At 41.7% G+C, this 288,358-nt stretch overlaps 1 protein-coding gene across 5 annotated transcripts; it reads left to right on the top strand.

Moving 5' to 3' along the window:
- Positions 1 to 133,090: 133,090 nt before the first annotated feature.
- HMGCLL1 (3-hydroxy-3-methylglutaryl-CoA lyase like 1) lies at positions 133,091 to 265,571 on the top strand. Of its 5 annotated transcripts, none has more exons than XM_075864136.1 (10): positions 133,091 to 133,193; positions 133,767 to 133,908; positions 136,252 to 136,329; positions 163,000 to 163,107; positions 198,304 to 198,399; positions 218,796 to 218,944; positions 251,350 to 251,413; positions 256,259 to 256,447; positions 260,074 to 260,199; positions 264,226 to 265,571. In XM_075864136.1, the coding sequence occupies exons 2-10, from the start codon at positions 133,813 to 133,815 to the stop codon at positions 264,325 to 264,327; spliced, it is 1,008 nt and encodes a 335-aa protein (XP_075720251.1). In that variant the 5' UTR covers positions 133,091 to 133,193; positions 133,767 to 133,812; the 3' UTR covers positions 264,328 to 265,571. The 5 variants fall into 5 exon arrangements, with proteins under 5 accessions (XP_075720251.1, XP_075720250.1, XP_075720254.1 ...); XM_075864135.1 differs by having other exon boundaries at positions 136,252 to 136,335; XM_075864138.1 differs by lacking the exons at positions 133,091 to 133,193; positions 133,767 to 133,908; positions 136,252 to 136,329; positions 163,000 to 163,107 and adding exons at positions 193,727 to 193,810; positions 195,223 to 195,325.
- The last annotated feature ends 22,787 nt before the right edge of the window (positions 265,572 to 288,358 follow it).

Raw genomic sequence — 288,358 nt, 5'->3', positions numbered from 1 at the left:
ATTTCTCTCGTGCTGCACCCGTCCTCTGGAATGCGCTACCCCAGACAATCCGATTAATTCCCAATATCCACAGTTTTAAACGTGCCCTGAAAACACATCTATTTAGACAGGCCTATAAAATTCCCTAATCTGACTCCTTTTCATGGCCCTCCATTTAGATTAGTCATCAGAATAAGATTCCCTCACACTCCTTCTCTTCATGTCCGTCATACACGGATACTGGCTGGTGACCGGCTCATGCAGCTTTATGTTACCACCGCATGTGTATAAAAATGGCCGGACCATTGTACAGAACAAACACTATTACACTTTGTGTCTCCCTTATGTCCTCATAGATTGTAAGCTCTTGCGAGCAGGGTCCTCACTCCCCAGGTTTGAATTGTAAATGAACTTTGTCACTATGTAATGTCTGATATTGTTTTCATGTTCCCTCTACATTGTAAAGTGCTGCGTAATATGTTGGCGCTATATAAATAAAGATTATTATTATTATTATTAGTATTCCGATTCTCGATACCAAAACGATATTTTGCCAACAATGAAAAACCCACAAAAATATAAAGTCCTCCCATTTTCTCATGTGAGGCACATGGTGTTATCAATTTTGAACCTCCATGTGCCTCACATTAAGGCCTTATTCACATGGCAGTAGTTCCCAAATTGAATACAGTTCAGGGAGCTGGAATCTTAGCATCATAGTAATCCATGATGCTGTAAATCCCTGTCTCCCCTCGGGAATACCATCCTGTATTGAAAACATGATTACAGTACGGGACAGTATTCCTGCGGGGAGGCAGGGACACCTAGAATCATAGATAACTATGCACGTACCATGTACTCTTCATTTATTTCTATACTAAGCTGTGCAACTGCACAGTTTAGTATCAAAATACATAGATTGATGGTATTGAACCGTTTGCCCATGCACAGCATCAAAATCATATCGAAATTTCAATGCATCATGCATCCCTAGTAAGGAGTGGACAAATGTGACAAACGTGTCGACTGTGGACTGAAAATACCCAAAATCAATGTATGAAATCCCATGCCATAAAAAGTAGGTTGTGAGTTAAGAGAAATATTGCGCTGTTCTTATTCTCCCTAGTAGCTCTAACTGATGGTGCTGGTTATTATATATTGCTTAAAACATTGTTATTTGATCTTAAGTGGATATTAGTACAAGTGAAGTTTTAAGGATAGGACCCTATCAGTGAAATTTACCCCGAGGAAACCCACACACTGGGAGAACAGACAAACTCTATGCAGATGTTGACCTTAGTCAGCTTCAAACTAAGCACCACAGTGCTGCACGGTAACAATGTTAACCACTGAGATACCAAGCGGCCCGTAACTGAACTAAAGTATGATTTCTATCACTTAAGATACCGCATTACCATGCATATTTCTTGGCCTTCAGGGGAGGAATTCAATCACTGGAATTTCCTGCTATCAGCTGCAAGGGAACTTCTCAGCATATGCTCAGGTAACACAGAGAAAGTAAAGTATTAGAAGGTGAATCCATAATACAAGGACACACGTGGTCCTCCAGAGTAAAGGCATCTCCCTGCAGAGGCTTTTTTGTCTGCTCCATAATAGGGGGGGGGGAAATGCCACATCACCTTTGTATGCCAAAAAGGAGCTTTCTGAAGCATAGAACCCCTGGGCATTGCATGCAGAAATGTAGCATTAGACTGTGGTGTAGGACACTATTTGACTTAGTGGCACCATACTGAATGCAATAATTTTTTTCTGCACGTGAGGATCAGATATGGGCACAGTCATTTGTGCTTGAGATACCAAAATATTTTATCCCACTACTGTAAATTAATACATAATTTTGTATTATGATTTAAAATAGCAGAATATATATATATATATATATATATATATATATTTACTCACTATGTTATTGTGATAAATGTCAATATTATAATCAAAAAGCAATATATATATATATATATATATATATATATATATTGCTTTTTGATTATAATATTGACATTTATTAACATAGTGAGTAAACATAAATTAACCTAGCATATTTTTCAGTATATCACCATACTGTAAGTAGGATACTTGCATAATTTTTGGTTTTAGAGACTAGAGAACAAATCTTGATAATTTCACTTGTTTATGAAAATCCTATTACAATATGGGAACATTTACAGTTCAGTGCCTGATTAGACAGAGATCTGTTACGAGTTCACAGCTGGGAGTTGTCTGGTTTTGCCGTTCGGTTGGTTCTGCCTTTATTTGTTATTGTTTCAAATTCTAAAAATGTTTTACTCAAATTTAGAAAGCACAACATTTGGACAATGATAAACGAATGACAAGAATGATATAAACTGTAGTGGAAGATCTTGCCGAGCACACCCTGGGAGAACAGCATGTCCCCAGCTGTGCAGCTTACCACAGTCAACCAATAAAGGATTGTGTTTTCAGAAGAAAGGATAATTATTTTCTTTAAGTTTAAGGAGGTAGGGGTTTCTTCTCGGAAAGTAATACTGATATGTTTTGCAATAAGGCTACAGGACACAATGGTGATGTATGTTTAAAATTAGCATGGGAAACATACTGAAACAATATTAATTTAACACTAAATATAACATATTACACAAAAATAATACTAACAAATGCAACCCTTTTACTACTACATTTAATATTACATCACATCTAAGCAAGTATTTCTCAACCAACATTAAAAGAGGGTACATAATATATAATGCTTTAATTAATAAAAAAAATAATGTATTATAAACTTTTTTTTTTGTAAATCTGATATAAAGTATTTCCCAATATTTAAATAATAAAAAGAAGAATATTAATATTTAGTATGAAAGCCTCATTTTCTGATATATTTGCATACCTCTTCATTAAGACATGATGGTGATAATAAAAACTGAGGAGTTCCAAGACCATCTAAAAGTAGGTGATAAGCCAGGTTATCAGCACCAAACTGATGTCTTCTGGCTTGGGAACCAATTAATTTTTTACATTTTGGAGAAAGATATTAATAAAAGAAGGGTTCTTCTATCATTTTCAAGAAGACAATTTCCTGGTTTTCAGTTGTTAGGCTTATTAACCCCTTCCTGACATTTGACGCACAGTTACCTCATTGCCGAGAATGGTGAGTATAGAGTGGGCTAAGTCTGCTTCATACTCAGTGCCCAGCCATTTAACCACTTTAATGCTGTGGTCAATAGCGACCGCGGAATCTTAAACATTAAAATGATAGGGGCGGTTCCTTCCGTCAGCAAATCGCAGGATGCCGATGGTTCTCATGGCAGTCTGGGGGCCTGCTAAAGACCTCTTAAGGTCGGCCATCTGTGTTCCTATTAAAAGGCAGGGTTTAATAGGAGCTGGTAAATAACACAATAAATTGCAATACATAGGTATTGTAGTATATTGTGAAAGTAATCCAAAGATTGTTTGTTCAGGTCCCCTTGAGGGACTAATAAAATAAAAAGTATGCAAACAAAATATTTAAAGTTAAAAAAACAAACCTGTTCCCAATTCCCCCCTTAAGTAATGTAAAAAAATAAACATAATTGGTATTGCCTCATCCATTAAAGTCTGAACTATTATAATATAACATTATTTAACCTGCACAGTGAACGCCATAAAATAAATAAATAAATAAATGACAGAATTGTTGTTTTTTGGTCACCTCGTCCATCACAAAAAATGGAATAAAAAGTGATGAAAAAGTCGCATCCCAAAACAGTATCAATAAAAACTACAGCTCAATCAATGGAAACATAAAAAAGTTATGGGTCTTAGAATGTGGAGACAAAAAATCTTATTAACAATTAGGAATTTCTTTTTAATAGTAGTAAAACTTAAAAAAAAAATATATATAAATTTGGCATCGGCATAATCATATTGATCTGAAGAATAGTGTTAACATGTCAATTTTACAGCATAGTGAACTATGTAAAAATCTAAAACAAAAAACAATGAAGGAGTCGCTGTTTTTTCCCATTCCACCCCACAAAGATTTGTTCTAACTTTCCCCGTAAATTTTATAGTACAATAGATGGTGCCGTGAAAAACTTCAACCTGGAAAAATAAAAAAGTAATAGCTTTTGGAACACCGGTAGCAAAAAAACTAAATGAAAAGCTGAAAAATAGCTGCAGTGGTGGCACGGGTTCAACTAAATATGTCTATTCTTATTTTATTATTTTTTGCATTTTAGGAAGTACATTTATTTTTCAGTTTACTCTTGGGTTTGCAGAAAATTGCACTGGTTAAAAAGTTGCATCCAAAATTGCGACAAATTTGAGACATTTACTCCCAAAATAAAACAGGCAAGAAAAGTAAGTGTGGTCAAGCTGTAAATGTATTTTTAGACTCAAATCAAAAGCAGTGGCGTAAAAAGAAAATCAAACAGTCAGACAATTCTAAATGCACCAGATTTATTAAGAAGTGTGAGCCTAATAAATAAGGCGCAATTCTCTCCAACTTTCCTCATTAATTTCATGTGTGTAAAGTACGCCATTATTAATAAGTGTGGGCCATGTTATGTGGTCACTTACAACTTTAATCCACTGCTTGATTTAATTGCAGTTTAAATTAGCACTCTCTGTGATGTTGGAAGAACATATTTGATGAAAAAAGGAGGGAATTTATTAGGATGGCAATAGAAAGAAAAGTTGGAGTAAGGTGCAAAACATTTATTAAGAGGCGAACCACTACAACATCATCAGTATTGCGTTGCATAGAATGTACTGACGCTGCATCAGTACATTGTATGAGCCACATCATGCTAAGGCTGGGTTCACACAACCTATTTTCAGACGTAAACGAGGCGTATAATGCCTCGTTTTACGTCTGAAAATAGGGCTGCAATACGTCGGCAAACATCTGCCAATTCATTTGAATGGGTTTGCCGATGTACTGTGCAGACGACCTGTAATTTACGCGTCGTCGTTTGACAGCTGTCAAACGACGACGCATAAATTGACTGCCTCGGCAAAGAAGTGCAGGACACTTCTTTGCTACGTAATTTGAGCCGTTCTTCATTGAAGTCAATGAAGAGCAGCTCAAGATTTACGAGCGTCACAGATGCCTCGCATAATACGAGGAGGAGCTTTTACGTCTGAAACGACGCAGCTGTTTTCTCCTGAAAACAGTCTGTCTTTTCAGACGTAAAAGCAAGCTAGCGTGTGCACATACCCTAAGGGGACTTGAAGGTGAGAAGAGGAGTGGTGAGGTGAGCATTAATATTATTATTTTTTTAATTTAACTGTCCAGTTGGGGTGGCAAGGGTGGGTAGTGTGAACAGGGAGGGGCAAGGTACCAAGTCCAGCATTGGCCCCTAACTTGGTACAGAACATTAGGAGCTCTCGTAGACTTCCACTATAAATTACGTCACTTTTCTGGGGTAAATTATAATAAAATTTGTTGAGCCGCTGTTGCCCTGACTATTTTTAAAGCCACATTCCTTTAAAAAAAAGTGGCGAGGGTGGCATAAAACGACCAAAAGTCACCATTTGCTGCGTCTTTTGGGCCCTTTTGCGACTTATCCTAAATACGTAGGAAGGATAATAAATTCCCCAATTGTCTTTCTTTATTCTCACACTTTAGTTCCTCATTGTATTGATGAATGATTTTTCAGCCATGCTATTAGCTAAGAAGTGGCCAAATTGTGTTATTTTAGCACAAATGACTCTTAAATGAAGACCCCATAGAGATGAAGTACTGAAGGCATTATGTATATTCATATGAGCATCCAGCACTTCTCTAGGAGAGTGGCTGTGGAAAGCAAATAGGGAGATTTTTTTAGTTTTTCTCTAAGGGTATGTTCACACGTCTTAGCAAATTACGTCCTGAATTTCAGACATTTTTGCAAGTGCTTATGTTTTTCATGGCGTCCATTATGGACGTAATTGGAGCTGTTTTTCAATGGAGTCAATGAAAAACGGCTCCAAAAACGTCCAAAGAAGTGACATGCACTTCTTCGACGCGGGCGTCTTTTTACGCGTAGTCTTTTGACAGCGACGCGTAAAATTACAACTCGTCTGAACAGAACATCATAAAACCCATTGCAAGCAATGGGCAGATGTTTGCAGGCGTAATGGAGCCGTCGTTTCAGGAGTAATTCGAGGCGTAAAATGCCCGAATTACGTCTAAAAATAGGCCGTGTGAACATACCCTAAAAATGTAAAGGTAAGCTTTTTTTTTACTTACCAAATGATTAAGGATCTTTCCATTTTAAGCAGCTTGTTGCGGTTCCTTGAGAATGGAGTTTAGAAAACTTTGAGGTGTTAATCTGCTCATTGAGTCTTAAGTTGTTCTTTGGCACCCTTAAATATTTTAAGTATTTAATAACTTGACTTACTGCCAAGAGGATGTAAACTATTATTAAATTTTAAATAAGGTTGTGCCCTTCTAGTTATGGTAAAGCGACTCCCCTGGATTCTCCTTACTAAGGCTCATTAGCCTCAGTATATGTGTGGCACTTCTTTTTCTCATCTGTTTTTTTGGGGTTGAGCAAACAGAGCTTAATTATTATTGTGTTCTTGCTGCATTGACTTCCTCATTAGCTTGACTTGACTTGGAAATCATAGTCAAATATGAGATATGAAAGGAAGAACGGTAACTGTAGAATAGTAAAATGAAAACAGGTGGGCTTGTATGCACATAATGTACATCAATATCAAATAAACCTGAGCAAATTGTCAGTTACATTGTTTGCAGCAAATATGTAGTATAACCTACGTAGATCCTTGTTTTTGGTGTTGCATTGTGTTTGTGATCTTGGTACTTGGTTATCTAAGGGCCTCTTCACATCAGTGTTCGCTTTCCGCTGAGGGGTTCCGTCTGAGATTTCCGTCATGGAACCCCGCAACGGAAAGTCAAACGAAAACCACAGCTACCGTTTGCATCACCATTGATATCAATGGTGATGGAAACATTGCTAATGGTTTCCGTTTGTCACCGTTCCGGCAGGATTCAGTTTTTGTGACGGAATCAATAGAGGAGTCGACTGCGCTATTGATTCCGTCAAAAAAACGGAAACCTGCAGGAACGGTGACAAATGGAAATCATTAGCAGTGTTTCCGTTACTATTGATATCAATGGTGATGCAAACGGAAGCTGCGGTTTTGGTTTGAACCCTGATTCTTATCCTCTATCTTGCCTTTTCATGATACTTGCTTCCAATCACCTTTCTGTTAGTATCCATTGTTTAATGTACATGTTTGCCGAAAACTGCTATCTTAGCTGTTACCATGGAGCAACCAGAAAGCAGTAACCTGTGGCATGAACAGCATAGGGCCTGTTCACATCAGCGTTAGGGTTCCGTTGATGGGTTCCATCAGACCTTTCCGTCAGGGGAACCCATCAACGGAAAGGCAAATGGAAACCATGGCTAGCGTTTGTATTACCATTGATTTAAATGGTAATGCTTCCGTTGCTAATGGTTTCCGTTTGTCTCTGTTCAATTTTTTTTGACGGAAACAATAACGCAGTCAACTGTACTACTGTTTCCGCAAAAAACAACGGAAACCTTACAGAACGGAGATATTTTAAAAAGCAGAAAGAAATCAGACAGTGCAGTGTGTTTTCAAACAAGTTCCTTGTTACCAGTGGCTACCATCCATTTACTCATGGCCATACATGTTGCTGTTACTTTGACATTACTAATGCTGTCTTGCCATTATAGAGCTTGAAAGGGGTTGGATGCAGTCCTCGAAGATCTCAGCGTGTCATACACAACTTTTCAGGCCAATAAGGGCCCTGATTTGCAACAAATTTATTCGGACCGAATTGAATCTGACAGCTGTTTGATGGAATCGAACCCGAAATTTATTTCACGAAATTGCTCATCTCTGCTAGTAATGTTTTAAAGCCCATTCTAAGGCCTCATGCACACAAACGTAAAAACGCCCGTAATTACGGGCCCATAGACTTCTATTGGCCACGGGTGCCTCCCTGTTTGCTTACGGGAAGGTGCCCATGTCGTTAAAAAATATAGAACATGTCCTATTTCAGGCTGTAATAATGGTAGGGGCAGGCCCATAGAAGTCTATGGGGCTCCTGTAATTACGGATGTCTACGTGTGTGCACCGTAATTACAGGAGCGTTGCTAGGCGATGTCAGGGGATAGTCACTGTCCAGGGTGCTGAAAGAGTTAAACGATCGACAGTAACTTTTTCAGGACCCGGGACAGTAACTACTGATCACAATATAGATCAACCTGTAAAAAAAAAAAGACGTTCATACTTACCCAGAACTCCCTGCTTCTTCCTCCAGTTCGGCCTCCTGGGATGACGTTACAGCCCATGTGACCGCTGCAGCCAATCACAGGCGTCATACAGGGAGGTCGGGCTGGATGTCGAAAGAGGGACGCGTCACCAAGACAACGGCCGGGTAAGTATGAATTTCTTTTACTTTTACTGCGGAAAGGGCTGTCCCTTCTCTCTATCCTGCACTGATAGAGAGAAGGGGCTGCCAATTAGTGCAGTTCAATTTTGCAGCGAAAACGTGCCCGTAAATACGGGTGGAATACTGGTGACACCGGTCCCGTATTTACGGGAACGGGTCCGTAAATACTGGTGCAATATGGGTAGAATATTTGTGACCAAGGACCCGTATTTACGCCAGTATTTACGGGAGGAAAAAAATACGTTCGTGTGCATGAGGCCTAAGGCTGAACATCTTAGGCGACAAGAATCAAGAGACGTGTGAAAAAGCCTAAAATATCTTCCGTTTTTGTCTGTCCTGGATAATTTATGGATGAACATAATCATGAGAGTCACACAAGTTTTACAGGATGGTAAACTAATATACAAGGCTAGCAAAGCAAAGTCATTCATTTTGAAGCCTGGATGGTTAAGGGCATTGACAATTTAGAAGTGATGTTTAGGTAACTGAAAGGTTGTTAATTATTTAGTAAAGTCAAGTCTTTATATTTTTATTGGATTTGTTTTTTGTTAAAATCTCTCTTTGACTAAGTGGTAAGGGATCATTCACAATCCAGCAGAAGGGCAAACTGCTTTTTCGGATGCAAACATTGAAAGATGAGTTCACTGTTACTGTCCACATGGTGCGTCAATTTAGATAGTCTTCTTTATGTTGGCAATATGTAAACTAATTCTCCATTTACAAGTTATGTTGAAGTCAAGGTTCTCAGCAAGCTAATTTTACTCTTTAACAAAGCACAGTTTCAAGCTATTCTTGTTAATCATCCACCCACCTTCCTTTCCTTCACCACCTCAGATTTTAGATAGGAGGTTCAATTACAGTCCTTTATTTCATAGTATTTTCAGCCTTAGATCTCTTCAAACAATATAGTCTGCTTTTAGCCTGTTGAAACTTATGTGCTTTCTGATATGTGTATTACTAAGGCAAGCAAAGTCACTCATTGTTCTGTATCTCTATAATTGCTCTTTACCTTGGTCTCTGTTTTATAGATGTTATTTAGCATGTACATAAGAAAACAGAAATGTGTTATTATCAATGTTGTGTTCAATAATATGGAAAATTATAGTAAGTAATTGAAACTCCAGAACTAATTATTTGGGCCTGTTTGAATGCCAATATTTAGAACAAAAGGAAACTGGCTGATATTAGCACTAACCCCTTGCGGCCGCAGACATTTTTCTTTTTTTTCCCTCCCCGCATTCAAAAAGTTATAACTTTTTATTTTCCTTCGATATAGTGGTATGAATGCTTGTTTTTTTGTGGAACAATATGTAGTTTTTCATGGCACCATTTACTGTACATATAATGTACTGGGAAACTGGATAAAAATTATTTGCGGGGTGGAATGGGAAAAACATCAAATCCTTAATTGTTTTATGAGTTTCAATTTTACAGCATTCATCGTTCAGTAACAATAACATGTTGACTTTATTCTGCGGGTCAATACAATTACGGCACTACCAAATTTATGCGGTATATATTTTTTATGCTTTACTACTTTTACAAAAAAAAAAATAACTGTCAAAACAAAATGTGTTTTGTGTCTCCATATTTGAAGACACACAACTTTTTTATTGTTCCATAAATTAAGCTATGAGAGGGCTTGTTTTTTCTGAGATAAGCTCACAATCACTTTATATTTAATTTTTTTGTGGACTGTAAGGTAGACTGCAATTTTGGCATAGTCATCTTTTTATTTTACAGTATTTACCATGTGGGTTAAAAACGTTATATTATAATAATTGAGACTTGTACGGACACGGTGATGCAAATTATGTTTTTTTTTACCTAATTTTACGAGAAAAGAGGAGAGGTTTTATATATATATATATATATATATATATATATATATATATATATATATATATATATATATATATATACTGTATATATAAAACTAACTTTTTTATTATTTCCCTTAGGGGACTTAGGGGAACCAGCAATCGTTGGATCACATGCACAATAAACTGCAATACTTATGTATTGGAGTATATTATGGGTTTTTTTTCTGGCTCCTGTTGAGCCATGCCTCTGGCACGGCTTAATAGGAGCACAAAGATGGTAGACCTGGGTGCCTTCATTAGACTCCCTTGCTGCCATGACTACCATGGGAAACCACGCGATTGTGTCGCAAGGGGGTGGATAAGCTGTCTGAGTGGGTCATCCCCTTTTTCTAACGCTTACATGCCACTGTTGCTATTGACCACAGCATCTATTGGATTAAATGGCCGCACAATCCCAGCCGTTGCAGTGAGGTGTCAGCTGTAACATACAGCCAACACCCGCTGAATATGGAGCCGGCTCAGCCTGTGAGCCCACTACATACTTTCCCTTCCCGGCTATAACGTAACAGTATGTCAAATGTCGGGAATTGGTTATCATGTCTTTGTTCTAAGAGAATGAAAAGTTTATCGCATATTATACTTCTATTACAGTGAGAATTTAGGAGGAAGTTATTGTTTTAGTAATAAACTCAAATACAATGAAAAATCACATATCAGTATATCTACTAAGCAATGCACAAACCAATAGTACAGTATAACCGTATTTTGTCTCTAAATGAATATTCAGTGTTCAATATTCCGATATTATCCAATTATTTTATTTGAACTTGAAGCCCTATATCCATAGTCATGGGACAAAAAGTATGTTTTTATTTATCAGGGCCTAAATAACAGGGATCCTCACTAATTCTATAAACAAATAAATGACCTCTGGCGACAAAAAAAAAACCCTAAAACAACAGGTTTCAATATGTAGTAATTTTTTCAAAAAGTATATCTACATTCATATTACAGGTTAGATAAAATTAGTACACGCTATGATTTAGTAACATGTACAAACATTAGCCATAGTAACTTGAATTAAATATTATCTGTAAATCTGGGGTGGAAACCACGCTCACTGACTTGATAAAAGCCATTACCAAATGCCATGCTTCCCTGACTTACCAGGTTGGTGGAGTGAAAGACGACATTTCTATATTTAGACAGAATGTCAAAAAAATATCCGAGTGCACTACTGCTCTGGAAGAGCAAGTTGGTGAAATTGAGTATTTGCTGCCTCCTCTTTAGAGGGAGGTGAATACTCAATCCAGAAATATGGAAGCGCTGAGACTGAAACAGGATCACATGGATATCCGTCTTCGACGGAACAATGTCAGAATTGTGGGGGTTCCGGAGAAGATGGAGGGGACTACTCCTACAGAATATGTGGAAACCTGGCTGCTTAATGTCTTTGGGAAAGACAACCTTACTTCGTTATTTATTGTGGAAAGGGCCCATCGTGTACCTATGCGCCAGAATATAGAGATTGATGGCCACAAGATTTTGCTGTTTCCAGATTATTCCATGGATGTCCAGAAACTCAAATGTCCGAGCTCAGTTTTCTGATATTAAAAGGTGCCTCAGGAACTTTCAACTTTCTATTCTATGCTGTACCCGGCAAAATTGCGGGTGGTGGCTCTTGGAGGTACACACTTCTTCGAAAATCCGAAAGATGCTTTGAGGTAGCTCGATCAACATGAGAGACAATTACGGGCTCCGGGGGATTAGGATCTCAGGGCTGAAGATGTTGATTGCTAACTTCATGATTGCTGTTTGATCCATGAACTGTGGGACCAATATGACTGGGTCTTGGGTAGTGTGAGTATGGCTGACATACTGGATTAATGGTTAAAATGCTGCAATTCTTTACCTGTTTCATAGATATACATGTGTTTAGTTTCTTTTCAATGTCTGCCCGGTTGTATTTGAATCATTATTCTTCTGGCACTTGAATGGTGGTACTGTTATACCACTGATAGAATGATTTCACTGTGGGTTTATCGTTTGTCTGTCAATATTCTATACTGTTGTTATATTCTGACTGGCCCCTCAGTGAGAGAATAGCCTGTCCTGTGGTATATAAAGATAGGGGGGGTTTTGTAGGACAAATACTTTGTAGCCCTGGTCCCTGATTCCGAGTTTTTGGGGAATCTGTAATTGGGCTTGTTCTACTTGTTCTGGGGGTTGTTGGGGGGTTAGGGTGGGTTGTGGTAGGCTGGGATGGGGTTTTGGGGGAGCTGCTCAAATGCTAGAACTTGGGAGGGTGGAGTTACTTGGAGTCTGGGCCTATTCTTCTGTGTGCAGAAGTGAGCTTGGGTCCCTAGTGATTTCCTATACGAGTCATAGCTGATACGATAAAGGTAATCTCCTGGAATGTGAGAGGACTAGCAGATGCTAATAAACGAAGAGCTATATATGATTTTGTGAAAGATGTTCAGCCAATGATGCTTTGCCTGCAGGAAACACATATGACCCCTGATAGACTTTCACTACTGGATAGACCTTGGGTGGGACAGAAATTCCATGCGACATATACTGCATATTCCAGGGGAGTGAGTGTTATTTTTCATAGAAGTATCCCCTTTGAGTATCTTGCTTCAGATGTTAATTCTGAGTGTCGATATGTGTGTTTGTACGGGAGAGTGTTTACCCTCCTTTGTATTTTAGTGGCGGTGTATGTCCCTCCGCGATACTCGAGTGAAGTTCTTCAACGTGTTATGCAATTTACAAAACATGGTCCTCAAGTGCCCTGGTTGTTCGTAGGAGACTTTAATAATACTGTTGATAAATCCCTTGATCGGCTGGGGGGAGGGTTAGGGTTGGTAGGTGGGGATTTGACCCTGTTTAGAAAAGTTTGATTTGTGGTGCATTAAGTATCCTGCAGTTAGGCAATTCTCGTGCCACTCCACTGCCCATGGGACCCTTTCGTGCATTGATTTGGCTTTGGGTAATTCCCTCATTTTGCATATGGGGGAGGTGACATACCTGCCACGTGTTCTATCTGACACTTCCCCGTTTAGAGTCTCTTTGAAATTTGCGCCAGCATCATGTAGATGCCAGGGAGTATGGCGCTTTAACCCGTACTGGCTCCAGCTAATATCACCTAGAGTATCGTTATTGGATCAGCTCCGTACATTTTTAAACTCTAATGATGGGTCGGCCTCGCCTTTGGTAGTATGGGATGGCTGCCATGAAAGCATTCCTGAGAGGGGCTCTCATTAGGGAAGGTAACAAAATAAAGGCTATTTCTAGGGCTAAGGAGGCGGCTCTGAGACTGGAGGTGCAGGAGCTGGAGGACACTGTTGTTGCTGTTGATGGGGGGGTAGCGAGGTGAGGCTTTGTAGGGCACAGGATCATATTAATCAATATCTACTCACCAAGGCAGGCCATAAACATTTTTTTCAGAAACAGAAATACTTTGAGGAGGGGGAAAAAGTGGGTCATTTATTAGCAGTGATCTCTAGGGCTCAACAGGATAATTCATAAATTAGGGAACTCTACTCGGGGGCAGGGAATTTGGTAGATGACCCACAGCAGATTCTAGAATTGTTACAAGATTTTTATTCATCTTTATATAAGTCTAGGACTGATCCCTCTGAAAGGGAGCTAGAGGCGTTCTTTGAGAGTCTCTCTCTGCCCTCCTTGTCTCCTGAAGCTGTGGTACAACTGAATTCCCCATTGACTCTAGAGAAGGTAGAGGAGGCACTGGCCTCAATGGCTAATGCGAAGTCCCCTGGCACGGATGGCCTGCCGGCTGAGGTGTTTAAATTGCATACTCAACCTCTGATGGCACAATTACTTAAAGAGACTCTGTCACCACATTATAAGTGCCCTATCTCCTATATAAGGAGATGGGCACTGTAATGTAGGTGACAGTAATGCTTTTTATTTAAAAAAAACAATATTTTTTCACAAAGTTAGGAGCGATTTAAGTTTATGCTAATGAGCTTTCTTAATGCCCAAGTGGGCGTACTTTTACTTTCGACCAAGTGGGCGTTGTACAGAGGAGTGCATGACGCTGACCAATCGGCATCATGCACTCCTCTCCATTCATTTACACTGCACTAGCGATATAGATATATATCGCTATGTGCAGCCTCATACACAAACCCTAACATTACTACAGTGTCCTGATAATGAATACACATGACCATCCAGCGAGATCGCGAGATCACGGAGCTAAACAAGATTTGGTTTCACTTGCCGGAATCTCACAAAAAAAAGAGTCAGAAGTGTCAGGATTCTGAGTACACATGACGTCCAGGCTGGATTTCATGTGTATTCATTATCAGGACACTGTAGTAATGTTAGGGTTTGTGTATGAGGCTGCACATAGCGATATATCTATATCTCTAGTGCAGTGTAAATGAATGGAGGAGTGCATGATGCTGATTGGTCAGCGTCATGCACTCCTCTGTACAACGCCCACTTGGTCGAAAGTAAAAGTACGCCCACTTGGGCATTAAGAAAGCTCATTAGCATAAACTTAAATCGCTCCTAACTTTGTGAAAAAAGATCGTTTTTTTAGATAAAAAGCATTACTGTCACCTACATTACAGCGCCCATCTCCTTATGTAGGAGATAGGGCACTTATAATGTGGTGACAGAGTCTCTTTAAGGTGTATCAATCGGCTCTAGATAGTGGTCGGTTGCCAGACTCAATGAATGATGCCGTTATTGTTGTAATACCCAAACCTGATAAGGATGTTAGATTGCCTGAGTCCTACAGGCCTATTTCGCTCCTGGCAGTTGATGTGAAAATTCTAGCTAAAATTTTGGCTAATAGACTCTCTAGGGTGGTCACACAGGTAGTACATCAGGATCAGGCAGGGTTTATGCCCAATATGTCAACAGCTGTCAATTTGCGAATCTTCAGATGCCACTGCTGGCAGGGGAGGCCAGGGCAGTGGCTTCTTTGGACGCACCCAAGGCCGTTGATAGTGTGGAATGGCAGTACTTATGGTATACTTTGAAGTGTTTTGGCTTTGGTGGGGGTTTTATAGCTTGGGTGAAATTATTGTATGCTGCGCCCAAAGCCCGGGTTAGAGCGATAGGGTTACTCTCGCCTTCATTCTCGCTGTATCAAGGAACGAGACAGGGTGTCCCCTATCGCCCATTTTATTTACGTTGGCCATTGAGTCATTGGCGGCTGCCATTCGTAGAGATGATGAGGTTCGGGGGTTTTATTATGAAGGGATACATGAAAAAGTTTCTCTTTATGCAGATGACATACTCCTGTTTTTGAGTAACTGGCCAGTGTCCATTTTATGCACATAATTGACAGGTTTGGATCTTTATCAGGCTTAACTATCAATTGGACAAAATCCTCTCTTTTGTTGGTGGGACACCAATCCCCTGGGGTGGAGGACGCAACGGGGCAATTGCAAAAGGTATCCAGGTTTAAATATTTTGGAATGAATGTTAGTGACAGAATTCTAGATTTTGAGTCTCTCAATCTTGACCCGTTATTGAGTAAGCTCCAGAGTAAGATGATAGCATGGTTCAAACTTCCGCTTAGTGTGGTGGGTACAGCCAACCTTTCTAAAATGATATTTATGCCTCAGATATTATACTTATTGCATAACACCCCGGTATGGCTTCCTCAAAGGATTTTTCCTAAAATCATTGGTATATTTCGGGATTTGATATGGAAAAAAGGTTTTCCAAGGATTTGTATGGAAACCCTGCAAAGGCCAAAGGAGGATGGGGGGCTAGTGGTACCAAACCCGTGGCTGTATTATATTGCTGCTCAGTTGCAACATATCAGAGGGTGGGGAGCTGAAATACCATGTGCTGCAGTGGGGAAGTCAATTTGAGTGGTGACTGGTGAGAAACAGTTATTATTGGTTCTGGAATCTGGATGATTGGGAGAAAGGAGGACGGACTTTCCTACATTAGCTTTGATTTATAAGGTCTGGGATAGAGCGAAGGCTCAGGTGGGGATAGTGGGGTACACTCCTTACTCCTCTATTTGGGGAAATACTCTTTATAAAGAATTTGATAAATTGGTAGGGTTTGAGGAGTGGCAGCGTAAAGGTATTGGAACCCTTCAGAGTCTTTTTTCGGATGGTGTGTTTCGTACATTTGAAGACCTTCGGTAGCAATTTGATCTGCCTCGATCTAATTTTTATAAGTACTTGCAACTTCGGCATGCTTTTGATGTACAGAATAGGCTTATCCCGATAGTCCAGTCCTCTCATACTTCTTTTATCACGGTTCTGTCACAACCTGTAAACACTAAGGGTATAATCTCCTTGTTGTATGGGTCTCTACTAGAATCCACTCTTAAAACTCGGCCACTTAATATAAAGGAAAGATGGTGAAGAGATCTAGGTCAGATTGCTGATGAGGTTTGGTGGGACATTCTAGAATCGATGCCTAGCACATCCCTGAGTTAAATGTATCGTCTATCCAAGCTTTTCCTTTTGCATAGGGTGTATAGAACCCTTCTTCTTCTCTATAACATGGTATATAAGGGGGATTCCTGTTGCTATCGCTGTGGGGAACATGGAGCTGACCTATTGCATTTTATGTGGAGTTGCTCGCGGCATGGGGAGTTTTGGAGGAGGGTGGTGGGTCTTATAGGTCAGGTGTATAATTGTACAATTGCCTTGGACCCGATCATTTGTGTCCTGGGATATACTTCTGAATTACCTGTGACGGAGGGGCAGAGACTGGCAGTTCTGAGACTTTTGTATCAGGCTTGTAAGCTGATTGCTGCGCATTGGAAGGATACCAGCTCCCCCCCTCCCCACGCACGCGTTTCTAGAGTTTAAATCCAGGGTTAATATTCTGCTGCGGCTCGAAGAATTTGTGTATTTAAAGCGGGGCAAGTATAAGAGGTCTGAGGACCTATGGGCTCCCTGCTTGAACACACCAGATCTGGCCTCAGCTGAGTTAATCCTAAACCGAATGTCTATATGATCAGATCTCTTGATTAGGGATACTGAGCGTTCCTGCTAGTCTCTGGCCCTCCTATGATAATGATTTATATGATACGTGCCGACACTGTGTATTATATTTGTCAAACAATCTTTTCCACTGGCTAAAAGATTGACGTGATGACGATAAGATATTGAATGCTTATTATGATGGCTCTCTAGAGGTTTCTGTTTAGTTACTGGAACATGTGCTAATTCGTGTTGTACACTTTATTATTTTCTAAAAGATGGATCTACTTTTGAGCAGGGGGTGGGATTGGGCGGAGTGGGAGGGGGAGGATGTTCAATATTGTTTTCATGTATGTAAAATTTGAAAATGTTAATAAAAAATTCTTTGATTTAAAAAAAATATTATCTGTAAGAATTCTCAGTCTCTCACATATTTTGGGAGAAATTTTGGCCCCTCTCTTCTTTACAATTATACTTCAGCTTTTAAGGGGGCATTTGAATATATATATTTGTTTATGGGTAGCTCTGTTAAAGGACCACTAAGCATATAAAAAATTACATAATTTTTTTTAAATATCCCAATAGTTTTTTCTGTCACCTCCTGCTCTTCTTCGCTGCTATTCTGTCTAATAATGGTAATAAAACTGAATATACATATTTATAAAATAAATGTGCACAAGGCCCCGGAACCAGATGGGTTACACCCTAGAATTCTTAAAGAGCTTAGTTCAGTTATTTCTGTCCCCCTTTTCATAATATTCAGAGAATCTCTAGTGACTGGTATAGTGCCAAGGGACTGGCGCAGTGCAAATGTGGTGCCTATTTTCAAAAAGGGCTCTAGGTCTTCCCTGGGTAATTATAGACCAGTAAGCTTAACATCCATCGTGGGGAAAATGTTTGAGTGGCTATTGAGGGACTATATACAGGATTATGTGACAATAAATAGCATTATAAGTGACAGCCAGCACGGTTTTACTAAGGACAGAAGTTGTCAAACTAACCTAATCTGTTTTTATGAAGAGGTGAGCAGAAGCCTAGACAGAGGGGCCGCTGTGGATTTAGTGTTTTTGGACTTTGCAAAGGCATTTGACACTGTCCCCCATAGACGCCTAATGGGTAAATTAAGGACTATAGGTTTAGAAAATATAGTTTGTAATTGGATTGAGAATTGGCTCAAGGACCGTATCCAGAGAGTTGTGGTCAATGATTCCTTCTCTGAATGGTCACCGGTTATAAGTGGTGTACCCCAGGGTTCAGTGCTGGGACCACTATTATTCAACTTATTTATTAATGATATAGAGGATGGGATTAATAGCACTATTTCTATTTTTGCAGATGACACCAAGCTATGTAATATAGTTCAGTCTATGGAAGATGTTCATGAATTGCAGGCAGATTTAAACAAACTAAGTGTTTGGGCTTCCACTTGGCAGATGAAGTTTAATGTAGATAAATGTAAAGTTATGCATTTGGGTACCAACAACCTGCATGCATCATATGTCCTAGGGGGAGCTACACTGGCGGATTCACTTGTTGAGAAGGATCTGGGTGTACTTGTAAATCATAAACTCAATAAAAGCATGCAGTGTCAATCAGCTGCTTCAAAGGCCAGCAGGATATTGTCGTGTATTAAAAGAGGCATGGACTCGCAGGACAGGGATGTAATATTACGACTTTACAAAGCATTAGTGAGGCCTTATCTAGAATATGCAGTTCAGTTCTGGGCTCCAGTTCATAGAAAGGATGCCCTGGAGTTGGAAAAAATACAAAGAAGAGCAACAAAGCTAATTAGGGGCATGGAGAATTTAAGTTATGAGGAAAGATTGAAAGAATTAAACCTATTTAGCCTTGAAAAAAGACGACTAAGGGGGGACATGATTAACTTATATAAATATATTAATGGCACATACAAAAAATATGGTGAAATCCTGTTCCTTGTAAAACCCCCTCAAAAAACAAGGGGGCACTCCCTCCGTCTGGAGAAAAAAAGGTTCAAGCTTCAGGGGCGACAAGCCTTCTTTACAGTGAGAACTGTGAATCTATGGAATAGCCTACCGCAGGAGCTGGTCACAGCAGGGACAGTAGATGGCTTTAAAAAAGGCTTAGATAATTTCCTAGAACAAAAAAATATTAGCTCCTATGTGTAGAAATTTTTCCTTCCCTTTTCCCTTCCCTTGGTTGAACTTGATGGACATGTGTCTTTTTTTGGCCGTACTATGTAACTGTGTAACTATGATATATATATATATATACACACACACACACACATTTACACTACCGTTCAAAAGCTTGGGGTCACCCAGACAATTTTGTGTTTTCCATGAAAACTCACACTTATATTTATCAAATGAGTGGCAAAATGACTAGAAAATATAGTCAAGACATTGACTAGTTATGGCTTGAGAAAGGCTCCTGTTGAACCGAAACGTTGCTGTGTTGAGGTGAAATAAATCCACCCTGCTTTTCATCCACCTTGAAGTCCTGGTCCCGTTACTGTGTTCTCTGCTTTTATATATATATATATATATATATATATATATATATATATATATATATATATATATATGTATATATATATATATATATATATATATATATATATATATATGTATATATATATATATATGTATATATATATATATATGATCTGTATATATATATATATATATATATATATATATATATATATATATACATGCACCAATAAATATTTTCTGTTTGCCAGCTATTTTCCCCCTTCTCCTGACAATCCTGTGTCTTACTGTCAACAGATTGTAGCAGAAGCTTTTCCCCTCTGTCCTGTAAGCAGTAGGGCAAAATATTTTCTAAACCCTGCCCCTTGGCTAAGCCCCACACCTCAATTGTTCAACAGTTTAAAATAGAACAAATCAATAGGAAATTAACCCCAGTGTTCTCTGCAGTATTTCTACTAAAACTGTTTACAGTCACTTTCAGAAAATCTTACAGAGTGTCAAACACTGTTGCAACGTTTGTTTCCTGTTTCATTTCATTTCTAGGCTCACTGTTCTTTTAGGATCCCGCTGCAGCATCTCAGTTGGGTTGTTGGCCATTCCAACACCTTGAATTTTTTCCTTTCTTAGCTATTCAGATGTTGATTATTTGCTGGTGTGCTTGAGACTATTGTCTTGTTTCATGACCCACTTTCGGTCCACTATATGCTGCTGGACAGATAGCCTCGCATTTGTCTTTAGAATAGTCTGGTATAAAGCTCATCATTGTCTCCATTACTGCAAGTAATTACCCCTCCACCCCCATGCTTGCCAGTTGGTATGCGGTGGTTTTGGTCAACTATCTCCACCTTGGTGTCCACAGAATATTGTTCCAGAAGTTTGTAGATTGTTTTGCAAACCTAAGTGGTCCTGCCATAGTCTTTTTGGAGAGAAGGATCTTTTTCATAGCCACCCTCCAATGAAAACCCTATTTGTTCAGTCTTTTTCTAATTGTGCGGTCATGAACATAAACATTTAGGGGGGAATTTATTAGACACTCTATGCTAGTTTCCTGGCATAAAAAAATAGCAGTTTGCACAAAAACAGCACAGAAACTGGCATAAAATGTAGCAGAGATCTCCTTCAATTTTTAGCTTGTGTAGATTTCTCTTTCTAGCCCACAGACAGCCAGAGATGCAGCTAATTTATTAAGAGGTGTGCACCTCTTTATAAATTAGGCACATTTTACTCCACTGTTCAGGCGTATGAAATGGCAGTCTTAATAAATTCCTCGCTTAAAGTGCTCACAGAATCCTGTAGGTCATGTGATGTAACTATTAGGTTTTTCTTTACATCTCTGAGCATTAAACATTCTAACCTTGGACTGAATTTGCTTGCACGTCCACTCCTGGGAAGATTAGTAACTGTTTTGGAGGTTCTCCATTTGTTAACAATACTATTGACTGTAGAATGGTGAATTTCAAATTGTTATAAGATGTCTTATAACCCTTCCCAGGTCGATGAGCAGCAACAATTGCTCCACTGAGGTCATGGCGGATGTCCTTTTAGCTTGTCATGATGTAGACACACACTTGAGTGCTCCAGAACACCAAACTGCCAAAAGTTCTGCTTTTATAGAAGTAGCCACACTTCTTGATGATTAACTAATCTTATGCATCTCATTAGTAACACCAGGCTGTGTAAGCTTTACCCCTCACTAGATATTAGAGGCCTTGCCGGAATCCTGAAAAACAGCTCCTAAACCTATTCTCTCCTCCACCAAATGCTACAGTAGGCATTATGCTTTCTGACCAGATCCATCCATCAGACCGCCAGATCATTAAACATGAGTTATCCCTCCAAGCAACTGCTTTCCACTGCTCCAAATTCCAGAGGTGACGTGTGGCTACTCTAGCCCATGGTAATGCAAATGGTGATTTTAGGCTGGTCTGCAACTGCTTTAAAGTTACTGAGCTCTTCAGTATGACCCATAATACAAGCACTGTTTGTTCATGGAGATTACATGGCTGTGTGCTTGATTTCTTGTACTTGTTTGCAATGGGTGTGGCTAAAACCCCTAAACTAAATAATTAGTATGGCTGTCCACATGATTCTGGTCATATAATGTATTTTTTAAATAAAATTATGTGGTTTTTTTTTAACAATTCCATGTCACTTTCTCTATTTAAAAAAAATTATATAACAATTGTAAAAACAATGATAAACATATATTTACAGGCTACATTAATAAAAAAAATGTTATCGAAAGCTTCTATTTAACTATTACTCTTTAGTCTTTTTGAAGTTTTTTTTTTATTATGTAAAAGAAATTTAAGTATGGAGAAAAAAACTTTGCTCCAGTTCCAATTATATCATTCACGCAGCTCAGTATCTACTGCATCCATGTCACTTCAGTTCTAATGTAGTGTCCATAAGAAGGTGTCAGATTTAGTTGTAAGGATGAGAAATTTGTCCTAAATTACTTACATTAATATGATATTTAACTCTGATATCTGAGTATGTCCTAATATTAACACTGTACTAGTGTACTATAATGTCACTCATATTTTAGGTATTTTCAATTAATGTCACCGTATAAAGTATTTCACTTAAGAGCATTCTATTAATGAGATTGGAGCTTGTAGGGTTGTAGGGTTGGGCAGGGACGTTACCCCTAATTAATAATCATGAGTTGTAATTTTGTATAGGGCAACAAAAATAACTTAGAAGATATATTTGGAGTGCAACAATGAAACATTTTTTGTGAAAAACAGCATATTCCTAACATAAATATATCAAGGCACTTAAAGGCTATGGACACGTTTGCATCCATTTTTTTTTGTTTTTAATTGCATGTATTTTTCATTAAAAAAAAATCTAATTGGCTTTAATTAAAATTTCGCTTTATTTGGCTTTTGCAGCTGGCATATATGTACGCGACATAGTAAGCAGCTGAATGCCGTTGACTAGCAAATCAGCCATAGTGCTTGTCTGACTTGTTCTCTAGCACCTTTCTCCCCTCTGCTGAATGATCTTCTAGTTTGATTTCTGAAGAAATAAAATTTCAGACATTGTGACTAGATAAACATTATGGCCCCCACATAGGGTGTATTAAATGTTTTAGGAAAAAATAAAACAAAAAAGCAAAAGCGGGCTCCCTAAGCACATTTGTATTGTACTTGTAGTCCTTCAGCTGTGGAGTGCAATGGAGGGGAGCTTGCAGGCTTTACAAGGAAATTCTATATGGAAAAAGGTTTTCCAGCAAATCCTTAAAAAAAGTATAAATTTGTTTGGCAACTTGTTTGAAAAGACATAAAACTAAGCACAGGTTTGGTGTATTGACGTTTACGCGTATCGAACAATAGTGTTCTTACTCACAGTATACCTAGCATGCTATGAAGAAGAACACTGTTGTTTGAAACGCGTAAGCGTCAACACACCTAACCTGTGCTTAGTTTCATGTCTTTTTAAACAAGTTGCCAAATAAATTTATACTTTTTAAGGATGTTGGTAAGGGTTAAAAAAAAAAAAAATTGTCATGCCTAACCTTTGTTTCCCTTCAGCTCATGCTGTTGTCTATTACGGGGGTCAGTACAGTCTTAGATCACCTATTTACCCCCTATTGCCATTGGATGGAAGGGGTGGTCAGAACTTGACTTAGTGACTTTTAGTAATTGAAGAAACAAAGCTTTAGCTATAGAATATGTAATTTTTCTTATTAGAGAAAAATGCCTCTTTCTACACTTATCAGACTCCTTTACTGATGCAGATACAGTTGAATACAATGGTGGAGCAGGGAGCCATTAGTTTCCTGCTCCACTATTTACTCTGTGACGCCTGCTGTGAGCGCCATAGCGCAGACATGCGCAATGCAGTGATGCCACTGTGCCTACCTGCGCCAAGCCACACACAAATTGGAAGAGACCTGCAAAGGGATCACCTTAATTCTTTGTATCTTTGTATCATACTGTGTGTGGGCACTATAGGGCATCATACTTTGTGGGAGCATTATAGGTCATGATCCTATGTGCAAGCACTATGGGGGCATGTTACTGTGTGGGGTACTATGAGGATATGATCCTGTGTGGGAACATTATGGGGCATGATGGGGGGCATAATACTGTGTGGGGCAGTATGGGGCATGATACTGTGTGGGGGAACTAAAGGGGCATGATACTATGTTAGGGGCACTACTGGGGTATGATACTGAGTGTGGGCAGTATTGGGGAATGTAACTATATGTGTGGGCACTAAGGGGGCATGAGACTGTGTGTGGGTCACTAAAGGGCATCATTATTTTGAGGGTGCACTAAGGAGGTATCCGTACTATGTGGGGACACTATTAGAGTGTGCCATACATATAGGGCATTATGAAAGTGCCCAAAAATACAGTATTACTGTTTGTTACCGAAAAAAGGGCACTTTTAACCTGTGGGGCACAATGGTAACTGGGTGTGTGGAGATAGGGATTGGACAAGGTTAGAGGTGCGACTTAAATTGTTAAGAGTTGTAAATAGAGTTGTTCCTTTTTGTGATAGTTGAAAGTTGGAAGGCTTGTTTTATCTCACCCTAGTACAGGATTCACAGCTACACTGCTCATTACTGCTGTATAATTTCCTCTATGCTGCTATATATGTGATTAGGCAGCGGAATGTTCTCCTTTTCTTTATGTGTCCAGTGTAAAGAAGACATGCTATCAGTTAGCCCCCATCCACTAGCTCAGGGTAAACTGAGAATTAGCGATAGAGCCTGCAGAGGGGAAAACTGTTTTACAAAAATGCAGAATATAAGTCAGAAATACTGTTATTTCTCATGTACACAGATATAACAGCTTATTCTGAAAAGTCACCTGTAACGGTAGGTACACTTTATATATGTTAACTGTTGGATTATGCCGATAATCAGTGATGCATTAATATAAAACGTAATTAAAATGTCATTCTTTTTTGTTCTTAATTGTATAATATTTGATTCTGGTTCACTTAAGATTGTACAAAATGACTATAACCAAAATATTTCCTATTATTGATTTTATTGTTTAAATTGAAGGGGTTGTCTTAATCAGACACGTCATAAAATAATGTTAGTTGGGAGTCCCCAAACTGGTATCCCCACTGTTGGTGAGAACAGGGGGGGCGGCCGGAGAACATAATGAGAAAGCACACTCCACTGATTTTCCCATTCACATCATTCTCAGAGGTTAGTCTCACACTTTAGTTTTAAAACCTGTCGAATTGATGTATTGTTTGTAATGTTGGTGTAGGGACTCACAAGACAATGAGGACCATTGATGCAGGTTGGGAACTTGCATATTTCAACCAAAATATCAACTAATACCCCATGTTTATTATTTTTGCAAAATGCAGCCTTGTGATGTTATGAGAGAATGGAGTGTTGTACATTGTGTGGTACACTCAAAAGGTTCTGGGCATCCCGCCTTATCTAATAGTATGGGCACAATTAATGGACTGAAAGACAGCATGATGCAGATGTATGGACAGTGATGTCAGAGGCTCCTCCAGGAGCGGAATCCATGGCTAGAGTGTAGGCAACGCTCTAGCCGGGAATTCTCGCATAACAGAGTATAAGGAGATTTGATATGCCGTAATCCCCGTCCAGAGCATCGACAATGCCCTGCCTAAGGATTCCGCTCCTGGAGGGAGCCCCTGATGTTAATGTCTATATATGGACAGTGACATTGGGGGCTCCTCTGCGAGCTGACTTTTTGGCCAGAGCATCGGCAATGCTCTGGCCAGGGATTCCGCTCCAAGATGGACAGTGACGTCAGGAGCTCCCTCCAGGTGCGGAATCCCTAGGCAGGGCTTTATCAATGGCTTTTGTTTTGTGATATCACGCTGAAGCAAGTTATCAGAGTCAAGATAAAGATGGCTATATCCGTACATAGGCAATGTAGTGCTGTCTATGTGGCACTGGTGCTTTATATGGGAGCAATATCTGCAGTGGACACTGTGGCACTATGTGGGCACTAGCACTATCTATGTAGGCACTGTGCTGTCTATGTGGCACTGGTGCTTTATATGTGGGCACTATCTACAGTGGGCACTGTGGCACTATCTACAGGGACATTGCGGCACTATCTACATGGGCACTGCAGTGTTTTCAGGGGGTTGGGACAAAAAAAAAACCCTTATACATCTGTTTCTTTTAACGACCAAGAAAAACAAATGGCAAACGGATGACCAATAACTATTAAAAACGCTTCAGATGGCCGGGAAATGGATGATAATTTGGAGACACACTGATGAAAAACTTCCAAGGAAAAACTAACAGTTAATCCATTTTTAATGGCCATTTTGAATATAGCCTAAATGCTGATCTTACTGTATTTGTTTCAATGCAGAAAAGTCTATACCTTAGCTCATCCATAGACTGTGAGCTTTTCAGGGGAATTAGCTCATGGGATTGCCCTCATGGGCAGGATGATAGGATGGTTGGCAAACAAAGGAAGTTCACTCCAAAACGAAGTGTCTCGTACAACTACCCTCAGGCAGTTTTTATTCTCTCCTTATGCAGAAAAGACAAAACCCTTCAACAGTACAGCAAAAATATATCCTAGGCTATTCCAGAAGACTAACACTCGGGAAATACCTGTTCCTTTGTCATTTACACATCACTTTTTCTCCTCTATCCAGCAGTGACCATGTCACAAGACGTATAACCTACATAAACAATGGGTGAAATTTGTCATCTTTTTTACACCATTTTTTTGGCAATTTTCTAAATAGTGGGTGTAGCTTAGTAACAGTGACACACTTCTCCCCCCTCAGATCTTCTTAGGCTACCAAATCAGGCTGTGGTACATACAATGTAATGATCCGGACAGCATCAGGGCCTTATACTGCATGTGGGATCTTGTATGCGACGCAGCCTGATGTGGGAGCCTGAGAAGACCCGGGGGGGAGGCGGAGCAGTGAGGTGAGTACACTTTTTGATTTCATGTCCGATATAATATAGGCAATACCTAGGGATGGGGCCCGGTCATGTCAACTGCAATTGTTATGCCACATTTGTGGCCCACGACCAGAGGAAAAATGTAACAGATTTATTAATTAATCTGTTGCATCTTACTTCAGCGGAGCGGAAAGCTAAGACTGGTGTATAAAACCCCAACGTAGTTAGATCAGTTCATCTAACTACATTTATACAAAACCAGAGAGCCCCTAAAATATACACAATGAGTGTCTTTTAAGTAAAATTAAGTTTTTCATTGTGAAACAAAATTGTTTGCTGTATAAGTGTCTTTTACATACCTAAAATCTTCCTGATGAATATATTTCACATTCTTTAAATGGCTTCACTCTAATTCAAGCACCAAAATACCCTTTAAACAACTCACTTACAGATAAACGGCACAATAGTTACTGTTTTTAGCATATTTTATTCTGTGCTGTAAAATGTCATATAAATGTCCTTTTTCAGTCAATTATAACATACAATTTACTCAAAGACTAAAGCACACACGCATAACAGGCATCTTTGAGCTTTTTTCTTACAAATTAATAGACATTGCAGTTAAGAATAGGGAAATTAACACTTATGAATTCTTATGTTACAATTGTTGAGCCTAGCTGCTTTGTTCATATATAGATTTTGCTATTTAATTTATTAATATATTTAAAGTATTAACATGTTTTATGATGCAGTTTAACAAGTATTACTAATATGCTGGAATTACAGAAGAGTATAATGGATGTGGATGCATCTTCAAAACAAATCATGTAATCACTTTTTCTACCTGGTTTTGCGTCACAGAATATTACAGTACTCTGGCTTCAATTGCAAGTTGCTTGTCTGAATTTGTTTTTAGTTGTCTACTAAAGGAAAATGCTGATAAAAATGTGTCCTGTACACAGAAACTTTCTGTCCACCTCTTCTTCCTTCTACCACACCTTTTCCCAAAAAATAAAAATAATAAATAAAGAAATATATACACTGTATACCCTCAATGAGGTGCTGGGGACCAGCTATCTTAATATTTCAAAGTCAGGGCACAAATGTGTCGTTGTCACGTTAGCTATACCCACCTTTAGCACTTATGCAACATGAAAGATGACTGTGCTGGCCTAAACAAGAGCATGGGGAACCAGCATGGTTACCCCTGTTAGAACTCACGCTTGCTGGGTAGCCACCAAAACGCTTTTGGATACTGCCTAAAACCTTGCATACACCATTCAGGCATAACATTAAAACCACCTGTCTTATATTGTGTAGATCCCACTTATGTTGCCAAAACAGCTCTGAACTGTCGAGGCATGGACTCCACAAGGTCTCTAAAAGTATCCTGTATTATCTGTCACCAAGATGTTAGCAGTAGATTCTTAAAGAGGCTCTGTCACCACATTATAAGTGGCCTATATTGTACATGATGTGATCGGCGCTGTAATGTAGATTACAGCAGTGTTTTTTATTTAGAAAAACGATCATTTTTGAGGGAGTTATGACCTCTATTAGCTTTATGCTAATGAGTTTCTTAATGAACAACTGGACGTGTTTTACTTTTTGGCCAAGTGGGCGTTGTGGAGAGAAGTGTATGACGCTGACCAATCAATGACCAATCAGCGTCATACAATTCTCCCCATTCATTTACACAGCACATACCGATATAGCAATACACTATAACGTTACTGCAGTGTCCTGACAATGAATATACATTACCTCCAGCCAGGACGTGATGTGTATCCAGAATTCTGATACTTCGCTAACACATTCCCGAGACTACAGCACATCAAGCGTAATCTCGTTTAAAATGACAGTTTACAGCGTAATCTCGCGATTGTATTAGCGAAGTGTCAGGATTCTGAATACACATCACGTCCTGGCTGGAGGTAATGTATATTCATTGTCAGGACACTGCAGCAGCGTTATAGTGTGTTTATGTGGCTGCACATAGCGATATAGCTATATTGCTATGTGCTGTGTAAATGAATGGGGAGAAGTGTATGACGTTGATTGGTCAGTATCATACACTCCTCTGTACAACACCCACTTGGCCAAAAAGTAAAACACGCCAAGTTGTTCATTAAGAAACTCATTAGCATAAAGCTAATATAGGTCATAACTCCGTCAAAAATGATCGTTTTTCTAAATAAAAAACACTACTGTAATCTACATTACAGCGCCGATGACATTATGTACAAGATAGGCCACTTATAATGTGGTGACAGAGCCTCTTTAAGGTCCTGTAAGTGGCAAGGTGAAGCCTCCATAGATCGGACTTGTTTTTCAAGCATATCCTACAGATGCTCGTTGGGATTGAAACCTGGGGAATTTGGAGACCAAGTCAACACTTTAAACTCTATATCATATTCCTCGAACCATTCCTGAACAGTTTTTACTGTGTGGCAGGTCCGATTATTCTGCTGAAAGGGGCCACTGCCATGACTATGTATTGTTGCCATGAAGGGGTGTACTTAGTCTGCAACAATGCTAATAGGTGGTACGTGTTAAAGTAATATCCACATGAATGCCACTCAGGTGTGTTCTGCAGCTTCTATGTAGTGTGATACATAAGAGATGCAACAGTGTAAAGGTAAATTTTTTATTGCAAAAGTTATTTTTAATAGAAAATAAATGCATTTCATTAAAAAAAAGTTGGCCATAGCCTTTAAGCTTTAAAGAGGCTCTGTCACCATATTATAAGTGCCCTATCTCCTACATAATCTGATTGGCGCTGTAATGTAGATAACAACAGTGGTTTTTATTTTGAGAAACGATAATTTTTGAGCAAGTTATGAGCAATTTTAAATTTATGCCAATTAGTTTCTTAATGCCCAACTGGGCGTGTTTTTACTTTTGACCAATTGGGCATTGTGAAGAGAAGTGTATGATGCTGACCAATCAGTGACCAATCAGCGTCATACACTTCTCATTTTTCCAGCCCAGCTTCTTTTACTGCACAATCACACTGTGTGTGCAGTGAAAGAAGCTGGACTAGAACAATGAGAAGTGTATGACACTGTGTCATGTCCGTGGCTGCGGGACGTCAGGTTCACTCTCCCCCTGACGGCCGCAGCCATGGGTCGGCGAGCGCTAGACGCAGTCTCCACCTCAGGAGACGCCAGCGCTCACTTCCACTCACCTTGGCCGTGTCTCGTAGGGCGCTAATGGGCTGATTAAAACATTAAAGTCCGGTGCGCGCACTACCCCTTCAAGAGCGGGCACGAGCGTGCGCGCACCGGACTTTAATGTTTTAATCAGCCCATTAGCGCCTGGACTATTAGAGAGGTCCAGCCCCTTGCTTCTTTGCCTGAGCGTTGTTGGTCATATCCTAGTTTGTCTAAGCTAATGGTCTCCTAGTGTTTTCCAGTTCCAGTGTTCCCTGTTCCTGTATCCCGTATCCCGTGCTATCCTGTTTCAGTGCCGTGCTGTGCTGTAGTCGTGCTGTGTTTTATCTATGCCTGTCCTGCTGCTCCACGTCTGACGTCTACACGCTGCCTAGCCCCAGCCGAGCCTGCCTTGCTATTGTCCGAGCTGCTACAGGTACCTTATTCAAACTGTGGCAAAATTAAACTAATCTGCGGATAGGCAAAAAAGAAGGTTTGCCCTTATTTCCAGCCAGCTACAAAAGTATTGAATAGGATAAAATTTTACTTTTATTAGGTATGATTAAATAAGTAAATAACCAAAGATAAACAAAAACAAAACGACACACTCGTTTAAAAAATAGGCAATTCTCACTGGCTGTAGAAGATTTGCATACTAGGGATGCAAACAGTCAGTACAGTGTAATTAGTCAGTATTTGAACAGCGTCTGCAGTACGCTGAGATTGCTAAATAAGATCGTAACAGTGGCTGACAGTCAGTGAGACATTGCATTTAAAACAGAGCAAGAAGCCCCCCCGACATGTTTCGCTATGAACGTAGCGTACTCAGGGGTTCAATTGGGGCTACTGACGGCGTGTTGTTAATCCACCCCTTTTAAAGCCTCAGGCCGCCATGACAGTGGGCGGCGGTCCGCAGGGACCCAATGAAAAGGGGTTAAACAGACCGACCGTCAACAGTGAGACGAGCGGGTCATGAGGCCAATCAGAATGGCCAATAGACTGCACCAATCAGAGATCCGGGAAAGCGCGCCTGCGCACAAGAAGTCGGCATACATCGGGAAAAGAGAAGTGCGGAGAAGCAGAAAGTGCACATGTCACTGCACTTAGAGTGTCGGTGAAGTAAAAACCAACAGGTAAGTAAGCTGGAACTACATAGAGCCAGAGAAAAACGGCATCCATACACTCAGCCAGCCAATAGTTATGAGTCCCAGAAACAATGTGTGTGGAGAAGCCACACCACATCTATGTTAACGTTGGAAAAATAACTAAATAAAATAAATTGTGATATAAATCAATGTGGGTAACGAAGATAATAAGGAAATGTGAAATGTGACGATAGCTGACACTCCATTAGCCAGACATATTAGATCTACACATAATGGGAACATTAAAGATCTCCAAATCTGGGAGATCACCCAATTAAAATTGGGCCCCAGAGCAGGTAATCTTGATAAGAAACTCCTTCAGGAGGAAGCACGGTGGATCCATAGGTTGAGCTCCTTGAGTCCCCTGGGTCTCAATGAGGGCTTCACCTATGCCGCCTTTCTTTGATAGAGGGGACACTGCCTCACAAATCTCTGCTTCGCCCCCCCTCTCTTTGAGGGGCTTTTCTGATTATAGTAGTTTTTCTACTTCCCCTAATCATTACTGATCTGTCATCTTAATTGTATATAATATATAAAAATATACATATCGAACATTTGAAAAATTCACAGACAAATAGGTACCATTTCTCAATATGACCCACCTTATGGTGTTTTATATTTATAGTCCTGGTTTTACATCTAGGATATCCAATCCACTCCCTTTTCTCAGATGTTTATTTCATATTTACCTTCCTGACTGTTTTGTTTTATTTCAGTTTCCCAGGGATTCTACATTAGCATTTCTCTTTGTAGATAGTACATTCCTTATTATATTTTTTTCAACTAATTCACCTTATTTTCCCATACATGCTTTGGCAATGACATATGCACTGCTAATTGCCTTATATTTATCACAATTTTTTCAAGTCCCCTAAATATGTGAGTATTTCCCTATCACATAACTCGTTTCACCATTTTTTTACTCCTCATATATTCATATACACTACCGTTCAAAAGTTTAGGGTCACTTAGAAATTTCCTTATTTTTGAAAGAAAAGCACAGTTTTTTTCAATGAAGATAACATTAAATTAATCAGAAATACACTCTATACATTGTTAATGTGGTAAATGACTATTCTAGCTGCAAACGTCTGGTTTTTAATGCAATATCTACATAGGTGTATAGAGGCCCATTTCCAGCAACCATCACTCCAGTGGCCTAATGGTACATTGTGTTTGCTTACTGTGTTAGAAGGCTAATGGATGATTAGAAAACACTTGAAAACCCTTGTGCAATTATGTTAGCACCGCTGTAAACAGTTTTGCTGTTTAGAGGAGCTATAAAACTGACCTTCCTTTGAGCTAGCTGAGAATCTGGAGCATTACATTTATGGGTTCGATTAAACTCTCAAAATGGCTAGAAAAAGAGAGCTTTCATGTGAAACTCGACAGTCTATTCTTGTTCTTAGAAATGAAGGCTATTCCATGCGAGAAATTGCCAAGAAACTGAAGATTTCCTACAAAGGTGTGTACTACTCCCTTCAGAGGACAGCACACACAGGCTCTAACCAGAGTAGAAAGAGAAGTGGGAGGCCCCGCTGCACAACTGAGCAACAAGACAAGTACATTAGAGTCTCTAGTTTGAGAAATAGACGCTTCACAGGTCCTCAACTGGCAGCTTCATTAAATAGTACCCGCAAAACGCCAGTGTCAACGTCTACAGTGAAGAGGCGACTTCGGGATGCTGGCCTTCAGGGCAGAGTGGCAAAGAAAAAGCCATATCTGAGACTGGCTAATAAAAGGAAAAGATTAATATGGGCAAAAGCACACAGACATTGGACAGAGGAAGATTGGAAAAAAGTGTTATGGACAGACGAATCGAAGTTTGAGGTGTTTGGATCACACAGAAGAACATTTGTGAGACACAGAACAACTGAAAAGATACTGGAAGAGTGCCTGACGCTATCTGTCAAGCATGGTGGAGGTAATGTGATGGTCTGGGGTTGCTTTGGTGCTGGAAAAGTGGGAGATTTGTACAAGGTAAAAGGGATTTTGAATAAGGAAGGCTATCACTCCATTTTGCAACGCCATGCCATACCCTGTGGACAGCGCTTGATTGGAGCCAATTCCATCCTACAACAGGACAATGACCCAAAGCACACCTCCAAATTATGCAAGAACTATTTAGGGAAGAAGCAGGCAGCTGGTATTCTATCTGTAATGGAGTGGCCAGTGCAGTCACCAGATCTCAACCCCATAGAGCTGTTGTGGGAGCAGCTTGACCGTATGGTATGCAAGAAGTGCCCATCAAGCCAATCCAACTTGTGGGAGGGCCTTCTGGAAGCATGGGGTGAAATTTCTCCCGATTACCTCAGCAAATTAACAGCTAGAATGCCAAAGGTCTGCAATGCTGTAATTGCTGCAAATGGAGCATTCTTTGACGAAAGCAAAGTTTGAAGGAGAAAATTATTATTTCAAATAAAAATCATTATTTCTAACCTTGTCAATGTCTTGACTATATTTTCTAGTCATTTTGCAACTTATTTGATAAATATAAGTGTGAGTTTTCATGGAAAACACAAAATTGTCTGGGTGACCCCTAACTTTTGAACGGTAGTGTATGTATAGTGTCAGCTATCGCCACATTTCACATTTCCTTATTATCTTCGTTACCCACATTGATTTATATCACAATTTATTTTATTTAGTTATTTTTCCAACGTTAGCATAGATGTGGTGTGGCTTCTCCACACACATTGTTTCTGGGACTCATAACTATTGGCTGGCTGAGTGTATGGATGCCGTTTTTCTCTGGCTCTATGTAGTTCCAGCTTACTTACCTGTTGGTTTTTTCTTCACCGACACTCTGAGTGCAGTGACGTGCACTTTCTGCTTCTCCGCACTTCTCTTTTCCCGATGTATGCCGACTTCTTGTGCACAGGCGCGCTTTCCCGGATCTCTGATTGGTGCAGTCTATTGGCCATTCTGATTGGCCTCACGACCCACTCGTCTCACTGTTGACGGTCAGTCTGTTTAACCCATTTTCATTGGGTCCCTGCGGACCGCCGCCCACTGTCATGGCGGCCCGAGGCTTTAAAAGGGGTGGATTAACAACACGCCGTCAGTAGCCCCAATTGAACCCCTGAGTACGCTACGTTCGTAGCGAAACATGTCGGGGGGGCTTCTTGCTCTGTTTTAAATGCAATGTCTCACTGACTGTCAGCCACGGTTACGATATTATTTAGCAATCTCAGCGTACTGCAGACGCTGTTCAAATACTGACTAATTACACTGTACTGACTGTTTGCATCCCTAGTATGCAAATCTTCTACTGCCAGTGAGCATTGCCTATTTTTTAAACGAGTGTGTCGTTTTTTTTTTTTATCTTTGGTTATTTACTTATTTAATCATACCTAATAATAGTTACATTTTATCCTATTCTATACTTTTGTAGCTGGCTGGAAATAAGGGCAAACCTTCTTTTTTGCCTAACTGCAGATTACTTTAATTTTGCCACAATATTGTGCCTGCCAGCCAGCTGGGTCTTCCTTTCTCTTTTTTTGCTAGACATTATTCAAACTGTGGACTGTGACTTGCGCCCTGTTGGCCAGCTGCCATACCGCCAAGGCGGTACGGCCCAGTGGGTCCACGAGCCCAATGTGCAGGGCCGCCATCAGGAATTTCAGGGCCCCCTACAGCTAAATTTTCTGGGCCCCCCTACCGTGGCACCGCCTGTTAACGGTACTCCGTCCAGCACTATATCATGGTACCCAGGGCCGCCATCAGGGGGGGTATTAGGGGTACTGATGTGAGAGGCCCGGCCAAACCTAATTGAAAGGGGGGCCCGGCAAACTGCCGCGACTTGCCTTTGGTAGAAAAAAAACAGGCCCCTGCAATGGGGCCCGTTTTTTTCACCAAAAGAATGTCATGAGCTGCGGGCCCCCCTTTCAATTAGGTTTGGCCAGGCCTCTCACATCAGTACCCCTAATACCCCCCCTGATGGCGGCCCTGGGTAGCATGGGGGCCGTCAAACACCGCCGCCCGTGCGACCGATCGCGCGCACCCGCAAACTCCCGCGCATGCGCTCCGGCGACCGCCTGGAACCGCGCACCGAATTTTGAGGCAGATTTTGACCTGCCCACACTATCTTGCCGCGTTTTTTGCCTGCGGCGATTGAGGACAGCAGACAGAAAACGCAGCGAAAAATGCATTTTCTGCCTCCCATTGATTTCGATGGCAGGTCAGAGGCGGAACCGCGGCAAGAAAGGACGTGCTGCTTTTTCTTTTTTCCGCGACTGGCTCCCATTGATTTCAGATTAAATCAATGGGAGGCGGTTTTGGAAGTTGTTTGGTGCTGATTCTGACGCAGTGTCCGAGTCAATATCAAGGCCCAAAAACTCTGTGAACTGGGCCTTATTGTTAGGGCTTATTCAGACGAACGTGTAATACATCCGTGCAACGCGCGTGATTTTCACGCGCCTCGCGCGGTCCTATGTTACTCTATGGGGCCATGCAGACTGTCAGTGATTTTCATGCAGCGTGAGTCCGTGTGTCCGCTGCGTAAAACCCACGACATGTCCGATATTTGTGCATTGTTCGCGCATCACGCACCCATTGAAGTCAATGGGTGCGTGAAAATCCCGCCCAGCACTTCCGCAGCCGTATAAACTATGAATGAAAACAGAAAAGCACCACGTGCTACAAACAGAGTGTCATAATGATGGCGGCTGCGGGAAAATCACGCAGCCGCGCATCATACGCTGCTGACACACGGAGATGTTATGGACCTTTTGCAAGCGCAAAACGCCACGTTTTTGCGCACGCAAAAAGCACACGCTTGTGTGAATCCGGCCTTAGGGTAGGAACACACTAGGCATGAACATTGCAGATTTTATGCAACACATTTTATTGTGGAAAATCCGCAGTGTATTACAGTCGCAGCAGAGGGGATGAGATTTAAACAAATCTCATCCGCACGCTGAAAAAAAAATTTACATGCTGCGGCTTTTTGGCTTTTTAAGCCGCAGCATGTCAATGTATTCTGCAGAATCGCTGCTCCTCTGTTGCGGAAATGCTGCGGTTCTGCCGCAAAAATCACACATGAGAAAAAAAAAAAAGGCACTTTTTTAAATTTATAAAAAAGTTTAGACTTACCCTGGCCGTAGTCCTGGTGACGCGATCCTCTATTCTTAACGCAGCCCCGCCTCCTGTCATGACGTTTCATCCCATGTGACCGCTGCAGCAGTCACATGGTCTACAGCGTCATCCCAGGAGGCGGGGCTACGTTCAGAAGAGAGAGATGCGTCACCTAAACTACAGCCGGGGTAAGTCTAAACTTTTTTTCCCTGCAGGATTCCCACAGCGGACACGCCTCACCAAACCTGCGCCACTATTTGGTGCGGTTTTGCTGGCGGAATTCCCTGCGGCTACCGGGGCGGATAAGCTGTGGAGTTTTACTCAGCATATCCGCCTAGTGTGTTCCTTATGTTTTCGCTCCTGGAGCTGCTGCCGCTCTCTAAAAAGGCAGTTGGTCCAGTAGAATTTGGAATTATTTTTTTTTGTGAACCAGCTTAAAAAAATACAAAACTTTTGTGTTAGGGCCTGTTCACATAACCGTTCGCTTCCGTTCCGGGGTTCCGTCTGAGGTTTCTGTCGGGTGAACCCCGCAACGGAAAGTGAAAGTGATAGCACAGCTTCCGTTTCCATCACCATTAGCGCAGTCGACTGCGCTATTGATTCCGTCCGAAAACCAGCCGGAATGGTGACGAACGGAAACCATTAGCGATATTTCCGTCACCATTGAGATCAATGGTGACTGAAACGGAAGCTGTGCTGTCACTTTCACTTTCCGTTGCGGGGTTCACCCGACGGAAACCTCAGACGGAACCCCGGAACGGAAGCGAACGGTGATGTGAACAGGCCCTAACACAAAAGTTTTGTATTTTTTTAAGCTGGTTCACAAAAGAAAATAATTCCAAATTCTACTGGACCAACTGCCTATTTAGAGACCGGCAGCAGCTCCAGGAGCGACATCATAAGGGACACACTAGGCGGATATGCTGAGTAAAACTACACAGCTTATCCGCCCCTTTAGCCGCAGGGAATTCTGCCAGCAAAACCGCACCAAATAGTGGCGCAGGTTTCAGGAGGCGTTTCCGCTGCGGGAATCCTGCAGGGAAAAAAAAGTTTAGACTTGCCCCGGCCGTAGTTTAGGTGATGCATCTCTCTCTTCTGAACGTAGCCCCGCCTCCTGGGATGACGCTGTAGACCATGTGACCGCTGCAGCAGTCACATGGTATGAAACGTCATGACAGGAGGCCGGGCTGCGCTAAGAATAGAGGATCGCGTCACCAGGACTACGGCCGGGGCAAGTCTAAACTTTATCAATTTAAAAAAGTACCTTTTTTTTTTCTCATGTGTGATTTTTGCGGCAGAACCGCAGCATTTCCGCAACAGAGGAGCAGCGATCCCACAGAATACATTGAATCGCTGCGGCTTAAAAAGCCAAAAGCCACACTGCAGGTCCATTTTTTTTGCAGCGTGTGGATGAGATTTGTTCTAATCTCATCCCCTCTGCTGCGACTGTGATACGCTGCGGATTATCCACAATAAAATGTGTTGCATAAAATCCGCAGTGTTCATGCCTAGTGTGTTCCTACCCTAAGGCCGGATTCACACAAGCGTGTGCTTTTTGCACGCGCAAAAAACGTGGCGTTTTGCGCATGCAAAAGGTCCATAACAGCTCCGTGTGTCAGCAGCGTATGATGCGCGGCTGCGTGATTTTCCCGCAGCCGCCATCATTATGACACTCTGTTTGTATGTTTGTAGCACGTGGTGCTTTTCTGTTTTCATTCATAGTTTATACGGCTGCGGAAGTGCTGGGCGGGATTTTCACGCACCCATTGACTTCAATGGGTGCGTGATGCGCGAACAATGCACAAATATCGGACATGTCGCGAGTTTTACGCAGCGGACACACGGACACACGCTGCGTGAAAATCACTGACAGTCTGAACGGCCCCATAGAGTAACATAGGTCCGTGCGAGGCGAGTGAAAATCACGCGCGTTGCACGGATGTATTACACGTTTGTCTGAATAAGCCCTAACATTAAGGCCCAGTTCACAGAGTTTTTGGGCCTTGATATTGACTCAGACACTGCGTCAGAATCAGCACCAAACAACTTCCAAAACCACCTCCCATTGATTTAATCTGAAATCAATGGGAGCCAGTCGCGGAAAAAAGAAAAAGCAGCATGTCCTTTCTTGCCGCGGTTCCGCCTCTGACCTCCCATCGAAATCAATTGCAGGCAGAAAATGCATTTTTCGCTGCGTTTTTTGTCTGCTGTCCTCAATCGCCGCGGGCAAAAAACGCAGCAAAAAAATGCGGCAAGATAGTGCAAAATACTGTGTGAACAGGGCCATACATAAACAGCACTTTGAGATAATTTACTCACTGTGTCAGAAGATCTGCTGCTCCCACTCCAGTCCTCTTCCGGCGATGTCTTCCAGGCGAGGTCTTCGGTCCAGACGTCCAGTCCTTCACCTCCAGCCAGGCTCCAGGTAAGTTTTGTCCATGTGTGTCCGCGGCCGATCGCGGGTGCGCGCGCGGGCGGTCTCCAGTGCGGGCGTTCGTGGGTGCGCGCTCGGGAGTTTCCTTGGGCGCGCGATCGGGTGCGCGCGCGCGGGCGGACGGTTTGACGGCCCCCCATGACGAGGGGAGGGGGCCCGCAGCAGCAGCTCACGACATTCTTTTAGTGAAAAAACGGGCCCCATTGCAGGGGCCCGTTTTTTCCTACCAAAAGAATGTTGCGGCAGTTGCCGCGCCCCCCTTTCAATTAGGTTTGGCCGGGCCCCTCACACCACTACCCCTAATACCCCCCTGATGGCGGCCCTGCCAATGTGACACACTGATTGGTCAGTGTCATACACTTCTCTTCACAATGCCCACTTGGTGAAAAGTAAAAACACGCTCAGTTAGGCATTAAGAATCTAATTAGCATAAATCTAAAATTGCTCATAACTTGCTAAAAAATGATTGTTTTTCAAAATAAAAACCTCTGCTGTTATCTACATTACAGCGCCGATCAGATTATGTAGGAGATAGGGCACTTGTAATCTGGTGACAGAGCCTCTTTAAAAGCTGAAATGTATGACTAACGTGTTTCAATTGTCTCTTCACACTGGTGTCATGGCTTCTGTTTTCACTTGAACCATGATGGAGCTGATGGATCTCTAATGATCTGACTTGAAATGCTATGATCCATAATAGACCATAAGGATTTTTTTTCTCCCAATTAACCTATAATAATTTTTTTTTTTTTATCACTGGATAGAATAAAGCAACATTCTATGCAATTCTGGAAGCCTTAGACAGGGATTATATAGAGACTGTTTGCAATTATAGCTTTTGAGCTACAGTTGCAGGGGAAATTAATATTTTAAGTTACGTGCAACTCATTGCATTGCTATGGACTGCATCTGTTACTTGTTAGTTAACTGGTTAAAGACACAGGACAAGTATGGTCATCCTGAGTGGCAGGCAGTTGCCACATCAGAACGAGCATGGTCGTCCTGCTGATCACATGGGCACAGCAATCGGGGCAAGCAAGAACTGCAGCCTTGCTCTTACAAAGGAGTTCAGAGGAACCTCTGATCTCCTCCGTTTAACCCTTTAAATGCCTCAATTATAACTGATTGCAGCATTCAAGTGGAGAGAATAAAGGGCTAATGTACTGGCATATAGATATATGCCAGTACACTGTAGTTAAAAAATAAAAATGAAAAATCATCATATGAGATGAAAAAAAAAAAAGTAAAACGAATGCAAAAAAGTTGTGTTTAACCCTTTTTCCACTAAGGACGCATCTCACATCTTGGCAGGAAGGCCGTTCAGTAGCCAAGGATGTATCTGTAACGTCTTTGCTACTAATCATAGCTAGGGCTGCAATCCAGGACTTGTTTTAAAGCTCAGGATCAAAGATCTAGCTAAGTCAGAGTTGGGGACCATTCACATGTTGAAGAAAAGCCGGAGACAAACTGAGGCTAGAACGGATCCCATAGCTTTCTATGGGATCTGTTCTGGCACGGAGGACATCAGCTGTGGCGCCGTAGGGCGCCGGACCTCCCTGGGAGCCGGATCTAAAAACGTTATCTGCAGCGCTTTTGGTTCCAGCTCCCAGGGAGGTCCGGCGCCGTATCCTATCTATTTTAATGGTGGCCGGATGAACGGCAGGGGCTGCCGCATCCACCATCCGGCAGCACCCTGCGGGAAGGTGGATGTGAGCCAGGAGTGGAATGACTACCCTCCCATCCAGGGCCAGCCTTAGGGGTGTGCGACTTGTGCCATTGCACATGGCGCATCACCCAAGCAGGTGGAAGGGGGCGCTGCCCTGGCTCCCTCCCCCTGCTTGTCTTAGAAGCTCTCGGGTCCAGCATTCACCAGGAGCGGAATCCCCGGCCACACGGGGATTCCACTCCTTCAGGTAGCTACAGTGGCACTATCTACAGGAAGGGGGAGATATCTACATGGTGGCTGTGTGGCACTACCTTCAAGGGGACTGTGTGGCACTACCTACCAGAGGGCTGTGGGTTGTGTGGCACTACCTACAAGGGGGCCTGTGGGCTGTGTGGCGCTACCTACAAGGGGGCTGTGGGCTGTGTGGCGCTACCGACAAGTCGGCTGTGTTGTGTGGCGCTACCTACAAGAGGGCTGTGTGGCGCTACCTTCAAGAGGGCTGTGTAGAGCTACCTACAAAGGGGCCTGTGTGGTGCTACCTTCAAGGGGGCTGTGGGCTGTGTGGCGCTACCAATAAGAGGGCTGTGGGCTATGTAGCACTGCCTACAAAGGGGCCTGTGTGGTGCTACCTACAAGGGGGCTGTGTGGCGCTACCTACAAGGGGGCTGGGTAGCGCTACCTACAAGAGGTCTGTGTGGCGCTACCTACAAGGGAGCTGTGTGGCGCTTACTACAGGAGGCTGTGTGACATTAGCTACAGGGGGTACTGTGGCATTATATACAGAGGGCACTGCGGCATTATCAACAGGGGCATATGTGGCACTATATACCGGGGGTGTGTGGCACTATATACAGGGGAGTGTGGCACTATCTGAAGAGGGCACTGCGGTATTATCTACAGGGGGTGTGTGACACTATATACAGGGGGGTGGCACTATCAACAGAGGGCACTGCGATATTTACAGGGGGTGTGGCACTATCTACAGAGGGAACCGTGGCATTATCTACAGGGTGGTGTGGCACTCTATACAGAGGGCACTGTGGCATTAGTTACAGGGGGTGTGTGGCACTATCTACAGAGGGCACTGTGGTATTATCTACAGGGGGTGTGTGGCACTATATAAAGGGGCACAAATTCAGAGCCTAAACTACCATTTTGTGGACCATTGTGGTAAAAACAGATGCTAAAAATTGATGACAACTAACGACAACTGATGACAACTGATGGTTTTGCAGTAAAAATCATGAAAAAGCCTAATGGAAACTGATACATATTTGCATCAGTTTTTGCTTCAGTTGTAATCACTGAGAGACAATAAAAACTGATGCTGATGCAACTGACATATGTGAACGTACCCTTAGAGCAGTTTGAAGTGACAGCTGAACATGCTTGCAGCTTTAACGTCCACCTCTGCTTCTAATGGCTCTAACTTAGGCTAGTTCATAAGATTCTCAACTTTCAAACAAGCCCTGGATCGCGGCTCTAGCTCCAATCCAGCCTGAGTTACAGCAGGTTGAAAAGGGAGTTGCAGAAACACGCAGCTCCCATTTCAACCTGTGTGGCGCAGGAGAGGGGGATAACCGGAGATGTAATGGCAGTGGGCACGTAGAGAAGGAGAGGTTGTGATCCTCCTCCTGTCCCTGTAGGCCTGTAAATGACCCCATAAGGAGGGGTATGCTCTTTGATTGATGCACCCCCCATTAATCAAAGCGCATACTTGCTCTCTAATTTTCACATAGGGGTGGTCTTTTTTTCCCAGAAATGGAGTGAAAAGATGAGCAGTAGTTATTCTAATCACTGCTCCGTTCTTTATTTGGCCGTTTATTCACTCCAGGACCTGGTAGTTTACCAGCGCACCATGCGCTTGCACCACACAAACATCAACATTTTACACTGTCCCAAACCTGTATGTACCCCATCTTTAGCATAAAATCCACTGATAATTTCTAAGGCGATATTGGTTACATGCTAAAGTTATAGCGATAATGATTATAACTAGAGAAGAATTTCTAATATATTTTTGATGGATGGAAAAGATTTTCGTTAGTCAGTTCACTGGCAGTCGCCATCTTCGAGCGCTTTCAACCAGTTTCACAAAAAAAATTGGTATGAGATAATGCATTAAGATTAAGTTTAGGAAATTGCAAAGGTTGATCATGGTTAGGGTATGTTCACACATTGCGATCAATTTGTTCTTTAGTGTCGCAATTTTGGCGGAATCGTAGAAAAATGTAGTAATTATGCTATAATTTTTTTTAATGCAAATAGAGGCAAAAAAAAAAAAAGATTTGACCACGACGTGTGAACTCAGCCTTGGAGTTTTTATGGGGGATAGAAAATTATATACCTATAGAATACCCAAAGTCATTTGAATGCAAAAATTGGTTAGTGCATTCCTGTGGTTTTGGTGTTTCTTTAACACACGCACCTGAGTACGTAGACAAGTGTAGTATGTGTCAACTTCTCACATCTTACAGTTCTTTGCAGAGTACTTTATTTTTGCATACGGTCTTTGATTGAGTACACATTTTAGTCACAAAGTAGAATTTTCATGCAATTTTGCTTATAATCACTGTTTGATGCAAAGTTGCATGAAGGAGGTTAGGTGTATAAATTCTTAAATTGTATATTTATACACGGTATGCTGTGCACTCTCAACAGATGTAGATTATGGTAGCATAGTAGCTGTTTTCTGTGTGCAGTATATGTTTTTGTAGATGATGGACAAATATTGCACGGCATCTGTTTTAGAATTTTTGAGAGCACAAGCTCTTGCTGCTATAGACGTATGTGTAATATAGAAATTTTGCCCACCTTGGCCTATGATTTTTGCACTGTTTTTGTGTGTAAACATCTGCTTGTATGTGAGTTTTAGGTGCAAATATATGTTATAAGGCAATTTTATTATTTATTCCTGTTTGTCACAAAATTACGTGAAGGTGGACATGACTGTTAACAGCACGCCAAGACAATTGCAATTGTCAGTTTGTCTGCTTTCAGGAAATACCTAGGGTTTGGAGGTGCACTTAGTTTTTAAGATGTGTAATGCCTGTATTCTTGGTCACTTCAATTCTAGTTATTTTATGAAGATATGTGCATGTAGACATAGACCTAAGCAGGGCCGGCATCAGCACCCGGCAAACCCGGGTAAGTGACGTGGCATACTCGGCCACTGCCGTCATGGCTCCTCCAGGAGTGGAATCCCCGGCAAGAGAATTGCAACACTCTTGCCAGGGATTCCGTTCCTAGAGAAAGCTTCTAAAAGAGGAATCCCCCCCAGAGCGTTTCCAACGCTCTGGCCTGGGATTCTGCCACTGTAGTACCTACGAGGGGGGTTATGTGGCACTACCTATGAGGAGGCTGTGTCGCACTACCTATGAGATAATGGCACTACCTACGAGGGGGGCTGTGTGGTGCTACCTACAAGGAGGGCTGTGTGGCACTAGATACAAGGGGCACTGTGGCACTATTTACAGGGGGCACTGTGGCACTATCTACAGAGGGCACTAAATATATGGGGGCACAAACTGGGGCCTAACTTCTGTATGCGGGCATAAACAGGGCCTAAATTCTATATGGGGGCACAAACTGCCGTTTCCTGCTGTTTTACTGCAAAGGGGCCCACTAATTCTGTGTTGCCCAAGGGCCCAGATAAGCCTGGAGCAGGCCCTGGCCCTAAGTGGCATGAATAAACTCTGCACTTATTGAACTTTTAGCTTAATTTTGCTGCTTGCACTTAGATACAAAATTGCATGATCCTGCCTGTGCGTATAAAGTGCTGAGTGGCATTTTGTCAATGTGCCAGGTGTCTACTCTCATAAAATATAAAGGTAAGGGGATTTAGTATGATTTATTATTTTCTAATTTATATTTTATTTATACATGCCAAAAGTAGGAAAAATATCCTGGCTACCAGAGGTGCATAATGTCCAAAAATATCTGGCAGCGAAGGAGTTAAGTTAATAAATAAAAATCGGTTAAAAAAAAATGCTAATTTTTTTGCAATAAACTTTATTAAATATGTCCCAAAACATTAAATAATATACATCTATATTTGGTACTGTCTGATCATAACAACCTGTACAATAAATTTATACAGAGTGGGCCATTTATATGGATACACCTAAATAAAATGGGAATGGTTGGTGATATTAACTTCCTGTTTGTGGCACATTAGTATATGGGAGGGGGGAAACTTTTCAAGCTGGGTGTTGACCATGGCGGTCATTTTGAAGTCGACCATTTTGTATCCAACTTTAGTTTTTTCAATGGGAAGAGGGTCATGTGACACATCCAACTTATCGAGAATTTCACAAAAAAAACAATGGTGTGCTTGGCTTTAATGTTACTTTATTCTTTCATGAGTTATTTACAAGTTTCTGACCACTTATAAAATGTCTTCAAAGTGCTGCCCATTGTGTTGGATTGTCAATGCAACCCTCTTCTCCCACTCTTCACACACTGATAGCAACACCGCAGAAGAAATGCCTCCCGATCTGACCCCCTTAGACTTTTATCTTTGGGGTCATCTGAAGGCAATTGTCTATGCTGTGAAGATACGAGATGTGCAGCAACTGAAACTATGGATACTGGAAGCCTGTGCTAGCATTTCTTCTGCGGTGTTGCTATCAGTGTGTGAAGAGTGGGAGAAGAGGGTTGCATTGACAATCCAACACAATGGGCAGCAAAAAAAAAAATAGACATGATAGGTATCGCCGCGTTCGTATCGGCCTGACCTAAAAATATGATATTATTTATCCCGCACGGTGAACACCGTAAAAAAAAATACAATAAAAAACAATGGCAGAATTTCCTTTTTTGGTCACGTTGTTTCCAAAAAAATGGAATAAAAAGTGATCAAAAAGTCTCACGTACCCAAACATGGTACCAATAAAAACTACAGTGTGTCACGCAAAAAACAAGCCCTCACATGGCTCTGTTGACAAAAAAATAAAAAAGTTATGGCTCTCAGCTAACATATACCCTGATGCACTCCGCCCAGCTTACATATGCCCCCACATTATAAACTGAAACACCAGCAAAACACTAAACAAAACTACTACCAAGCAAAATCTGCGCTCCAAAAGCCAAATTGCACTCCTTCTGGGCCTGGCAGTGTGCCCAAACAGCAGTTTATGACCACTTATGGGATATTACCGTACTCTAGAGAACCCACTTAACAATTTATGGGGTGTGTATCCAGTGGTACAAGCTGGGCTGCTTTTTCTCCTTTAATCCTTATAAAAATTAGAAAATTCTGTTTTTTTTTCCCAGAAAATAAGTCTTTTTTCATCTTCACAGACTAATTCCAATAAATTCAGCAAAAAAACTGTTTGGTCAAAATGCTAACTATACCACTAGAAAAAAATTCCTTGAGGGGTGTAGTTTCCAAAATGGGGTCACTTTTTGGGGGTTTCCACTGTTTAGGTCCCTCCAGGGCACTGCAAACGTGACACGGCACCGAAAACCATTCCAGTAAAATCAGCGCTCCAAAATCCAAATGGGTGTCCTTCCCTTCTGAGCCCTGCTGTGGGTCCAAACAGCAGTTTATTACCACATATGGAGTATTTCCGTAATCGGGAGAAATTGCTTTACAAATGTTGGGGTGCTTTTTCTCCTTTATTCCTTGCAAAAATTCGAAGTTTTTCCAGAAAAAAAGTCGATTTTCATATTCAGATTTCAGATTTAAATATAGCAAAATACCTGTGGGGTCAAAATGCTAACTATACCCTTAGATAAATTCCCTGAGGGGTGTAGTTTAAAAAATGGGGTCAATTTTGGGGCGTGGCTTGGATGCCGAACAGAGCGGTCGCATCTCCTTGAGCTCCGCGCTGAGATCTCCAAGCAACGACCATAGCGACAAGACATACTTACCGGACCATTACCGGAACACCAGATTGCTATCCTCGGAAAGGAAGCATCATGATGACCCGGACAAAATCTTTAAAAACGGGACCAAAGCGCCTCACGGACTTCTTCTCCGCAAAGGAGAACAAAAATGGCGGCGACGCGACTGCCTCTGCTGGGATCCCGCTTGTCTGTCCCTCCTCGCCTGAGGGAGAAGAGGAGGAAGAGGGGCCCAGGACATCACAGGAGGGTGAGTGCATGCCCCGGGGGGAAGGAGAAGAAGAATCGCCAGCCATAGCGGTTATAGGGAAGAGACGCTCTGCTGTAACATCAGCCATTCCCATACCTAAAATGGCGTCCGCCCCTCGTGCCTCAGGGGGATCTCCCCTCCCCAGCCCTGCAGGTCTCATAGCAGCCCACAGCCTGGGGACAGAAGATTTATTTGCACAACCTGGAGCTATAGAAGATATCCCTTCCTCTAACCAAGCTGCTTCAGAGGCCTTTATTAAAAATGTGATATTAGCCCTGAGGGGGTCCTTTCAGAGTGATCTTTTAGGATTCTCCACAAAGCTCTCTAACGCCATTGATGGATTGGGAGAGAGGGTAGATCACGTGGAGGTTAAAATGAGTGAACTCACTAATGCTCATAATGAAGTGGTAGATGCTCACGTATCCCTGGAAGAAGAAATGCAAAGTCTGAAACACAAATTGGCAGACTTGGAAGATCGCAATAGAAGAAATAATGTTAAATTTAGAGGAATTCCTGAGTCTGTACAACCTAACGACCTCACTGCATACTTGCAGCAACTTATAAAAGAAGTGATACCTTCCTCCAAACCAGAGGATCTTATTATTGATAGAGCTCATAGGCTCCCGAAACCCAAATCTATTCCTAATGATCTGCCGAGAGATGTGATAGCAAGGATTCATTTTTTCCATACTAAAGATTCCCTGATGTCCGCCACTAGACGACTGCCTGCTCTACCTACTCCCTATGAGAAGATTCATGTTTACGCGGACTTGTCCCAAATGACATTACAAGCGAGGAGGAAATTTCTACCTATTACGCTGGCCCTGAGGAAGAACGACGTGGGTTACAGATGGGGATTTCCTACCAAATTACTAGTGTACAAGAATGGCGTCCTGCACACCATGGTGGATGTAGATGGAGGATCAGCCCTACTTCGCAAATGGGGACTTACACCTATTTCTCCAGCTGTGGTCCCTGCTAGGAGATCCCCAAAGAGACTTCCGCAGGAATGGTTTGAGAATTCTCGAACCTGATGTCTTTCCGGAGTATTCGAGCTAAAATGGAGATCGAGATGGTGTCCAAGAGACTCTTTCCCCCATTGGTCTTAGGCGACTCGCAGCCAAGTTGTCTGGCGGAGTCACCTTTCTCACTAAATAATGTTATTCGTTTTACAGTTCTTCAGTTTCACCTTCCTTTCCCTGTCCTTTTCCCTTGAAATTGCTTATACAAGAATACTGATATGTGTGTCCAACATGATGTGGGTATGTAACGGCAAATATCTAATACTGTTTTGGATTTATAGAGAGGAATGTATATGTACAGATTATGGCTGTTAAATTTATGTCATTGAATGCCAGAGGGCTTAACTCTCCCTTTAAGAGAGCTTCAGTATGGAGAGATGTTTTAGCCTCTAATACCGACATTGTATGCTTACAAGAAACGCATTTTGCCAAGGACCATAGTCCCAAATTCACCCACCATAGATTCCCGATAACATATACATCCAAGGCTGACAAAAAAAAGGCGGGAGTGCTGATAACCTTTAAAGATACAGTGTCCTTTCAACTGCAATCCTCGGTTGCTGATGAACGGGGGAGATCTTTAATTTTGGTGGGGCTGCTCAACAATTGCCAAGTCACCATTGCTAACATATATGCACCAAACTCGTCCCAAATACGCTTCCTCAACAAAACTATGCGTAAAATCAGGAAGGTAATGAAAGGGAAGCTTATAATTTGTGGAGATTTCAACCTAATCCCGAATGCTGAATGGGACTCAACTAATCAAGGTAGAAGCTCTCCCCTGACTCTTGCACCATGGTTACTCAAAGAGGATTTATACGACACGTTCCGTTGTATGAACTCCTCCTCTAGAGAATTTACCTTCTATTCCACAAGACATCGGTCTTTCTCCAGAATAGACCTATTTTTGGTGGATAGATCTTCTATATCGGAAATTAAAACTTCTGAGATAGGACAAATAACATGGTCAGATCACGCTCCCACATATCTCCTTCTCTCTTTAAGTTCTGCTCCCTCTCCTAGATATTCATGGCGGATAAACAATTTTCTTATTAACCTTCCTAAGTACAGAGAGAACATTTCCTCCCAATTGCGGGAATACTTCTCCTTAAACGGAGCCCCAGACCTAAGCCCATTCTCACTATGGAACGCACATAAAGCGGTTATGAGGGGGTTCTTGATACAACAAGGGGCAAGATATAAAAAATTGAAAGCAGCAGCTTTGACATCTCTGCTGGAGGAAATGCGCTCTGTGGAAATGGAACTCCAACAAAATAAGACATCCGCCCTACATGACAAACTCATGACTCTTAGACGAAATTTGAAAGCTCTCCTCATAGACGAATTTGACAAAAAAACTGCAGCCCTAAAGTTGAATTATTATACGTCCTATAATAAAACTAGTAAACTAATGGCGAGAAGAATGAAACAGCGTCAACTCAAAACTAAAACTACGCATCTAGATTCATTGGTTGACGGATCAAAAATTATCAACCCCCAAACAATAGCGGATCAATTTAGCGACTATTACTCTAAATTATATAATTTGAGGTCAGATCCCCACACTAAACAACCACTAGAGAAGAATATCCAAGCTTTTTTAGACTCGGTTCAACTACCTTCCTTGTCTCAAGAACAACTATTACGTTTAAATGCCCCGATATCTCCTATAGAGGTATCCAAAATAATACATCTATCTAAAGCCAATAAATCCCCTGGCCCAGACGGGTTTTCTAACGAATACTACAGAACTTTTGGGCATATTCTGACTCCTCATCTAACCGAAGTTTTCAACAAAGCAATGACAGAGGGAAGTATGCCCCAGGAAATGTTAGAAGCCACGATAGTGACGATCCCGAAACCAGGGAAATCTCCTACAACTCCGGCCAACTTTAGACCCATCTCCCTTCTTAACTGTGATACTAAGCTATATGCTAAACTCTTAGCCACCAGATTAATAGACATCCTGCCCACACTAGTACATTCGGATCAAGTGGGGTTCACAAAAGGGAGACAAGCTCCTGACGGTACTAGAAGGATAATTAATCTCATAACTAGGGTGGGACAGTCTCGGACGCCTTCTCTCCTCCTTACCCTGGACGCAGAGAAGGCGTTCGATAGAATACATTGGGGGTTTGCATTTTCGACCTTGACAAAGTTTGGATTTACAGGGAACATATTTAAAGCTATACAAGCGCTATATACCAAACCTACAGCTAAAGTCCTTTCGAATGGGTTCCTGTCCACCCCCTTCCATATTACCAATGGCACTAGACAGGGATGCCCATTATCCCCCTTGTTGTTTACACTGGTTATGGAGCCATTAGCAGAGTCTATACGATCTAACCTCCAGATCCGAGGTATTCCAGTGGGACTCCGCCAACATAAAATTGGCTTATTCGCGGATGATATTATTCTGACTATTACTGATCCTTTGTCTTCTCTGAGAGAAATCTCACAAATTATTGTTAAGTTTGGATTGGTATCTTACTATAAAGTGAATGCATCTAAATCACAAATTCTGGGGTTATTTATTTCCCCGAGCCTGAAAAAATCCATAACAACTGAGTTCCCATACCAATGGGAAGAGTCCTCCATTCCCTATCTGGGAATCCAAATTGGATACCCATTGTCCCGACTTCCCAAAATCAATTTTGTCCCACTCCTGACTTCTATACAGAAAGAATTGGATCAAATAGCTTCACATGAACCCTCATGGCTAGGCCGTAATGTGTGTTACAAGATGTTCATATTGCCCAAAATATTATATTACCTGCGAACGCTACCAATCCCTATGCCGATTTCATGGTTGTCGAAATTCCAGAAGCAACTCCAAAATTTCCTGTGGGGAGGAAAGAAACCTCGAATTGCAGCATCCCTCTTGATGAAAAGGAAACACAGAGGAGGGCTGGGGGTGCCTAATTTAATAGCCTACCACAGAGCATTAATAATTAAACAATCGGAAAAATGGTTTAGTGCCCCTCCCGGGGTTAGCTGGCCCACAATTGAAAGCTATTTAATAGGGGACCGACCTCTTTCGCATGTTCTATGGGCATATGCCTTGAGACCTGAGCTCCCCCTTCCCAATGTGCCTACAGTTAGAGCGGCTGTACAAAGTTGGCTTCACTTTATAGCAGGGCCCTCTAGACTACCTGGGAGTAGTGGAATACAGATCCCAATAGGGGTGCTGGAGGTACTAATTCCCAATCTGGGAATCAATCATTGGCCTCGGGCAGGTATCCACTACATTTCAGATTTACTTTTCGGAGCGAATATTAAATCCTTTGGAGATATACAGAAGCAATTCCAGGTTCCAGATAGGGATATGTATAAATACACTCAGATCAAGTCTTACTTGAAAGCTTCACCTATGACAGATCCTCAGTTTTCCCCGTCGATTAAAGCTCTGCTCTCTGGGGCGGGTTGGGAAGGGGGGAATCTTACGGCTAGAATATACGATACCTTGAATGGGGATGTGGAGACTTCCAGGCGTGTACACTTTCTAAATTGGGAGAGGGACTTGGGTAGGTCCTTCACTATGGAACGATGGGAAGTGGCAATCAATTGGACTCTGAAAGCTTCAGTTTGTGTGAATCTCTTGGAAGTCTTCCATAAGGTTCTATTGAGATGGTACTTCACGCCGTCCAAATTAGCAAGGATATACCCTCATACTTCTAGCTTATGTTGGCGTAATTGTGGACATGAAGGGTCGTTATATCACATATTTTGGGAATGTCCGCACCTGACAAACTATTGGTCCAAAATTTTTGGGCTATTATCAGATGTGATGGAGTTTCCCATTCCCCAAGATCCGGGGCTGGCTATACTGTCTCTAGGGATAGGAAAGATCCCACCGGTTTCTCGACGCCTAGTGTGCCACGTTCTGCTCTCCGCTAAATTACTGATAGCCAGGTCCTGGAAGTCTCCAACTCCCCCCACATGTGAAGAGGTGGTGTCGAGAGTGTCAACACATTGCGTATACGAACGTATTTTTTATCTTAAACAGAATAGAATCGAATCATATATGGCCTTCTGGAATCCTTGGATATGGTACCATAAAGTAGCACTAGAAGTGACACAGATATCTGCAATTTTTCCCTCACCTCCCCAAGTCCCCTGATTTCTTCCCCCCCTGTTTACAGTTTTTTTTTTTTTATTAGAAAAGTTTAAAGAACAAGATGAAGCAATGTAAACGACAATGTTGATGTACAGGATATATGTTATTGTATACTATGTCAAATGTTGTCTACTGACGGAAAATCTTCAATAAAAATTGAATGTTTAAAAAAAAAAAAAAAAATGGGGTCAATTTTGGGGGTTTCCACTGTTTTGGCACCACAAGACCTCTTCAAACCTGACATGGTGCCTAAAATATATTCTAAAAAAAGGAGGCCTCAAAATCCACGAGGTGCTCCTTTGCTTCTGAGGCCTGTGTTTCAGTCCATTAGTACACTAGGACCACATGTGGGATATTTCTAAAAACGGCAGAACCTGGGCAATAAATATTGAGATGCGTTTCTCAGGTAAAACCTACTGTGGTGCAGAAAAAAATTTATTACAAATTAATTTTGTAAAAAAAAATGAAATTTGAACATTTCAGCTCTACATTCCTTCAATTCCTGTAAAACGCCGAAAGGGTTGAAACACTTTCTGAATGCTGTTGTGAATACTTTGAGGGGTGCAGTTTTCAAAATGGGGTGTTTTATGGGGGGGGTCTAATATATAGGGCCCTCAAAACCACTTTAGAACTGAACTCGTCCCTGAAAAAAATAGCCTTTTGAAATTTTCTTAAAAATGTGAGAAATTGCTGCTAAAGTTCTAAGCCTTGTAACGTCCTAGAAAAATAAAAGGATGTTCAAAAAATGATGCAAATATAAAGTAGACATATGGGAAATGTTAATTAGTAACTATTTTGTGTGGTATTACTATCTGTTTTACAAGCAGATACATTTAATATTGGAAAAGTCATAATTTCTTCAAATTTTCTCTAAATGTTGGTGTTTTTCACAAATAAGCAATGAATTTATCGACCAAATTTTTTCACTAACATAAAGTACAATATGTCACGAGAAAAAAAAATCTCAGAATCAATTGGATAGGTAAAAGCATTTCCAAGTTATTACCACATAAAGTGACACATGTCAGATTTGAAAAAAATGGGTCTGGTCCTTAAGGCCAAAATGAGATTGGTCCTCAAGGGGTTAAAGAAAATTACTATTTTGTTTATCTTCCAATGAGGATTGATAATCAGTTTCTAATTTTATAGACTGATATAGTCCAATATAATTTATCATTTTCTTTCTAGAAATTCATTTTGTGCTTTTTTCATTTATTAAGCGAACAGCTTTGTCTTTGTTCACTAAACGCAAAAGTATTTTACACAGGAGCAGTTTAATATATATATATATACATATAATGTATAAGCTCTTTATATGGACAAGAGCAGTTTTCCAAGGAAATATAGCCAGTCATAAAGATTTCAAAGAGTCCCACAGTATAAAATTGACTAGCGTATGGAAACCATTTGAAACATATACAATGTTACAATCTAATTTAAAGCATGATATTTATTTATATAGCCATGGCAATCCTTGGTGTGCAGAAGATATGTGTGCTTTTAACAGTGTGGTTTTCTCATATTTAAGGACATTCAACGACTGCATTACATTTAATTAAAAGCACTGGTAGGCCTACAGAGATGTTAAAAGGTCTTGATCTGAGCAGCGTGTTGACATCAGATGAATAGAGAGGCCACCTGCTAGCTCCACTTTTGGCTTTGTGAATGGTTTGCATTCCTGTGGCCTGTTGCTCTGCATGATCACGCTCAGCACTTCACAGTCCCATGAACTGTTTAATATCATGGATACCTTCCAGTCAGTCCAGCTATCTCCTCTGTTAAGATTAATGTACTATAAATGAAGACCCATTGCATTATTTCAACAATGAGTGTATAATGCTTTTACTAAACGCATACCACTTCAAAGCAACGGAAAAGCGTGCGGATTAAGATAAAATACTTCCATTCCTGCCTAAGATCATTAGCACACTTGTACATGAAGGGCTAGACAACACAATTAATTATATATACATCAGATCACTAAAGCAGTTTCCCATATTCCCCTTACATAACTTGTTAGTGCAATCTGTTTTAGAGTATTGTCAGTATGTACTTAGACTTTAAATCTATGGCTGGCTGTTAGTAAAAAGTCAGTGATATCTCATCTGCCACATTGCAACGTGCAGGACTCCTCTAAACATTAGCAAATAGTACTGAGTACATGGTGATCATAGTGTTCTTTAATACACTTATGTAGCTTTTGGAATAATTTATTAACCACAGTAGGATATATATATTTTAGAATTATTTATTGACTGCCTTAGATTATATAGTTCTTGTAACTCATCGTGTACTGTATAAAGCCTTGTTCATAGGGGTTTTTTTTTAAAGCCAAAAACATGAGAGAAACTTAGAGAGAGCAAAAGTATAAAGTAAATATATTTTTTCTCTTTTATGGATACAATTTTACACAAAAATACTGCACTGTGTGACTTGATTCTATTTTTCTCCCTTATATAAAAAAATATGTATTTCCATACAAACCTCAAATATTTATTTACCATGTAATTAAATCAGAAGAGTCATAAAGTTTATTAATTATTTTTGTTGTTGTTGTTTTTGCTTTTAGAGATTTAGTTATTTTCAGCTTTGACAACAGGAATTGTTGCCATATTGCAGACACTTTTGAATCAATTTCTCAGCAACTGTCTGGAATGCCACTTTCTCCTATTGTGTTAATAACAAAGTTACGGTTTTGTCATCAGCTGGTGAGAAGCTAATTCAAAAGTGACAAACAATATGGAAATAGTGTAGAAAAATGCCAATATTTCTGTAAGCAAAAACAAAAACACATGCATTTTATGTTCCAGAGCTACACTTTCTATCTTAACTGGATATAAGAAGGTGCAACCACAGTGCGCTATTCTAGAGTTAGGGCATGGCCAGACGTGGCGTATTTCTGCTGACACTGTTCGCATCAATGCCGCACATAATCTGTGTTGCAGATTCTGTTGCGGCTTTGCCTAAAATGAGCAGTAAATTGATGCGGATTAACCGTTGCGTATTCAGGTGAAGAGTACTTCCTGCTCTCTTTTAAAACATTTCATCTCAGTCTGGCTATAGACCTCGAAACACATAGGTCCAGCCAGAATGAAGAAATATCCTGTTTGTAAAACCAATCCGCAATGCAATACACATAACATCTGCGGATTTCATTGCAGAATTTTGCAACTCCATTGAAGTCAATGGAGAAATTCTGCAATAAGTCCGCAACAATTCCGCTACACGTCCGCAACAGCCAGTGTGTGCTGCGGACAACAAATTATGCACCGCAGCCTATGGTCCGCAGCGGAGTTTTCCGCCACGTGTGCACGAACCTAACTAAAAAGGTGTGGAAATCAACGGAGAAAATGTTTGCTGCGGATTTCCAAAGCGGAATGGCCGCAGCGGTATTCCAGAGCAATTCCGCCTCGTCTGGCCATGCCCTATTGGTGAATTTGTGCTATATTTTTTGAATTTCTATGGGATTGTTCTTTGGACACTTGGGGCATGTTCAGACGTGGCAGAATTTTTCCGCTGCAGATTTTGGTGCAAATTCGTGGCAATTACTCAACGAATCTGCAGCAAATTTTGCATATTTGACAGGTAATTCAGACATGAAGGATATCACAACAGACTTGCCCCAGATTTTGATTTTAGCCCTTGCATTGCAAAGGATGAAATCCGCAGTGAAATTCCACTGCTTTTCCGCAACAGAAAGTGCATGCTGCGGAGTCAAAATTCTGCACCGCTGCCTAAATTCCGCACTGTTATTTTCCGCAACGTCTGAACTAACTTACCTAAAAAGGTATAGAAAACAATGGAAAAAATTGCTGCCGCGAATATCCACTGCGGACTGCCTGCAGTGGACTTTAAGGGCATGGCCACACGTGGCGGATTTCCTCCGCAACTGTCCGCATCAATGCCGCACCTAATCCGGGTTGCGGATTACGGCTGCGGATCTGCCCAAAATGTGCAGAAAATTGATGCGGACTAGCTGCTGCGGACTGCGGGAAAAGTGCTTCCCTTTTCCCTATCAGTGCAGGATAGAGAGAAGGGACAGCACTTTCCCTAGTGAAAGTAAACGAATTTCATACTTACCGGCCGTTGTCTTGGTGACGCGTCCCTCTTTCGGCATCCAGCCCGACCTCCCTGGATGACGCGCCAGTCCATGTGACCGCTCCAGCCTGTGCTTGGCCTGTGATTGGCTGCAGCCGTCACTTAGACTGAAACGTCATCCTGGGAGGCCGGACTGGAGACAGAAGCAGGGAGTTCTCGGTAAGTATGAACTTATATTTTTTTACAGGTTGCTGTATATTGGGATCGGTAGTCACTGTCCCGGGTGCAGAAACAGTTACTGCCGATCGCTTAACTCTTTCAGCACCCTGGACAGTGACTATTTACAGACGTCTCCTAGCAACTCTCCCGTCATTACGGGAGCCCCATTGACTTCCTCAGTCTGGCTGTAGACCTAGAAATACATAGGTCCAGCCAGAATGAAGAAATGTCAAGTTAAAAAAGCAAGACGCATCCGCAGCACACATAACATGTGCATGACAGCTGCGGACTTCATTGCGGAAATTAGAATCTCCATTGAAGTCAATGGAGAAATTCCGCCATGAGTCCGCCACTGCTCCGCAACAGACAGAGCATGCTGCGGACACCAAATTCCGCTCCGCAGCCTATGCTCCGCAGCGGAATTTTACGCATCGTCTAAACGAACACTGCTAAATTAAAGTGGAAGTCAATGGACAAACGGCTCCGCTGCGGATTAACGCTGCGGAGTGTCCGCAGCGGAATTTAAGTGAAATTCCGCCACGTGTGAACCCAGCCTAACAGCAATTCCGTCACGTCTGAACATGCCCTAACGTTACGTTCAGATGTGGCAGAATTGCTGTTGAATTCCGCTGCATCCTTTTTTTCCATTTATTTCTATTTCTTTTTAGGTAACTTAGTTCAGATGTTGTGGAAAATTGTGCGGAATTTAGGCTGCAGTGCAGAATTTTCCCTCCGCAGCATGCAAATCTGTGGCAAGACCATTGTGATATCCCCCACGTCTGAATTATCTATTAAATATGCAAATTGTAATGCAGATTGTTGCGTAATTGCTGCGAATTTGTGGCAAAAGCTGCAGTCGAAAATTTCGGCCAAAGTGATTCCGAGCTATGTATAACACTGTGTGCACTGTGTTCCAGCTTTATGTAGTATTATGACAGAAAGATTTAGATTTTATTTTCCTGGTAAGGGTTTGTTCACACGCTTAGCAAAAAACATCTGAAAATACGGAGCTGTTTTCCAGTTTTTAAGCCACTCGCGATTTTCGCAGCGTTTTTCACAGTGTTTTTTTATAGCCGTTTTTTGGGCTGTTTTCTATAGAGCCTATGAAAAACAGCTAGAAACACGTCCCAAGAAGTGACCTGCACTTCTTTTTCACAGCCATTTTTTTACACGGCCGTTTTTGAAAACGGCCGTGTAAAAAAACGGCCCGTTGGAAAAGAATTAAATTTTTCCCATTGAAATCAATGGGCAGATGTCTGCTTCCGATTTTTCGGCCGTTTTTCGGGCGTTTATGGCCCGAAAAACGGCCGAAAATAGGCTGTGTGAACATACCCTAAGGCTTTTTGACTTTTGTTATGGGGTTTTTGTACATCCCGAAGAATACCATTCATTGGAGGTTAACTTACATTAAAGCAAGGATAGTGTGATTATAAATTTAAATCCGCAAACAATGGGAAATAGATGAGTGCAAGGCGATTGTCACTCATATATTGTACGTCTCAATAAGGGATCTAGTAGTTCCTCTATAAGTCATTCAAAGACCTACAGTTAAGTCCTTTCCCCCTTTATTTTGGTCACTCTTGATGTGAGATTTTCTGCGTATTTTGAAATGTTTCCATTATTTGGGCACTTGTCAGAAAAGACCAGATATTTTCAATTATGGCACACACATTTATATTGTGAAATTTATACCCATCATGTAACCAGTTACCAGTTTATAACTGCCCTATATCCTACCTAATCTAATAGGTGCTTTAATGTAGATAACTACTGTTTTTTGGGGGAGTTTTAAAAAAACATTTATTTTTGACCATGTTATGAACATTTTAAGATTTATGCAAATTTGTTCTTAATGCCCAACTGGGCGTTTTTTTTTAACTTTTCACCAAGTGGGCGTTGTAAAGAAAAGAGTATGACGCTGACCAATCAGCATCATACACGCTGTGACATCACTTCATCCCTCGAGTCCTTCACCGGAGCGATGGAATACTGAACAGACATCATCTCCAGCCACTGCAGCTTCGGATAAACATCGTGGCACGGCTGGAGGTGATGTCTGTTCACTCTTCCATCGCTCCGATGAGGGACCTGCGGAGGACATGACGTCACAGCGTGATCTCACAAAATCACGCTGTGCCTTGGATCAAGCAGGGAAGGAATTAAGAGAAGTGTATGACGCTGATTGGTCAGCGTCATACACTTTTCTTTATAATGCCCACTTGGTAAAAAGTAAAAAAAACGCCCAGTTGGGCATTAAGAACAAATTTTCATTAACCTTAAAATGTTCATAACTTGGTCAAAAAGAAAAGTTTAAAAAATAATAAATAAATCAGTAGTTATCTACATTAAAGCGCCTATTAGATTAGGTAGGTGATAGGGCAGTTACAAACTGGTGACAGAGCCTCTTTACAAGATAATTCATTTGCATTTGAAATTCTAGTAAAATATTTAGTATATGGGGCAGATTATAATGAGAGCAATCTGGGCAAGTGCCCAAGGCCCGAGCCCGAGTTTGCCCTGGTTCTCCCATACCGATTGTTAAAATTACAACCGGTTCGGAGAATCAGGGTGAAGCGGGACCACCCACCCAATTGTATCCGCGTCTTTAGGATACAATTGCTTACTTCAGCACACTGACGAGATTGAGAACTATCCGTTCCCTACCTCTCATTCGGCGCTTTACTAATGATGCAGTTGGTGCAATGACGTCATCACGCCGACTGCGCCGTTACGGTGGATAATGCCACATGGTCTCTGACTAATCCTGTATTTCTGAAGGACGGAACGGGAACAGAGATAGGTGAGAATGTTTTACAGGGGAATTATCTACAGAGGGCATTCTGACTGGCGATATCTACAGGGGGCATTCTGACTGGCGATATCAACAGGGGGCATTGTAACTGGTGCTATCTACAGGGGGCATTGTGACTGGCGCTATTTACAGGTGGCATTATCTACAGAGGGCATTGTGACTTGTGCTATTTATTGAGGGCATTGTGACTGGCGCTATTTACAGGGGGCAGTGGGACTGGCGCTATCTACAGGGGGCATTGAGATTGGCGCTATCTATAGAGGGCATTATCTACAAAGGGCATCGTGACTGGCGCTATCTACAGGGGGCATTGTGACTGGCGCTATCTACAGGGGGCATTGTGAGTGGTGCTATCTACAGGGGAATTATCTGCCGTTGTATTGTGACTGGCGCTATCTACAGGGGGCATTGTGACTGTCGCTATCTACAGGGGCATTGTGACTGTTGCTATCTACAGGGGGCATTGCGACTGGTGCTATCTTCTGGGGGCATTGTAACAGGTGCTTACTACAGGGGGCAGTGTGACTGGCACTATCTACAGGGGGCATTGTGACAGGCGCTATCTACAGAGGGCAGTGTGACTGGCGGCTATCTACAGGGGGCACTGTGAGTCATGGGGAAAGAGTATGGTGCTATTATTTTCAGGGGCACAGTGTATAGTACTATTGTATTCAGGGGCGCAGTCTGTGATACTATTATATTTAGGGGCATAATGTGTGGCACCATGAGAATTTTATCTTCATTTATAGGTGCGAAAATGTTGAAAAAGTGAGGAGCCGTAGACATCTGAGTGGCAAATTGTGTAGAAATGGGTCGTGGCCGGGAGTAATCATCATAGAGGTCTGGACCCGGTGGAGAAAAAAAGATAAAAATAACAAAAAAGAATCTGAGACGTCACCTGTGAGTCACTCAATGTAAATATTTATTCTCCCTGTGACTGATCAGTACTGTAGTCACTGTATGATCTGCAGCAAGATGACGGATGGCAGCAATATTTTTTGTGAAACAGCAACTCCCAGCATATCCTTACCATTGTTCAGGCTATACTGGGAGCTGTCGTTTTATGTCATACAAACTTATATGGCAAGAGTTAAACTGAATTTGCAAATTATCTCTGTACTGAGCTGTATTTGTGCTTGTGTTGTATATATGTACTGAGCTTAGTTCTGGAGCTGTATTTATGTACTGAGCCTTGTTCTGGCACTGTATATATGTACTGAGCTTGGTTCTGGTGTTGTATATATGTTATGATCGTGGTTCTGGTGCTGTATTTATGTACTGAGATTTGTTTTTGTGCTGTATTTATGTACTGAGCTTGGTTCTGGGGCTGTATATTTATGTACTGAGCTTGGTTCTGGTGTTGTATTTATGTATTTGCCTTTGTTCTGGTACTGTATATATGTACTGAGCTTAGTTCTGGTGCTGTATATATGTACTGAGCTTGGTTCTGGGGATGTATATATGTAATGAGCTTGGCTCTGGCACTCTATATATGTACTGAGCTTGGTTCTGGGGCTGTATATTTTTGTACTGAGCTTGGTTCTGGGGCTGTATATATTTACCTTATCTTAAGGTAAAAGCATAGTTAAATATATACAGTAAAAACTAAACCCAATAAACCTAAACCCTAACCCCCATGGAGGAACTGCAGTTTTTTTTCCAATTCACGCATTATATGGTACTTTAAATAAAAACTACAACTCCTCCTGCAAAATATAATCCTTCACAGCACTCCATAAAAATGAAAAAGGTTATGGCTCAAGGAAGGCGGCGAGTGAAAATGAAAAACAAAAAACAAAAAATGACATGGACTTTAAGGGGTTAAACAACAGAGACTGGTTCTTTATATTTACGCACAGCAGATTTTTTAGGGAAACCACTAACAATTTAAAGCTCCTGACCTCTTTAGGGCGGGTTCACACGTGGCGGAATTTCACTTAAATTCCGCTGCGGACACTCCGCAGCGTTAATCCGCAGCGGTGCCGTTTGTCCATTGACTTACACTTTAATTTAGCAGTGTTCGTTTAGACGAGGCGTAAAATTCCGCTGCGGAGCATAGGCTGCGGAGCGGAATTTGGTGTCCGCAGCATGCTCTGTCTGTTGCGGAGCAGTGGCGGACTCATGGCGGAATTTCTCCATTGACTTCAATGGAGAGTCAAAATTCCGCAATGAAGTCCGCAGATCTTATGTGTGCTGCGGAGCGTATTGTTTTTACTACCATGACATTTCTTCATTCTGGCTGGACCTATGTATTTCTAGGTCTACAGCCAGACTGAGGAAGTCAATGGGGCTCCCGTAATGACGGGAGCGTTGCTAGGAGACGTCTGTAAATAGTCACTGTCCAGGGTGCTGAAAGAGTTAAGCGATCGGCAGTAACTGTTTCTGCACCCGGGACAGTGACTACCGATCTCAATATACATGTATCTGTAAAAAACATATAAGTTTATACTTACCGAGAACTCCCTGCGTCTGTCTCCAGTCCGGCCTCCCAGGATGACGTTTCAGTCTAAGTGACGGCTGCAGCCAATCACAGGCCAAGCACAGGCTGCAGCGGTCACATGGACTGGTGCGTCATCCAGGGAGGTCGGGCTGGATGCCGAAAGAGGGACGCGTCACCAAGACAACGGCCGGTAAGTATGAAATTCTTTTACTTTCCCTAGGGAAAGTGCTGTCCCTTCTCTCTATCCTGCACTGATAGGGAGAAGGGAAGCACTTTTCCCGCAGTCCGCAGCAGCTAGTCCGCATCAATTTTCTGCACATTTTGTGCAGATTCTGTGCGGCATTGATGCGGACAGTTGCGGAGGAAATCCGCCACGTGTGGTCATGCCCTAAGTGTCTCAAGGTATTCTGCTTTTACAGCAAATTCAAAACCGTGACAGATCTTTGGCTGCCTAAACTGAAATCTGAAAATATACGGTACAGTGTCATCAGAGTTGGGGGGGGGGTACTTTACGCAACTGCCCGGGGCCCACGGTACCCTTAACCTGCCCCTTTTTAGTATTATATTGAAATCTTATATTGATGGGCAGCTTAAGTCTTTGATCAAATATAAGAGATTTGGACCGTTTGTTAATTTTGCTATACATTTCCATTGTCATGACTGCATTTTTCATGGGAAGTTTGTAATAAAATTTTGGTAGTTGTTTATGGTTAAAAATAAACAAGTATATGAGCCGCGGATGAGTGTGTTCATGTTTAATTCTCATTTTAACTACAAGGCCTATTTGCAATTTAAACAATCATTTTTCATTTCAATGGAAAATATTTGCTCATGGTCTAGTCTTTTTTCTATAATTTAAGTTGACAAAAACCAGTTGCATGGAAATATATTTTCTTCTAAATATGGAATTTAAAACCTGTAAAGTTTAACTTGGATTCATGAAAGTGTGATTTTTCACATGGATCTTACATACTCATACTTATTTTTTATACAGTCATTTAATCATGTTTACATTTTTAGCCATTCGAAAACCGCAGATGCAAGAATACATTTACTTGCTGCAAAAAATACGCGAATGAAAATGGATGTAGTGCATATCGTAAGTAAAGTCATCTGTATGAAATTGTATAAATGTCTTTTCAGTGGAGATGTGACTGCTGGGACTGCACCAATATAGAGAATAAGTGTGCAATACCCTGCTCCAGGAAGAGAGCTTTCTGCATGTGCATGGTCACTTGGTCACTGTGTAGAATTCGATTAACCCCTTAAGAATGGCTTATTTTGGGCCTTATTTAAGGACCAAATATTTTTTTTTTTTCGTTCTTGCATCGTCGCATTCTAAAAGCGTGTTGTATTATTTTTTTTTGTACCATTTTAGGGTACATATTATTTCTTGACAATTTTTTTGGAGGGAATAGTTAAAAAAAACAGTAAATCCATCATTTTATTTGCGCCATGTGCCGTGCGGGATTAAAGGCTTTTCCACACACAATGGAATTGTTGAAGACAATTTCTGCAGCAATTCCGTTGACAATCAAAGGGTTTCCGCTACAGCAAAAACGCACCATTTCCTGCGTTTTTTAAGGCAGAAAATTGTGCGGAAATTGCGGCGATTTTCCCAATGTTAGGAGATGGAGATATCTCCTCTGAAAAACGCAGAAATTCTGGACACTTTCCGGAGCAGGAATTGACATGCTGTGGTCCGAAAAATACGCATCGCAGGTCAATTTCGCCTTGTAAATTTTACGCAGCATGTGGATGAGATTTGTTAAATCTCACCCACTATGCTGCTACTGTATTCTGCTGTGTTTTTTCCGGCCAAAATTCAGGCCGGATAAAACGCAGCAATTCCGCAGCGTGTGGATGAGTCCAAATAATAAGTGAACTGTATTCTATGAGTCATTACGATTGTGGCGGTACCAGATATATATATTTTTTTATGGTAGAGTATTTTTAAAAACTAAAATAATTTGTAATTATAAAAAGTGTTTATTTCTGATTTTTTTTTTTGGGGCGGACTGTAATGTTTATATTAAACTTTTTTAAACTTCATTGAATTTTTTATTTCTTCCACTAGGGGACTTGAAGTTGCAAACAAATGATCGCTTACATAATGCTTTCGAATAGATACTATTCCGAAGAATTTTTGCCTGTCAGTGTTACATTGACAGGGGAGCTATTAGGCAATGCCTCCGGCATTGGAAAACCTGGGGGTCTTTGTTAGGCCCAACTGCCATGGTAACCAGTTAGCACCCCATTATCGCGACGCAGGGCGCCAATTGTGTGATAGAGGGAGCCCCGTCCCCCTGTTGAACACCTTAGATGCTATGGGCACTATTGACCACAGCATCTAAAGCGTTAAACTGCCTGATTATGAGTTAACGTTGATCCCATCAATTTAAGCAGGAGCAAGGTTGTGTATAACAGCCACGCTTCTGTGCTGATCTTGTGGGCACAGTGGCAGTACCCACAAGATCTTTGAAACAGATAAATCCTTCATAAAGTGGTAAACAGCACTCGTCTGTGACCCGATATATCCGTGCAAAAAGTTCAGCTTGACCCCACATAAACACACGAAAGGCCCCTTCTCGTGGGACGATTTTTCAAACCACCGGCGAACGACTAGTAGTTTGAAAAGTAGTTCTTAAGGATCAATTCCTATTGTAAATGTAATTATTGCTACAAGAACTTTTAAAGTGATACGTTCCATGGAGATCAACAATAAACAATCGTTTCATTCTTGATCTTTTCCTGCATTCACAATGGCCAATTAAAATGGCAAGAATCAGAATGACAACTGGTAAGTGTAAAAAAGCCTTTAGGCCAGGTTCCCATGGGTCAGATATGCTGCATAAAAACTGCACAATGTATGTGACCTGGAACAGCAGCACATACCGTCCGAAAAACCGCACCACACTGTGGTGCAGTTTTTCAAACTAAATTTCCGCGGCGGAAAGCAGCGCTGTGGAAAAAAAAAGCTGTTCATACTTACCCCCTCCCTCTTCTCTGCGCATAGTCCGGCTTTCCTGGATGACGTTGCAGGCCATGTGAAGCTGCAGCCTGTGATTGGTTGCAGCGGTCACATGGGATGCAACGTCATTCCAGGAGGCTGGACTGCGGGAAGAAGGAGAGCGTTCTGGGTAAGTATGATTTTTTTTCCCTAAATCACGTTTTTTGCGGCTGAATCGCTGCGATTCCACCGCAAAAGTCGCAACACTGCCCTTCTGTTGTGGGTTTTGCATCCCCATTGAATTCAATGACATAAACTAGCAACAGAAAAGCAACGAAAACGTACCATAAATTGACATTCTGTGGATTTAAATTTCGGACAGCAGGTGAATTTACTAATGTTTACGCTGAATTTGTTTTCAAAATTTCATCCAATTTGCTGCTACTGTAAATGCAGCGGAATTTCTGCACAGAATTCTGTTACAGAAATTCCACAGCGCTTACGCTATGTGGGAACACAGCCTTAGGGCATGTTCACACGTGGCCGAATTCTGCAGACACTGTCCGCATCAATGCTGGAAACATAATCTGCATTGCAGATTCCGTTGTGCCTTTGCCTAAAATGTGAAGGAAAATGCTGCGGATTAGTCTTTGCAAATTCAGGTGAAGAGTACATCCTGCTCTCTTTTAAAACTTTCCATCCCAGTCTGGGTATAGACCTCGAAACACATAGGTCCAGCCAGAATGATGAAATATCCTGTTCGTGAAAGCAATCCGCAACGCAACACATATAACATCTGCGGATTTCATTGCGTAATTTTGCAACTCCATTGAAGTCAATGGAGAAATTACGCCACAAGTACGCATAAAATCCGCAACAGCCAGTGTATGCTGCAGACACCAAATTCCGCACCACAGTCTATGGTCCGCAGCGGAGTTGTCCACTACGTCTGCACTAAGATAACTAAAAATGTGTGGAAACCAATGGACAGACTATCTGCTGCGGATTTCCAGTGCGGACCGCCCGCAGTGGAATTCCACAGCAATTCCACCACGTGTGAACATGCCCTTAGGGTACATTGACAAGTGCAAGTTTTGTGCCGAAACACGCCACAAAACCTACACGTATAAATACATCCTAAGATACAAAAAGGTGTTTCTTGTTGTTTTTAATTACTTTTGCAACATTGCGCTTTACATATGAGGTTGCGTGGCTAGAAGGTCCTTGCAGCTCAGTAGTTGCACAGATTTACTGTGTTGTGTGTACTAATGTCTGTGGTATTTGCTCACTGAACAGTCAGATTATTCAAAACTCTGTGTGTAAAGATTCGTTCACATCTGCGCCAGGGCTCCGTTCCGACGGAACGTCGGAGCTTTCCATCGGAATGGAGCCCTGACTGACACAAACGGAAACCATTTCCGTCTCCATTACCATTGATTTCAATGGTGACAGATCCGATGCTAATTGTTTCCTTTTGTCTCAGTTGTGCAAGGGTTCCATCGTTTTGCTGGAATCCATAGCGTAGTCAATAGCAAAACCGTTGGTTTCAGTTTTTATCAGTCAGGGTCCCATTCCAACGGAAAGCTCCGACGGAGCATTGGAACGGGACCCTGGTGCATATGTGAACGAAACCTAAGATGTGACTGTTCAGTGAGCAGATAACACAGAGATCTTTTACACGCAGCACAGGACATGCTGCTTCCATTACACTGCACTGCAAGGACCTTTGAATCACGGAGCTTAGTCGGCTTCTTTACACAGTGGCATCTGTTTGCCTTCAGGAGATAAGACACAGCAGAAGATTACAGTAGTTTCTAAGACTAAAACTGGGTCTTATAGAACAAAAAATACGGTACTTAATTTCCTTTCATACCCACTTCCTCCACACAACAAAATGTAACGACATTAAAAGATGAGTCACAATATTGCTATGGTTTTTATATAATACAACATACAAGACAGCACGGTTTTGCAAAAATTACCGCAAAAATGCAGTGGTTTTGCCTTGGTTTTAGCAAAACCATGCTGGTTTTGATGGTGTTTTGAAAAATGTGCATACAGATGTGTCCTTCCTTACTTTTCCTCTTATATCAACATATATTGAGATGTGTGGCGCGAGATGACCAACTTAAAAAAAAAAAAAAAAACATTTACGTCTATGCTAAATGTGTCTGCCCAGTGGTTGTGATGTGAATTCCCGGCTGTCAAATGTTTTGCGAATATTTGCATGTCGCAATATTGTATTCAAATGGTTTCATGAGAATTTAGAGCTCTTAACCAAATTCAAGCAAAGGCAAAGGTGGACACAGCTACAATACCTTTTCATAGACGTCAAGGTTCCACTTCTTGTCTTTTGCAGCTGCTACACTATTCAATTAGGAGCTTTCCAATGTCTACACGAAAGCTCCCGATTGGTTAACAGAGAAGCCTGTCGCACAGTGATAGGCTTATAGTGTGTGAAAAGAGCTGCTCTGTAGCCAATGAGCACTCCCCTTTACTGCTAAGGGAAGCGTTCCTTGGAATTATCCCTCACTGCACTTCATTATTAGCTGCTTAGAAAACTGTTCAGTGATGTAGTGAATGTCTGTGGCCCCCCTAGGTTTTAGGGCCCGGTTGCAAGTGCAATTGCTGCGACCCTTATAACTATTCCACTGATACTCCTTCAATATTGCACAAAATCATCTTCAATAAAAAGCACATCAAATATAAAAAGGTGGAAATCCATGTAACACCTGACTGGTTTTGCCTCTTGGCTTTGTCAAGGGTCATACTCCTAGATTCCACCTGCTAGTTAAAAACAATATCTCCACGTTTATTTCCGGATCATTTTAGAGTCACAAAGCACATCAATATTATTTTTAAAGCATTTATTTCCGAATAAAACTGTTTAACTCCAATTCTATATTTAGACCTAAATGTGTCATTGTATAAAAAAGAAAAATATATTTATTTTTGTGATAATGTTTTTCTAACATTTCCGCCTCTCCAATCTTTATGCAATATGCAATTACCAAAAACCTTTAGACCTTGCAGATTTTTCACTGAGTACTAAACAAAAGTGTGATGATACATTGTGGTTTATTAGTGCCTTACAGATATTGTTAATATGTTCATTAATATAGGTTTATAATTTCCTCCCCGTCCTTCCCACATATAAACCACACTCATTTTCCAATACATATAATACATTAGTAAAATTAAACTTTCCTCTATCCTATTTCCAATTTTTTTTTTAATCTCATTGTTATAGGAATAAACATTATTTAGCGTTTGGGTTTTAATATGTTACACATTTTGCACTTTTTGCATTGAAAGAAACCTTTTGAGCACATCTCTTCTTCCTGTATGTTATTTTAAATATCTTTTCACAACCTTTTTTTTTCTTGTCCTTCCAAATTTTTTTTAATATTACTGACATCATGAATAAAAATAGTGATAAATGGAGGTATTATTTTATTGCTCTCTGCTTACTTCTTCATCGCATCTGACGATTGATATTTCTTACTCTTTCCATTGCTTTACTAATAATGTGAGTGTGATCATTTAAAACTGCACTCTGTTTGTTAAAATCCTACCTAGGCCGGGTTCCCACGTAGCGTAAACGCAGCGGAATTTCCGCAACGGAATTCTGTGTGAAAATTCTGCAGCATTTACAGTAGCAGCAAAGTGAATGAGAGTTAGAAAATCTCATTCCCACGTTGTGGAAAAAAAAGCAGCGTAAATGTTAATAAATTGATCCATGGTGCGGAATTTAAATCCGCAGAATGTCAATTTATGCTGCATTTTTGTTGATTTTCTGTTGCGGGTTTCCCCCATTGAATTCAATGGGGATGCAAAACTTGAAACAGAAAGCCAAGTGCTGCCACTTTTGCGGCGGAATTACAGCGGTTGAATAAATGTATTAATAAAATTAATAAATCATACTTACCCAGAACGCTCTCATTCTTTCTACAGTCTGGACTCCTGGAATTACATTTCATCTCACGTGACTGCTGCAGCCAATCACAGGCTGCAGAGCCACATGGCCTGCAACGTCATCTTGTGAAGCGGACTACGCACAGAAAAGAGGGAGGGGGTAATTATGGTAGGTTTTTTTTGTATCCCAGTGCAGCATTCCGCAACTGAAATTCCATTAAAAAAAACGCACCAGAAGTGGATTCTGCAGGTGCTGCAATTTCCAGGTCAGATACGCTGCACAGTTTTTACACAGCGCATCCGATCCGTGGTAGCCCGGCCTTAAACGTACCGTTTTTCTCAATTCGTAACAACTTATTTTTATATATATTTGTAAGCAATGGACTAAAATGACAGCTCCCTCCTTTTATATAGCTGTTACGTTTTTTTTTTGTTTTTTTTTAAAAAGACATATTGGAGATACAGTAACTCTCCACCCTCTTAAAAAATGTAAGGTCAAGAAACACATAGAATAAAGTAAATATGTAGTTTTTACTGCACAATGATTGGCGGACAGATGAAACCCCCAAAATAAATTTGCAATCGCTATTTTTTGCCAATTTCACCCCTCATATGGCAATGTCGACGAAAAAATAAAACCTTTTGGAAGGCGGGGAGGAAAATACAAAAGTGCATTTTGACATGTCAAGCAATATGCAAATGTCATGACAAACAGGGTGGATTAAGCATATTGTGGCCTCTGGGCTGTTTGGAAAGTATGTTCCCCCCTCAAACCGTAGAAACTCTTTGACAAAGGCGAAGTTTGTCAAACAAATTCTAGTTCAGAAATTGAGGTGCTTTTACCGCCAGTGGAAAGGCTGTGTCATCAAAGAACGTGGTCAGCGGGACCGAGAAAAGAGGATAGTTCACCCTCAGATACATATTTTCCTCATATAGTTAGAACATGTTGTGTTGAATTGGTAGTCCAGACCTTCCGAATGGGAGGTTCTTCCATGTACACTGTAGGGAGTTGAATGAGAGTGAAGCAAGAGAAAACTCCAGCCTAGCCCATTGTTTCATAGAGAAAGAATAGTGCCAGTCTACCAATTGGACCAAAAAGGCAGCATGGTTGTACAATTTAAAATTCAAAAGGCTTGCACCCCCTGCTTTTTTAGGTCTACATAAGATCTAATACGTTGTTTGGCTGTACCCCAGACAAATCTGCAGATTGATACTGGGAGTTTCTTAAAGAGGCTCTGTCACCAGATTTTGCAGCCCCTATCTGCTATTGCAGCAGATAGGCGCTGCAATGTAGATTACAGTAACGTTTTTATTTTTAAAAAACGAGCATTTTTGGCCAAGTTATGACCATTTTCGTATTTATGCAAATGAGGCTTGCAAAAGTACAACTGGGCGTGTTGAAAAGTAAAAGTACAACTGGGCGTGTATTATGTGCGTACATCGGGGCGTGTTTACTACTTTTACTAGCTGGGCGTTGTGTATAGAAGTGTCATCCACTTCTCTTCACAACGCCCAGCTTCTGGCAGTGCAGCACTGTGACGTCACTCACAGGTCCTGCATCGTGTCGGCACCAGAGGCTACACTTGATTCTGCAGCAGCATCAGCATTTGCAGGTAAGTAGCTACATCGACTTACCTGCAAACGCCGATGCTGCTGCAGAATCATCTGTAGCCTCTGGTGCCGACACGATGCAGGACCTGTGAGTGACGTCACAGTGCTGCACTGCCAGAAGCTGGGCGTTGTGAAGAGAAGTGGATGACACTTCTATACACAACGCCCAGCTAGTAAAAGTAGTAAACACGCCCCGATGTACGCACATAATACACGCCCAGTTGTACTTTTACTTTTCAACACGCCCAGTTGTACTTTTGCGAGCCTCATTTGCATAAATACGAAAATGGTCATAACTTGGCCAAAAATGCTCGTTTTTAAAAAAGAAAAACGTTACTGTAATCTACATTGCAGCGCCGATCTGCTGCAATAGCAGATAGGGGCTGCAAAATCTGGTGACAGAGCCTCTTTAAAGGAGAGTGGAATGTTTATTGGGATCAGCTAAAGTAAATACAAGAATCTAGGAAGTGCATCCATCTTGATTACATTGATACCCCTGAACCGGGACAATGACTTCTTGTTCTAAGTTTTCAAGTCATAAATGATGAGCAAGATAAGATTTGCAGGTACATATTTAATCCTGATTCTGGAGATAGAAATTGGCAATGGTTAACACTGTAGAATGGACAGACAACTTTAAATACAGATAACTACCTTCTGGATCACTCTGTTCTGCTAACACTATATGAGGCAATGCTTTATGAAAGGCCATACTCACTCCTTTCGATTTTTAGTCTGGGTTAGAGTTTTGTTACAGTGAGGATAATATCTACCCTTACAAATCGGGATATTATCCGACCTAAAATATGTTTCTTGTAGAAAAATAATTTGAACCTTCTCCTTATTCATAGCATAAAGAACTCTAGATATTGTATCAGGCATGTTAAGACTTTGCACAATAAATGAGCACAGCATAAACCTTGTTAGTGTAAAAGTAAGGAAAGGATAAGACAAAAAAAGAAATGAAAATAAAGCTGAGAACAAGAAAGACAGTGTGATAGTGATTTAAACAATAAGAATCAGCTGCTCCCTAGTGACTAACTAGAGAGTAAAGAAAAAGAAAAGTCATGTAAAAACCCAGAGAGAGTCCCTAACAATGGGGAGCAACTGGCTACAACGAAGCAAAGGGGACTAACCTTTCCCACCCTAACTCAATGGCCAAGGTCAGGTATTAATATTAAGGTGGCCTAAGTGTAAACATGGGAAATGAAGGCAGTACTAAATTAAACAAGACTGCAGGTGCCATCTTTAGAGAGAACAAAGAAAAAACATAGTTATAAATCAGGACGTAGGGTATATCTCCTGTAAAGAGGAATGCTAATAACCAGCAAAAATTAGAACATGATAATTAAACGTGGTGATGACGGTACCTCTAGGTGCTTCCTATACCCAGGACATACTCGTTTAAAGTCAGACATCTATGCAATATCCTGACTGCACCTATAGCAGGGGTCTCAAGCACGTGGCCCGCGGGCCGCATGCAGCCACTGGGGCTGTCATCTGCGGCCCGCGGGACACAGAGCCGCTAGTATCGGCTCTTCTCCGAGACTCTGGAATTCCCTGACATCGCTGTCCACATATGAACAGCGATGTCTGGGGCTTCCCCAGAGCCGGAGTCCCGAGCAGAGCGCTGGTGTCGGCTCTGCTACGGGACTCTGTGGAATTCCCTGACATCGCTGCCCATATATGGACAGTGTGTCAGGGTCTTGCCCAGAGCGGAGCAGAGCGCTGGTGTCGGCTCTGTTCCGGGACTCTGTGGAATTCCCTGACATCGCTGTCCACATATGAACAGCGATGTCTGGGGCTTCCCCAGAGCCGGAGTCCCGAGCAGAGCGCTGGTGTCGGCTCTGCTCCGGGACTCTGTGGAATTCCCTGACATCGCTGTCCACATATGAACAGCGATGTCTGGGGCTTCCCCAGAGCCGGAGTCCCGAGCAGAGCGCTGGTATCGGCTCTGCTCCGGGACTCTGTGGAATTCCCTGACATCGCTGTCCATATATGAACAGTGATGTCTGGGGCTTCCCCAGAGCCGGAGTCCCGGGCAGAGCGCTAGTATCGGCTCTGCTCCGGGACTCTGGGGAAGCCTCTGACATCGCTGTCCATACATCGACAATGATGTCAGGGGCTTCCCCAGAGCAGGAGTCCCAGTGATGTCAGGAGCACAGCTGGAGTCCCAGGAAGAGCCTACTAGCGCTCTGCCTGGGACTCCAGCTCTGGGCAAGCCCCTGACATCACTGGGGCAGCCTCTACAGAGGGCACTGGGGCAGCCTCTACAGAGGGCACTGGGGCAGCCTCTACAGAGGGCACTGGGGCAGCCTCTACAGAGGGCACTGGGGCAGCCTCTACAGAGGGCACTGGGGCAGCCTCTACAGAGGGCACTGTGGCAGCCTCTACAGAGGGCACTGTGGCAGCTTCTACAGAGGGCACTGTGGCAGCTTCTACAGAGGGCACTGTGGCAGCTTCTACAGAGGGCACTGTGGCAGCCTCTACAGAGGGCACTGTGGCAGCCTCTACAGAGGGCACTGTGGCAGCCTCTACAGAGGGCACTGTGGCAGCCTCTACAGAGGGCACTGTGGCAGCCTCTACAGAGGGTACTGTGGCAGCCTCTACAGAGGGTACTGTGGCAGCCTCTACAGAGGGTACTGTGGCAGCCTCTACAGAGGGTACTGTGGCAGCCTCTACAGAGGGTACTGTGGCAGCCTCTACAGAGGGTACTGTGGCAGCCTCTACAGAGGGCACTGTGGCAGCCTCTACAGAGGGCACTGTGGCGTTATCTACAAGTGGGTGTGTGGCAGTATCTGAAGAGGACACTGGCATTATCTAGGGGTGTGTTGCATTATCTACAGAGGGCACTGTGGCAGCCTCTACAGAGGGCACTGCGGCCTTATCTACAGAGGGCACTGCGGCCTTATCTACAGAGGGCACTGCGGCCTTATCTACAGAGGGCACTGCGGCCTTATCTACTGAGGGCACTGCGGCCTTATCTACCGAGGGCACTGCGGCCTTATCTACCGAGGGCACTGCGGCAGCATATCTACCGAGGGCACTGCGGCAGCATCTACTGAGGGCACTGCGGCAGCATCCACAGAGGGCACTGCGGCACTATCTAAAAAGGGGCTGCCCAATCTTGACATGAGCCGCCGGACTGCATTTAGCGACACTTAAACTGGAAAGCTGGATTGTTGAAATAAGCACGTGGAGAAATATCTCAAATTTTAAACCTAGCGCTATTATTATAGTAATGTAGTATTATTATTCTAGTAATATAGTGTTATAGTAGTTCAAATAACTAATTGATTAACAATAATTTTGTATTGTATCAAATTTGAAAGTAATGCGGCCCGTCAACTTCCCATTTTTTCTATATGCGGCCCACTTACCCGGCCGAGTTTGAGACCCCTGACCTATAGTATGGAGATAACAGTGCATATAATAGAATGTAACAACATGTGGAGTAATAGTCACATATTAAAGTAAGACCATATAGAACATTCCATATTATAATATTTCAACACCAAATATCAAGTATGTGTAACACTGAATTGCAAAGACCTATGGTAATTCAATGTGGGAAATGATCCAAAACAAGTGGAAGACATCCATGTAATATCATCTGTACCCATAGCAAGAGGATGATCACACATATAATATCTCAGCAATTTAAAAATCGTAGTCACCTATAGCAGGTAAGCAGGACTTACCACACAAATAAAACAGAGTATACAGTAGAAGCTATATGATAATTCAGCTCGCAATATGATATAACCAAAGGTAACAGAGTGTCCCACACACAATTACTATGCGCTATAATAACTAAATGTGGTGGCCACAAGACCTGTGGAAAACCCCCATACATGTGGTGCACATTCTTAAAATCAGTATATTCAATAGAACGGAAGGCTCTGTTATTTGCCAGTGTAGCCCTAGAGTTAAAGTGAAGAGTAGCAGTTTGGCGCCAATGAAGTCAATAGTTTCTTTAGCTAGTGCTTGTCTCTTAATTTATTCCTTTACAGTATAGGAATGAACCCGGCAGTAGGTTCAGATAAGTAAAAATTGTGGGGTCCTAGTGAGCAGGATACCCTATTAATTTCCAGCTCCATGTTTGGGGGTTCTCCTAGAAAGGATTTAAAGTCATATTGCAGTGTGCCCAAAAGATCTATGGATGCCACAGTCTCTGGAAGGCTGTAAACCCTTATGTTCTTGCACTAATTCCTATTCTCAGCATCATCTACCATATTAAATAAAGTTGGAATCTGCAGGCCATGATGGTCCAGGACATATTGTTGTGCATCTTATGTGGTAACTTGGTCAGGCAATTAGGTCAGATTAGTAGAAATGGCCTATATCTCAGCCTTATATGGAGACTCCAAGCATGACATGTAACCTTCCATGTCCATCTTGGAAGTTATTTAGTTCACTACTCACTGCGTCTGAATCACTGCGACTATGGGAGATGCCCGGTCCAAGGCAGCGTCCTCTTCACAAAAAAAAATACTGAATAAATAATAGGTGGACGGTGACAGTTTCTTCTGCAAATCACAAGTCACAAACTATTTCATGGTGAGTATCAGGGAATGTTAAAAAAAAAACGTCTTAAATGATCATTTATTACATCTAAATTTGCATCCATATGTAACACTCTCTGTATAAATTGCAGACTTTTAAGAAATAATATGCAAAACAATGTTGCTGATTTTCTCAACCATCTCATGTAATCATCACAGTACTTATGTATATGCATCCTAAGAAGCAAAATTATACTTTTCATTGCTTAGCAGCGTTAAAGTATATGAATATCCTAAGAAATGACACAATGTTTCCTCAATAGTTTTCCTTTGGCCTTCTCTGTCCATACCAAGTGACTACCTCTCCAGTCAAGCTAACTAGAATGCATCTGTTGAGGAAACAGAGGTTGGGTTGGGGTTAGGCACCGTTCATATAGCGTTTCAGCCTTCAATGAGATCAGTGTTGTTCACGCCCAGTTGGCTAACTAAAGGAAATTAGAATATAGGGCACCAACATAATGGGGGGGAGCAATATCTCAGGAACAGGGGGCTCAGGAAAAAAAAAGTAAAACGGTGCTGAAATCAGGAGCACAGCGGGTTTCAGATCAGATAAACAATTTGCTTTATGTGACCTAGTGACAGGTACTTTTTAAGAGGAATTGCTCTGATAATGCTAGTTTTGAAAAGGAGTGCAACTTACTATTTCGCAAATGTCAAGCAAGGGGTTACCCATAAAAACCTCTTATAGAGCGTTTGCCATGACTAGGGCAACAGGCTATACAAGTCTTTTAAGGACTAAACCTAAACAAAACAATATCATTCAAAGTGATTCGATGTATTGGTACATATGACACATATTTATTTGAAGTCAACCACATTCTTCGTAGATATTTGCCAATACGCCAAGCGGATCCTGACTTACAACAAGCACTAACAGAAATTCAATTGATTATTTACTATCGAGGTAAATGCTGGTTTAGCCATCTTTCCAACCAAACAGAATATACCAATACTTGGCTAAAATCTACTATCCAAGGTTCCTATTCGTGTGGTAGATGTTCATTCTGTTTCTTTATGTTAACTATTAAGACCTTCGGGAATCCAGTTAATTGTAGAAGATATGGAGTCCGACAGTTTATTAACTGTCCAAATTCAGGTGTTGTCTATGATGCCATGTGTAACTATCCAAAGGTGTATATAGGTAAAATAATACAACAATTTAGAAGACATTTCTCTAAACAAATCAGCTCAATAAACACCCAGGAAGATACTCCTTTATCTAGACATAAAAACAGTGAAATGCTGGGGTATCTGCTAGGTAAGGTTTTATTATCATATGCGTTAGGACTTCGTTCATGGTTTCTGTCGGAGCTTTCCGTCAGGGGAACCCATGTATGGAATCCAAACTGAAACAAACAAAAACCGTTGGTTTCCGTTTGCATCACCATTGATTTAAATGGTGACGGATCCGTTGCAAATGGTTTCTGTTTGTCACCGTTTTTTAAGGGTACCGTAGTTTTGACTACATGAATAGCGCAGTCGACTACGTTATTGATTCTGTCAAAACTATGGAACCCTTAAGCAACGGTGACAAACAGAAACCATTTGCACTGGATCCGTCACCATTGAAATCAATAGTGATGCAAATGGAAACTTATGGTTTCCGTTTGTTCCAGTTTGGAATCATGGGTTCCCCTGACGGAAAGCTCAGACGAAACCCATGAACGAAGTCTCAACGCAGATGTGAACGAAGCCTAAGGCTCTTGGCGGAGTAATCTTGATAGGATACTCCTACAAAAAGAGGCTTGTTAGATACAATGCCTAAATAGTCTCAGTCCACCTTTGTAAGAAATTATTTTTAAATTAAATTAATGTATTTTGTGTTTTTAAGCAACTTTTAAAATTACTTTTATAACAACATTTTTTTTCGTTTTTAAAATACAGCTTCTATGTATCCTGTATACATATAAGCTGTATCGTCCTGCTCAGACAAAACTATACATCTTTTTTGATACAGGATACATAGAAGCTGTATTTTAAAAATCAAAAAAGGGATTTGGAAAGTTGCTTAAAAACACTAAAAACTTTAATTTACTTAAACAAAAAAATTGCCTTTAACTCTCTGCATTCCTTTGAAAATATTAAGTACCTGCCATATTAACATTCACTAGTGTAACTAATATTGATGAATCAGCAAATTATTTACATTCGTTATGTGTGACAAATAGGCTACACATTACCATGAAATAATAAATACTAGTTGATATGGTGTCTAATTCTAGATATCTGTTATGACCTATTGTAGGATTTTTATAATCAACATTATTCATGTTTTTGGGAATAAATTATTATAATCATTAAATGTGGGTTCTAATGTCACTCCATATGCTGCGCTCCTCTTAACTATACAATAAATATGGTCATTATGTTGCTTAAGTCATTCAATACCAATAAGTATCTTATAAAGTTTGAGACCAATTTGATATTTGTATTAGCATGCGGATAGGAGCGGAAGAATTATCTACAGATTGAGAAATTTGGGCGCAACGATCAATATATCTAGAGGCGCACTTGGCCAGACCAGCACATTCAGAGACTAAGTTGTGATGCAGGCGCATTTGGTCGCTTGGCACTTAGAATTTATGGCACTGGATGATCTGTGTGTGATTCTGAGCAGGGAATAGATTGGCCAGTTGTCAATTGCTGTCGGCATAATAGTACCCGTGCCTTCACATTGTTTCCCTTAGGGAAACTCTCCCGTGACGTCATGCAAGGTTATATAAGCCTCAGTTTCGGCACGAAGAAACAAATTACAAATCCAGCTTTGATATGTAAATAAAAAGGGTTATCCCCAATGCACAATCCTCTTTCAAAAGAAAGCCAGATGATATGAAAAAAAGCTGGGAAAAGCTGAAGGCAGACGCAATTTTCCCCTAAAGTGACCGCAGCAGGTGCAATGTAGTATTAGGCTGGGTTCACACGACCTATTTTCAGACGTAAACGAGGCGTATTATGCCTCGTTTTACGTCTGAAAATAGGGCTACAATACGTCGGCAAACATCTGCACATTCATTTGAATGGGTTTGCCGACGTACTGTGCCGACGACCTGTAATTTCCGCGTCGTCGTTTGACAGCTGTCAAACGACGACGCGTAAAAATACAGCCTCGGCAAAAGAAGTGCAGGGCACTTCTTTAGACATTTTTGGAGCCGTTTTCTCATAGACTCCAATGAAAACAGCTCCAAAAACGGACGTGAAAAACGTGAGTTGCTAAAAAAACGTCTGAAAATCAGGGGCTGTTTTCCCTTGAAAACAGCTCCGTATTTTCAGACGTTTTTGGTCACTACGTGTGCACATACCCTTACACGGCATTTATTAATTTATTCAAATGAATGAGCAAGCATGTAATATATGATCATGCTGAGTTTATTAGAGTGGGAGCCACATATTCTAGCTGGGGATATATCTACAGCACGTTTATTTTCTTAGTAGCTGTTTATGGGACTTTTGTATAGTCTGAATGTGGTCTACATTCGGAGTCCTCCACACTTTCTGTGCTTGTCATTGAGGAAATCTCTAAATCTCCAATGAACCTTGCTAAGACACAATAAACTGTATAGGCAGTTGCTTTTTATTGGGACCACACATGTGAAGTAAAATGAGCAGGAAATCATCGGGCCTGTGACTGTCTGAACAGTAATGTATTATCCTATATAATCTGTAGCGCTGAGTTTAATTTAAAAAGTAATATCCATCGAGGGACAGTGTTTTTTTTTTTAGACCCCCTAGCAATACCCCTGATAACTTATTCACCATTTTCCACATGGTACTGCCACAACTCTGTACCAAGTAGATCTCAAGATGCTCCCAATATACAATAGAAGATCTCAACTTCTCTAAGATTGCCTACCCCTGGTCTTTATTGAGTAGGGTGCATATTTTATTATTTGAATTATTAACAACATGAATTAAAGGGAATATGCAATGAACCCTCTTAGTCTGCAAAGTATACCAGTGACCCCATAATTTTCCTCGGTAACTGTAGTGTGGGCGGGCAGCAGCGCCATACCACGTGACCCTGCAACAAAGAAAATAGTGGGCATTACAAATATAAGAGTGACAGTCAACGTCAAACAGACAAAAATTAAGAACAGTTAAGGCTTGACAAAGATTCCATAGAGACGGATCGAAACGTTGCCTGCCTGGGGTGAATAAACACACCACTTTTTTTCACCAATTTCCTTGGAGTGCTGCCTCTTCATTTTTTTGGATTATATATTTATATAGATATATATATATATATATATATAAATATATATATATATATATATATATATATATATATATATATATATATTCAATCTTACAAAAACTATCAAGGAATGGGGTGGTTTATGTCTATTACTACATGAGGATGAGTAGACACATGACTCTTTCTCTGCAAGCAGAGAATATGCTGAACATTATTGGACAGCCTGCTCACAAAAGCAGGGATCCCTCCGCATCAGCAGAGAATGATCGTCTCATAGAAGTGCATAGTGAAGGTGACTCCCGGACCACACAGCGGATGCTTTAGAATTCGGATAGTAACAGTGTTGGCCACGTGGCCACGTGACTAAACGGTGGCCTGCAACAGTCAAGATAGTTCAACCATAAAGCACCTGGATAGAGGACTACCTTGCCTACCTTTTAAAGGGTGTACTTTCCAAACAAGGGCCAAGGTAAAAAGAAAAGTTTACTGAAGTGTTCCCTTAATAAGGTGGACACACTGTAAGGAAGTGAAGTGGAACACGTCCTTGGCGCTATTATAAGTTTAAAAATCGGATATGTTGTAAAATATATATTTTTAATAAGTGTAAATACAAATCATGTTTAGTATTAAATGCTTTATTTTAAAATAAAAAAATAATATTATTTGTGGAATACCCCTTTAACAGTAGCAATTTATTAATTAATTTATTTACTTATATAATGTTTTAAAATTCTGTGGGGACTTTATTACTTTTCACTCCTGTGAGGACAATACAGTGGAGTAAATGTATGAGATTATTTATATGAACTTTGAATTATTGATATTTGGTGTTTTACTGTATATGATGAGTGTTCTATAATTTCTAAAAGTTTTGGCTAATTATATTTTATGAAGTAATTGAACTATATGATGAATCTGTTGATTAAATAAGGTCTGAGACAGATACATACATATTTTACCTCCTTTATAGGCCACTTTATTATAAACAATTGTTGCGCTCGACCAGGGTCTATACAATGCAATGGACAGAGGATATATCCTTTCTTCTCCAACTCCAAGAATAATAGGCAGATTAGATCAGTTCCCTCCAAGCAAAGAGCACACAAGATTCCTCGCACAGGTGATATGATATGATTTTATTGTTAAAGAAAAAATATATATAGGCAGATTCAAAAACATCAGGTTAGGCGAAATCCACTTGTCCTAAAATAATGCTGTGAGGGTGTTTTAGAAATTTTTAATAAATAAATCTCACTAACTGAGGGCATTTTAAACCTAAATGTAAGTATTGTATATGATAAGGTATCTTATCCTAATAAGAAGAAAAGTTTTTTTTTAACCCATATTGTTTGGACAATGAGACTAAAGAGTAAAAAGATGTAAATGGAGCATGGCGTGGGAGAACTGAGATGCACATGACTCTTCTTTCTCAAAGGAAATACATTAGTCATATGTCACGTTAGTAGAACCCCCCCAAAGGCAGGATAATAGATGGTCATTTAAAATCCTTTAAATCAAACTGGAATCTTTCAACTAGCCCTCATTTAGTGTAAGCGGAATAGCTTGAAGGTAGTTTAGCTGTACAAGTGAAGAGGTTCAAAAAGATCAAGTAGTCTATTGTCAGACATTTACTCGATACCTGATAGTCAAAAAGTTGATCTTCAGATTAGCTTTCAACCTTGCATTTCTATTGAATAAAAGGAATGTTTACAATATTCTACTGCTTTTTAGCAAAACATATATTGTTTAACACATTTCTACACATTAAAGTGTTATTCCCGTCTTAGGAATAGCTGTGGTCTCTTTAGAAATTCAGTTGGACCCCCACTGATCATAAAGTGATTGCATCATATTATAAGATGGGAATAACCCCTTAAAATGTGTTGTTTCAGTACAACGTTTTTCATATGCTAAAATTATACATATAAATTCCATTTATTATACATTAAATGATTTGCAAACAGAAATATCTGAAATCTATATCAACCACCATGGAAATAATGAAGCAAGACATGTAAAGGTAGCACTAGGGAATGCTAAACTTATTAACAAATACTAAAAGTAAACATGAGAAAAAAAACCTGTTCACACTGTCAGTCTGCAGGATTTCTTGTCTTGTAGAAATCCCGCACAGAACACATAGGGGTTCATTTCCTGCTGATCACCTCCGCTTTCATCTTAATGATTGCTGAAGGGGTGGGGCTTAGCTTAGGCATTTATAGATCCTGATCTCCGATTGTTGTTAGGGAAGTGGGGGGAAGCTCCTTCTACATCCCTCTGTTACCTTATAGCCAGAGACAAGGAGGGCAAAATGTCTGATCGCCTGGAATATGTATAATGGAATTTTGTATATTTTGATTGCAATATGAGACAAGATAGGGTAAACAAAAAAGAAAAGAATATTAAAGGAAGAAATGTTGGGATAATTTTTTATTATTTTGTCTATTTTCTACAATATGTTTTGTTTTTTTAGCAAAGTAGAACCAACAGAATACACTTCACATCCCCTTGCATCCTATACAGTTTACAAATTAGTTTTCCATGAGGAGTATCAAACCTCAGAAATAAATAATGAATAAATGTATGGATGCAAAAAACAGTAATATTGCAATAGCAGTAATATGATAAGTTAAAATAGTCGAGAAAGAGTGGAATGCCCACTATACCCCTTGATAAATTCCTTGAGGGGTTTAGTTTGCCAAATGGTGTCATTTTGGGGGTGTTTCCACTATTTTGCCATCACAAGACCGCTTCAAACCTGACATAGTGCCTAAAATATATTCTAATAAAAAGGAGGCCCCAAAATCTTTTAGGTGCTGCTTTGCTTTGGAGGTCTGTGTTTCAGTGAATTAGCACACTGAGGCCACATGTGGGATATTTCTAAAAACTGCAGAATCTGGGCAATAAATATTGAGTTGCGTTATTCTGGTAAAACCTTCTATGTTACAGAAAAAAAGGATTAAAAATGAATTTCTGCAAAAAAAATTAAATTTGTAAATTTCATCTCTACTATGCTAAATGTAATTCTTGTGAAATGCCTAAAGGGTTAATAAACTTTCTAAATGCTGTTTTGAATACTTTGAGGGGTTCAGTTTTTAAAATGGGGTGATTTATGGGGGGTTTGCATTGTATGGGCCCCTCAAAACCACTTCACAATTGAACTCGTCCCTGTAAAAATAGACGTTTGATATTTTCTTGAAAATGTGACAGATTTCTGCTAAAGTTCTAAGCCTTGTAACGTCCTAGAAAAATAAAAATATGTACAAAAAACTATGCCAATCTAAAGCAGACATGTGGGAAATGTTAATTAGCATTTATGTTGTGTGGTATTACTGTCTGTCTTACAAGCAGATACATTAAAATTTTTGCAGTTTTTCGTTAAATTTTAGTGTTTTTCACAATAAAATACTGAATGTATTGACCAAACTTAAAGTATAATGTGTCACGAGAAAACATTCTCAGAATAGCTTGGATAGGTAAAAGCATTCCAAGGTTATTACCACATAAGTTAACGCATGTCAGATTTGAAAAATGGGTCTGCGTCCTGAACGTGCAAACTAGTCCATGCCCTTAAGGGGTTAAAATGATTATTCTCCAGTCCGTCATCTTCTTTCAATATTTGGTTTTTGAAAAGTATTTTATTTTTATTTCACATATTAAAGTTATTATTGTGATTACTTTACACTATAAAGTTTTCTGAGTGTTTCCGCTTTACCACACTGTTTTTAAAAAACATCTTTTCAAGCTAGAGACTATTAGGCTGGGTTCACACGACCTATTTTCAGGCATGAAACGAGGCATATTATGCCTCGATTTACGCCTGAAAATACGGCTCCAATACGTCGGCAAACATCTGCCCATTCATTTGAATGGGTTTGCCGACGTACTGTGCCAATGACCTGTAATTTACGCGTCGTCGTTTGACAGCTCTCAAACGACGACACGTAAAATGACTTCCTCGTCAAAGAAGTGCAGGACGTTTTTGGAGCCGTTTTCTCATAGACTCCAATGAAAACAGCTCCAAAAACGGACGTAAAAAACGGCACGAAAATGCAGCGAAAAACGCGAGTTGCTCAAAAAACGTCTGAAACTCAGGGGCTGTTTTCCCTTGAAAACAGCTCCGTATTTTCAGACGTTTTTGGTCACTACGTGTGCACATACCCTAATAGATCTATGCCTGTAAATAAGGATCTCACAGTAGCGAGAGAAATATACTGGATAGCTGTAGTTCCTATCTTTATACCTTTATATCATGGAATAACAATTAGAGCATAGTATGTGTGTTTATTCTGCACTTTAGCAGCAATACTAAAATTCAGCTACTTATAAAACATATACTGAATCATTGGCCCATAGGTGAATCATACACAATGTCTACGCAAATAGCTCCATATCACAGATTAGCAATAGTCAATAATATATAGCTTTGAATATGCCTCATTAACACATTGAAAAAGTGCACATATTAGCACTATCAAAGAATAAGGTCAGATCTTACCAACAGTTGATAAATGACAATTTCCACGGAAATAGAAAAATGTTGCCATGTGTTAGAGAGCAGAGACTGGGATAGGTCTCCAGTAAATATTCCTACACTGCGCCTACTGTATGCTAGACCCTGGAGTACATGCCCTGAATATGCCAACTACACAAAACTGACCGTAGTGGAGTCTGACATGTCAGCGACAGAGTGTTACCTGTTCCTAGTCCCAAAGACCATGACAGAATATTAACAATCATATCACTTATAAAACAAATAAACATGCTATACACCAAATGACTATTTTAAATTTAACTTTGCAGTCCTTACTTATATAATAATATGACTGTGTAGAGAGGGGATTCTTATGTTGACCAATGAATGTGTGGCATTCATTTTAGATGTCATTGTGACATCTTTCCATTTTCTTCTGTCACCTTTGAAGTTCTGATACATTTTTCCTTTTAGTCCTAAAGGGACATTCCATTAAGTCATACAAACAAAAGGCTTGTCTGAGGCATACAAGAATCATACGACATTAAGTGATGATACTAATGTTGGATTATCGTGATCGGACATCAAACTATCTATCGAGTCATTAGGTCGGAGGAATATTTTGATATTCATCTGTAGTTCCCATGAATGCACAGTCATTTCAAAATATATAGATACATAAAATAACACTAGTAACTTGAGTTTTATTGGGAGAGAAATTGCCGCCTGGGCAGGAAACATCTATGTATTATTACAGTTTTCCTGAGTCAGATTTAAAATTAAATTTGGATTTCAGAAAGAGCTAACAAGAGGAAATGTATTCGATATTTTAATTCTAGAGAAGAGCAGCAGCAATGGAAGCCTCATGAAACTTTCATAACAGCTCTAGGAAGTGAACATAGTGTTTGCCAGTTGCCAACAAGATTCTCGCGAAATATATTTTACCTGTTTCTCATCTTTATTGGAATACAAGCTTCTTAATTAATCAGATTTTTTTCAGTGGCCATTAATGTTGAAATACTAACAACTTACCGAGGAATAAAAATTTTGGACATTTGAAAGAGTTAGTGAAGAGTGGGTATATATGACTCGATGAAGGCTTCAATATGTAGCTACATCTGTATTCATGTTAAAGTGAGAAAACACATTAGCCAAGACGGCTTCATTGTTTACTTCTAAAAGTTTTGGGCCTCATAGCCTAGTATATTTTGGTCTTGAGTTCACTCATCACTTTATTTCTAAGAGAAAACCATTCACTTCAGATGCACATAAAATGTCTGTCTGCAAATCAACCTATCCAATAAAAAAAGAGATACCTGTAATGAAGATGATCCAAATGTCTGCTAAACGTAATAGTTACATTAGCTTGATGCTAATAGATCAATTTAAGAGGACAGTTTAAAGGCTATGTACACCTTTAAAAACATTGTTTTTTTTATATATAAAAATGTGTATCAGTGTGTTTGGTGCAACTTTCTAATAACTTTTTATCAAAAATTATTTTAACTTTTTGAGATACAAATGCTTTGTATCCTGTATACAGAGCAGCTGTATGTTGCGCTAAGACCTGAATCCGTCAGGTCAGCGGTACTGATGGATTCAGTGTCAGCGGGTCCTGCATGTTTCTGACACGCAGGATCCACCTGTTATTGATCACATCTAAGTTATGAACTTAGATGTGATCGATAATAGCTGGACACTGAACCCGTCAGTGTCGCTGACCAGACTGATACATATGTCAGCGCTAGATACAGCTGCTCTGTATATAGGACACAAAGCAGTTGTATCTCAAAAAGAAAAAAAAAATATTTAATAAAAAGTAATTAGAAAGTGTCAGCAAACACTGATATACATTTTAATAAAAAAATAAAAAAGGTGTACATAGCATTTAAAAGTGTTACTATGTTATACATCGGTACAACCTTTTTATTAATTTACAGCGTTTATACCATGTTTGCTATAGCCATTCTCTGGAATTTAGATAATTATACATTTTTTTCACACTCTTTCCCATTATATAACATCACAGCACTGAACCCTGTGGACTCTCCTCTCTGATAACTTCAGTTCTGACTCTACAGTCTGAGTTTAGCTGGGAATCCTTTTGTAGCAGAACCTATGCCTCCTTGTGGGGGTTAAGGGTAAAGACGACACAAATTCATTAGACTCCACTGCTTAGTTTAGCTGTGCCAGTCCAACTGAAAAATAAAATACATTGAAAGCTGATACTACTATTGAGAGCTAGATATTAAATATAAAAATGTTTATAAACCTTTTTTTACCCTTCAAGTATAATTCTATTGTATTAAATTTAGTAATCCACTTTAATTTTGTGTATACATAATTATTCCTCGCCTGATTTTTTGTTTTATTTTATTAAATACATATTATCAAAGTTTTTTTTAGCATATGAGTTCTAGGATGGCTGTAGACTGATACCAATGAGTTTCCAGAAAGAGTGAATTTTAGTGCATTAACTTCTCGCACAGCACAGTAAATTTACGGTCGGGGGATGACAGGGGCTCAGGAGCTTTGCCCGAGCTATCAGCAGTGGATTTCACCTGTGACATAAAGCCGACACCATGCTGCAATAGGCAGGATAGGAGATAACTCCGAGTGTTAACATAATTGGTATCATTGCAGCAGTATTGACCTCTACTATAAAATGACCACGTTATTTATACTGCAGAGTGAATGCTGTAAGACAAAAAATACTAAAAAAACAATGCCATAATTTGCTGTTTTTTGTTTATTGCCCCCAAAAAACAATAAAAGTTAATAATTATGTCTCTCATTCCAAAAATAGCACCAATAAAAAACTGCAGCTCGTCCCACAGAAAACAAGCCCCCCATCAAGCCTTGTAGACGGAAAAAAAAATAAAGTTATGGCTTTGGAATATCGTGACACAAAATCAAATTATTTATTGCCTTAATGACAGGGCCTGAAAAGGCTTTATTAACAAGCTAAATGTTACAGTTTTTGCCTCTCTGCCTTTCAGCAGCCATAACTTTTTTTTTTCCATTGATGTGGCAGTAGAACGTCTTGTTTTATGCTTGAAAAAATGTAATTTTTTTTCTGCTCATTTTGGGGGTAGAAAAAATTCACCGTGTAAGCTATGTCATTTATTTTTGCAGCAGGAATAAAGCGATTTTCAGCATTGTTTTTTTGCTTTCTTTATTTTATCACATTCATGTTTCATTTCTGCAGGTTATTACAATCGTGTAGATACCTAATATGTGTAGGTTGTTTGTTTTTATGTACTGTATGGACAATACAATTAATTTTATGCAAAATAATGAAATATTTTTTTTTATTTTTTTTTAAATTATTTTTATTTTTTTGGTTACATTTTTTTAATCCCATGAAGGAATAACTTTATTTACTTCTGTATGCTAATACATTACACTGTGTCACTCTGACACAGGCTGCTGAAAGGGCAACACAGCGTGCCCTAACATCAGGCTTACTGAACAGACAGCACTGAAGTCCTTTCTAGGACCCCATGGCTGACTGCAGAGTGTTCCCCCAGTTTCCGATCGCGTCACCAGGTTTCCAGTGACGCAATCGAAGAGGGAATTCCCCTTAGCTGGGGTCAGAGTTTTTTTCCAATGTCAGCTGTATTCAACAGGTTGCTCTAAATCTGTCACCAGATTATAAGTGCCCTATCTCCTACCTAATCTGATCGGCGCTATAATTTAGATAATAACAGTGGTTTTTATTTGAAAAAACTATCATTGTTTAGCAAGTTATGAACAATTTTAGATTTATGCTAATTAGATACTTCGGTAAAGTTACTGTGGGTGTATGTGACAGCACAGAGTGATCTCACGAGATCACACAGTGATGTGAGTTCAGATGGAAATGTATGGAGAGAAGTGTATGACGCTATACTGGGTACCTGCACTGCTCGTTATCAAAAGACAGTATGCAGTCGCTAAGGAGTTAAAAGAAAAAGTGTTTATTAAAAAAAAAAAAAACAATATAGATTTGGTATCGCCGTGATCGTAACAACCCGCAGAATAAAGTTAGCATGTAATTTATGTCTCACATTTGTTTGCATTCCGCCCAAAAATAATTCAATTAAAATTATTCAAAACACTATTTACTCCAAAATGCTATTATTAATAAATAGAACTCAACTGACAAAAAAAAACAAAACCTATCGATTATGTCTATGGAAAAATAAAAAAATTACGGCTTTTGGAATGCGGTCATGAAACAGCTAAACTGTGTCCTTAAGGCCTAAACCAAAGTAGGCCACGTCCTGAAAGGTTTAAGAAAACTTTTGTGGTTACACTAAACTATTAATATATTCACAATTAACAATCCACTCAAAATATCCTGAAGCAACAAATACTATACACCCACTAGTATCTAAAAATAACTAAAAACCTAGTTAGTGTGCAATTTCTTTCGTATTTATTTATACGCAAACCTGTAAATGACAAGCATTAACAGTACATAACCCTTTCATACTAAGATACATCATATACAGATTCGACTTGCAGCTTTTTGTTTTTTTTTCCACTATGTTACCATTCAATAATATAAAATATATATGATCAATATTCTATTCTATGCTGCTCTAAGATAAAGCAACACATTGGACCTGACAAATTTATTTTGCATATGTGAATCAGCAGTAATAAAGAAGCACACAACATTATTTTTGCACATATCATGCTAACTCCCCAGCAGTATTCTAGCAGTGTCATTTATTTCTTCGCAGCTCAGTTGCATCCTTGTTTTTCAAACCCTTTTATTATGGGCAGCTGTGTCATGTGATCTCAGTCTGACCACCAGTATAGAGCTAATACAACAGAAAAAAGGACCAACGACGCTGCTAGTAACAATGCCACAGTTAAATAAACTTGAAATAAACGTATTTATTTGTAGATATCAGGGCTACGCGTTTCAATGCCGGATCGGCGTCTTCATCAGGCCAATACACACAGTGCGGTACACGCATGTTTAAATACAGAGGGGAAATGAAAAACAATTAGCTTGTAACACAAAAAGAACCGCCAACATGGGAGGTTCAAAGGTCAACAGGAGCATGTTATGTAAGCGTTACTTTGGTTAAAAGCCACAACATGTTTAATACAATACAAACAAATATATATATTAGTACTTCATTATAAAACACACCAATAGATGTAAAATACAATATTAGGGCAAAAAAAAATTTGGGGTGTTTTTTTGTTAATACGGCAGCAAAAAAAAAAAAAAAATTTTTAAAAACAAGACAGGGATTTGCATAAAAAACATAAAGAGAATAAGTACTCACAAATTGCACGATGTAGAAAAGAGAAGTACAGTTCCCCCAAGAAGAAGATCCATTGCACAAATTTAATGCAACGTTAATGGAATACAGCAGTAACTAAAAAAGCGTCCCTAGGTAACTAGGTAACGCAGAGTGTACGGTGGCCGATTTGGGACAAATAGGATGCTGAGCCGCATAATGGAACGCAAACTAACACGGCAACAACACATGGAATATGAACCGCAAGATAGAACGCAAAGCTTACAAGATAACAGGAGCAACATCGTACGGGATGATAATACAGAATGACAATATCGTACGGGATGGTACGATGTTGCTCCTGTTATCTTGTAAGCTTTGCGTTCCATCTTGTGGTTCATATTCCATGTGTTGTTGCCGTGTTAGTTTGCGTTCCATTATGCGGCTCAGCATCCTATTTGTCCCAAATCGGCCACCGTACACTTTGCGTTACCTAGTTACCTAGGGACGCTTTTTTCGCTACTGCTGTATTCCATTAAGTTTGCATTAAATTTGTGCAATGGATCTTCTTCTTGGGGGAACTGTACTTCTCTTTTCTACATCGTGCAATTTGTGAGTACTTATTCTCTTTATGTTTTTTATGCAAATCCCTGTCTTGTTTTTAATTTTTTTTTTTTTTTTTGCTGCCGTATAATTATATTGTATTTTACATCTATTGGTGTGTTTTATAATGAAGTACTAATATATATATTTGTTTGTATTGTATTAAACATGTTGTGGCTTTTAACCAAAGTAACGCTTACATAACATGCTCCTGTTGACCTTTGAACCTCCCATGTTGGCGGTTCTTTTTGTGTTACAAGCTAATTGTTTTTAATTTCCCCTCTGTATTTAAATGTGCGTGTACCGCGCTGTGTGTATTGGCCTGGTGAAGACGCCGGTCCGGCGTTGAAACGCGTAGCCCTGATATCTACAAATAAATAAATTTATTTCAAGTTTATTCAACTGTGACATTGTTACTAGTAGCGCCTTTTTTCCGTTGTATTAGCTCTTCTTTTGACAGCAAACCTGCTTTGCTTGTGTATGGACCAGGCAGCAGCTTCTGAGCTTTTGTGACACCTAAACAGTGTCCACAATCTAAGGTGAGCAATTTTCTTATTAATCATTTGCTCCCGTGGTTTTATCGCTTTTATCTGCACTATGTGGCGCCGTGTCTCTTTTATTCTATTCTTGGCCACCAGTTTAGTCACGAATGGTGGGGGCATGGTCAGTGGCCTATTTTGGTCTAGGGCGGATTCCCTACCATCCCTGACAGATATACTATAACAAATATACTAATAAAATATATTTCCACTATGGAACTCAATTTGGCTCTCTCTTGGATGGTGGTGACCTAGTCTGTAGCCTTTTTGGTCCCTGACTGGCTCCCTGCAATCTTTGACAGAACCTCATGACATCATGGTCACGATCTAGGGGTACGTGGACCCACTAGGCCACTCCGCTGCAGCGGAGAGGCAGCTGGCCAAGTCACAGTCTATGCAAAAGTCTGTACAAGTTCGTAGCACAAGGGTACATGAGATTTTCCAGATGGTGGCAGGGGCTATGGCACGGATGGGGTAGATGTGGCAGGTTGCACCAGACGAGGCGGATGGTATCAGGAGTGGCCGATGACACCAGAAGTGGTGTATACCAGCAGGCATGGCAGGTTGCACCAGACGTGGCAGATGATACCAAGAATGATAGATGACACCAGACGTGGTGTATACCAGCAGGCGTAGCAGGTTACACCAGACGTGGCGGATGATACTAGGAGTGGTCTATAACTGCAGGCGGCATAACACGACTCCAATACTAAACAGACTCGGGAAGTAAACCGGTGGTTGATCCAGTCGGGCGAGGATGGAGTTTAAAGCCACGAGAATTTGATCCTGGTGTGCACATAGGTCACAAACATCTGTTTGAATCACCTGAACTGCGGTCTTGTATTGGCCAGCGGGTTCCATGCCCACTTCACCGTAGCGGAGAGGCAGCTGACCAAGTCACAATCTATGCAAAAGTTTATACAAGTTCGTAGCACAAGGGTACCTGAGATAGTCCAGATGGTGGCAGGGGCTCTGGCACAGATGGGGTAGATGTGGCAGGTTGCGCCAGACGTGGCGGATGATACCAGGAGTGGTCTATAACTGAAGGCGGCACAACACGACTCCAATACTAAACAGGCTCGGGAACAAAACACAGCACAGGATACAGGAAACAGGTAGCAGGGCACGGGAACACTGGGAGCAGGATAACACTAAGGGACTATTTGCAATACGAACATGAGAAAACTACAACAACGCTCAGGCAGGGAGTGGAAGAGCAGGGCTTTTTTATAGTCCAGGGCGGTCTGGTAAATAATAAATTAATTACATATGCGCGCTGGCCCCTTAAGGCCAGGAACCAGCGCGCGCGGCCCCTCGCATCATTGCAGGACAGAGCGTCCGAATGCGCTGACATCTCTCGGGAAGGAGACATTGGCCACAGGAAGGAGGTCTGCAGGTAAGGGCAGGCTGCGGTCCGTGAACGCGGCCATTACAATCTTCTTTTTTTTAAATATAATTATCTTTTTCTATGTACTTCTTCCCTCCCATTTTCCCCCCTTGTTTTTCCTCCTCCCCTTCTCTTTTCTCTTCCCTGGAAAGGGAGAGGGACATCTCCCCAAATATATCTTTAGAATTTTCTGAAATATTTTTTATATAAATGTTCGATGGCTATTTAGGTTCATTGAAAGATATTTACTTCTCAGATGATGAATATATCTAGATATATGATAAAGGCTGCTAATTATGTATTCTGCCTTGTAAAATAACTACATACAGTATATCGATGTTATAAATTAGTTTTTGGTGATCCTGCAAAACAAAAATATGTATGTATATATAAAGACTTTTAACCCCTTAACAACCGCCAATACAACTTTTCACGGTGGCCATTAAAGGTACTTATACCAGAGCGCCGCCTTTTCACGGCGCTGTGACATAAGCCCGGCACGGGTGTCCTGTGTCGATTAAAAAGGGTGTCGGTCGGTCTAAAGACAGCCAGCACCTGCTCTAACGGGCGGGATCAATTTCAACATTGATCTCACCCATTTAACCCCTTAGATGCTGTGCTTAATAGCGAGTGCCGCATCAAAGTGGTTTTAAAGGAATAAAAAAACAATAAAAATCCACTTTTTCCCTAATAAAATACTTTAATATGAATAAAATAAATTAAAAAAAATAAACATTACACATATTTGGTATCGCCACGTCTGTAACGACCCAACCTATAAAGCAATTACATTATTTAACCCACACGGTGAACGCTGTAAAAAATAAAATAAAAAACAATTCCAGAACTGCTGTTTTCTGTTTATCCTGGCTTCAATAATTTTTTTCTCAAATCTTTGTTTTATTGAAGATGAATAACAAAAGAGCATCCTTACACAGATCATGGGGAACAGGAGGGGAAGCTTACGGCACGTAGGCAGAAGTTCCTTGCAACAATGATAATACAGGACGAGAAGCTAATGTATGAGAGGAATCTGATGAAATACATAGTTTGAGAGTAAGAGGAATAATGTTAGGGTCTTCATATTTGGAGGGAACACGTGTAGTCATAAGGTGTTCAATTTTAGCTACCAACTAAAGATCATGAGGGGCAGCTCTGGGAGGAGAAGGGATAGAGGCACGGAAAGTTACCCATGGTGTCCACACCTTCAGATAAAGAACATGCTTTCTGAGTTGCCAGCTCAAGAGCTCCTAAATCCTGCCAATGGAGTTCTTATCTAACCATTCACGGAAAGTTGGAGGTTCGGTCGATTTCCAGAGAAGTGGAATCAGTAGTTTGCCAACTGCAATCATTTGAGCAATCAGATCATTGCGTTTCGGGCAGAAGTTTTGTGATGGAGCCCAGAGGAGGACAAGAGGAGGTCCAAGAGGAAGGGTTTGTTTCAGAACTCTCTGAATTGTGTCAGCCACTTTATCCCATAAAGGCCTGATCAAGGGGCAGTCCCACCAGATATGGGATATGTTACCAACGTCAGAATTACATCTCCAACACACTTATGGATGGGATCAAATTGATTTTGTACAGAAAATCAGGAGTTCTGTACCACCTGGTTATGGTCTTAAAAGAGTTCTCTTGAATTTTAACACATCTAGAGAAGCCAAATATATGCTTCAAAATAAAAGAGGTATCTTCCTTACTGAAGGTGACGTCTAGTTCCTTCTCCCAGACTAGTATAAAGCTAGGCTTGGCGGGAGAGCCATCTAAAATCAAGCCAGAGTATATCTTAGAGACTAGGCCTTTAGGAAGAGCAGGTAATAACAAATATGTCTCCAGCCAGGAGGGTTCTGAGATATCCGGGAACATCTTCAGAAAGAGACTGCTCCTTTCTCTGAAACCCAGGGAGTGTAAGAAAGGAAGAGTCAAGTGTGTAGCTTTAGGTAAAAGGGATTGTAAGGCGTGGATTTTACCATCTCCAAAAGTGTCAGCTACAGTATTGTATTTTAAAGAAGACCAGAAAGCTACAGGGTTAGCTGTGCAATTTGTGAGTATAGGGAGTAGGTGTAGAGGTGTCAGTGGAAGTATTTTTGTCATTGGGGTACAGCCATAGAAAAATTTCTGAGACACTAAAATGGTACCTTTAATCATAGGGCTCATGGCGTTTGCAAGACCAGTTTTTAGAGAGGGACACCAAAGTCTGGCTTGTAAACCTGGAGGAAGTAAAGCTCTCTCAGCTTCCAGGGTCGGGGACGAGTCTCTGATTCTGTTCAAGGAAACCCACCTGCTAAGGTGTGAAGCCTGATAGTAAGTCTAAATGTCTGGGAGGCCCATTCCGCCGGTGTGGGATTTGAAAATTAAATGCCTGTGTGCTAGTCGTGGCTTTCTAGAGTTCCAGAGAAATATAGAAAATAGACATTTGATGTGGTTAAAGAAAGTGTTGGGAAAATGAATGAGTATAGTTTGAAGCACGTACAAGATTTGAGGGAGAATGTAAGTATTCAGATAATTTTTCCTCCTCACCCAGGATAGAAAGGGAATCCGCAAGGAGTTTAATTGGGTTTTAATTTTGTTCAGTTAGGCCTCATGCACACGAACGTAAAAACGCCCGTAATTACGGTAATTACTGGCCCATAGACTTCCATTGGCCGTATGCTTACGGGAAGGTACCCGTACCATTGAAAAATATAGAACATGTCCTATTTCAGGCCGTAAAAGTCTATGGTGCTCCCGTAATTACGGGTGACTACATGTGTGCACCCGTAATTACAGGAGTGTTGCTAGGAGACGTCAGGGGATAGTCAATGTCCAGGGTGCTGAAAGAGTTAAAGGATCGGCAGTAACTCTTTCAGCACTCAGGACAGTGACTACCGATCACAATATAGATCTACCTGTAAAAAAAATTAAAAAGTTCATACTTACCCAGAACTCCCTGCTTCTTCCTCCAGTACGGTCTCCCGGGATGACGTTTCAGCCCATGTGACCGCTGCAGCAAATCACAGGCCAATCACAGGCTGCTGCGGTGACATAGACTGACGCTTCATACAGGGAGGTTGGGCTGGATGTCGAAAGAGGGACGCATCACCAAGACAACGGCCGGGTAAGTATGAATTTCTTTTACTTTTACTACGGAAAGGGCTGCCCCTTCTCTCTATCCTGCACTGATAGAGAGAAGGGGCTGCCAATTAGTGCAGTGCAATTTTGCAGCGAAAACGTGACCGTAAATACGGGTGGAATACTGGTGACACCGGTCCCGTATTTACGGGCACGGATCCGTAAATACTGGTGCAATACGGGTCGAATACGTGTGACCAAGGACCCATATTTACGCCAGTATTTACGGGTGGAAAAAAATACGTTCGTGTGCATGAGGCCTTAGGGGACGAAATTGGCAGCATAAAGTTGTAAGTATTTTTTAGTAAGTTTGACGCCCAGATATTTGATGTTATGTTGTGGCCATTGGAACGGGGCCAGATGTTGTATGTCACATATATCCACCAGTGGTGCAGAAGCATTAAGAACTTCCGACTTGGAGTAATTAATTTTGAAGTTTGACATGTAACCAAAGGAAGTAAAAGCTTGTAATATCAAGGGAAATGCCTGTTTGGGGTTTGTGATCAACAACAGAAGGTCATCTGCAAAAGCAGCTGTTTTTTCAATGTGGTTCCCCAGTTGTATAACTGAGATATCAGAAAGTCTGTATAAGTTTCTGGATAAGTGTTTCTAAGGTGAGGATGAATAAGGCTGGGGAAAGGGGGCAACCTTGTCGCGTACCATTTTTATGTCAAACGTAGGTGAGATTGTGCCATTTATGCGTAAGCTAACATTGAGTGTAGTGTATAGAGAGAAAACTGCAGCTATAAACTTGTCAGTAAAAAAAATTTTTGTAGAGTGGCAAGTAGAGATGAGCGAACTTATGAAAAGTTCGGTTCGGCTGGTTCGCCGAATTTCATGAAAAAATTCGATTCGGACCGAACTAGTTCTGACCGAACCTGTAATTCAAGAAAGCCCCTAAAAATCGTGTATAACACTGTTTAAAAGCCCTAGAAGCCCTGTATAACACTCTTAGGTCACCCATGAGTGTATCCAAGTACTTTTGAGCTGTCTTTAAGGCAAAGTTATTGTCAAAGTTACGCCAACATCTATGGCTATAGGAAAACGGATGGGACACGGTGATAACTAAAAGAAACCACTGCACTTGTGCATGTTGTATGCTTAATGCATTGTTAAAAAAGGTACAAAAATTAACCATTTTTGGCGGCAGATGCCTGCCAGGGTTCATACATATAAGGTGGTAAAAGAAGAAGCAAAGGCTTTTGACAAGCCCTCCAAAAATTTACCCTTTTTATTGGCAGATGCCTGCCGGGGTTCATTCATACAGATACATGGATGTAAAAGCAACTAGCAATGGCTTTTCACAAGCCCTCCAAAAATGTATCCTTTTTATTGGCAGATGCCTGCCGGGGTTCATCCATACATAGATGTAAAAGCAACAAGCAATGGCTTTTCACAAGCCCTCCAAAAATTTACCCTTTTTATTGGCAGATGCCTGCCAGAGTTCATCCATACATGGATGTAATGTAAAAGCAACAAGCAATGGCTTTTGACAAGCCCTCCAAAAATGTACCCTTTTTATTGGCAGATGCCTGCCGGGGTTCATCCATACATGGATGTAAAAGCAACAAGCAATGGCTTTTCACAAGCCCTCCAAAAATTGACCCTTTTTATTGGCAGATGCCTGCCGGGGTTCATCCATACATGGATGTAAAAGCAACAAGCAATGGCTTTTCACAAGCCCTCCAGGCCTGCATGTAGCAGACGGCAGTGGAGGTGTATTGGTGGTAGTAGAGATAGCCAACGGACAGCAAGGGTGGTGGTAGTAGTGGTAGCAGCACATTAAAACAGACTGGACAGTCACAGGACAAAGCCCTGTGGTGGGGCTGGCCTGCTTGTAGCAGACGGCACTGGGGGTGGATTGGTGGTAGTAGAGGTAGCCAACGGACAGCAAGGGTGGTGGTAGTAGTAGTAGTAGCAGCACATTAAAACAGACTGGACAGTCACAGGACAAAGCCCTGTGGTGGGGAAGGCCTGCTTGTAGCAGACGGCACTGGGGGTGTATTGGTGGTAGTAGAGGTAGCCAACGGACAGCAAGGTTGGTGGTAGTAGTAGTAGCAGCACATTAAAACAGACTGGACAGTCACAGGACAAAGCCCTGTCGTGGGGCAGGCCTGCTTGTAGCAGACGGCACTGGGGGTGGATTGGTGGTAGTAGAGGTAGCCAACGGACAGCAAGGTTGGTGGTAGTAGTAGTAGCAGCACATTAAAACAGACTGGACAGTCACAGGACAAAGCCCTGTGGTGGGGCAGGCCTGCTTGTAGCAGACGGCACTGGGGGTGGATTGGTGGTAGAAGTAGTAGCAGCACCATTAGCGGCACATTAAAAAAAGAGTGGACAGGACAGAAGTAGCAGGAGGCAGTAGCAGGTGGCAGCGGCAGCAGCAACAATGTCAGATCTAATCAGTGGCATCAGGCACAGGGGTTTTAAAATCCTCACCGATCCACGCTTGATTCATTTTCAGAAACATGAGATTTTCCAAGCTGTTGGCGGACAATCTTGTTCGCTTATGGGTGACGAAGCCCCCTGCCGCGCTGAATACCCTCTCTGATGCTACACTGGAGGGTGGACAAGACAGTACACCCATGGCAAACTGGGCCAGTTCTTGCCAATGATCCAATCTGCTGACCCAGAAGTCCATGGGGTCTGGGATCAGGATTTCTGACGGAGAAAGGGCACAGTCCAGGTACGAGTGAACCTGGTTGTTTAGGTGCTGGTGATGGTGAATATCCCTTTGGTGACTACAATGTGTGTCAGGTCGGGGTATTGGATGTAAAAATGTTGTCATCATATTTTCTAAACTGAATTGGCTGCTGCTGCTGAGGTATTGCAGAGGTAGCTCTGCCAGAGGCGGTGGAACGATGAGACAGTGGGGAGCGGAGAGTGGCCCCCCGGTCAGACATGCTTGCAGCAGGTGTTTGCCTTTTGAAAGCCGTGACAAGCTGGCTGCATAGCTTCTCTCGATAATAAGCCAATTTTGCCTCACTCTCGGGAGGCGCAAAAAACTCCCCCATTCTGGCTTTATACCGAGGGTCTAAAAGTGTGGCTATCCAGTACTCATCTCTTTGCTTCATGCTAACAATATGACAGTCAGCGCGCAAGTAACGAAGCATACAGCTCGCCCTCCTGGCCAGCGATTCAGAGGGCCCGGTTGGTTCCATCTCCGCCCCATACTGCCATGGTTGTCCATCATCAAGGTCGTCGTCAGACTCGTCATCATCATCACTGTCATGTTGTGCGGCTGCCTCGTCCCCTATCCCTTCCTGTGATTCCATCTCCAAATCCAGCTCCTCTTCAGGTCCTGTTTCCTCATCCTCCTCCTCCTCCTCCTCAACATCCATAGCCAGATGTGATCCTTCCTCCATCCTTTGCTGAATCATCGCTGTGAGCGTTAGCTCCATAATGAATATTAGCGGCATAACATCGTTCATTCCGCTAGCGTCACGGCTCACAAATCGTGTGGCCTCTTCAAAGGGCCTCAAAACGCGACATGCGTCTCTAGCCAGCTGCCAGTGCCTGAGCTCGAAATTACACTGGCTCCAAACGCTGCCCGTCTGCTGCATCAGGAAATCATTCACGGCTTTCCGCTGTTCGTACAGACGGTCCAACATGTGCAGGGTGGAATTCCAGCGTGTTGGAACGTCGCAAATCAGGCTGTGTTCTGGGAGATTGTTTTGACGCTGCAAGTCCAGGAGGGCGTGCTTAAATTCATACGAACGTCTAAAGCGACTGCAAACCCTCCTGGACATGGCCAGCACACCCTTCAAACCAACATATGACTTTAAGAAGCGTGTTATGACCAGATTGATCACATGTGCCATGCAAGGAGCGTGTGTCAGGTGACCTAGACGCAGTGCAGCCACAACGTTCTTGCCGTTATCAGAGACAATATTGCCCAGTGTGAGTTTCAGAGGAGACAGCCAGCGTGCGATTTCCTCCTTGATGCACAGCAGCAGCTCCTGCCCTGTGTGGCTTTTCTCGCCCAGGCTCAGCAGGTGTAAGACAGCGTTGTGGCGCTTCACCTTGCACCTATGAAAAGAGGAGGGAGGAGGAGTGGAAGATACGCTGTGTCCTGTCAGGGACGGGAAGACCTCCATTGAGGAGGGCAAGGAGGAGGAATAGGAGGATGGTAGGCGCCTGGTGTCCGGAGTTGAACCAGAAAGATACAAGCGTGGAGGTGGTAATGCCTGGCATTGCTGCGGTGGTGCATCGGACTGCAAAATATTGACCCAGTGGGTCGTGAAAGACATGTACTGTCCCTGCCCATAGTTGCTGCTCCATGTGTCAACGGTGGCATGTACCCTGCTGCACACGGATAATTGCAAGGACTGGTCCACCTTTTCCTCCACGTGCTTGTGCAAGGCAGGGACAGCTGTTTTGGAGAAGTAATGTCGGCTAGGTATTCGCCACCTAGGCTGAGCACACGCCATCTATTGCTTGAAGCCGGCGGAGTCGACCAGGTGGTACGGCAGCGACTGCACCACCAACAACTTAGCCAGGTGTGAATTAAGCCGCACGACAAGTGGATGACTGGGTATATATTGTTGCTTATTGGACAACGATTCCGTAATGGATAACTGACGGGATGTAGGAGGAGCACTAGATGACAGTGATGATGATGACAACGAGATGGTGGATAAGGCCAGGCTACTACTTAGATGACAGGGACTTGGAGCAGCAGCAGCAGCGGCAGAGGGGTCTTCATTAGATGTACATGATGGTGGGGCATGTCGATTGTCCCACATGGCCTTTTGATGCCGCTCCATGTGTTTACGTAGAGCGGTAGTTCCTACATTGCTGCCCTGCCCACGCCTTACTTTCTGCTTGCAGATACGGCACTGTGCCATTTTTCCGTCCCCCGGGAAGGTACAGAAAAATGGCCACATGGCAGAGTACCGTAAAGAGGTAGTACCCCGTCCACCACCACCACCACCACCACCCGAGCTTGCCCCTTTTGTGGCAGGCTTTTTTCGGGAGCCTACACCAGTAGCAGCAGTGTCGCCGTCACCGGCTCCTGAGCTGACCCTACCGCTGCAACGTTTTGCAGATTGACTTCTGCCCCTACCTCGGCTTGGCTGTTTATCACTGCCAGTACTGCCACTACTACCCTCCTCCTCTGACGCCGTCATCACCTCGTCACCTAGTTCCCACGTCCTGTCTAAAACAACATAAATCATCATCATAGCCCTCCTCATCATCCCCGCCTCTTCTGTCACTGTGTTGTGAATGTGATGTGACATCATGGCGGGCTCCATGCCCCCCCTCATTACTGCGTCTGCCACCACGACTACCACCAACACCCCCACTACCACAGCTATGCATCTCGGACACCGCTTCCACCTCCACCGCCGCAACACACTCCGTTGGCTGACTCGCGGAAAACAAATCATCATCACTATGTTGTTCAGTATCTTCCTTCGCACCCGAGGAGATGTCTCTTAGGACTCTCAGGAAAGATGGCTTCCCGCTAGGAAGGGGGAGTGAAGACATAGATGATGGAATGGAAACGCTAGAAATACCCATATTACTACTGTCACTGTGCCAAGGAATTGTAGAGGATCTGGAATCCAACGAAACCTGGCTTGAAGCCAGATCGTCAGAGTCTTCCTGCTGAGATGACCGCGAGCCAGCCAACCAGTCCACAATGGCCGTATTCTCTAAAATAACCCGCCCACCGGAGGAGATGGACAAGTCTGGCTTGCTGATACTGCTACTACTACCAGCAGGCACATGGCTGCTGCTACTAGTAGAACTGGGGCACATGTCTTGTGCCACAAATGCTGGTACTGGGTCTGGCACCAACAGATCCAACATTTGGACTGGAAGAGGACATGACATGGGTGTTTTTTCCTCTACCCCGTCCTTTCACAACCTTTTTTTTACCTGACATTTCACTGCTGGAGTACAGCAAGTTGAATCAAAACCCCTTCCCCTACTTGAGGAATGAGGCCCTTATAAAATATTATTTGGACTGGCTGAAAATGAGTGACTGTGAATAAGTGTCAGTCAGTGTATGCTGTGACTTGTATAATAGCACCAAAGGCAGCGGCCGTACTTAATTAGCACGTTGAATTAAACCCTTAGACAGAAATGAGGCCCTTTTAAATTGTTATTCGGACTGGCGGAAAATCAGTGACTTATAAGGTGCCAGTCAGTCGGGGAATGCTGGGCGTTGTAGTACTACAAAGGCTGCCTGTATTGCAAGTTGGATGTTAACCCATGCAACGGGGATGAGCCCCTTCTAAAAGCTTATTCACACACTGGCGTGGCAAATGGCAATGAATGAGAATTTCTATCAGCCACTGTGCACTCAGGGAATGCTGGGCATTGTAGTACTACAAAGGCTGCCTGTATTGCAAGTTGGATGTTAACCCATGCAACGGGGATGAGACCCTTCTAAAAGCTTATTCACACACTGGCTTGGCAAATGGCAATGAATGAGAATTTCTATCAGCCACTGTGCACTCAGGGAATGCTGGGCGTTGTAGTACTACAAAGGCTGCCTGTATTGCAAGTTGGATGTTAACCCATGCAACGGGGATGAGCCCCTTCTAAAAGCTTATTCACACACTGGCTTGGCAAATGGCAATGAATGAGAATTTCTATCAGCCACTGTGCACTCAGGAAATGCTGGGCGTTGTAGTACTACAAAGGCTGCCTGTATTGCAAGTTGGATGTTAACCCATGCAACGGGGATGAGCCCCTTCTAAAAGCTTATTCACACAATGGCTTGGCAAAAATGGCAATGAATGAGAATTTCTATCAGCCACTGTGCACTCAGGGAATGCTGGCTGTTGTAGTACTACAGCTGCCGGCCTGGATTGCAAGTTGGATGTTAACCCATGCAACGGGGATGAGCCCCTTCTAAAAGCTTATTCACACACTGGCTTGGCAAATGGCAATGAATGAGAATTTCTATCAGCCACTGTGCACTCAGGGAATGCTGGGCGTAGTAGTACTACAGCTGCCTGCCTGGATTGCAAGTTGGATGTTAACCCATGCAACGGGGATGAGCTCCTTCTAAAAGCTTATTCACACACTGGCTTGGCAAATGGCAATGAATGAGAATTTCTATCAGCCACTGTGCACTCAGGGAATGCTGGGCGTTGTAGTACTACAGCTGCCTGCCTGGATTGCAAGTTGGATGTTAACCCATGCAACGGGGATGAGCCTCTTATAAATGCTTATTCACACACTGGCTTGGCAAATGGCAATGAAGAATGGCAAATGGCAAATAGAGAATTTGCATTGCAATTTGGATGTTGAGAGTAGAGTAGACTCCCGCTGTAGTGGATGAGCCCCTTCGATTGCTGGATTCCTGGCTTTTAGATTCCTAAAGCTTTCCCTTACTGCACAGAGATGCTAACCCTACAGCTCCTGTCTCTAAAATGGCCGCTGAGCTCCGTGCATAGACTTTTATTGCAGGCTTGAGCCCGCCCCTATGCTGCCTCCCCATTGGCTGGGAGAACCGTTTGCAAGGCATTATGGGGTAGCCTGATGTCAGGTGATATATTGAAATCCTCCATTTTAGATCTAACATGTGGCAGGCGCCAAAATGTAGCCGGGTTCGGTCAAAACGTGTTCGGCCGAACCCGGTGAAGTTCGGATTCGCTGCGAACCGAACTTTTCACGATGTTCGGACCGAAACCGGGTGCGGTTGTCCCGGTTCGCTCATCTCTAGTGGCAAGCATAAACGACCACGGGACCCTGTCAAAAGCCTTCTCGGCGTCGGTCCCTATTAAGACTAAAGGGATCCCCTTCTGTGTGGCATAATGAATTATGTTAAGAAGTCTAGTGGTGTTATGCTGGCTTTCTCTCGAGGGTACAAACCCCACTTGTTCAGGGTTGATTAGGCGAGAGAGGAGAGGAGTGAGTCTGTTGGCCAGAAGTTTTGCCCACAATTTGAGATCAGTATTAAGAAGTGAGATGAGCCGATAGCTTCCACATGCTTGCACCATCCTTACCCTTCTTAGGTAGTAGGGTAATATGTGCTTCCAAAGCTTGTGGTGGCAGATTAGAACCATCCAAGAGACTATTGCATACAGCAAGGAATTTGGGTAGTAATATCTGTTTCCATTTTTTAAAGAAGCTAATGGGGAAGCCATCAGGCCCAGCACTTTTACCATTAGGTATTGATGAGAGAACTCTGGACAATTCGTCTAATGTAAAAGGCTAAGTGATAGTGTCTCTATCTTCGTCTGTGAGGTAGGGGAGGTTTATATGTTGCAAAAATTGGTTGGTGAGAGTGTGCGAGTCTGGAGGTTCAGGTAAGTTGTACAGCGATGTATAGTATTGCAAGAACTCGTTTGTTATATCTCCAATATCGAAAGATAGAGAACCTGAGGGAGTCTTGATCTCCTTGATAAAGGATTATTCTACTTGTTTTTATGAAGTTTGGACATGACTTTAGATCCTCTGTCCCTATGTGCATAAAATTTGAAAGAGCTATGCTGATAAAGTTTGGCTGACTTAATATTAAGTAAGTCCTTCAACTTCTTCCGCAAGTCACTCAAATCCTGTTGTATCACAAGCGCTTTTGAACGTTTACCAACTCTCTCTAGAGCAGAGATCTGTGAGGGGATGGAATTTAGCTCTTTCTCCCTTTGTTTCTTGCAATAGGCACCGAGTGCAATAAGTTCGCCTCTGATGAAGGCTTTGTGCGTTTCCCACACAATTGGCGTTGAGACGTCAGGAGTTTCATTTCTCTGTAAGAAGTCGGCAAGGTGGGCGGACAGGGATGTTACTGTAACGTTCGTGGCTGCGGGCTGTGAGCTCCGTTCTCCCCCTGACAGCCGCAGCCACGAGTCGGCAAGCGCTGGCCCCAGCCTCCTCCTCAGGAGAAGCCAGTGCTCGCATCTACTCACCACTGCCGGATCCCGTAGGGTGCGCGCGCATGCTCGTGCCTGTTCTTAAAGGGGCAGTGCGCACACAAGACCTCGTTCATGACCCTTGACCCGTGAGTACTCTGGACTATAATAGTGGTCCAGCCCCCTAGTTCTTTGCCAGAGCTTTGTTGTGCTTTCCTAGTCTGTATTGCATATGACCCCTAGTGTTTCCTGCTCCCAGTGTTCCTGTTCCTGTATCCTATACTTGTATCCTGATCTAGTGCCATGCTGAGCTGCAGCCGTGCTGTGCTGTATTCCACGCCTGTCGTCCACCTGCTGCCTAGTTCCTGCCTAGCCTGTCTTGCTACTGTCCGAGCTGCCTAAGATACCCTATACGAACTATAGACTTTGACCTGCGTTCTGTTGGCCAGCTGCCTTATCGCCAAGACGGTACGGCCCCGTGGGTCCACGAACCCTACGTGACAGTTACATTGCGGGGATCATCTAAGAGGGTTTCATTCAAAGACCAAATCCATGCCTTGGAGGTGTAGATTCCCCAAATTGATGTTGAGGGAAAAGGGGGCATGGTCAGATAGGGTTATCAAACCTATTCGAGGGACAGTCACTATGGGCAGATGTCTACTGGAAATAAAGAGATAATCTATCCTATGATAGGTCCCATGGGCATTGGAATAAAAGGTGTAATCTTTGGTTGTGGGGAAGTGAAGTTGCCAAACATCTATCAGGTTTAGGTGTTGGAGGCAGCTCCTAATTCTTTTGAGGGAGGAATGTGCAGTAGTTGGTCTGGTGGAGGACGTATCAAGCAGGGGATCTAGTGAAACATTAAAATCTCTCCCCACCACTAAAAGTCCCTCTGCAAAATCTTTAAATAAATTTAACGTTTTGATTAACCACTGAGATTGTCCCTGGTTTGGAGCATATAAATTAGCAAATGAGATAGGTGAGCCAGCAAGAGTTCCCTTAATGAAAAGGAATCTGTCGTCCGGGTCAGATTGAGATATTGAGTGAATATAGGGTATGTTTTTCTTAAAGGCTATGCTAACCCCCCTAGAGGAGGAGGAAGGATAAGTGCTATGAAACCATGTATTGTAATAATAATGTGAGAGATTGGGTAGTTTGAGTGGTTTAAAGTGGGTTTCCTGTAAAAAAATGACATCAGCCCTCTCTTTTTTCAGGAGCACTAAGATTTTACTCCTTTTCCTGGGGTCATTCAGGCCTTTGGTGTTGAGGGAGGTTACACAAATATCAGAGCTGGTCATAGATAAGTATAAGGGGTAAAGAAAGAGGAGTAGGACCACCAGATGACCCGATGGCAGAGGGGTGAGAAGAAAACAGCTGGAGGACAGCAAGCAAAGACATCACATTATTGTGTGAAGGCATCAGTTTCTCAGCGGGTACAAAAAAATGTAAAACACAGGATTAAAACTCGTATAACAAAACAAAATAGTCTAGAGGTAGGCAAAGTATGTACCATATGAACAGTACAGATCGACAATCCATAATAGTAGTATTAGAAAACTCTATGCAATAGTGCCATATAAAATTACAATAGAGGTAATTATGTAGTGGTCTAACAATGTAATGCAACCGATAGGGGGGTGTTAACCCGCAGAATGCATATAACGTAATTATAAAAAAGGTAGTAAAGCGTAACTGCTTATACAAGTAAATAAAGAACCATAATATAAAAAAGGATATGGGGACCGACGGGTGCCCGCTGAAGTCTAGTGGTTCAGGTAGCATCCATGGAGATTCTTCTAGGTGTCAATTTTCCAGATCTTTTACGATTCTTGGCTATGTTGTGTAAATTGTCTCCCAGGGCGTGTGAGGAGGTATTGGTAAATTGGTCAGATTTTGAACCACAGCCCAGTCTGGAACCTCCAAGTCGGGGGATTCCTAAGGCCACCAGTGCACCCTCCAGGTCCACTTGCTTGCAAATCAGATATCTTTTGCCTTCAGTCATGAAGGAGATGCCGAAATGGAATAGCCACCTGTATGCAATATTGTTGCGTCTGAGAGCCTCAGTAAAGGGCTTAAGAATTTGGCGTTTGGATAATGTGGCTCTCGACGAATCCTGGTAGACAAAACTCTCATTCCCTTCCACAGGAGGAGGTCACAGGTTCTCGCATGTTTCAAGATGTCATCTCGGAACCTTGAGCTAAAAAGTCGGCAAATAACGCCACGAGGAGGTTCTTGTGGCTTAGGTTTGGCTCTCAGAGCCCTGTGGACCCTCTCCATGCTGATTTCATTCCGGTAGTTATCTCCGAGTAGTTTCGTGAAAATTAGTTTGTTCGAGGTAGACAGGGACTCATCAGGTATCGATTCGGATACACCTTTCAAGCGTAAGTTATTGCCTCGCCCTCTGTTATCTTGGTCTTCCAACCAGTCTATGACAGAGTTCAAGTGGGTTTGACAGGCGAGAAAAGATGACGTAGAAGCCTCAGTTAATTGATGAGATGGGTTTGAGGAGACTCCAGCTGCTCAACTCTATTGCCAATCTGGCGGACCTCTTGTTTGATGTCACTAAGTTCTCTGATGACCGGTTCGAGTGCCTTGTTCAAAACCCTGCTAATGAAGGATCTGGAAACGGGTAGGTCTCTGTTAGACGTGGTATCGTCCATGTCACTTTTAGCATCTGCCATAGGTGCAGCCTGGGCCTTAGCAGACATTTCTTTCTCATGACGAGTAGTAGTAGAAAGGTGATCCCTGACGGTTGAGGGTTGGGTCTTTTTAATGAAATTATCTAGGCAATTGGTTTAGGCGGTACAGTAATGTCTCTTTATTTTTGTTGCCCAATTTTAACCATCATACAAGCAGTTAGGTCTGCGGGTTATCAGAATCAAGTAGTTAGACCATGCGTAAAGTTATGGAGAATACATTGCTGATGGTAAAGCCTTTGGATGTCGATCCAAGAGTAGATGGAGTTAATGTAGCATAGGTATGGAGGTTTGTCACACACACAAGAGATGCAAATCTGTAGGGTGTAGGTCCTCCTCAAAAATTGGTGACAGTTTGGGGTGAAACTGCAGGCATATGCCGGTGCTGAGGTGGAGTAGGGTGCAGGTGTGAGGGCAGTCACCTTTGTTTCCAGATATAGCGTAGGCCTGAAAGGCAGTGAAAAAGCAGGAAACAGTCTATTATCCCCCTACCCTGAAGTGGAGCAAGGGCTGTTTTTGTGTACGAGGATCAGGGTCTCGATCTGTGCAGGAGCACGGGCCACAGCAAATGGTGCACGCCAACCGAGTGCAGGGGCCGTCAGGCAGGCAAGGTGATGGCCTGGGCAGGATGCCGCGTTTGCGGGCACAATAATGTGTACAGACCCAGGGGCAGGGTGAGGAGGATGGGGAAGTGGATCCCCTAATGGAGGATGCGTCCTCATCTGTTTAGCTCTGTTCCCTTCTCCCTCTTGCTGCCGGTCGCCAGGTAGGAGCGTCGGCAAGGTCAAAGTTTCACCCCTGTCAAGATTCCAGTGCAGTGTCCGGTGGATGGGGAGGCCGCGCTCGAGTCCGTGAGGGGCGACTCCAAAATCGAGGCTGCGGCTCCTCCAATGGCACTAGGCCGCAACTTCAGAAATGGGCCGACGGCCGAAATAAAAGTGTCAGAGCAGCCCTCTCTTGTCACTGACACTGGGGTGAGGATGGATGGTCGCTGTCGGGCAATGTAGCGGCAGGATTCACCTGGATTCCATCCAGGTGTACAGGAGCTCTGAGACAACGCGTCCTCACAGAGCTGCATTAGACCCCGCCCCCACCTTCAATCATTTTTGATAAAAAGTGATCAAAACGTCGCATGTACTCAAAAATGGTACCTCTAAAAACTAGAAGTCGTCCCGCAAAAAAACAAGCCCTCATACAGCTGCATCGGCATAAAAATAAAACAATTATGGCTCTTAAAACACGGTGACACAAAAACAAATAATTTTGAAAAAAACGTGTTTTTACTGTGTAAAAGTAGTACAACTTTCAAAATCTATATAAATTTGGTATCGCCACAATTGTAATGACCCACTGAATAAAGTTATTATGTTATTTATATCACACAGTAAACGATGTATATCTAAGACGCAAAAAAGAATGGCGAAATGTTTTTTTTTTTTTCCATTATCCCCCCAAAAAGTTAATCAATAAATTATATGTACCCCAAAATGCTGCTATTAAAAAATACTTGTCCCGCAAAAAAACAAGACTTTATACAGACATGTCGACGCAAAAATAAAAAAGTTAGTGCTCTTGGAATGAGACGATCGAAAAATTTCAAAAATAGCTTGGTCATGAAGGTCTAAAATAGGCTGGTCATTAAGGGGTTAAATAGGTATTGTGTGTTTAAATGTAATGCTATAAAGCACGTAGAAGCTGGGAACATGATCCAGCGGCTCTGAGGAAGTCCCAATGTGGATGAAACGCGTTAGCCTATTGCACGGCTGTGAGTGATGTCATCACGCCCTGTGCTTCCAGCGTCGTTGAACACCACACCACGCTACAAACCACGCTGCGGTACCCGCCACACTGGCCTCCACAAACTCAGTCCTGCACAGTTTGTTTAGCTTGAACCTTGGTGTTTGCAGCTTATGATATCACAGATATTTCTTGAAAAAGCATTGCTATTGCTTGTACAAATTATAATATTATCAGGCTACGAAGTATATGAACAACCCTCTAGATGAGTGTCTCCACTTGCTTGTTTATAAAAACGTGAGCACTACCACACTATGTCCGGACATGGAATGTTTAAAAATAAGGAAGACATCAACAGATGAGTATAAGCGGGAAATTCTTTTCTTGCTCATTCCGTCTCCTTATGAGCACTGATTGCAATATACCTTGTCTAAGTAAGGCTTCAATCACATCTGCGTCAGGGTCCCGCTCTGACGTTTCGTCTGAGCTTTCCATGAGAATGGAGCCCTAACTGAAACAAACAGAAACCATAGGCTTCCGTTACCATTGATTTCAATGGTGATGGATTCGGCGCCAATGGTTTCCGTTTGTCTTAGGTGTGCAAGGGTTACGTTGTTTTGACAGAATGAATAGCGTAGTCGACTACGCTATTTCTTCCGTCAAAATGACGGAACCCTTGCACAACTGAGACAAATGGAAACTATTGTGAAATCAATAGTGATGCAAATGGAAACCTAACCTATGGTTTCCATTTGTTTCAGTCAGGGTCACGTTCTGACGGGAAGCTCCGATGGAATGCCAGAACGGGACCCTGACACAGATGTGGACAAAGCGTAATACAGGTCCATTATGTTATGCGGACCTTGCTTGAAATTTTGTTTAGAATCTGATTGTAACTGGATTGATATGTAAAAGGAGACTGATAGGTCATATTGGTTGATCACAAAGTTCAATGGGCTTATTTCTATTTCCACAGCTAAACCCCAATCCTGAGTCTTTTGTGAAGACCTTGTTTTTCATTGAAATAGTACCATACATCTCTCGTCCTTGATGCTGCTAGATTAATATATTTGCACATGTGCATATATATTTCTATGTGACATGTTTGTTTGAAATATGCTTATAGGTACTTTAACAGTATACCTAGCCAGGTAGTATTTTAAATGGTTCTTTGTATTTTCATTTTAGGCAATAGCCTGGGGAACGGTTTTCACTTTTTCTAACATAGAAATGGTTAAAATAAAACAGATATATATTTTCTACCCTAACGTGTGCTGGATATGTCCTAGGAAGTATTTTTTTGCTTTTTCATAGTATTTTGTAGATAGGATGGCACCGTGTAGTAATTTTGGCTACATTTGTTTAGGATTCCTATAGGATAATTTTCTCTTTTTTTCTATGACCACCAGTATAGACCATGCTCTCATGTGTAGATAGGAGGTCAGTCTCTCCTGTGTGTCTGACTTCCTGTGAATGACAAGATTACATCATCACCAATCAAATCCCACCTGGCAGCTCTGATACCCTATGAACTCCCAGCTCCACCCTCCTTGTTCCTCTGTATGTTCTCCATGCATATTGGGCTGCTGAAGAGATAATTTCTGCCCTATCTAAAACTCTTCCATGTGCTGTGCATGTAAATCACGCACAGCACTCGGACCCATTGAAATCAATGGGGCCGTTCACACATGCAGTTTTCACGCAGCAATAGTTCGCTGTGTGAAACTCACTGCGTGTCCTATATTGGTGCATTTTCACGTACCTACGCGTCCAGTCAGGGTGATGTGGCACTAACTACAGCAAAAAAAAATCTCCTCCTCACATGCACTTCACACTGTGAGGAGAAGGAGAGCGTGAGCGGCAGAAAGCATGGCCATCACTCGGATCACATCCAAGTGACGGCCGTGCTTTACCCGGCCCCATAGACTTATATGGGAGCCATGTGGCCCTAAGAACAGCCCAAAATAGGGCATGTTCCAAAAAATCGGCCGTGTGAATAGCCCCATTTGGGGTCTATTGTTTTTAATGTGGCTGTGTGACGGCCGTTAAATAAACGGCTATCACACAGTCCTTTTATCCCTGCCATGTGTATAGGGCCTAAGGGAACAGGAGTGCAGTGATATAATGGGTGAGCCCATAAAATGATTAGCTGCAAATTTATAAAACTCCACTGACTCACGCTACGAGACACCAATCCTCCCTCGTCATGGAGTTTCCGCAAAAGTACCGCAACCCACCGTAAATAATCCATCCAGATATCTTATGGACTCTGACACTTTGGGTGATATCTAAAAATGTTTGTATTAATTTGAAATTATATTAATATAAAGAATATTTTGATTAAAGAAAATAATTTTTTTTTGTAAAGAAAAACAAAGTTTCAACGTGCTTATTTCTATATAAGTTGTAATGAAGCCTTAGGGTATGTGCACACGATAACTGCATTTACGTCTGAAATTACGGAGCTGTTTTCAGGAGAAAACAGCTCCGTAATTCCAGACGTAATTGCATGTACTCCCGTTTTGCGAGGCGTCAATTACGTCTGTAATTTGGAGCTGTTCTTCATTGGAATCAATGAAAAACTGCTCAAATTATGTCTCAAGAAGTGTCCTGCACTTCTTTTGACGAGCCGTCTTTTTTATGCGTCGTCGTTTGACAGCGACGCGTAAATGACAGGTCGTCGGTGCAGTACGTCGGCAAACCCATTCAAATGAATGGGCAGATGTTTACCGACGTATTGGAGCCGTATTTTCAGACGTAAATCGAGGCGTAAAACGCCTCGTTTACATCTGAAAATAATTTCGTGTGAACCCAGCCTTAATGTCTGGGCTATTTTATTCTACTGATACTTGCTACCTATAAAACAAGTAGGCAGAATTCTCTTTCTGGCCATTGTGACAGTACACTACAACCAGATTCCTACAAAGGAGCTTCCATGTTAGGACAATCCCCTTTATTTCCCCAGGGATAACTGACGACTGTATTGAGAAGAAATTTTAAGTAATGTCTAATTACACAGCTGGATTGTGGTTTATATTCTATACATGTGGTACGTATATAGATCACAATATCTGTAAACAATTATAACCAACCTGGGTACACTACAATACCACTGATCTTTTAGATTTGGAGAAAGACTGTGTCAGAGTCTACGTAAGAAGCTTGCAAGCTTGAATGGTCATATACTATCATTTCTAATATGTTTGATCTAAAATATAATTTATTCCCTTTATGAGGGAGCCCGTAGCCCGCACAGTAATATGCCTTGTGGTCAAATACTACGTGACAAAACCGTATGTGTTACACTGGCAATTCCCACAGTTATGCAAAAAAAAATTCACACTTTTTACAGGCGAAAACTGTGCTACACCTGTAAAAATCATGTGGCAAAGTACCGCATTACAAAACCTTGACAATGCTCTTTAAATCCGCACATGGCTTACCATGCACTTTTTTTTTTATCACTGGGCACACCACAATTAGGGGTATGTGCACCCTTAGGCTATGTTCACACAGAGTATTTTGGGGGAGGAATATCTGCCTCAAAATTCCGTTTGGAACTTTGAGGCAGATATTCCTCTCCCTGCACGCCGATTTTCGCGGCAATTATCGCGCCGTTTTTCGCCCGCGGCCATTGAGCGCCGCGGGCATAAAACAGCGAGAAATACGCTTTCTCCTGCCTCCCATTGAAGTCAATGGGAGGTCAGAGGCGGAAGCGCCCGAAGATAGGGCATGTTGCTTCTTTTTCCCGCGAGGCAGTTTTACTGCTCGCGGGAAAAAGACGCCGACGCCTCCCATTGAAATCAATGGGAGGCGTTCTCGGGCCGTTTTTGCCGAGTTTTGCGACGCGGTTTCCGCGTCAAAAAACTCGGCAAAATACCCCGTGTGAACATAGCCTTATAGTTTGTGGTCACTTTATTAGCTATGCCTGCTTGCTTGCTTATACAAATATCTATATGTGCATTGGGACACAAGGGACTAACTAATCTCTCTGTTAACAGGTATTTGGCTCGTTCCCTATGCTTTCATGACTTATTCATAAAAACTGCTCAGTTAGAAGTTCTTGACACTTCAATCTATCTAAGGCTGCAATGATACATGCACTTTATACCTACAGTATCTGTGGAATAACATATTACTCACCTCTTGCTTTCTCAAATTATTTATGTTGCAACATGGAAATTATCCAGTATTGTGGACAGTTTTTTTTATGTAGGCAGCACGGAGACTTTGTTTAGCACGGTTTCCTTACAGCAGTGGGGTCCTTGTTTCGAATGACCAAGGCCAATATCTGCATCCTCTGTCACTAGTGTGTACCTGTGACAGGGAAATTAGATTATGAGCCCTACTGGGGACAGGAACTGATATGATTTATGACAATCGCTGTGGAATAATATTGGCACTATGTAAGCAACAGGATATAAATAAATAATGTTTTCCTATATTGTCTATGTATTGTATTAAGAATTTTTCATTATTATATTAATTTTCTAAAAATATTTTTATAGGTGGCATTAAATATATAATCATCCAGCAAATTAACGCATAAGGATATGTTCACATGGGCCGTTTTTGGTACAGTTTTGCATTAACGTTTTAAGCATTTTTTGGTTAAAAAAATATCTTACTGTAATTTTGACAAAAAGGCATAAACAATCACTTCAAATTCACAGCAAAAAAAAAAAAAATGCCACATGTGAATATTAACATGGAGCGATAATAGAACACTCCATGTAAATATACCCTAACATCAGGTCAGGAAGATACGGTCAAGCAGCACAAACAGAATGAAATGTGATTTACTTATGAAATGATATTGGTGCCCAACAAAAACCGCTGATCTCCTGGGATTTTCAAGCACAAGATTTTGTGAGTTTAAATTTCTGTGCTAACTATACACTGTTATTTTAAGTAGTATACACTTGAAGTTTTGTTTTATCCATTAAAGAAGTGACAGTCAGTGATAACTATCAGGTGCCCCCATTATGGTGTATGTTGGCATGAAGGGATTCCATCAACTAATATCCAATACTTCACAGAAGCTAACAGAAAAAGGAGCACACATCTAGATCCCCAAGTCTCTATTAATTTAAGAAAATAAAATAAAAATATAATGGTAATACAATTTAACATAAAATAACACCTAATCAAAAACAATAATATAAAAGCATCTAACATTTCAAATTCAACTTTTCTACTTAAACCTAAAAAAAACAACACATATTTCGTTATTTATTTTTGCTTTATACTGATTTTCATCTAACAGGCAGACTAAACTGGTGACATTTTTTGCATAATATTTATAATAGGAGGTTTCGCTGACATTCCTTTCTTCTTTTTTAAGTATAAGATGGGGACTTTTCCTGCCAACTCCCTGGATCTTGTTTGCTAGAGAAAATATTCCATATGTGGCTCTTCAAAAATGGGCACTTTGGTTCAATGCTTTTCATTATTACAAACAGTTCCAATACTTCTGATCCAGTTAAAGCTGTCATCAATTTAATCTATGAGAAGCCATCTATTGTTTGGAATGTGGTAATTTTGTACCCCTTGCTCTTGATGTAAAACATATGACAATAATTTTCGTAATTATATTATAATTTCTTATATTTGAAATGCTTGGCATATGTCAAGGTTGATAAACAGAACAAGTTATTTTAGAAAGGGTTTAAGTGATTACATATTATGTACACTAAGTTTTCATTTTTTCATCACTTTCTGGTATCTGCAGATACATTTTAATAACTTATGACAGTTGTGTATTTATAGCTTGTTTTCACGGTTAGATATATTTACTTAAAGGAAAGCGATTCTGAAAGCATTAAATAAATAATATTTTTCATGCTACGAGACTGACCACAGTTTTCCAGATGGTTTTGAGCTTAATTTTGCTATATTTCTATTTTTGTGAATGCTAACCTGTTATTAAACTAGTAGGACCTCTATTGTGAACTGCGAGCTCAGACTGTAAACCTAAATTATTCTTAGCTAATACATTATGTTTGGTACCTTATTCATCATAGTTTTGCAGACAAAATGCATTAAAATTAGTTGTCTGGTTTACATTTTTTTTTCAAATACTGGTTTTGAGAATTCTGTGTTAATACGGGGGTGGGAGGTCAAAACCCTCATCTATAAGGCAGTATGGAGAATGGCTACAAGAAGGGTCTATCCCTCTGGCACTCTTGAGGACCTGGCACGTCCATGCATTACAAAGACAAGCTATTCCTTTCAATGGGAACCTTGTAATGCTTCAGTAACTCTGTTGCACATACACTAAATATATTGTTTCTGGCAGTTCTTTAGATACATTTACATACAGTTTAGTGTAAGAGTTTGAGCACCTGTTCTCAAAGAAAAAAGTTAGTGCATGGACACATGATAATATGACATCTTTCTTTTTGTCAACATGCCATATGCTAAACCATTCGGTCATTGGCCAAAGAATTAAATCCATTGTTTTACCTTTTTGGTCAAATTCTAATTCGCTGCATGCAGTATAAGGGGTGAACTGACAATGGTAGGAATAGGAGAGACCTAGTAAAAAGGCTTAAAAACTTTAGCTTTCTGTGGCCAGGAAGGATTTTCATCCCCCTTAGGGCGGGTTCACACATGGCGGAATTTCACTTAAATTCCGCTGCGGACACTCCGCAGCGTTAATCCGCAGCGGAGCCGTTTCTCCATTGACTTTCACTTTAATTTAGCAGTGTTCGTTTACACGATGCGTACAATTCCGCTGCGGAGCATAGGCTGCGGAGCGGAATTTGGTGTCCGCAGCATGCTCTGTCTGTTGCGGAGCAGTGGCGGACTGGTTGCGGACTCATGGCGGAATTTCTCCATTGACTTCAATGGAGAGTCAAAATTCCGCAATGAAGTCCGCAGATCTTATGTGTGCTGCGGAGCGTATTGTTTTTACTACCATGACATTTCTTCATTCTGGCTGGACCTATGTATTTCTAGGTCTACAGCCAGACTGAGGAAGTCAATGGGGCTCCCGTAATGACGGGAGCGTTGCTAGGAGACGTCTGTAAATAGTCACTGTCCAGGGTGCTGAAAGAGTTACGCGATCGGCAGTAACTGTTTCTGCACCCGGGACAGTGACTACCGATCTCAATATACATGTATCTGTAAAAAAAAATATAAGTTCATACTTACCGAGAACTCCCTGCGTCTGTCTCCAGTCCGGCCTCCCAGGATGACGTTTCAGTGTAAGTGACGGCTGCAGCCAATCACAGGCCAAGCACAGGCTGCAGCGGTCACATGGACTGGAGCGTCATCCAGGGAGGTCGGGCTGGATGCCGAAAGAGGGACGCGTCACCAAGACAACGGGCGGTAAGTATGAATTTCTTTGACTTTCACTAGGGAAAGTGCTGTCCCTTCTCTCTATCCTGAACTGAATAGGGAGAAGGGAAGCACTTTTCCTGCAGTCCGCAGCGGCCAGTCCGCATCAATTTTCTGCACATTTTGTGCAGATCCGCAGCCGTAATCCGCAACCCGGATTAGGTGCGGCATTGATGCGGACAGTTGCGGAGGAATTCCGCCATGTGTGGTCATGCCCTTAGGACTCTTTCACACGGCAGTATTTTGGTGAGTATTTTGCATCAGTACTTTTAAGTCAAAAGTAGGAGTGGGTCCAAAACACAGAAATAGTGCAAATCTTTCCATTATACTTTTTCTGTTATAGTTCTACTTCTGGTTTGACTTATAAATAGGCAATATACTGACCAAAATACTGGGCTGTAAAAGTGGCTTCAAGCAATGTGCCCATGCAGCGGATTTTATCTGCTGCAGAGGGGCTTTAAAATCGGCATGAATGTAGATAGGGTTTTATTACACCCTAATCACATGCATGAGCATGCAGCCTTTGGTCAGTTTTTATTTTTTTCTGGAGGTATACTTTCAAAGAAATATGTTGATTTTTTTTTAATCTACAAAGATGTTTAGGTAAAACTTGAAACAGGCCTCTTAATAAATTTAGTGCAACTTTGGCTGTTCGTGAGCCGGAATTTAACATCTACGACATAATTTATGCCAATTACTGTCATAAGCTATGCTAAATATGTAGGTCCGCTGAAGCACCCTCCACCTCCTGCTTAACTCCAAGGGGTAAAAAAAAAAATCACAAATTATACCGCAAAAATGGCTAAAACCAAAATGTGCAACTTTTTAACGCCATGATAGTGCTTAAAAGCCTTTCAAAAATTCCCTCCATGATGCTCTCCTCTAGGTCTTTGATCAGCCAATGTAAATGTAACAGAGACAGCACTCTATGAACAACAAACTTTTACTAGGTGGTTGAGTGCAGTACATAAGTTATGACAGCAAAGAATTACAAGACAAGTATATCAGTATTGAATTGAGTCTACTGCAGAAACTCCCACTATAAAAACTTTAGTCAGACAATGAGCAACATAAAAAATTAAAATGGCAAAACAGTTATTAAAACATAATGCAGCTCCACAAAACATGTACATCAGTTTGGTAATACACATCTACTTGCTATAAGCGGAAATAGTGCCTGCTCCTTAGACTAGGGCTTTATGGCAAAACAGAGTTGCCAGTGATTTGTGATAAAATCTCAGCATCACCGTGACTTGCGCACAACCTCAGTGATTTCCTATGGGGAAAAAAGTTGAATGGCATTAGCAATAATTTTGACATGGTCAGAATTCCTTTGTCCCTTATAGATAAACATTGAAATCACATGGGGGTTGCAGTAATGGAGCAATTTTAATATACATTTTGGGAAACTGTATGTCACAGTGGAAGCCCTGGCCTAAGAAGCAGACATTATTTCTAGGATACTGTAACGTCTATGGCCATGGCCAGTCTTTCTGACTTACCCCTCGACGGCCGTGGCCATGGACATCCGAGTTCCTTGCAGTGTCGTACTCATGTGAGGCGCCTGCACTCACTTCCGGGTATCGAGACTGTCTCCGAAGGGCGCACGCACCCGCACATGCATGGTCTTAAAGGGCCAGTGCGCGCATAACTGCAGGAAGTCTGCAATCTAGCCCAGAATTCTCTGGGCTATAAAAGGGGCTCTGCCCTCTTGTTCTTTGCCACAGCGTTGTTCGTTACCCAAAGTTTGTCTTGCTAATGGTCCCCTAGTGTCTTCCAGTTTCCAAGTGTCCCCTGTCATCCGGAAATTTGTATAGGATTTACTCAAACTGCCAGTCACTGCAATAGACAGTTGGAGTAGTACCTTTGCTAGCTCTCAAGTAACTCAGTGCTGTACTTCATACTAAATTCACAGTTGATATACAATCCCAGCTCAATAGTCAAGTGCATTTTGCAGCATAGCTCCAGCTGCTAGTTATTTGGTTTTCTCCCTGCAAAGTTTTGTGTATTTTGGTGCTTGTGTGTCACAATAAAATCTGCAGTTGCCAACAGGTAGTAAGACAGGTAGTATCAGGGGTCCAAGAGATATGTCTGGCTACGTAGCGACTGTTCGGCTGCATTTCAAAGAAATATGGTCCTATGAATATATGCCTGTACAGTTTCATACATCTGCCACTGACTCCAATTACAAATAACATAAACAACAAGGTATACGTTTTTCTTTTGGGATATAGTTGAATTAAAGAGGCTCTGTCACCAGATTTTGCAACCCCTATCAGCTATTGCAGCAGATCGGCGCTGCAATGTAGATTACAGTAACGTTTTTATTTTTTAAAAACGAGCATTTTTGGCCAAGTTATGACCATTTTTGTAGTTATGCAAATGAGGCTTGCAAAAGTCCAAGTGGGTGTGTTTAAAAGTAAAAGTCCAAGTGGGCGTGTATTATGTGCGTACATCGGGGCGTTTTTAATACTTTTACTAGCTGGGCGCTCTGAAGAGAAGTAACATCCTCTTCTCTTCAGAACGCCCAGCTTCTGACAGTGCAGATCTGTGACGTCACTCACAGGTCCTGCATCGTGTCAGCCACATCGGCACCAGAGGCTACAGTTGATTCTGCAGCAGCATCAGCGTTTGCAGGTAAGTCGATCTTACCTGCAAACGCTGATGCTGCTGCAGAATCAACTGTAGCCTCTGGTGCCGATGTGGCCGTCACGATGCAGGACCTGTGAGTGACGTCACAGATCTGCACTGTCAGAAGCTGGGTGTTCTGAAGAGAAGAGGATGTTACTTCTCTTCAGAGCGCCCAGCTAGTGAAAGTAGTAAACACGCCCGATGTACGCACATAATACACGCCCACTTGGACTTTTACTTTTAAACACACCCACTTGGACTTTTGCAAGCCTCATTTGCATAACTACAAAAATGGTCATAACTTGGCCAAAAATGCTCGTTTTTTTAAAAATAAAAACGTTACTGTAATCTACATTGCAGCGCCGATCACATGCAATAGCAGATAGGGGTTGCAAAATCTGGTGACAGAGCCTCTTTAAATAGTCGACTACTCTTTTTAATAGCTATACTGACAAAAAATATACTTTTCTGCATGTCTTTTTAATGACAGCCTATGAGCATGTAACGTGGGGTTAATGGAGTGGTTCCTCTATGAAAATTGCAGACCAAATGCAGACCAAATGCACAATTTGAAATTGAAATTGAAATTACAGTGACACACAAAGGGAAATGGTTATATCTCTTTAAGAATCACAATATACTTAAACGCTATGTACACCTTTGGAGGCCAATTTTTTTTTAAATAAAATGTTTAGTCAGTTTAATTAGCGCTAGATACAGATGCTGTGTATAGAGAGCAGCTGTATCTCAAATAGTAAAGTTATTTTTTAATAAAAACTATTTAGAAAGTTGCACTAATCACACTGACTAACCTCTTTCTTAAAATAAAAATTGCCCTTTAAAGGTTTACATAGCCTTTAGGGCATGTTCCCACATGGCGGAATTTTTCCGCTGCAAATGTTGGTGCAGATTTGGGGCAATTACGCAACGAATCTGCAGCAACATTTTCATTTTCGATAGGTAATTCAGACGTTGCAGATATCACAGCGGACTTGCCACAGATTTCAGTTTTTGCATTGCAAAGGCTGAAATCTTCAGTGAAATTTCGCTTCTTCTCTGCAACGTCATGAGCATGCTGCGGAGGGAAAATTCTGCACCGCAGCCTAATTTCCGCACAGTTATTTTCTGCAACGTCTGAACTAACTTTCCTAAAAATATATAGAAACAAATGTAAAAAACGGCTGCTGCAGAATTCCACTGCTGACTGTCCGCAGCAGAATTCAACAGCAATTCCACCACTTATGAACGTGCCCTTAATGGTTAGAATACTCAAAAGTGGCATACAATCTTGGCAGTTAGCATCAGTTCACAGAGTTCTTCTGGCGCTGGTTTTGACGCGAGAATCACGTCGGAATAGCCCCACTCCCATTGATTTCAATGGGAGGCAGAGGCATTTTTATTCCCAGGCCGCTCTTAGCCGCTCACGTGGAAAAAAATTGCATGCTCTTTCTTGGCGTGGTATCCACCTTTGTCGTTTTTTTTTTAAATTGTCAAATGTATGTATTTTGTGCTTAAAAACATTTTTTATTGACATTTAAAAAAAATATATACTTTTTATGCGATGCAGCTTCCTTGTATGCACTATACATACATAGTATTTATTGTGCTCCCACAATTTTATTAACACAATTCACTGATTGTGACTAAAGAGTAAAAATATATTTTTATTGGCTATCTCGCTAAAATCAGGGCTACCATCACCTCCGTATAAAAACCCAATGGGCTCAAAAAATATTTAACAAAGAAAGAAATGTGATTCATCAATTGATTCAGTTATGATTCCTATGGACAAACACACTAATTACAATGTTGCCACAGCGGATCATTTCCCTAAACCTGTAAGGCAAGCAGGGCATTCCCTGAGTGTCCCAGAGAAATTACTTAAAGAGGCTCTGTCACCAGATTTTGCAACCCCTATCTGCTATTGCAGCAGATAGGCGTTGCAATGTAGATTACAGTAACGTTTTTATTTTTAAAAAACGAGCATTTTTGGCCAAGTTATGACCATTTTTGTAGTTATGCAAATGAGGCTTGCAAAAGTCCAAGTGGGTGTGTTTAAAAGTAAAAGTCCAAGTGGGCGTGTATTATGTGCGTACATCGGGGCGTTTTTAATACTTTTACTAGCTGGGCGTTCTGATGAGAAGTATCATCCACTTCTCTTCAGAACGCCCAGCTTCTGCCAGATCACGCTGTGACGTCACTCACAGGTCCTGCATCGTGTCAGACGAGCGAGGACACATCGGCACCAGAGGCTTCAGTTGATTCTGCAGCAGCATCGGCGTTTGCAGGTAAGTAGCTACATCGACTTACCTGCAAACGCCGATGCTGCTGCAGAATCAACTGTAGCCTCTGGTGCCGATGTGTCCTCGCTCGTCTGACACGATGCAGGACCTGTGAGTGACGTCACAGCGTGATCTGGCAGAAGCTGGGCGTTCTGAAGAGAAGTGGATGATACTTCTCATCAGAACGCCCAGCTAGTAAAAGTATTAAAAACGCCCCGATGTACGCACATAATACACACCCACTTGGACTTTTGCAAGCCTCATTTGCATAACTACAAAAATGGTCATAACTTGGCCAAAAATGCTCGTTTTTTAAAAATAAAAACGTTACTGTAATCTACATTGCAGCGCCTATCTGCTGCAATAGCAGATAGGGGTTGCAAAATCTGGTGACAGAGCCTCTTTAATGATCTTAATACGCTAGCACCTACACTCATTCCCCCTCTATTCTGACCCTACGTGTTTCTATAGAAACATATCATCAGGGGTCTGTTCAAAATTCAGTACACATGTCAGCGATAATGCAAAGTGTTGTTTGTTATGCACCATTGCTTGCATTATATATCAGCGGCACGCTAAACCTGGGAGTGAGAATGAATAAAGATAACGCTCCTCCCCTCTCACTAATGCCGAGCCACCCCGTCAGCTAGTCAAAGTCGCAGACGTCACTAGTGATGTGGCGGAACAGGTGATCGGTCCAGCCAATCACCGCCGCTTCAACCAGTAGCCAACATTGGCGCCCGGATCACTACAGGGAAACATCTCCTCAGTGTTCAGCGAGACCCGTCATCGAGGTGGAGTGTCCGATTACCAGGGCAATATAGGACGCTATACAACTTGCATCCTGGCCACCCATGCTAGTGCATGATAAATATCATGCCAATCCACCACAAGGTTGGGGTAAATGACAAAAGCAGTATTTATACAATAAATTAACCATCATTCATGAATCTTAGTAAGAATTGGCACTGCATGAACCCATTATTCATAACAGTAAGCTATATGTTAAATGCCTTAATAGAAGCATGCATCTAGTATATGCATTCCATATAGCTATAATGCCACAAGAGATAAGTCTATTTTTTGCAATCCCAAATTGGCTTACATTTCATGATGGATATGTAGCACGTGGAACCAAGTATGTTTTGAGATGATCTTTATTAAAGATAAAATAATCCAATATACACACACAGATGTAGGTAGCTTAACCCCTTCAGGACTGAGCCTGTTTTGGCCTTCAGGATGAAGCCGATTTTTCAAATCTGACATGTGTCAATTTATATGGTAATAACTTCTGAATGCTTTTATCTATAAAAGTGATTGAGATTGTTTTCTCGTGAAATATTGTACTTTATGTTAGTGAAAAATTTGGTAGATAAATTCAATATTTATTTGTAAAAAAACAAAGATTTAGAGAAAATGTGCAAAAATTTGCATTTCTCTAAATTGAAATGTATCTGCTTGTAAAACAGATAGTAATACCACACAAAATAGTTACTAGTTTACATTTCCCATATGTCTACTTTATGTTTGCATCTGTTTTGAACATTCCTTTATTTTTCTCGGACGTTACAAGGCTTAGAACTTTAGCAACAATTTCTCATATTTTCAAGAAAATTTCAGTTCTGAAGTGGCTTTGAGGGCCTTATATATTATAAAGTCCCCATAAATCACCCCATTTTGAAAACTGCACCCCTCAAAGTATTCAAAACAGCATTCACAAAGTGTATTAACCCTTTAGGCCTTTCACAGGAATTAAAGCAAGTTGAGGGGAAATTTACAAATTGCCAAAATTCATTTGTAATACATTTTTTACAGAAGGTTTTACCCAAAAATGCAACTCAATATTTATTGCTCAGATTCTGCAGTTTTTAGAAATATCCCACATGTGGCCCTAGTGTGCTAATGGACTGAAACACAGACCTCAGAAGCAAAGAAGCACCTAGTGGATTTTGGGGCCTCATTTATTTTAGAATATATTTTAGGCACCATGTCAGGTTTGAAGAGGTCTTGTGGTGCCAAAACAGTGAAGAATCCCCAAAAGTGACCCCATTTTGGAAACTACAGGTACAAAATGGGCTCAAGGAATTTATCTAGGGGTATAGTTAGCATTTTGAAGCTACAATTTTTTTTGCTAAATTTATTTGAATTAGTATGTGAAGATGAAAATCTACTTTTTTTCTGAAATTTTTTAATTCTTACAAGGAATAAAGGAGAAAAACACCCCAACATATGTAAAGCAATTTCTCCCGATTATAGCAATACCCCATATGAGGTAATAAACTGCTGTTTGGACCCACAGCAGGGCTCAGAAGAGAAGGAGCGCCATTTGGATTTTGGATTTCTGATTTTGCTGGAATAGTTTTTAGTGCCGTGTCACGTTTGCAATGCACTGGAGGGATCAAAACAGTGGAAACCCCCCAAAAGTGACTCCATTTGAAAACTACACCCCTCAAGAAATTTTTCTAGGGGTATAGTTAGCATTTTGACCCCACAGTTGTTTTGCTGTATTCATTGGAATTAGTCTGAAAAGGTGAAAATCTAAATTTTTTCTGAAAATACATAGACATTTTTAATTTTTACAAGGAATAAAGAAGAAAAAGCAGCCCAACATAAATAAACTGCTGTTTGGACCCACTGCGGGGCTTAGAAGGGAAGGAGCGCTATTTAGCTTTTGGAGCTCAAATTTAGCTGAAATGGTTTTTGGGTGCCATGTCGAATTTGCAAACCCCCTGAGAGACCAAAACAGTGTAAACCACCCAAAAGTGACCCCATTTGGGAACCAACACCACTTAAGGAATCTATCTAGGGTTATAGTGAGCATTTAGACCCCACAGATCTTTTGCAGAATTTTTTAGAATTAGGCCGTGAAAATTAATATCAACATTATTTCCACTAAAATGTTGAATTTTTTAAATTTCACAAAGTATAAAGGAGGAAAAAGCACCCCAACATTTGTAAAGCTATTTCTCCCGAGTACGGCTATACCCCATATGTGGTCATAAATGTTTTTTCATTAGAAAGTAATTAACCCTTTCCGTACTGATCAATTTTTTAATTTACATTTTTCGTTTTTCCCTCCCCACATTCCGAGAGCCATAACATTTGTATTTTTCTGTCAATAGAGTGGTGTGAGGGCTTATTTTTTGTGGGACGAGCTGTAGTTTTTATTGGTACTTTTTTTGGTACATACAACTTTTTGAGCACTTTTTATTAAATTTTTTTATAGCGCCAAGGTGACCAAAAAACAGCGATTTTTCAGTTTTAAATTCTTTCATTTTCAACGGCGTTCACCGTGCAAGTTAAATAATGCTATATTGTAATAGTTTGGACTTTTACAGACACAGCGATACCAATTTTGTGTATTTTTTTTTTACATTTCTTTAGATAAAAAAAATGTGTGAATATTAGTTTTTTTTGGACTTTAAATATTTATTACATTTTTTTCAGTAATAATAACTATTTACTTTTGTTTTTACACATTTTATTAGTCCCCCTAGGGGATTTTGAACCAGCAGGCAGTAGACAGCTGGTACAATACACTGCAGTACTAATGTATTGCAGTATATTGTCATTTTTACATGCTCCTGTAACAGTGCGATCGCTGTTCCTGTCCGTTAGTCCCGGGTGTCAGCTGTAATACAAAGCTGACACCCGCAGCGTATGGCACGGGCTCAGCGTGTGAGCCCGCTCCATACATCATCCCTTACACCACGACATGCTATTAAGTCGTGGTGAGCGATGGGGTTAATGCACAGCGTCTTGTGCAGAGTGAAAATTGCAATTTTCCACTGATGTGCCATTTTAGTGCACTATATGTTATGCCCAGTTTGTGCCACTGAAGACAAATACCTCATAAAATATTAACCGGTTTCTCCCTGGTATGGCAATGAAATATCTGTGGGTGTGAACTGCTGTTTGGGCACACTGTAAAGCTCAGAAGGGAGGGAGCGCCATTTGGCTTTTGGAGCGCAGATATTGCTTGGTTGTATTTCTGTTTCACGTTTGTAAAGGATTTACCAGACACAGTGTAATGACAAGGATAGGGAAACAGACAAGTGCGCCCTAAACTACCCGCCACGCAGTCCCTGCCTACTTGCAACGACCCGCCCTAGGCGACGGGGTACAACTGGGCTACGGTCCCTACACTCAATAAGTGCACGACAGACAACCAGACAAGGAAACACAGAACAAAGGGAAACGGGGCAGTTGCCCACGGCAACACCGTGAGCAACAAGAGTAGTAAACGAGCCGAGTCAAATCAGGAGAGTACGAGGTGCCAAACGCAGAGCAGGAGAGTAGTGAACAAGCCGAGTCAAACCAGGAGTGTACGAGGTACCAAATGCAGAGCAGAAGAGTAGTCAGTAAGCCAGGGTCAATACGAAGCAGGGACAAGTAGTTCAAGAAGCTGCAGCAGGGCCAGGAAACCAACAGAGAAGAATCACAAGCAAGGAGGAACAGGAAAGGCAGGTATAAATAGACGGAGGGCGGGAGCTAGCTCCGTCTGGCCAGGCTGTGATAGGCTCTCCCACTCCTAAGCCTGCCATCCTGAGTGGTGGAAGATGGAGTCAGTCTCACAGACATAGAAGCAGGTGCAGACTGATTACCAATGGGCGTGGATACAGAAGCTGTGCCTGGCAGATCCTTAACACACAACTTCTGTGTCGACGCCCGTGGACAATCAGTCTGCACCTGCTCCTATGTCTGTGAGACTGACTCCATCTTCCACCACTCAGGAAGGCAGGCTTAGGAGTGGGAGAGCCTATCACAGCCTGGCCAGACGGAGCTAGCTCCCGCCCACTGTCTATTTATACCTGCCTTTCCTGTTCCTCCTTTGCCTGTGATTCTGCTCTGCTTGTTTCCTGGCCTTGCTGCTGCTGCTTGTACTACGCATCCTCTGCTTGTTATTAACCTTGGCTTTCTGACCACTCTCCTGCTGAGCGTTTTGTACCTCGTTCACTCCTGGTTTGACTCGGCTCGTTCACTACTCTTGTTGCTCACGGTGTCTCCGTGGGCAGCTGCCCCGTTTCCCTAGCTTCTGTGTACCCTTATCTGTTTGTCTGTCTTGCACTTACTGAGCGTAGGGACCGTCGGCCAGTTGTACCCTGTGGCCTAGCATGGTTCGTTGGAAGTAGGCAGGGACTGAGTGGCGGGTAGATTAGGGCTCACCTGTTTGTCTCCCTACCCCGTCATTACATAATCACAGGCCCATATACCTTTTCTACCCTGGTCCCTGACACATCTATGGACCCCCTTGAGACCCTGGCTCAGCAGATGCAGGGCCTCTCCCTACAGGTCCAGGCCCTGGCTCAGAGGGACAACCTGCATGATGCTACCCTGGTAGTGCCCCCCACCTCACCTCTTGAACCCCACCTCAAGTTGCCTGACCGGTTCTCAGGGGACCGGAAGACTTTTTTCTCCTTTCGGGAAAATTGTAGGCTCTATTTTCGCTTAAAGCCCCACTCCTCAGGTTCTGAGAGCCAGCAGGTGGGTATAATTATGTCCCGGCTCCAGGACGGGCCCCAAGAATGGGCCTTCTCCTTGGCTCCTGACGCCCCTGAACTTTCCTCCGTTGATCTTTTCTGCTCTCGGGCTCATTTATGACGAGACTGACAAGACTGCCTTTGCCGAGAGTCAGCTCGTGACCTTACGTCAGGGTAAGAGACCTGTAGAGGAATATTGTTCTGACTTTAGGAAGTGGTGTGTAGCTTCTCGGTGGAATGACCCTGCCTTGAGGTGCCAGTTTAGATTGGGTCTGTCAAAAGCCCTGAAAGACCTGCTAGTTAGCTATCCCTCTTCTGACTCCCTAGACCAGGTTATGGCTTTAGCGGTACGACTTGACCGACGTCTCAGGGAACGACGACTTGAACGTTTTTGTGCCTTCTCCTCTGACTCCCACATGATGCCTCCCGAGGTTCCGTTGCTTCGTTCTTCCACGGAAGACTCGGATGTACCTATGCAACTCGGGGCCTCCGTGTCCCCCCAACAACGTAGAGAGTTCCGCAGGAAGAATGGTCTCTGCTTCTTCTGTGGGGATGACAAGCATAAAGTGAACAACTGTCCTAGGCGTAAGAATAAGCAGCCGGAAAACGTCCGCGCCTAAGTGATCATCGGGGAGGTCACTTGGGCGCACAGGTATTTCCCGTAAAGATGAAACCTAATAAAATCTTGCTTCCCTTTCAGGTCTCTTTTGGTGGTAGGTCTGCTACCGGCAGTGCCTTCGTGGATTCAGGGTCTTCTGCTAATATTATGTCTGTGGAATTTGCTATGTCTCTAGCTATGCCATTGATTGATTTCCCTAAACCTGTCCCGGTAGTGGGTATCGACTCCACTCCTCTTGCTAATGGTTATTTTACACAGCATACCTGTAATGACAGGGATAGGGAAACGGACAAGTGAGCCCTAATCTACCCGCCACTCAGTCCCTGCCTACTAGCAACGACCCGCCCTGGGCGACGGGGTACAACTGGGCGACGGTCCCTACACTCAGTAAGTGCACGACAGACAACAGATAAGGAAACACAGAACAAAGGGAAACGGGGCAGTTGCCCACGGCAACACCGTGAGCAACAAGAGTAGTAAACGAGCCGAGTCAAACCAGGAGAGTACGAGGTGCCAAACGCAGAGCAGGAGAGTAGGGAATGAGCCGAGTCAAACCAGGAATGTACGAGGTACCGAACGCAGAGCAGAAGAGTAGTCAGTAAGCCAGGGTCAATACGAAGCAGGGACAAGTAGTTCAAGAAGCTGCAGCAGGGCCAGGAAACCAACAGAGAAGAATCACAAGCAAGGAGGAACAGGAAAGGCAGGTATAAATAGACGGAGGGCGGGAGGGGTCAAATCCTCACTCTTCATGAATTCCGCATGAATCCCGCCAAGGTCCAGGCTGTGGCGGAATGGGCCCAACCTGCCTCCCTGAAGGCGTTACAGTGCTTCCTGGGATTCGCTAATTATTATAGGAGATTTATTGCTAACTTCTCGGTCATCGCTAAGCCTCTTACGGATCTCACTGGCAAAGGTGCTGATCTCCTCCACTGGCCTCCTGAGGCTGTCCAGGCTTTTGAGGTCCTTAAGAAGTGCTTTATCTCGGCCCCAGTGCTGGTTCAGCCCAACCAAATGGAGCCATTCATCGTGGAGGTTGACGCCTCCGAGGTGGGAGTGGGTGCTGTCTTGTCCCAGGGTACCAGGTCCCTCACCCATCTCCGTCCCTGTGCCTACTTCTCCAGGAAGTTTTCGCCCACTGAGAGTAACTATGATATTGGCAACCGCAAACTCTTAGCCATTAAATGGGCATTTGAAGATTGGCACCACTTCCTGGAGGGGGCTAGGCACCAGGTAATGGTCCTTACCGACCACAAGTATCTGGTTTTCTTAGAATCTGCCCGGAGGATAAACCCGAGACAAGCTCGATGGGCATTATTTTTTACCAGATTCAACTTTTTGGTCACCTATAGGGCTGGGTCTAAAAATATTAAGGCTGACACACTGTCACGTAGCTTCATGGCCAACCCTCCTTCGGAGGAAGATCCTGCTTGTATTTTGCCTCCAGGTATAGTAATTTCCTCTATTGATTCTGATTTAGTCTCCGGAATTGCGGCTGATCAAGGTTCAGCTCCCGGGAACCTTCCTGAGAACAAGCTGTTTGTTCCCCTGCAATTCCGGCTAAGGGTACTTAGGGAAAATCATGACTCTGCACTATCTGGCCATCCAGGCATCCTGGGTACCAAGCACCTCATTGCCAGAAACTACTGGTGGCCTGGGTTGCTTAAAGACGTTAAGGCCTATGGCGCCGCTTGTGAGGTTTGTGCTAGGTCCAAGACTCCCAGGTCCCGACCAGCGAGCTTACTGTGTTCTTTGCCCATTCCCCAGAGACCTTGGACTCATATCTCCATGGATTTTATCACCGATTTGCCTCCATCTCAAGGCAAGTCGGTGGTGTGGGTTGTAGTAGACCGCTTCAGTAAGATGTGCCACTTTATGCCCCTCGAGAAACTACCCAATGCCAATATTGTTTCTGACAGAGGGGTACAATTTGTTTCATTGTTTTGGAGAGCATTCTGTAAAAAGTTGGAGATTGATCTGTCCTTCTCCTCGGCTTTCCATCCTGAAACTAATGGCCAAACGGAGAGGACTAATCAGTCTCTAGAACAATATTTAAGGTGTTTTATCTCTGACTGTCAACATGATTGGATCTCATTCATTCCCCTCGCCGAATTTTTTCCTTAATAACCGGGTCAGTAACTCGTCAGGGGTTTCCCCCTTTTTCTGTAATTTTGGGTTTAATCCACGGTTCTCCTCCGTTTCACCTGGTAGTTCCAACAATCCCGAGGTAGATGTCGTTCATCAGGAACTGTGCACAGTCTGGGCCCAGGTTCAGAAGAACCTAGAGGCGTCCCAGAGCATACAAAAGACTCAGGCAGATAGAAGACGTTCTGCTAACCCCTTGTTTGTAGTCGGGGATCTGGTGTGGCTACCTTCTAAAAATTTGCGCCTTAAAGTCCCGTCCAAGAAGTTTGCTCCCCGGTTTATAGGGCTGTACAAGGTCATTGAAGTCCTTAACCCTGTCTCCTTCCGACTGGAGTTGACCCCGTCGCTTCGAGTGCACAACGTCTTTCATGCCTCCCTCCTGAAACGCTGCTCCCCGTCCTTTGCTCACTTGAGGAAACCTCCTGTCCCTGTTCTCACCCCTGAGGGGGTAGAATTCGAGGTGGCCAAGATTGTGGACAGTAGGATGGTCCAAGGCTCCCTCCAGTACCTGGTCCATTGGAGAGGATACGGGCCTGAGAGGACTTGGGTACCCGCCCGGGATATTCACGCTGGGGTATTGCTCAGGAGGTTCCACCTTCGTTTCCCCAATAAACCAGGTCCACCTAGAAAGGGTCCGGTGGCCCCTCATAAAAGGGGGGGTACTGTAAAGGATTTGCCAGACACAGCTTCTGTGTCGACGCCCATGGGCAATCAGTCTGCACCTGCTCCTATGTCTGTGAGACTGACTCCATCTTCCACCACTCAGGATGGCAGGCTTAGGAGTGGGAGAGCCTATCACAGCCTGGCCAGACGGAGCTAGCTCCCGCCCACTGTCTATTTATACCTGCCTTTCCTGATCCTCCTTTGCCTGTGATTCTGCTCTGCTTGTTTCCCGGCCTTGCTGCTGCTGCTGCTGCTTGTACTATGCATCCTCTGCTTGTTATTGACTTGGCTTTCTGACCACTCTCTTGCTCAGTGTTTTGTACCTCGTTCACTCCTGGTTTGACTCGGCTCGTTCACTACTCTTGTTGCTCACGGTGTCTCCGTGGACAGTTGCCCCGTTTCCCTAGCTTCTGTGTACCCTTGTCTGTTTGTCTGTCTTGCACTTACTGAGCGTAGGGACCGTCGCCCAGTTGTACCCCGTCGCCTAGGACGGGTCGTTGCAAGTAGGCAGGGACTGAGTGGCGGGTAGATTAGGGCTCCCCTGTCTGTCTCCCTATCCCGTCATTACAACGTTTTGCTGGTATTTCAGTTTATAACGTGGGGGCATATGTAATCCTTGCAGAGCACATCAGGGCATAATAAGAGGGTATAATAATGGGGTAAATAAATAATAATCCGCAGATATGTGGCCAGGGTCGCACTGATAAATGGTGCCCAATCTTATCCGCTTTTGGAACATTCTGCACATTTTGCATCGCCATAGTCTGATTGCCATAACTTTTTTATTTTTTCTCCACCAGAGCTGTGTGAGGGCTTATTTGTTGCGGGACCATCTGTAGTTTTTATTGGTACCATTTTGGGGTAGATGCAATTTTTTTGATCACTTTTTATTCCATTTTTTTGACAAGCAAGGTGACCAAAAACCATCAATTCTGACAATGTTTTTTATTCTTTTTTTTTTATGGCCTTCAACCTGGGCTATAAATGACCATTTTACTTTATTCTGCGGGTTGGTATGATTACGCCAATATCATATGTACAGTATATAGTTTTTTTTATGATTTGCGCAATAAAATCACTTATTTATAAAATTAATTATTTTCTGTGTCACCATATTCTGAGAGCCATACATTTTTTAATTTTCAGTCAAAAAAGCTGTGTAAGGGCTTGTTTTTTGCGGAACGGGTTGTAATTTTTATTCGTACTATTTTGGGGTTCGTGAGACTTTTTGATCACTTTTTATTGTATATTTTGGGATGGGTGGTGACCAAAAAATAGTGATTCTAGCGTTGTATATTTACTTTATTTTTCTGTGCCGTGTTCCCTGTGCAGGATAAATAATATTATAGTTTTATAGTTGGGGTCGTTACGAACGAGGTGATACCAAATATGTGTACTTTCTTTAACGTGTTCATTTTTTTCCTATAATAAAAGGCTTATTATATATAACTTTTATTTTTACACTTTTTAAAACATTTTTATTATATTTTTTTTCTTTTTTTGCTTGTCCCACTAGGGGACACTTAGACTTGCAGCTCTGATCGCTGCTGGAATACATTACACTACCTACGTAGTGTAATGTATTCTGTCATTGTGACGTGGCAGTCACTCTGACAGCCTATGAGGACCAGCCTTTGGCTGGTCCTCATAGGCTTCCGTACATGGCAGCCTGGAGGCCATTGTCTGGCCTCCGGTTGCCGTGACAAGGTTCGCCAGCCCCCGCAAATGCGTATGGGGACTGCTGATCTGCTCTAAAGCTCTCAAATGCGGCGATCGCAATTGACTGCCGCATTTCAGGGGTTAATTTCCAAAATCACCGTCGATGGGCCTCTGATCGGCAACACAGAGAGCAGAGCAGACAACCTCCACATTTACCCGCCGCTGCGGTGTAGCACCGCGCAGCAGTTAACTGTTAAAGTGCGGACGTAACTTCACACCCAAGTGCGCAAAGTTACTGCTCACCTGGACGTGCATTTACACCAAGGTGCGGGACGGGGTTAAGGAATGCAAAACATCCACCCAGGGATTAATGATGATAATGAAATTAGTGACCCTTATAAATCATGCACAATGGGGTACTTAGATGAAGCATGTATAGTTTACCTGATCATTCAAGCCTTCTGGTTGAGTGCAGGCCATTCTATATCCCAATCACCCCCTCTCTTTGGTGGACGTATCCATTAGATTGCCTGAAAATGTAAGCTCTACGTGGTCTCTGATGCGATGATGAAATTGTTGAATGGTCTTCCCTACATAATTTAGTGGGCACGGGGTGGCTAGGACACAAGTTGTATAGCATCCTGTACAGGTTTAGGGAAATGATCTGCTGTGGCAACATTGTAAAACACGTTAACCCCCATGTACCATCATTAGTGTAATTATCCATAGGATTCACAACTGATTCAGTTGATGAATTACATTTTTTTCTTTGTTAAAAATGTCTTGAGCACATTGGGTTTTTTCACGGAGGTGATTGTACCACTGATTTTAGCGAGATATCAATAAAAAAATATTTTTACTCTTTAGTCACAATCAGTGAATTGCACTATATATAAAATCTGCATAGTGCCACTTTAAGCTAAATCAGTCAGTCTGTTGGACCGACAGCTCAGCTGACAACGGCTCCTGTTTGCCTCTAACACACAGGATAACTCTAAGGGTATGTTCACACGGCCTATTTACGGACGTAATTTGGGCGTTTTTGCCCCGAATTACGTCTGAAAATAGCGCCTCAATAGCGCTGACAAACATCTGCCCATTGAAAGCAATGGGCAGACGTTTGTCTGTTCACACGAGGCGTATATTTACGCGCCGCTGTCAAATGACGGCGCGTAAATAGACGCCCGCGTCAAAGAAGTGACCTGTCACTTCTTTGGCCGTAATTGGAGCCGTTATTCATTGACTCCAATGAATAGCAGCGCTAATTACGGCCGTAATTGACGCGGCGTTCAAGCGCCTGCACATGCCGGTACGGCTGAAATTACGGGGATGTTTTCAGGCTGAAACATCCCCGTAATTTCAGCCGTAACCGACGCCCTCGTGTGAACATACCCTAATACTGATTACATCTAAAACTCTTACCCACTGCCAACAGCAGATGGCAATATTTCTCCCTCCTCTAGTCCTGCTTTAAGGCTATATTACTCTAGGCTGCAGTTCCCCGACTCTCGAGGGTTCTACAGTTCCTAACATTCAAGTGTTCCGTATTACTCTCGTCCAATATGCAATTTCACAAGACTATACTTAGGCCTAGTTTCATACACTCAGTAACCACGGGATCAAGACAGACTTCTCTCTGAGGCCTTGACTCTCAAGGTCTCTTACCATGCTACCCCTCCCACTGAGTACTCCACCTAGTCCAGTTTAAACCAGGATTGCACTTACCACACATTTCAGGCCTATAGGTTAACCAATCCACACTGTAGCAATCTAAGCTGCCCACTAGAAAACTGATCCTTCTTGATCCCACCAGGACCTATGTACAGCCTTCCCTGGCTTTGAGCAAAGCACTGCTCACCCTTTCACTGGTTATCACACCAGGGATGACTACTTTCACAGCCCGAGCAGATTCCCCAGAGCAAGCCCCTTAAGGGCAACGATACACTACAGCCTTCATCGCTTCAGCTGTGGCCTACACGGTACACTTGCAAGCCAGCCTCTTCTGGCCTGTCTCTATCACACCCAGACTTGCACATTTCACTGCAGACAACCTTTTTCTTAGCTCTGCATATGCCTGTGTCACGTCTCCCAGCCTTCAGTTCACCATCCGTGAAGCTGTAGCCTCCAGTCTCCCTCGTGTCAACACAGAGGGACAAGCTTGTTTAAGTTAGTAACCAGGTACTGTCTAACTTTCGCTCAGACCAATAGTACTCTGGTCTAGAGCCTCATGTGTTTCTCTCGTTCTCCTGTAAAGGCGCCAAACCTCCTTCTTAAATGGGCTATCCTCTGACTCTTCTTTTCAGCGTAGTGGTGCAGCCCATCAACGTCACCACACTGTTTCCTGTTCGCACCCAGTCCTTCATACCTCCCTTGTAACTGTCACCCAGTACACTTTATTCCTTGGGCACTGCGGTTCGTCATCCAGATGACCTAGAAGACACAATAATATGTACACAGTGAAACACAACATACATGTCCATGGTATGAGCAGATGAACGCCTGAACATTCACTCAGTAAAACTTTGCATTCATCTTAAAGTAATCAGCAACTTAATAATACGTACACATGAAGAGTCTATAGACTATAAATAGGGTACTCAGTTCACCCTCCTTACAGGCATGTTAGACTGCATCGGGAGAATTTACTGGCGTATATGATGAATGGTAAACCCCAATTGTGGTGTGAACCTGGCCCTGCACACTTGCAATGAGGGAAACTTGCACGTTCCCTCCCCTTACGTAAAATTATGTCTTTATGCCTTCAATCTGTGCATAGTGCTTTAAATGTGTTATGTTGTCATGCCATGTACGTAATGTAATGTTTTGGTTTATGTGTTGGTATTTGCTGCGCACCCTGTTGTTCATTAGTGATAGAGAACAGCTCCCTGTGTCACTTAGCGGCACATTAGGATGGGCAAAAGCCGTCAGTCCCTTATGACGTAACCTAACCTTGGTGGACCCATTGGCGAATCTCACGGGACCCAACAATGACATGGGTTAGCTGGTTATATCCTCTACATCTAAAGAACACATTCAAGCAAAGTATCGTACTGCTGTGCTAATAAAGACTACTGTTCAACTGCAAGTGTTCTACTTCCAGCCAATGTATCCTGTTTACAGCCTGTATTTATTAAGGAGTATTCCCATTTTATAATGCTCTGGCATCACTTTACGATCGGTGGGGGTCCAACTTCTGAGACCCCTGCTGATCCAAAAAATGAAAGGATAAAAGTGTCTATATTTTTTATGTACAGCAGCGCTTCCATCCCCTCGCTGTTCAGGGAACTGCAACACAGTTAAATTCAAGGCAATACGGCTGTGCTGCAGTTTTCTGCACAGCGGACAGTGCGGGGAAAAACTGTGAAGTAGTCACAAATCTTAGCTAGCATCAGGACCCCTTCATTCCAAGATTGTGGAAGTCCCGGCATTTCTGGGAAAATTCATTTAATGATCGGAGAGGGAAACAAAAAGCACTAATTAATTTTAAACTAATGAGACAATGTCTTTGCAAATATTTCAAATTTGCAAATAATTTTACCTTATAGACACAGTTATAGTGTTATTACTGTCAATGTGTAGTCTCATTCTTAAAAAGTTTTACATTTATAAAAGTAAAACACTGATCTGCATTTTTACACAGAACTGAGCATTCGGTGGTGTTTCCCTTTTAAGTAGCTGTGTACATTGGCCCCTTTAAGACAGATGTGATAGGATCTTTAGCTGAGCATGCCTAGTGCAGGACTGTGATACAGGCAGGAAATCTATACAGGCAACCTGATGGAGAAAAATGTACTGAACAGATTTCAGATCTGTACATTATGGGTAAGAAAATAGCAAATAATACACTGGTGACCTCTGCAATACATTATCAAAGAAAATGAGGAAATCATGCAATTTACTGTAATGTGCTGTAGATTCCGTCAGAGAACTGAATGAATGAGAACATTTGAGAAAGATAAGGCAGGAAATAGTCATTATTTTATTGGCACATTTATTTTGAATGGCAGGAGTTCTTGGAAAATGTTATATAATAAATGTATTGAATTCTTAGAATACAGATGGTGCCGGTCAGAGAAAGCTTAGCTGGAAAGTGACGCAGGAAATACATTGGCATTTTAATTAGTGTGTGGCATTACAGAGCAATAATTTTCTTGTACATATTCTTCAGCAGTTGCTGATAATATTAATACTGATGATAATTATAATATGTTAACATTACTTGTATTCATAGAATTTCTTAATATAATATTATATTCTGATTTTATACATAGCCCTTGGAACAGATTATTTTTTAGCAGAGAAACAGATTGCAGAAGGTCATATAATCTGTCATAATCAGAGAGTTGATTAAGAGAAGCGGCAAAGCTCACACATTTTGTTTTTCATTTGTTTTAGTTATTTGCTAATTAAAACGAGCCTGTTGGACTATACCTTGTGGCTGATGGGTAACGTCCCGACTGCAGTCAAGCATTGTCTCAGTTACCAACATCTTCTAAAAGATCAAATCTGGGTTGGAGATGTAACAACTTCTGAGCAGGTGCAGTTTAGAAATCTTTTTTGTTTTTTGTTTTCATATGTGCTATTTTTGTATATCTGTATATTTATGTTTATGTGTGTATATAGCTGACTGTTAATTCTATCCATATGTTTTTACAAGTAGTCATGAGTCAGTGGAAGGTGTGGGGGATTTGTAAATGGAGTACCTATCTGTTCAGTGACATTAATATAAGGAGAATTGTTACTGCCTGATTTAAAGTTGAACACACATTAGTGATTTCCGATGGCCATCTTCTGAAAGACTTGAAGTTCTCGGTTGGCCTGTGAAGGTTGTCGCCTTGGATAACAACTCCATATGTTAAAAAGACAATTTGCCAATCTAGCTCTGCCTAGATCTGTACCCACCTGACCTAGACTGAAATAAATCAAACTTTCTAATTTTCACAGGTATCTGCCTTTGGTCAGATAGTTTGTGTCACAAAAAGACGCTGACAGTTGTCAGGAAATAGTCAAAATTGGCTTTCTCAGTCATCTAAAAGCTCTACTTCAAGGCCAGCTTAATGGGTACCACCCACCTTAGGCCTCTATTCCTACACTGTGCCACGTGTGCTATCACTAGTAGCCATGCACGCTCCTCCTATAGGTCGCATGCATGCATGCTTTTATATATTTTTTATTTCTGCTATTTAAAACAAGATATTTCCTTTGCAATTTTCCAGAGAATAGGCATTTCTACCCATTACCCTCTGGCCACACAATGGTTTCTTTCAACAATTAAGGCCTTATTTACACGAACGTGTTAAACGTCTGTGGGACAGCCGTTGAAACAGCAGCCATCCCACGGACCTATGTAATTCTATGTGGCCGTTCACACAGCCATTGTTTCCACGAACCGTGTGAATAGGACATGTCCGTTCTTTTCGCGCATCATGCATCCCTCCATAGACTCTCCACTATGGGGGATGCGTGACATCGCGTCCAGCAGCACTGAGCCCGGATGCACCTCGGACGTGAAAAACTGCAGTTTTTCACGTCCGAGTTGCGCAGCGTTTGTGTAAATAAGGTCTAATTCTGCTAATTTATCAGGAAGTAATCTTAGTAAGTGACACCCACTCAACTGCGCAATCTCTAAACCCACTTGTTTCTGTTTTTCACCAAGAAGGTGTGACCCCACCATCCCATCAATATTTTACCAAGGAAGACATTTGTTACTGTAAGTTACATTAATGGGTAACTAAACGTTTGACAAACTTCGGACATGTCATAGTGACATTTCAGAAGTTTTGATTGGTGGGGGTCCAAGCACTAAGACCCCCACCAATCACTCAAACGAAGAGGCAGAAGCGCTCGTGTGAGTGCTTAGTCGATTCGTGTCTGTTTGTTTTTTTACAGAAATCAATGTATCGGAGTGCGGGCTCAATAGCAAGTCTTTGAGCGCGTACTCTGATGCATCGGCTTTCCGAAAAAGGCTGAATAGAAATGAAGCGGCTGAGCTCTTCGTTTGAGCGATTGGTGTGGGTCTCAGTGTATGTCACTATGACATGTCAGAAGTTTGTCAAATGTTTAGTTACACTTTAATGCAAAGGAAACAATCTTCTTGCTGGACATTTTGGAACTTGTAAGATTACTGAATTCATCTTTCAATTATTTTAATAAAACATATACAGATATTTGTAACAACCTTTTAAATCAACACCATCTTGTTACCCAATGACAATTTTTCTAATGCAAATCTTCTAATGTGGCTCATTGTTTGCCTCTTTCAAATCTACCTTCTGCTCCAGCTATGATAGTCATCTTTCTCAAAGGAATATTTTGATTGCATGACTGTCCTTTCTGATTGTGGGTTGGGATTTGCAGCTAGATTAGAGATAACTTACTTCAAGAATTTCAACATTAAACTCAACTTCTCTTTGTCTCATCATCCCAAACCTATTGGACAGACAGAACAGGTAAATATTTATGGTTTTTTTTTTAATCTGCAAATCAGATTTATTGGGTGCAGTTGTTCATAAGGGTGGTATTTTCCTATAACAATAGTCTGCATGAGTAAAAAGAGGGACACCAAATTGATATTTGCTCTTCTTCAAGACAAATACCTTCTTCCTTTTTGGAGGAATACAAATCTTTGATTTCTAGAAGATGAAAAAAGGAATATATTTTACCACTAATAGGGAAGATTTAGACCAGAGGTTCATTCCTGTTCACAAGAAATTTCCTTCAAAACTTTTTTCCAGTGTACTGTTCTTCTACATTTGTTTCAATAGGGGTGTCAAGCCTCATAAAATATTAGACTATATATTGGAAAAAAAACAACAGATTATATATTTTGTTATCGTGGTTAACATATTTTTCTATTTTGATATAAATATTTTTTTCTTAGGAGCCATGTGCAAGTGGGCTTCCGAAATATGTCAAAATAGTAGAAGTTGGACCTCGAGATGGTTTACAAAATGAAAAGGTAACAGTTAAGTATAAATTAAGTGTCCATGAAAAGCATTTAACTCCCTTGGGCATGTTCATATGTTTTACATAGTTACATAGTTGCATAGCTTGAAAAAAGACACAGGTTCATCAAGTTCAACCTTTCTCAATCAATTACACGTCTTTCATCGCTAGATTAGTTATAACCATCAATGCCAATCATGAGTAAATAAGCATCTAGCCCTTTTCTAATTGCTGACATAGTATCTACCATTACTAACTCGAGGGATAGGGAATCCCATAATTTGACTATTCTAACTGTAAATAACCCTTTTCTACATGCAGGGCCGGTTTTAGGCAAAGTGTGGCCCTGGGAAAAATTGCAAGAGGGGCCCCAAATTTTAAAATAATGTACTAACAACATACTTACCAAGCATTCAGTCAATTTGGTAAATGAAAACAAATATAAATTTGGTATTGCTGTAGCCATATTGAAGACCACAGAATAAAGTTTACATATCATTTTTACCGCACAGTGAACGTTGTAAAAACCAATCCCCCCAAAAATGGATGAATCACTTTTTTTCTTTCACATTACACCCTATAAATACATTTTTTATCGTTTCCCGGTACATTACATGGTACAACAAATGATGCCATGAATATCTACAACTCATTCCGCAAAAAACAAACTGTCATACGGTATGCTGCCCTAGGCACTTTTAGTGCTGATGCCTCTATAACTCCCAAAGTTACGGAAATCGTATAGCTCACTGACATTGCGGCTCCAGCGCTAGACCCAGGAAAGGTAATTATAATAATTGTTTGCCCAATTTGCCCCCCCCTAACGCCATCCCTGCCTACACGCAATAAATGTTCCTTGGTCCTTTGTAAAGTCCTTGGAAAGAACAGATTATGTGCTAGTCCTGTGTATCGATCACACATAAACTTATACATGTTAATAAGATCACCTCTAAGGTGTCTTTTTTCTAGCTGAACAAGCCCGATTCTAACAATCTAGTTGCCCGCCTTTAAATTCTCTCCATCTATCCTATGTGCTTTTTACAATGTGAAGCCCAAAACCCATATTCAAAATGTGACCTTGCAAGGTATTTATACAGGGGTAATATTACAATTGGGTCACAGGTTTTTTAACTCTTTTTTTATGCACCCTAAAATCTTATTTGCTTTTGCAGCTGCTGCTTGACATTGAGTACTACTGCTTAGCTTACTTGTAACCAAAATACCCAGGTCCTTCACTGTTATCCCTAGTTTTTTTTTTACATTTAAAAAAAATACCTTTGTACTATTATTGTAGCCTGGGTGCATTACTTTACATTTATCAACATTCAAATTCAGCTGCCATGCTGCCAGCTTCTCTGTAATATTTTACAATCAAACTGAGTTTTAAGTATTTCTACCAAGTTTTGTATCTTCAGCAAAAACCTTCCTATCAATCCCATCCACAAGGTCATTAATAAAGAGATTAAAAAGAATTGAAACTAACACGGATCTTTGTGGTGCCCCACTTCTAACTTTAGCCCATTTTGAGTAAGTACCATTTATAACGACCCTTTTTTAAGTCCCTTAACTAATTCTATACCCACGTGCATACATTTTCCGCCAGTCCCTGCCTTTTTAGCTTTAGTACAAGGCTGTTGTGATGTACAGGATCGATATATTTAGATTATTCATTAACATTGTACAACAATTATTTTATCTGCCTTTTTTGACACTGAGAATCAGAAAAATATTCTTATATGTAACAGGGCAAATAAACCTATTTAAAGGGATTGTGTCATGGCCGCACCACTGCTAATGGACAGCAGGTGTAGTGTTATTGTTGCATTGCCTAGGCAATGCCTAGAAAACCGATGGGTCCCAGCCTGATGACATCACCAGGGCTTTGAAAGAGCAGCTTGATTATCTTTCCAATATTACAGATTTTCTGGGGCTTTCTCAGCTCTTTTTATTCTCCTGTATTTGACCCTGCTTTATTTTTGTTGAATTTCACTTTTTATCTGCCGTTCTCACTCTAAATCTCTCTTACCATGTTATTAACCTTTCGTTTCAAGTTTGTCTGCTGATCTTGTATCAGTAATTGTCCACACATTACTGACCTGGCTTTCCTGACCATGTTCCTGTCTGCCACCGCCTACCAGGAGCGGCTACTTGTGAGTTCCCTAGCAGCTGAGTACAAACAGCCTTGCTGGGGTATAGGGTGAATACAAATGTTGCTCCTTAGACTCTACATCCTGTCAGCCAGCTTCACCCTGGCAGCGATATTGCCAGCTGCTCTTCATCTAACTCAGGTATAGCCCTTCAGAATGCCTTTGACCTGCACTCCCGCACCTCCGTTGCCACTCTTTGTTTTCGGCTCTGTGCCATCCTGTCTAGTACATCAGAGAACATCTGCCACTAGGTATGCTTTTTGAGTATAGCATGATAGTATAATCAAGTCATTATCATGGACACCTCAGTCATCACTACAGCCTGTCGGTACTGACTCAGCAAGTGGCCAATATGTTCACCATCTTGAAGGAACTGGAGGATGAAAATATGTTAAGCGTAGGGAAGACGTTGGAGCTCTGCAGTATCCGGTTACCACTCCTCCTCCAAGGTAACTGAAGGCTGTGGCCGCTGCTCTGTGTATTCATCCCCCCTTTACCAGAGACGTTTGAGGGAGATCGTTAAACGTTTAAAAGCATTGTTCACAGCAGCTTTTTTATAAAATCACACACTTATCACTCTGATCGGGTTAAGGATGGCACTATGATCATCCTTCCCAAAGAAGGCCCTGACCTGGGCCCAGCAGTTAATGGGAAAACAACAGTCTTCTTCTCTCCAACCATAATTTAGTCCAGGCTTTGGTAGTTTTTTAAAACAATCCCCACCATACTGCTTCAGCCAAATCCTTGATTGGCCCTCTCTGTCAGGGACCTCGACCTGTGGAAAATGACCTACTTCATGCAAATATGCAGGCTGGCTACTGAGATCGAATGGAATGGGGCTGCACTTCACTGGTGTTTCTGAGTTCCTGTAGAGTCTGTTCTGACCTCAAATGACCGGCATCTAAGGGAACGGCCCCTGTAAAGTGGAAGCCTATCCCGGCTTACTTGGACACTTTCTCCACACAGGTCTCCTGAGATGCCAACCTTTACCGAACCTGAGCCCATGCAAATTGGGCTTACTAAACCTATTCTGACACCCGAGGAATTCTTGAGGCATCAACTGACAAATCTCTGTCTCTACTGTGCAAAACCAGGTAATTTCCTGAGCAACTTGTGTGGTTAATCCTTCCATACTGTATTATCTAACTTCAGTTGATATCAACCTGTGGTTTCTTCTAATCACCTGACAGTTCCTTTCCTCTTTCAGTGGAACCAAAGCCAAGTACTAGCCTCAGCCATCCTTGACTCTGGCACTGACTTTGGGGAACGTCATCATATTCCTCTCCGACCTAAAGCCACTTCTGTGCTCATTAAACTAGTCTATGGCTCGACTATTGAATCAGGACTGATAAGTTTCGAAACTACTCTTCTTCTTGTGACCAGCTTGGACTCCCATAAAGAGCGGCTGTGTCTTGATGTAGTAAAGTCACCATTATTTCCTATCATTCTTTTCTTACTCCTCATGATAATTGGGCTCCGAATGAATTGTCATTTGCTTCTTCTTACCTCACGTCCCGATGCCTGAACAATATGTGTCTGAAAATTAAAAACTGTTCTTAGGAACGCATCAACTGTACTGTGTAGTCTGATATAATGACACAGACTCCTCACCAGTACCATTCTTTCCTGATGTCTTTAATAAACAGAATACTAAAACCCTTCATCCACACCGCATCAACGACTGTCCCATTGACCTTTTCGGCAAGAGAATCTAGACAAGGGGTTTAATTATCCTTCTACCTTGCCTGTCGATGCTGGAATATTTTTGTTAAAAAAACAAACAAAAACATTCCCTTTGTCCTTCTATTGATAAATAGGATCTTAACAGCATTACCATAAAAAAAAACAGGTACCCTCGGCCTTCAATACAAGAATTCCTCCAGTGACCGAAAGATGCCCAGATCTTCTTTAACCCTTTCATGACCAAGGGTCATTGATGCCCCTGTGTCCAGGTCAAATTTTCAATTTCTGATATGCACTTCTTTAAAGTATAATATCTTTACAACCGCTTTGAATATCACAACTATTTTTACTTTGTTTTTTTACAAGACTTATGAGGCTTTCAGATTAGTTTAATTAATTCCATGTCTTTACTTTTTATTATGAGCAGGCAAATCACAAAAAATGTGGAAAAAACACTTTTTTGTAATTTTTTTTATGTATTTATCTATAATATATATATATATACATATATATATATATATATATATATATATATATATATATATATATATATATAAAACTATAAATATATAACTAAACAAATATATATATGCTGTTGCAGCTCTATAACAATTAGTCTTTTTCTCCCTCCGTCAGCCTGCATCACTGTGAGGGGAGAGTGAAGAGGGCTATAAGGCTATATGCACACGACATGTTTAAAAGGCTGCTTAAAACAGATCAACTGGCAGTTTTTCATGGCATTTTATTTTTTAGTCCCAACCCCATGAAAACACCACAGTGCCAATGTAGATAGTGCCGCAAAGCCCCTGTACATAGTGCCACAGTGCCCATTGTAGATAGTGTTAGTGCTCACATAGATAGTGTCCACTATAGTTAGTGCAGTTAGTGTACATAGTGCCCACATAGTGCCACAGTTCCCACTGTAGATAGTGCCCACATAGTGCCCATGTAGCTAGCGCAACAGTGTCCCTGAAGGTAGTGCCTATATAATAACACAGTGCCCAAGTAGATAGTGCCACCCCTGTAGATAGTGCTACACCCCCTGTAGATAGTGCTAAACCCCCCCTGTAGATAGCACCACACAACTCTTGTAGATAGCACCACACCCCCTGTAGATATCATCATTAGAGATGAGCGAACCGGGACAACCGAACCCGGTTTCGGTCCGAACTTCAGGAAAAGTTCGGTTCGCAGCGAATCCGAACTTTACCGGGTTCGGCCGAACCCGTTTTGACCGAACCCGGCTACATTTTGGCGCCTGCCACATGTTACATCTAAAATGGAGGATTACAGAAGATCACCTGACATCAGGCTACCCCATAATGCCTTGCAAACGGCTCTCCCAGCCAATCGGGAGGCAGCATAGGGGCGGGCTCAAGCCTGCAATAAAAGTCTATGCACGGAGCTCAGCGGCCATTTTACAGACAGGAGCTGTAGGAATAGCATCTCTGTGCAGTAAGGGAAAGCTTTAGGAATCTAAAAGGCAGGAATTCAGAAATCGAAGGGGCTCATCCACTACTCACTACTCAGCCAGTGTGTGAATACGCTTTTATAAGGGGCTCATCCCCGTTGCATCCAACTTGCAATACAGGCAGCCTTTGTAGTAGTGGTAGTAGTAGTACTATAAGGCCCAGCATTCCCTGAGTGCACTGCAGCGAGGCTGATTGAAATTCTCATTCATTGCCATTTGCCAAGCCAGTGTCCGTGTGTGAATACGCTTTTAAAAGGGGCTCATCCCTGGAATAACAATCCAACTTGCCATACAGGCAGCCTAGTAGTACTACAAGGCCCAGCATTCCCTGAGTGCACTGCAGCGAGGCTGATTGAAATTCTCATTCATTGCCATTTGCCAAGCCAGTGTCCGTGCGTGAATACGCTTTTAAAAGGGGCTCATCCCTGGAATAACAATCCAACTTGCCATACAGGCAGCCTAGAAGTACTACAACGCCCAGCATTCCCTGAGTGCACTGCAGCGAGGCTGATTGAAATTCTCATTCATTGCCATTTGCCAAGCCAGTGTCCGTGTGTGAATACGCTTTTAGAAGGGGCTCATCCCCATTGCATCCAACTTGCAATACAGGCAGCCTTTGTAGTAGTGGTAGTAGTAGTACTACAAGGCCCAGCATTCCCTGAGTGCACTGCAGCGAGGCTGATTGAAATTCTCATTCATTGCCATTTGCCAAGCCAGTGTCCGTGTGTGAATACGCTTTTAAAAGGGGCTCATCCCTGGCCGTTATTAACAGGATAACAATCCAACTTGCCATACAGGCAGCCTAGAAGTACTACAACGCCCAGCATTCCCTGAGTGCACTGCAGCGAGGCTGATTGAAATTCTCATTCATTGCCATTTGCCAAGCCAGTGTCCGTGTGTGAATACGCTTTTAAAAGGGGCTCTGAAATGTCTGGGAAAAAAAAGGTTGTGAAAGGACGGGGTAGAGGAAGAAACACCCATGCCGTCTCCTCTTCCAGTCCAAATGTTGGATCTGTTGGTGCCAGACCCAGTAGCAGCATTTGTGGCACAAGACATGTGCCCAGTTCCACTAGTAGCAGCTGCCATGTGCCTGCTAGTAGTAGTATCAGCAAGCCAGACTTGTCCATCTCCTCCGGTGGGCGGGTTACTTTAGACAATACGGCCATTGTGGACTGGTTGGCTGGCTCGCGGTCATCTCAGCAGGAAGACTCTGACGATCTGGCTTCAAGCCAGGTTTCGTTGGATTCCAGATCCTCTACAGTTCCTTGGCACGGTGACAGTAGTAATATAGGTATTTCTAGCGTTTCCATTCCATCATCTATGTCTTCGCTCCCCCTTCCTAGCGGGAAGCCATCTTTCCTGAGAGTCCTAAGAGACATCTCCTCGGGTGCGAAGGAAGATACTGAACAACATAGTGATGATGATGATTTGTTTTCCGCGAGTCAGCCAACGGAGTGTGTTGCGGCGGTGGTGGAGGTGGAAGCGGTGACCGAGACGCATAGCTGCATTAGTGGGGGTGTTGGTGGTGGTAGCCGTGGTGGCAGACGCAGTAATGAGGGGGGGCATGGAGCCCGCCATGATGTCACATCACATTCACAACACAGTGACAGAAGTGGCGGGGATGATGAGGAAGGCTATGATGATGATGTTGTTTTAGACAGGACGTGGGAACCAGGTGACGAGGTGATGACGGCGTCAGAGGAGGAGGGTAGTAGTGGCGGCACTGGATGTGATAAACAGCCAAGCCGAGGTAGGGGCAGAAGTCAATCTGCAAAACGTTGCAGCGGTAGGGTCAGCTCAGGAGCCGGTGACGGCGACACAGATGCTGGTGTAGGTTCCCGAAAAAAGCCTGCCAGACAAGGGGCAAGCTCGGGTGGTTGTGGTGGTGGTGGTGGTGGTGGACGTGGTACTACCTCTTTACGGTACTCTGCCGTGTGGCAATTTTTCTGTACCTTCCCAGAGGAGGAAAACATGGCACAGTGCCGTATCTGCAAGCAGAAAGTAAGGCGTGGGCAGGGCAGCAATGTAGGAACTACTGCTCTACGTAAACACATGGAACGGCATCACAAGGCCATGTGGGACAATCAACATGCCCCACCATCATGTACATCTAATGAAGACCCCTCTTCCGCTGCTGCTGCTGCTCCGAGTCCCTGTCATCTAAGTAGTAGCCAGGCCTTATCCACCATGTCGTTGTCATCATCATCATCACTGTCATCTAGTGCTCCTCCTATGTCCCGTCAGTTATCCATTACGGAATCGTTGTCCAATAAGCAACAATATATACCCAGTCATCCACTTGTCGTGCGGCTTAATTCACACCTGGCAAAGTTGTTGGTGGTGCAGTCGCTGCCGTACCACCTGGTCGACTCCGCCGGCTTCAAGCAATTGATGGCGTGCGCTCAGCCTAGGTGGCGAATACCTAGCCGACATTACTTCTCCAAAACAGCTGTCCCTGCCTTGCACAAGCATGTGGAGGAAAAGGTGTCCAAGTCCTTGCAATTATCCGTGTGCAGCAGGGTACATGCCACCGTCGACACGTGGAGCAGCAACTATGGGCAGGGACAGTACATGTCTTTCACGGCCCACTGGGTCAATATTTTGCAGTCCGATGCACCACCGCAGCAATGCCAGGCATTACCACCTCCACGCTTGTATGTTTCTAGTTCAACTCCGGACACCAGGCGCCTACCATCCTTCTCCTCCTACTCCTCCTCCTCCTCCTTGCCTTCCTCCTTGGAGGTCTTCCCGTCCCCGACAGGACACAGCGTATCTTCCACTCCTCCTCCCTCCTCTTTTCATAGGTGCAAGGTGAAGCGCCACAACGCTGTCTTACACCTGCTGAGCCTGGGCGAGAAAAGCCACACAGGGCAGGAGCTGCTGCTGTGCATCAAGGAGGAAATCGCACGCTGGCTGTCTCCTCTGAAACTCACACTGGGCAATGTTGTCTCTGATAACGGCAAGAACGTTGTGGCTGCACTGCGTCTAGGTCACCTGACACACGCTCCTTGCATGGCACATGTGATCAATCTGGTCATAACACGCTTCTTAAAGTCATATGTTGGTTTGAAGGGTGTGCTGGCCATGTCCAGGAGGGTTTGCGTTCGCTTTAGACGTTCGTATGCATTTAAGCACGCCCTCCTGGACTTGCAGCGTCAAAACAATCTCCCAGAACACAGCCTGATTTGCGACGTTCCAACACGATGGAATTCCACCCTGCAGATGTTGGACCGTCTGTACGAACAGCGGAAAGCCGTGAATGATTTCCTGATGCAGCAGACGGGCAGCGTTTGGAGCCAGTGTAATTTCGAGCTCAGGCACTGGCAGCTGGTTAGAGACGCATGTCGCGTTTTGAGGCCCTTTGAAGAGGCCACACGATTTGTGAGCCGTGACGCTAGCGGAATGAACGATGTTATGCCGCTGATATTCATTATGGAGCAAACGCTCACAGCGATGATTCAGCAAAGGATGGAGGAAGGATCACATCTGGCTATGGATGTTGAGGAGGAGGAGGAGGATGAGGAAACAGGACCTGAAGAGGAGCTGGATTTGGAGATGGAATCACAGGAAGGGATAGGGGACGAGGCAGCCGCACAACATGACAGTGATGGTGGTGATGACGAGTCTGACGACGACCTTGATGATGGACAACCATGGCAGTATGGGGCGGAGATGGAACCAACCGGGCCCTCTGAAACGCTGGCCAGGATGGCGAGCTGTATGCTTCGTTACTTGCGCGCTGACTGTCGTATTGTTAGCATGAAGCAAAGAGATGAGTACTGGATAGCCACACTTTTAGACCCTCGGTATAAAGCCAGAATGGGGGAGTTTTTTGCGCCTTCCGAGAGGGAGGCAAAATTGGCTTATTATAGAGAGAAGCTATGCAGCCAGCTTGTCATGGCTTTCAAACGGCAGACACCCGCTGCAAGCATGTCTGACCGGGGGGCCACTCTCCGCTCCCCACTGTCTCATCGTTCCACCGCCTCTGGCAGAGCTACCTCTGCAATAGGCGGCAGCCGTGGCAGCAGCGGCAGCAGCAGCAGCAGCAACAGCCAATTCAGTTTGGAAAATATGATGACAACATTTTTACATCCAATACCCCGACCTGACACACATCGTAGCACTAGTCACCAAAGGGATGTTCACCATCTCCAGGTGCAGCACCTAAACAACCAGGTTCACTCGTACTTGGACTGTGCCCTTTCTCCGTCAGAAATGCTGATCCCAGACCCCATGGACTTCTGGGTCAGCAGATTGGATCATTGGCAAGAACTGGCCCAGTTTGCCATGGGTGTACTGTCTTGTCCACCCTCCAGTGTAGCGTCAGAGAGGGTATTCAGCGCAGCAGGGGGCTTCGTCACCCCTAAGCGAACAAGATTGTCCGCCAACAGCTTGGAAAATCTCACGTTTCTGAAAATGAATCAAGCGTGGATCGGTGAGGATTTTAAAACCCCTGTGCCTGATGCCACTGATTAGATCTTACATTGCTGCTGCTGCTGCCGCTGCCGCCTGCTACTGCCGCCTGCTACTATGGGATTCTGTCCTGTCCACTCTTTTTTTAATGTGCCGCTGTTGGTGCTGCAGCTGCTACTACTTCTACCACCAATCCACCCCAGTGCCGTCTGCTACAAGCAGGCCTGCCCCACCAGAGGGCTTTGTCCTGTGACTCTCCAGTCTCTTTTTTTAATGTGCTGCTACTACTGCTACTACTGCTTGCACCCTTGCTGTCTGTGTTGGCTAGTACCTCTACTACCACCAATACACCTACACTGCCATCTGCTACAAGCAGGCCTGAGGCCTGCCCCACTACAGGGCTTTGTCCTCCTGTGACTGTCCAGTCTCTTTTTTTTAATGTGCTGCTACTACTGCTACTAGTGCTTGCACCCTTGCTGTCTGTGTTGGCTACCTCGGCTACTACCACCAATACACCTCCACTGCCGCCCGTCTGCTACAAGCAGGCCTGAGGCCTGCCCCACCACAGGGCTTTGTCCTCCTCTGACTGTCCAGTCTCTTTTTTTAATGTGCTGCTACTACTGCTACTACTGCTTGCACCCTTGCTGTCTGTGTTGGCTACCTCGACTACTACCACCAATACACCTCCACTGCCGCCCGTCTGCTACAAGCAGGCCTGAGGCCTGCCCCACCACAGGGCTTTGTCCTCCTGTGACTGTCCAGTCTCTTTTTTTAATGTGCTACTACTACTACTACTACTACCACCCTTGCTGTCTGTGTTGGCTACCTCTACTACCACCAATACACCTCCACTGCCGCCCGTCTGCTACAAGCAGGCCTACCCCACCACAGGGCTTTGTCCTGTGACTGTCGTCCAGTCTCTTTTTTTAATGTGCTGCTGCTACTACCAGTCTACCACCCTTGCTGTCTGTGTTGGCTAGTCTACCTCTACTACCACCAATACACCTCCACTGCCGTCTGCTACAAGCAGGCCTGAGGCCTGCCCCACTACAGGGCTTTGTCCTCCTGTGACTGTCCAGTCTCTTTTTTTTAATGTGCTGCTACTACTGCTACTACTGCTTGCACCCTTGCTGTCTGTGTTGGCTAGTACCTCTACTACCACCAATACACCTACACTGCCGCCCGTCTGCTACAAGCAGGCCTACCCCACCACAGGGCTATGTCCTGTGACTGTCGTCCAGTCTCTTTTTTAATGTGCTGCTGCTACTACCAGTCCTACCACCCTTGCTGTCTGTGTTGGCTAGTCTACCTCTACTACCACCAATACACCTCCACTGCCGTCTGCTACAAGCAGGCCTGAGGCCTGCCCCACCACAGGGCTTTGCCCTCCTCTGACTGTCCAGTCTCTTTTTTTAATGTGCTGCTACTACTGCTACTACTGCTTGCACCCTTGCTGTCTGTGTTGGCTACCTCGACTACTACCACCAATACACCTCCACTGCCGCCCGTCTGCTACAAGCAGGCCTGAGGCCTGCCCCACCACAGGGCTTTGTCCTCCTCTGACTGTCCAGTCTCTTTTTTTAATGTGCTGCTACTACTGCTACTACTGCTTGCACCCTTGCTGTCTGTGTTGGCTACCTCGGCTACTACCACCAATACACCTCCACTGCCGCCCGTCTGCTACAAGCAGGCCTGAGGCCTGCCCCACCACAGGGCTTTGTCCTCCTGTGACTGTCCAGTCTCTTTTTTTTAATGTGCTGCTACTACTGCTACTACTGCTTGCACCCTTGCTGTCTGTGTTGGCTAGTACCTCTACTACCACCAATACACCTACACTGCCGCCCGTCTGCTACAAGCAGGCCTACCCCACCACAGGGCTATGTCCTGTGACTGTCGTCCAGTCTCTTTTTTTAATGTGCTGCTGCTACTACCAGTCTACCACCCTTGCTGTCTGTGTTGGCTAGTCTACCTCTACTACCACCAATACACCTCCACTGCCGTCTGCTACAAGCAGGCCTGAGGCCTGCCCCACCACAGGGCTATGTCCTCCTGTGACTGTCCAGTCTCTTTTTTTAATGTGCTGCTACTACTGCTACTACTGCTTGCACCCTTGCTGTCTGTGTTGGCTACCTCGACTACTACCACCAATAAACCTCCACTGCCGCCCGTCTGCTACAAGCAGGCCTGCCCCACCACAGGGCTTTGTCCTGTGACTGTCGTCCAGTGTCTTTTAATGTGCTGCTACTACTCACCCTTGCCAATAAAAAGGGTCAATTTTTGGAGGGCTTGTGAAAAGCCATTGATTGTTGCTTTTACATCAATGTATGGAAGAACCCCAGCAGGCATCTGCCAATAAAAAGGGTCAATTTTTGGAGGGTTTGTCAAAAGCCATTGTTTGTTGCTTTTACATCCATGTATGGAAGAACCCCGGCAGGTATCTGCCAATAAAATAGGTCAATTTTTGGAGGGCTTGTCAAAAGCCATTGCTTGTTGCTTTTACATCCATGTATGGAAGAACCCCGGCAGGCATCTGCCAATAAAAAGGGTAAATTTTTGGAGGGCTTGTGAAAAGCCATTGCTTGTTGCTTTTACATCCATGTATGGAAGAATCCCTGCAGGCATCTGCCAATAAAAAGGGTCAATTTTTGGAGGGCTTGTGAAAAGCCATTGCTTGTTGCTTTTACATCCATGTATGGAAGAACCCCGGCAGGCATCTGCTAATAAAAAGGGTCAATTTTTGGAGGGCTTGTGAAAAGCCATTGCTTGTTGCTTTTACATCCATGTATGGAAGAACCCCGGCAGGCATCTGCCAATAAAAAGGGTCAATTTTTGGAGGGCTTGTGAAAAGCCATTGCTTGTTGCTTTAATGCTTTTACATCCATGTATGGAAGAACCCCGGCAGGCATCTGCCAATAAAAAGGGTCAATTTTTGGAGGGCTTGTCAAAAGCCATTGCTTGTTGCTTTAATGCTTTTACATCCATGTATGGAAGAACCCCGGCAGGCATCTGCCAATAAAAAGGGTCAATTTTTGGAGGGCTTGTGAAAAGCCATTGCTTGTTGCTTTAATGCTTTTATATCCATGTATGGAAGAACCCCGGCAGGCATCTGCCAATAAAAAGGGTCAATTTTTGGAGGGTTTGTCAAAAGCCATTGCTTGTTGCTTTTACATCCATGTATGGAAGAACCCCGGCAGGTATCTGCCAATAAAAAGGGTCAATTTTTGGAGGGCTTGTCAAAAGCCATTGCTTGTTGCTTTTACATCCATGTATGGAAGAACCCCGGCAGGCATCTGCCAATAAAAAGGGTCAATTTTTGGAGGGCTTGTGAAAAGCCATTGCTTGTTGCTTTTACATCCATGTATGGAAGAACCCCGGCAGGCATCTGCCAATAAAAAGGGTCAATTTTTGGAGGGCTTGTGAAAAGCCATTGCTTGTTGCTTTTACATCCATGTATGGAAGAACCCCGGCAGGCATCTGCTAATAAAAAGGGTCAATTTTTGGAGGGCTTGTGAAAAGCCATTGCTTGTTGCTTTTACATCCATGTATGGAAGAACCCCGGCAGGCATCTGCCAATAAAAAGGGTCAATTTTTGGAGGGCTTGTGAAAAGCCATTGCTTGTTGCTTTAATGCTTTTACATCCATGTATGGAAGAACCCCGGCAGGCATCTGCCAATAAAAAGGGTCAATTTTTGGAGGGCTTGTCAAAAGCCATTGCTTGTTGCTTTTACATCCATGTATGGAAGAACCCCGGCAGGCATCTGCCAATAAAAAGGGTCAATTTTTGGAGGGCTTGTGAAAAGCCATTGCTTGTTGCTTTAATGCTTTTACATCCATGTATGGATCCATGTATGGATAGAACAAAAAAAATATTAGCTCCTATGTGTAGAAATTTTTCCTTCCCTTTTCCCTTCCCTTGGTTGAACTTGATGGACATGTGTCTTTTTTCAGCCGTACTAACTATGTAACTATATATGTAACTATGTAACTATGTATGGAAGAACCCCGGCAGGCATCTGCTAATAAAAAGGGTCAATTTTTGGAGGGCTTGTGAAAAGCCATTGCTTGTTGCTTTTACATCCATGTATGGAAGAACCCCGGCAGGCATCTGCCAATAAAAAGGGTCAATTTTTGGAGTGCTTGTCAAAAGCCATTGCTTCTTCTTTTACCACCTTATATGTATGAACCCTGGCAGGCATCAGCCGCCTAAAATGGTAAATTTTTGTACCTTTTTTAACAATGCATTAAGCATACAACATGCACAAGTGCAGTGGTTTCTGTTAGTTATCTCCGTGTCCCATCCGTTTTCCTAGAGCCATACATGTTGGCGTAACTTTGACACCAACTTTGCATTAAAGACAGCTCAAAAGTACTTGGATACACTCATGGGTGACCTAAGAGTGTTATACAGGGCTTCTAGGGCTTTAAAACAGTGTTATACACGATTTTTAGGGGCTTTCTTGTATTACAGGTTCGGTCAGAACTAGTTCGGTCCGAATCGAACTTTTGCACGAAATTCGGCGAACTTGCCGAACCGAACTTTTCATAAGTTCGCTCATCTCTAATCATCATCCCCCCCTGTAGATAGCACCATACCCCCTCTAGATAGTGTCACCTAAGCTCCCTCTAGGAGTGGAATGCCCGGTCAGAGCGCTCTAATAAAGGGAGCCCCTGACGTTACTGGAGCGGAATCAGGCCAGAGTGGTGCAGACGCTCTGGCCGGGGACTCCCCTCCTAGAAGGAGCTTAGGTGGCGCTATCTACATGCAGGTTTGCACGATCTACAGGTGATTGTGTGTGGCGCTATCTACAGGAGGATTGTGTGTGGTGCTATGTATTGGGGGTTGTGTGGCGTAATCTACAGGTGGGTTTGCGCTATCTACAGGGGGTTGTTCGTGGCGCTATCTACAGGGGGGATTGTGTGTGGCACTATCTACAGTGGGATTGTGTGTGATGTAATATACAGGCGGATTTGCACTATCTACAGGGGGGTGTGTGGCACTATCTACAGACGGGTTTGCGCCATCTACAGGGGGGTTGTGGGTGCGGCCATCTACAGGGGGTTAACTGCGTACATTAAATCCCGTTCCAGGCTGCAAACTTTTATATATGGGACAACTGTACGGGCATCGGCAGTTGGAACGTATATAGCCGTATGGCTGTCATGAAGGGATTAAACTCGATCTGAAGGGGCCTACAATTTAGTTCTTATTAGGGAAGGTGACGAGTGGAAAACTGCTTTTTCACTCACTATGGACACTTTGAACCCTGAAATGCCCCTGCCACCTTTCAGCATTTTGTGAATGACTACTTCCGGGACTTCTCTTCCATATATAGTTGAAATGGATGCCTCGGATCATGCTGTTAGAGCGGTTGCATTTTTCTCTAGGAAACTACTGCCAGCTGAGTTCAGCTATGATGTTGCAGATAATTAAATAGAGCACTGGGACTTGGACCTGAATGGAAGGGGGTCTGCTGTGCTTGGAGAAACGGTTCTAGCACGGGTGGCAAATTATATAAACTAGGAGTGGGTGTGCAGTCCGCACTCTGAAAATAGGGTAGAGGAGAACGTGCACACTACCAGATATGAAAGAATAGAAATAGAGTAGGCGGTCATGGCTGAGAAAGAGACCGCTTAAGAAATGAAACGTCACAAGTGACAAGCCATATACTCGGCTAGGACTATCTGCTGCTAGACCATGTGATGGGTGTATGGGCCGTCCGTGGAGGAGATTGAAAATGTGATGTCAGAAGTCATGTGACGAGTGGAGAATGACAGCACTTTATAAAAGCGATTCTGTGATTGTTTTCTCGTGACACATTGGACTTTAAGTTAGTGGTAAAATTTGGTCGATACATTCAGTATTTAATTGTGAAAAACACATTTTTCTCCATTTAAATGTATCTGCTTGTAAGACAGATAGTTATACCACACAAAATAGTCACTAATTAACATTCCCCACATGTCTACTTTAGATTGGCATCGTTTTTGGAACATCCTTTTATTTTTCTAGGATGTTACAAGGCTTAGAACTTTAGCAGCAATTTCTCACATTTTCAAGAAAATTTCAAAAGTCTATTTTTACAGGGGCCAGTTCAGTTGTGAAGTGGCTTTTATGGCCTTCTATATTAGAAACCTACAATAAGTCACACCATTTTAAAAACTGCACCCCTCAAAGTATTCAAAAGGGCATTTAGAAAGTTTCTTAACCCGTTAGACATTTCGCAGGAATTAAAGCAAAGTAGAGGTGAAATTTACAAAGTTCCTTTTTTTTTTTGCAGAAATTCAATTAGAATCCATTTTTTGTAACACAGATGGTTTTACCAGAGAAATACAACTCAATATTTATTGCCCAGGTTCTGCAATTTTAGAAAATATCCCACATGTGGCTCTAGTGTGCTAATGGACTGAGGCACAGGCCTCAGAAGCAAAGGAGTACCTAGAGGATTTTGGACACTCCTTTCCATGTCAGCTATGAAGAGGTCTTGTGGTACCAAAACAGTGGAAACCCCCAACGTGACCCCATTTGGGAAACTAAACCCCTCGAGGAATTTATTTAGGGGTATAGTAAGCATTTTGACCTGACAGATTTTTTGCAGAAATATTTGGAAGTAGGCCATGAAAATGAAAATCTAAATTTTTTCCCAAAAAATGTTGGTTTAGCTAATTTTTTTTCATTTCCACAAGGACTAAAGGAGAAAAAGCACTGCAACATTGGTAGAGCAATTTCTCCTGAGTAAAACAATACCCCGCATGTGGTCATAAATGGCTGTTTGGACACACGGCAGGGCTGAGAAGGGAAAGTGCGCCATTTGGCTCTTTGCGGAGACCATGTCGCATTTGCAAAGCCCCTGAGGGGACAAGACAGTCGAAACCCCCAACAATTGACCCCATTTTGGAAACTATACCCCTTGAGGAAATTATCTAGGGGTATAGTGAGCATTTTGACCCCACAGGTTTTTTGCAGAAATTTTTGGAAGTAGGCCGTGAAAATGAAAATCGAAATTTTTTCAAAGAAAATGTAGGTTTAGCAAATTTTTTTTCATTTCCACAAGGACTAAAGGAGAAAAAGCACCACAACTTTTGTAAAGCAATTTCTCCCAAGTAAAACAATACCCGATGGATTCTGGGCATCATGTCACATTTGCTGAGCCCCTGTAGTAATAGTACAGTGAAAACACCCCAAAAGTGCCTCCATTTGGGAAACTGCACCCCATGAGGAATCATCTAGCGGTATAGTGAGAATTTTGATCCCAAAGGTTTTTTGCTGAATTAATTAGAATTAAGCAGTAAAAAATGAAAAAAAATAAATTTCTCCAATAAGATGTAGTTTTAGATCAACATTTTTCATTTTCACAAGGAATAAAGAAGAAAAAGCACCCCAACATTTGTAGAGCATTTTCTCCCGAGTATAGTAACACCCCATATGTGGTTATAAACTGCTGTTTACATATATGGGAGCATTCAGAAGAAAAGGAGCGGTATTTATCTTTTGGAGCGTAGATTTTGCTGGAATGGTTTGCGGACAGCATGTTGCATTTGCAAAACCCCTGATGTACCAAACAAAAGTGACCCCGTTTTATAAACTACACCCCTAAAGGCATTTATAAAGGGGTGTAGTGAGAATTTAGACCCCACATGTTTTTTTCAGAAATTATTACGCAGTGGATGGTGCAAAGTGAAAATTTCAATTTTTCCACTCATCTGCCTATTCACCGCACAATATGTTGTGCCCAGCTTGTGCCACTGGAGAATCGTACCCCATAAATTGTTAAGCGGGTTCTCCTGGGTATGGTAATGCCTTACTTGTGGACATAAATTGCTGTTTGGGCACACTGTAGGGCTAAGAAGAGAAAGACTGCCATTTTGAGCATGGATTTTGCGTGATAGTTTTGATAGAGTATTACTGGTATTTCAGTTTATAATGTGGTGGCATATGTAATCTGTGCGGAGTATATCAGGGCATAATAAGAGGGTATAATAATGGGGTAAATAATACAATTATCCATAGATGTGTGGTATGCTGTGAAGCAGTCCGTTATGCGCAGGCCGGTGTCACACTGATAAACGGTGTCCATTCTTATCCCCCTTTTGTAACACTCTGCACCTTTTGGGGACATTTTCTTTTTTGTAGTTTGGGAAATTTTGCTTGGAAAGTTTTGCGCTGGTATAATATGGGCGCCCTCGCTTCCAGCGGATGTGCTATGTCTCTTCCCTTCCTAGTTCCTAAATACTATGGCCCTGAAACTGAAGGAATGTTCCCCTCCGGCCTGCGCATTTAGATGTTTTTTCATCACCGCATTACTAGTGCCATAACTTATTTCATTTTTTGGTATAGGAAATTACCAAAAACAAGCTATTCTGGAATAGTGTTTTAATGGGTTTTTTTTCGCCATTCACGGGGCACCATAAATTATATGTTAACTTTATTCTGCGGGTCAATACAATTACGGCGATACCAAATTTATATAGTTTTTTTATGTATTGCAGCTTTTGCACAATAAAAATCACTTTTTTTTATGAAATCATTTGTTTTTTGTGTTGCCATATTCTAAGACCCATAACTTTTTTATTTTTGCGTGGACAAAGCTGTGTCAGGAATTCATTTTTTGCGGGACGGATTGCCGTTTTTAGGGCATGTTCACACGGGGTGGAATTGCTGTGGAAAGTCTGTCCATTGGTTTCCACACCTTTTTAGTTATCTTCGTGCAGACGTTGCGGACAACTCCGCTGCGGACCATAAGCTGTGGTGCGGAATTTGGTGTCCGCAGCATACGCTTGCTGTTGCGGACTTGATGCGTACTTGTGGCAGAATTTCTCCATTGACTTCAATGGAGTTGCAAAGTTATGCAATGAAATCCGCAGATGTAATGTGTGTTGCGTTGTGGATTGCTTTCGCGAACAGGATATTTCATCATTCTGGCTGGACCTATGTGTTTCGAGGTCTATAGCCAGACTGAGATGGAATGTTTTAAAAGAGAGCAGGATGTACTCTTCACCTGAATTTGCAATGATTAATCCGCAGCAATTTACTTCACATTTTAAGCAAAGGCGAAACGGAATCTGCAACGCGTATTATGTGCGGCATTGATGCGGACAGTGTCTTCAGAATTCTGCCACGTCTGAACATGCCCTTAGGGCATGGCCACACGTGGCGGATTTCCTCCGCAACTGTCCGCATCAATGCCGCACAGAATCTGCGTTGCAGATTCTGCTGCGGATCTGCCCAAAATGTGCAGTAAATTGATGCGGACTAGCTGCTGCGGACTGCGGTAAAAGTACTTCCCTTCTCCCTATCAGTGCAGGATAGAGAGAAGGGACAGCACTTTCCCTTGTGAAAGTCAAAGAAATTCATACTTACCGGCCGTTGTCTTGGTGACGCGTCCCTCTTTCGGCATCCAGCCCGACCTCCCTGGATGACGCGGCAGTCCATGTGACCGCTGCAGCCTGTTATTTGCCTGTGATTGGCTGCAGCCGTCACTTAGACTGAAACGTCATCCTGGGAGGCCGGACTGGAGACAGAAGCAGGGAGTTCTCGGTAAGTATGAACTTCAATTTTTTTTACAGGTAGCTGTATATTGGGATCGGTAGTCACTGTCCCGGGTGCAGAAACAGTTACTGCCGATCGCTTAACTCTTTCAGCACCCTGGACAGTGACTATTTACTGACGTCTCCTAGCAACGCTCTCGTCATTCCGGGAGCCCCATTGACTTCCTCAGTCTGGCTGTAGACCTAGAAATACATAGGTCCAGCCAGAATGAAAAAATGTCAAGTTAAAAAAGCAAAACGCATCCGCAGCACACATAACATGTGCATGACAGCTGCGGACTTCATTGCGGAAATTAGAATCTCCATTGAAGTCAATGGAGAAATTCCGCCATGAGTCCGCAACCAGTCCGCCACTGCTCCGCAACAGACAGAGCATGCTGCGGACACCAAATTCCGCTCCGCAGCCTATGCTCCGCAGCGGAATTTTACGCATCGTCTAAACGAACACTGCTAAATTAAAGTGGAAGTCAATGGAGAAACGGCTCCGCTGCGGATTAACGCTGCGTAGTGTCCGCAGCGGAATTTAAGTGAAATTCCGCCACGTGTGAACCCAGCCTTATTGGTAGTATTTTGGAGTAAATGTGACTTTTTGATCACTTTTTATAGCATTTTTTGGGAGGAGATGTGACCTAAAAACAAAGATTCTGGCGTTTTTTTTCATGTTATGTTTTTTAACGGAGTTCACCGTGTGGGATAAATTACATAATAGTTGTATAGTTTGTGTCTTTACGGATGCAGTGATACCAATTATGTATAGTTTTTTTAAATTTTTTTATGTTTTTTCCCCATAATAAAAGACTTATTATGGGGAAAAAAGGCAGTATATTTTTTTTTTTTACTTGAAACGTGTGTTTTTATTGTTTTTCGACATTTTTATTAACTTATTTTAACTTTTTTGTCTTGTCACACTAGGGGACTTGAGGGCCTGATGCCCCGATCGCTACTCTAATACACTGCACTACATACGTAGTGCAGTGTATTAGCGCTGTCAGTTATTCACTGACAGCAAGCCTATGAGGACCCGCCGGAGGGTAACTGTACTGCGCTTTGGCCTTTAGGACCAGCCCCATTTTTTCAAATCTGGTATGTGTAATTTTATGTGGTAATAACTTGGGAAATTCTTTTACCTATCCAAGCAATTCTGAGATTGTTTTCTAGTGATATACAGTATTGTACTTTATTGCAGTGGAAAAATGTGGTCGATAAATTCATTGCTTATTTGTGAAAAACACCCAAATTTTGAGAAAATTTGCAAAAATTATGATTTTTTTCACTTTAAAGGTCGGATTCACACGAGCGTGTGCGTTTTGCGTGCAAAAAAAATGCGGCATTTTGCGCGCGCAAAAGGTCCATAAAAGCTCCGTGTGTCAGCAGCATATGATGCGTGGCTGCGTGATTTTCGTGCAGCTGCCATCATTATGACACTCTGTTTTTATGTTTTCATTCATAGTTTTGAATACTATAGCGCGCATCACGCGCGGCACACGGAAGTGCTTCCGTGTACCGTGCGCGGTTTTCACGCACCCATTAACTTCAATGGGTGCGTGCAGCGCAAAACACAGGCAAATATAGGACATGTCATGAGTTTCACGCAGCGCACATACGCTGTGTGAAATTCACTGACAGTCTGAATGGCCCCATTCATTAACATAGGTCCGTGCGACACGTGTGAAAATCACGCGCGTAGCATGGACGTATATCACGGTTGTGTGAATAAGCCCTAAATGTGTCTACTTGTAAAACAGTAATACCACCCCAGATATTCACAAATTAACATTTCCCTATGTCTACTTTATTTTTGCATTGTTTTTTGAACGTCCTTTTATTTTTCTATGACGTTACAAGGCTTAGAACTTTAGCAGCAATTTCTCACATTTTCAAGAAAATTTCAAAAGCCTTTATTTCAGGGACCAGTTCAGTTCTGAAGTGGCTTTGAGGGGCCCATATATTTGAAAAGCTTATAAAACACCCCATTTTAAAAACTGCACCCCTCAAGATATTTAAAACAGAATTCAGAAAGTGTTTTAACTCTTCAGGTGTTTCACAGGAATTAAAGCAAAGTAGAGGTGAAATTTACAAAATGTCATGTTTTTCTGTAAGTTTTACCAGAGAAACGCAACTCAATATTTATTGCCCGGATTCTGCAGCTCTAGTGTGCTAACGGACTGAAGCACATGCCTCAGAAGCAATGGAGCACCTAGTGGATTTTAGGGCCTCCTATTTTTTAGAATATATTTTAGGCACCATCTCAGGTTGTTTGAAGAGGACTTGTGGTGCCAAAAGAGTGGAAACTTTTGGAAATTACACCCCTCACGGAATGTATCTAGGACTGTAGTTAGTATTTTGACACCATAGTTTTTTTGCTAAATTTATTTGAATTAGTCTGTAAAAATAAAAAAATAAAAATTTTCTGAAAAAACATAACATTTTCTAATTTTTTCAATGAATAAAGGAGATAAAGCACCCCAACACCTGTTAAGCAATTTCTCCTGATTACAGCAATACTCCATATGTGGTAATAAACTGCTGTTTAGACCCACGGCAGAGGGGAAGGAGCACCATTTGGCTGGGTTCACACGTGGCGGAATTTCACTTAAATTCCGCTGCGGACACTCCGCAGCGTTAATCCGCAGCCCGGATTAGGTGCGGCATTGATGCGGACAGTTGCGGAGGAAATCCGCCACGTGTGGCCATGCCCTTTGGATTTTGGAGTGCAGATTTTGCTGGAATGGTTTTTGGTGCCATGTCGTGTTTGCAATGCACTGGAGGGACCAAAACTGTGGAAACCCCACAAAAGTTACACCATTTTGGAAACTACACCCCTCAAGGAATTTTTATAGGGGTATAGTTAGCATTTTGACCCCACAGGTTTTTTGCTGAATTTATTGGGATTAGTCTGCGGAGATGAAAATCTACTTTTAAAAAAAACAAACAAACAAACAAACAAACAAACAATTTTCTAATTTGTACAAGGAATAAAGGAGAAAAAGCACCACAACATTTATAAAGCAATTTCTCCCAATTACGGCAATACCCCATATGTGGTAATAAACTGCTGTCTAGACCCATGGCAGGGCTCAGAAGGGAAGGAGCGCCATTTGGATTTTGGAGCGCAGATTTTGCTGGAATGGTTTTCGGTTCCATGTCACATTTGCAGCGCACTGGAGGGACCAAAACAGTGGAAACCCCCCAAAAGTGACCCCATTTTGGAAACTACACCAAGGAATTTTTCTAGGGGTATAATGAGCATTTTGTCATTTTTTCTGAAAAAGGAATAAAGGAGAAAAAGCACTCCTTCATTTGTAAATCAATGTCATAAACTTCTGTTTGGACACATGGTAGGGCTCAGAATGGGAGGAGCGCTACTTGGCATGCAGACTTTACTTGATTGGTTTTTAGGCGCCATGTCGCATTTTCAGAGCACCTGAGGTACCAGTACAGTAGAAACCCCCTGAGAAGTTTCTCCATTTTGGAAACTACACCTCTCAGGGCATTCACCTAGAGGTGTAGTGAGGATTTTGACCCCACAGCTTTTTCATAGATTTTATTAGAATTAAGCAGTAAAAATGAAAAATTTTATTTTTTTCAAAAATATGTCATTTTAGCTCCCAATTTAGGAGAAAAAACACCACATAATTTGTTACTCAACTTCTCTCGAGTATGGAAATACCCCATATGTGGCCCTAAACTGCTGTTTGGGCACAAGGCAGAGCTCAAAATGGAAGGAGCATCATTTGGCTTTTAGAGCGCAGATTTTACTGGAGTGGTTTACGGGCGCCATGTCGCGTTTGCAGAGCCCCGATGATACCAGAGTACAGTAGAAATCCCTGAGAAGTAACCCCATTTTGGAGACTACACCCCCAAGACATTTATCATTTACCTGGACATATGACAGGGCTCAGAATTGAAAAGCACCATGCGCATTTGAGGTCTATTTTGGTGATTTTCACAGCATTGACCCATAAATGCAGGACTTTTAAGTCAAATAGTAAAACAAACCACCAAGTAGTGACCTCTATTTTAGAAACTGCACCCCTCAAGGCATTTTTTAAGGGGTGTAGTGATCATTTTGACCCCACAGGGTTTTTTAAATTATTATTTATTAGAAATGAACGCTCCGCGGATGGTGCAAAGTGAAAATTGCAATTTTCCACTGAAATGCCATTTTAGTACCCAATATGTTGTGCTCAGTTTGTGCCACTGCAGACAAATATTTCATAAACTGTTAAGCGGGTTCTCAGGGGTATGGCAATGCTATATATGTGGACGTAAACTGCTGTTTTGGCACACTGTAGGGCTCAGAAGGGAGGGAGCTCCATTTGGCTTTTGGAGTGCAGATTTAGATTGGCAGTTGTTCTGTTTGGGGTATTGCTGGTATTTTAGTTTATAATGTGGGAGTACATCAGGGTATAATAAGAAGGTATAATAATGTGGTAAATAAATAATAATCCACAGATGTGTGGCCGGTGTCACACTGATAAATGGCGCCCAATTTTATCCACTTTTGGAACGCTCTGCACATTTTGTGTCGCCATATTCTGAGAGCCAGAACTTTTTTATTCTTTTCTCCCCTGGAGCGGTGTGAGGGCTTATTTTTTGTGGGACATTCTGTAGTTTTCATTGGAACCATTTTGGGGTACATGCGATTTTTTTTATCACTTTTTATTCCATTTTTTTGGCAAGCAAGGTGACCAAAAACAAGCAATTCTGACAACGTTTTTTACTCTTTTTTTTACGGTGTTCACAGTGCGCTATAAATGACATATTTACTTTATTTTGCAGTTCGATACGATTACGGCAATACCATATCTATATAGTTTTTTTTATATTTTACAGCTTTTGCGAAATAAAATTACTTTTTGTTTTAAATTATTTCTTTTTTGTAACACCATATTCTGAGAGCCATATTTTTTTTATTTTTCTGTCTAAAAAGTTGTGGGAGGGCTTGTTTTTTGTGGGACGGGCTATAGTTTTTATTGGTACAATTTTGGAACCATGCAACATTTTGATCACTTTTTATTCCATGTTTTGGTTGGGGTGGTGAACAAAAAACAGCGATTCTGGAATAATTTTTATTTAATCTTTTTACGGTGTTCACCGTGCGGGGAAAATAATGTGATATCTTTATCGTTTGGGCTGTTATGGACGCAGCGATACCACATATGTGTACTTTTTTTTTTAATGTTTTCAGTTTTCTCCTAGAATAAATGTTTTTTAACTTGAAACTTTTTTGTACTTTTTTTTAAATTTTTATTAACTTTCTTTGAACTTTTATTTTTTTTGTTCCTCTAGGGGACTTGAAGGCATGAAGCCCCGATCGCTATTCTAATACACTGCACTACCTATATTGTGCAGTATGTTAGAGCTGTCATTTATTCTCGGACAGGAAGCCTATTAAGCTCAGCAACTATCGGATGCGTTCTAACCACCTAGGTGCAGAGATCGCTTTTGACCGCTCCATCTAAGGGGTTAATCGACCGGATCAGAGGCTAGCTCTGGTCCTGGCAGTTACAGCGGGATGTCAGCTGTAATATACAGCTGACACCTGCGGATGATGGCGCAGGCTCAGCTTCTTGGCCCTGATAGTAAGCCTTTTAGGCCAGCCTCCGGGCGGGGCCTAAAAGGCTTCCATGCTTGGCAGACCAGAAGGCCATTGTTAGGCCTCCAGTTGATATAGCAACCGCCGGCATCCTGGCGACTGCGACGCAGGGATGCCGACAGGCTAGAAACCGCCTAGTTGCAGCGATCTCCTAAGGGGTTGCAGATGCATCTAAGTGGTTAATTGGCAGGATCGGAGCGTAGCTCCAGTCCTGGCCGTTACAGCCTGATGTCAGCTGTAATTTATAGCTGACACCAGCTGGTAATGGCACTGGCCCATCACCATCATGTACAGTTACGTGAGAAGGCGCCAACATATTAGCGCTGATGACGTGTATATGATTGGACGGGAAGGGGTTAATGAAGTATATTGCAATATATCGACTGCCCTATGCATTATTAAAAAATAAAATAAAATGATAGTTAGGGTATGTTCACATGCAGTGACCAAAAATGTCTGAAAATACGGAGCTGTTTTGAAAACAGCTCCTGATTTTCAGACGTATTTGTAGCAACTTGCATTTTTCGCGGCGTATTTTACAGCCGTTTATTGAGCTGTTTATCAATGGAGTCAATTAAAATCGCCTCCAAAAACGTCCCAAGAAGTGACGTACACTTCTTTTTTGTGGGCGTCTTTTTACATGCCATATTTTGACAGCGACGCGTAAAATTAAAGCTCGTGGGAACAGAACACCGTAAAACCCATTGAAAGCAATGGGCAGATGTTTGTAGGCGTATTTGGGGCGTTTTTTCAGGCGTAATTCGAGGCGTAAAACGCCCGAATAACGTCTGAAAACACTGCGTGTGAACATACCCTAACCCTTTAAGGTAAAGGGTATGTTCACACGGCTTATTTACGGACGTAATTCAGGCATTTTACGCCTCGAATTACGTCTGAAAATACGCCTCGATAGCGTTGGCAAACATCTGCCCATTGAAAGCAATGGGCTGACGTTTGTCTCTTCACACGAGGCGTATGTTTACGCGTTGCTGTCAAAAGACGGCGCGTAAATAGACGCCCGCGCCAAAGAAGTGTCATGTCACTTCTTCAGATGTATATGGAGCCGTTTTCCATGGACTCCATGGAAAACCAGCTCCAGTTACGTCCGTAATGGACGCGGCGTTCAAGCGCCTGCACATGCCGTTACAGCTGAAATGATGGGGCTGTTTTCTCCTGGAAACAGCCCCGTAATTTCGGCTGTTACGGACGCTGCCGTGTGAACATACCCAAAGAATTATTTTTTCACAAAGAAAAACACATTTTCTGCACCTGAGTGGGCCTCCTCAGCCTCATGACCTGCAGAAGCTGCTCCAGTAGAAGTGCCCTGCCATTTGCAATTGTTCCATAGTTGAAATATGTAGTATTAATAAGAACCCTCTATTTTCTGTCCTTAAGTGAATTCTCCTATCCTTCAATTGAATGACATTATTTGCTCTAGTGATTGGCTCTTAGAGCAGTTATAACAGTGTAAATGTCACCCTTCAGCTCTAAACAATAAAACTATAAAATAACTGACAGATGGGAAAGAGTAAGTACATTATAAGAAAATTATAACAAATTATAGGTTGACCTTAAAGTAAAAAAATAAATATATATATTTTCAGTAAAAATTAACGGATAAGAAGTTTCTTAAAATTGTCTGCATTTATTGAACTTTAAAGTGTACAGTATACAGAAGTAGTAATTGCTAGTTTTCTTGTGGTTTTATATTTATATATTTGTAGACGCCTATGAATTGTAATTACAGAAAGTGGATAAATAAAAAATTCTCTATAAGAAACGAGTAAAAGTATAGAACACTGATCGTAAATATTTTCTTCTTAGGCTTTTGTACCAAGCAACATTAAAATTGAGTTAATAAAACGCCTCTCAGAAGCAGGTCTACCTGTCATAGAAGTCACCAGCTTTGTGTCTTCCAAATGGGTGCCACAGGTAAGATATTTTAACATAACAATAATTTAAAAGCTGAATATCTATGAATATAAGTCAGTCATGTACTGTATGTGGATATAGATATATGTGTTGTTAATAGTTAAGACCCTTTATCTGAAAGGGGTTGTCCAGCATTAGAAAAACATGGCTACTTTCTTCCCAAAACTACGCCACACAGGTTATGTGTAATAATGCAACTCGGCCACATTCAATCGAATGGAGCTGAGCTGCAGTGCTAAACACAACCCATGGACAGGCGTGGCACTGCTTTTGCAAGAAAGCAGCCCTGGACAACCCCTTTAAATATCTTTTTTAATTTGATTTTCTGTGGAGATCAAGCAAGTAGCCCAACAAAGATCAAGAAACATGCCCAACATTGCACAACCTAGTCTGGTATGATAATGTGTGTATGGCCAGCAATTTGATTATTATTATCAGACTAATGGACCCTCTAAACTGCAAAGTATGAGAAAATTAGGTGGACATACACATTAAATGAATGTCTTGAATGTTAGGAAATAAGCAGATGCCAGAAGAGTCTGGCAGCGGGTTACTTCTTTTTCCCTATTTAGAATAAATGCCAAGCCAAGTGTGCATGTGTGTGTGTGTGTGGGTGGGGGGGGGGGGGGGGGGGTCGGTAGGAATACCTGTCAAACAATCGAGCTATCTAAAGTGTATTGGTCAGCTTGCGAAAGCAAATCTGTCAGATTATATTCCCACACAGACATCCCAGTTATTTTACAAGAGGTATCACTATAAGGGTATGTTCAAACATGGGGGCGCAGCTAAATGCTCATGGGCCCCGATGCAAAGGTTCTTCTTGGCCCCCCAAACTTCTCATGGCCGACGGCCCGCAATTTTCAGCTGCATCGCTGGGTCTCCTAAGTGACCCAAACTATGCAGCACTAACAGCCAGGGGCGTTACTACGGTCTTAAAACGTCAGGGGAAATAGCCCCAATACATATACCCCCCAAAAAAATTGTGTGTGCGTGTATGTATATGTGTATATAGGAGACAGCATATCTATAGCACTACGACCCTATATCTATGGATAGTATTAGATACATTGGCTCAGCAGACAGTATCAAATATGATGGGCTTAGCTATAGGGCCCAGCTCGCTGACATTGCGCCTCCAGCGCTGGACCCAGGAAAGGTAAAAATAATAATTGTTTTGCTTTTATATGTGTTACTAATTATTTTTTTGTGTTTCTGTTTTTTTACAAGTTCGGTTGTTGGACTACTTTGGATTGGAGGACTACTTCGGTAACGGCGTTTTTTTTATTCTCAATAAAATGGATAACGAGGATTGTATGTGGAATATTTATTTCAATAAAATATTTTTTCTATGTCTTTGTATTTTTTTAAACTTTATTACTACTACCTTATTAATAGCTGCTGGCTGGTTCACAACGTCTATTACTAAGGCGAGGCTTAGTGTTAGACATGAAGAGGTTAACACTAACCCCCATTATTACCTGGGGTGAAACAGCCACCAGGGGTCCCGGGAAGAGCCGGGTACGATACAGTACCCGACCATCTGAAGTGATGGAGGGGCACTGGCATGGCCGCAGGCTGGTATTATTAGGCTGGGAAGGCCCCAAAACAGTGGCATTTCGCACCCTGGTAATGCTAGCCTGCTGTTGCTATGTTGTATCTGGCTAGTTATAAAAATGGGGGAACCCCACATCATTCTTTTCAATTATTGTTTTTTTTTAACTGACGTGGGGTACCCCCCATTATTCATAACCAGCCAGATACAACATAGCAGCAGCAGCCTAGCATTACCAGGGCGAGAAGGGCCACTGTGTTTGGCCTATCCCGGCCTAATAATACCGGCCTGCGGCCACCCCAGTGCACGACCATCACTTTAGATGGTCAGGTACCGGATCATACTCGGCACCCCTGGTGGCGGTGGGTACCAGGGTAATAAGCCCCGAATTAGTAATGGACGCTGTCAATCAGTCAGCGCCCATTACTAAGGTGGTAGTAATAAAGTTTAAAGAAAATACAAAGACATAGAAAAAATAGGTTTATTGAAATTAAAAAAAAACACACAACCCTCATTAACCATTTTATTGATAATAAAAAAAAGCCGTCAACGAAGTAGTCCTCAAATCCGACTTAGTCCAATGACTGAACCTGTAAAAAAACACAAACACAAAAAAAAACATTAGTAAGGACCTGTTAACATCACCGCTGCCCTTCCTTTGAGGGATTCCGTCAGGTAACCCCTCAATGGAAAGGCAAACTGAAACCTCAGCTACCATTTCCCTCACCTTTGATCTCGATGGTGACGGAAACATTGATAAAGGTTTCCGTTTGTCACCGTGGTGTCTGGGTTCTGTTGTTTTGACTGAATCAATAGCGCAGTCGACTGCGCTATTAGTTCTGTTGTGAACAACGGAACCCTGTCACAACGGTGACAAATGGAAACCTTTAGCAACATTTCCGTCACCATTGTGATCAATATGGAGGGAAATGAAAGCTGAGGTTTCAGTTTGCCTTTCCGTTGATGGGTTAACCGACGGAACCCCTCAACGAAAGGGCAACGGTGATGTGAACACAGCATAACACATATGGTAGGCTTAGATACAGGGCCCATATGCATGTGTGATACTGTTGTTGGACCCTGTATCTAAGTCTACCACAAGGTAGGCTTAGATAGATGGTCTGGCAGACAGTAATCTTATACAGTATAAGATTACTGTCTGCTGGGGCCCTGTATCTAAGCCTGCCACATGGTAGGCTTAAAGGGGCTGTCCAGTCCCTAAACATTGATGGCCTATCCTCAGGATAATCAGGGGGTGCTGCGCTCTTACGAGTGCTGCTTCCCCTTTATTTCACTTACTTGCTCACACTGTGAACTGCTGACACGTCCGTGTCAGCGATTCACAGTGTGAGAAAGTGACCGGAATGAAGGGAAAGTAACGCTCGTATGAGCAGCTGATTGGCAGGGGTCCCGGAAATTGGACCCCGACCTATCAGCTTCAGCAGACAGTGGTATTAAACTTACCCTACTCTTCAGCCGCAGCGGAGGTCCTGACTCCATCCAGTGTTGGGATGTTGTGCGTAGCGCATAGCATTGTGACGTCATGCACTGCGCACAGCGCTGTGATGTCAGGACCTCCGCTGTGCTCCGGAACGAGGAGGGTAAGTACTGTCAGTTACTATAGTAACAGGTGCCCGTGTAGTTTATTACATAGGCCCCAGTTACTATAGTAACTTTTCATTAATGTGGTGCAGGGGACCGTGGGCCCCCTGGCTTTGGGGCCTGGTCGCAATTGCGACCACTGCGACCCCTATAGTTACGCCACTGTTCACACGTACAAAAAGAAGTGTCTGAAAATGACAAAGCTGTTTTCAAGGGAAAAAAGCCTCTGATTTCAAGGTGTTTTTTGAAGTTGAAAATAAAGCTTCCTTTAATTTGAAGCTTCTTTTATTAAAGCGTTTTTCATAGTGTCAATGGAAAATCAGCTCAAAAAATGCCTCAAGAAGGGACATGATACTTTTAGGGTATGTTCACACGACCTATTTTCAGCCATTTTTCAGGCCGTAAACACCCCGGAAAAACTTCTAAAAATGTGAGGACTGAATGCCTCCAAACATCTGCCCATTGATTTTAATGGAAAAAACAGCGTTCTGTTCCCACGGTGCGTTTTTTACGCAGCTGTTTTTAAAAATGGCCGCGTAAAAAAACACGTAGTAGAAAGAAGTGCATGTCACTTCTTGAGCCGTTTTTGGAGCTGTTTTTCATTGACTCAAAAGAAAAACAGCTCCAAAAAACCCCGTATAAAAACACTGCAAAAAACGCTAGTTGCTTAAAAAACGGCTGAAAATCAGGAGCTGTTTTCCCTTGAAAACAGCTCTGTATTTTCAACCATTTTTTGTTAAGCGTGTCAACATACCCTTAGAGTATGTGCACACGGCTTATTTTTGTCCGTTTGTTCGGGCCGTAAATGGCCGAAAACGGCCGAAAAATCGGAAGCAGAACTCCTCCAAACATCTACCCATTGATTTCAATGAGATAAACCTCGTTCTGTTCCGACGGGGTGTCTTTTTAAGTGGCCGTTTTGTAAAATGGCCGCATAAAAAACGCCCTCGAAAAAGAAGTGCATGTCACTTTTGAGCCATTTTTGGAGCCGTTTTACATTGACTCTATAGAAAAACAGCTCCAAAAACGGCCGTAAAAAACACCATGAAAAACACGAGTTTGAATAAAAAACGGCTGAAAGTCAGGAGCTGTTTTCCCTTGAAAACAGCACCGTATTTTCAGACGTTTTTTGCTAAGTGTGTGAACATAGCCTTAGAGTATGTTCACACGCAGTGTTTTCAGGCATATTTAGGGGCGTTTACGCCTCGTAAAATGCCTGAAAAAATGGAAGCTGAACGCCTCCAAACATCTGCCCATTGATTTCAATGAGATAAATCTCGTTCTGTTGCGACGGGGCGTCTTTTTAAGTGGCCGTTTTGTAAAATAGCCGCGTAAAAACGCCCACGAAAAAGAAGTGTATGTCACTTTTGAGACGTTTTTGGAGCCGTTTGACATTGACTCTATAGAAAAACAGCTCCAAAAATGGCCGTAAAAAACACAACGAAAAACACGAGTTTGAATAAAAAACGGCTGAAAGTCAGGAGCTGTTTTCCCTTGAAAACAGCCCCGTATTTTCAGACGTTTTTTGCTAAGTGTGTGAACATAGCCTTAGAGTATGTTCACACGCAGTGTTTTCAGGCATATTTCGGGGTGTTTACGCCTCGAAAAATGCCTGAAAAAATGGAAGCTGAACGCCTTCAAACATCTGCCCATTGAAATCAATGGTAAAAACAGCATTTAGTTCATACGGGGCATCTTGTTACGCCGCTGTTTTATAAAACGGAGCATAAAAAGGCACTCCGTAAAAAGAAGTAGCGTGTCACTTCTTGAGGAATTTTTTGGAGCTGATTTTCCATTGAACACTATGAAAAATGCCTAAAAACACCTCAAAAGAAGCCTAAAAATAAACCTCAAAAGAAGCTTCAAATTAGGCCCTGTTCGGAGTTTTATGCAGACAGAAAATTGTCCGGTACGCGACGTCAGGACATAGTCACTGTCCAGGGTGCTGAAAGAGTTAAACTGTTTCAGCACCATGGACAGTGACTACCGATCCCAATAAACATGAACCTGTAAAAAAAAACGAAGTTCTGACTTACCGATAACTCCCGGCTTCTTCCTCCAGTCTGACCTCCCGGGATGAAAATTCAGTCCAAGTGACAGCTGCAGCCAATCACAGGCCAAGCACAGGCTGCAGCGGTCACATGGACTGCCGCATCATCCAGGGAGGTGGGGCCGATGTCAAGAGAGGCGCGTCACCAAGAACGCGTCACCAAGGCAACGGCCGGGAGGGCAGATCTCGGTAAGTACGAACTTTTTCTTTTTTTTTTAACAGGTTGCTGTATATTGTGTTCGGCATTCACTGTCGAGGGTGCTGAAAGAGTTACTGCCGATCAGTTAGCTCTTTCAGCACCTTGGACAGTGACGGGCGTCGACTAGCCTCATCTCTATGATGGCGGCTGCGCGAAAATCACGCAGCCGCGCATCATACACGGATGACACACGCAGCTGTCAAATGGTTTTTGCGCGCGCAAAAACGCAACGTCCGTCTGTATCTGCCCTTAGGGTATGTTCACACGGCCTATTTGCAGAACGCCTCCAAACATCTGCCCATTGATTTCAATAGGAAAAACAGCATTCTGTGCCGACGGGCCGTTTTTTTATGCGGCCGTTTTGAAAACGGCCGCGTAAAAATACGGCTGCGGAGGAGAAGTTCACTTCTTCTGACGTTTTTGGAGCCGTTTTTTTATAGACTCTATTGAAAACAGCTCCAAAAACGGCCGTAAAAAAACGCAGCAAAAATAGCGAGTGGCTTAAAAAATGTCTGAAAATCAGCAGCTGTTTTCCCTTAAAAACAGCTCCGTATTTTCAGACGTTTTTGATTCAGCGTGTGAACATACCCTTACTGCGCTGCCTTCATTGGTCCCAGAGATCACGTCATCGCTGGGTAACAGGTCACATGAACATGCTGCTATGTCTAGCACAGTCCTGACAATGATAAGTAAAACAAAAAATAAGTTGAAAAACATCTATACAACAATCAAATCCCCAAAACGACTTTTCTGATCTTTTGAGGGACACATCATCAAAAAACTTCATCAAACAAACAAGCAAACACTTCATAAAAAAACAATTAAATTAAATAATAATAATAAACACCCTGCCCCTGAAAAAATTACCCTAACCGTCGCACAATGGCAGAAATAAATAAAGCTTTTGTTTTAGGATTTTCATTTTACCTTATTAAAAAATTTAGTTTGAAGGTGAAAAGAATGTTTTTACTTTTTTCACACAATAGAAGCCCAATATAATAAACCAATATAGCTACAAAATAAACTGATATTTAGTTAAAAAAAAAATATGGTAGAAAAGTAAAGGCCTATTTTTCATGAAAAAGGAGATTAAAAAATACTTTTTAGTAACCAAAAAAAGTAAAGAATTAAAGGATTATAGCCGTTTGTTATCAGTACATGCAAAAAAAGAAAAATAAACATATTTCTGGTCATTAAGTCTCAAAACAGCGTGGGTATTAGGGGGTTAATGAGCATATACATTTTTACCTACAAATTAAATGGTGTTAAAATTTTACTTAAAGATCTGCTTTTCAAACTAGCTCTAGTAATGAAACAAGTTATCTCTGAGATATTTGTGGTATTTCACATTAACTGTATTAACCTTTAGCTTTTATCTCCTTTATTGTTATTGATGTTCTCAATATCTATTATTTCCAGATCTTGTTTGCTAAAGATAAATATTCATGATTCTGAAAATTTTGTAGCATATACCTATCTACAGTGAGAAAATTATTTTCTAAGAGATAGAAACCTGAAGCGGACAAGGTTAAAGGTTTAATGGCAGAGACAAAAGGCTTTTGAATTGATTTCAAATTAAAGTTCTTGGTTTATTGAACAACTAGCTAGAGGGGGAATGAGAGCTTAACCTTGAGGTCATGGAAAAAATATCTTCCAACTCAGATAACACATTACACTTTCATTGACAAATATGCCTTCAGGTATGGGAATAGAGTAGCACCGACTTAAAGGCAATGGACACCTTTGAGGGCTTCTTTTTTTTTTAATAAATAGATTAGTCAGTGTGATTAGTGCAACTTTGTAATTTGTTTTTATTAAAAAAAATCCTTTTACTTTTGGAGATACAGCTGCTCTGTATTCTCTATAATACCGAGCAGCTGTATCTCTCGTTTTACGCTGAATCCGTCAGTCCCGCGGATATGATAGGTTCAGTGTCGGCAGGTCCTGCGTGTCTGTTACACGCAGGATCCACCTGTAAACGATCACATCTAAGTTCGTTACTTAGATGTGATGGATAACAGGTGGCTCATGCATGTCAGAGACACGCAGGACCCGCCGACACTGAACCTATCATGTCCGCGGGACTGACGGATTAGGTGAAAAGCGAACGATACAGCTGTTCTGTATAGAGAATACAGAGCAGCTGTATCTCCAAAAGTAAAAGGAATATTGAATAAAAAATATTTACAAAGTTACACTAATCACACTGACTAATCTATTTATTTAAGAAGACAAAAAAGTCCTCAAGGGTTTACATAGTATTTAACCCTTTCCCGCCGCAGCCATTTTACGGATTTTCACTTTCGTTTTTTCGTCCTTACCTTCCAAAAGCCAGAACTGTTTTTTTTCTTTCATCAATATTGTCGTATGAGTGCTTTTTTTCTTGCGGGACGAGATGTAGATTTTCACTGCTTAATGTTAGCAGGTGCAGAGCCTAACTCTAACCCCCATTATTACCCCGGTAGTCACCGCCACCAGGGGTACTGGGAAGAGCGGGTACGAACCAGTACCCGACCATCTGTAGTGACGGTCAGGCACCTGGGCGGCCGCATGCAGGTACTATTAGGCTGGGGAAGACCAAAAATAGTGGCCCTTCCCACCCTGGTAATGATAGGCTGCTGCTGCTGTGTTGTATCTGGCTGATTATGAAAATTGGGAGGGACCCCACATCGTTATTTCCAATTATTTTTTATTTTATTTTTTTTAAATGACGTGGGGTCCCCCCCATTTTTCATAACCAGCCAGATACAATAAAGCAGCAGCAGGCAGCATCACCAGGGTGGGAAGGGCCACTGTATCTGGCCTTTCCCAGCCTGTTAATACCAGCCTGCGGCCACCCCAATGCCCGACCATCACTACAGGCGGTCAAGTACTGGATCGTACCCGGCTCTTCCCAGCACCCCTGGTGGCGGTGGGTACCGGGGTAATAATGGGGGTTAGTGTTAGCCTCAGCATCAGCTAACACTAAGCCCCGCCTTTGCAATGGATGCTGTCAATCAGCCGGCGGCCATTACTAAGGCGGTAGTGATATAGTTTAAAAAAAAACACACAACCCTCATTAACCATTTTATTGATAATTAAAAAAAACAGTCATCGAAGTAGTCCTGGAATCCGACGTAGTCCAACGACCAAACCTGTAAGAAAACACACAAAAAACTATTAGTAACACATAGTTACATAGTTTGTACGGTTGAAAAAAGACACATGTCCATCAAGTTCAACCAAGGGATGGGAAAGGGGAAGTAAAAAATTTCTACACATAGCAGTTAATATTTTTTTGTTCTAGGAAATTATCTAAGCCTTTTTTAAAGCCATCTACTGTCCCTGCTGCGACCAGCTCCTGCGGTAGGCTATTCCATAGATTCACAGTTCTCACAGTAAAGAAGGCTTGTCGCCTCTGCAGGTTGAACCTTTTTTCTCCAGACGGAAGGAGTGCCCCCTTGTTTTTTGAGGGGGTTTTACATGGAACAGGATTTCACCATATTTTTTGTATGCGCCATTCATATATTTATATAAGTTAATCATGTCCCCCCTTAGTCGTCTTTTCTCAAGGCTAAATAGGCTTAGTTCTTTTAATCTTTCCTCATAACTTAGATTCTCCATGCCCCTTATTAGCTTCGTTGCTCTTCTTTGTATTTTTTCCAACTCCAGGGCATCCTTTCTATGAACTGGAGCCCAGAACTGGACTGCATATTCTAGATGAGGCCTCACTAATGCTTTGTAAAGTGGTAATATTACATCCCTGTCCCGCGAGTCCATGCCTCTTTTTATACACGACAATATTTTGCTGGCCTTTGAAGCAGCTGATTGACACTGCATGCTGAAATTTAGTTTATGATTTACAAGTACACCCAGATCCTTCTCAACAATTGACTCCCCCAGTGTAGCTCCCCCTAGAACATATGATGCTTGCAGGTTTTTCGTACCCAGATGCATAACTTTACATTTATCTACATTAAACTTCATTTGCCAAGTGGACGCCCAAACACTTAGTTTGTTTAAATCTGCCTGCAATTCACAAACATCTTCCATAGTCTGAACTATATTGCATAGCTTGGTGTCATCTGCAAAAATAGAAATAGTGCTATTAATCCCATCCTCTATATCATTAATAAATAAGTTGAATAATAGTGGTCCCAGCACTGAACCCTGGGGTACACCACTTATAACCGGGGACCATTCAGAGTAGGAATCATTGACCACAACTCTCTGGATACGGTCCTTGAGCCAATTCTCAATCCAATTACAAACTATACTTTCTAAAGCTATAGTCCTTAATTTACCCATTAGATGTCTATGAGGGACAGTGTCAAATGCCTTTGCAAAGTCTAAAAACACTATATCCACAGCGGCCCCTCTGTCTAGGCTTCTGCTTACCTCTTCATAAAAACAAATCAGGTTGGTTTGACAGCTTCTGTCCTTTGTAAAACCATGCTGGCTGTCACTTATAATACTATTTATTGTCACATAATTCTGTATATAGTCCCTCAATAGCCCCTCAAACATTTTCCCCACAATTGATGTTAAGCTTACTGGTCTATAATTACCCGGCGAAGACCTAGAGCCCTTTTTGAAAATAGGCACCACATTTGCCCTGCGCCAGTCCCTTGGCACTATACCACTCATGAGAGACTCTCTAAATATTATGAAGAGGGAGACAGATATAACTGAACTAAGCTCTTTAAGAACTCTAGGGTGTAACCCATCTGGTCCCGGGGCCTTGTGTACATTTATTTTATTTTATTTAGCTTGGACCATATCTACATTCATCCAATTCAGTATATCAACTGATATATTAACAGCACCGGCAGCGGCTACATCAGCTGCTCCTTCTTCTGTTGTATATACAGAGCGGAAGAACCCATTTAGTAACTCTGCCTTCTCTTGATCCCCTGTGACCAACTCCCCATTACCACTATCTAAGGGTCCTACATGTTCAGACCTGGGCTTTTTTGCATTTATATGCTTGAAGAATTTTTTAGGATTTGTTTTACTATCCTTGGCCACCTGCCTTTCATTTTGTATTTTTGCTGATTTTATTACATTTTTACAGATTTTATTAAGCGCTTTATATTTTACAAAGGCTGCAGATGTACCCTCAGATTTGTATTTTTTAAATGCCCTTTTTTTGTCATGTATTGCCCCTTTCACAGAAGGTGTAAGCCATGTGGGGTTTAATTTTAGTTGTTTATACTTGTTACCTGTAGGAATACATTTTGCACTATAATTACCCAAAGTAGATTTGAAAATCTCCCATTTATCATTTGTCCCATTATTTGACATTAGTTCTTCCCAGTCTATATCCTGAATTGCCGCCCTCATCCTGGGGAAATTGGCTTTCTTAAAATTAAATGTTTTTGCCCTCCCAGCCTGCGTTTGTTTTTTACAGTATAGGTAAAATATAACTATATTATGATCACTGTTACCAAGGTTTTCACGAACATTGACATTCCCAACAAGCTCTGCATTATTAGAAATGACCAGATCCAACAGAGCTTCACCTCTAGTCGGGTCTTCCACAAACTGGCACATAAAATTTTCCTGCAACAGGTTGAGGAAATGTCTCCCCTTTGCAGTTGAAGCCGAACCATGACACCAATTAATATCCCGATAATTAAAATCTCCCATTATCACAACAGTACCCGCCTGTGCAGCCCGCTCCATTTGTTTATATATTTGACCTTCTATCTCTTCAGTTATATTGGGGGGTCTATAGATTACACCAAAAGTAATTTTTTCAGTGTTTACTTCCCTTTGTAATTCCACCCACAAGGTTTCAAACTCCTCACAGTCTTCACCCTCTAATGTCTCATTTACACTCACCTTCATATCGCTTCTCACATACAGACATACACCACCACCTTTCCTATTTGCCCTGTCTTTCCGAAACAGTGTAAAACGCTGTAGATTTACAGCCCAGTCATGTGAAGAGTCCAGCCATGTTTCAGCAACACCAACTATATCTATATCTTCTTCCAGTATTAAGGCCTCCAGCTCCCCCATTTTGCTTGCTAGACTTCTGGCATTTGTGAACATACACTTTAACTTGCCTTTAAATGTTTCACTTTCACTATCAGAAATGTGATTATTTGACATGTGTTAGGCTTAGATACAGGGCCCATGTGTGATACTGTCTGGGGGACACTGTATCTAAGCCTACCACAAGGTAGGCTTATATACAGGGTCCAGCAGACAGTAATCTTATACAGTATAATATTACTGTGTGCTGGGGCCCTGTATCTAAACCTACTGTGTGGTAGGCTTAAATACAGGGCCCATCAGATAGGATCACACATGGACCATGGACACATGGACAGCTGATGTGTCGGGGTCCGTCTCCCGGGAGCCGCCAATCAGCTGTTTTGAAGGGGCCGCAGCTCAACCCCTTCCCCTCCCCCACCCTCCTACTACCCATTGTTCATTTTTTCCCCCTATCCTCCCCCCACTTGGCCCCTTTACAACCGAGTACTATTATTATACCCTTATAATGTATTGTTCCAAATTTGCATCTTAACCTGAATGTTACGGCATAGCTGCATATGCAATGTTACACTGTATAAATTGACACTTTTCATTTGCTTGATTGTACCTTCATATGCTGTCAAATCAACCTTTTGCAATTCAGTTGTATGATTCACTTTTGTTTAAAACAATAAAAATAAAATTGAAAAGAAAAAGAAGGGGCCGCAGCACTCGTATGAGAGCTGCCTCCCCTTCATTTCACTTACTCGCTCACACTATGAATCGCCGACACGGATTCACAATTTGAGCAAGTAACCGGACTGAAGTGACTGGAATGAATGGGAAGCAGCTCTCGTACGAGTGGCTGCGGCCCCTTCAAAACAGCTGATTGGCCAGCTCCCGGGTGTTGGACCCCGCCAATCAGCTTCAGCAGACAGGGATATGAATCGTACCCTCCTCTTCACCCGCGGCGGAAGTTCTGTCCTGACTTTATCCAGGATCAAGATGTTGTGCGCGGCGCATAGCGTTGTGACGTCATGCGCTGCGCACAGCGCTGTGACGTCATGACCTCCGCTGCACTCCAGAACCAGGAAGGTAAGTACTACAGTTGTGTCCATGGGGCCTAAGGGGTTGTCATAGTGGAACAGCCCCTTTAAGGATTTTTTCATGTTTTTACATACTTTTATCAAGATGATGATGTTTAAAATATGTTAATTAAATTGTGGCTGAGCCAATATATTAGTTAATTAGCTGGAACATCTTAAAATAAATGTTATATTAATGTCTTGTAATTTAACAGCTTTGATTTCATAATATATTTTAGGTGTTTTTTCTAACTGGAATATAGTGGTTCATTTAGTTCCGGAAATACTAAAATTCATCATTTTTTGGACAACCCTACCTAACGAAAACATTTACATAGAACTCATACGACCACAAAAAATGTCTGCATCCACTTTGCTTCCCTATTCATTCACCAAGTTAAATACCAGATACGGATATAACATATTCAGTTCTATTGCAATTGATGATCTCTGGTAAACTGATTACTTCTTCATTTTTTCATGGTGGGATAATTTGAAGTGACATAAATGTAAAGGATTGGGTTTCTAAAAGAAAGAGAGAAAAGTGACATGAGATTTCTTTAAAACTCAAGAGAAGAATGATGTTAGTCATCTCATCTGCATATGAAAAGCATTTTGTACATTAGACTGTATCTGGTGATCATCTGTCTAATTTTCATTAGATACTAAATTTCAATTCTGTTCGCTTTTTGTTTTCTCTGTAACACTTTACACTGTGGTGTGTGAACACCAATGGATGGTGGATAGAACAAAAATGACACTTGGGATAGGAATCAATGATCCAAATGATATCTCGTTTTTCACTGTTGATTTAAACATATACAGCACAAAACTGATTAAAAAACAGCTAGAATAAAGAAAGATGAAAGACAATATAATTCATGCACAAATTACCAAAGGAAAAAGATGTTTTATTTTTATATTTAAAAATCATAGCTAATGTAATTCTTAGGGCACATTCAGACGTGGCGGAATTGCTGTTGATTTCTGCTGCAGACAGTCCGCTGTGGAATTCTGCAGCAGCCGTTTTTTACATTTGTTTCTATACATTTTTAGGAAACTTAGTTCAGATGTTGCATTAAATAACTGTGCGTAAATTAGGCTGCGGTGCAGATTTTTCCCTCCGCAGCATGCTCATTCCATTGCGGAGTAGAAGCGGAATTTCACTGCGTATTTCAGCCTTTGCAATGCAAAAACTGAAATCTGTGGCAAGTCTGATGTGATTGCAACGTCTGAATTACCTTTCAAATATGCAAATGTTGCTGAGATTCATTGCGTAATTGCCCCGAATCTGCAGCAACATTTGCAGCGTAAAACTTCTGCCACGTCTGAACATGGCCTTAAAGGGGTATTCCCAACTTATTAACCCTGGTCACTGCAGTAACAGTAGATGGCTTCAAAAAATGCTTAAGTTATTTCTTAGAACAAAATAATATCAGCGCCTATGTCCATGTAGAAAATTTTAGTTTGACAGTTGATCCAGTCTGATCGCCACTTGCCGGAGTGCACCAGACCCCCCCTCCCGACCTCTTTAGTAACCCTCCTCCCGACCCATGACATGCCGGCATGTCGTAGAGCGGGGGGGAGGGCAATGTTTGGAGTGGACCTGAGCACGCTCGATCTACTGCAGTTGTCAGCTGTGTTGTACAGCTGACACTCTGTTCTAACGACCAGGAACAGCGACTAACTAGTTAATCCTTTCCCGACCCATGATGAAAATACACGTTATGGAGCCGGGGGGGGGGGGGTGGTGATGTTTGGAGAGGGCTCCATACTCCGCAGCTGTAAGCTGTATTTTACAGCTGACACGCTGCTCTAACGGCCAGGAACAGCGACATTTAAACCATTAGAAGGAGGGGGCGGCCCCCTCCCACAGCCAAACAGCCCTCCACCTGCAGCGCGACCGGCAGGGGTTCTGTTGGTTGTTATGGCAGCCAGGGGGACTACTAAAGGCCCCCAGGTGTGCCTTCTGTCTGCCTCTGCTAAGCCATGCCTGTGGCAGGGCTTAGCAGAAGCCTGTAAAAATGACAATGTACTGCATGTGCATTAGTATTGCAGTATATTGTAACAGCGATCTGACGATCACTGGTTCAAGTCCCCTAGGGGGACTAATAAAAAGTGTAAAAAAAAAGTAATTTTTTTTTCAGGATTGTAAAAAAAAGAAACAAAATATTAAAAGTTAAGATAACCCCCTTTTGCCATTTTTCCCCAAGCACTATGTAAAAAATAAAAAAAAAATTTGTATGGCTGCGTCCGTAAAAGTCCGAACTATTACAATGTACCATTGCTTAACTCACACATTGAAGAGTGTAAAAAAGAAAGAATTTTAAAACCAGAAAGGTTGTTCTTTGGTCACTTTAGCGCTGATTTTTTTTAAATAAAAAGTGATCAGAAAATCGTATGGTGCCAGTAAAAACTACAGCTTGTCCCGCAAAAGCTAAGCCCTCACACTGCTCAATTAACCAAAAAATAAAATAGTTATGGTTCTCAGAATGTAGTGAAACAGAACAAAATTTTTTTAACAAGTTTTTTCTTTGTAAAAGTAGTAAAACATGCGAAAAACGTACATAAATTTGGCCGCAGAATAAAGTTACATTGTTGTTTTTACCACGTGGTGAAAGCCGTAAAAACTATTTAGTTTTTTCTCCAATTTCACCCCACAAAGAGTTTTTTTAGATTTCCCAGTACATTATATGGTACTTTAAATGGTGCCAATAGAAACTACATCTCCTCCCGCAAGAATTAAGCTCTCACACCACGTAATTGACGGAAGAATAAAACAGTTATGGCGGGGAGTAAAAAAACAAAAGGGTTAAATGGGTTTTCCCATGAGGGACATTTATGACCTACCCACACCTCTGGGACCGACACCTATCCCTAGAACGGTACCCCCTAGACCCTGTTCTAGCTTGTTGTGCTCACGCTGACTCCCGGCCACTTACTGATTACATGGTCGGGAGTTACGGAAACAGCGTAACTAGCTGAGCTATGCTGTTTTCGTAACGCCCATAGAACTAAATAGTAGTTATGGAAACCGTGTAACTCGCTTGCTACGCTGCTTTCATAACTGCCGTTCACTACTGATACGACTTTATTTATTTTTTTGTTTACATTATTTTATTTTTAAAATAGGAAAAGGGTTATTTTTTTACTTTTAATTTGTTTGTATATTGTTTAAAACGTTATTAAAAATTATTTTTATGTTTGCTTTAAGTTCCCTTGTATTGCATTGTGTATTACTTTTAAAGGTCTCCTACTAAGCTCTGCCCTCATTAAGCCCCCACCTGTCATGACAAACGACGTCCCGCAGAGGGCACAGATGGGCTGATAGGATAACAAAGGGGGCCACCTGGTTTACATGGCGCGGTCGCTATTGGCGTAGCATCTAAGTAGTTAGACGTACGGGATCGGAGTTATCTCCTATTTCAGAAGTTAGAGCAGAGAGTCAGCTGGATTATTCGGAGAAGGCTGAGCTCCTGAACCCGATCGGTAATTTTCCTCACTAATCATAACATACAGTTATGTCAAGATGGGTCAACAGTTTAAGTGATGACAGAGTGCTAGGATATGCCATCACTGTATGATCGGTGGAGATCCGACATCTTGGATACCACCAAGCCTGAAAATGATGGAACCTCAATATTAATTTAGTGCTGCGACCCCTACACAGGAGGACTTTATCTGTGTCAGGTTTATATAGGCATTAAAACTGCAGTTTTTGGAGGCACCTCTGCCCTTAGTGAACAAAGTCTAAAAGCAACCTTCTCTAAAAAAAAAACAGCACTGAATTACATAATATTTTCTCACTGGACATCCCCTTTGATAATAATTTTCAAGGCGAGTACATCGAATACTGCATTATATCAGGATATCTGAAAAATATGTCATCCATAAATTACCACTGTGAACAATATTACTAATTTTATCCCACTGTCCATTTTGACTAAGTATATCTCACACATTATTATATAAATATAATATACAAGAGGAACTGGTTAATGTTGTGCATAGACAGGTACACTATACATCATTTTAACAGGCACAGTCTTAAGACTTGGATTCAGAACAGCACCTCCTGCTTCTTAAGGAGTTCTGTCTGATAAGCAGAATAACTAAGATTTATGATGGTCCAGCCTATTAACTGAATTTCTTAACTCGTCACTAAAATCTTATCAATGACCTAACATTCTTACCTGAAAAATCCTTTTCTTCCTTTTCAATAAATCAATTTCCTGTGTTCACTTTAATTTTCTACAGAAAGAGATTAGCAAATTGCTTTATTTGCTAATTCTGTTTTAGGGATTTGCTATGAAATGTGAAACTGTCACCTGTCCTGACATGCCTGTTTAAAGGGAATTTGTCGCAATTTTTAATTTTTTTTAAGTAAGTTACTTATTTTTATTATATTTTTTTTGCTTTATTTATTTTTTCTTCCATAAGATTGAAAGTATTGCAAAAGAAATAATAATTTGACATATTTTCCTATGTTGGCCACCAGAGGGAGCACTTCCCAGAATTACAGCAAGGTGAATCAGGCAAAGCAGCCTGACTTATAGCTGCTGTAAATGTGTGGGAGACTCACATCCCCTCCCTATTCTTGGCTACAAGCCAGGAAATGGTGTCATCAAATTGCTAAGCAGTGTCCAGCTCCCATTTCGGGAGTGTTTTTGGCAGAAGAAACAGGACACACCAAAGGGATAAGAATGATGAATGTCAAGAGAGAAGACCCAGTGGTGAATGACATTTCAGTTGACAGGTTCACACATCGTGTATTTGACTCGGTTTTTGACACATTTTACGCGCCGAAAAACGCATCAAACGCTTGATTAAAGAGGCTCTGTCCCCACATTATACGTGCCCTATCTCCTACATAAGGAGATGGGCGCTTTAATGTAGGTGACAGAAGTGCTTTTTATTTTAAAAAAATGATCTGTTTTCGCCACTTTATTAGTGATTTTAGATTTATGCTAATGAGTTGCTTAATGCCCAAGTGGGCATGTTTTTACTTTAGATCAAGTGGGTGTTGTACAGAGGAGTGTATGACGCTGACCAATCAGCGTTATGCACTCCTCTCCATTCATTTAGGCAGCGCATAGGGATTATTTTAGATCGCTATGTGCTGTCTTATACTAACATATTAACAATACTGAAGTGTTTAGACAGTGAATAGACATTTCACGGGATGTCTATTCAAAATCTGTGCACTTCGTTACTGTTTCTGTGGTAGTTACAGCAGAGCAAAGCATAATCTCGCTGTAACCTGTCATTTACAGAGTAATCTCGCGGGATTACGCTTTGCTCTGCTGTAACTACCACAAAAACAGTAACGAAGTGCACAGATTGTGAAAGACGCAACAAAACTGCACTGTGTAAATACACCCTGTTCACAAAGAGTTTTTTCAGGCAGAAAAAAACTCCCTGTTTTTGCGGCAGTTTTCGTCCGCGGCCACTGAAGCTAATGCAAGACCGATGGGCAAAAACACCATGAAAAACGCCTCCGAAAATATTTCAATGGGAGGTCAGAGGCGGAAGCCGCAAGAACGGAAACACCGCTGTTTTTTTCCGGGTGAGCGGTCAAAAGCCACCATGGAAAAACCGCCTCTACCTCCTATTGAAATCAATGTGGGGAGATTTCGGGGGTTTTATGGAGCAGATTCTGACACGATTTCCAGCATAAAAATTAGCGCCAGCAAGCTATGCATGAACAGGGGGATTTATCTCTGTTTTTTAATCTCTTTATTACCACCTTAGTAATAGTAGTTGTTTGTTTGACGACATCCATTACTAAGGCGTGGCTTAGTGTTAGCAGTAACCCCCCATTATTACCCTGGTACCCACCACCACCAGGGGTATCAGGAAGAGCTGAGTGCGATCCAGTACCGGACCATCTGTAGTGATAGCCAGACACCGGGGCGGCCGCAGGCTGGTATTATCAGGCTGGGAAGGGTCAAAAACAGTGGCCCTTTCCATCCTGGTAATGCTAGGCTGCTGCTGCTATGTCTTACCAAGCTGGTTATGAAAAATAGAGAGGGGAAACCCCACGTTGTTTTCGTCAATGTATTTATTTATTTTTTAAAAACGACGTGAGGTCCCCCCCATTTTCAAAACCAGCCAAATGCAACATAACAGCAGCAGCCTAGCATTACCAGGATGGGAGTGGCCACTGTTTTTGGCCCTTCCCAGCCTCAATACCAGCCTACGGCCATCCCAGTGACCGACTATCACTACAGATGGTCGGGGACTAGATTATACCCGGCTCTTTCCGGCACCACTAGTGGCGCTGGGTACCGGGGTAATAATGGGGGGTTAGTGCTTGCTTTTTTTACTGGCTAACACTAAGCCCCGCCTCATCAAACAGACAACTGCTATTACTAAGTGTCACGGTGGGTGTGTGGACCCACTGGGCCGTACCGCCATAGCGCGATAGCAGCTGGCCAAACAGGATACCAAGGCAAAGTCAATAGTTTGAATAAGGGTACCTGTGGAAATACAGACAGTAGCGATGGCAGGCTCGGATGGGACCTTGGCACCAGGCAGACACCAGGCACAGTGAAATACAGCAGGTGTAGTATACGACACAACACGACTCCATCTCTCTAAGGCACAGAAACAATGTAGCATCGGATACATGATACAGGTAGCAGGAACGGGAACACTGGGAACTGGAAAACACTAAGGGACCATTTGCAAAGGCTAACACGGGTAAACACAACAACACTCAGGCAATGACGGAATGGGCAGGGCCCTTCTTATAGTCCAGGGTGATCTGGGAGAAATCAGCCAATCTAAAACATGTGTGTGTGCTCTGGCCCATTGAGGCCGGGAATGAGCTCGAGCGCGCACCATAGTGGTCACTGCAGGACAGGACGGCCGCATGTGCTGGCATCTCTGGGGAGGAAGACGTCTGCAGGATGATAGGAGTCTGCGGTCTGTGACCGCAGACATTAGACTAAGGTGGTAACAAAGTATTAATAAACACAGAGACATAAGAAAATAATTTTTTATTGAAATAAAAACTCCCCCACACAATCCTTGTTAATCATTTTATTTAAAAGAAAAAAAAAAAGTTGATCATCGAAGTGGTCCAACGAATCTACGTCAAAGTCCAAACTGTCCAGTGGAACCTGCAAAAAAAATAAAATAAAAGTTAATAATATGCCGGTGCTTCTTCATTCCTTGCTCCTACTGTGAATCGCCATGTAGTTACATGGCGGTTCACAGTAGGTGCATGGAATGACGGAGCAGCGGTACTCACCGCTGATCCGTCAAAACAGCCGCCAATCAGCTGTTTTAAGGGAACAGCGGCGAGCATCGCTGTTCCGTCGAGCACCCACCCACACACACACTAACCCACCAAACATGCAACCGCGCCACACACGGACCCCCACACACAAAACCATGCATGCACGCACACACCTTACTTGCGTATTTGGAGGGGTTTGTGTGTGTGTGTGGGGGCATTCGATGGAGCAGCGGTGCTCGCTGCTGATCCTTCAAAACTGCTGATAAGCGGCTGTGAAGGATCAGCGGCGCTCGTGTGTCGTTAATTCTTTATAGCCGGCAATCAGCTGCTGCTCCGTAAAGCGCCCCCCCCCCCACACACAAACGCCCCTGAACATGCAACCGCGCCCCCCACACACAAACAAACTCCCACGCACACACACACACCTTACCTGCATGCTTGGGGGGGTTTGTGTGTGGGTGGTGCGCTCGATGGACCAGCGGTGCTGGCCGCTGATCCTTCAAAACACCTGATAAGAGTCTGTGAAGGATCAGCGACATTCGTGTGCTGCTGATCCGTCGAGTGCCGCCCCCCCACATAAACACGCAAACCCCACACACACACCCCCCAAATATGCAACCACGCCACACACAAACCCACACACACACACAAACACCCTGCCTCCACGCGCGCACATACGTGCACACACCTTACCTGCAGCGGATCTTCTCCAAAATGGCGCCGGCTTTCCCCCTACAAACCAGCTTCTATGCTGTGTCGCTCTGAACTGCTCATGCGCAGTATAGAGCGAGACGGCAGAGGCAGAGAATGTAACGAACGGCTCCCGTTCGTTATGTCCTATGCCCTGTAGCTGCCATATTCCATATGTCTATGTGACGTTGAGAGACACATATACAGATTAAAAAAAACATGGCAGCCCCCAGTGAATTAAAAAAGTGTTAATAAAAAAAAACATTTTACATGAAAAAATAAAGTACATATAACATTTTATAAAATAAAAACATATATTAATAAAAAAAATAATTCATGACACTTTTACTTTAAGTAAATGCTTAACTTCAGTATGAAATAACAATTCTGGAACATATCTTGTTAGAACTCTGCTTTGTGACATTCTTCTGTTATTACTCCTAGAAATATATAAATTGACAATTTGTTGTTAGTTGTTACCATTCCCCTTGTCAAAGGGGTGTGTCCCTACACAGTCCCTACACAGTCTTTTGGTTGGACATTGTCAGTCTGTGTAAAAACGATGAGGGGGTCCTTTAATCTGCTGATTGGTGGGGATTCAAGGGCTCAAATGGCCTCTCCTAAGGATAAATGTTGGAAACCCCCTTTAATAGATTAAAAATAAAGAAATATTATATCATTTAATAACATGATAATATAATATATTAATATATTTACATAAAAGCAAAGGCATTTCTCTTGCAGTGGTCAGTTTGTCTTAAGTGTCAAGAATGGGAGTCCTTTATTAAATAAATAAATATAGATCTATGAATAAAAGTTTATTACTTATATAACATAGGGAATATTTTGGCTAGAGAACATGGAAATATAATCAATGTGACAATAAGTACTTTGTGAATAGGAAATCTATATATGCTGCCTTCAAACCACCATGAACAAATCATAAATGTAACTGGGAAAAGGCTATACTTCTGGGAAAACAGCCAGAAAGAATGATTTCCTGGGGATGAAAGGATTTTCAAGCCACTGGAAAATTAAACAGTTATGTCGAATATTGAAAACAAAAAAGGTGGGCCTATAATTCCTTCTAGGTTAAAAGCGTGTATTCTTCATGGTAGAATAAAACACATTTATGATATGTAACATATAGTATATTACCGTTTATGCAACGTCTTTTACGCTTCATATTATAAAATAAACACTACAGTTTTAAGTGGAATGTCGATATCATCTACATGTAAACGTCACATTTATCCATGTAGAAACATTGGGCCTCATTTATCAAAACTGTCTAATAGAATGACTGGCCTTGTTGCCTAGTGTTGTTACACTGAAACTCGATAAAAAGGCTAAACTTTGGCACACAACATGATTCAGACTTTTTCAGTTACCATCTAGTTGGGTTGACTTGTTGAATCTTGTTTTTCTTACCAAATTCTATCTTCTAGCAATCTCCTTTGGTTTAATGCTTTACTGTCAATGTAATGAGTTAATATAATGAACCTGTAATTTTACAGTTTGTTATTAAAGCTATAAAAAATAACAAGCATAAATAGTTCTTCAGAATACAAATGATTATAAAAATAATAATAACAGAATATTTATATAAAAATGTTTCTTTTTACCCCAAAATTATACAATACACAAAGGTGATATGTTTGGTTTTTTTTTATAATTTTTATTTAAAATTACCGGCAAAATTAATGCTCTATTCACATTTGCAATTTGGCTACCGTTCAAAACATAAACCACAAGGCTATGACGGATCCGTCGTGCGATGGTCACAGACCGTATTAACTTACAATGGGGTACGTCGGGGTTACATCATGGTGTCCATCTTGTTGATGAGAAGAATAGCACTGCAAGATCTGCTAATTCTTCAGTCAAATAAGAAAGAATTTGCGACTGAGGCTCTGACACAAGTGTGAACAGAGTCTAAGGCCCTGTTCAAACTGAGTTTTTGACGAGTTTTTTGGCGCGGAAACCGCTCTGCAAAACTCGTCAAAAACCGCCCTAAAATGCCTCCCATTGAATTGAGGCAGAATTTTCATCCTGCAAAAAACTCAGTGTGAACGTAGCTTCATTTTCAGCTTCCAAAACGCCTGAAAATCAGAGGCTGTTTTCTCTATTTTTGACTCAGCGTGTGAACATACCCTGAGACACACCAGGGTGTCAGGCTTTGTTTACAATGGTGTTATGGACCGTTCGGTCAGGTTATCATCGCTATTTGACATTAAACCCTTTAGGACACAGCCTATTTTGGCCTTGTGGCACAGCCGATATTTTCAAATCTGACATGTGTCACTTTATGTGGTAATAACATGGGAATGCTTTTACCTATCCAAGCGATTCTGAGATTGTTTTCTCGTGACATATTGTACTTATGTTAGTGGAAAAATTTGGTAAATAAATTAAATATTTATTAGTGAAAAACACCAAAATGTAGAGAAAATTTGCAAGTATGTGCATTTTTCTAAATGTAAATGGATCTGCCTGTAAAACAGATAGTAATACCACACAAAATAGTCACTAGTTAACATTTCCCATATGTCTACTTTATGTGTGCATTGTTTTTTGAATGTCCTTTTATTTTCTAGGACGTTTCAAGGCTTAGAACTTTAGCAGCAATTTCTCACATTTCTCACTATATTTTATTACTTTTACAAAGAAAAAACTATTTGTTAAGAAAAAAAATAGTTTTGTATCAACACATTCTGAGAGCCATAACGTTTATATTTTTTGGTTGTTTGAGCGGCGTGATGGCTTATGTTTGGCGGGACGAGCTGTAGTTTTTATTTGTACCATTTTTGTTACATACAACTTTTTTAACACATTTTATTACATTTTATTTAGAGCTAGGGTAACCAAAACACAGTGATTTTGGCGCTTTAAATTCTTTATTTCTTACGGTGTTCATTAAGCGCTAAAATGACACTTTTACTTTACTCTGCGGGTCAGTTAGATTACGGCGATACCATATGTAAATAGTTTTTTAATGTTTTGCAGCATTTGCGCAATAAAATCACTTCTTTATAAAATAATTTACTTTTTGTGTCACCATATTCTGAGAGCCATAACTTTTTTTATTTTTCAGTCAAAAAAGCTGTGTAAGGGCTTGTTTTTTGCGGGATGGGTTGTAGTTTTTATTGGTACTATTTTGGGGGACATGCGACTTTTTGATCACTTTTTATTCTATATTTTGGGAGGGCCAAAAAATAGTGATTCTGGCATTGTTTTTCAGTGTTCACCGTGCGGGAAAAATAACATTATACAGGGTGGGCCATTTATATGGATACACCTAAATAAAATGGGAATGGTTGGTGATATTAACTTCCTGTTTGTGGCACATTAGTATATGGGAGGGGGGAAACGTTTCAAGCTGGGTGTTGAACATTGCGGCCATTTTGAAGTCGGCCATTTTGTATCCAACTTTAGTTTTTTCAATGGGAAGAGGGTCATGTGACACATCAAACTTATCGAGAATTTCACAAGAAAAACAATGGTGTGCTTGGTTTTAATGTTACTTTACAAGTTTCTGACCACTTATAAAATGTGTTCAAAGTGCTGCCCATTGTGTTGGATTGTCAATGCAACCCTCTTCTCCCACTCTTCACACACTGATAGCAACACCGCAGAAGAAATGCCTCCCGATCTGACCTCCTTAGACTTTTATCTTTGGGGTCATCTGAAGGCAATTGTCTATGCTGCGAAGATACGAGATGTGCAAGAACTGAAACTACGGATATTGGAAGCCTGTGCTAGCATTTCTTCTGCGGTGTTGCTATCAGTGTGTGAAGAGTGGGAGAAGAGGGTTGAATTGACAATCCAACACAATGGGCAGCACTTTGAACACATTTTATAAGTGGTCAGAAACTTGTAAATAACTCATGAAAGAATAAAGTAACGTTAAAACCAAGCACACCATTGTTTTTCTTGTGAAATTCTCGATAAGTTTGATGTGTCACATGACCCTCTTCCCATTGAAAAAATTAAAGTTGGATACAAAATGGCCGACTTCAAAATGGCCGCCATGTTCAACACCCAGCTTGAAAAGTTTCCCCCCTCCCATATACTAATGTGCCACAAACAGCAAGTTAATATCACCAACCATTCCCATTTTATTTAGGTGTATCCATATAAATGGCCCACCCTGTAGTTTTATAGTTTGGGTCATTATGAATGCGGTGATACCAAATATGTCTACTGTTTTTTAACGTTTTCATTTTTTTTCCTAGAATAAAAGACTTATTAGGGCATGACCAGACGTGGCGGAATTGCTCTGGATTCCGCTGCGGACAGTACGCTGCGGAAATCCGCAGGGTACACGTTTCTCCATTGCTTTCCACACCTTTTTCGTTAGGTTCGTTTACACGTTGCGGAAAATTCCGCTGCGGAGCATAGGCTGTGGTGCGGAATTTGGTGTCCGCAGCAACCACTGGCTGTTGCGGACGTGTAGCGGACTTGTTGCAGACTCATTGCGGAAATTCTCCATTGACTTCAATGGAGAGTCAAAATTCTGCAATGAAATCCGCAGATGTAATGTGTGTTGCGTAGCGTATTGGTTTTAAGAACATGATCTTTCTTCATTCTGGCTGGACCTATGTATTTCTAGGTCTATAGCCAGACTGAACGCCTGTAATCACAGCCCGTTATTAGGGCACCGTAATTACGGGAGCGTTGCTAGGCGACGTCAGGAGATAGTCACTATCCAGGGTGCTGAAAGATTTAAGCGATCGGCAGTAACTGTTTCAGCAACCTGGACAGTGACACTCTGATCACAATATAGAACTCCCTGCTTCTTCCTCCAGTCCGGCCTCCCAGGATGACGTTTCAGTCCAAGTGACGGCTGCAGCCAATCACAGGCTGCAGTGGTCACATGGACTGCCGCGTCATCCAGGGAGGTCGGGCTGGAGGAAGAAGGGGGACGCGTCACCAAGACAACGGCCGGGTAAGTATGAATTACTTTTACTAGGGAAAGGGTTGTCCCTTCTCTCTATCCTGCACTGATAGAGAGAAGGGAAGTACTTTCACCTCAATACGCAACGGCTAGTCCACATCAATTTAATGCCCATTTTAGGCAGAGCCGCAACAGAATCTGCAACGCAGATTATGTGCAGCATTGATGCGGACAGTGGCGGAAGAAATACGCCACGTCTGGTCATGCCCTTATAGGAAAAAAAAACACTTTTATTTTTACACTTTTGTAAAACATTTTTCTGAACTTTTTTTTTTACTTTTTATACTTTCTTTTTTTACCTGCAGCACTGATCAGTGCTAGAATACATTACACTACCTAGTAGTGTAATGTATTCCAAGTGTCAGCGTGACGTCACAGTCACTCTGACAGCAAGCCTATGAGGACCATCCATAGACTGGTCCCTATAGGCTTTAATACATGGCAGACCCGGAGACCGTTGTCTGACCTCCGAGTGCCATCACAAGCATCAGCAACCCAGACATCGTTGATCAGCACTCATTTGCTCCTATCACAAGGAGCTTTGGATGTGGACGTGCAGTCGTTACTCTGATTGCTCGTCCCCATACATTAGTTTACACAGGGAGATGTGCTGCCGACAACGATAATAGTTCACTTTTTTAGAACGATATGATCAGCAGATGATCGAGTGTTTGCTTGTTCATCTGCTGATCGCTGCCCTGTTACATAGGGCAATTATCGGCAACGAGCGTTCGATGAAAGCTTGTCTGTCCGATAATCGCCCAGTGTAAAAGGGCCTTAATAGCACACAAACATTTGTACTGTTCATATCTTTTATTGAGCACATTGAATAAACACCCACATTGCTGGGAGAAAAATTAAGTAAATCTCTGACTTCTCCAAGAGCTAACTATCTAAAAATGTGTAATGGGAATGTCTATGTGTGTATAATGTTTATAAATATATGTGTGTTTAAGGCTGAGTTCACATCTGCATTGTGAATTCTTTGATCAAAAAAATTTAATTCAAGCTGTGATGAACACGAATAGTGCCTGATGTATCCCATTCACAGATTTGTTTTGACTGAAAAAATTGTGCTGCATGCTGCACTATTGTTTTTCATCAAATGTGATGGAATCCTCGTTGAAGGGAGCCTCCAAAGCAGATGTGAACAGTGCCTAATGTGTGTGATGTGTATGTGTAATGAGTATGAATATATGTGTGTGTCAAGTGTGAATATATCTGTTATGTGTGCTATGTTTACGTACGTGAGTGTAATGTGTATGTATGTATGTATGTGTGTGTAATATGTATCAATATGTGTGTGTGTGTGTGTGTGTGTGTGTGTGTGTGTATATATATATATATATATGTATATGTAATATGAAAGTATATGTATATTGTGTATATATGTGTTTCTAATATGTATACGTGTGTGTGTGCGCGTGTGTGTATGCGTGTGTGTGTGTGTGTGTGTGTGTGTGTGTGTGAGGAATATTTATGTGTGTATCATATTGCAGTACTATACATTTCTGCAGTATAGTGGTACTATGAATGTGTGTGTGTGTGTCTCTATGTGTGTGTGGTATAGTGGTGCTACGTATGAGTTCGGTATAGCGATATGTATGTTACATTCCATTATATGAGGGACACATTTAGATACTGTAAGTTTAGGTGTATTTGTACGTGAGGGGAAGGAGGCGCCATAATGAATGTTAATTATGCCTAGCTACAGCTCTGATACTCTCCTCTCTCTTTAGGCCAGTGCTACACAAAGACTTTTTGTAGTGAGATTTTCCAATTTTAACAGCGACAGTATACAGGAGTAGGGATGTCACGATACCAGAATTTGGACTTCGATACCAATACTTTGTGTAGTATTGCGATTTCGATACCAAAACGATACTTTGCCAACAGTAATAAAAAAAAATGTTCTTCCATTTTGTGATGTGAGGCACGAGGTGTGATGAATTTTGAATGGGCCTCACATTAATAGTAATTAACCCCATCATGTTTCTCAGTCATAATGGGTTAATGTGTAAGGTACATGATGGGGTTAATTACTATTAGGCCGGAATCACACGAGCGTGTGCGTTTTGCGCGCACAAAAAACGCAGCGTTTTGCGTGTGCAAAAGGCCCATAACAGCTACGTGTGTCAGCAGCATATGATGCGTGGCTGTGTGATTTTCGCGCAGCCGCCATCATTATGAGACTCTGCTTGTTGTTTGTAAACAGAAAAGCATGTGGTGCTTTTCTGTTTTCATTCATAGTTTTGACTACTGCCATGCACGGTTTTCACGTACCCATTGACTTCAATGGGTGCGTGGTGCGCGAAAAATGGGCAAATATAGGACATGTCGTGAGTTTTACGCAGCGGACATACGCTGCGTGAAAATTACTGACAGTCTGAACGGCCCCATTGACTAACATAGGTCCGTGCGAGGCGCCTGAAAATCACGCGCGTCTGAATAAGCCCTAAATGTGAGGCACATGGAGGTTAAATTCATCACACCTCGTGCTTGACATTAATAAGTGAAAGAAAGCAGTTTTTATTTTATTTTTTTACAGCGTACACATCATAAATGACACAAAAAAATGATTGTGCAGGTTATTACGGCCGCGCCAATACCGAATATGTGTATATTTTATGTATTGAGACTTATTTTAATGTTTATTGTAAAAAAGGTGTATGTGTATTTTTTTAAATTTAATATTACTTTTTTACTTTATTTTTAAACTTTAATGTACTGGCATATATCTATATGCGAGTACATTAGCTTGTGTACGGATAGTAAACAGGCAGTTGTTAGGACATACCTAAGTATGCCCTAATAACAGGAAATATGGTAAGACAGCACTGGGGTCCTTCAATGGACCCTGGGCTGTTTGGCCATATATGGTATGTTCCTCAATTGCGTCACAGGGATTGCTGTGATGCGATCCAAGGGACATCCCCCTTCTCATTTCCCCCTGAATGCTGCAGGCAGCTTTGATCGCAGCATTCAGGGTAATAACGGCAGAGATAAGAGCTTTCTCTGATCTCCGCCGTTATAGAGCGGGGCTGCGGCTGTGTAATACATGTGTAATACAGCAATTGCCCCGCTCCTGACATTAAGTGCGCGGGCGGTTAGCATGAGGTGATGCGGCCAGCGTTGCACTAATGAGCGGTGGTTCAGGCACTGAAGACAGAACATGGGGCTGTTTTGTAGTGCCGTCGCTCATTAGTGCAGCACTGTCCACATCGCATCATACTGATGGCGGGACAATGACTGTATTACACAGCCGCAGCCCTTCTCTCATACATTCATGTGTTACTATACTAAGCTGTGCGGCCGCACAGCTTAGTATCGAAATACATGAAATAACGGTATCGAACCGTTTGGGGGTGCACGGTATCGAAACAGTATTGAAGTTTTGATGCATCGTGCATCCCTACACAGGAGTGCACTGACTTTTATGCAATGCTATGTTTTCCTCTGGACTGCAATTGTAGCTCAGTAATGAAATTGGAAGATCTCACAACAAAAAGTCTGTGTGTAGCCCTTGCCTAACTTAGATATATAGTCTGTGTGATTCACCCCTCCCTCTGTGTGCTTTCCTCCCTATCTACACTTTTTCCCCCACTATACACTCTGATCTGCCATGTACAAACTCCTCCCTCTCCCTGATGCTGAGGGGAGAGCAGAGATAGCTGCCAGAAACATCAGGACAACCAGCTATGTACAGGAGTTTCACAGACATCATGAATTTTCTGGGCATCATACACCCAAGAAGTCTGGGCCCAGCCCCCTCCGCATAACCAGGGGATAATGGAACGGAAAGTGGCGGGAGGGGGGAAGGCCGAAACACAAACAGGCAGGGGTTCTGTGGAGCGTCAGGGGGGAGACAGGTGAGTAGAGGCTCTGTGGGGGCCAAGAAGGAGACAGTAAATGTGCAGGAGCTCTGTGGAAGTGTAGGGGGTAATAAAATATAAAAACATTGCAATGAAGCTGCTGCCTATACACAGCACAGTCACTCACCAAGTTGCAATGCTGGCTGCTGCTATTGGCTTCTGCAGGCTGTAAAATCTCCCACTACCGAAGCAAGCCTGAACAATGTCTCCGCTTGCACCTCATATGCTGCATCCTGCCTAGACACCAGACTAGATGTAAAAATGAATTCGGTCCCCAGACCCCTAAATTAATTCAGATCTCAGCCCAGACCAGAAAAAATTCAGCCCCCCCCCCCCCCCTATGTACTTATCACAGCCAGGGTCTGCCTCAAGCTCCTGATCCTGGGGCCCTGTTCACATGGTCCTGATGCTGGCCAGTGTAAGGACATTGTGTGCGACAGTGCATACATGGTCCTGATACAAGCAGCGGACAGGCCCCTTTGTTTTTTGTCAGGGAGCTGGTCACTTTGTTGTCTTGGTCATACTGCCCTGATGGCGGCGCTGTACACAGACTCTATAGCAGGAAAACGGTAAGGGCATTTTTTTTTTATAAATAATATTTGGAAGGTTCGTTAATTTTGCACTTAGGAAGCTTAAGAACAACAACAAAAAAAACAAATCTGTGCAATGGTGTTCATAGCCTTTAACTCCTTAATGTCCAGTCCTATTTTGACCTTAAGGAACACCAACAATCCAGATGAGGATCAGTCTGAGGGACTAAATTACAAAATGATTAAAACAATAAATATACATTTACCATGTAATCCCTCATTCAGTGTTGTTTACCAACAACCATCTTCCTTAAAGTGTTTGGGGCACATATAAACATGTGCTAACAGCTATTCTACTCAGTTATAGTCACAATGTGTTACAAGAGCAAAGAGTTCTGGCATTGTCTATCTCCATCTGCATTCACTATTGCTAAGTTGTAACACAAACTTTTGAGGCTTCTGCTTAGTAAAATACATACTTAAAAATATTCATTATTTTATCAAAGTTTCCCTTTAACTTTGTGTGTTATGGCAGAGCACAAGAAAAACTCTGCTGCATCTGCATATGCTGTAACGTCAGTTTTAGACTTGGTTCAGTGCCTTGAAGGGGTATTCCCATCTTAATAAATATACGTATAAAACTTAACAACATAAAATTAGGCATTTTTGTAAATACCTTCTTTTTTTTTAAATGCTGTACTTTGCGAGATATCCTGGCTCCATCTTACTGACAGCCCCTCTTTGGTTATTGCTCGTTGCCTAGGGATCCGGCCACTGCTGATTTCCTTTAGTGGTGGCCGCGCTTGCGCAATGATAGCCTCTCCGTCCTTAGGAGAGGATATCAGTGTTGAGGTGAACGCGCATATCAGCACATGCACATTAGATGCCGGCCCGGCCACCTCTCGGGCGGATGCATCAGTGGTCGGCTCCAGTTGTTGGAGTTGTTACAAGGGTTCACACAGGTGGGGGGGAGTGCTGCCGCGGGGAGGGAATGGAGCTTATCGAGAGGGGGGCGTTGGTGCCGTGAGGGGGGGACAGGGGTTTGCAAATGGGGGCAGGGGGTTGCAAAGAGGAGGGGTGTAAGGTGCTGATCGCGAGGGGGGGCGGTGGTGCTGCGAGTGGATTTGTTACAGGTGTTCACACAGGTTGAGACTATCGTTGTCCCGATGATGCTAGAACTAGATTATCTAGCAACGTCGGGAGCGTGCACAGTGCAGAGCGGCTTGATTGACATTGAGACGCTCACGCCCCCTTTTAAAAAAGATAACCAGCACTAGCTGTGTTATTAAGTTGGAAAAAAAGGTAGTTAGGGAAGGATTTTTTTTTTAATTTTAACAACACTAGATTTAGAATTTTATTAAGGTTTAGGATGCCTTTAAAACAAAATATGTCAACTTGGGAATAACCCTTTAATTAGTTAATTAATTAATATTCTCTTAGATAAATCATACCTCCCAACTTTCATGTATCACAAAGAGGGACAACCAATGTTTTTCTTTTAAGCCGCATGTCTTATTCCACCTAATCCCCGCCCATACACACCCGGTTCAGCCAACACAGTATCATGCTCCCTTAGTGCCTCCTATACAGTATAATGCCCTCTAGCTGCCACCATACAGTATAATGACCCCATAGATGCACCTATAGAGTATAATGCCCGCACAGATTCTCCCATGCAGTATAATGCCCACACAGATGCCCCCATACAGTATAATGCACCCATAGCTGCCCCCTTGCAGCATAATGCCTCCATAGCTGCCCCATACAGTATAATGCCCCATACAGAATAGTGCTTACACAGATGCCCCATACAGTAGAATGCCCCATTGCTGCTCCATACAGCTTAATGCCCCCATACAGCATAATGCCCCCATAGCTTCCCCCATATAGTATAATTCCTCCTAGCTGCACTTATACAGTATAATGCCCCCAAAGCTGCCCCTAGTGAAAGTGCCCACATATAAAGTGCCAGTGCCCTTGTAGATATGCCACAGTGCCCATGGAGATAGTGCCCGTGTAGATAGTGCCCCTATATAGTGCCACAGTGTCCATTTTGATAGTGTCACATGCCCCTTGAAGATAGCGCCATTGGGACTCCCTCCAAGAGCTAGATCATAGGCCGGGGATTCCGCTCCTAGTGGTTGGGAGGTAAATAAGATAAATAACAGCTTAACTCATGAAGAGTTTGGCGCTACCTGCAATTATGTTCTCCCACACTTAACAGCACTGTACCCTGTCTACCACCGCAAAATGTTATGCCTTTTTCTAATGAACTTAGACTCCTTGGTGAGCCCCCCCCCCATATTGTCTCAGCCTCAATACTCAGTGAAAGCTCCAACCAATTTCAACCTTTATAGTTGATCTTGTTTTTCAGTGAGTGCAGGATTTCTGAACAATTACAGTCAGTAGCCAGGTATAAGGGGAAAGAAAAATATGATAAATATGAAAAAGGGCACTTTTCTTCAACAAAATACAAGGTATAGTGCAAAGTTTATTATCTTTGAATATACTATTGATTTATGAAAAAAAAGAAAAGTAAATTACATGTTTTAAAGTAAACTAACATTGACGTGTGTGCAAAATTATTTACATAATCAGGAATGAAAGGGAATAGATACAGTAAGGCCTTATTCACACGAACATGTATTACGGCAGTGATTAGTGAATCACTTCCTTAATTTCTTTTTCTAAACTTCAAAACCGCGTGTCATAAGCATGGCATATGCGTGAAAATCACGCAGCCACCCAGCCAACACTGATGACACACGGAAGTGCAATATGCGCAAAATGCTGTGTTTTTTTGCGCACGCAATACGCACACGTTTGTGTGAATAAGGCCTTACAGTCTAGAAGATGATCAGTCTGAAGGACTGAGTTACAAAATTATTGAAAAATTCTAAAGTAGGAACTTACCATGTAATCCATGATCCAGCATTGTGGAAGCGTGAGGAAAATGTCTAACAATGTGTTGTGTTAAATATATCATGTCAGGTCCGCCCAATTTAAAAAATGTGACCAAACTTCTGCAGACCCATGAAATTATATATCCTACATCAATATTGATAATTCTTCACAATGGCCCCTATATATATATATATATATATATATATATATATATGTATATGGCGGCGTATAAGACGACTGGGCGTATAAGACGACCCCCAACTTTTACCCTTAAAATATAGAATTTAAGATATACTCACCATTTAGTGCAGGAGTGCTTCACTATGGCCATCGGCGGCAGGACCCAGGACTCTCTGTCTCTTTCAGCGGTGATCGCAGCATTCAGGGGAATAACGGCGGAGATGAGAGGTTTCTCTGATCTCCGCCGTTATAGAGCGGGGCTGCGGCTGTGTAATACAGCCATTGCCCCGCTCCTGACAGGAAGTGCGCGTGCGGTCAGCATGAGGTGATGCGGCCGGCACTGCACTAATGAGCGGCAGTTCAGGCACTGAAGACAGAACATGGGGGTGTTTTGTAGCGCGCCCGCCATGTTCTGTCTCCAGTGCCGCCGCTCATTAGTGCAGCGCTGGCCGCATTGCATCATCCTGACCCCACGAACTTATCATGACTCAGGAGCGGGGCTGTGGCTGAATTACACAGCCGCAGCCGCGCTCCCATACATTCATGTGTTACTATACTGAGCTGTGCGGCTGCGCAGCTCAGTATCGAAATACAGGAAATAGCGGTATCGAACCGTTTAGGGATGCACAGTATCGAAACAGTATCGAAGTTTCGATGCACCGTGCATCCCTAATGTAGACAATATCCGGCATATAAGACGACCCCACACTTTTGACATTTTTTTAAGGGTGTAAAAAGTCGTCTTGTACGCCGATATATACGGTATATATATATATCTATATCATACGCATTGAAGGGAGTTTATCAACCTTTCTACACCTCTCACATAGAAAAGTCGCAAAAGGGTCCAAAAGTCACATGTTGTGGTGCTCGTCCTTGACACTTTTGTGGAAATGGGGCGAGGCATCAGAAAAAGGGGCAACGCCATAGCAGCCCAACAAATTTATTATAATTTACGCAAGAAAACTGTCATAAATCGTAGTGGAAATCAGCTCCTAGCTGACATAGATTTTACTCTATGGGGCTGTAAAGGATCTGCCAGACACAGCTTCTGTGTCAACGCCCATAGGTAATCAGTCTGCACCTGCTTCTATGTCTGTGAGACTGACTCCATCTTCCACCACTCAGGATGGCAGGCTTAGGAGTGGGAGAGCCGATCACAGCCTGGCCAGACGGAGCTAGCTCCCGCCCTCTGTCTATTTATACCTGCCTTTCCTGTTCCTCCTTTGCTTGTGATTCTTCTCTGCTGGTTTCCTGGCCCTGCTGCAGCTTCTTGAACTACTGACCCTCTGCTTGTTATTGACCTTGGCTTTACTGACCACTCTTCTGCTCTGCGTTTTGTACCTCGCTCATCTCCTGGTTTGACTCGGCTCGTTCACCTCGCTTGTTGCTCACGGTGTTCCCGTGGGCAACTTCCCCATTTCCCCGGCTTTTTTGTACCCTTGTCTGTTTGTCTGTCGTGCACCTATTGAGTGTAGGGACCGTCGCCCAGTTGTACCCCGTCGCCTAGGGCGGGTCGTTGCAAGTAGGCAGGGACTGAGTGGCGGGTAGATTAGGGCTCACCTGTCTGTCTCCCTACCCCATCATTACAGGGGCGTAGCAAGGTAGAGGCCCATGTTAGGTCTCGTACCTTCCCCCTCTTGATCAGATTAACCCCCGCAGCCTCATCATTGGACAGTTAAAAAATAAAAATAAAGAAATAAATACAAATTATGCTCAACCCAGCGCTACTCTTCTCCCCTCCGGGTCCCCTCAGCATAACGCGGCTCATACAACATACTGACGGCGGGTAGTTGTATTGGCGCAGCATTGATGACGTTGAAGGCGTCAGTACAGATGTAGCCATCTTTATCTTGACTCTCATAACTTGCTGCAGCGTGATATCACACAGCAAAAGCCATTGAAAAAGTCATTGAAAAAGTCTTGAATTTAATGCGTTAAAAGTCAAGATAAAGACGGCTACATCTGTATAATTGTATGAGCTGCGCTTTAATGCTGAGGGAACACAGAGGGGAGCGGTGAGGTGAGTATGTGTTTTTTATTTAATGGCTGATATGGGGGAAATGGATAATGCCAAAAGTGGGTGTGTGGGGGGGGGGGGGGACTGGATGGTGCACAGCCTGGTAGAAAGAGGCTTTTATAAAGAGGCCTTCGCCACTTAATAAATTTGTCGCATCTTACTCAAACTTCTCTTTCTATTTAAACTGGCTTATGAAATGCCACTCTTAACAAATTGCCCCATCAACTTTTAAGCTACACTTGTATAGCAAGTAATGTGGATGCCAAGTGCTTCATCGCCCTACCAAATGATTCATTTTCACACAGGCACTAGGGAGATAATGTAATATAATGTGTTTCTCTCTCTGATTAGATGTCAGATCACACAGAAGTCATGCAAGGGATAAAGATTTTCAGTGGCGTACACTATCCTGTTTTAACTCCAAATATCCAGGGGTTTCAATCTGCAGTAAGTATTATTGGCTCGTAGAGCATGTTATTAATATCAATTTGTGTGATTTTTCTTTTCTTACAGCTCAAATTGCATGGTTATAGAATAACTTAAATGTCTGGGAAATATATTAATGACCATTGCCTTCTGTATTCCCGAAAGTTTATGTGAGCTATTGATGAAGCAATGCTAGGAACGCTAGCCAAATGTAAATGCATTAAAACACCTGCTAAAGATATTTGCCTATTAAAGGGGTCTGTGTCAGAATAATTATTTATGGCATATTACTTTGGCTCCCACCAATCACTAGGACGAAGTGGCAGCAGCGCTAGTTGTACTTTGTCTCCCGTCGGCTCTGCTCAACATTAACTATAAATGGCCGCCCATGCATTCTCTAAAGAAAGAATGGAGCCCACAGGAGAAGACATGACAAGGCACTTTCCTCATGCTGTTGTCACTTGGTTGACGTGATTGGCGGGGGTCATAAAGGTCATATATTTATGACATTTCCTAGTTATATGCCATTAATGCCTTTTGCATGGGCCAATTTTCGGGCAAACGAGAGTTCATATGTGTAAACACGACGCTGATCAGCCGATGAATGAGCAAACGCCCGTTCATCGGTTGATGGTATTGTTTTTTACTTCATGATTTATTATCATAGTCGGCAGCACATCTCCCTGTGTAAACAGGGAGAGATGCTGCCGACACGATGAAAATGTATGGGGACATCCCCATGCACCAAATTTTGGTGCAGTTTTTCGGCCGAAATGTTTGCTGCAAAAAATAGCATGCAACAAAAATTTAAAAAAAAGCTGATACGTACAATGGCAACGCGTCTCTCTGATGTCCTGCAACCCGGCCTCCTGGGATGACGTATCATCCCATGTGACCCCTGCGGCCTGTGGTTGGCTGCAGCAGTCACACAGGATGAAATGTCATCCCTGGAGGCCAGGCTGGACGCAGAAGCAGAGAGATCTGGGAAAGTATAATCTTTTAAATAATTTTTTGAGTAGTGATTTTTTTGTGGTGGAATTGCAGCTTTTCTGCCGCAAAAATCTCAACATCTGCTATTTGTTGTGGGTTTTACATCCCTATTGAATTTAATAGGGAAAACCCGCAACAGAAAAGCAGCGATTCCGCAACATAAATTGAAATGCGGCGGATTAATAAAACTCACCACAGGTCAATTTATCAAAGTTTGATCCTGCCCGTTTAACTACTGAGATGCAATGGTGAACAACGACCACGACATCTAAGCCATTAGAAAGAGGGGTGGCTCCTCCATTACCCCATAGACCACCCATCGACGCGGTCACGGGTCGACGATGGTTGTCATGGCAGCCGGGGGGCCTAATGAAGCTTAACTGGAGCCAGTAAAAATTACAATACACTGCAATATATAAATATTGCAATATATTGTGGAAGTGATTAAATAAAGTTAAATAAAGTTTTTAGTAACTTACAAAAAAATATTAAAAGTTAAAAAAACACTCCTTTTCCCATTTTCCCTCTAAGTTATGTAAAAAACATAAAAAATAAAACATAATTGCTAACGCCGCATCAGTAAAAGTGCGAACCATAACAATATTGAACCCACAGGATGAACGGTGTAAAAAAAAAAAATGTCACAAGTCCACACACCACTTCGTTGACAGAAAAATAAAAAAATTATAGCTCTTTGGCAACACACCAAATAATGTTTTTTTTCATAAATTGCTTTTACTTTGTGAAAGTAGTACATTCTAAACAAAATTATGTAGATTTGGTATCAGCATAATCTTGTTTACCCTCATAATAAAGTTAAAATTCCGCTTTTAAGACACGGTGAGCGCTGTGAAGACAAAACAAAAAAATCTATGGCGGCCTATGGCCGGTGCTACGGGCGCAGATCATCGAGGCAGCTCGTTGATCGGCGCTCGTTTGCTCCAGTCACAAGGAGCTAGGTATGGGGACTCATTACGCTGACCGCTCGTCCCCATACATTATTATTATGTCGGCAGCGCGTTACCCTGTTTACACAGGGAGATGTGCTGCTGACAACGATAATATTAAAGTTTTTAAAACGATACGATCAGCAGATAAATGAGTGTTTGCTTCTTCATCTGCTGATCGCTGCCCTGCTTACACAGGGCAATTATAGTCAATGAGAGTTCTATGAACTAATTATCTGCCCGATAATTGCCCAGTGTAAAAGGGCCTTAAGCGTGTATGTCTGAATCTTTCTACCGATACATGCTAACCGTACGGAAAAATTGATGTGAATGTGACCTTATGTGTATTTTACCTCAGGTCTCACTGTTCTCCTGCTTCTCATATATGCACCACACCATATATACTGTACATTGTTTACTAGCATTGTACCTTATATACCCTAACTTGGTATTTTTTTTAGTTTATTCAACAAAAATAAGAAAATCTAGATTGAAATCGAAAATCTTCCATAGTATTGAAAAAAATCTAGATTCTATTTTTTTTGCAAAATCACTGAGCCCTAGATCCATCAAATAAATGCAACTTTATGCCAACGGACCAGTAAGAAAAAAGAAGTATACAGATGGCGACGAGTTGCATCCCTTTTTGGTAGTATCTTTTTTGGAAGGTATACGTCTAAAAAGAGGAACACGGGGTGTGAACTTTGCCTGAGAAGAGCTGTACCAAATCAACACTTCTTATTACTATACAGGAATGTGATGATTTTCTCTAAATAAGTAGAGATCATACAATCGTGAATTTTCAGACACTCAGCAGCTCAAGTAACTGTATACATTCCGTGCTACCCCCTTTATCCCCCTCTCTCCATCAGTTTTTATTGTTCTGCTACTGACGAGGATATTGAAGCCTCTTGTGATGTTTCAAGTTTTGAGTGTAGGATGTTCCGGCGGCCTAATAACAACTACTCAAGTTATTACAGCGATGTGGGATGTAGGTATCTCTGTATTATGTCTAACTTAGCTGTGCATTCTACAATGTAACAATGCCATCCTGAATATATGTGATGACATTAGTTTTCACCAGTAATAGCCACATATAAGGACATATTGTGCATAATATTTCATATATATCCAAAGAAAACGGCTTGTACAATAGTGTTATTGGACACAACACAAGCGTGCAACATTGATTAATCTGTTTTCAGTAAGGGCTTTTCTAATAAACTGTAGTGCATTCTAACAGCACTGTTGTAATTTATCTTCTTAACTTTGTCTGGGTTTATTTTTATGCATGAAGAACTGAAGCTCCTTTGATGCATGGCTCCGCTACGCTGTCTAATATCTTAGACACGTTTGCAATTGTAATGTTTTAAAACAATGGCACGGTTTTCTATCATTAAGTCACAGATGTTGTGCACATGTGTTTTATATTGCGCTGTACATAGCACAATTCTCTTAGCCCTCCAAAAGTCAAAAACACTGAAAGGAAAAGAGCGATTGTCTGAATAGATTCAGTTTGAACATTCACATAAATAAATTATATTGTAGTTTACTTCTCTTGATTTTGTATGCCTGTCATTAGGCTTTACACAGTGACATAGTTGATAAGGTTGAAAAAAGACACAAGTCCATCAAATCCAAACTATAATCCTACTGTGTTGATCCAGAGGAAGGCAAAACTCATTAGGTGAAAAATACCTCCCCTACTCCAAATATGAAAATCAGAATAAATCCCTGGATCAACGTCAAATCTCCAGAAACGAGTGCTCATAACCTGTAATATTATATTTTTCAAGAAAAGCACCAAGGCCCTCCTTGAACTTACATAGTTACATTGTTAGTACGTCAAAAAAGGTATGCAAGAAAAGGAAGGGATAGGAGAAATTCTAGAACTTTGTTTTACCTCTATTGATCCAGAGGAAGTTTTAATCCGACTGCATTAACATTCAAACAATAATTCTACACATTGACATAGGAGCTAATGTTTTTTCGTTCTAGGAAATGATCTAACCCTTTTTTAAAGCCATCTACTGTCCCTGCTGTGACCAGCTCCTGCGGTAGACTATTCCATAGATTCACAGTTCTCACAGTAAAGAAGACTTGTCGCCTCTGCAGGTTGAAACTTTTTTTCTCTAGACGGAGGGAGTGCCCCCTTGTTTTTTGAGGGGGTTTTATATGGAACAGGTTTCCACTATATTTCTTGTATGTGTCATTCATATATTTATATAAGTTAATCATGTCCCCCCCTTAGTCGTCTCTTTTCAAGGCTAAATAGGTTTAATTTTGTTAATCTTTCCTACAGCTAAGATCCTCCATGCCCCTTATTCGTTCAGTTGCTCTTCTTTATTTTTTTTTCCAACTCCAGGGCATCCTTTCTATGAACTGGAGCCCAGAACTGAACTGCATATTCTAGATGAGGCCTCACTAATGCTTTATAAAGTGGTAATATTACATCCCTGTCCCGAGAGTCCATGCTTCTTTTAATACACAACAATATCTTGCTGGCCTTAGAAGAAGTTCCATAGTCTCACCGATCTCACAGTAAAGAATCCCTATCTGTGATGATGGTGAAACCTTTTTTCCTCTAGACGTAGAGGATGCCCCCTTGTCCTTGTTACAGGCTTAGGTGTAAAAAGATCATTAGAAAGATCTCTGTACTGTCCAGTTATAGATTTGTACATTCTAATTAGATCGTCCCCAAGTCGTCTTTTTTCTAAACTGAATAAACCCAAGTTTGATAATCTTTCTTGGTACTGCAATCCACCCATTCTCTTAATTACCTTGGTCACCTTTTTTGCACCCATCCTAGTTCAGCCATGTCCTTCTTATACACAGGTGCCCAAAATTGTATGCAATATTCCATGTGTGGTCTGACTAGTGATTTGTGTAATAGATAGCAGAATTGTCCTACTCCTTAAAACCTAGTTGCATGCTTAGTATTTCTACCTCCATAGAGTCACATAACTATGGTGATGTTTTTGTTCTGTCTTATCTAAGGTGTATTTAGCAATATTGTTTTCTTTCTTTCTGCCCACAGAGACATTATTATCTCAGATGACCAATGTGTTGTTTCTACAAAAGTGATTTATGGAATTAATGCTTTAATTTTAGTGGTCAGAATTTTACCCTAGGGAAACATTCACCATTTTATTTTCATGTATGAAAGTCCAGTATTCATTTTGTTCATTTGAAAAGGAATGGTTTTAAAAGGCCCTTTCTTACACATAGTATCAACCTGCAACTCAGGCTTTCCAGATTATTTTTTTTCCAATTTTAAATGCCTTAACCAGCAGCACAATAATGGGGTATATTTGCCACCGTGTACCAGTAGGACATATGAAGTTTTTAATTAAACTAATGCCCCAGGAGCCTTTAAAAGGACATCCTATGTGTGCAGTCCGTGTAAGGTCAGACAACATGACAGGCAGGATGGCACCCAATCAGAACCCCTTCTCAGGGTAGTGGGAAAGATCATGACATGACATGACATTAAACTTACCCCATCTATCTGCTGTGAATATTTGAGGCTCCCTCAACATTGTTGCTGACCAACTGGGAAAGGTCTTGCAGTCCAGTGATCTTTAACCCCTTTAGGACACAGCCTGTTTTGGCCTTGTGGATGCAGCCGATTTTTTTCAAATCTAACATGTCACTTTATGTGGTAATAACTTGGGAATGCTTTAATTTTTCCAAGCGATTCTGAGATTGTTTTCTCGTAATACATGCTTTATGTTAATGGTGAAATTTTAACGATACATTCAGTATTTATTCGTGGAAAAACACCAAAATTTTGAGAGAATTTGCAAACATTTGCATTTTTCTTAATTTAAATGTATCTGCTTGTAAGACAGACAGTAATACCACACAAAATATTTAGTAAAATATATTTCCCATATGTCTTCTTTGTTTTTGCAGCATTTTTTGAATGTCCTTCTCTTTTTCTTGGACGTTACAAGGCTTATAAGTTTATCAGCAATTTCTCACATTTTCAAGAAAATTTCCAAAACCGATTTTTTTATGGACCAGTTCAGTTCTGACGTGGTTTTGAGGGTTCTATGTATTAGAAACTTCCCATGAATCACCCCATTTTAAAAACTGCACCCCTCAAAGTATTCAAAACAGCATTTATAAAGTTTCTTAACCCTTTAGGCGTTTCACAGGAATAAAAGCAACGTAGAGGTGAAATTTACAAATTTCATTTTTTTTTTTGGGCGAAATTTATTTGTAATACACTTTTTTCAGAAGGTTTTTACCAGAGAGCGCAACACAATATTTATTGCCCAGATTCTGCAGTTTTAGGAAATATCCCACATTTGTCCCTAGTGTGCTAATGGACTAAAACACTGTCCTCAGAATCAAAAGAGCACCTAGTTTATTTTGGGGACCCCTTTTTATTAGAATATATTTTAGGCAGGTTTGAAGAGGTCTTGTGGTGCCAAAACAGTGGAAACCCCCCAAAAGTGACCCCCATTTGGGAAACTACACCACTCAATGAATTTATCTAGAGGTATAGTGAGCATTTTGACCCAACAGGTTTTTTTGCTGAAAATCGTCAGTAATTGTGGAACACAATTACGAGCCGCAATTACTGACACATTCACTTCTATTGTTCATGGACACCTTCCTGTTTATTTCCGGGAAGGTGTCCGAGCCATAGAAGTATACCGCAAAAGATAGGTCATGTCCTATCTTTTTCTTTTTACGGTCCGTGCTACTTTGTATGGGAGCATGGGCCGAAAATGCGGGGGCGGCTGGCCGTGCCCGCAATCACAGTTCGATTTTGCTGGATTGTTTTTTGGGGCCATGGCACAATTGAAGACCCCCTGAGGTAACAGTACAGTGGAAACCCCTAAAAAGTGACTCCATTTTGGAAACTATACCCCTTAAGGAACTTATCTAGGGGTATGGTGAGCACATTTTGACACCAAAAGTTTTTTTTTCCAAATTGACTAGCATTGGGCAGCAAAAATAAAAAACTATATATTTTTTCCAATAGGATATAGTTTTTCCTCAAAATTTCCAGGAAGATTAAAGGAGAAAAAGTACCCCAATATTTGTGAAGCTATATCTCCCGACTATGGTAATACCCTATATGTGGTCATAAACTGCTGGACATTTGGGAGAGCTCAGAAGGGAAGGAGTGCCATTTGACTTTTGGAGTGTAAATTTTGCTGGAATGGTTTGCAGACTCCATTTCACATATGCAAAACCCCTGGTGCACCAAAAAAAGTGAACCCATTTTAAAAACTACACCCCTAAAGGCATTTATCATGGGGCATGGGGTGTAGTGAGCATTTAGACCCAGGAGTGTTTTTTAAGAAATTAATACACCGCGGATGATGCAAAGTGAAAATTGCAATTTTTACACTGATATGCCATTTCACTGCACATACGTTGTGCCCAGCTTGTGCCACTGGAGAATCTTACCCCATAAATTGTTCAGCGAGTACTCCTGGGTATGGCAATGCCATACATGTGGACGTAAACTGCTGTTTGGGCACACTGTAGGGCTTAGAAGGGAGGCTTTTGGAGCGCGGATTTTGTTTGATGATAGTTCTGTTTGGAGTTTTACCGGTATTTCATTATATCAGGGCATAATAAGATGGTATAATAATGGGGTAAATAAAATTCATCCATAGATGTGTGGTACACTTTGAAACAATCCTTTATGCACAGGCCAGTGTCACACTGATAAATTATGTCCATTCTTATCCCCTCTTTTGGAACACACTCTGCACCTTTTTGGGACTTTTACTCCTTTGCACTTTGCTGGGTAAGTGTCCCCCTGGTACGGGTGCCTTCGCTTTCAGCAGATGTACTGTGGCCTTCCTCTTCCTATTTCCAAAATACTAGGGCCCTGATAACCACTTCTTAAAACTGAAGTAATATTCCCGTCTGGCCTGCACATCATGATGTTTTTTCATCACCGCCTTACTAGTGCTATAACTTTTTTTGTTTTTCCATCAACGTAGCCGTTTGAGGGCTTTTTTTGCGGGATGAGCTGTAGTTTTTATTGGTACCATTTTCTTGGGAATTCGACTTTTTGATCACCTTTTATAAAAAAAATTTGGGAGACTAGGGACCAATAAAACAGCGATTCTGGCATTGTTTTTTATGTATTTTTCTTTACAGTGTTCACCGTGCAGTATAAATGACATGTTGATATGTTACCTTTATTCAACGTATCAGTATGTTTACGGCAATACCAAACTTATATAGTTTTTGTATGTTTTACTACAGGTAGGAATGTTTTCCTCTGGCCTGCACATCAGGCTGTTTTTATCTCTGCGCCTTACTAGAGCATAACTTTTTTATTTTTGATGGAGCTATGTGAGGGCTTGTTTTTTGCAGGACAAGCTTCTGTAGATTTGATTGGTATTATTTTAGGACACGTGACTTTTTGATCACTTTTTATTTTATTTTTTGAAAGAGGAGATTACGAAAAAACAGCAATTTCTTTTATATTGTTATTTTTTTCGTCATTCACCGTGCACAATGAATTACATGTTAAATTTATTCTGCGGGTCGATACAATTACAGCACTACCATATGTATTAAGTTTTTTTATATGTTTTACAGTGTTTGCACAATAAAATCATATATTTTGGGGTAAATGTGAATTTTCAATCACTTTTTATTCCATATTTTTAGGAGATGTGACCTAAAAACAGCGATTCTGGTGTTGTTTTTCATATTTTTTTCTTACGCCATTCATTGACAGTTTAATAGTTCATAACTTTATGAACTTGGTGATAACAATTATGTTTAGTTTTTTGGGGATTGTTTTTCATTTTTTCCAATAATAAAACAGTTATTATGGGAAAAAGGCATTTCTGTGTTTTTTTTAACTTGAAACTTTTATTTTTTTATTTTTATACTACATTTTTATTAACTCTATAATCTTTTTTTAACTTTTTTCTTTGTCCCACTAGGGGAATTGAAGTCCTTAAACACTGATCGCTATACTAATACATTGCACTACCTACGTAAAGCAGTGTATTAGAGCTGTCAGTGTGACACTGTCAGCAAGCCTATCAGGACCTGCCAGAGGCGGGTCCTGATAGGCTTCCATACTTGGCAGACCCGGAGACCATTGTCAGGCCTCCGGTTGCCATGCCATCCATTGGCACCCCCACTATCGCGTCATGGAGGTGCCGATCTACTACAAACCCCTTAAATGTGACGATCTCTATTGACCGCTGCATTTAAGGGGTTAATTGCAGAAATTGCTGCATTGGACAGGGGAGTGGAGTGTCAGCTGTCGAGGACAGCTGATCTCCCGGTTCCCGGATACTGGCTGTTGGGACAGTGAGCTCTGGGAACGGTTCAGTATCTGTACGTCCTGGTGTGAGAAATAACCTCTCACCAGGATGTACAGTTACTGATTCGACCAGGAATTAAGAACATCAACACGATGTAAAGAGTGCCAGAGATTGATCTCATTGTGACCAGTTTCAATGCCAAAGCGGAAACCATTCTATCCTTTTATCAGGAGGACAATCTCTTGGCACCAAATGCCCTATCAGTACCTTGGAGGTTCAAGCTGGTCTAAATTTTCCCTTCAGATACCTTGATGCCCAGGGTATTGATGAAAATCAGGCAAGACCAGGCCACGGTAATAGCCATCCTTCAGTTCTGCCAAAGAGTTTCAAATGAGTCGAGAGTGTTATTAGTGACTTTCCCCAGTGCAGAACTTGGGATCTTAGGGTACTAAACTCTGCTATGACATGTAATTATTACGCCTGACAGCCTGAAGTTTGACCAGCCTCTATTACAATCTAGAAGGCTCTCATACGTAGTCATAAAGAACTTGTAACAGTCCAGGTCTAAAACCACTAAGAGTGCTAACACAATCAAACAAATATGTTTAGCTTGGTATTCTACTCAATGAGTGGATAGTTCCAACCCACAGATTATCAACATCTTAGACTTTCTGCAGGAAGGATTTGAAAAAGGCCTTAGTCCATTGACTTTAATGGTTTACATTTTGGCCAAGTCCATCCTTTTGGGTAGATCCTTGTTACAAGAGCCCTTTGTGAATGGTTCCTAAAAGGGTCTTTTAGAATAATACCTACAAACTTCAGACCTGTGGCAGACCAGAATTTATTTATGCTCATTTCTCTTTGAACCTTTCTCTTTTTTTCCAGGCCATAATCTCTGCCAAGAGTATAGAGGAGCTCCAAGCCTTGTCATCAGTGGATCTGTACATCAGATTCCTCCCTTACAGGGTCTTTTAAGTCTAGTGCCAAACGTCACTCTCAAAGTTTCTTCATTTGTAATTTGTAATTAGATCATCTTCCTTCCAGTTTTCTGTCCCAAGCCTTCTTATCACAAGAAATATAAACTCCATGAGCTGGACCTTTGAAATTGGTGTATAGCTGGATTAAGGACTATTGGGCTCTTACTTGAATACTTATGAATATATTTCCTACACTTACTCCCTTCCTGCAAGAGACTTTTACAAGTTTCTTCAAATTTGTCATGCTTTACACAATACCTCAATCCATTCACGACTTTTACAACGATCATATATCAGTTATTTTTCCTCACTTGGTTCTAATTTACGAGGGATCTCCTTGTTCTACAAACTATTAATGCAACCACAAATGGTAATCAAGCCCTCTTACATACTCAAATGGGAACAATATTTAAGTGTAGCCATAGATATGGAGGAATGGTATAGTGCTGTTAAGACACTCAAGGGGATATCAAAAGTGCAATTTATTAAAAAACATAATTTAAGATAAAGTTGCGTTGGTATCTTACCCCCGCGCATATATCCAGACTGAATCCTTCTTACCCACTATTTCTGGAGAGGTTTCTGGTTTAATAGGCACATACATACATGCATGTTTGGTGCGATTGCCCCTTAGTGAACACGTTTTGGCAAGCTACAGCTGATCTTATTAAAACTGTCACTGGGTTATCTATTCAAATACAACCTACATTGGCACAAAGCTTTATTGGAATATCTGACTTACCTGTGGACTTACGTATAGTAATAGGACATATCATCCTCACTGCTAGGCCCATGATCGCGAAAAACTTGGAAGTCTAACTCTCCCCTAACCGCTAAAGAACTATGTCAGACTGTACAATTTGCACATGGTATGGAAAAACTTTTAGCAATAACAACTCATTCCATGTCTCGGTTTGATCGTAAATGGGAGGTATGGGATTCGTATTATTCAAAACAGGTTCCGCGTACCTGACAATTATCTTACATATTTTCCTGTTGTTTAAGTCTTGTGTTTGGATAGTCCTCCTCTAGTCTAGGGTCCTCACTAGTAATTAGAATATGCTTATGGCCTTCAAATGCATAACTACTATAGTTCCTATTGCAGCACTTTATATGTCCACAAATTAGATTTTCTACATGAGCAATGTTGTACTTTTGTTTCTGTAGGTTTTTGTTATCTTACTTTTGTACGTACATTTACATATGAAATGATACAATGGCACCTTTGCACTTTTGTGTTCCTGCGTGAACAGCTCATCTTTATGCCTTTGTACAACATATTGATGTATGTTTGTTTTCTCTGAGTTTTGAAATCAATAAAAAAACTAAATAAAAAATAAAATAAAAAAAGACATATATAAACTCCATTCGCCAGATCTTCCTGTTTTTCCTTTTTCTATTTAGCTCGCAGTAGAGAGATCAGCAAGCTTGAGAATTTATGAATTCCTTTTTCTTGAAAACAAAGGCTTAAAAGCTGCCCAACCTATTTTTACTATATGGATTTAAGAGACCATTAGATTGGCTTTTATTTTATATTACTCAGAGCCACCTAAATTTGTTAAGATCCCACTCTACGAGAGCAGTGTCCACCTTTTAGGCTAAATAAAGTTTGATTCTGCAAGATCAGATTTGCTGTGCAGCTTGGAGTTTTGACCATCATCAACAATTTTAGGTTGAACTTCCAGTTCTCAGGGGAGACGGCTCTCAGGTGGTCGATTTGAAGTTTCACCAGACGAGATTGTTCCCTATGGGGCTACTTCTTGCTAAATTCCTATTATTGTGCTGCTGGTTGGGACGTAAGGGAGTCTTTGATTTTTTTTATTTTTTTTTTAAATCTTTACATCTTTTTATTGAATTTTATCAACAATACACAACAGAAAAACATAGCTGGTCAAGTCAGAGTGAAACAATCTCCATCAGAGGACATACATAGCAATGAGGCATAATACTGTATAGTACATGAAATGGTAAGTACACAATTGGCGCAGTGCAGGAACGCAGTCCTCAAGTAAAACACTTATGATAAAGTGAAGCATGTGCTGTCAGATAAATGCAATAAGTAGGTGTAACATAAAAGGTAAAACTAGTGGAGGAGGATAGAGGAAAGGGAGAGGGGGGAAACAATAGGAATACCAAAACAAATGAGTCTAGCCACTTATGAAAAAGAGAGCACGTAAACCAATATTTAAATATGCCTAACTGCTCAGCAGTCTTGTTAAAAGGTTGTAGGTGAGCTGTTCAGTTGAGTAAACCAATGGGTCCAAAATTGGCAGGTAAAGATTAAAGATCAATGCCCTAATTGCCATGAGGGGGGGGGGGGGGATAGACAAAAGTCAGGGCCTCTGTGTGTAGATACCTAACGATCTATAAATATGATCTTTCTGAGTTGTCCAATCTCTCCATACCTGAGTGAATTTGTGATGTGTGCGGAGTTCCCAATGAGATAGTTCTTCCAATCTAGATATTTGTTCTACTTTAGAAACCCAATGCAGGACTGATGGGATTTCGATTGCCTTCCAATTGAGTCGAATTAAAAGGCATGCTGCTGCAATCAGTAATCTCAGGATCTTTTGGGAGCGCTTGGGAAAATCCCTGGGAAATAAAGCCAGCAGAGCAACTTGTGGTGATGCCTGAAGTGTGGTGCCAAAGACAGTATTAATATGTTGGAAGATCTGTTGCCAGAATTTTAAAATCCCTGGACACTCCCACCAGATATGTAAGACGGTACCCCTGTTACTATTACATCTCCAACAAATGTCTGAAGTAGAACTATACATCTGCTTAAGTCGGACAGGAGTAAGATACCATCTAGAGAGAACTTTGTAAGCGTTTTCTTGAAATTTGACGCAACGAGAGGTTGCTTTAGGGCCTGCAAAATCATGGAGATGTCCATGGGGGTAAATGTGAGGTTCAGTTCTCTTTCCCAGTGTCTTATGAAATATGGAACAGTTGTGACTGCAGAGGATACAAGGTGCTTGCTTATCAAAGATAGAAGTTTCTTAGGAGCTTGAGTCAGTTCCCAGAGTTTTTCATACCCTGAGCTGACCCGTGGGGGGAAGGAATTGACAGATATTTTTGCAAATTAGGCTGTATTGTAGGGTGGAGAGGTTTCAAACCTCAAAAAGGGATCTGGTGTTTTGAATGGAATGATCCATCTGGCATATCCATAGGTGTGAGTGTACTGCGTCTAACTGGTAGGGGTAAAGTCTGGTATCCCGGGTCTAAAGCGGGGATAAAGTCCCTTATTTGTAATACTGGAGAGGGGTAGGGAGAGCACAGTGTCCTGATAAGAGTGTCTCTCCAAATAGTGATCGTAGCTTTTAAAAGAGTGTTCCGATTTTTTGTATCTGGATTGACTGCAGAATTTTCTAGAACCATCCGTCGAACAGGTCTTTGGTCTTTGTGCTATCCCCTCCTCAATGGCAACCCAATGTTTAGCTGTGTGACGTCTTAACCAGTCTACAATTCTGCTTAAATACACCACCTTGTAATAATTCTCTAGAAGGGAGAAGCCGATCCACCCCTTTATCCGTGGGCAACTGTAACATTTTGTATGATATTCTGGGTCTGGAGCTGCCCCAGATATAATCTGAGCAGATCTTACGATAATGGTGGAAAAATCTAAGTTGGAGAGATATTGGCACGTTTTGAAATAAGTAGGTTAGTTTGGGGGATATCAATGAGTTTATCACATTTTTCCTACCAAACCAAGAGAGAAAGGCAAGGGACCAGGATTTCAGTATCGCAGGTATGGATGATAGCAGTACATTGTAATTAAGAGCATGTAGTTGCTTCATGTCAGGAGTGATATTGATCCCTAAGAACTTAATAGACTGCACAAAAATTATGAGTAGGGAAGACGGGGGGAGGTAATCCAGACCAACAGCGCCTGGATTCCCGCACGGCCAGCGGTGAACAACAGGAAAAAAGTAGAGCCAAGATCCAGCGCTGAGTGTAAGTAAAATGGAACTCCTGTTCCAATTTTATTGATGTAACAAGATAAAATGAACTAAATAGGATAGTTCTGTAGTGTGGCAGAGTACAGAGATGAGTGATGGGTAAAGGATCAGAATGAGCCCTGTTCAATTGTGCCTACGCGTTTCTGACACGTCTTGTGTCCTTATTCATGGCATACAACTTAATAGATTCTTTAGGCCAAGAGAAAGGGAACATCTGCTTTAGGGGCATTAATTGGGTCAAAGGCATGGAAATATTAATTGCTTGAGATTTTGAGAAATTAATTCTAAAGTTAGACACAAGTCCAAACCCATCCAACACATTCTGTATAGCAGGAAAGGCTATAGTAGGATTAGAGACTATGAGCAGTAGGTCATCAGCATAAGCAGCCAGTTTGTATTCCTGTTTCCCACAAGTCAGACCACGCATAGAGGTATTTTGCCTTAGTGTTTGGAGGAGCATTTTGATCACCAAAATGAATAACAAGGGTGATAGAGGGCAGCCTTGCCGTGTACCATTGTTGATCACTACTGCCTTTGAGAGGGTGTCATTAACTCTAATAAACACGCTAGTGGAGGCATACATACCAAAAATCCCAGTAATAAGTTTGGGAGGGATCCAAACTTCTCAAGCTTGCGTCTCATGAAAGGCCAAGCTGCTCTGTCGAACGCCTTTTCGGCATCGGTCCTAAGTAAGATAAGGTGTGTGGAGAACTGTTTGGCGTAAGTTACAGTGTTCAGCACTTTATACGTGTTATTTCTCCCTTCTCTACCTGACCCAAAACCAGTCTGGTCCGGGTGTATGAGGTGAGTCATTGCAAGTCGGATTCTGGTTGACAAAATCATGGCGTAAATCTTAAGGTCGGTGTTAAGTAGGGATATGGGGTGGTAATCGGAGCAGTCAGCAGGGTTTTCACCGTGGGCGAAAATTTTTTGTGTGGATGAAATATAATGTTTGGCCGAATAAGAATGAAGTACATTTTTTAGTTTGTTCCTAAGTTGGGCTAAAAGGGAGTCATTCAGTGATTTCTTAGGTAGCTTCTCTAAACATCTGATTTCATTAGATAAGTCTGTAGACGCTTTTGCTCTCCTCTAATGACTGCTTTGTGGGATTCCCACAAAATGTGAGGGGAGATATTTTGAGTATCATTCATGGAAAAGAACTCCAGAAGTTTCAGTTTTATGTGGTCTTTGACCCCGAATAGATCTAACACAGTTTCATTTAGTCCCCAGATGAAGTTTCTAGGTGTACAGTCAGGAGAATCAAATGTAAGGAAAACGGGGGAATGGTCAGAGTGTACCATAGAGTCAATGGCTGCTTCCTTGCAATGTTTTAAGTGTTGCGATGAAATGAATGCGTAGTCTAACCTGTGGTAGGAGTTATGAAGCGCTGAGATGTGAGTGTAGTCTTTGGTATCAGGGTTGAGGAAACGCCATGTGTCTTATAGTTCGGCTCTATAAAACAGCTTCTTAATGGCAGTTAACGCCTTAATGTTGAAGCGCCTGTGGAAGAATCCAAAGCAGGGTCAAGCGAAACATTGAAATCTCTGGTAACAATAGCTATACCCTCAGAAAAGTCTAAAAATGCACCTAGGGTCTGGCTTAACGATGGGAGTTAGGAAGTGTTTGGTGTATAAAAGTTACCAACGGTGAAAGTTTGATTATTTATTTTGCCTTTCACAAACACATAACTCCCCTCTGGGTCAGACATGTCATCTAGCAGTAAAAAAAAAAAACTAAATTTCTATGGAATCCTATGCTGACTCCCATGCTTGCTACAGAGGGGGATTAACTATGAAACCACTTCTGTAAATTGGAATTGGGGAGGATTGGGACATGTTGGTGCTTGAAATGGGTTTCCTGTATACAGCATATCTGAGTTTTCTCTTTATGAAAACAATGTCATATTTGACCTCTTTTGGAAGGTGAGTTCAGACCTCTAGCATTGTATGTAACTAATCATATCGGAGGCATAGAACAAGATCACAATTTGTGCAAAAACTATATGACAAATTACTTCGGGCTAAAAGGCAGGGGTCAGGTCAGGGGGAGAACCGAGGGAAACAACAGTGGATTAAATGGGATAATTAAAGTGTGATTTCCAACCTGTCTTAAGTAAACAACAGATCCTCAGAGTAATACCAAAATGAGATGAGTACTCGTAAAAACCTGAATGGTTGTAGGAGTGAACAAATATATAGTCAGCAGGTGGGATATACCACCACCAGCATATAGTGTAGTGTAGATCTAAATTAGATACATAAGATACAAAAGTATGAAATAGAAATGAACAAATGGAACAGATATGAGCTTGCAATCCCTATTAAACCATAGGACTGGATAGGTGCCATCTTGTGTCTAACAAGTAATCTATGGCAGCTATTTACAAAGTAGTAGATCAGGAGTAGTAGCTCAAAGCCGCCTATAATAAGAGGTTATGGATATGCATAACCTGTAGTGGCAAGCAGACTTCAAACCGATTCTCTAGTAGCTCATCACAGCCTGAAGGATGGTTCAGGGTCGACAGTGTAAGGACAGCACTGCTCATCTCAACGTCCTAGTAGCCCTGTGTGGACAAGGGAATGTACAAAAATAAAAACAGCAAGAGAACAATATGTTAAACCAACGGGCTCAGAGGGAGCGTGGAAACATGTAATCCATGGAGAGATGGTAGAAGAAAAGTCAAGAAAAGTCTGGGTCAACCCTACTGTCACTGCATCAGTCTCCTGTTAACACTCTTTTAGGTGTGAGTCTTCCCAACTTTTTCTTGATCCTAACCGATTTGCCAGTGTTGGCGAGTTTCCAAGGTGTCAGAGGAACAATGTCTGGAAGCAATGGAGAATTATAAACAGCTAACCAGCTAGGGATTTGGAGATCCGGAATGTCCAGGGAATTGTATAGTTCCATGAGATTCTAAGGAGATCTTATTACAAACTTATGGCTGGCTGCTGAGACCAGAAGACCAAACGGGAATAGCCAATGAAAAGGCGATGCGTCTGTTCCTCAAGCATTCGGTCAAAGGTTTAAACAATTTCCTTTTCTGCAGAGTAGACGGAGCAAGGTCCTGGCAAAGGGAAATATTGGAGCCCTCATATGTAATCATATCTGCTTCTCTTGCTTTCTTCATAATCAGTTCCTTTTTTTGGAAATTTAGGAATCTGCAAATAATGTCCCTTAGGGGGGTCAGTAGGTTTCGGAGTGGGGCGCAGGGCTCTGTGAGCTCTTTCAATAATCCGATGGTCTAGGTATGATGAACCCAATAGATTAAGGCACAGTTCTCTGACAGCCTTGGTCGTGGCGTCTGAGGACACAGACTCTGGAACTTCTCATATGCGGATATTGTTGGGCCTGCCACGGTTATCTTGGTCTTCAATGTGGTCGTATAGATGAGTGATATGTTGATCACAGTGAGAGAAATTTTCTGAGGCCGCCTTGGTGTATAGGACAACCTCAGATTGCATCGATTCTAGGGCATTCATCCTGCTGCCTATGTGACGGACATCTCCGTTGATATCTGGAAGTTCGTCAAGAACTGAATGTAGTGCTTTTGACAGGGCTTGTGAAATAAAGGATTTTGAAATGGGTAGACCACTGCTGGATCCCAATTCTTCATTGTCATCACAAGTGTCCATTTGTTTAGCAACTAGGTGGTTCGTATGGCCTTTTTGCGAGGGCAAAGGCATGTTTGCTTCACAATGCGTTTGTTTGGTCAGGTATTTATTCAAGTCACCTTGAGAAAAAGTAGTGCTTTGCATAACGCTGGTTCCAGAGCCCGTGCCCTGCTGTTTTCCTATTTTGACCATAGGGAAAGTTATATTAGATCCCGCTTCTTGATGGTATTACACTGCTGACAACACTCTCAATACATCCTAAAAAATGTTCACTCCATTACCACAGAAGTCTCTGAGTTGTGAGACAGCAGCACTTTACCACATCCAGAACATGTGTGAGTGGGTTTGCAGAACGTGCTACTCACTGTTAGTACTGTCACAATATAAGGTGCTCAGGATGCTTCCCTCTCCTTTGGCAGTATAACTGTGCTAGTTCAGAAAAAGGAGGAGGCAGTGTTAGCACAATGGTCGGCCGTCCCACAGGGTTATCCTCCCCAGGGATGCTATGCAGTTCACCTTGATATTGATAGCCCTGATGGGCAGTGTACTGTATAGTCCCTAAATCTTCTGGCAGCGCTGGTTTAGGCCAGTAATATGACATCTGGTCCGGCGGGAGTGCGGCCTGCGCAATTCCAGTCTAAATCTAGGCCCGGGACGCTGGAGTCCACAAAACCCGTCAAAACCAGTATGTAAATGTACCTCTGTGCAGTGGGAGTATGGTGGAGGTGGTTATGGGGATCCTCGGACTCCCAGAAGAGTGGATAAGGATGGACTATGAGTGAGTCAGCTGAGCTCAGCTGAAGCACGTCTGCTCACTGGGAATCTTTTACTTCTAATGTTAAAATGTATTCTTTTGTTAGGCTCAGTGGGTTTTAGTTAGTTAGTGTTTAGTTTGATTAATTAAAAATTCCATCTGTACACAGGGGCAGAAATATCACATTATTGTGCTGCTGTTAGGATTAAGAGAACACCGATTAAGGTTAAAAATCAACACATTTTCTCACCAAGCTTCTTAGGAAACAAAGACACAACATGCCACCTAACAAAATCCTCAACAAAGAGGCTTTTAACCAATTTTGAATATTTCAGACAGCAACTGCACACATTAATCCATTGTACATATATTACCTAGTTACAGTACATAATTAATACGGTTGAAAAAATACACAGGTCCAGCAAGTCCAACCTCCTATTGTGTTGGTCCAGAGGAAGGCAAAGACCCCCATGAGACGGATGCCAATTCCCTCATTAGGGGAAAAAATTCTCCAAGACTCCAAATATGGCAATCAGAATAAATCCCTGGATCAACGTCCCATCTCCAGAATCTAGTACTCATAACTTGTAATATTATATTTTTTGAGAAAGGCATCAGGGCCCTTATTGAACACGATTAAAGAATCAACCATTACAACATCGCAAAGAATCCTCGTCTGTGATGATGATGAAAAGTTTTTCCTCTAGACGTAGAGGATGCCCCCTTGTCCTTGTCACAGGTCTAGGTGTAAAAAGATCATTAGACAGATCTCTTTACTGTCCATTCATATTTTTATACATAGTAATTAGATTGCCCATAAGCCGTATTTTTTCTAAACTCAATAACCCTAGGTTTGATAACCTTTCTTGGTACTGCAATCCACCCATTCCATTAATTCGTTTGTTCACCCTCCTTTGCACTTGCTCTGTTTCAGCTATGTCCTCCTACGTGACCAAAATTGTACACAATATTCCATGTGTGGTCTGACTTATGATTTGTATAGAGGCAAAACTATATTCTTTTCACATGCATCTATGCCTTTTTTGCTGTATCCCATGTTTTTTATTTGCCTTGGCAGCAGCTGCTTGGCATTTTTTGCTAAAGTTATGTTTGCTGTCAACTGTTTTCCCCAGTGGCAGTTTTACCCAGTGTTTTACTATTTAATGCATAATTGTAGAATTTGTTTCCTCAGCCCAAGTGCATGATCTTACATTTATCCACATTAAACTTAATTTACTATTTCTCTGCCCATGCCTCCAGCTTCTTCAAATCCCTCTGTGGTATTATATTATCCTCCTATGTGTTAATTGTTTTACAGAGCTTAGTATCATCTGCAAATAATGAAATTATACTCTGTAAGCCCTTTACATGCTCATTAATAAACATATCAAACATAAGAGGGCCCAATACTGACTCCTGGGGAACCCCGCTGGTAACTGCAACCCACTCTGATGATGTTCCATTAATATCCACCCTCTGTTTTCTATCAATGAGCCAGTTGTTAATTTTACAATAAAAAAGATTTATTGAGTTTAATGGGTTGCATGAGATATTTTTCAAAAAGAGCGTCATTCTTGTCCATGGGTTACGTGTGGTTTTGCAGCTCTGGCCTCATTCATTTAATGTAATAGCATTAATGGTTACAGACAACTTGGAAATTGATAACTAAATATTAAAATGCTTCAAGTCTGAATATAATAAATCATCATAATGGACAACTAATTTTCCACTATTTTTATGCTCTTATTTAATATTTACATAATATTTACATAATGAAAACATCACAAATGCATTTAAATTAATAGTATCATACCGTTTTTATATTGAATTATTAGATTACATTTATTCTGAGCTCCCTAACATTTCTTAGTCATTTTTAAACTTTCTAAATATTCATTGTATTTGGGATTTATTTTCCAGATTGCTGCTGGAGCTAAAGAAGTATCTGTATTTGCAGCAGCATCGGAGACGTTCAGTGAGAAGAACATTAACTGTTCTATCGAAGAAAGTATGGGAAGATTTGAAGAAGTCATAAAGTCTGCTCACAGTATAAACGTCCCAGTACGCGGGTATTTATTCACTATTTTACTTTCAATGTTTGCTTATTCATAGATTTGTAGTTAAGAAGTAGCATTTCAGGATTAGTAGTATAGTAAGGCTCTGTTCACACCATGTTGGTGGTGTACGTCCAGGTTATTTCTGGTCCCAACAGTTGAACCCCACCGTTCTAAAACTCATCATCTATCCTGTGGACAGGCAATAAGTATTTGGGTTGCAAAACTGCTTTAAATGAATAAGATGCAATTGACAACACAATGTTATATGTTATTAAAAGCAAATATAAAGTTTTAAGTTAAGGTGAAGTAATATACATTGACTGTAAATTCTACAGTTTTTCAAAGTGAATTTATGACTAGAGATAAGCGAATTTCCTGACATTTTTTTTTTTGGGTCCTTCGACTAGATTCAGTGCGAATAAATCAGCTGTGAATCAAAAGTGCCCTGATTGCCCTGAAAACTTGTGTATGACCTATCTTATGTCTTCGAGGACTGTCTCCAACCCATTTTAAGTGCTTAATGCTTAGCCAGCATTAGTAATTTAAAAGCTTAGGTTGACTTCACAACATTATGGGGAAATCTGCCCAAGATCATGTGATCCATTTTCTAATCTGTAAAATGGTGGCGGGCGATTGCCGGTCGGCGCAATTTTATTGTGATTTGTGCGCCAGGATCTGCTTTGCTGAATCTGAAGCTTTGGGAAATTCGGACCATATTTAACTTGTGTAGAATCGATTTGCGCATCTCTAAATATGACTTCGATAAAAAAACCATATACTATTGTATGTATGGGGCTAATGTGCCACAATTTACTGTATGTACCCTACTGCTGTGTCTAGATTCTTATACCCATACTGAAATAGTGAGCTGTCCAGAATGTAAATGCAAGGCCAGTAGCTCCCTGGCCTGTAGATTTAGCTTGCTACTACCTGAAATTGTCTCTTCAACCTATTGTTTACCATTTTAAAAAGACCCTTCATAGGGCTTGTTCACATCTGATTTGCAGATTAATTTTTGCTGGACAACAGAGCGCAGCATGACAGAAACCTGACGGGCTCAATGGGTTCTATCGGGTGCTGTTGGTTTCTGTCATGCAACAGTTTCGGCTCTATCCTCATTGTTCCTCTCCAAAGACGGAACAAAACTACGGAACCCGGAATGCAGATGTGAACACAGCCTTACTTGTCAGATAACTTCAGTTTGAACATGATCTTGATAGTGCAAATTTAAAATAGCGCTTGCGTAGCGTGGCAATCATTTGGTTAATCGCTCCTTACATTTACAGTTTGATCTGATTACTAGTTTAAAAAATCCCACATGGGCAATCACAGCAGACAACAGTCTGTAGACCAACCAACAATCATAGACAGTAGGACATCGCACAAATCAATCTAATCAAAATTACTTAATTATCCAATGGCAAACAATTTGCAAATTTATTTTAAAAAAATGCTAAAAATATAAGTTACACATAACAGGGAAAAAAAGTCCCATACCGGCAACTAAATAAAGGCCTCTGGACAAAACGCCCATCAGGTATACTACGTGGTCTCTGCCAAAGGGGCTAAATCCCTTTTTTAATATGTCTATGGATCTGTCCGGTTAATATCACATTTGAGCAAAGTTGTCTACCCTTTTCTTGTTGATACTTAATTTTATACATACCATTCTTTGCTATAGGTTGCTTGGCATGTAGGAGTTTGCATTGTAAAAACTCAAAATGTATACACTGGACAAGAAGGGATGTGATTGCAATATATGTATATATTTTTTAACAGTGACACTTTTATGACACTTTTTATGCAGATTTCTGCATGTAATAAATATAACATGATGATACACACAATTTTTTCCAGACACATCTGACATGTATCAACATAGTGAACATATATAATGCTGGTGGTCTAACATGGTAAAAAAAAAAAAACATTTTGTCCGAAAATTTTTATTGCAGACCCTGTGACTGAGACTCTATTTTTATGTTCTGCTTTTTTTTTAACTGTTAGTATATTTTTTTCCCCATTTTGTGTCATTTGTATTTTTATCAAATTATTTTATGCAATTGGATAATTTAATGAATTAATTTTGATTAGATTAATTTGTGTGATGTCCTATATGATTGTAGGTTGGTTATTAAATTGTAACATATAGGAATGGGATATTTGCATGCATACGTAGACAGTTTGCTAACATTTTCAAGTAATGGTGGAACAAAATGTTAGAAATTAGCCCATTCTGCCGACTTTCATCTAAGGCTAAGTAAACATCTGCGTTGGAGGCTCCATTAGGAGCTTTAGTTGCAGATTCTGCCGAGAAAACCTGGATAAAGTAGCACAACATGCAGCACTATTTTGTCCGTGAAAATGACGGTCACCATAAAGGAACCCGACGGAATCCATTATGGGTTCCGACTGGTGCTGTTGGTGTCCATCATGTGACCGATCCGTCAACATCGTTTTGAACTTAGCCTTATTGACCGGCTTTAGTGAAGACTATGATTAGCTTGCCACAATTACTAAACTACAATGTACAGGCTTAAATTTGATGATAAGTGACACAATTAAGTGGTTCCTAACTAATTTTTTTAATAACCAGAGACATTAAACTAGAACCCACTTGACTGCACATCTGAGTTTTTCGATTTCATAATTTGCCTGGAGAAATATCCCTCTAGCAGTGCTGGTTGGTCCACATACTTTTGATGTTTCAGTAAGGGTGGTGACATGACATGGAATCTCAAGTAACTTTCCGTTATTCACCCGCATTTGGAAAAAAACATTTTTTTTTATCTAGATTCAACATTTTGTGGATCTTCATTTATCTGATAGAAATTCTCTGCGTAGCCATAGAGTTATATCTTAAAATTCAGATCGCAGTTATCAATAGAGGGAGCTTTAGAGCTTACTGTATACTCTTTAACCTCTTCCCAACATTTGACTTTAAGGAGTTTTCCAAGTTATTTTTATGTGCTCTCACTTATCCAAACTCAATATAACCTTCTCAGCAAACATTTACTTTTTAATATACTAACGTGACCTGTGACATCACCTTTTCTTCCGGCTTTATGGCCAAGTATACAGCATGTCGCTAGTGATGTACCATTTTGGGGGCATGTAAGTGTGCTGCGGGGAACGTCCATTCACGGTCCCCACATTACTCTTCTTGGGAGCTGGCTAAGAAACAGGGAGAGGAGTCTTCAAGTTGGATACAGTATGGAACCGTGTTTCTGCTATGATTTTTTTTGGGGGGATCTCTAAAAACCCTTTTGACTGCACATTTTATTCAGGAGGGGGTGTATGGAGCAGGTTCACGGGCTTAGCACCTTCCACATGCTATGGGTGTCAGCTGTATATTGCAGCCGAAACCTCGCACTAATGTTCGGGATTGGAGATAACTCCGATCCCGGATGTTTAAACACTAAAAAAATCAATAGCATAGCCTCTTTTACTCCATCGCCCCCCCCCTTCATGACACGATCGCGGCGTGATGATGGTAGTCATGGCAACAGGAAGGCCCCAGGTCTGCATCTTAGTGCTCGTATTAAGCCCTACCAAAGGCAGGGCTTCTAAAAGCACAATACACTCCAATACAGAAGTATTGAAGTGTATTTTACCAGCAGACTATTGTCATTTGTTCAAGTCCCCTAGTGGGACTAAAAATTTGTACAAATTTGTAAAATATTTTTTTTTTCTAATACCGGAAGATAAAGTATTAAAAGTTAAAAATTTATGTAAAAAAATAAAATATATCTATAATTGGTATTGCCACATCCATCCGAACTGTTACAAAATATTATTATTTATTTCACAAGGTGAACGACGTAAAAAAAAAAAAAAAATAAGTTTGTTCTTAGGTCAAGCTTACCCCCCAAAAAATGGAATAAAAAGTGATTTGTTTTAACAATAGTTAAATACATGATTTTTCATTTTTTTTTGTAAAAGTAATAAAAGAAAAAAAAAACCTATATAAATTTGGTATTGCTGAAATCGTATTGTCCCACAGAATAACGTTAAGATGTCATTCTTACCACTCAGTGAATTCTGTAAAAACAATACCCTGGCATTTTTTTCCATTTCACCCCACAAAATATATTTTTTTTTTACAGGTTCCCAGTACATTATGTGATACATTAAATGGTGCCATAAAAAGCTACAATTTGTCTTGCAAAAAAGAAGCTTTCTTATGGCTATGATGACGAAAAATACAAATGTTATGGCAGAAAAGGGGTTAAACATTGAACTCAATAATGATACATTATGCAGTAAGCTCCTGAGCTCCACCTGGTGGAAGCTGCAGGCCTCTGGAATTGTATAGTTTAACTTTTTGGCTATGCAAGTGGATTTAGAGCAGAAAAAGCTGAAAAATGTGAAAAAAACAAAACAGAACTCCAAAAATATATAATAATCAGCACAGAGTTTGGGATGTAAAAAAAAACCCACGGTGCTAAAAACTGGGTATTAACTTTAAGCCCCTAATCGCCCAAAGAAGAACTTCATATGCAACCTCTGATCAGTAAAGCTAGCTAAGAACTTAGCAGAATAGCATTCAGGTAACTAAAGACTGTACAGTATCTACAATATTTATGATTCTGGTAATGTCGTATTTACAGAATGCTGCATAATTAAAAAAAAAAAAACTATGCCCCATCTGTGCAGCTATTAGGCAAAAAATACTATTTGCATTTTCTGGAATATATCCAGGTCTTTAATCTAAAACTTTCTATAGTATACAATATGGTGCAACATAATGAAGAACAACACATTTCAGCCATCTGGACTGTCTTCTGCTTCATGCTTTGGCATTGTGTGTGTGATCTTAAAATATGCACTCATAAATGGCTGAAATCTAGCAAGCAAAATTGGTGAATTAGAGGCTGACAGCTATCTCTTCCAACCTCACCATAAATATGCATATGCGGCCTTGGCATCAGCTTATCTCCTGGCATAACAAAGGATCAGGCGTTTTGATAGTCATTATGTCCAAACTTTACTTCCCCAAATATCTACAATTGGGGGACAGTCAAGAGACCCTCATGCACTATAGAATGCCAACATTAATGGGTATAAGCAACTTTACTGAGAAAAGAGCAAATATAAAGGTGGTGTCCATAAGATAGAAGTGGTTGAATGTATATAAAATTAAGTAGATGAAGATTGTGAATATTTTGAAACTTATAGTAGGATCTCAAAATGTGAGTAAATCCCCCAAAAATTGCTACGCTATAGGTCTCCAAACACAACTAAGAAGATAAAGATTAAGCAATTTAAACAAATGAAAAAGGCTGCAAGGGCTGGTAAAGTTGTGATAATGAGAGATTTAACTACCCTTGAATTGATTGGACTAATGATAGGACTACTACTGCAAAGGGGAGAGAATTCCGCAACTTACTGCAGGATAATTTTATTGGACAGTTTATGGGAGTCCCTACTAGAAATGATGATTTGTTGCATCTTGTCAGAAACCATGCAAACCTTACTATAACATCAATGTTAAAGAAGGTCTTAATAACAGCAACTAAATTAGAATGTTAACAGAAAAAATGGGACATTGATATCATCAAAAACCACAAAAAAGGCCATACTTACTAGGTAGGTGGGTGGGTGAAAACCCGTTCCCATCAGGACGCAGACGGGTCAAAGAATGCTGAAGAAGGAGTGTGCATTAAATAGTGATAGCCCCTCCCACTAGTCTTGAGGGGAGTGGCAAACTAAGTGCTCAAAGGTGTGCGATAAATGAGTGTCAGTGTAGTGCTAGGGTGTGAATGGATGGTAAAAAATAAATATGTATGTATGAAAGTGTCAGAACTGTAATAATGTAATAAAAATAAATAAAATAAATGTGATGAATAGGGGTCAGTGCTGTGAATAGTACATGGGGTGTCAGTACTATGTGTAATACGTGGAGGGATAATGTGCTGGTCGTCAGGCATGGCGTAACTTGCCGAATAACAGCCTATTTGTAACGCCGCTAGTGTTAGCTAAAGCGGGCTGCTCTGCATTCCAAACCAAACGCCAGCACATCATGCCCTCCCAGCATATAAGACCCGGCTGCGTCCTGAAAAAAAGTGTAGTATACGTAGTAAGAAATATCCATGAAACATGGGGTATTAGTTGTTATTTTGGCCAAAATACGCAAAGCTCGCAACCCAACGTCAAGGGTCCCCAGTGCCTTGCGAGTCCCTAACCAGAACTTTACGTTCCTAATTTAAAAACACAAACAGAAAAAATGGGACATTGATATCATCAAAAACCACAAAAAAGGCCATACTTACTAGGTAGGTGGGTGGGTGAAAACCCGTTCCCATCAGGACGCAGACGGGTCAAAGAATGCTGAAGAAGGAGTGTGCATTAAATAGTGATAGCCCCTCCCACTAGTCTTGAGGGGAGTGGCAAACTAAGTGCTCAAAGGTGTGCGATAAATGAGTGTCAGTGTAGTGCTAGGGTGTGAATGGATGGTAAAAAATAAATATGTATGTATGAAAGTGTCAGAACTGTAATAATGTAATAAAAATAAATAAAATAAATGTGATGAATAGGGGTCAGTGCTGTGAATAGTACATGGGGTGTCAGTACTATGTGTAATACGTGGAGGGATAATGTGCTGGTCGTCAGGCATGGCGTAACTTGCCGAATAACAGCCTATTTGTAACGCCGCTAGTGTTAGCTAAAGCGGGCTGCTCTGCATTCCAAACCAAACGCCAGCACATCATGCCCTCCCAGCATATAAGACCCGGCTGCGTCCTGAAAAAAAGTGTAGTATACGTAGTAAGAAATATCCATGAAACATGGGGTATTAGTTGTTATTTTGGCCAAAATACGCAAAGCTCGCAACCCAACGTCAAGGGTCCCCAGTGCCTTGCGAGTCCCTAACCAGAACTTTACGTTCCTAATTTAAAAACACAAACAGAAAAAATGGGACATTGATATCATCAAAAACCACAAAAAAGGCCATACTTACTAGGTAGGTGGGTGGGTGAAAACCCGTTCCCATCAGGACGCAGACGGGTCAAAGAATGCTGAAGAAGGAGTGTGCATTAAATAGTGATAGCCCCTCCCACTAGTCTTGAGGGGAGTGGCAAACTAAGTGCTCAAAGGTGTGCGATAAATGAGTGTCAGTGTAGTGCTAGGGTGTGAATGGATGGTAAAAAATAAATATGTATGTATGAAAGTGTCAGAACTGTAATAATGTAATAAAAATAAATAAAATAAATGTGATGAATAGGGGTCAGTGCTGTGAATAGTACATGGGGTGTCAGTACTATGTGTAATACGTGGAGGGATAATGTGCTGGTCGTCAGGCATGGCGTAACTTGCCGAATAACAGCCTATTTGTAACGCCGCTAGTGTTAGCTAAAGCGGGCTGCTCTGCATTCCAAACCAAACGCCAGCACATCATGCCCTCCCAGCATATAAGACCCGGCTGCGTCCTGAAAAAAAGTGTAGTATACGTAGTAAGAAATATCCATGAAACATGGGGTATTAGTTGTTATTTTGGCCAAAATACGCAAAGCTCGCAACCCAACGTCAAGGGTCCCCAGTGCCTTGTGAGTCCCTAACCAGAACTTTACGTTCCTAATTTAAAAACACAAACAGAAAAAATGGGACATTGATATCATCAAAAACCACAAAAAAGGCCATACTTACTAGGTAGGTGGGTGGGTGAAAACCCGTTCCCATCAGGACGCAGACGGGTCAAAGAATGCTGAAGAAGGAGTGTGCATTAAATAGTGATAGCCCCTCCCACTAGTCTTGAGGGGAGTGGCAAACTAAGTGCTCAAAGGTGTGCGATAAATGAGTGTCAGTGTAGTGCTAGGGTGTGAATGGATGGTAAAAAATAAATATGTATGTATGAAAGTGTCAGAACTGTAATAATGTAATAAAAATAAATAAAATAAATGTGATGAATAGGGGTCAGTGCTGTGAATAGTACATGGGGTGTCAGTACTATGTGTAATACGTGGAGGGATAATGTGCTGGTCGTCAGGCATGGCGTAACTTGCCGAATAACAGCCTATTTGTAACGCCGCTAGTGTTAGCTAAAGCGGGCTGCTCTGCATTCCAAACCAAACGCCAGCACATCATGCCCTCCCAGCATATAAGACCCGGCTGCGTCCTGAAAAAAAGTGTAGTATACGTAGTAATAAATATCCATGAAACATGGGGTATTAGTTGTTATTTTGGCCAAAATACGCAAAGCTCGCAACCCAACGTCAAGGGTCCCCAGTGCCTTGCGAGTCCCTAACCAGAACTTTACGTTCCTAATTTAAAAACACACAGAAAAAATGGGACATTGATATCATCAAAAACCACAAAAAAGGCCATACTTACTAGGTAGGTGGGTGGGTGAAAACCCGTTCCCATCAGGACGCAGACGGGTCAAAGAATGCTGAAGAAGGAGTGTGCATTAAATAGTGATAGCCCCTCCCACTAGTCTTGAGGGGAGTGGCAAACTAAGTGCTCAAAGGTGTGCGATAAATGAGTGTCAGTGTAGTGCTAGGGTGTGAATGGATGGTAAAAAATAAATATGTATGTATGAAAGTGTCAGAACTGTAATAATGTAATAAAAATAAATAAAATAAATGTGATGAATAGGGGTCAGTGCTGTGAATAGTACATGGGGTGTCAGTACTATGTGTAATACGTGGAGGGATAATGTGCTGGTCGTCAGGCATGGCGTAACTTGCCGAATAACAGCCTATTTGTAACGCCGCTAGTGTTAGCTAAAGCGGGCTGCTCTGCATTCCAAACCAAACGCCAGCACATCATGCCCTCCCAGCATATAAGACCCGGCTGCGTCCTGAAAAAAAGTGTAGTATACGTAGTAAGAAATATCCATGAAACATGGGGTATTAGTTGTTATTTTGGCCAAAATACGCAAAGCTCGCAACCCAACGTCAAGGGTCCCCAGTGCCTTGCGAGTCCCTAACCAGAACTTTACGTTCCTAATTTAAAAACACAAACAGAAAAAATGGGACATTGATATCATCAAAAACCACAAAAAAGGCCATACTTACTAGGTAGGTGGGTGGGTGAAAACCCGTTCCCATCAGGACGCAGACGGGTCAAAGAATGCTGAAGAAGGAGTGTGCATTAAATAGTGATAGCCCCTCCCACTAGTCTTGAGGGGAGTGGCAAACTAAGTGCTCAAAGGTGTGCGATAAATGAGTGTCAGTGTAGTGCTAGGGTGTGAATGGATGGTAAAAAATAAATATGTATGTATGAAAGTGTCAGAACTGTAATAATGTAATAAAAATAAATAAAATAAATGTGATGAATAGGGGTCAGTGCTGTGAATAGTACATGGGGTGTCAGTACTATGTGTAATACGTGGAGGGATAATGTGCTGGTCGTCAGGCATGGCGTAACTTGCCGAATAACAGCCTATTTGTAACGCCGCTAGTGTTAGCTAAAGCGGGCTGCTCTGCATTCCAAACCAAACGCCAGCACATCATGCCCTCCCAGCATATAAGACCCGGCTGCGTCCTGAAAAAAAGTGTAGTATACGTAGTAAGAAATATCCATGAAACATGGGGTATTAGTTGTTATTTTGGCCAAAATACGCAAAGCTCGCAACCCAACGTCAAGGGTCCCCAGTGCCTTGCGAGTCCCTAACCAGAACTTTACGTTCCTAATTTAAAAACACAAACAGAAAAAATGGGACATTGATATCATCAAAAACCACAAAAAAGGCCATACTTACTAGGTAGGTGGGTGGGTGAAAACCCGTTCCCATCAGGACGCAGACAGGTCAAAGAATGCTGAAGAAGGAGTGTGCATTAAATAGTGATAGCCCCTCCCACTAGTCTTGAGGGGAGTGGCAAACTAAGTGCTCAAAGGTGTGCGATAAATGAGTGTCAGTGTAGTGCTAGGGTGTGAATGGATGGTAAAAAATAAATATGTATGTATGAAAGTGTCAGAACTGTAATAATGTAATAAAAATAAATAAAATAAATGTGATGAATAGGGGTCAGTGCTGTGAATAGTACATGGGGTGTCAGTACTATGTGTAATACGTATCCCTCCACGTATTACACATAGTACTGACACCCCATGTACTATTCACAGCACTGACCCCTATTCATCACATTTATTTTATTTATTTTTATTACATTATTACAGTTCTGACACTTTCATACATACATATTTATTTTTTACCATCCATTCACACCCTAGCACTACACTGACACTCATTTATCGCACACCTTTGAGCACTTAGTTTGCCACTCCCCTCAAGACTAGTGGGAGGGGCTATCACTATTTAATGCACACTCCTTCTTCAGCATTCTTTGACCCGTCTGCGTCCTGATGGGAACGGGTTTTCACCCACCCACCTACCTAGTAAGTATGGCCTTTTTTGTGGTTTTTGATAAATTAGAATGTTGTTCCACTGTCCAAAAAAGTGTAGGAGAAATTTTTTGTTCAAAAATTATAATAATATCACTGCCTGTGTGAACGATTAAAAAACACATTTTATTAAGGTAATTCAAGAAACTAAAAAATGGCTCATTAGCCAGAATACCAAACTGGCATAGGTAGTATGACCAAACGGGAGGGTGCAGTAAAGTTATCACACATCCATGTACACCTCCAGCACCAACATGTCACTCTCCCTTCTTATTAGATAATACAGGGTGGGCCATTTATATGGATACACCTAAATAAAATGGGAATGGTTGGTGATATTAACTTCCTGTTTGTGGCACATTAGTATATGGGAGGGGGGGAAACTTTTAAAGCTGGGTGTTGACCATGGCGGCCATTTTGAAGTCCAACATTTTGTATCCAACTTTAGTTTTTTCAATGGGTCATGTGACACATCAAACTTATCGAGAATTTCACAAGAAAAAAAATGGTGTGTTTGGTTTTAACGTTACTTTATTCTTTCATGAGTTATTTACACGTTTCTGACCACTTATAAAATGTGTTCAAAGTGCTGCCCATTGTGTTGGATTCTCAATGCAACCCTCTTCTCCCACTCTTCACACACTGATAGCAACACCGCAGAAGAAATGCTAGCACAGGCTTCCAGTATCCGTAGTTTCAGTTGCTGCACATCTCGTATCTTCACAGCATAGACAATTGCCTTCAGATGACTCCAAAGATAAAAGTCTAAGGGGGTCAGATCGGGAGGCATTTCTTCTGCGGTGTTGCTATCAGTGTGTGAAGAGTGGGAGAAGAGGGTTGCATTGACAATCCAACACAATGGGCAGCACTTTGAACACATTTTTTAAGTGGTCAGAAACTTGTAAATAACTCATGAAAGAATAAAGTAACGTTAAAACCAAGCACACCATTGTTTTTCTTGTGAAATTCTCGATAAGTTTGATGTGTCACATGACCCTCTTCCCATTGAAAAAACTAAAGTTGGATACAAAATGTCCGACTTCAAAATGGTCGCCATGGTCAACACCCAGCTTGAAAAGTTTCCCCCCTCCCATATACTAATGTGCCACAAACAGGAAGTTAATATCACCAACCATTCCCATTTTTTTTAGGTGTATCCATATAAATGGCCCACCCTGTACTTTGTTCACAGTTACTACTGAAATTGCGCCCCTATGCATTTCTACACCCCTCGTTTTTGGAGTGCATCATCAGGGGTCACATTAATTGTTATATTTAACATCTAATGGCTGGAGAGCACCTATTGCGTGCTGTAGAGTCTCGCGGTGCATGCACGACACTAGTCATTCAGCCGTACACGTGCCAGGTAGACGACGGACACAAGTAAGCAATGTCCCTCCCACTCAGCGATGACGCCAATCCCCGCCCGCCAACATCATGAATCGTTGCTGCCTGGTGGTTGGCTGCGGGTCTGGGGGCTCGTCTTTGCCCGTGACGACAGATTCATGACATTGGTGGGCGGAGATTGGCCAACTGGACGACGCGTCATTGCTGAGTGGGAGGGACATTGCTTACTTATGTCCGGCGTCTACTAACTAGTGTGGTGCATACACCAGGAGACCGTACCGCACGCAATAGGTGCTCACCGGTCATTACATGTTGAATATAACAATTAATGTGACCCCTGATAATTATCTCCAAAAACGAGGAGTGTGGAAACGCGTAGGGATGCAATTTCAGTGGTAAATGTGACCAAAGTGTTATCTAATAAGAAGGGAGAGTGACATGTTGGTGCTGGAGGTGTACATGGATGTGTGATACCTTTACTGCACCCTCCCGTTTGGTCATACTACCTATGCCTGTTTAGTATTCTGGCTAATGAGCCATTTTTTGGTGTCTTGAATTACCTTAATAAAATTTGGTTGTCAATCGTTCACACAGGCTGTAATATTAAATTATAATGTCATTTCGTTCTAAACTGTCAAAGTCAAGTTTTTGCTCGGAGAACAATAGGATAAAAATAAGTTCAAATATCCCCCACTCTGTATGCAAGTCAGTATAGAAGTGTCCACTGGGCATATTTTTAACAGGGAAGTGTCCTGCAATCTTGCCTTGATCATCTTGCCTTAATTGACGTGTCTGACACATCCTGCATAATCCAGAGCCATCTAGTCTTGAAATGGAGATTTGGACTGGCACATGCGTAGAACGAAATTACAACCAATGTGCACAACCGGCTGTTTCCACAATGTATGCAATAGTACACCACAGTATGGTGCACACATGAGATATCTGGCTCTGGATGGCGCAGGAGGCATCAGTAATGTTATTCAATGAAAGATGGGAGGGATTAGTGCCAAAATTGGAGGACACTTCTGTGTTGAAGACACTGCTTTAGTGATTGGCACTGGAGATATTTAAACTTGTTTTCCTAAGGTATGCTATTATAATAATAATAATATTACAAATTATAGCGAACACTATTTTATAAATCCCTAATGTGTAAATTCAGGTTTACCTGTTCATAAAGTAGAGTTTGTAATTAGATTAAAAAAAGCTCAAGTACTGTATAGTATCCAGAGAGTTGTGATCAATGATTTATGCTCGGAATAGTACCCAGTTATAAGTAGTGTACTCCAAGGTACATTGCTGGGACCACAGTTGTTTAACTTATTTATAAATTATATAAAGGGTGTAATAAATAGCACTGTTTCTGCCTTTTTAGATGATACTAAGCTATTTAATGTACAGTAATACAGTCCATAGAAGAAGTCTTAAGTTGCAAGCTGACATAGACTTTTTAAGTGCTTGGATATCCACTTTGTAAATGAGATTCATTGTGGGTAAATTTAAGGTTATTGATCTAGGGACTAATAATTAGTAGGCTTGTTATATATTCTTTCTGCTTACTATGAGAATGTGAAAAATAAGCTCTCCTGCAGTCAGTAGAAAACTGTCTCTCCAGTGCCTCTGGTTTTGCTGATATTCCTAGTCATGTTTAAATGGCTGACACATTGACTTTTAGGATAGCATCCTATAGGTGGCTCTAGAGAGACAATTTATTTCCTTCTGGAGGAGAGTTCATTTGAATACTTTCCCAGGAAGCATTGGCTGCTGAATCTCCACCAGGAGAATCAATATCTTCCAAGGTATGAGTCTATGAACATCTATTCTTTGCTTCTCCTTGTGGCTATTAACTCAGGCTATTGCCATTTCCTATGAATGAATACCCATGACTGTATGTGTGGACATATCACACATCACAAAAGGGACAAAATCAAACACCAAGTACACAAGTATGACTTGTAATAATGGCAATACTTTATTAAATATACATAAAAACATGTTGGCCATCAGGACCTAAAATAAGACATACAATTAAAATGCATGGATGTGGAGAACACAAGAGCTGTAACAAGTAAAGAATACTCAAGAGGCAAAGAAAAGCATAATAAACAATTCAAAGAACAACTTGCAAATAAAGAAGTTCAAAAACCACAATGTGGTACATGCACAGTGCCTGCATAATAGAGAAAGTAATGAGCCAAACAGAGTATATAGCGAGCAGAAACCACCCACACTGGTATATGTGTGAGTGTAAAGATATTGTGACCAGGGGGTAACCGCAAATCAAATCCGGTCCCAGGACCTATACCAACCGGTATACTACATAATCAGCCTAAAAGTGGACACCACACTACGAGCCCCAACGCATGTTTTGCGGTAGCTTTCTCAAGGGGTACTCAATAAGCTCTCCTGCAGTCAGTAGAAAACTGTCTCTCCCAGTGCCTCTGGTTTTGCTGATATTTCTAGTCATGTTTAAATCGCTGACACATTTACTTTTAGGATAGCATCCTATAGGTGGCTCTAGAGAGACAATTTATTTCCTTCTGGAGGAGAGCTAATTTGAATACTTTCCCAGGAAGCATTGGCTGCTGAATCTCCACCAGGAGAATCAATACCTTCCAAGGTATGAGTCTATGAACATCTATTCTTTGCTTCTCCTTGTGGCTATTAACTCAGGCTATTGCCATTTCCTAGTTAAAGCTCTGTGCTAACACCTTCTGCCCTAGTGGTGAATAGAGATAAGCGAACCGGGACAACCAAACCCGGTTTCGGTCCGAACTTCCGGAAAAGTTCGGTTTGCAGCGAATCCGAACTTCACCGGGTCCGGCCGAACCCGTTTTGACCGAACCCGGCTACATTTTGGCGCCTGCCACATGTTACATCTAAAATGGAGGATTTCACAAGATCACCTGACATCAGGCTACCCCATAATGCCTTGCAAATGGCTCTCCCAGCCAATCGGGAGGCAGCATAGGGGCGGGCTCAAGCCTGCAATAAAAGTCTATGCACGGAGCTCAGCGGCCATTTTACAGATAGGAGCTGTAGGGATAGCATCTCTGTGCAGTAAGGGAAAGCTTTAGGAATCTAAAAGGCAGGAATCCAGCAATCGAAGGGGCTCATCCACTACTCACTACTCAGCCAGTGTGTGAATACACTTTTATAAGGGGCTCATCCCCGTTGCATCCAACTTGCAATACAGGCAGGCTTTGTAGTACTACAACGCCCAGCATTCCCTGAGTCAGTGCACAGTGGCTGATAGAAATTCTCATTCATTGCCATTTGGCAAGCCAGTGTCAGTGTGGATACGCTTTTAGAAGGGGCTCATCCCCGGCCGTTAACATAATGAAATAGCAATCCAACTTGCAATACAGGCAGCCTAGTAGTACTACAAGGCCCAGCATTCCCTGAGTGCACCGCGGCGTGGCTGATAGAAATTCTCATTCATTGCCATTTGCCAAGCCAGTGTCAGTGTGTGAATACGCTTTTAGAAGGGGCTCATCCCTGGCCGTTAACATAACAAACAAATAACAATACAACTTGCAATACAGGCAGCCTTTGTAGTAGTAGTAGTACTACAAGGCCCAGCATTCCCTGAGTGCACTGCGGCGTGGCTGATAGAAAATCTCATTCATTGCCATTTGGCAAGCCAGTGTCAGTGTGAATACGATTTTAGAAGGGGCTCATCCCCGGCCGTTAACATAACAAACAAATAACAATACAACTTGCAATACAGGCAGCCTTTGTAGTAGTACTACAAGGCCCAGCATTCCCTGAGTGCACCGTGGCGTGGCTGATAGAAATTCTCATTCATTGCCATTTGCCAAGCCAGTGTGAGTGTGAATACGCTTTTAGAAGGGGCTCATCCCCCAGGTTTTGATTCAACTTGCTGCACTCCAGCAGTGAAATGTCTGGTAAAAAAAAGGTTGTGAAAGGACGGGGTAGAGGAAAAAACACTCATGCCATCTCCTCTTCCAGTCGAAATGTTGGATCTGTTGGTGCCAGACTCAGTACCAGCATTTGTGGCACAAGACATGTGCCCAGTTCCACTAGTAGCAGCAGCCATGTGCCTGCTGGTAGTAGTAGCAGTATCAGCAAGCCAGACTTGTCCATCTCCTCCGGTGGGCGGGTTACTTTATACAATACGGCCATTGTGGACTGGTTGGCTGGCTCGCGGTCATCTCAGCAGGAAGACTCTGACGATCTGGCTTCAAGCCAGGTTTCGTTGGATTCCAGATCCTCTACAGTTCCTTGGCACAGTGACAGTAGTAATATAGGTATTTCTAGCGTTTCCATTCAATCATCTATGTCTTCGCTCCCCCTTCCTAGCGGGAAGCAATCTTTCCTGAGAGTCCTAAGAGACATCTCCTCGGGTGCGAAGGAAGATACTGAACAACATAGTGATGATGATGATTTGTTTTCCGCGAGTCAGCCAACGGAGTGTGTTGCGGCGGTACGCATAGCTGCGGTAGTGGGGGTGTTGGTGGTGGTGGCAGACGCAGTAATGAGGGGGGGCATGGAGCCCGCCATGATGTCACATCACATTCACAACACAGTGACAGAAGTGGCGGGGATGATGAGGAAGGCTATGATGATGATGTTGTTTTAGACAGGACGTGGGAACCAGGTGACGAGGTGATGACGGCGTCAGAGGAGGAGGGTAGTAGTGGCGGCACTGACCGTGATAAACAGCCAAGCCGAGGTATGGGCAGAAGTCAATCTGCAAAACGTTGCAGCGGTAGGGTCAGCTCAGGAGCCGGTGACGGCGACACTGATGCTGGTGTAGGCTCCCGAAAAAAGCCTGCCAGACAAGGGGCAAGCTCGGGTGGTGGTGGTGGTGGTGGTGGACGGGGTACTACCTCTTTACGGTACTCTGCCGTGTGGCAATTTTTCTGTACCTTCCAGGAGGACGAAAACATGGCACAGTGTCGTATCTGCTAGCAGAAATTAAGGCGTGGGCAGGGCAGCAATGTAGGAACTACCGCTCTACGTAAACACATGGAGCGGCATCACAAGGCCATGTGGGACAATCGACATGCCCCACCATCATCATGTACATCTAATGAAGACCCCTCTGCAGCTGCTGCTGCGAGTCCCTGTCATCTAAGTAGTAGCCAGGCCTTATCCACCATGTCGTTGTCATCATCATCATCACTGTCATCTAGTGCTCCTCCTACGTCCCGTCAGTTATCCATTCCGGAATCGTTGTCCAATAAGCAACAATATATGCCCAGTCATCCACTTGTCGTGCGGCTTAATTCACACCTGGCTAAGTTGTTGGTGGTGCAGTCGCTGCCGTACCACCTGGTCAACTCCGCCGGCTTCAAGCAATTGATGGCGTGCGCTCAGCCTAGGTGGCGAATACCTAGCCGACATTACTTCTCCAAAACAGCTGTCCCTGCCTTGCACAAGCATGTGGAGGAAAAGGTGTGCCAGTCCTTGCAATTATCCGTGTGCAGCAGGGTACATGCCACCGTCGACACGTGGAGCAGAAACTATGGGCAGGGACAGTACATGTCTTTCACGGCCCACTGGGTCAATATTTTGCAGTCCGATGCACCACCGCAGCAATGCCAGGCATTACCACCTCCACGCTTGTATCTTTCTGGTTCAACTCCGGACACAGGCGCCTACCATCCTCCTACTCCTCCTTGCCTTCCTCCTTGGAGGTCTTCCCGTCCCCGACAGGACACAGCGTATCTTCCACTCCTCCTCCCTCTTCTTTCCATAGGTGCAAGGTGAAGCGCCACAACGCTGTCTTACACCTGCTGAGCCTGGGCGAGAAAAGCCACACAGGGCAGGAGCTGCTGCTGTTCATCAAGGAGGAAATCGCACGCTGGCTGTCTCCTCTGAAACTCACACTGGGCAATGTTGTCTCTGATAACGGCAAGAACGTTGTTGCTGTACTGCGTCTAGGTCACCTGACACACGCTCCTTGCATGGCACATGTGATCAATCTGGTCATAACACGCTTCTTAAAGTCATATGTTGGTTTGAAGGGTGTGCTGGCCATGTCCATGAGGGTTTGCGTTCGCTTTAGACGTTCGTATGCATTTAAGCATGCCCTCCTGGACTTGCAGCGTCAAAACAATCTCCCAGAACACAGCCTGATTTGCGACGTTCCAACACGCTGGAATTCCAGCCTGCACATGTTGGACCGTCTGTACGAACAGCGAAAAGCCGTGAATGATTTCCTGATGCAGCAGACGGGCAGCGTTTGGAGCCAGTGTAATTTCGAGCTCAGGCACTGGCAGCTGGTTAGAGACGCATGTCGCGTTTTGAGGCCCTTTGAAGAGGCCACACGATTTGTGAGCCGTGACGCTAGCGGAATGAATGATGTTATGCCGCTGATATTCATTATGGAGCAAACGCTCACAGCGATGATTCAGCAAAGGATGGAGGAAGGATCACATCTGACTATGGATGTTGAGGAGGAGGATGAGGATGAGGAAACAGGACCTGAAGAGGAGCTGGATTTGGAGATGGAATCACAGGAAGGGATAGGGGACGAGGCAGCCGCACATCATGACAGTGATGGTGGTGATGACGAGTCTGACGACGACCTTGATGATGGACAACCATGGCAGTATGGGCGGAGATGGAACCAACCGGGCCCTCTGAAACGCTCGCCAGGATGGCGAGCTGTCTGCTTCGTTACTTGCGCGCTGACTGTCGTATTGTTAGCATGAAGCAAAGAGATGAGTACTGGATAGCCACACTTTTAGACCCTCGGTATAAAGCCAGAATGGGGGAGTTTTTTGCGCCTTCCGAGAGGGAGGCAAAATTGGCTTATTATCGAGAGAAGCTATGCAGCCAGCTTGCCATGGTTTTCAAACGGCAAACACCTGCTGCAAGCATGTCTGACCGGGGGGCCACTCTCCGCTCCCCACTGTCTCATCGTTCCACCGCCTCTGGCAGAGCTACCTCTGCTATAGGCGGCAGCCGCGGCAGCAGCGGCAGCAGCAGCAGCCAATTCAGTTTGGAAAATATGATAACAAAATTTTTACATCCAATACCCCGACAACTCGTACACTCGTACCTGGACTGTGCCCTTTCTCCGTCAGAAATGCTGATCCCAGACCCCATGGACTTCTGGGTCAGCAGATTGGATCATTGGCAAGAACTGGCCCAGTTTGCCATGGGTGTACTGTCTTGTCCACCCTCCAGTGTAGCGTCGGAGAGGGTATTCAGCGCGGCAGGGGGCTTCGTCACCCCTAAGCAAACAAGATTGTCCGCCAACAGCTTGGAAAATCTCACGTTTCTGAAAATGAATCAAGCGTGGATCGGTGAGGATTTTAAAACCCCTGTGCCTGATGCCACTGATTAGATCTGACATTGCTGCTGCTGCTGCCGCTGCCGCCTGCTACTGCCGCCTGCTACTACGGGATTCTCTCCTGTCCACTCTTTTTTTAATGTGCTGCTGCTACTACTACTACCACCCTTGCTGTCTTTGTTTGCTACCTCTACTACTACCAATACACCTCCACTGCCGCCCGTCTGCTAGAAGCAGGCCTGAGGCCTGCCCCACCACAGGGCTTTGTCCTGTGACTGTCGTCCAGTCTCTTTTTTTAATGTGCTGCTGCTACTACTACTACCACCCTTGCTGTCTGTGTTGGCTACCTCTACTACCACCAATACACCTCCACTGCCATCTGCTACAAGCAGGCCTCCCCCACCACAGGGCTTTGTCCTGTGACTGTCCAGTCTCTTTTTTTAATGTGCTGCTACTACTACTACCACCCTTGCTGTCTGTGTTGGCTACCTCTACTACCACCAATACACCTCCACTGCCGTCTGCTACAAGCAGGCCTGGAGGGCTTGTGAAAAGCCATTGCTTGTTGTTTTTACATCCATGTATGGAAGAACCCCGGCAGGCATCTGCCAATAAAAAGGGTCAATTTTTTGAGGGCTTGTGAAAAGCCATTGCTTGTTGCTCTTACATCCATGTATGGAAGAACCCCGGCAGGCATCTGCCAATAAAAAGGGTCAATTTTTGGAGGGATTGTCAAAAGCCATTGCTTGTTGCTTTTACATCCATGTATGGAAGAACCCCGGCAGGCATCTGCCAATAAAAAGGGTATATTTTTGGAGGGCTTGTCAAAAGCCATTGCTTGTTGCTTTTACATACATGTATGGAAGAACCCCGGCAGGCATCTGCCACCATAAAGGGTACATTTTTTGAGGGCTTGTCAAAAGCCTTTGCTTCTTCTTTTACCACCTTATATGTATGAACCCTGGCAGGCATCAGCCCCCTAAAATGGTTAATTTTTGTACCTTTTTTAACAATGCATTAAGCATACAACATGCACAAGTGCAGTGGTTTCTGTTAGTTATCACCGTGTCCCATCCGTTTTCCTATAGCCATACATGTTGGAGTAACTTTGACACTAACTTTGCCTTAAAGACAGCTCAAAAGTACTTGGATACACTCATGAGTGACCTAAGAGTGTTATACAGGGCTTCTAGGGCTTTTAAATAGTGTTATACACGCTTTTTAGGGGCTTTCTTGTATTACAGGTTCGGTCAGAACTAGTTCGGTCCGAATCTTACTTTTTCACGAAATTCGGCGAACCTGCCGAACCTAAATTTTCATAAGTTCGCTCATCTCTAGTGGTGAACCCTTCTATATATGCATTGAACATTGTTGAAAATAGAAAAGCACTAGGAAACTCTTGCAGAATTCTCCCCAGATGTCCACAATAAACATTTCCAAGTAGGATATAAAATAATTAAAAACAGACATAAGACTAAATGGAAATATTATAATGAAAATCATATTTTAATGTGTCAAAATACATGACATCAAGAGTATTATGAAGTCTTTCAACAGTTTAGAGCATTCTCAGCAGCAGCCCTGGTTGACACATAGTGAACTTGTCAACAATTCAACTGGATATACAAACAAATTAATGGTACATTCACACTGTCCTTTTTTGCTAACTGGAAGACAGATACATAAAATGAAGAAAAAAGTAAAGAAAAGAAAGCAGTTAAAGGGGTTGTCTACTACTGGACAACTGATGACCTATTCACCGGATAGGTTATCAGTACATGATCTGTGGGGGTTCGACACCCGGACCCAGCACCTTTAAGCCACTCTTCCTCCGAGCACTGGATGTACATGCCGGAAGCAGTTAGCAGTACTGCAGCTCTGCTCCTTTTCAAGTGAATAGGAGCAGAGCTGCAGTTTGGCAGCACGGCCACTATGCTATGTACGGAGCCAACTGCTTCCGGCTCCGTACATCGGATAATGGGCCATAACAGCCGGTACTCGGAGGCAGCCAGAACGGCATAACGATGCAGGGTCCGGGTGTCGGACCACCACCAATGATATACTGATGACCTATCCGGTGGATAGATCATTAGTTGTTCAGTGGAGGACAACCACTTTAACAGTCATATAGCCTAATTCATATAAATAACATATCCTTTATTATATACCAAAGGCCGAGCAGTTTAAAGCACAAATATAAAACAAAGACCGTTACACATTCCAATGTGAGGACAAAATAAAAAAATTAACATTTTCATGTTTTGCAACTTTGCATGCTTATAGACAATAGTATGTTTTACTCAATTCAAATGTTTATATATCAGTTGAAAGAGACATTAATGCTAAATTGAATACAAAATAACGAATTAAAATACCTTCAGTGCAAGGAAAGTTATGCTGTGAATACTGCAATCATGATCAATCTCCACTACAATCTGACATTTATCAGTATTTAGGAGGGTAGCATTTATTTGTTTAAAATAGCTCCAGAGCGAACCGCGATTCAGCTGAAAAGTATTTGAAGATCTTGCATTCTTATTACATGATACCATGAATTAATTAATTGCCTTTTATATGATGGAAACTTCATTCGTACAAGGTTTTTCATACGGTGCCACGAACGGTGCCAAAAATACACTCCTCAATAGAGATGAGCGAACCGGGATAACCGAACCCGGTTTCGGTCCGAACATCGGGAAAAGTTCGGTTCGCAGCGAATCCGAACTTCACTGGGTTCGGCCGAACACGTTTTGACCGAACCCGGTCAAAAATATTATACAAATCGGGAGCCACTTGTCTCTATCAATCACTGATAGAGAAGAGAGGCTGCTGATTAAAAATAAAATATAAAGCATTTCATACGTACCTGGTCGTTGTCTTGGTAATGAGTCCCTCTTCTCCCTCCAGTCCGACCTTCTTTCCTGACGCGGCAGCCTGTGATTGGCTGCAGAGGCCGCTGCAGCCTGTGATTGGCTGCAGAGGCCGCGGCAGCCTGTGATTGGCTGCAGCGGTTACATGGGCTGTAACGTCATCCAGGAATGTCGGGCCGGATGTCGAGAGGGACGCGTCACCAAGGCAACGGCCGGGAGACCGGACTGGAGGAAGCAGAAAGTTCTCGGTAAGTATGAACGTCTTTTTTTTTTACAGGTTACTCTATATTCTGATCGGAATTCACTGTCCAGGGTGCTGAAACAGTTACTGCCGATCAGTTAACTCTTTCAGCACCCTGGACAGTGACTATTTACTGACGTCGCCTAGCAACGCTGCCGTAATGACGGGTGCACACATGTAGCCACATGTCATTACGGGGCCTCATGCAAACGACCGTAAAAACACCCGTTATTACGGGTCGTAATTACGACCCGAAATAGCGGGCCCATAGACTTCTGTTAGCCACGGGTACCTTCCCATTTTCTCACGGGATGGTGCCCGTGCCGTTAGAAAGATAGAACATGTTCTATTTTTTTATTTTACGGGCCGTGCTCCTATACTTTATAATGGGAGCACGGCTCGGAAAAACGACCGGCTGCCCGTGGCCGGCCGTGCCCGGCCGTGCTCATCTCCTGAAATACTCTGTGCTGCCTTAAACTCTGTGGACAGGTCAGATTCCTGTTTCTTTTAAATGCTGCTGGGGAACCCGCTCGATCCACTATATAAGGCTGCGCTACAGTGCTTGGGAATAAGTGACTGGGACAGAAGAGGATGGAGGCACAGCCTTATATAGTGGATCGAGCGGGTTCCCCAGCAGCATTTAAAAGAAACAGGATCCTGACCTGTCCACAGAGTTTAAGGCAGCACAGAGTATTTCAGGAGATAAACGTGCGGATCTTGTGCGGGGTGGTGACTTGCCAATCATGTGAAGGTATTATTGAGGACAGGAGTGGAGGAGAGGTAACAGACTGAGAGCTACGTAATGGTAAGAGCAGAGTTCACAGCAGTACAGAATCTGAAAAACATGGATACAAGGAGGAACCTCCAGCTCACCTTTGTTGCGTTTGTGGTTCTCAGCGGTCATGCACGGATCCTCGTGTCGGCACACGCTGGGTAGATAAACTAGAAAGAACGAGGTTGGATCCAGCACGAAGGTAGCGTTAAAATGGAAAGGATTTTCCAAGTTTAATGTGCCAGTAGAATGGCTATTAAAATCAGGACTTGGATGCGCTGTCTGACGTCCTGGTAGTGTAAGGAAGATTAAAGTGTTGAAGGAAAGCCTACGCGTTTCAGACGCTGCGAGCGTCCTTAATCATGGCTGAAGCGTAGGCTTTCCTTCCACACTTTAATCTTCCTTACACTACCAGGACGTCAGACAGCGCATCCAAGTCCTGATTTTAATAGCCATTCTACTGGCACATTAAACTTGGAAAATCCTTTCCATTTTAACGCTACCTTCGTGCTGGATCCAACCAGTACAGAATCTGCACGCTCCTCTCCTGAAATATTCTGTGCTGCTGTGAACTCTGCTCTTACCATTACGTAGCTCTCAGTCTGTTACCTCTCCTCCACTCCTGTCCTCAATAACACCTTCACATGATTGGCAATTCACCACGTAATGGTAAGAGCAGAGTTCACAGCAGCACAGAGTATTTCAGGAGATGAGCGTGCGGATCTTGTGCGGGGTGGTGACTTGCCAATCATGTGAAGGTGTTATTGAGGACAGGAGTGGAGGAGAGGTAACAGACTGAGAGCTACGTAATGGTAAGAGCAGAGTTCACAGCAGCACAGAATCTGCACGCTCCTCTCCTGAAATATTCTGTGCTGCTGTGAACTCTGCTCTTACCATTACGTAGCTATCAGTCTGTTACCTCTCCTCCACTCCTGTCCTCAATAACACCTTCACATGATTGGCAAATCACCACCCCGCACAAGATCTGCACGCTCATCTCCTGAAATACTCTGTGCTGCTGTGTACTCTGCTCTTACCATTACGTAGCTCTCAGTCTGTTACCTCTCCTCCACTCCTGTCCTCAATAACACCTTGAACTAGAAACAAATGAAACAGACACGGCGCCACATAGTGCAGATAAAAGTGATAAAACCACAGGGGCAATTAAACAACAAGAAAATTGCTCACCTAGGGTTGTGGACAACGTTTAGATGTCACAAGAGCAAAAGAGCTGCTGCCAGATCCGTGCACACGCAAACAAGTTTGCTGTCAAAAGAGTGCGGCTGGGTTCACACAACCTATTTTCAGGCATAAACGAGGCGTATTATGCCTCGTTTTACGCCTGAAAATAGGGCTAGAATACGTCGGCAAACATCTGCCCATTCATTTGAATGGGTTTGCCGACGTATTGTGCAGACGACCTGTAATTTACGCGTCGTCGTTTGACAGCTGTCAAACGACGACGCGTAAATTGACTGCCTCGGCAAAGAAGTGCAGGACACTTCTTTCAGACGTAATTTGAGCCGTTCTTCATTGAACTCAATGAAGAGCAGCTCAAGATATACGAGCGTCACAGACGCCTCGTATATTACGAGGAGGAGCATTTACGGCTGAAACGACGCAGCTGTTTTCTTCTGAAAACAGGCTGTCATTTCAGCCGTAAATGACAGCTAGCGTGTGAACATACCCTAACTGTATAACCACAGAGAAAAGGGGACCAAACGGCGCTGCTCGTACAGATGTCAAGTAGAATATAAATAAATAAACGTATTTATTTTAGAGAAAGGACCCTTTCTCTACAATAAATATGTTTATTTATTTATATTCTACTTGACATCTGTACGAGCAGCGCCGTTTGGTCCCCTTTTCTCTGTGGTTATACAGTTTCAATAACACCTTCACATGATTGGCAAGTCACCACAAAATGGTAAGAGCAGAGTTCACAGCAGCACAGAGTATTTCAGGAGATGAACGTGCGGATCTTGTGCGGGGTGGTGACTTGCCAATCATGTGAAGGTGTTATTGAGGACAGGAGTGGAGGAGAGGTAACAGACTGAGAGCTACGTAATGGTAAGAGCAGAGTTCACAGCAGCACAGAATATTTCAGGAGAGGAGAGTGTGATTGGCTGCAGAGGCCGCTGCAGCCTGTGATTGGCTGCAGAGGTGGTCACGTGACGTTCGTGACCGCCACTACAGCCTGTGATTGGCTGCAGTGAGCGGCGACATGGATGAAACGTCATCGCTGGAGGCCGGACAGGAGGAATGTCAGTATGAACGTATTTTAATTTTTTTTTTATTACATTAAAATTTTATTTTCCGCGCGCCGAGCATGGTACTGTCAAGGTTGCTGAAAGAGTTAGTGCAGCCCATTAACTCTTTCAGCACCCTGGACAGTACCATGCTCGGCGCATGGAAATTACAGGTTCGGTCCGAATCGAACTTTTTCGTGAAATTCGGCGAACTAGCCGAACCAAACTTTTCATAAGTTCGCTCATCTCTACTCCTCAACATTGAAATTGCAACACCAAGAAGAAGAAGTTTTGGAATTGTGGAAATCACAGGATCGATAGACATGTTAATAATATGAATATGATAAAAAAAAATGGAAACAAAATATTCCAAACATCTTGATTTATTCAGTATCGAGTTTGAGCACCACACACAGAAAAACACGCACTTACACAACTTGGCATGCTATCAATGAGATCATTAATGGTTATCTAAGGAATGTTATGCCACGCTGAATGCACTTGGGCAGGCAAATCATCAAAATTGGCTTCTGGCTATTCCCTTTACAATTGCCGACCAATGACCTCCCAGATATGCTTGATGCAAGACATTTCCGAAGACACTGCCGGCCATGGTAGCATGTTTAGTCCACGCAGGCTGCTCAGAGTAGCACGAGCAAGATGCAGCCCGGCGTTGTCCTGTTGAAAAACGACTTCTGGGACACTTTGGAGAAATAGCCGTACCACGGGTTCCACGACCAAACAAATGTAACACCGAGCTGTTAGTGTACCTGAAATGAAGACTAGAGGGGTCTGGCTACCGTACATTATGCCACCCCACACCATAATCCTGTGAATAGGACCGGTGTGATGTTCCCTTGTGAAGGCCTCTTCATGGCGTTTCCCACATGGTCTCCAGACCAATTGCTTGCTATCATAGCATCCATAACAAAAGCGGGACTCATCACTGAATAGGATAGACCTCCATTCCAGCCTCTATTTCCGTCTTGCTGTGCACTATAAAAGCCTTTGAGAGTGGTGGCGTGTGGTCAATGGAACACCTGTAGCTGGACGTCTGGCTAGTAGCCCAATGTTGTGCAGACGCCTTCTGATGGTTTGTGTCGACACTGGTTGCCTCCCTAGGCTTGGGATGTGATGTCCAATTTTTTTGCAGTACAGAATTGATCACTACGCTCCATTCTTCCAATCAGATGATCCATCTGTGCAGAAGTTCGCCTCCGCACACCTTTTGCTGTCAATTCCGTCCGTTGATGTTCTCCAAAACTCCGGGACACACAACGTTGAACAGAGCTGATATCTCGGCTGAGGCGCGTAGCAATCTGCCAGAGTGATAAACCAAGGTCTCTCAGTTCAAAGATTGTGTCACTCTCAGTTTGCGACAATCTATACGTCGACAAACATCGCACAATCCTCTCACACCACTTGATCTGATATTTGAGGTTTTGTGTGGCTAAAAAACTTTGCTTTCAATCTGGCTTTTATGCCCCTCCCACGTGCCACAGATTGGAGCTAGGTGCTTGAAAATTTGATCATTTGCACATCTTAGCGACAACTGCTACTTCCTCGGTTATTACGGCTTGCCCTTCTTGGTGTCGCAATTTCAATGTTGAGGAGTGTATTTTTGCTGTGTGGCAGGGAGCTGAATCCCACTGAGAAAAAAAATGCTGCATTGTTGGAAAAGAGATTCCTGATACAAAATAAAGACTTACTATCCCCAAACTTGAAAACCTGCTGACACCCCTCAGAATTTTCGACCCATATTTTTGTCAAACACAGACATTAAGCTACAGTGAAGGAAATAAGTATTTGATCCCTTGCTGATTTTGTAAGTTTGCCCACTGTCAAAGTCATGAACATTCTAGAATTTTTAGGCTAGGTTAATTTTACCAGTGAGAAGATAGATTATATTTAAAAAAAAAAAAAGAAAATCACATAGTCAAAATTATATATATTTATTTGCATTGTGCACAGAGAAATAAGTATTTGATCCCCTACCAACCATTAAGAGTTCAGCCTCCTCCAGACCAGTTACACGCTCCAAATCAACTTGGTGCCTGCATTAAAGACAGCTGTCTTAAATGGTCACCTGTATAAAAGACTCCTGCCCACAGACTCAATTAATCAGTCTGACTCTAACCTCTACAACATGGGAAAGACCAAAGAGCTTTCTAAGGATGTCGGGGACAAGATCATAGACCTGCACAAGGCTGGAATGGGCTACAAAACCATAAGTAAGACGCTGGGTGAGAAGGAGACAACTGTTGGTGCAATAGTAAGAAAATGGAAGACATACAAAATGACTGTCAATCGACATCGATCTGGGGCTCCATGCAAAATCTCACCTCGTGGGGTATCCTTGATCCTGAGGAAGGTGAGAGCTCAGCCTAAAACTACACGGGGGGGGGGGGGATTGTTAATGATCTCAAGGCAGCTGGGACCACAGTCACCAAGAAAACCATTGGTAACACATTACGCCGTAATGGATTCAAATCCTGCAGTGCCCGCAAGGTCCCCCTGCTCAAGAAGGCACATGTACAGGCCTGTCTGAAGTTTGCAAATTAACATCTGGATGATTCTGAGAGTGATTGGGAGAAGGTGCTGTGGTCAGATGAGACTAAAATTGAGCTCTTTGGCATTAACTCAACTCGCCGTGTTTGGAGGAAGATAAATGCTGCCTATGACCCAAAGAACACCGTCCCCACTGTCAAGCATGGAGGTGGAAACATTATGTTTTGGGGGTGTTTCTCTGCTAAGGGCACAGGACTACTTCACCGCATCAATGGGAGAATGGATGGAGCCATGTACCGTCAAATCCTGAGTGACAACCTCCTTCCCTCCACCAGGACATTAAAAATGGCTCGTGGCTGGGTTTTCCAGCACGACAATGACCCGAAACATACAGCCAAGGCAACAAAGGAGTGGCTCAAAAAGAAGCACATTAAGGTCATGGAGTGGCCTAGCCAGTCTCCCGACCTTAATCCCATCGAAAACCTATGGAGGGAGCTGAAGATCTGAGTTGCCAAGCAACAGCCTCGAAATCTTAATGATTTACAGATGATCTGCAAAGAGGAGTGGGCCAAAATTCCATCTAACATGTGTGCAAACTTCATCATCAACTACAAAAAAGGTCTGACTGATGTGCTTGCCAACAAGGGTTTTGCCACCAAGTATTAAGTCTTGTTTGCCAAAGGGATCAAATACTTATTTCTCTGTGCACAATGCAAATAAATATATATAATTTTGACTATGTGATTTTCTGTTTTTTTTTGTATATAATCTATCTCTCACTGGTAAAATTAACCTAGCCTAAAAATTCTAGACTGTTTATGTCTTTGACAGTGGGCAAACTTACAAAATCAGCAAGGGATCAAATACTTATTTCCTTCACTGTATATGTAAAATTATTAGAGACTAGACTCTCCCATCTCTTACCATGCTTACCAAAGATTTTGTATTTGTTCAGAACCCTTTCGATAGCAGTATCGAAAGTATTTTAGAATGAATATTCTTATACAATTTGTATGGTCGAACCATAGACGAAGAATTGCTTCCGATATACTTACCAGAGATCAAAATTTGGGTGGCTTGGGAATCCCAAATATGTATGCATATTACGTAGCCACTTTAGTGGCACATTTAACTCTTTGATGTCAGGCAAATTTATCCAAACACTGGGTTCAGATTGAGTCTTGCTGTATCTCTCCTACTAACCTGAAAGCTCTTCTATTTTTAGCATTTTGGAACTTCTCACCTCTTTCCCACATATTGCCTTTTACAACTTCTGCATTATTATGCGGGTCATATCTCCTGAATAAATCACTAGATAGACTGTCTCTATCCAGATCGCATGTGTCCATAGATTTATTTGAACTTGCCATTTCTAATCTAAACTTGTCTACCTGGAGAAAATTTCTTATTGTAAATCTCTCCCATATTTATGAACAAGACCAACTGAGCCAATTTGAATGTTTAAGTACTCCTTACCACAAAGCGAGTTCTTTTCATTTTTTTACAAATAAGACACTTTATTACTCACTATAACAACCTGAAATCAACTTCCAAACTTAAACTTCTTGGCTGGTTTGATAAAGAGGAAAAATACCTTAAATATTTTTAAAACACAACACTCTGAAAGTTCACTTTTGCTTTGGTAAGACTTACCGTATCAGGCTATGGGAGAGAGAACTAGGAACAACAATTGATGATAGATAATGTTTGAAAGCTTTCAAACTGATCCATACTACTTTACAGTGTAGCTCACATGTAGAAGCTGCCATTAAAACAACTTTACGTTGGTATTACACCAATGACCGTTTACACCAGATGTTTCCGAACTGTACAACAGATTGCTGGAGAAACTGTGGTCATAGAGGGACTCTTCTCCATACGCTTTGGGATTGTCCTATTATACATGACCATTGGAAGCAAGTGTTTTTTGCTAGAATCTTTATTTCGATTCAGAATTCCTATGTCTCCCCCACTTAGCTCTACTTTTTTGGACTATGGATATTGTTCCTCCCCAACATAGAAACCTGACCTGTAAAATTTTAGTGATGGCTAAACTAATCTTGACAAGACATTGGAGGAATACTAATGCCCCTTCCCTAGAGGAATTGCTATCTCTAATTGATACATCTTACATGAGAAGATAATTGCATATGGCAATTTTACAAAGACCGTATTTACTGGTGTATAGGCAGCCTGGGCTGATAGCCCTTTCTGTCATAATAGATAATCTATTACTAGATTGTGATCAGTTTTATTTTCCTATACTAATTTACAAAGACTACTTGTATTTGCATTTGTACAATTAACATATATTCTGCTGACTTTATGATTTCACTGTTATTTTACTCAATTCTTTAATCTGTTGACCTTTATAGAAAACAGTCCATTGTCTATGGCTGTGATCGATGTTACTTGTTATAATTCTACTCTTTTGAGAAAACTCAATAAAACCATTAAAACGTGCAGTTTTTTTTCCAGGATAGTGTTACTGTATTTTGTAGCGTTCAGCGTGCCGTCAATTACATGAATCAGTCAATACCATCTGCTGACATACAGATGTAGCCATCTGTATCTTGACTTTTAACGCATTAAATACACAGTGGCAAGTTCCTTTATCCTAACTTTTTCAATGACTTTTCAATGACTTTTATTGTGTGATATCACCTTGCAGCAAGCTATCAGGGTCAAGATAAAGATGGCTACATCCGTCGATACCTGAATCAATAAGCTTGCTGCTTCCACTTATCCTTTGTCCAATCAATATGTTCTTTTTCCCACTTTAGTCGTTTCTGGCTCTACTATAGACTCTTTAAATTTTAGAAACACCCAGTTGTACCCAGTTCAAGCTCAGATGAAATGCTTGTGTCCTTGAAATGCAACCTTTTCATTCGTTGGTCATCAACAGATTTTGTGCACTTTTTTTCAGCCCATGCGTGGTTTTAGTGATTTTGTTTCCTTATTACATAAAAAGTACTTTCGCACTTCAGATTTAGTCACTATCCCACCAACTTTCCTTGCAATTTCAGCATAGGAACGACCAAATTTCCTGTAATACAACAATCCTTTTTGGGGGTGGCTAATCAACACGTTTCTTTGGTGACATTGCTCTATTTATTATTACTTACCATGAGGCGTCCATCAAATAAAAGGCAATTAATTGAGGTTATTATTGCTTCCTGACACCATGTAATAACAATGGAGCTTCAAACACTTGTCGGAAAAATGAGCTGTCACTGTGAGGTTTTTAAAACCGAGTACAAAATAGATATTAAATTGCAGTGTAGATTCATAATCATTGCAGTATTCACATCATTAAATGTTTTTGTTCAGCAGATATCTGAATTCATTTTTTTTTTTTATAATGAATATAGTATTAAATTCTCTTTTGATATGTAAACAATTGCATTTAGTGAAATATAATTTTTTTGTTAATAGAACATATTATGACCAGTAATAGAAAAAGAAATGAGGATGGCTCAGGAGCATGTGGCAGCATTGGGGAATATCTCCCTTATACAGTGCTGAACAGATGCCTGACTCAATGTGCCAGCATTTTAATATACAATCCATGTATGACTCGCCTCACAATCGTCAAATGAGTAGCTTAGTGGTAGTAGAGGGACAAGATTAGCGTGTAGAGTTCAGCATGTAGAGCAATTTCTAATAGGAGGAATGCCTCCATTTTTTCCCAGTTTGAGCTGACAGTCAGAAGCAAATTAGGAGGAATGCCTCAAATGCATCAAATATAAATTTGTCTCCCCCTTTTTTTGTTCCTAACCATAAAATAAATTCACGTTAGGAAGAACACATTCAATGAATCTAGGAGTTATTGATGTCTCTAATATATAAGCTGTAAATGCCTCCAATAAATGCAGGAGATATCAACATATTTCATATATAAGTTTGCAAATAAATGAATTCAAATATATATTGAATTATCCTACAACATTATAAAAGGGTGAATTTCTATCTGTTGGAATATTAATCCTCCTATCTGTAAGGGAATATATTGAATATCTCTTTTCCCTCTACAGATTTGCCCATTATCATTAAATTGAGACTATAATATTTTTAATTAGTAAAAGCAGTCCATGGATTTTATTTTTAATCCACAATTGTTTGTCCTCAGTAGGGTTAATAAAACCTCTTTTCGTGTATATCAATAAAGGAAGTTTTTGTTTGATAGTGTGAATAAACATAACCAATCACACAGTTAGTGGGAGTACGTCCTTGTCAGAGATAAATAAATTCTGGCTCTCATAGAATTTAGATGTTTATTTCCCTTTAATAAAATGCATGACAAAGTGCCATAATCAATATGAACGTTTTCCTGTGTATAAATTGCCAAAAATGTCTTCCATTGTCTGCTTCACGGTCTATATGTTAATCATCAGATGTGCTTTGCAGGAATAAACTATTGAAAGTTGTGTGAATGTTTTCCCAATTTTTAGAATGTGTTTACATTTAAAAACATAACAAAGATCAGTATTTACTAAGATTATGGGATTATAGTGGGATTTGTAGTAAACACAGAAAGGATTCAGCAAATACAATACAGGTTGATTACTAAAACAATGAGAAATGCTAAATAAACCTGTATGCCCTCCATATACAAACACTATTAATGGTGCCAATCTGCAGTATGTCATACAATCCCTTACATACACATTTTTTGGACCCCAACGGAAATGCTTTTTCCATGTTTCCAGTCTACTATTGTAAATTCCATAAATATTGCTATTAGTAGTAATAAGAAAATAATTTTATCTTTTATACTTTTTTCTTTGTTGACATGAGAAAATTCTTGTTTTTACAGATATGTGTCTTGTGTAATAGGCTGCCCTTATGAAGGAAACATTGACGCTCATAAAGTAGCTGAGGTAAGATGCATTTTATCATAGAATCTTCTTTTCCACACCTGTAGTATAACTTTTAAGCCTTTCCTTCTGCAGCCAGTTTTCGGATATTCATTTGTAAATTTTTTTCCTCCCCACCTATTAAAAGCCATAACTTTTTTATTTTTTCATCTATAAAGCCGCAAGAGGGCTTATTTTTTGATAGACGAGTCGTAGTTTTTCACGACACCATTTATTCTACCATATAATGTATTGGAAAACTGGAAAAAAAAATCTTTGTGATTCCCCAATATTTTGGGGGGTTTTGTTTTAACGGTATTCACCATGCGGTAAAAACGGCATGTTAACCTTATTCTGTGAATCATTACGATTACGGTGATACCAAATTGATATTGTTTTTTTTTATGTTTTACTACATTTCCAAGGAAAAAATACTCGTAATTAAGTAAATATCTTCAGAAAGAATCATAGCGCTTACTAGCAGGTTTATAAATCAGTAGTAAATATTGAATTCCTGCTGGTGCAAGCGATCATGGACTGATTCTTTAGAGTTGTAACTGTCATACAGTAGTTTTGCTTTTTTTTGTAATTTGTATGTTAAGTTTTCTATTACATTATTTACCATGATGATGTCGGGAACACATTTGGCTTTATGTATCAAAACTAGTGCGGAGAGGTGAAGGATCTGTCTATATCAACCAGAGTCCTGCTTAGATTTTCTAAATTGCCCTGGAAGAAAAAAAATTGGTTGAATCTGATTTCCATTGGCAACAAGACCATTTTTTTAAAATACATTTTTGATACATAAGGTCCACTGACACCAATACATTTAGAGTACTTCAACTCTGTGAAAATATCTGTTAACTAGGTTTATATTTAATGATTTTATTTTCAATAACACACACAAGAAAAAAATAAGAGAACAAAAAACGACAGCAAAAATATTAGACATACAAAAACGAATAAAAAAAAAACATGATAAATTCTCTCTTATCTCAATAGATTTGTTTCCCCATAGTAGAATGGTGACTTTAATTTAGCTTTTGGCTTGGAATATAAAAATGCTATTGTGTTTACAAAATCCTCTTTTAGTCCAAATTCTTTCTAACACCGAAAACATAAAGAGACAACTTATATGATCAAAAGCCTTTTCCATCTCTAGTGCTACTATTGTTGATGGCAATTTTCTATTATTAATCACTGGAGTATAAATCTCATTTGGTCTCCACCTATCAATGAACTTTTGAAAATATTAAATTTATTTGCCAAACATTGCAGTAAAAATCTTCAAATCTACATTTAACAAAAATATAGATCTAACATTTTTCACTGCCATATGATCTTTCCCAGCATTGTAATATTTGCTTCTAAAAATTCTTTGGACATCTGGCCACCTTTTATTTTATGATTATATGGCTTACTCAAGAAAGGACATAATACCTCTTTATCATTTGGCCCTGGTGCTTTACCTATTTTTAACTTTTTTATTACTTCTAATATTTCTATATCATTGATCTCTTTATTCAACCCAGTAAGAATGTCTGCTTTCACTCTAGGAAGACCAACTCTTTCTAAATAATAGAAATGCTCTCTAGTTTAATTACATCTGGGCACTATACCACTTTTAATAATACCATTGAAATGCTCTATACATTTTATGTGGATTTGAAGTGACTGTACTAGAATCTGTACTAATCTTATAAACCCTGTTATTATTTTCTACTCTCTAAAGTAATCTGGCCAATGGTCTATCTATCTAATTAGCTTTATTATAATAACTAATTTTTGTCCTTCTAAGGGCTTTCTCTACCTTATCTGATTCCAATATATTAACCCCTTGGCGCCACAGCCGGTTTTCATTTTTTTAGTTTAAGTTTTTCACTCCCCACCTTCTAAGAGCCAAAACCTTTTTATTTTTCTGTCAATGGAGCGGTGTGAAGGCTTATTTTTTGTGGGAGGAGTTATAGTTTATATGGGCACTATTAAAAGTACTATACAATGTAATAGGGAAACTGAAAAACAAATATTTGTGGGGTGAAATTGGGAAAAACTGTGATTCCTCCATTGTATTTTTAGTTTTGATTTTACGTCTTTCACCGTGCGGTACGAATGACAATGCAACTTTATTCTGCTGGTCAATATGATTACGGTGATACCAAATTTCTATACAAATGTTTTAATGTTATAAGATGTTTACAAAGAAAAAACTATCTGTTTAAAAAAATAAAATTATTTTGTGTTGCCATATTCTGAGAGCCATAACTTTTTATCTTTGCTAAATATCCTTCCGGGACCAAAATGTAACAAATTAATGAATTAATATTATTTGTTTCAAATCTCTAATGTGCTGCACTTCTAAAATGGGCAGTGAACTCTAAAATGTGTCTAACTACGTATCATCAAATGTACAAATTGATCAATTACATAAAAGAAAATTCAAAAATGCCGCCTTTAGATTGTACTGGAATAAGAACATTTAGCAGGGGTAACACTATTGAAGAAAGCTGGAAAATATACACAACAACTGTGGCATTTAAATGTATACATAAAATCAGCCTGGTACTGGTAACTTGTATGTAAGTAAACAAATATAGTGATATTTTACAAGTGGACTACGACATTGATTAATCCCATTGATGACTAGCGGGATAAACAGTTATGTTCATACTGATGAATGTGAATATTGATGGATTTAATTGATAAATTACACTGAGTATTAACTTCATTTATGAATTATTCCATGGACTAAATTTATCTGCAATCACTTGGAAATACATGGACATATTGAATGAAATAATAAGGAAACAATAAGGATTCATTGTGCTGGCCTGATCAACTGATTTATAATTTTTTTTTAATGTACATTAGTGCTGCAACTTCATAATGTACAATTATATTTATTTGACATATATAAATATTTGATCACTCCATTTGACAATTTTAGTCATAGTTTTGAATTTATTTACTAGTTATCAACCTACGGTATATTAGCACAGATTTACTAAGCTGTGCAATTTTTATACAGTGTAAACTTAGACAAAGCAATCAGAAGATGCACCAAATTGATGACAGTGGTGCACAATATAGGATAAATTTGATGCATCTAGCTGGACTTGCTAGACACTTTTCTCTTCCTTATTCCCTTTGATTTGGCTTATTTTACGACCAAATTTTGTACCAGATCTTTGGCACAATTTGCCGCAATTCTATTCCCTTTTAAGCCACACCTCTTTTCTTGCTAAGCCCTGCCTCTTTGTTGGATCTTTTTTTTTTTACATTGTCTATTGAGGTGCAAATATTAGTTCTAAAATGAAATGCACCAAACTGGGGCAACACATTCCAGGCACAGGCACATTGGTAGATCTACCCCAACGTGTTTATTATGTGTTAGAATTGATATTTTAGTATATATGCTTTAATCTATAATTTGTGTGAATAATAGTGTGAACTTCAGGAGTGTCATGTCTTAAAATAATTTCTTAAGGCTTCACTACCGTCAAAACCACTGTTGCATAATCATTAAAAACCTTGACATACACTAAAAAATATAAACATCCATAGATCTGTAGGCTTTTAATGGCCAATATTAGTCACTATCATGAGTTAAAAAAATTAAATTAAATTAAATATAGGGACCTGTGATGGTGCAGGCTCAGAACCTGAGCCCGTGGCATCAGCAGCATGTGTCAGCTGTATATTACAGCTGACATTCTGATGCATTGACTGGGATCGGAGATAACTCGGATCATGGCCATTAATTCCCTTAGATGCCACTGTCAATAGCGAACGCAGCCTCTAAGAGGTCAAACAGTGGCTGGGGGCTCCTTCTGTCACCTCACTGCCCCACCCATAATGCCATGTTTATGGGTTTCTATAGCAGCCAGGGGCCTAACAATAGCTGCCAGGTCTGCCATTTTAGAACACCTCAGGCATGGCCTATTAGGATGCCTATCAGCGTTATGCTGATTAGCAGAGCACATTTGTAATACATTAGTATTCCAATGTATTAAATGAGCCATCAAGCATGGTCAAGTCCGCTAGTAAGTCTGAAAACAATAAAGTAATTAAAATGTAAGAAATATATATTGCACATTTTTTAAAATTTGTTTTCCTTTTAAAATTGCCCTATTATGTTAAAACGATTTGAAGGGGGTGCGTGTTAGAGAAAGCCCACCAACAGCCAATGTGCAGCCAATGTATAGGACTAATTGACAGTTACATATTTGGTTGAAATAATAGATTTTCAGCTGTATTACACCGCCGACACCCGATAAGTATGGAGCGCGCTCAGCCAGTGAGCGCACTCCATACTTTCCTTTAAGGCTTCTCACATACATGTACGTGACAATGCGTTAAGGGGTTAACATGCGGCTCACTCAATTGTCGTGGAGTCATGAAGATAACAGCCACATGATGTTTCAATGTAGAAAATATGTAATAACAGCAAATAACAGGAAGCATTAAGACTATACAATGTAAAAGTAAGGAGCATATACAGATGCAGCCATCTTAATCTTGACTTTTAGCGCATTAAATACACAGTGTCAAGAAACTTTTCAATGGCCTTTGTTGTGTGATATCACGCTGCAGCAAGTTTTCAGAGTCAAGATGAAGATGGCGACACCCGTAAACACAATCTGCAGGCTGATTTTTTTTATTTTTGACTGGAGTGTTCTAAATATTTTTCTGTTTCATAAGTAACACCCCGTAATTTAAAGAGAGACATTTGTGATGCTTTTATCTTAAACAACTGATATAAATATTATACTATTTTAATACTATCTTCTATTTGTACTATTTGATCTTTGTCGTTGCTTAAATTATTTTATAATATAATATAATTATAATATAATGTGATGTTTTACTCAGGTATCTAAAAGGCTTTACAGTATGGGTTGTTACGAGATTTCCCTTGGGGACACCATTGGAGTTGGAACACCAGGCAGTATCAGAAAAATGCTGGAAGCTGTGATGAAAGAGATTCCAGTTCATGCCCTGGCTGTGCACTGTCATGACACTTATGGACAAGCTCTGGCTAATATTCTTACAGCGATACAGGTAACATTCATTATTTATTGTATAATTATTTCATCTGACTACTTATCAATGCCACTACACTTTATATCTTATCTAGAAAAGTGACATCTTATGTGCAGTGAGGAACCTTTATTCTTACTCCATTTACTACTTGCATTTTGATGTCTTAAAGTTGTTGTCTCACTTTAAAGGGGTGTCTTGATGACTTTAAAGAGACACTTCATTATAGGTCCCACTTTAAAGATGCCTTTAAGAAACAAATAAGTTAACAATTCTTATAGTGTAACTAAACGTTCAACAAACTTCTGACGTCATATTGACACGTCAGAAGTTTTAATCGGTGGGGTCCGATCACTGAGACACCCACCGATCAATAGAATGAAGCGGCTAAAGCGCTTGGTGAGCGCTGAGCCGCTTATTTTCTGATTGGCTTTTTTAGAAAAAGCTGATGTAGCTGTGTACGGAGCCATTGACTTTCTATTGAGCCCGTACACCGCTACATCGGCTTTCTGAGAAAAGCCAATCAGAAACCAAGCAGCTCAGTGCTCAGCTGAGCGCTTCTGCCGCTTCGTTCTAATGATTGGTGGGGTCTCCGTACTCTGACCTGCACCGATCAAAACTTCTGACATGTCACTATGACATGTCAGAAATTTGTGGAAAGTTTAGTTACTCTTTAATGTACAGTCGTTTTGTTTTTGTTTTTTTTATAGATCATTCTTGTTTAAAAAAAAAAGTACAGCACATGTCTAAGTGATCTGCTCAAATTGTATTCCTTCTACTAAATTTTAAAATTCACATATACTCATATGTACACATATCTCTACCTTACATATAACTGTAACTCGATTTAAAGCTTCAGTCTTCAACTATGAGGTGCAGGCACTTCAGTGGGATGTCACTGGTACTGTTATCAGTAGTATCATAAATAAGCTTGTTTGCTATGTATGAATACTGTCATTAATATTTTATTAGAAATGTGGCCAATTAATCTTCCATCAATGGGAAATAGCAGAGATCATGAATGGTATTTTCTGGTATTTTACAATAAAACATTTATTGACACCTATAATTACAATCCGAAGTCTTATTGCTTAGAATATACAGTATATTATTTGCCAGAGTTCTCAGTTACTATATGGTTACTATGGTTTAACACTATGTATGTTAAAGTATTATTTAGTAGAAAGAAGTGTTAGAAGGTTAAATTTGTAAGTGGAAATGTGCACATATTTTACTGTAGTTTCAGTTTCTAGCAGCTAGAGGGCAATGTTGGAACTTGAGAAACATATTTTCCCGTCCCTGTAATGTTTAGGTAAAGTAGCAAGATAACATATTTCTGCTTATATAGGTGCATCATCTCATTTCCATTCTCAGCGTTATCACTTCCCTATAATTTTGTGTTTTCTTCATACTATCTTTAGTATGGTATACATTTACAAATATTTGGTAAAAATGTTATTCATATTTTTCCACTCTGTTATTAGTCTCCTAATGTTTTTCTTTATTGAAAAATGTAGTTCAGCTGCTTGAATAAATCTAATACCATTCCATAAATTAAATGTCACAATAAGATGATGATGATAATAATGTTCACTCATTGATTATTAAGGGTTTTATTAATTTCATTACATGTGTATTGTATATTAAAACACAGATATTGGCACATGTTTCATATTGGACAATTAAATGTATGTTCACCTTTGTATAATATAACTATCATTTTTTGATAGAAGGGTAGGTAGATAGAGTAGATAGATAGATAGATAGATAGATAGATAGATAGATAGATAGATAGATAGATAGATAGATAGATAGATAGATAGATAGATAGATAGATAGATAGATAGATAGATAGATAGATAGATAAGGTGGCATTAGTGTTCGCAGAGTGCTGTCGCCATTTTCTTGTGTGCTGTATAAATTTGCAGACACAGGTGTTCTTGCACTTGTATACATGTTTTGTTTCATTTTGTTGGAATGTGCTGTTCCAACTTTTGTGTTGTTTATGTGATTCATATATGTGTGGTTAGTGACTGCCTCCATTTTTTTTTATCTTGCACTCCTCCCATTCTGCCCTGGGTGATTTTAATTAGTTTAATGCTGGTTTCTACCAACCCCAAGAATATGTAGGTTAGGTCCCAGTTCTGGGTGTATGTGCAGTGTATTTTCCCACCTCATAGAGGTTGCCTTGTCAGGGCAGATGGGCTCACACAATTTGATCAAAATGTGCACTAAGAACCTCCCTATTTGTAAGTAGATTTAGAAGTAATGCATATTTATTTATATTTAGTGGCTTAGGTGGCCTTAGTGTTCGCAGAGTGCTGTCGCCATTTTCTTGTGTGCTGTATAAATTTGCAGTCACAGGCGTTCTTGCACCTGTATACACGTTTTGTTTCATTTTGTTGGAATGTGCTGTTCCAACTTTTGTGTTGTTTATGGGATCCATATATGTAGGGTTAGTGACTGCCTCCATTATTTGTTCTTGCACTCCTTCCATTCTGCCCTGGGTGATTTTAATTAGTTTAATGCTGGTTTCTACCAACCCCAAGAATATGTAGGTTTGGTCCCAGTTCTGGCTGTATGTGCAGAGTAGGTTCCCACCTCATAGAGGTCGCCTTGTCGTAGCAGGTGGGCTCACACAATTTGATCAAAATGTGCACTAAGAACCTCCCTATTGTAAGTAGATTTAGCAGTAATGCATATTTATTTATATTTAGTGGCTTAGGTGACATTAGTGTTTGCAGAGTGCTGTCACCATTTTCTAGATAGATGATAGATAGATAGATAGATAGATAGATAGATAGATAGATAGATAGATAGATAGATAGATAGATAGATAGATAGATAGATAGATAGATTCCACCTGCAGCATTATTTTGATTGAAAAAGTACCTGTAATACGGCTGATGCATTGCATGATGGATGAATAAATCACTGCTGTAATTTAAGTTCTTTTGCAATTTCTTTTCGATTTGTGGGACTTGGACATGGAACAAGGTCTTAATTGTTGGCACCCATCTTCTATACAGTACATTTATTGAAGTGCTGCTTCATTTTGTGTTTGTTTGAATACTAAATATTTTATCATTTCATTTTATATAATTAAAGAGGCTCTGTCACCAGTTTATAACTGCCCTTTCTCCTACCTAATCTAATAGGCGCTTTCATGTAGATAATTACAGTTTTTTGTTGTTTTTTTTAAAACGTTTATTTTTGACCAAGTTTTGAACATTTTAAGATTTATGCAAAATTGTTCTTAATGCCCAACTGGGCGTTTTTTTTTTTACTTTTCACGAAGTGGCCGTTGTAAAGGAAAGTGGAATGAAGAGAACTGTATGATGCTTATTGGTCAGCGTCATACACTTTTCTTTACAACGCCCACTTGGTGAAAAGTAAAGAAATGCCCAGTTGGGCATTAAAAACAAATTTGCATAAATCTAAAAATGTTCATAACTTGGTCAAAAATAAAAGTTTTTCTAAAAAAACAAAACACAGTAGTTATCTGCATTAAAGCAGCTATTAGATTAGGTAGGAGATATGGCAGTTATAAACTGGTGACTGAGCCTCTTTAACCCAAAATATTTTTCAAAATGTCCCTTTTTCTGAAAATGTGATTTGATAAAAAAAAATCTTTATTTTCTTTGTAGATGGGGGTCAATGTCGTCGACTGCGCAGTTGCTGGTCTTGGTGGGTGCCCTTATGCAAATGGTGCAACAGGGAATGTTGCCACAGAAGATGTGTTATATATGCTAAATGGCCTTGGTATCCATACGGTAATATTTTCTCTAAATTGTTGTGTATATTCATTGCATTGATCTGCAAGTTCTCCTGGATTCTAGTATAGAACGCAGCCAGCCCTTCCCTCTGCTCTTAAAGGAACAGTGTCATCACAATTTTTTTTTTAATATGTTAAAGATGTTAGTGCTTTATTAAAAACGTTTATATTTATTTGTGTGTTTGTGTTTTACTTTTTCTTATTTTTACACTTTTTCTTCCCTATGGGGGCTGCCATTTTTTTTTCCATTTCTGTATGTGTCGATTAACGACACATACAGACATGGAATACGGCAGCCACAGTCCCATAGGGACTGCGAACGGGGCCCGTTCCATCCACTAACATGTACGCCGTCTGTGTGGGAACTGCGCATGCGCCGCTCCCACACAGTCCAATTTGAAATGCGCGCCGTCCGGCGCCATTTTCCTGTGGACCGGAAGTCGCGGCCGGACAGTAAGATTACTACTTCCGGTCGCGGCTTCCGGACTTGTGCACTTGGACCAGCGGCAGCAGACGGAGCGGACGGGCCGGAGGGAGCCGCGGCGGCAGGAGCAGGTAAGAGATTTCTATGTATGTTTGTGTTTGTGTACGTTTACTACTGTATGTAAACCTACTACACTGTGTGTTAGCTCAAAAAATGGCGACACACAGTGTAGGAGGTTAGACCGTTCAAACCCCTCGTTTCTCCCGGCACTAGCCAGGATAAAGGAGGGGGGGATGCTGAGAGCTCACTAGAGCGAGGGCTTTTTACCCAATTTTGCAATGCTGCAATTTTGGGAATAGCTCCATCTAGTGACCAGCAATGGGAAATATTATAAATTACAATTAATTTATAATATTTCCTGACTCGTGAAAAAAATAAAAAAAATTTGAACAATGTTTAATCACCTACACACTAAATGTTTAATTAAAAAAAAACAAACATGTTTTTCTGGCAACACATTCCCTTTAATGACGGCTCTAGCGGTCTACTAATTGGATGCTAGAGCCATCACCCAGAGCAGAGAGTGACACTTACAACTGGGGCACTGGGGGAATTAAACATAGATTTCTTGGTCATGCAACTTGCATGACCGAGACAACTCATATGGTTACTGTGCCCTTACCCTCCCCATATAATGCTGTCAGCAGTTTTGAGGCCTTACAACTGATGACAGATTCTCTTTAATAACTTTACTCCACAGATCTTCAATTGGTTTGAGGTTTGAGCACTGTGCTACTTTTAGTAGGGTAAAGACATAGTTAGAGACCTGAAAATATTTTAAATACTTTCATGACAAGGTGTGTCATATTGTCAGAAGATGCCAGACACTGCTGAGGTATAGGGATACACGTGATGATCAGGTATGCAGGAGAATTCTAGGAATAGTGGAGTGGCACCAGAATACCTGGGGCATGCTATGAAAGCATGTCCCATGTAATGACATCATCATCTGCAGTAATGACATCATCATCTGCAGCTAGGTCAATGCATACTGGATCCATTGATTTGTAATTTTTTTAAGAATGATCAGAATTAACCTTAATATATACCATCACATATATCATAAATATGACAAAACATTAATTTGAACTCACACAAATGAGAGGACATATTTTACAAACGCTATTTGTATGATAGTCATCATGAGTCAAAATTGCAAATAATAAGAAGAAAAAGGAGAAGTAGTAAAGTAAACTGATTAAATGAAGCCATAGTAAGTCTGTTTTTGACCCCTTTCTCCCAGGGCTGTTTCTTTGGTGATTATAATTTCAGGCAGTCAGTCTCACAATGTGTAATCCAAATGTGTATTGTTCCAGAAAACTCAGATCTGTACTTTATGTTCAGGACAATTTAAATGGAAATTGTTTTAAATCCCAAAGTGCCTTGTTCATGCCTGATTATGTCTGGTATCTAAGTGTTTCTGTACTATATAAAATCTACATCCTAGAGTATATTTGATGATTCTCACTGACAGTGACATGGCCATTCTGTTGAACACTCATCTGACCAATTTATGTATTTGTTTTGCCATTATAATTGTAGCTCTCTCTCTCAAGCTGTTAATGTGTAGAAAGCAAATATTGTCCTTCTATCTTCTCCACTATACCTTATGGTCCCTGGTCATAACACCAATATTATGAGCTGCTGGTCACAACACATGCTCTGCGGTCATTAAATAGTTGCAGCTTTTATTCTCAAGACAATGCACATTACGTCAGTTGCTTAGCACTGTATACCACATACACATTCAATAGCTCTCTTGTGCCCGTGTGCCCATTAAGAGTAAGAAGGTCTTACATTTTCTATGCACATTTTATTTATAACTGATTCTTTGCATGTCACATATTATTCTAAAAAGTAACTGAGTTTGAACTTTGACAGTTAGTTTGAATCATTTCACAAAAGTCATTATTTCATACTGTGAGCTCTTTTCCGCATAAAAGAATAGACATGCTATTTAGAATATATTAAACTAAACTAAATGTTCTCTGGAAAAAAACAGGATAGGAAAAGAAATATAGAATATACTTTTTATACTAATGCACTTAATTTGTAGGTTTGTTGAGTCTTATGTGCCTTTATGGAGGTTAATTTGGCTGCGTGTTCAATCAAACTCCAAACTTTGTCTACAAATAATACTTCAGGATGACACTGTTTTATTGTTTTTTTTTTTTGGGGGGGGGGGGGTTGTTTGTATAATCGCTGTCGAAATGGAGCATTATGGCTCACTGAGATAAATAGAAGATGGAGGACCCCATAGCAAATATTCAAATTAGTCCCCTTTTAGGTTCTGGTTTTCACCATTTCACTCCAAACCACTTGGAACTGGAGATCCTTGTACCCCATTCCCATTTCCATGGCTCAAATACATTTCCATTCCCTCAATTATTAACATTGTATCAACTGTGGATACTACATTCCTGCGCAGGATATCATGGGGACGTGACCAATCTGTAATTGATCCTTTCCCTTCATTGGCACCTTAGCAGCTGCATGGGCTGCCTGTATGGTATGTTACACCCTTGCTTTGGTCCATCAGAGGTAATTATTTTAAAGGCCCATTGTCCAGCTTTTCATTTCAAGTGCACGTTCACTTTTAGTTGTTTTCACTGCACACACACACACTATATTATCAGCAAGAACTGATAGATTGTTTGTGAGCCTACATAAGAGATTTATAAACCCCAGCAGCAAGCAATCCTCAAATGGGTTTGTCCTCCAATAAACCTTGATGAAATTGAGTTCGGAACCACTGCAGGTTCCATTGATCCACTGGACCTGCGTCATACTATTATGGCGCTCTCATCTGACATGACCAGGAGCAGGATAGTGGCTATAATACACAGCCGCTGTCCTGCTCTTACTAACGGAGATCAGAAAACCTCTGATCTCCGTCACTTTACTCCTGGTATTCTACTATCAAAGCTGAATATGGCATACAAGGGGAAAAGAAAAGTAGAGATATTCCTTTGATTTTCTCACAGGGATGTCCGAACTCATACCTTATATGAGTAGGCAGCCCAGAGTCCTTCAAGGTCTGTTTATGATGCCTGTTGCAAGTACATGATTATATAAAAACATTGATAATTAATAAAAATCCCATTATAAGATTTAAACATTTTAGGATTTTATGACATTTCATTTTATGCCACAGCGATTACACAATACAAATAAATCTATAATATTTTGATTAAAATATAAATTAATATTCACTAAAACATGTTTACTCAAAATTGGTTCCAAAAGAAATAACTAACAGACCCACAAAAACAATGCATCCAAGAAGCACGTCAACCTAAAATTGGAAAAGATAAATTTGCTAGAATTTAGTAAGAATAAATAAAATGATTTCGTGTTTTCTGTGGTTTTCCATTAAACTCTAGTTAAACCTATTGAGTTATAGTAACAGTTATAAATGGCAAAATCTCCTAAATCTATTAACTAAATCTGACAAATGTCCAAACTGTGACTGATATTTTGGTACTGCTTTCTGTCTGTATATATAAAATTACTAAACAGTTGATTTATTTTTGTTTCCAGGGGGTTGATCTTTACAAAGTGATGGAAGCTGGTCATTTTATTTGCTCTGCATTAAATAAGAAGACAAATTCCAAAGTTTCTTTAGCAGCATTTTCGCTGTGAACATTTTACTGTGCCTGCTTAATGAATATATCAGCAGATGTCTTCAATTATGTTAAATTCCATGAATTAAATATAATCTAGTTTAGAACATGTTTTATTTTTTAATGTGAGAGAATATTACAGCTAGAAATTGTTATATTATTTGCAGTTATATTGCTTTTATAATTAAGATAATTTTACCACCATCTATATTGTTGTTGTATGCAGCTATATGCATGTATATAAAATGTAATTGCTATAGCTTCATTGAATCATAATAGATTTCATCAATTGTGTAAAGCCTGGGTGTAAAGATGAGTGAATCGATTGTAAACTAATCGAATTCTGCTTGAATTTCCCAGAAGTTTTGGATTCGAAAAAATATGAAACTTTTGGGGTTCACCGCACACAAATCAATAAAATGGTGGCCATCAGCCACCATTTTACAGATTACAAAAAGGAAGAGGAAATAAATAATAACATACTCACCTGGTCTCCCAGAGCGACGTATCCCTGCCGGCCTCCTGAAATGATGTTGTTTTGTCCCATGTGACCGATGCAACCAATCACAGACTGCAGTTGTCACATGGGACAAGACAACGACAGCTAAGGAGGCCAACAGGGACGAATCGTCCTGGAACACTAGTAGAGGTGAGCATGCTATTTACATTTAGGGGTGGAATGTCAAGTGATTCATTTGCCCTGTTTGACTCTTCCATGCCTTCTAGGACTTTATCCAACTTGGATACAGTCATAGAAGTCATCAGAGAGTCTGACAGGAAAATTAAGGCACTTTGCGATTCGTGGCCAATTCGATTCAGACAGAATCTAATTGGTTAGCCAATTCAATAGAATCGGCCCCAGAACAAATTTTGGGAAATTCGCTCAACTTTACCTTGGAGTAATGTAGCAGCCTCATCATTGAAAGGTACACAATAGCTGGAAGAGGGCAAATAACTACATATATTTGTGGCTGTCCATGCTTATATTTAACATTTGCTTGAGCTTACAAGAGTAATAACTTTGGGTGGTCTGTGAAGCATTGCAGTGTATAACCCAAATATTGGTACCTTCCAGTTGTATATGTAGAATAGTAAAAGCTCAGCTACTGCAATTTTCACAGCATGTTCACAGGTCTAAGCCTTGGATTTCTTCTAGTGGTGACAAATGTTGAAAGTTCTATAAAGACATTTTTAGGATGCCTTTGGATATCAGAGAAGGGACATTTAATATAATCAGATATAAAATGAACATATTGTGCTGTGTTTCTTGGCATTCTTTCCTTTACAACTGCATTTGTACCCCAGGCTTGGGTCATTAATCATATTGTTTGTTCTATGTTGAGCAATACTTTAACATGATATAACCAGTTGGACCCAAGTCTAATTGAAGGTACTGAGCAAGTGACACCAAATAAACTTGATATTCATTTCTGTATGAAGCACGAATCAGAAAATATAGGTAAAGTGTGGAAATTAAATGATTTATTCCTTAGCACAGCATCCAACAGGTAAAGAGTTTGTACAGCCCATTGCCACAGAGCAGGTCCTTCAACCATGAGCTGATTGCTGGAGGTCTCACTGCCAGGTCCATCAAGATCAGCTTTTATAGCCGCAGGAAGCAGCGAGTTCTCTTTTCACCTGCAGGTAAAAGGAAGCATTACAGGGTGCCATTGAAATCAATGGCCCATATATGTAATGCACACAGAAGCCCAGTCATCCAACCCACTTTTTGAAGTAGATCTCTACTTTGGCTAATAGCGGGGGTCCTGGAACAAACAACCCCTATAATTTTGAAGCCTTAAAGGCTATATAAACCTTTGAAAGTGATGTGTTTTTATTTTTTTACTAAAAATATCAGTCAGTGTGTTTGGTGCAACTTTCAAATTATTTTTTATTAAAAAAAATGTTTTCATTTTTGAGATACAGCTGCTCTGTATTCTGTATACAGAGCAGCTGCATCGTTTGCTGAATCATGTACTCGTCAGGTCCGTGGACCTGACTGGTTCAGTGAAAGCGGGCAAGGATACATCTGTTATTTATCACATTTAAATTCATAACTTAGATGTGATAGATCACACTTAGGATCTGCTGACACTGAACCCTCTCAGGTCCGTGGGACAGTTGGGTACAGGATTCAGCGAACGATAAAGCTGCTCTGTATACAGAATACAAAGCAGCTGTATCTCAAAAAGTTAAAATAATTTTTAATAGAAACAAATTTGAAAGTTTGCACCAAACACATTGACTGTATGTATGTATATATATATATATATATATATATATATATATATATATATATATACACACACACACACTACCGATCAAAAGTTTGGGGTCACCCAGACAATTTTGTGTTTTCCATGAAAACTCACACTTATATTTATCAAATGAGTTGCAAAATGACTAGAAAATATAGTCAAGACATTGACAAGGTTAGAAATAATGATTTTTATTTCAAATTATAATTTTCTCCTTCAAACTTTGCTTTCGTCAAAGAATGCTCCATTTGCAGCAATTACAGCATTGCAAACCTTTGGCATTCTATCTGTTAATTTGCTGAGGTAATCTGGAGAAATTTCACTCCATGCTTCCAGAAGGCCCTCCCACAAGTTGGATTGGCTTGATGGGCACTGCTTGCGTACCATACGGTCAAGCTGCTCCCACAACAGCTCTATGGGATTGAGATCTGGTGACTGCGCTGGCCACTCCATTACAGATAGAATACCAGCTGCCTGCTTCTTCCCTAAATAGTTCTTGCATAATTTCTTGCATAATTTGGAGGTGTGCTTTGGGTCATTGTCCTGTTGTAGGATGAAATTGGCTCCAATCAAGCGCTGTCCACAGGGTATGGCATGGCGTTGCAAAATGGAGTGATAGCCTTCCTTATTCAAAATCCCTTTTACCTTGTACAAATCTCCCACTTTACCAGCACTAAAGCAACCCCAGACCATCAAATTACCTCCACCATGCTTGACAGATGGCGTCAGGCACTCTTCCAGCATCTTTTCAGTTGTTCTGCATCTCACAAATGTTCTTCTGTGTGATCCAAATACCTCAAACTTCGATTCGTCTGTCCATAACACTTTTTTACAATCTTCCTCTGTCCAATGTCTGTGTGCTTTTGCCCATATTAATCTTTTCCTTTTATTAGCCAGTCTCAGATATGGCTTTTTCTTTGCCACTCTGCCCTGAAGACCAGCATCCCGGAGTCGCCTCTTCACTGTAGACGTTGACACTGGCGTTTTGCGGGTACTATTTAATGAAGCTGCCAGTTGAGGACCTGTGAGGCGTCTATTTCTCAAACTAGAGACTCTAATGTACTTGTCTTGTTGCTCAGTTGTGCAGCGGGGCCTCCCACTTCTCTTTCTACTCTGGTTAGAGCCTGTGAGTGCTGTCCTCTGAAGGGAGTAGTACACACCATTGTAGGAAATCTTTAGTTTCTTGGCAATTTCTCGCATGGAATAGCCTTTATTTCTAAGAACAAGAATAGACTGTCGAGTTTCACATGAAAGCTCTCTTTTTCTAGCCATTTTGAGAGTTTAATCGAACCCACAAATGTAATGCTCCAGATTCTCAACTAGCTCAAAGGAAGGTCAGTTTTATAGCTCCTCTAAACAGTAAAAGTGTTTACAGCGGTGCCAACATAATTGCACAAGGGTTTTCAAGTGTTTTCTAATCATCCATTAGCCTTCTAATACAGTTAGCAAACACAATGTACCATTAGAACACTGGAGTGATGGTTGCTGGAAATGGGCCTCTATACACCTATGTAGATATTGCATTAAAAAACAGACATTTGCCGCTAGAATAGTCATTTAGCACATTAACAATGTATAGAGTGCATTTCTGATTAATTGAATGTTATCTTCATTGAAAAAAACTGTGCTTTTCTTTCAAAAATAAGGAAATTTCTAAGTGACCCTAAACTTTTGAATGGTAGTGTATATATATATATATATATATATATATATATATGTATACATATATATATATATATATATATATATATGTATATATATATATATATATATATATATATATATATATATGTATATATAAATCTTACTTATATATATGAATATATCTTTAAAATCTCTAAAACAAAACAAATAGACTTTTCCCATGGTATCAAAAAGATTTTGTACAATCAGACACAGTATGCAGGAGAGGGCATAATGACCAGTATGACTGATGGTCTTGTATTTCGATATAGGGTTATATAACATATATAATAACATCTGTCTGTCCCATCTCTCTCTCTCAATATATGTTTCTGAGAACTGCATAACAATTTGGTTGCACAGGGTAAACATCTGATTTTATTATATACTTAGCTATACGTAATTATTTAGCAATTTACTTTAAAGAAATCAACTTATTGATTTCATTTGTTTGAAATTTGTATAATTTGATCATTGAACTTTTTACATTTTATATAAAAAAATATATATATATATATATATACATATATATATACACACACACACATATATATACATATATATATATATATATATATATATATATACAGTAAAAAGCAAAGTATAGGAGCTGCAACGTAGCATGCAGTGAGGGTGCTATCCTCAGGGGAGACTTGACATGAAACCCCAAATACGCACAATCGCAATCCAGAGGAACAGAGGCAGCACTCCAATATTATAAAGATCCACAATTTTTATTCACCCAACATAGAGGCAACATTTCACCTTCCCATTGAAGGCATTTTCAAGCTGGGAAGGTGAAACGTTGCCTCTATGTTGGGTGAATAAAAATTTTGGATCTTTATAATATTGGAGTGCTGCCTCTTTTCCTCTGGATTGTGATTGTGTATATATACAATATATATATGTATATATATATATATATATATATATATATATATATATATATATACTAGTCCTTCTCAATGAATTAGAATATAGAGGTCAGGCGAGTTTGTTGGCCAATCAAGCACAGTGATTCTGTGGTTATTAAACCAGGTATTGGTACTTTTGACAGTGTGGGCAGTGCTCTAAAATTTCCTGGTAGACGACTGTGTTAACACTGGACTTAATATAACACAGTCCTGTTTTCAGATGAAAGTAAATTTAGCATTCAATTTGGAAATCAAGGTCCCAGAGTCTGGAGGAAGAGTGGAGAGGTGTCAATCTATGTTGATGGCGGTCCTGTGTAAAGTTTCCAGAGTCAATGCAGTCGTCTGGCAGGAAATTTTCGAGCACTTCATGCTTCCTTCTGCTGACAAGCTTTATGGAGATGCAGATTTCATTTTCCAGCAGGATTTGGCACCTACCCACACTGCCAAAAGTACCAATACCGGGTTTAATAACTTCAGTATTACTGTGTTTCATTGGCCAGCACCTCGCCTGACCTAAACCCCATAGAGAATCTATGGGGTATTGTTAAAAGGAAGATGAGACACCAGACCCAACAATACAGACGAGCTGAAGGCCACTATCCAAGCAACCTGGGCTTCCATAACACCTTGGCAGTGCCACAGGCTGATCGCCTCCATGCCACGCCGCATTGATGCAGTAATTCATGCAAAAGGAGCCCCGACCAAGTATTCTGTGCATATACGGTACATACTTTTCAGTAGGCCAACATTTCGGTATTAAAAATCATTTTTGAAATTGGGCTTATATAATAATCTAATTTTCTGAGACACTAAAATTTGGTTTTCATTAACTGTTAGCCATAATCATCAACATTAAAAGAAAAAAAATTCTGCCAATAGATCACTCTGTGTGTAATGAATCTATATAATATATGAGTTTCACTTTTTTAATTGAATGACTGAAATAAATTAACTTTTTGATGATATTCTGATTCATTGAGATGGACTAATATATATATATATATATATATATATATATATATATATATATATATATGTATAGTCCGCTGTTTTTATTTTGCTATAACTGAACCATTATTTAAATATATCCGTCTCTTGTCCTGTGTTTCCTTTCCTTATCGTATCAAGCTGAAAGCTTCAAAATAACTTACTTGGTTAAACATTGTGCTTTCCTGAGCTCATAATCGTGCTACAGTTGGGCATTGAAAGGCAAATTTTTCAGGTAGCTTTTTACATAATTGCAATAAAACAAATTGTGCAGAACTATCAGTTTTATTGAAACATTTTCATCCTAGCAGAAGCTGTATTTGTGCATGTTAAACGTTACTGAGAAGCTGGTATACTCAGGAAGTCCAGATGACTACATGACATTAGGAGATGTCACTCCCGTGCACTGTTCTTTTATTGACACTGCAGAAAATGATTCACTTTGAAAGCTTATTGTGCACTTCTGATTTGTCTTTTGTACCAGCACTTACAGTGTGCGCTTACTTGAAATGACCTTATTGTGACTCATCTATGCCTAGGCACTGTAGAAACACATGTTTTCTGACCATTAGACCATTACTACACCATAGAGATTCTCAGATCAAACAATCTCTCATTTTAGTTTGGTGCTTATAGTAACCCAGCGCCTGCAATGAAGTATGCCGTTGACATCGATACGAGCATCTTCCCGTGACGCACAGCAGAATATCTGCTGTTGAATACTATTATCGCTGGTGATGAGGCCAGAGTGACCAAGATACGGACCCCTGAGGATGAGTATCTGAAACGCGTAGGGTCGTTCATTGTATATGGAATGTCTGCATAGGGGACAGTAGCATTGTTTTACACCCAGCGCTAGGAGATCCGGTGTTTTGTTCACGGACACTGGTGCACTTTGGGGATTGTACTACTGTTGTGCCCAGGTTAAATGCTGTTTTCAGTGAAACATTGTTACAAACACTGAGATATATTTATCATAATGACTCAGTGTTTTTTGTTTAATACGCTTTTAAATTTTCACGGTGGGGCTAATTTCACAGTGGTGTGTTACCCCTGTTTTTAAAACGAGTTACTATTAAAAGGTATATTTTACTCAGTTGTCACTTCAGTGAACCTTCAATTCCGCGAGTACCTGCCGGGTAAGAGGGCAAGGTATGGCGTGAAGATGTATAAGCTGCGAGAGTGCATCCGGGTATACCTACAGGTTTAGGCTATATGAAGGGAAGGCCACCCCCAAACCAGACTGCATCCTGGACTACAATAGGTACATCGGAGGGATGGACTTGTAAGATCAAGCCCTGAAGCCCTACAGCGCTATGCGGTGTGGTATAAGAAGCTGGCCGTGCACATCATACAGATGGCTTTGTACAATGCGTACGTGCTACGTCGATGTGCAGGCCAGACGGGAACTTTCCTGGAATTTCAAGAGGTGATTATCAAGAACCTAATCTTTAGGGACCAAGAAGGGGGGGCACCCAGTACTTCTGGAAGCGGGGCCACACGCATCGTACCAGGCGGCAACACTTTCCAGGGGAAGTTCCCCAAACTGGCAAGAAGGGAAAAAGTCAAAAGAGGTGCAAAGTCTGCTATAAGAGGGCGATAAGGGATTACACAATATATCAATGTGACACGTGTCCCGAATAACCAGAGCTCTGTATGAAAGAGTGTTTTAAAATTTATCATACATCCCTTGGTTTATAATTTACCCCAGTTTTACTTACCCTGATGCACTCCGCACAGCTTATCCCCCCTCGTCTTTCCCCTCTGAGCCCTGCTGTGTGCCCAGGCAGCTGATAACAGCCACATGTAGGGTATTGCCATACCCGGGAGAACCCACAGTACAGTTTATGGGGTGTAGGTCTCCGGTCAAAATGCTCACTACACCTCTAGATGAATGCCTTAAGGGTGTAGTTTTTAAAACGGGGTCACTTGTTGCGGGTTTCAACTGTACTGGTACCTCAGGTGCTTCTGCATACATGACTTCACACTAGAAAATCCCCAGTAGGCCAAATGGTGGTCCTTTCCTTCTGAGCCCTCCCATTTTGTTTCTTGTGAAAATAAGAATTTTTGAGCTAAAATGACATATTATTGGAAAAAATATATATTTATTTAATTCCCAGCCCAATTCAAATAAGTTCTGTGAAGAAACTATGGGGTCTAAATGGTCACATTACCCATAAATGTATTCCTTGAGGGGTGTAGTTTCCAAAATGGGGTCATTTGTGATTGGTTTCTATTGCTTTGATAGCTCTGGGGCTCTGCAAATGCGACATGGCAGCCGAAAACCAATCCAGCAAAATCTGGACTCCAAAGAACACACAGCGCTCCTTCCCTTCTGAGGCCTCCCATGGGCCCAAACGGCAGTTTATTGCCACAAATGGGGTATTGCTGCACTCAGGAGAAATTGGGCAACAAAATTGAGCATTTTGTTCCCTGTGAAAATAAGAAATTTTGATAAAAAATTACATCTTATTGGAAAACATTTCATTTTTTTAATGTCACAGCCCAATTGAAATAGGTGCTGTGAAAAAACTGTGTGCTCAAAATGCTAACAACAACCATAAATGAATTCCTTGAGGGGTGTAGTTTCCAAAATGGGGTCACTTTTGGTGGGTTTCCATTGCTTTGATACCCCTGAGGCTCTGCAAATGCGACATGGCACCCGAAAACCAATCCAGCAAAATCTGGACTCCAACAAACATATAGCGCTCCTTTCCTTCTGAGTCCTCCCATGGGCCCAAACGGCAGTTTATCACCACAAATGGGGTATTGCCACACTAAGGACAAATTGGGCAACCAAATGGGGTATTTTGTTCCCTGTGAAAATAAGAAATTTTGATCACAAATGACATTTTATAGGAAAAAATGAAATTTTTTTCATTTCACAGCCCAATTCAAATACGTGCTGTGAAAAAACTGTGCGGTCAAAATGGTAACAACAACCATAAATGAATTCCTTGAGGGGTGTAGTGTCCAAAATGGGGTCACTATTGGGGGATTCCTACTGTTTTGGCACCTCAACACCTCTTCAAACCCGGCATGCTGCCTAAAATATATTCTAATAAAAAAGAGGACTCAAAATGCACTAGGTGCTTCTTTGCTTATAGGGCTTGTGTTTTAGTCCACGAGCGCAGTAGGGCCACATGTGGGACATTTCTAAAAACTGCAGAATCTGGACAATACATATTTAGTAGTGTTTCTCTGGTAAAACCTTCTGTGTTACAGAAAAAAAAAATGAATAAAATTGAAGTTCCGCAAGAAAAATGAAATTTGCAAAGTTCACCTCCACTTTGCTTTAATTCCTGTGAAATGCCTGAAGGGTTAAAAAACTTTCTAAATGCTGTTTTGAATACTTTGAGGGGTCTAGGTTTTAAAATGGGGTGTTTTATCAGGGTTTCTAATACATAGGCCCCTCAAAGCCTCTTCAGAACTGAACAGGTACCTTAAATAAAAGGCATTTGACATTTTCTTAAAAATATGAGAAATTGCTGTTTATGTTCTAAGCCTTGTAACGTCCAAGAAAAATAAAAGAATGTTCAAAAAACGATGCCAATCTAAAGTAGACATATGGGAAATGTGAACTAGTGACTATTGTGGGTGGTATAACCGTCTGTTTTACAAGCAGATGCATTTAAATTCTGAAAAATGCAATTTTTTCACAATTTTCTCTAAATTTTGCAATTTTTCACCAATAAACACTGAATATATCGACCAAATTTTACCACGAACATGAAGCCCAATGTGTCACGAGAAAACAGTCTCAGAATCGCTTGGGTAGGTTTAAGCATTCCGACGTTATTACCACATAAAGTGAAATATGTCAGATTTGAAAAATGGGCTCTGAGCCTTAAGGCCAAAACTAGGCTGCGTCCTTAAGGGGTTAAAGCCCTGCTGAGTGTTGAAACATCAGTTTACGACAATGTGGGTTATTGACTCACTCGGGAGCAGTGGCGTTGCTAGCAGCCTAAGCCCCAGGCTTCTGGCCCTGTGCCCTAGATCCCGAGCGACTGCCACATTCAATTGTATCAGGACGCAGATACAATTGAATACTATGGCGGAGCAGGGAGCAATCAGCTGAGCTCTCTGCTCTGTGATTCACTAGGCTACAGGCCACATTAGGCCTGCAGCCTATAAGACGCTGAGACAGGATCCCTGCGCAGGACGACACTATGACGTAACTGTCTCACGCCGGCCTAGGCATCAGTCCCGTTTCGGCTTCTCGCAGGTTGCAGGACTAAAAAGACTGATTCTCTGCATCTCTGTTAGTCGTGGGAACGGGGCTAGGTGAGTATAAGTTTTTTTATTTGTCTACTGGGGCACTATCTACAGGGGAATGTGTGGCACTATCTACAAGGGGGCTGTGTGGTACTATTTACAAGGGGGGCTGTGTGGCCCGATCTGCAAGGGATGTGTGTGGCACTATCTACAAAGAGGAGAATGTGGTACTATCTACAAAGGGGGAAATGTGTGGCGCTATCTACAAGGGGGACTGTGTAGCACTATCTACAAGGGGTATGTGTGGCACTATCTGCAATGGGGGGCTGTGTGGCACTATCTACAAGCGATGTGTGGAACTATCTGCAAGGGGTGTGTGGCATCATCTACAAGAGGTGTTTGGCTCTACAAGAAGGGCTGTGTGACAGTATCTATGGGAGGTGTCACTTTATATACAGGTGTGTGTGTGTGTGTGTGTGTGTGTGTGTGTGTGTGTGTGTGTGTGTGTGTGTGTGTGCAGCGCTATTTACAGGGGGCTATGTGGTATGATCTACAAGGGAGTTTGTGGTATTATCTTTAAGGGAGACTGTGTGACACTATCAACAGGGGGCTGTGTGTCACTATCTGCAAGGGGTGTGTGGTATTATCTACAAGGGGTGTGTGCGGCCTTATCTACAACGTGTATGGCATCATCTACAAGGGGGGATGTGTGGCACTATCTACAAGGGGTATGTGTGGCACTATCTACAATGCGCAAGTGTGGCACTATCTACAAAGGGGGAATGTGTGGCACTATCTACAGGGGGGATTTGTGGCAATTTCCTCAAGGTGTGTGTGGCACTATCTATAAGGGGTTTGTGTGTCACTATCAACTAGTGGTGTGTGTGCGTGTGTGTGTGTGCGTGCACGTGTGTGTGAGTGCGCGCGCGTGTTTGTGTGTGACATCATCTATAAGGATAGTGTGGGGCATCATCTACAAGCGGAACTGTGTCACTATCTACAAGGGGTGTGTCTGGTACTATCTACAAGGGTGGGCTGTGAGGCATCATCTACAAAGGATGTGTGGCATCATCTACAAGGGGGGCTGCATGGCACTATCTGCAAAGGGTGTGTGTGTGGCACTATCTACAAGAGGGAAGTGTGTGGCGCTATCTACAAGGGGGACTGTGTGGCACTATATAAAAGGTATTCAATAAATCAGCAGCACCGCCAGGTAAGTTTCACCAGAAATAAAGGACAACTCCCCAATCATGGGTGGTGCACGCAGCGAAAGATATCTCCTGTCCAAGGGAAACAAATTGCATACAAAGCAAGAAAAGGAACTGCAGCACCAAAAATTATCCCAAAAATGTGTTGTTTTTTTTTCACCAAGCATAAAAACACTTGCAATGTTTCAAACCAAATTGGGACTTTATCATGCTTGACTCACTATATACAAGGGGTATGTGTGGCACTATTGTCAATTGGGGGGCTGTGTGCCACTATCTACAAGGTGTGTGTTTCTGTGTGTGTGTTACTATCTACAAGGCGTGTGTGGCACTATCTACAAGGGGTGTGCGGCATAAACTTCAAGGGGTGTGTGTGTGTGTGTGTGTGTGTGTGTGGCATCGTCTACCATGGGGGCTGTGTGTGGTACTATCTACAAAGAGGGAAGTCTGGGGGGCTATCTAGAAGGGCGACTGTGTGGCACTATATTCAAGAGGTATGTGTGGCACTATCTTCAATGGGGGTGTGTGGCACTATCTACAAGGGAGGTGTGTGGCACTATTTACAAAGGTGGCTGCGTGTGTGTGTGTGTGTGTGTGTGTGTGTGTGTGGCACTATCTACACAGGGGGAGTGTGTGACACTGTGTACAAAGGGGGCTGTGTGTGTGACACTATCTACAAAGGGGGGGAGTGTGTGGCACAATTTACAAGGGTTGTGTGTGGCACTATCTACAAGGGGTATGTGTGGCATTATCTGCAATCAGTATGTGGCATTATCTAAAAGGGGCAGCTGTGTGGCATCATCTACAAAGGGGTGTGTAGCAACATCCATAAGGTTTGTGTGTGGCATCAACTACAAGGGGGGGCTGTGTGTGGCACTATCTACAAGGTGTATGTGTGGCATTATCTACAAGGGGTGTGTGGCACTATGTACAAGGGGGAGCTATGTGGCATCATCTACAAGGGGTATGTGGTATCTACAAAGGGTGTGTGTGGCATTTTCTACAGGGGGTGAATGGCATCATCTAAAAGGGGTGTGTGTGGCACTATCTACAAAGAGTGAAGTGTGGCACTAACTACAAAGGGGGAAGTCTGTGGCACTTTCTACAAAGGGGGAGTGTGTGACACTGTGTACAAAGGGGGCTGTGTGTGTGACATTATCTACAAGGGGTATGTGGCATTATCTACAAGTGGCAGCTTTGTGGCATCATCTACAAAGGGGTGTGTAGCAACATCCACAAGGTTTGTGTGTGTAGCATCAACTGCAAGGGGGGCTGTGTGTGTGTGTGTGTGTGTGTGTGTGTGTGAGTGTGTGTGTGTGTGTGTGTGTGTGTGTGTGTGTGTGGCACTTTCTACAAGGTGTATGTGTGGCATTATCTACAAGGGGTGTGTGGCACTATCTACAAGTGGGAGCTCTGTGGCATCATCTACAAAGGGTGTGTGTGGCATTATCTACATTGGGTGTGTGGCACTATCTACAAGGGGGAGCTGTGTGGCATAATTTACAAGGGTTGTGTGGCATCATCTACAAGAGGTGTGTGTGGCACTATCTACAAGGAGTTTGTGTGGCACTATCTACAAGGGGTGTGTGTGGCACTATCTACAAGGGGTTTGTGCGATACTATCTACAAGAGTGGCATGTGTGGTATCATCTACAAGGAGTGTGAGTGGCACCATTTACAAAGAGAGCCATGGCATCATCTACAAGAGGGGCTGTCTGGCATAATCTACAAGGGGTGGGTGGCACTATATACAATGGCCGAGTGTGGCACTATCTATAAAGGGGGGAGTGTGTGGCAGCATCTACAGGGGGACCATGTAGCATGGGGACACTTCCTACAAGGGGTGTGTGGCACTATTTATAAGGGGTGTATGTGTCTCACTATCTACAATTGCTGTGTGTGTGTGGCATCATCTACAAGGGGGCTGTGTGGCACTATCTACAAGGGGTGTGCGTTGCATTCTCCACAAGTGGTGTGTGGCACACAAGGGGGGAGTGTGTGGCATCATCTACAAGGAGTTTGTGTGGCACTATCTACAAGGGGTGTGTGTAGCATCATCTACAAGGGGTGTGAGTGGCATCATTTACAAAGAGAGCTATGGCATCATCTACAAGGGGTGGGTGGCACTATATACAATGGCCGAGTGTGGCACTATCTAGAAAGGGGGAGTGTGTGGCAGCATCTACAGGGGGGCCATGTAGCATGGGGTACTTTCTACAAGGGGTGTGTAGCACTATTTATAAGGGGTGTGTGTCTCACTATCTACAATTGATGTGTGTGGCATCATCTACAAGAGGGGTGGGTGGCACTATATACAAAGGCCGAGTGTGGCACTATCTACAAAGGGGGAGTATGTGGCACTGTTTACAAAGGGAGCTGTGTGTGAGTGTGGGCACTATCTACAAAGGGGGGAGAGTATGTCATCATCTACAAGGGGGTCTCTGTGGCTCTATTTACAAGGGGTGTTTGGCACTATCTACAAGGGGGGAGTGTGGCACTACAGGAAGTGTGTTTATCATTATTTACAGGGTGGTAGTTATAGGGCCCTTAGTCTTTTAGATATGCTTCCTCCGTGATAGATAGATAGATAGATAGATAGATAGATAGATAGATAGATAGATAGATAGATAGATAGATAGATAGATAGATAGATAGATAGATAGATAGATAGATAGATAGATAGATATTATATAATGTAACCATGTTGCCAAACAAGCATTACTTTTATCTTAATTAATAGAATTCTAGCAATAAATCTATTGACATTTAGTGGGAATGGCTGCGGTACTTGAACCAGCACTCCACAGATCTCTCTTCATTGGGCTGGCATGCACAAACTGACTGTGCTATCAGCACAATAGGTTAGTGGAGGTGTCAAGTCATTGAGAAGTTTGAGTTCCCCTATTGGAGTACTCAGTGGGTCACGAGGGGGACTTTAGTGGAAATAGGAACTTTTTCCTCCCAAACATTTCTAACTTGTTAAGAGTAAATAAATCCAAGAACATTCTGCTCTTTAGGTCTTTGAATCATTTGATCCAGATAGGCGCATTGTTAATAATAAAATAAATATAGTGAGAGAAAAGAGGTATAAGATTAAGGCTGGCATGCCATGCACTAACATGGCCATGATAACCAATTTGTACACAAGCAGCAATAGTACGAACTCCAATACAATAAAGACAATGTAAATATCTTTTTTATATATATCAATAGCAGTCAAATGACATAGGTAACCACAACTATATAGAAATGGAAGATCATACACATAACCCCAATTTAACCTGGTACTCTGACCATAAATATACTGAAAAACCTATAGAGGAAGAGGTCAAGTACACTCACATAATGTGTAGTAGAAAAAACGTATTTATTGACAAAATAAAGACACAAACAATTAAAAATGAGTCATACAATGTAAAAAAGGCGTCAGCCCATACAGGATACATGAAATGGTATTGGGACATAAGCATATATCATAGAGACCCAGGGTTAGATGCTAGTATCAGTGGCAAGCTGAATATATATATAACATGTAAGGAACAGTATATTTGTAAAGTGCTCATGTGCAAATATAAAGTGCTTCCGGTATGGACAACACCATTTACTGGTATCAGAAGATATGACCAGTAAAAATAAATTACAAAGCAGTACAGTACAAAAAGAGACTGATGTATGCAAGGTGCAGCCTAAATCTAATGACCAAGCAGCCACAAGAGTCTAATACAAAGATGATGGTACGTACCCAGATTCATGTAACCGCATGGGGGAGACGCCAGACCCGACCCGCGTTTCGGCGAATGCCTTCGTCCGTAACATGGCCATAACTGCCTCAGACAACACGAAAAGATGGATGTCTAATTTATTCACTGCACTTGTGAGTCATGTTTACCTTGATTAGGACATGAGTCATTGCAACATGTGCATAGACATGCCTAGTTGTTCTGACTAGACCCAGAGATGGCATGGTAATATCAGACACTGTCCAGCTGGGAACCCTGAGCACTGGCGTAGCTATAGGGGTCGCAGCGGTCGCAATTGCGACCGGGCCCCGAAGCCAGGGGGGCCCACAGCCCCCCGCACCATATAAATAAATAGTTACTATAGTAACTCGGGCCGCGGGCCCCTGTTACTATAGTAACAGACTTTACTTACCTTCCTGGTTCCGGATCGCAGCGGAGGTCCTGACGTCAAGCGCTGTGCACAGCGCATGAAGTCACAGCGCTATGCGCCGCGCACAGCATCGAGACGACAGAATTCCCGCCGCGGCCGAAGAGGAAGGTAAGAGTAGCCCTGACTGGCGGGGTCCGACTCCCGGGACCCGCCAATCAGCTGTTTTGAAGGGGCCGCAGCACTCTTACGAGAGCTGCTCCCCTTCATTCCGGTCACTTCATTCCGGTCACACTGTGAATCGGTGTCGGCGATTCAGTGTGAGCGAGTAGTGAAATGAAGGGGAAGCAGCTCTCGTACGAGTGCTGCGGCCCCTTCAAAACAGCTGATTTGCGGGTCCCGGGAGACACATCAGCTATTGATGGCCTATCCTGAGAACAGGCCATCAATGTTTAGGGACTGCACAACCCCTAAGCCTACGATGTAGCAGGCTTAGAGGGCCCATGAGACAGGATCACAGATTGTGTGATGCTGTCTGCTGGGCCCTGTATCTAAGCCAATCACATGGTAGGCTTAGATACATGGCCCATGCTTGATCCTGTCTGCTGGGCCCTGTATCTAAGCCAATCACATGGTAGGCTTAGATACATGGCCCATGCGTGATCCTGTCTGCTGGGCCCTGTATCTAAGCCAATCACATGGTAGGCTTAGATACATGGCCCATGCGTGAACCTGTCTGCTGGGCCCTGTATATAAGCCTACCACACTGTAGGTTTAGATACAGGGCCCCAGCACACAGTAATCTTATACTGTATAAGATTACTGTCTGCTGGACCCTGTATCTAAGCCTACCTTGTGGTAGGCTTAGATACAGGGTCCCACAGACAGTATCACACATGGGCCCTGTATCTAAGCCTAACACATGTGTTACTAATCGTTTTTTTTGTGTGTTTTCTTACAGGTTCGGTCGTTGGACTACGTCGGATTCCAGGACTACTTCGATGACGGCTTTTTTTTTATTATCAATAAAATGGTTAATGAGGGTTGTGTGGGTTTTTTTTTAATTTCAATAAATCATTTTTTCTATGCCTTTGTGGTTTTTTTTAAACTATATTACTACCGCCTTAGTAATGGCCGCTGGCTGATTGACAGCATCCATTGCTAAGGCGGGGCTTAGTGTTAGCCGGTGCAGAGGCGAACACTAACCCCCATTATTATCCCGGTACCCACCGCCACCATGGGTGCTGGGAAGAGCCAGGTACCATCCAGTACTGGACCATCTGTAGTGATGGTCGGCCACTGGGGTGGCCGCAGGCTGGTATTATCAGGAGGGGAAAGGCCAGATACAGTGGCCCTTCCCACCCTGGTAATGCTAGGCTGCTGCTGATTTATTGTATCTGGCTGGTTATGAAAAATGGGGGGGACCCCAAGTCATTAAAAAAAAAAAAAAATTTAAAATAATTGGAAAGAACGATGTCCGGTCCCCCCCAATTTTCATAACCAGCCAGATACAACACAGCAGCAGCAGGCAGCATTACCAGGGTGGTAGAGGCCAATGTTTTTGGCCTTCCCCAGCCTAATACTACCAGCCTGCGGCCGCCCCGGTGCCTGCCCATCACTACAGATGGTCGGGGACTGGTTCGTACCTGGCTCTTCCCAGTACCCCTGGTGGCGGTGGGTTTCGGGGTAATAATGGGTGTAAAGGATCTGCCAGGCACAACTTCTGTGTATACGCCCATGGGTAATCAGTCTGCACCTGGTTCTATGTCTCTGAGACTGACTCCATTTTCCACCACTCAGGATGGCAGGCTTAGGAGTGGGAGAGCCTATCGCAGCCTGGCCAGACGGGAACTGTGCACAGTCTGGGCCCATGTTCAGAAGAACCTAGAGGCGTCCCAGAGCATACAAAAAACTCAGGCTGATAGAAGACGTTCTGCTAACCCCTTGCGCCTTAAGGTCCCGTCCAAGAAGTTTGCTCCCCGGTTTATAGGGCCGTATAAGGTCATTGAAGTCCTCAATCCTGTCTCCTTCCGACTGGAGTTGCCCCCATCTTTTCGTATACACGACATGTTTCATGCCTCCCTCCTTAAACGCTGCTCCCCGTCCTTGGCTCCCTCGAGGAAACCTCCTGTTCCCGTTCTCACCCCTGAGGGGGTGGAATTCGAGGTGGCCAAGATTGTGGACAGCAAGATGGTCCAAGGCTCCCTCCAGTACCTGGTACATTGGAGAGGATACGGGCCTGAGGAGAGGACTTGGGTACCCGCCCGGGATGTTCACACTGGGGTATTGGTCAGGAAGTTCCACCTTCGTTTCCCCAATAAACCAGGTCCACTTAGAAAGGGTCCGGTGGCCCCTCATAAAATGGGGGGTACTGTAAAGGATCTGCCAGGCACAACTTCTGTGTATATGCCCATGGGTAATCAGTCTGCACCTGGTTCTATGTCTCTGAGACTGACTCCATCTTCCACCACTCAGGATGGCAGGCTTAGGAGTGGGAGAGCCTATCGCAGCCTGGCCAGACGGAGCTAGCTCCCGCCCTCTATTTATACCTGCCTTTCCTGTTCCTCCTTTGCTTGTGATTCTTCTCGTGTGGTTTCCTGGCCTTGCTGCAGCTCCTAGCTATTTGACCTTGCTTCATACTGACCCTGTCTTACTGACTACTCTCCTGCTCTGCGTTTGGTACCTCGTACACTCCTGGTTTGACTCAGCTCGTTCACCTCTCTTGTTGCTCACGGTGTTGCCGTGGGCAACTGCCCCATTTCCCTTTGCTTGTGTCCCCATGTCTGTTGTGCACCTATTGAGCGTAGGGACCGTCGCCCAGTTGTACCCCGTCGCCTAGGGCGGGTCGTTGCAAGTAGGCAGGGACTGAGTGGTGGGTAGATTAGGGCTCACTGTCTGTTTCCCTACCCCCCTGTCATTACAATGGGTGTTAGTGTTGGCCTCTGCACCGGCAAACATTAAGCCCCGCCTTAGTAATGGAGTTTGTCAATCAGCCAGCGGCCATTACTAAGGCGGTGATAATAAAGTTTAAAAAGATACAAGCACATAGAAAAAATATTTTATTGAAATAAAAAAACAACCCTCATTAACCATTTTATTGAGAATAAAAAAAACGCCGTCATTGAAGTCCTCGTATCCGAAGTCCAACAACCGAACCTGTAAAAAAACACAAACACACAAAAATAAACAGTAACACATAAAGAAGCAAAATTATTATTCTTACCTTTCCTGGTTCCAGCGCTGGAGCCGCAATGTCAGCGAGCTGGGCCCTGTATCTAATCCAATCATGTGTGATACTGTCTGCTGGGCCCTGTATCTAATCCAATCATGTGTGATACTGTCTGCTGAGCCACTGTATCTAATCCTATCATGTGTGATACTGTCTGCTGAGCCCTGTATCTAATCCAATCATGTGTGATACTGTCTGCTGGGCCCTGTATCTAATCCTATCATGTGTGATACTGTCTGCTGAGCCATGTATCTAATCCTATCATGTGTGATACTGTCTGCTGAGCCACTGTATCTAATCCTATCATGTGTGATACTGCCTTCAGAGCCACTGTATCTAATCTGATCATGTGTGATACTGTCTGCTCAGCCACTGTATCAAATCCGATCATGTGTGATACTGTCTGCTGAGCCGCTGTATGTAATCCTATCATGTGTAATACTGCCTTCCGAGCCACTGTATCTAATCCGATCATGTGTGATACGGTCTGCTCAGCCACTGTATCTAATCCTATCATGTGTGATACTGTCTGCTGCGCCACTTTATCTAATCCTATCATGTGTGATACTGCCTTCTGAGCCACTGTATCTAATCCTATCATGTGTGATACTGTCTGCTGAGCCACTGTATCTAATCCTATCATGTGTGATACTGTCTGCTGAGCCACTGTATTTAATCCTATCATGTGATACTGTCTGCTGAGTCATTGTATCTAATCCTATCATGTGTGATACTGTCTGCTCAGCCACTGTATCTAATCCGATCATGTGTGATACTGTCTGCTGAGCCAATGTATCTAATCCTATCCATAGTTTATAGGGTCGTAGTGCTACAGATATGCTATGCTGTCTCCTATACACACAGATTTTTTTTTGGCGGACACATATGTATTGGGGCTATTTCCCCTGACATTTTAAGCCCTTAGGGTATGTTCACACGGCAGCGTCCGTTACGGCTGAAATTACGGTACTGTTTTCAGGAGAAAACAGCTCAGTAATTTCAGCCGTAATGGCATGTGCAGGCGTTTTTCGCTGCGTCCATTACGGACGTAATTGGAGCTGTTTTTCCATGGAGTCAATGGAAAACGGCTCCATTTACGTCTGAAGAACTGACAGGCACTTCTTTGACGCGGGCGTCTTTTTTACGCGCCACCTTTTGACAGCGGCGCATAAAAAAAATGACCGTCGGCACAGAACATCGTAAGACACATTCAAATGAATGGGCAGATGTTTGCCAACGCTTTTGAGCCACATTTTCGGACGTAATTCAATGCTAAAACGCCCGAATTACGTCCGTAAATAGGGTGTGTGAACCCAGCCTTAGTGACGCCCCGGCTGCTAGTGCTGCATTGTTGGGTCACTTAGGAGACCCAGCGATGCAGCTGAAAGCTGCGGACCGTCGGCCATGAGGAGTTTGCGGGGGGGGCCCCAATAAGAACTTTTGCATCGGGGCCCATAAGCCTTTAGCTACGCCCCTGACCCTGAGTGCTAGGTTCTTAATATGAAACACATGTATATTGTTATAATGTAATAAACTAATCATGTATATGAATTATATTATCACTGGCACTGTATATGTTTTTAACTATTTTTTCAACTGCACTTGACACTTTATTTAACCATTGTTTTGTGGTTATCTACCAATCTTTGGAATATTGGATTAATTCCATCTTAATATTAATATGTATGCGCTAACAATCACAATCATGTAATCACATGTCATGCTGTATTTAAACCTGCTACACACATTGTTTGTTAGGCTGAAACGTTGCACTGACGTATGGGTGAATAAATGTTTTTTCACTGAATTGGAACCTGTGATGTGCTGCCTATTCGTTTGGAAATATATATATATATATACTTATTTCTTTTTTCGGGGGTAAACATATGTCTTGGGGCTTGTGCCCCTGATCTTTCTTGAACCTAGCAACGCCCCTGCTAGGGAGAAATTGCATAACAAATTTTGGGGTGCCTTTTCTCCTGTATTCCTTGTTGAAATAAAAAAAAAAAATATGAGCTGAAACTACATCTAATTGGGAAAAATTAAATGTTTTGTTTTGAGTGCCCAATTCTAATATAATCTATAAAACATCTATAGGATAAAAATACTCCTACACCTTTGAGGGGTATAGTTTCCAAAATGGGATCACATCCGCAGGGTTGCTGTTTTGCTGGTATCTCAGGGGCTTTGCAAATCCGACATGGCGCCCAGAAACCAATCCAGCAAAATCTGCGCTCTAAGGTGAAATTCACACGAACATGTGAATAGCGTTTTGCGCGCATTGCAGTTCCGTGTGTCATCATTGAATGATGCGTGGCTGCGTGATTTTCACGCATATGCCATCCTTACACGCGGTTTCGATGCTGCAATGAACGTGGTGCTTTTTTTTCCCTTCATTTATTTAACAACTGTAGCGCAAATCACGCGCGACACACGGAAGGGCTTCCGTGTGCTGTGCGCGATTTTCACGCACCCATTAACTTCAATGGGTGCGTGATGCGCGAAAAACGCCCAAGTATAGGGCATGTCGTGAGTTTTACACAGTGGACACACGCTGCGTGTAAATCATGGAATGTCTGAACGGCCCCATTGACTAACATAGATCCGTGAACTACGCTCGTGTAAATAAGGCCTTAAAGCCAAATTGTGGCACTTCCCTTCTGAGCGCTGTCGTGTACCCAAACAGCAGTTTACGACTACATGGGGGTACTGCTGTTGTCAGGAGAAAATGCTCTCCAAATGTTGCGGTACTTTTTCTCCTATAGTCCTTGGAAAAATTACTGTAAAATTAGTTTTGCTAAAAATACATATTATTAGCAAAAAATGTTTTCAATTTTTACAACTTAGTTTGAATAAATTCGCTGAAACAACTGTGGGGTTAAAATACTCACTTTACCCCTAGACAAATTCCTTGAGGGGTCTTGTTTCAATAAATGAGATCACTATGTGGGGTTTCCATTGGCTTTAGAAAACAATTTCAGAAAAATCTGTGCTCCAAAAGCCAAATGGCGCTCCTTCCTTTCTCAGCCCTGCCACATGCCCAAACAGCAGTTTACGACCCCATATTGTACTCGGACGAAATTGCACAACAAATAATGCGGTCCTTTTTCTCCTATAGTCCTATAGTTTTTTTTTTAGCTAAAACTACATAGTATTGGTCAAAAAAATAAATTTTTGCATTTTTATTTCTTTCACGATTAACACTATAAAAATATAACCTTAAAAGCTCACCCCCTTAATTTTTTTATTAATTAGTATACCAAAGCATTATTGCCTATCAATGTAAAGCGGTCTTAGAGGCATATAGCCTTGGTAAGTCTGGGGGCCTTTGTTGGGCCCTCGGCTGCCATGGTAACCCATCAGCGGCCGGCGATCACGTTCACATGCCGCCAACGGGTGACAGAGGAAGACCCCTCTATCAAACTACTTAAATGACTGTAGCGTCTTTGTAGCTGAAGTTCGCCTTTTAGTCGCAGCCGGGCTCCCACGGTTGTCATGTGAGCACACCTTCTGTATCCATGCAATCACCATCACGTACTTACATGTTTCAATGCGAGATGGGGACCCTTCCCATGACGTACATGTACGTAATAATGCGGGAAGGGGTTAAAGCACAGGAGTGCCATGCTGAAAGTGTAAAGGGAATGTATGTACTGATGACAAGAAAGAATATAGATAAGAAAAAGGCTCAACTAAAAAAAACAATGGAATAGATCTACTATTCAAAATGCACCAGAATTCTGGTTCAAATTGACCAAAAATTCCAGCATACATGCTGTGCTCCACATTTCTTAACTGTTTTAGGCACTTTTTGTGCCACGCTTGACATGGGGGTGTAGCTTAGCTGGAAAAACATGTGGTCTAACAGAAAGTAGCATGGCTACATGTTAATCAGCTGATTCTAAGGCCAGCAAGATATTGTGCATAAAAAGAGGCATGGACTTGCGGGACAGGGACAGGGCCGGCTCCAGGTTTATGTGGGCACTTGGGCGACGCAGACTTAGTGGGCCGCTTTTCGGGGGAACTCACTAGTAAAATGCCAAAAATCATCACTTTGTGCCCCCATGTAGACGAAAGACCCTGTTTATGCCCCCATATAGAAGTTAGGCCCCCAGTTTGTACCCTCATAAATTTAGTGCCCTCTGTAGATAGTGCCACACAACTGGCCCTCCCAGGTAGTGCCACACAGCCCCCTCCTCCCAGGTAGTGCCACACAGCTCCTGATGTCACTCTCTATATATGGACAGTGTTGTCAGGGGCAACCCGAGATCCATAATCCCGGGCAGAGCACTACTAGCACTCTGTCTGGGAGTGGCGTAGCTAAAGGCACGAAATCAGCTTAGGCCCCCCTACCCCTCCCCAACACCACCAGACACCTGTGCACGCCTATGCCCAGCTGTCTTACCCGACAGACCTCATGAATGCCCCCACAGTATAATGTCCCCATAGCTGCCCCCACAGTATAATGACCCCCCATAGCTGCCCCCACACGATATAATGCCCCCCACACAGTATAACGCCCCCACATAGCTGACCACCACAGTATAATGCTCCCCATAGCTGCCTCCCACACGGTATAATGCTCCCCATAGCTGCCCCACACACAGTATAATGCCCACATAGCTGCCCCCCACACAGTATAATGCCCTTCATAGCTGACCACCACAGTATAATGCCCCCATAGCTGCTCCCACGTATAAATCACCACAAAGTATAATGCCCCCCATACAGTATAATGTCCCCATAGCTGCCCCCCACACAGTATAATTCCCCCATAGCTGACCACCAGAGTATATTGCTTCCCGTAGCTGCCCCACACAGTATAATGCCCCCATAGCTGCCCCATACCGTATAATGTCCCCCATAGCTGCACCATACAGTATAATGACCCCATAGCTGCACCATACAGTATAATGCCCAACATAGCTGTCCCATACAGTATAATGCCCCCATAGCTGCCCCATACAGTATAATGCCCCCATAGCTGCACCATACAGTATAATGCCCCCCATAGCTTCCTATACAGTATAATTCGCTCATAGCTGCACCATACAGTATAATGCCCCACATAGCTGCACCATACTGTATAATGCCCCCATAGCTGCACCATGCAGTATAATGCTCTCCATAGCTGCCACATACAGTATAATGCCCCCCCCCACAGCTGTCCCATACAGTATAACGCCCCCTCAGCAGCTGCAACAGGACCACCGCAGCTGCAACAGGACCACCCTCCCATACCTAGTATAATGCCCCCATATGTACCTAATAGAAAAATAATAACATAATGACTTACCTACCCCCTGTTCCCACGACGTGTGGAGGATCCTTCTCCTCCTCTGCACTGTGCTGTGAGTGGCTCATCGCAGACAGGCACGATGTAGTGATGTCACTACATTGCGCCTGCCTGTGCCGAGCTCCTCACGGCACAGTGAATGCTGGAGCGAGG

Source organism: Rhinoderma darwinii, chromosome 4 (assembly GCF_050947455.1).
Source record: "Rhinoderma darwinii isolate aRhiDar2 chromosome 4, aRhiDar2.hap1, whole genome shotgun sequence".
Taxonomy (NCBI): Eukaryota; Metazoa; Chordata; class Amphibia; order Anura; family Rhinodermatidae; genus Rhinoderma; species Rhinoderma darwinii.
The sequence above is the reverse complement of the archived record's forward strand: the minus strand, read 5'-3'. Positions and strand labels throughout refer to the sequence as shown.

What these genes read in the sequence shown, in the direction of transcription:
- HMGCLL1 (XM_075864135.1), top strand. Translation starts at nt 133,813, where the DNA reads ATGGGTAACGTCCCGACTGCAGTCAAGCATTGTCTCAGTTACCAACAT. An exon ending in ATGTAACAACTTCTGAGCAG is followed by an intron (nt 133,909 to 136,251) that starts GTGCAGTTTAGA and finishes TTTTTTTCTTAG; the next exon opens with GAGCCATGTGCAAGTGGGCT. An exon ending in CTTCCAAATGGGTGCCACAG is followed by an intron (nt 163,108 to 198,303) that starts GTAAGATATTTT and finishes CTCTCTGATTAG; the next exon opens with ATGTCAGATCACACAGAAGT.